The sequence below is a fragment of the Schistocerca piceifrons genome, chromosome X, assembly GCF_021461385.2.
Source record: "Schistocerca piceifrons isolate TAMUIC-IGC-003096 chromosome X, iqSchPice1.1, whole genome shotgun sequence".
NCBI lineage: Eukaryota > Metazoa > Arthropoda > Insecta > Orthoptera > Acrididae > Schistocerca > Schistocerca piceifrons.
The window spans coordinates 903,233,599-903,477,412 of record NC_060149.1 but is presented as its reverse complement, the minus strand read 5'-3'; the positions used below and the strand labels follow the sequence as shown (position 1 = coordinate 903,477,412).

Below are 243,814 nucleotides of genomic sequence, written 5' to 3'. Positions count from 1 at the left end.
ATCCTTCAGAATTTTGTTTTTCGAGTGTAGCCTCTTGAATTTCTTTTATGAGAATAGGTAATTATCTTCATATAGAAAGTGCTTTGTTATTATTGAAATTTCAGCATAATTATTTGTTTTCTGCAAAAAATATTCACAACCTTGTATTTTAAACACGTATTTTGTACTACTTGTTTTTTTAGCCTTTCCTACTTTTGAGCTGAATATTTTCATATAATATATTATGTTGTTGATTCTGCTACATATAGCTGTTGAAAAATTATAAAAAAAAACCATACCACCATATGTATTATAGGACAATTATAATAGGAAAGTTCTCTCTCTTTTGTATGTAGCTGTTGATGACTCAATGTTTTTGCTATTCGGTGATAGGACAGCTAGCTTCATATAATAATTCACACAGAAATTTTGCTGTCTCTGCAAGGACAAAAAGATGAAGCAACATGAAAAATTGTATATATGTACACAGGTGTCAAATGATAGCAATCAGTGTAAATTATATTGAATAATTTTAATAATACTGCTATAATGGATTTTGGTATACTCTTTTGACCTTCATTTCACCTGCTTCCTCAGCTCCCCACATAAAGCAAAAAATTGTGCTTTTGTATGCATACAGTTTCAGAAATTATTGTGCAGAAAATTTCCCCCCTTCAGTTATTATGAAATCATCAATGCCACTATCAGTCTACAACAGATTTCTTTTGAAAATAAAACGTTCTGAATTCCTCATTTTCTCTACATACTTCATTGAATTCTTGTGCAGAATTTGGGTGTTACTGCTCCTGACAAGTGGTTTACTTGTATTTTTAGTTTGAATCACTATCCTGAGAATAAAGCTATTTTAGCTTGTATAAATTTTGGTTGTGTCTTCAGTGACATCTGATGTGATGCGTACATAATATGAATATTCATCAGTATTATTGAAATATATACCAGACTTATGGGCTGGGGCTCTTGTGGTAGCTAGAAGTAGCTATACGGATGGGAGTAAATCATATATCAAACACTGGAGGTTCTTACATTTGCTGTACAAATTAAATATTATTTAGTTTCTCAGAAATGAAGGTGTCAAACTACTCTAGATTTTGACCAGACTCTATGAATGGTTTGGGATGCTAATTGATCAAAAACATCAAGTTTTGGATTGAATTAAAACGTTTGCTTTGCTTATTGTACTCAGTAAACAGTCCATCTGTTAACACGTTCATTGCTGTATGAGCTTGTGCATATCTTATTGTCACATATTTGGGCCCCAAACGGGATTATCAAGACAGGGACAATTCAACAACAATGTAACAGGTGAGTAGTACATGTGTAATTATCTGCTGGAGTGCTTGATACATATCTCTACTAAAGAAAAGCACAAAGCAAATTAAGAAACTGCTTTTTATCACTCATCAGCATATGTGAAAGTAGTCTTGGTTTATATCTGAATGGCTCTCAGACATAATATATAAACTACATTAAATCAAACTACAAATTTTAGCATCTTATCTTACAAGTTCCTTTTACATGATGTTGTAGGATAGTAATGTAATACAGAAAATTACGTGTAATCTTGGATAATGAGAGCTACAGAAGTGTCTAGATGAAACAGAATGCAAGCAGTGGAAAGTGTGTATCTGATAAAAATTTCTGAGTATTGGATACAGGACTAGTCAAGAGATGATTGTTCATTACTCATTTAATAAGAAGTGATGTGCCAAGATCAGCTAATCTTGTGAACAACAACTCCTTATTCAGTCCCAGATCTTCATGTTATATCAAGCCTTTGCCCCCCCCCCCCACCCCCTCAATATTCAATTAGTTTACATTATACTTTTCTTTTTGTTTACCCATGAAGTTTTACTTCCCTTCTCAGACAGCCATTGGCAATAAGCCAACTATTAATCATCTCCAATTTTAACAGTACTTTGACATCTAATCAGTACTCTGCACCTCTTGTGCTGATGTTCCACTGATGGCACTATACATCCTGTACCATGTAGAGTGTGTGTCTGTTGGACATAAAGTTATGAGTGACTTTTTCTTCTCATTTCCATGCCCCTATACTCTTCAATATTATTTTTGTGTAATTTTAAAGTGCTGTACCATCTTTTTCATGATTATAGTATGGATAAAAAAATTTCTGTGTTTTATTGAAGCTTTCTCCTAATTTGACTGCAAGAGAGATTAAACTGAATGGAATGCACTGATATACTGGAATGAAATCTGTATTGTTCACCCTCACTGTGAAGCCAAATTTCAAAGAAATTGAATATAATATAGGTGCACATACATTAGATAAGAAACCATTTCATTCACCATAGCTGACCTAACCCTATTAGACATTAAATAGCTCATTCTCTGTCTGCTGTTTATTTGTACAATATGTACATGTTATTTTCTCAGGTTAATTATCATTATTCTCTCCAGAATGATATGACTATCTATCTTACAAGATGCAGGTGACAGCCACATTTTGCAGCATGTTGTAGTGGTATAATACTTAACATGGAAACATGTTATCAGCTAGTAATATGAAACTGATTCTCTTTTAAATCAGCATCTTTTCTCAAATTTCATTATTCATGAGTAACCTTTCGCCAAGATCCACTAGTACAAGTTCCTGGACCTCGCCACCACTCATTTATATCACGATATGCTTTGGCTGGGAAATCATCATGAAGGAGTGCACAAAGACGACAGAAGAAGTATGTGTTAATGAACTCTCCAGTGCCCTTCCAACGAAAATAAGAATTATACAGCTCATCATCTGTGTCAAGTTGATGTAAGTATGCTGCCAGTTCTTTAGCGGAGGCAAATTCATCAACATGGATGTAGGAACGCTCTGGAGCATTTCGTGCGTAGTCTTCAGGTCTTGCTCCCATAACTACAGGCAGAACATTCCTCCTGCAAAATAAAAGTAGAGAATTATGAATCTTTATCATGTCAACCATCCAGCACCTCACTCAAGCAGTTATATGCATCAAATACAATGGCAGAGAGTCTTACAATAAAATCAATTTGACAACTAGTTTCTTTACTTCACAGTGACATATTTGTGAACTGTAGTGTAAATGTTATTCTGAATTAATTACACATGATAATCAACAGGAGGAGTCAAAAGTGTTGATGTAGTTCGTTAAAATAACTTGCATAACCATAACTACATCTGTACTGTAACCTGCTCTTTTTTTGTTGTATGTAGAAATTTTATATTGCAGACAAAATTCGAAATGCTACACATACCTACTATTGTATGGCAGCAAAACCTGGTACATATTGAAATGTGTTACTGTGGAACTGATTTATGCTGGAAAAAATTAGTTCCAATTTTGGCCACCAGGTGCAAATCTGGCGCCTACAGCATCTTGTCAATGTCTCTGGTGCTCATATTGAAAACACTGTGTAATAATAAAATCAACATTTGCCTTTCTCACTTCCTTGACCTTTTCCACCCATGTCCCATTCCTAACCCATTACATATGGAAACATTTCTATATGTCTTCCTTGTGTTCACAGCACCAGATTTGCACCTAGTAGCCAAAACTGGAACTGTTTTTATTTCAGCATAAAAGGGTTCCACATTAACACATCAGAGTATCTACTAATTATCATACGATAGTTACAGCCCATACTCAACCTCTGTGAGTAGCTGCACTTTAATTATAACCACCCAGTATATATTAACAAAGGTTTTCAGTGTGACTTTAAAACGATGTATTAAACTTCAGTACTGCTGGAAAGATATACAGGATATAAAATAACTATGTATACAAATGTTTAGTGTTACTGGAGAACATAAAAAGAAACACTTTTGTTATGTGGTGCAAATAGCACAGGTGGACTGTTTCTTCGTTAGGGGCCCTTTAAGGGCTTCATGCTGCTCTTCCCTTAGGCTAATATTCAATGTTGTTTTGATCATTTTGTGTGTAACATGTTGACACACGAATCTGATATGCAACACAATTACGAATCTGATATGCAACACAATTACATCTTATTGCTGGAAAGGGTAAGTTGTCATTACTGGTAGCAATGTCCACGTCCCTGGATAAACAACTACATTATTAACGTTTATGTTGTGTTGTGTTTACATAAAAGTTTATACCAGGCATGATGAGCCTTTGCTGACCTGTGAGTCTGATTCACAGTTACTTAAATTCATGGGCCACCTTGTCATGTGATGTGGCAGCAGTGCTGCTATCGTATAAAGTCAAAGCTATAGCATCTGTGACGTTAATCTTTATGGAGTAACACATCAATATCAATGGCACCTCTTTCCTGACACGCCAAGCCAACAAATTATGTCTCGAAACACACATTTTTGAGATTATATCCATTCTTTTCATCCCATCATCAGATGTATACAGTTATTTATGCATCATGAACATTATATCTTTAGTTACAATGTTTTGCAGAAGTTGTCTTAAAAGCTTCCACTGAAAAATTATGCAACACTGTTAGTAAAGAAACAATGTTCACAACATGTAAATAACTGTAACCATCTGAAGATGGGTTGCCAGGCATCTTGAAATGTCATTATGGGAAAACACTGCTTATATACGTTTCTGGTTGCAGTTAATTAATTGAAAATCACATTCAGTTTCAACAGTTGCAATGTTCTAATACATTCTACAATGGACAAGAATTATTTACTAATGCTAATATGAGAAAGACTGGGAAAAAATACGTCAGTGGTGATAGGCAGTTCCAGTCGACAAGTAATTAAGGAACTTTGTGTATTTCTTCTGCAGGCCAGATTGAAACTATTGCAGGCCATTGCTTGCCCACATGTTGTTTGTACTGATGTGTACAGGTTCTTTATGGCTGATTACACTCAGACCACGTAAGCTGACATACCGGATGATCAAAAAGTCAGTATAAATTTGAAAACTGAATAAATCACGGAATAATGTAGACAGAGAGGTACAAATCGACACACATGCTTGGAATGACATGGGGTTTTATTAGAACGAAAAGAATACAAACGTTCATTCACGTGTCTAGCAGTATAGGGTGGAGCGCCATCCTGCCTAAACATCGTACGTTACAGCAGGTGTTTATCAGCCAGGCTAGGGATGATGGGATTCTGTAACATATTGGCGTACCTCTCACCCGTCACGGTAGCAGTTACAAAACCAGAATCACGCATTTCCTCGAAGAAAAACAGCCCGATAACGGTAGATGTGGTAAATCCAACCCATACTGTGAGTTTCTCATCATGCAATGGAGTTTCCACGACAGTTCTAGGATTTTCGGTAGCCCAAATTCTACAGTTGTGGGCGTTTACGGACCCTCGGAGCATAAAATGAGCTACGTCGGTTCACAACACGTTACTCAACCAATTGTCATCTTCCGCCATCTTTTGAAACGCCCACACCGCAAATGCTCTCTGCTTCACTAAATTGCCAGGTAACAGTTCATGATGCCGGTGGATTTTGTACGGATAGCATCAGAGGGTACGCCTAAGTGCCAACCAAACAGTAGTGTATGGAATGCCGGCGTGATGTGCGACTGCACGAGTGCCTGCTGCCTGCTGCTCCTTTGATGACTTCCTCACTGTGAGGAGGTTCGGTTGGAAGTTTGTGGCCTGTTGGCCTTTACTCCCCTGGGAATCTTGACGAATCTTCTTTCTGTACTGGTAGGTTTTTCTGGACTGGCAAGGAGTGCCGATGACCTATTTCCTGTACTTGTCGGTGTGACGATTTTTCTTCTTCTTCTTGGCTGTTGCTGAGGGCTCTCCCTCGGTTGGGATACTGGGAATAGTGTATCCTGCTTTTTCGTATTCTCCGTTGACCAGAGCGAAGATGATGTAGCGCATTTGCCACTCGGTAAAGATAGGGTAGGAATTAATCAGAACGTAATCCTCCCTAGAAAGACCTACAAGGCCTTCTGGGTACTCAATTGGTTGATGTGGGGGTTGAGGTTTGGTACGGTTAGGTGGAACGAAAGGATAAGGGTTGTCGTGGTGGGGGTACGTTCCATCGCGAAGCGCTGCAGCGATCTTCTACGTTACAGCGCTTGCGCTGCGACTGCACGAGTGCTGACTTCCCCGTACATAGATGAACCTGCTACAGTCTCCATTTCTTTCTGAACTGTCTCAGTAGCGTTACGCCTTGTGCTCGGTCGGCCACTACGGGATCTATCGTCTTAACAACCTGTGGCTTCGAACTTTGAAATCATTCTTGCCACAGCTGCATTTGTCAGCAGACCTTTACCCAATGTTAAAAAATATATCGGCTCAACCACTTGTTTATAGAAAACACTAAGACTGACGTGTTTCGGAAGTCAAGCTTCCATCATTAGAATAATAAAAAGTAAAAGAACCTGTTAAAACTCGCTACAATGGAACATGCACCAGGCACAATACGTGGTTGAGCCGATATATTTTTTAACATTGACATTCACAACCACGACCTCTCATCCAGTATGGATAAAATCAAAGGATTTTTACCCATTCGAAGCCCCTATAGCGATAGGATCGTAAAGCTGAATTAGCACATTTCCCATTCTGATAATACAGCTTCACCAAAAGCACCTTTTCAGGTAATGCCAACATGCTGCAACTGCTGGCACATCTGATTCTCTCACTCATTACAGCTCCTTTTATACATGATTGTCATGCGCAGTCACTGACGTTTTGCTGTCCAGCGCCATCTGTCGGGCATTTTGTGAACTCTTTTTTTTTTTTTTTTCTCTCTCTCATAAAACCCCATGTCATTCCAAGCATGTGTGTCAATTATCACCTCTCTATCTGCATTATTCCGTGGTTCATTAAGTTTTCAAATTAATACTGACTTTTTGATCACCCGGTACATCTCATTTATGGGGAGAAATGATAGAACAGTCAAACAGCAAGGCACCTGCATGCAGAAAAATTTCCAGGGAGGAGGTTACCAAATCATATCACATTTCAAGGAATTAATGGCATTGTTCATTGACATGGATCCCTTTGGCTAGACTAATGGGAAACTGGTAGATCTTGAAGTGTGCGAACTGTTCAGTTTGAGGAAGATGTGTTACAACTAACTGAGGACAACCTCAGCACCAGTACACAATCCATTACCAAGGTGGTAATACCTCCAACACCAGTATGTGGACTGCCTTGTGTAAAACGGACATGCATCCATTCAGGTGTGAGGAGATACAAAACCTACCAGCTGATTACTTTCCCCAGCACATGAAGTTTTGCCAATGGCACCCATACCAACCAGTAAACATCACTGACTTCCTAATGTTCATTTTGTTTTCTACAAAGGCTGCTTCCACAAATGAAGGAATATTTAACAGCCACAATAGCCATGCCTTCAACAGATATTTTCCATAAATGTGTGGGGCGGTATTGTTCATGAACATCCAATTGGGGGTGAATCTTCTCCCCAACATGCTTACTGGAGAAAATTACCATGTCTTTCTGCATTAAGTATTACCAGAATGTTGGAGAATTTCCCACTATTGGTCAGCCAGTGATTATGATTCTAGAATAACAGGGCTGTACGACACAATGCACTTGATGTTAGAGGACATTTAGACAATGTTTTCCACAACTTTTGGACCCTGATCTGACTCCTATGGATTTCTTTTTCTTTTTTTGGGGGGGGGGGGGGAGGGGGTGGAGCTTGTGGTGGCTGAGACACCAACAGACACTCAAAAAGAGCTGTTTGTCCATGTGGCTGAAGCTGCACCCAAGATTCATGAAACATCTCTTTGTTTTGAGTGTGCTAGACAATCATTAGCACAAAGATACCAGTTGTGTGTTATTGTAAATGGACAACATTTTCAGCAATGTCTCTAAAAGAATATTGTTCACATGGCAGTTTGAATACTTTCTCTGGACTTCACTATTGTCTAAATTTTCATGTACCCCTAGCAGAGAATGATTCCAGTTGTAGCTGCCAGAGATGGTGGTCATGTGTGCATGAGATGTGTTTGCTTTCATGAATGGATGTTTGTATGTTTCCTTTTCTGAAGGAGGCTTTGACTGAAAGCTAATGTGATTGTGTCTTTTTCATTGTGCATGTCTGCAACTCTACATGTCATCCTAATGGTGAGTAGCAATCTATCTTTTCCCTGTAACAGTGATATTCCAACATGGAATTTCCATTGTTTGTTTTTACAATGGTCTCTTGTTTTGCTTGAGATAATGTTCTCATTGTTATATTTTGCAATAAAAGCACTCTTACAGGCTGCAGAGTGGCCTCATAGCAGCAGCCCATAGCTGATGTGCCTGCAGAACATTGCATACAATGCTATCAGTAGGTACTGTTCTGATATTATACTTTATAGTTTTACTCAAGAGGTAGAGGATCCATGGAAGTTTGGAACATGTTTAGTATGCTGTTGCCAGGTTAACTTGGTATCAATTAAAAAGCGTCATCAACTTCTGCACGTTTTTTGAATAATTTTCATCCTGTTAACAATGAACCAGGCCTTGGCCTCATTGAGTAGGACTTTTGCTTGTTGAACAGCCTGATTTTATTTTATTTATTTTCGAGTTTCATGGGTCCTTGACGCGAATGTATCGCTATGATGTAGAATGTGTCAGGTTATTACAGTAATAGCCACATGTAGATGATCATGAGGCAACCAATTTAACATATATAAACAGATACATGAAAAAGGACATCCACATGTCAAATAATTCCACACCAAAATTCAGATAACAACACAGATAATAGTACAGTAATGACATAGATGGTTGCATAAATAATAGTGCAGTAATGACATAGATGATTACATAAACAAATTTAAAGTAGGCCTAATTCATCTAAAAAATATTCTGCCAACAAGTGATATGCTAATCTCCATAATCAGTTCTATTAGAAATGCATGAAATTAAACACAAATTCAAGAAGTATTACACATTATCAAAGAATTCCTGTAAAGAATAGAAAGAATTATCCAAAAGATAAAGTTTTAGGCCAGTTTTGAATTTAGTAAGATCCCCTATGACTGAATAATGAACTCATTTCTGTACCATGCTGAGATTTTTTAAATCATTGTGAAAATCATGTTTTATTCTTGTATTGTGATTGTGTTTACGCACTATTCATTTTGTGAATTGCATAATTTTTGTTCACGAAGCACATTAGTGACAAGATGCATTGACAAGGCATGGTGAGGATCCCCAGCTGTTTGTATAAATTTTTGCAAGAAGATCTAGGATGCACTCTACTCATAATCATAATTACTCTCTTCTGTGCAACAAAGACTTTATTTGCTTGTGGTTGATTTTCCCAGAATATGATGTCATACGTCATAAGTGAATGGAAATAACTAACATAACGTAGTTTTGATTGTTTCCATGTCACAAACAGATGCAACTGAGTGAATGGCAAATGCTGCTGAATTCAGTCTTTTACATATGTCAGTGATGTGGACAGACCAGTTTAGTTTGTTATCAATATATAAACCCAGTACTTTGGAAGATACAACTTTCACTATTTCTTTGTCTCCACATTTTATTTCAACATTTTCCAATTTTTTGTTTACTGTTTGAAACTGAATGAAATGTGTCTTACTAACTTTGAGGGACAGACCATTTGCAGTGAACCAATCTAGAACTTCTTGGATTATAGTGATTGCAATGTTCTCTAGACTGCAGTTGGGTACCATGTCAATCATAATGGTTGTATCATCTGCAAATAGGGTGAAGTGTGCTTCTTAGGTCACACACCATGAGAGGTCGTTTACAAAGATTCAGAAAAGTAAGGGTCCAGGCACCGAGCCCTGCGGCACTCCACATTTTAATGTCCCCAGTCAGAGCTGGCAGGTGCCTTTGCACAACTGTTGAATACTACTTTCTGATTTCTGTCATCTAGATATGGCTCAAACCACTTCCCTACTTTATCTTTCAAACCATAATGCTCAGCCTGTCTTAGTAGAACCCTTTGATCTACACAGTCGAATACAATTGACAGATCACAAAAGATTCTAACTGGTGACATTTTCTTGTTTATTGATTCAAGGAGTTGGTTGACAAATGAGAAAATGGCTTGTTCAGTTGAGAACCTAGGAGAGTATATTTATTACCCATTTAGTGTTTCTCTTTTACATGATGTTTATAAGCACTAAATGTTTGTATATCATATAATTTACATATAAATGTATGTATGAAATGTGGTCCACACTTTTAAAGTATCAAAACCAGTTTAATTTTATGACTTGAGTACTATATGACACAAAATCAGAAACAAATGAAATACTGCTTCTATTTAAATCACTGTTTCATATTGTAGCTCTGTGAAACTATTTTACTTCGTACCATCCTCCATGACAGAAAGCTAAGAGGGGACTTAAAAAAGCGAGTTTCACATTATTATTGCAGGCCAGATAACTTTTATTGCATGCTGCACCACTCTTCAAAGTGACACGGTTACATTACACTGTTGTTCTACATAGACACAAAGACTCTGTAAGCAACAGTTAGAATGTTCTACCAATTGTTCAGTTGCTCAATGATGGAAATTTGCTCGTTGGCCACAGAGCCATCGGGAAACCAGTGTGTGAAAATTTTCTTCCTAGAAAAATCTCTTTCCCGTCAGATGTTTATTCATCTTGCCAAAAAGGTGCAAATCTCAAGGTGCAAGATCTTCCTCTCTTTCCAGTCAGCATCACCCATGTCGTGGTCAAATTGTTGGCACCACTTCACAATGGCTAGACACAATATTGCATTTGGTCTATATATTGCCAGATTTTCATGATAAATCTGTGTCAAATATATGTCTTTTGCTCACAAGAATCATATTATCCTTCATACTAAAACTTTGGAGTACATTTGCAGCTGCTGTACCATTTCACTCCCACACTGTGATGCACGTGTTATCCATACCGTAGCAGAATTGTGTCTGCACAAAGTGCAGAACATGTATTACTGTCGGGCAATGTGCCACTCTTGTTGCCCAGTGGTGTTCATGTGGGATGACTTGTAACTTACTTCCTGAACTCCCTATATACTATTGTAGCAAGAGCGGCAGATATGAGTAAAGCAAAAGTGCAGAACAGTGATCAGTTACTGTAAGTGCTTACAGGAACAAACTGCCAGAAGGGATATGTAGTACTTGAGTGAGTACATATTATTTACTATAGGCTCATTAATCTCTGGCCTGAAAGAAATCATCATCGAAAGATGCCATGAACACTGAAACCAAAACAAGATGGCAAATTGGGATTTTTTCTGTTCCTTTGTTACCAACACCCCAGCCAGATTGGATAGAGTGATGTCAGTTAATGAATTGGTACTGACATTTATGTCTTAAATGGTGCCTAAAAGTCACGTATTTTCAACACATTCATCAAGTTCTTAGAGTACAAGAGGTAATACAGTAATTTCCTGAACTCAAAGTATGGGATGAGTATTTCATATGCTGTCAAAGGTAAATTCCTTCTCCTAATGAGAACCTTAATGCTGAAAGAGCTAAAGATTAGTCTGATGCTTTTCAGTCAGAATAAAGTGTTTACTTGTGATATGTGCCTCCTTCAAGTTTCCTTAAGTTTGGTCTGTCCCCACATTAAAACAAAAACAATATTTGTCATAGTCTTTAGACCATTATGACCATTTCTAATCACAGGTTCATCAACCACAAGATTTAGTCAGGGAAAGTGAGGACAACGACAAATACTTTTGATAATTCCTGCTATCCGTTAGGAGATACAGGATTGTGACCCCGTCCCAACTCTGGTCTGTCATTTCTGCAAAATGAAGAAGGATGATACCATCACATAATAACGACAGATTTCATAATTGTGGAGCCAGATAACCAGGCACATGTGTACCACTCTTTGCTCTAAACAGGAAGTGGATGAACGTGTAACCGAGCTAGGTAGTACAGTGATTAAGACACTGAACTTGCATTCAGGAGGAGGGGTAAAACCTGACGTACAGATTTAGGTTTCCGTTACACATCAGAAACGGAGCGAGTAGGAGTTTAATGTTGTGAGTTGCATACTCCACGAATCAAGGCGCCGCTGTTCCTCCAGTGCTAACGGGCTTCCTTCGTTCCCACTTTAAATTTCGCGAGTATGACTGTGGCTCCGCGGTCGCTACATACTCGTCGACTCGTTCTCTCTTGCGGTAGCGTGCTGGAGTGTAAGGCTAGTCGTGACTGTCTTATTGTTAGTAAGAAAGAAGAGTACGCGATCTAGGCGAAATGACCTGTTGTCGGGATCAGATGGCCTCTAATGAAGCTGTGTTCTGTGAGACTGTGGGGGTATAAGGAGCAGTCCAATTGCTGCAAAGTACACTACTGCAAATCTGTTCCGTTAGAGGAGGAGCAATGTCTGCTATACGTTTCATGCAATAGTTCACGCTTTATAAGCAAAACATAAAAAAATTCGTCCAGTGCAAAAAAAGGTTGTATTCTACCTCCACCACTAGAAAACATACGTGCTACTTGAAACGAAAACTGGGTAAAGAGCATCACATTATATCCCTGAGACAAGAAGCGAGCTATTTCTGTATTCATTTGGTCATGGCAACTTGCGCTTTTGGGCTAACGGCGAGTTGTGTAGTTTGTCATTCATTTCTGCAATTTATTATAGTAATTAATCACCATTTAGAGACTGCACTTCATTCTCATGTCATGTTTTCTGGCACCATCTTTATAGATTCGGTGACGCCTCGAAAGTGTGTATATGTGAACGTAACTGTTAGACATTCTCTGAATAGATGTTAAATATTAAAATAAATTTACAGCAATCTTCGACAAAGTTTTACCTATATAAATATATGTGTAAACAGAAAAAATGTCACTGCTAACCATCAGATATTATATTGGTATACAATAAATGTCTGTCTTTTAGGCTGGTCGGAAACTTTGTGACATTTCATCTTTCACTTTAGAATGACTATGAAACCGAAATCATGAATGTGTGAAATAAATGAATAATAATTTACATGTTTATGGCGGAAATTGTGTATGTAACGGGAACGCTGCGATTCCGTGGTTATACTTGTGAAATCGTGTGCTCGCTCTCCTTTCCGTGTGCGAGTTGAGTCCACTTGTGTACCCGACAACAGACTCGAGCCCGTTTTACACAAGCGACTCTCTGGTCAAAATCGACTACTCAGAGTTCGTGCACTTTTTATGTCTACTTGTAAATCAGCAACCAACCACGACGTGAGTGTGTCTGTGACGTCAGTGATCCATAGACCGTGCCGAGTGAGAAGTTACAAATTTCCGAGTATGCTGCTCATTGCGCATGCGCTAAACGAGGAACTTTTAGGTGCGTGTGCTTCAGGTAACGAGTGGACTGCGGCGGAAACTCATGAGTCGAGTCTGCGGACACACACAGATGGCGAGTTTGGAGATGAAGTCACAGGACTCGCTGGTGAGTTTGACGCGAGTATACGGACCTCATTTCTGATCTCTAGCTTTTGCTAGTTTCACAGTATCAATGAAGGCAAATGCCAGGATAGTTTCATTGAAAAGGACAGGGACAATTTCCTTCCCCGCCCTTCGCCAATCCAAGCTTGCATTCTGTCATAATGACCTCATCATCAGTGAGACATCAAACCCAAATATTCATTTTTCTTGATTATGAAAGGTACTCTGATCCACAGGTCTAACGAGCGAAACTCTCCGGGCGAGCGGTTCTAGGCGCTTCAGTCCGGAACCACGCTGCTGCTACAGTTCGAATTCTGCCTCGGGCATTGATGTGTAGTTCTACGTCTAGGGGACTGATGACCTCAGATGTTAAGTCCCATAGTGCTTGGAGCCATTTGAACCATTTTTGGGGAACTCTCTCTATTCATGAATATGCCCCAAATTGGCTTACAAAGTGGCATTTGATTTGTTGAAAAGCCATTGTTATCCGTTAAACATACCTGAAAGAGATACATTCGGATGAGGTAGTGTCTGTAATGAGGCTGGATGCTATATTTTTATGTGGATTCGCATACCAGTACACGCGGAACTTTAAGTGCGGAGGTCTTTTTATATCTCACCTCACTCGTGATGCTACATATGTCATATGAAGCTGACTTATCGTTTTGTACATTTCAGACAAGTTGTAAATAAATTATTTGTACAGTCGTCCCATGTATTCACACTTCCCCCTTCCTTGTCTTGCTCGAACTTGTGTTCTAATGACTTCATCTTCAGTTAGATGTAAATCCTCATCTTCCATCCTTTCTTCTTTTCATCACACGTGCCACCTTTTTTGTTGCCTTTATTATTTGGTTTTACGTTTATTTGTGGAAACCATGTGCAGAACTATTCAGACAGAATGGAGCCCTAGTTCGTCGTTTCAGTATGTGATATGAATTTTCATCATATCGTCACTCTGTTAGTATTCATTTCCAGTAATTGCTGCGAATGTTTGTATAAGCCATGTGTTCATGGTCCCGACTAGTCTGGAATGTGATTTAATCACGGTAATTTGTACTAGTAGACTTTCTAGAACGGGTTAAGTAAGGGAATATCTATCAGTAGAGCTTTTCAGGATTCAGAGTTACGTGTGGACATCCCACGGGAAGTGTTTCTGATCAGTCTTCGTGTCGACACGAGCACATTCCCAAACTCACGACAGTACAGTACAGTACATGCCAGAGGGTATTTCACACCAACAGTCCAGCGATTTTCTGTCCTATTCCATTCGTGTATCGAGCGAGAGGAAAACTACTGTATAAAGGGCGAACACGAGCGAAATTCAGAGATTTTCAGGAATGTTTTCTGAGTATTTTGGTATGACGAATCGGTGCACTGCGTTGGATCGTTCCAAAGTAATTGCAATTAAATTGTTCCCCCCCCCCCCCCCATTTATCTTCGCATACGTATTGCACTGAAAATAAGTGCACTACAGATGTCTAGTACTCAGCCACGAAGTTAGGCACTTTTGCCGTTATTTGATACACGCAGTGACGTTACAGTAAAAAAGTACAACGGTGCCTAAGGAAAACACATCGCACTACCAAGGCTTTCATGTCAATTGTGCATATAGTATCAAGCCCGATTACCCGCAGACTCACGATGAGCCGACAGAAGTGCCCTTACTCCCACGTGCAATAATATTGTGGTCAACTAATACGATATGCGCTGCGTGTCTCGTTTGGATAATAGTCTTGTTCCGTTCACTCACGGTACCTGCTGTTAGCAACTGTAACCACTTTATGTGATTATGGAAGTAAGGTTCTGCCTTGCGCAGACACAAATTTGTGTTTGCTCAGGACAAAACCCATATTTGCATAATTATGTATTAGTAAGCAAACGTGGACAAGAAGGGAGTTTCAACCACACGATGAATAAGCTACAACTTTACTCTCCGTCCTGAAGCTTGCACTAAGTATGGCTCGGTTGTGTCTAACGTTCTTTTTTTAGTTTTACCGGTACGCTAAAGTGAACCACTGCAGTATGCATAAGCTTCTCACGAAGAGTTGGCCGATATGAATCCCGTCTATGGTTTCACTGAACGCTATAGAAGGGGGCACAGTGACACTACAATGAGGTGACGGAAGTCATGGGATACCTCCTAATATCGTGTCGGGCTTCCTTTCGGAGTGCAGCAACTCGACGTGGCATGAACTCAATATGCCGTTGGAAGTTCCATGCAAAAATATTGAGTCATGTTGCCTCTACAGCCGTCCAGAATTGCGAAAGTGTTGTCGGTGCAGCATTTTGTGCACGAACTGACCACTCGATTATGTCCTATAAATGTTGGATCGGACTCATGTTGGGCGGTCTGAGTGGCCAAATCATTCGCTTGAGTTGTCCAGAATGTTCTTCAAACCAGTCGCGAACGACTGTAGGCTGGTGACATAGCGCATTGTCATCCAAAAAAATTTCCATCGTTGAGTGGCTATAAATCGTCTCCAAGCAGCCGAACATAACAATTTTCAGTAAGTGATCGGTTCAGTTGGACCAGAGGACCCAGTCCATTCCATGCAAACACAACCCACACCATTATGGAGCCACCACCAGCTTGCACAGTGTGTGGTTGACAATTCGGGTCCATGGCTTCGTGGGGTCTGCACCACACTCGAATCCTATAGTCAACTGTAATCAATTGAAATCGGGACTCATCTGACGAGCCCACTGTTTTCCAGTCGTCTAGGATCCAACCGAGATTGTGACGACCTCTGGAGAGGCGCTGCAAGCGATGTTGTGGTCGTAGCAAAGGGATTCGCGTCGGTCGTTTGCTGCCATAGTCCATTAATGCCAAATTTTTTCGCACTACCCTAACGGATACGTCCGTCGTATGTTGCACATTGATTTCTGAGGTTATTTCACGCAGTGTTGCTTGTCTGTTAGCAGTGAAAACTCTGCGCAAACGCCGCTGTCTCGGTAGTTAAGTGAAGGCCGTCGACCACTGCGTTGTCCGTGGTGAGAGATATTGCCTGAAATTTGGTATTCTCGGTACACTTTTGACACTGTGGACCTCAGAATTTATTGAATTTCCTAACGATTTCCGGAACTGACTGTCATATTCGTCTAGCTAAGACGCTTTCGCGTTGAAATTCTGTTAATTGCCGTCGAACGGCCATAATCACGTCGGAAACCTTTTCACATGAATCAAGTCAGTACAATAACTACTCCACCTATGCACTCTTCTTTCATACATTTTGTACGTCATGCTACGGCAATCTCTATACGTGCGTATCGCTATCCCATGACTTCTGTCATCTCAGTATATACCAAAATACTTAGAAAATATCCCTGAAGAACCTCTGAAGTGTTGTCAATGGAGATTATGTTCACCCCGCATGTGCCTCTGTATACGCCCTGATCTCGCTTACCTTATTCTCATGATATCTACGCGAGATTTATGATGGCGGCAGCAGAACAGTCGCACAGCATTAATTTACCCAACAGGATTTTACGAGACACCGTCACTTTCTTGCTAAGGGTACTATTTAAGATCCCTGAGAAACTCTGTTACTTTATGATATGGCCTATACCGACTTGCTACAGAGCTAACAGAGAATTTTTTAATTCGGTCCTTGTCTGTTGCCATGCTTACTTCACAAAATTTCAATACGGTGGAGAAGTAGTTGAGAACTGATCACACTAGCGTCTTATGTGAGGTTTCTGTACACATTCACTGCAGCTCCCCAGGACCCTTCCAATCAACCAAAGTCTTCATTTCGCCTTTCTTACTACCTGCAGACATTTAAGATGTTCGCCTCTAATCTTATAATCAGATACTATCGCATTATTTCCCTTTGTTGTAAGCACTGTCGTGTACTTATCCACTGGTGGATGATGATGATGATGATGATGATAGGCACTTAACATCGTGGTCATCAGCGCCCGTACACGTTCCTAATATTTCGATTTCCAGTCTCGGCACTGCTCGAATGATGATGAGGACAACACAAACACCCAGTCCCCGAGCGGAGAAAATCCCCGACCTGACCGGGAATCGACCCTGTGATCCAGAGGCAGCAACTCTAGCCACTAGGCCACGAGCTGCGGACCCCAGTGGTGGAGAGAGCTATCATACAACAAGTGGAAATTCTGTCCAAATCTTTCTGCTTTCCTTGACAGTCGTCCAACGACGTTCGTGTAGACAACAGCAATCTGATAGTGCTGCTGACATTACTTGGCTGTTTGATAAATCGTTTATGTATATTGAGAGCATTAACGCTTGTCTCGGAACACACTCGATGTTATTTTCGTTTCTGTTGAATGTGTGCCATCCAGCAGGCTTATAACGTACTGCTTTTTATTAGTCGAGTCATCCGCATATGCACAAAGATACTCAGTTTCATATTTTTAGTATTAATCAAGAATATGGTACTGACGAATGCTTTTTGAAAATGGAGGAAGACGGACTCTACCTATTCACTTACATCTGCTATTTGCAAGATATTTTGTGTGAATAAAGCAAACTTTTTCCTGACGAGTGGTTCTTTCCCTCCGAGTAGCTTCTTGTACTTCATCAATGTGAAAATGTTGGAGCTTAAAATATGTTCTAGAACCTTACAACCGTTAGCGATATAGGCCTGCAATTTTGCGCATCTTTCGTTTTGTCCGTTTACAAAACGGAAGTGACCTGCGTTATTTTCCAGTCATGTGGAACTATTCGTTGCGCTTGAGATTCTCGATAAACACGAACTAGGAAAGAATTTAATTCCGCAGCGTATTATATACAAAATCTTATAGGAATTATGTTCGGGCCTGGTGCTTTGTTCACTTTGAATAGTCCGAAGGAGGAAGAGGAGGAGATTAGTGTTTAACGTCCCGTCGACATCGAGATCATTAGGGACGGAGCACAAACTCGGATTAGGGAAGGATGGTGGAGGAAAGCGGCCGTGTCCTTTCGAAGGAACCATCCCGGCATTTGCCTTAAGCGATTTAGGGAAAGCACGGAAAATCTAAATCTAGATGGCTGGACGCGCGTCTGAATCGTGGTCCTCAAGAATGAGAGTCCAGTGTGCTAACCATTGCGCGACCTCGCTCAGTGAGTAGTCTGAACTGTTTGCAATGGCAGGGCTACCTGTTTCGATATGCAGTGTATGTAGTCAGACATTGGTAATGGCAGTACCCTCATGCATGAGTATAGACTGCGCAAAAGACTTATCACTTTTTGTAACCCTGTAATCGTCTCCCACGTTTGCAATTTGGCTCAAAGATGCCTACACCCTTCCTCTGTAATGGTGCAAAAGCGTGGCGCCCTGAGACGTTACTCTCGGGCTCCGCAACGCTTCAAGCAGCAATGTGTCGACACATGCGAAGAAAGGCCACAGCTCAGAAGTTCACGTGTGCGTTTATGGTGTCACATTGGCACCAAATTTAACCACAATTCTGCTAACGCCATCGTGGATGTGTCACACGATAGGAAGGTCGTCACAGCCCCTCTTATCCACATTTCACCCGTTATTTTGACGTCTCTGCGATGGAGGTCGAATCGCGACACCCAGCGTTGAAATCACGCCGTTTTCTTATGGGTGGCCAAGGAAAACATTTCAGACAAAGATACACTACCGCTCAGAAACGAAAAGAAAAACCGTCAGGAGATGGCACAAAGGGCGTCAGTGAAAGCACCGTTTCTCTCAGGGCGTTGATTCCCGTATCCTAAACTAAGGACATCGTGATGCTGCAACACCGCTGAACGCGATCTAACCCCTTTCGAGGGTAGTGCGACCGCAATGCTTGTTTTGGTATACAATGTGGAATCACTAGGAACCATTCAAAATCAATCGATGAAATTTGAACCTGATATGAAGCGGCAAAGGGTGTTTAAAAGCTTTGATTTACACATGAATAAAATGGCAAAGGGTCCGTCTAAGACCCCCAGTTTGCCAACACCCTCAGTGCCACCCAAACACGTTTGTGTAGCATGTAAGAAATGTACCTGTCAAGTACTCCGACACCCATTCAGCTGAGTGGTGCTCCCACAGCTGAGGGCAGGAAACCCCACCTAAGGTGTGTCAGAGGGGCTGCGTGCCCTCAGGTGGTAGAACAGCTCTGACCCACCACTCAGCTCAATCCATGTCTTAAGTCTCTCGAGGTACATTTTTAATGTTCTCAAAAACATGGGTGGCGCCGACCGTGTTGCCGAATTGGAGCCTTTGAGGACCCTTCGCAATTGTATTCATGTACGTTTCAATGTTGCACCCGTCCATGATCATGCTACAGCTTGATCATACCGCAGGAGGACGCGAAACAAGGGGGCTGAAAAAGTATAAACACCCTTTGCTACTATGGATCACGTTCAAATTTCGTCCGTCGAATGATTTTGAACGGCCCCTAGTGGTTCCACCCTGTGTACAAGAGCAAAAATAGTGGTCGCATTACCTTCCAAAGGGGTCAGATCACGTTCAGTGTGGTTGCAGCCCCACGATGTCCTTAGCATACAATTGAATCGTCCGGGGGTGTCAGCAGTGTCGAACGTTTCCAAGAACATCGTCTTGTTGCTCATTGCACTGCGAGCTGTCGTTATCGACCGCGGAATGCGTGGAAATGAACGCCGCAAGGGAAAGGATGGTTTCACTGACCCCTTTGTGCCACCTGCTGAGGGTTTTCCACGTGTATTCTGAGGTGCTGTGTGTCTGAAATGTTTTCCTCGGCCAGATATAAGAAAACACCGTGATTTCAACACTGGACGTCGCGGTGCTGACCTCCACTGCAGAGGTGTCAAGAGAAGCTATGAGATGTGGGGATGGGGGATAGGGGAGTGACGACCTTCCCATCGTCTGATACGTCCACACTGGTGTTGGACAAAATTTTGGTGAAATTTGGTGCCACTGCGGCATCATAAGCACACCCTTCACCTCACCTGAGCCCGCCCCCCGTAGCTGAGCGGTCAGCGCGCCGGACTATCAATCCAAAGGGCCCGGGTTCGATTACCGGCTGGGTCGGAGATTTTCTCCGCTCAGGGACTGGGTGTTGTGTTGTCCTAATCATAATCATTTCATCCCCATCGACGCGCAAGTCGCCGAAGTGGTGTCAAATCGAAAGACTTGCACCAGGCGAACGGTCTACCCGACGGGAGGCCCTAGTCACACGACATTTCATTTTTTACCTGAACTTTCAGCTGTGGCCTTTTTTTCACATGTCGCTGTTGCTGTTGGAAGTGTCGCCAAGCCCAGGGATGACATCGCAGGGAGCCACGCTTTTGCACCGTTGCAGAGAAAGGCAGTAGGCACCTTTGAGGAAAATTTCAGACTTATGCGTCACAATGGGAGACAATTACGGGGTTAATGTGAGTGTATGCTTTCCCGGCGTATACAGCTGGCGAAGAGTTCTCGGGCTTCCAGCAGGGTGGCGGTGTCTTCAAACAGCGACGTTTCGACGAGTGACATACTCATCATCTTCTGGCGAAGTGCCGAGACTTTGCGGATGCCGGTCCCTTTATACCTGCGGTGTGCCCCCCACCACCTGGCCGCGGGAGGCTGGGTCCAGAGGAGCCGGCGGGCGAGGTGGAGGGGGAAGCGGGTGCGCCGTTCGTGTCTCCGTCAGAGCATTCTGATTGCGTCTCGTGAGCTGGACGGTTCTTGTTGCGTTCCTGGCGTATTGCGGCTAATGCTGGATTCCAGGCCGCGCTCAGTTGATAGCCTTCGTCCCTGTTCACAAGGTTCTCGTGGACCCGTATTTCTATTGATTCTTTAATGACGCTATCCCAATAGCTCCCGGCTCGGCATAGCACCCTGGTGTTTTCGAAGTCAAAGGTGTGGTTTTCTTTGATGCTATGTTCAGCTATAGCAGATTTCTCTATCTGTCCAAGTCGAACATGCCTGATGTGTTCCTCGCACCTTTTTGAGATGCAGCGCTGCGTTTGACCAATGTACTGCACACCACATTCGCAGGCAATGTTGTATATACCAGGTGTGTTTAGTTTGAGTGGGTCTTTAGCTGAGCCTAGCAGCTCTTTCGTCTTCGGCGGTGGTCGGAAGACGGTATTTATGTTAGATTTTCTCAATAGCCTCCCGATTTTGGCTGATGTGGGCCCCAAATATGGAAGAAAGGCGAGTCTCTTGTTAACTTCTTCTTCCTCTTCCTGAACTTTGTCAGCCTGTCTCCTCTTGAAGGCCCTGCCAATCTGTGTTTCACTGTACCCGTTTTTCCGAAATACCTCTCTTAGGTGGTGTAATTCGTTTGAGAGGCTTTCTTTGTCACAAATGCGTCATTAAAGAATCAATAGAAATACGGGTCCACGAGAACCTTGTGAACAGGGACGAAGGCTATCAACTGAGCGCGGCCTGGAATCCAGCATTAGCCGCAATACGCCAGGAACGCAACAAGAACCGTCCAGCTCACGAGACGCAATCAGAATGCTCTGACGGAGACACGAACGGCGCACCCGCTTCCCCCTCCACCTCGCCCGCCGGCTCCTCTGGACCCAGCCTCCCGCGGCCAGGTGGTGGGGGGCACACCGCAGGTATAAAGGGACCGGCATCCGCAAAGTCTCGGCACTTCGCCAGAAGATGATGAGTATGTCACTCGTCGAAACGTCGCTGTTTGAAGACACCGCCACCCGGCTGGAAGCCCGAGAACTCTTCGCCAATTACGGGGTTTCTAAAAGTCATAAGTTCTTTTGCGCAGTGTATTTTTTTAAATGTAATAATAATGTTTGAGAGCTAATTGTTCAAGTGGCGCGTTTCCCACACGTTTAACAGATATATTTAACATTTTTTTACCTTTTACATAAATACTGCGCGTTTAAAGCTGTTCTCTTCAGCTTGATAATGTTAGACTGTTTGCTGGACTGGGACTCAAATACAGATATCTGTATTTAGTGAGTAGTGCGCTTATTAATCGCGTCACTGACATGGTTTGACGAAGGTTTAGCTTGCCATAGCCTTCTCCTAATTTTTCTGAAATTCACAGAATCTCTCCTATCCTGCTGTGGCATCTGCGCGGATTGGGGAGAACGGGAATTGGAGGTGGGAGAAAGATAGATACCGCCTATAGGAAAATTAAAAAGTCCTTTGGAGAAAAGAGAAGCAGCTGTACGAATATCAAGAGCTCAGATGGAAAACAAGTCCTAAGCAAAGAAGGGAAAGGTAAAAGGTGGAAGCAGTATATAGGGTCTTCAAAATAAGTGTCGAATACTTTGAGAGGTGGTAGTACTCATCGAAACAAGAAAAATGAGTACAATGTACTTTCTGAGATAAACACATGTTTATAGGAAGGGTTGCGGACATCAGCACAGTCGTTACATTACAATGTGTCGGCAGGATATCATGGTGTCTTACTCACAGTACCCTACCAACCATCAGGCGGTCTGCAGTCAGTTGTGTGGTTAGAGTTGTGTTGTAGGCAACGTTAGTTTTCGTCGTGCTTGTGTGTTATTGTACAGCACTGTCTACCCTGAGTGCTTATAATTGTGTTTTACCCCATTCCAAACGCGGATTCACTTATGTGGTTACTGTTATTGTGCTGTTTGTACGTACAAATGGCGTAGTACATTTACGTCTTCTTTCTTTCATCACTTGTTAGCAGCAGAAGCCTTCTACTCGACAAGTGAAATGGCGGATACGATATTCTGCTGTGGTTTAAGAAATGGCCGTAGCTTGCGAACTTGTGCCCTCTGGGCTAGAAAATATCTGCAGCGCAGACTGCCCTCTGACAACCTGTTCGGCAGACTTCTCCAGCGTCTTTGGGACACACATGCCCTTGCGCCTCGTAAGACTGACTGTGGAAGGCCCCGCACAGTCCTCACGTCTGACATCGAGGAGCGTGTGCTACGTTCTGTGAAAGAAACCCCTGGGACCAGTGTGCGACAATTAGCAGCAGCAGAAGGCGTATTCTCTCTCTCTTATCTGGGGGTACCTCATGAGCAATTGCTGTATCCATATCATCTGCAGCGCGTTCAGGCCATAAGGCTACAGGATCATCATGGCAGGCGACGGTTCTGTCAATGGCTGTTGCAGAGGTGTGCCGCAGATCCACTGTTCACATCCAATATTCTATTTACCGACGAGGCAGGGTTCACAAGAGGTGGTGTTGTGAATTTCCATAACCAGAATGTACGGGCAGATGTAAATCCCCAAGCAATTCAGGAAAGAGGGAATCGACACCGATTGTCAATCAACGTATGGGCAGGCGTACTTGGCGATAGGTTAATTGGGCCATACGTGCTACCACAGAGGTTAACTGGGAGGGCGGGGGAATGGGTACTATCTGGACTTTCTCATTAGCTTGTTGCCTACCTTGCTGAAGGCTGTGCCACTGGAGCAACGAATACAAGTATGGGTCATGTATGATGGCAATTCAGCACTCTTTCGTCACAATGTGCGCGAACAATTGGTGAAGACATTCCAGGATTACTGCGTTGGTCGGGAGGGGGGGGGGGGGGGAAGGGCAAACTTGGCCTGCTCTTTCCCCATACCTCAATCCCCTAGGCTTTCGGTTATGGAGCCACTTGAAGGAATTGGTCTACGCCACGCCAACCAACGCTGTGCGGGCACTGCAGGGTCGGGTCTTCAATGCGTGTCAGCAGGGACAACAACAATCGGGCATACTTCACACGATGCTTCATTCCTTACGCCGGAGGGGAGAGGGGTGCATTGTCATGAATTGACGCCACGTTGAACACCTCCGGTAAACATGTGTTCACCACAGAAAGTATGCATTTCCAGACCCATGTTTACTGGACTTATCTCAGAGAGTATGCATTTTCGGACCCATGTTTACTGGACTTATTTTACTTGTTTCGATGAGTACTACTACCTCTCAAAGTATTCGACCCTTTTTTAAACACCCTGTATAGAAGGAGTATAAAAAGAAATTAAAGTAAGCCGGTATTATAGAAAGGGAATAGAGATTAGATGAAGATGAGATGGGAGATATGATACTGCGAGAAGCATTTGACAGATCACTGGAAGACCTAAGTCGAAACAACGCCCCCGAAGCAGACGACATTCCGTCAGAAGTACTGATATCCTTGGGAGAGCCAACCATAACATAACTGTCCTTGCTGGTGTGCAAGCCAGACGATAGTTATGGGTCGAAGGGCATGAAAGATAACCAGTGTTTGAGAAGAGAATGAGACAGGATTGTAACCTGTCCCCGATGTTATTCAATCGGTACCTTGAGCAAGCACTGAAGGAAACCAAAGAAAAATGTGGAGAAGGAATTAAAGTTCAGAAATAAGAAATAAAAACTTTGAGGTTTACCGATGACATTGTAATTCTGTCGGAGATAGCAAAGCACCTGAAAGAGCATTTGAGTAGAATGGACAGTGTCTTGAAAGGAGGATCTAAGATGAACAACAACAAAAGCAAAAGAAGGGTAATGAAATGTAGTCGAATTAAAACATTCCATGGTGAGGGAATTAGATTAGGAAACGACACACTAAAAGTAGCAGATGATTTCTGCTTTTTGGGCAGTAAAATAACGGATGATGGCTGAAGTAGGGAGGATACCAGATGTACATTAGCAGTGGGAAGAAAAGCATGTCTGAAGAAGAGAGATTTGTTAACATCGCAAATGGATTCAAATGTTAGGAATTTTTTTCTGAAGGTAGCATAGCATTTGGAGCGTAGCCTTGTATGGAAATGAAACTTGGGCCATAAACAGTTCAGGAAAGATGAGAACAGAAGCTTCTGAAATGTGGTGCTACAGAAGAATGCTGAAGATTATATGCGAAGGTACTGTATAGCACTGGGGAGAAAAGAAGAAATTTTTGGCACATCTGCACTAAAAGAAGGTATCGGTTGACAGGACACGTTCTGAGATATCAAAGGCCGGCCGAAGTGGCCGTGCGGTTAAAGGCGCTGCAGTCTGGAACCGCAAGACCGCTACGGTCGCAGGTTCGAATCCTGCCTCGGGCATGGATGTTTGTGATGTCCTTAGGTTAGTTAGGTTTAACTAGTTCTAAGTTCTAGGGGACTAATGACCTCAGCAGTTGAGTCCCATAGTGCTCAGAGCCATTTTTTTTTTTTTTTGAGATATCAAGGGACAACCAATTTAGTAATGGAGGGAAGTGCGAGTGTGTGATTGGGGGGGGGGCGAGGGGGAGGGGAGGGGGAGTAAATACTGCAGGGGGAGGCCAATACACACACAGTAAGCAGGTTCAAAAGGATGTAGATCGAGTAGTTGTCCGGAGATGAGGAGGCTTGCCCAGGATAGAGTAGCTTGGAGAGCTGCCTCAAACTAGCCTTCGTATTGAAGACGACAATAACAACAACAACAACAACAACAACAAAAACTCGTAAGAAAACTCATACGAAGTAGGTGTTGGTACGAAAGCCCTCACATCGTCCTTAGTCAAACATGAATCAAGGAACACTTGATAAAGTAGGAGGGTGGTTTTGTTGTTGGACTGAGCGGTGGAGTGAGCAGAAGAGGACACGGTACTGAAAAGGAGGTCACAGGCGGCGCTTGTATTTGCAGAGCAGTTTTTGGGCGGGCTGCAATATTGCGCTGCTGGGTCATCGACTGGCAGGCACGGGACGCGATCGTTACGAGCCAAAAGAAGAGCTAACTCGCTCGCTGCTGTGTAGTTGCATCCACTGTGCGGCTCCGCTTTTCAGGGGACCACATCTCCTCTGATGGCCTGAATGCAATTCGTAGCTACACAATACAGAACGCTCACGTAGAGCAGTTCCCCTCTCCTTTCGTTTCTTTCTTCTTCGTTGTGAGCGTTTCATAAACTTCAAGTCAAAGGTAACAAGAGCAGTGTACATGTTGGTAATGCACGTAAACTGTGCGATGCGGGACACGGTAGGAGGTGATCCAGTTTCCCACGTATTTTCTTTCAGTACACTTATTTTACTAATCTTTGGTGCAGAAAAATGCACAATGGTAAACAGCGAGAATGTTACGCGATGATGAATGCACTAATACAGCTGATGTATCTTGAGCAAGATGACTCCCTTCAGACAAAAAGAAATTCCTAAGGACATCTGCGACCATATTGGCTCTAAAAGGTAATACGCTTGTCCTGATTGCTACACTGAGTTTACTTATCACGTAATGACGCGTTTCGGGAGAACCCCATCATCAGATCAGTGGCATGAAACATAGGATATATACTGAGGTGACAAAAGTCACGGGATAGCGATATGCATGTATACAGCTGGCGGTAGTATCGCGTACACAAGGTCTAATAGGACAGTACAATGTCGGAGCTGTTATTTGAACTCAGGTGATTTATGTGAAAAGGTTTCCTACGAGGTTATGGCCGCAAGACGGGAATCAACAAACTCAGCGCGGAATGGTAGTTGGAGCTGGAAGCATAGGACATTCAATTTCGGGAATCGTTGGGGAATTCAATTTCCGCGATCCACAGTATCAAAAATGTGTCGAGAATATCAAATTTCAGGGATTACTTCTCACCACGGATAACGCAGTGGCCGACGGGCTTCACTTAACGACCGAGACCAGCGGCGTTTGCGTAGAGTTGTTAGCGCTAATAGACAAGCAACACTGCGTGAGATACTTGCAGAAACAAATGTGGGACGTACGACGAACGTATCCGTTAGGATAGTGTGACGAACTTTGGCATTGTACTGTATTGTATTGGATGTTAACCGGGGACCTAGGAACGACGCAGCCGCAGTGGTTCACAACCCCACGACCACTACCGCAGTCCACTTCAACCCTCCGACGCCCCACACCGAACCCAGGGTTATTGTGCGGTTCGGCCCCCGATGGACTCCCCAGGGAACGTCTCACACCAGAAGAGTGTAACCCCTATGTTTGCGTGGTAGAGTAATGGTGGTGTACGCGTACGTGAAGAACTTGTTTGCGCAGCAATCGCCAACGTAGTGTAACTGAGGCGGAATAAGGGGAACCAGCCCGCATTCGCCGAGGCAGATGGAAAACCGCCTAAAAACCATCCACAGACTGGCCGGTTCACCGGGCCTCTGCACAAATCCGCCAGGCGCATTCGTGCCGGGGACCAGGCGCTCCTTCCCGCCTGGAAAGCCGTGCATTAGACCGCACGGCCAACCGGGCGTGCTAAATTTGGCATTAATGGGCTATGGCAGCGGGCGACCGACACAAGTGCTTTCGCTAACAGCATGACATCGCCTTTACCATCACCTCTGGGCACGTGACCATATCGGTTGGGCCATAGACGACTGGAAAACCGTGGCTAGTCAGATGAGTCCAGATTTCAGTTGGTAAGAGCTGATGGTAGGGTTCGAATGTGGCGCCGACCCCACGAAGCCATGGAACCAAGTTGTCAACAAGGCAATGTGCAAGCTAGTGTTGGCTCCATAATGGTGTGGGCTGTGTTTGCATGGAATGGACAGGGTCCTCTGGTCCAACTCGACCCATTATTGCCTGACAATGATTATGTTGGGCTACTTGGTGAAATTTTCAGCCATTCATGTATTTTACATTTCCAATAAGCGATGCAATTTTTATGGATGACAATGCGCCATGTCACTGGGCCACAGTTGTTCGTGACTGGTTTGAAGAACATTCTGGACAATTCGAGAAAATGACTTGACCACACAGATCGCCCGACATGAATCCTACAGAACATTTATGGGACATAATCGGGAGGTTAGTACGTGCACAAAATCCTGCACCGGCAACACTTTCGCACTTGTGGACGGCTATCGAAGCAGCGTGGTTCAATATTTCTGCAGAGGACTTCTGACGACTTGGAAAGTTAACACCACGTCGAGTTGCTTCACTATGCCCAGAAAAAAGATGTCCGACACGATATTAGGAGGTATTCCTTGACTTTTGTCACCTCAGTGTAAGTCAGTGTATTAAAAGGTGTACATGTCATATCACGATGTTCGGCGATGTGCGCTGTGAGCTGCAGTTGCTGTTGTGTCACGGCTGTGGGTCTGCTTTGTTTCGTTTGTGATGAAGTGCGGCGTAACATTGAAATGGCAGTGAATAATGATTTCAAAGTTTTGTAGTACAATTGCCATGACTGATGACGTAGATGTTATAAGTGTAACTTGCCACTAGGCCCAAATTTTAGTGGTTCGTCTTAATAGAATAAATATCCTTGTTCCTTTTCTTCCATAGTTTTAAAGTTTTAAATTTTGATTTTCTTTGTATGACTGCTTTGTACTATTGTTTTTAAATAACTTGGTTGACGTTTGCGTGTTGAGTGTATCCGTATGCGCTGTATTACTATGTTCGACATCCAGTAAGTCGGGGCGCAGAAGCTATGGCCTTGTTGGTACTAGTTTCTAAATGGAATGACATTATCTCGATCTATTAATATTACCTGCAACTAAATCATGAATATCAGTGGTTCCTCGCAATCCCAATAAATATTACTGCTCCTTTCCATCTACATCTTTAATGGTTTATATTTATTGATCTGTTTACGATTCTGATTTTGCCATGTACTGTTGCCTTTAAAATTTTTATTTGAATTTATGTAGTGAGCTGTTTCAGTTTGTGTTAGTTTCCTATGTTCAAATTCCAGAAGCTTTGGAGAGCATCAACTGCGGCCTTGTTAGTACATATTTGATTCCTTTGTTAATAATTTTTTTATGCATTCACTATCCAGTCACATTAATGTGACCACCTGTCGAAAGCTTGAATAATCCCCTTTTGCAGCGTTCGTGCAGGAAGAGAGTCAATGAGCTTCTAGAAGTTGCCGACAGGGATGTGGAGCCATGTAGGTTTCTCAGTTGAGGATTCATGGCGCGGACAGTCTGATCGAGGAGGTCTCACAGATTCACGATTTGGTTTAAATCCGGGGAGTCTGTTGGCCAGGAGAATACGCTAAACTCATCCTGGTGCTCTTTGGACGGCGCACGTTCACTGCGAGCTGTGTGATATGTTTTGTCCTGTAGGCAGATGCCATCATGCTGAAGAAAAACAAACTGTGAGTAGGGGTGAACATGGTCCCCAAGGATAGATGAATTCTTGTGTTGATCCACTGCGCCTTCCAGAATGACGACATCACCACGGGAAATGCACGAAAACATTCCCTAGACCATAACGCTCCCTCCCTCGTCCAGTACTTCTCCGACGATTGTTGCAGGGTTTGCTTTCAGACGTTTCATGCCTTAAACGACAACGGCCATCTGTCCGATAAAGCACAAAACGCGATTCATCTGAAAAGGTCATCTATCGCCACTGAGTTGCGGTACTGGCGTACAAATTCCAGCCTTCGTCGCCGATGAACGGCAGTCGGCATGGGTGCACGAACCAGACGTCTGCTGCGGAAGCCCATATGCAGCAACGTTCGCTGAACAGTCATTGGGGAGACACCCTTCGATCATCTGGGCAGCTGCACGTCTATACGATCGTACGCATGTCCGCAGTCATTCACTCCTCTCCTCTAGGGTCTGTGGTACACGACAGTTTCCTCGACGCCGGTTTTCGATAGCGCCATTTTGTCACGCATGGTATACTTTAGCCATGGCGGTATGCGAACAATTTACAAACTTAGACGTTTCTGAAATCTTTCAACCCATGGTCCGAAAGCCAATGCTCATGCCCATTTGGATGTCAGGTAAATCGCTCCGTTTCCGCAATACGACAACGACTGCATTGTTTTCCGCGTCTCCCCGACACGGTTTGTATACCCTTCTCCCACTGCTAGTGCTACCTCCTGCCGTGTGTGAATGGGTTATTGCATGTTGATGTTGAACAGAGGCGGTGGTTACATTAATGTGACTGGACCGTGCAGAATCTCAATAATACATTATATTTCTTAATAAACATTCGTCATATGACAATTATGCCTTATCTCATAGACATTATTTTCACTAACGCCATCTACTGGTGAAATTGTTTTCCTTATACAATACCGAACTGCCTATGTTAGATGGGTATGGATGATGTTACGGGACCGGCCGAAGTGGCCGAGCGGTTCTAGGAGCTGCAGTCTGGAACCGCGCGACCGCTACGGTCGCAGGTTCGAATCCTGCCTCGGGCATGGATGTGTGTGATGTCCTTAAGTTAGGTAGGTTTAAGTAGTTCTAAGTTCTAGGGGACTGATGACCTCCGCAGTTAAGTCCCATAGTGCTCAGAGTCATTTTTTTGATGTTACGGAATTGTAAGTGAGATGTGATTGTTCATTGATTTTAACACGTTGCAATGTACTACCTTTAATATCCCACCTTATATCTTACGTTTCATGCACAGATCTGATGATGGGGTTCTCCCGAAACGCGTTATGAGATGATTAACAAAGTTCTTTCATTTGGATTAACCTCCTCCATGTCAACCAGCATGGTTTCTGAAAACATCGTTCATGCGAAGCCAAATCTTGGTTTACTCGCAGGACATCCTGAAAGCCATGGATCGCACCACAACCTTTATTAACAAAAAGTACGAACATTTGGGGTATCAACAACGACAGGATTTCTTGGTAAGGAGGTCTCAGCGTGTTATCTTGGGTGGAGAGTCACTGACAGAAGTATAAGTAACTTCAGTTATATTATTGGAAAGTGCTTTGGAGCGCTTGCTGTTAATGCTGTACATTAATAGCTGCTTCATACTTTTCGCAGATGGTGTGGTTATCGATAATGAAGTAACGTCTAAGTCCAGTTACTTCTTAATAAGACTCTGAAATAGTACAAAGATTGCCAACTTGCTTTAAACGTACAGAAATGAACACTGAGGTGAGAAAAGTCATGCGATACCTCGTAATATCGTGTCGGAACTCCTTTTGCCCGGCGTAGTGCGGCATCTCGACTTGACACGGGCTCAACAAGTCGTTGGAAGACCCGTGCACAAATATTAAGAGATACTGATTCTATAGCCGTCCATAATTGCGAAAGTATTGCTGCTGCAGTATTTTGTGCACGAACTGACCTCTAAATTATGTTCCGTAAATGTTCGAGGGATTAATGTCGAGCGCTCTGGCCAGCCAAATCATTCACTCGGATTGTCCAGAATGTTCTTCGAACCAAGCACGAGCAACTGTGTTCCGGAGATATGGTGCATTGTCATCCTTACAAATTCCATCGTCGAATGGTCGGCAAGTAACCGAATATAACCGTTTCCTGTCAATGATTGGTTGAGTTCCACCAGGGTCGCAGTCCATTCCACGTAAACACAGCACGCACCATTATGGAGCCAACACCAGCTCGCACAGTGTCTCGTTCACAACTTGGGTCAATGGCTTCGTGGAGTCGGTGCCATCAGCTCTTACCAACTGAAATCGGGGCTCATTTGACACGGTTTTCCAGTCGTCTAGGGTCCAACCGATACGGTCACGAGCCCAGCGGAGGCGCCGGAAGCAATGTCGTGCTTTTAGGCAAGGCGTTAGCATCGGTCGCCTTCTGCAATAGGCCATTAACGCCAAATTTCGCCACACTTTCCAAACTGATACGTTCGTCGTACGTCCCATATTGATTTCTGCGGTTATTTCACCCAGTGTTGCTTGTCTGTTACCATTGACAACTCTACGCAAACGCTGCTGCTCTCGGTCGTTAAGTGAAGGCTGTCGGCCACTGCGTTGTTCGTGGTGAGAGGTAATTCCTGACATTTAGTATTCTCAGCACACTTTTGACACTGTGGATCTCGGAATATTGAAATCCCTAACGATTTTCGAAATGGAATGTCCCATTCACCTAGCTCCAACTACCATTCCGCGTTCAGAGTTTGTTGATTCCGTCGTACGGACATAATCTCGTCGGAAACCTTTTCACATGAATCACTTGAGTACAAACGACAGCTCCGCCAATGTATAGGTCTCTTATATCTTGTGTACGCTATTACACCGCCATCTGTATATGTGAATATCGCTATCCCATTACTTTCGTCGACTCAGTGTAAAACTGTGCCCTTTAAGGGACGTAGAAAAGTAGTAGCCTACGACTACAACATCAGTGATTCACCATTGGACTCTAGCAACTCATGGATGTAAAAATTTGTGGGGGTATGAACTGAAATGGTCACATAGGCTCAGTCGTTGGTAAGGCTGGTTCATTCGCCGGATAGTGGGAAGCTGCAGTCATTCTGTAAAGGAGACTGCTTACAAATCTCTTGGACGTCTCATCTTGTAGTATTGATAAAATGCGTGGGATCCATACCATATAGGACTAACAGGGGATACTGAACATACACAAAGAAAGAGTGACACAAATGGTGACAGGTTTGTGTGACTCACTGGAAAGCATCACGGAAATGCTGAAAAACCTGGATTGGTAGCCGCTCGAAGATAGGCAACAATTATTCCGAGAAAACCTATTTACAAAAGTTGCAAGACTCATTAGGGATGAAGTGAAGAATCTATAGATATTCTTTAGGCCTGTAGCTTCAGTCGATCGACTTATTCGGAAGATGACAGAGAAGTAAAGGCCTACTGTATGAGTTTCAGCGGAAGAATGGGAGTTTCTGGAGATACATGCCCGAAACGTAATGGAATATGGAATAAGGTACGAAGTCCTCATGGTCACAAGGTGCATTTCGACTTTCATCAATGCTTCAGCAGATTCAAAAGGAGCCAGTAGCTTTAGAAATGTTGCAAATGGGTTGTTGCTTGAATGCGAATATAGATATTTTGTTTGTATCCTCCAGTCAACTTTATTTTACACTAAAGCGCTTAAGAAACTGGTAAAGGCATGCATATTCAAATACAGAGAGATGTAAACAGACAGAATACGGCGCTGCGGTCGGCAGTTCTTAGTTCGGTTACTGCTGCTACAACAGCAGGTCATCAAGATTTTAATGAGTTTGAACGTGGTGTTATAGGCGGCGCACTATCGATGGGACACAGCATCTCCGAGGCAGCGATGAAGTGTGGATTTTCCCATACGATCATTTCAAGAGTGTACCGTGGATATCGGGAATCCAGTAAAACATCAAATCTCCGACATCGCTGCGGCCAGAAAAAGATCCTGCAAGAATGGGACCAACGACAGCCGAAGAGAATAGTTCAACGTGACAGAAGTGCAACTGTTCCGCCAATTGCTGCAGATTTCAATGCTGGACCATCAACAAGCGTCAGCATGCGAACCATTCAACTAAACATCATCGATATGGGCTTTCGGAGCCGAAGGCCCTCTCGTGTACCCTTGATAAGTGCACGACACAAAACTTTACGCATTCTCAACACCGACATTTTTGAGATTCGCGATTCTCACGCAATTTGTCTGCTACTGATGTGCGGATTAGCCGCGACAGCAGCTAAAACACCTACTTGGGCATCATCATTTGTTGCAGGTCGTGGTTGATGTTTCACATGTGGCTGAACACTTACTGTTTCCTTAAATAACGTAACTATCCGGCGAACGGTCCGGACACTTGGATGATGTGGTCCAGGATACCGAGCAGCATACATAGCACATACCTGTTGGGCATTTTGATCTCAAAAGCCATACATCAACACAATATCGACCGTTTCCGCAACTTTTGAGTGTCCAAGAGTGCGGATAATTGCATCCACTGCTGATTGACAGATGCAGCAGCAACCGGCGAGTCGTAATGCGTCTGTCCTCGCGAATGACAACATCAGCTCGCTGCAACGGCAGGTGTGACAGCCGTGGATGGTCTCCCCGAACGCCGCAAATCGTGGAGCTCCGCCGAACCGCCTTCTGAAGACATCACCCCCCGTGTCCAGCGACTAACTGTACTTCTGTCGACAGCAGATGCTCCATACACTCTTCACAAGCGTTTATGAATAATCCCCACAGTATCTTTCTCTGCAGTGAGAAATTCAATGACGGCACGTTGCTTGTAACGTACATCACCTACAGATGTCATTTTGAAACAGTACTGCAGCTACGCTATCTGTCACTCAGGAGACTTCAAATAATACATACGTAACGTTTCGCATTCGCAGCATTGTTTTCGGCCCAGAAAAAAATGCAGTGCATTACTTTCTGGGCAACCCACGTAATTCCCATCTTGCCCCGCGGCCAGCCATGCAGTTTGAACGTTCTAACGCAAACCGTTCAGAAGTCATGACTCGTTTGTTTCATATAATTCGATAATTGTCACCCTGTAAGTGCCCAGAAAAATCTTTATATCAAAGATAGAACGAATACCTAATCTCTGAATTCTTAGTCCATCACGCATCCACTAAGTTGTCCACTGGAATGCTCCATTGACACTAAACCTAACTATAACTACCTACTCAACAACAGCCTCCAACCAGGAGTCTCAAAAAATAGTACAGAAACAATTTCGTTCGTATAAAACTCAGAGATACTTGCATTGTGTCTATAGTTCAGAACTGCGATTCAATCGTGAAGCCATTTTGAGAAGTACAAGAGAAAGGGTTTCACATGATGTAATTTAGGAAAGTCATCCCTCCTCTCAGTATTTTTGTTAAAATTGTATCATCAGTCATTTAGTGTTAAATGTGATGATGATAAAACATTTTTATGTTATGAATATTACATAGAAGGGATAGTAATTAGGCAGCCATAAAAAACAGAAGAGAACGAGTATTAAAAACTTTGTCACTTCAAAACAATGCACTGGATAGATGGAAAACAGAGTAAAGGTCGTCAGACTGAACAAAGGTTATTAAAATAAACCAATACACAACGACATGGGAAAATCATGATCCATGTTTAAACTGAGTTGTCTCAATGATACAACCATCATTAAAATTACAGTGAATGAGGTCATACACTGAAGAGCCAAAGAAGCTGCTTCACCTGCCTAATATCGTGTACGGCTCCCACAGAAGTGCCGCAACACGACGTGGCATGGACTCGACTAATGTTTGAAATAGTGCAGGAGAGAACTGACACCATAAATCCTAGACGGCTGTCCATAAATCCGTAACACTACGAGGAGTTGGAGATTTCTTCTGAGTAGCACGTTGCAAGGCATCCCAGATATGGTCAATAATGTTCACGTCTGAAGAGTTTGGTGGCCAGCGGAAGAGTTTAAACTCAGAAGAGTGTTCCTGGGGCCACTCTGTTGCAATTCTGGACGTCTAGGGTGTCGCATTGCTCTACTGGAATTACCCAAGTCCGTCGGAATGCACAATGGGCATGAATGGATGCAGGTGATCAGACAAGATGCTTACTTACGTCCCACCTGTCAGAGTCGTATATACAGGGTGGTCCATTGATAGTGACCGGGACAAATATCTCACGAAATAAGCAACAAACGAAAAAACTACAAAGACGAAACTCGTCTAGCTGAGAGGGGCAAACCAGATGGCGCTATGGTTGGCCCGCTAGATGACGCTGCCATAGGTCAAACGGATATCAACTGTGTGCAAGATGGGTCCCACGGTATCTAACGGTGGACCAAAAATCGCACAGAAAAAACATTTGTCTTGATTTGTTGCAACGTTTTGAGGCTGAGGGGGAGGCCTTCTTGTCCCGGATTGTGACAGGTGATGAAACTTGAGTTCACCGTTTTGAGCCCCAAACAAAACAACAGTCAATGGAATGACCCAATTACCACTCCCCAAAGAAGAAAATATTCAAAGCAACTGCTTCCGCCGGTTAGGTCATGATCACCGTGTTCTGGGACTGTGATATTCTCACTGATGTGATGCCAAGAGGCGGTACCATTAATTCAGAAGCATATGTCAACACTTTAACAAAACTCAAGACGCGCTTCTGGCGACTTCGGCGCCACGGCAACCGAGGAAATGTGTTGCTGCAACACGATAACGCTCGGCCTGTCACACGTCTGAGGGCAGCTGAACACATCGCAAAAAAGGGTTGGACAGTGTTACCCCATCCACCCTACAGCCCCGACCTAGCCCCCACAGACTTCCACTTGTTTGGGCCATTAGAGGATGTCATTCGTGGAAGACATTTTGAGGATGATGAGGAGGTGATTCACACACTGAAGCACTGGCTCCGCCGCATAAACGCCCTTGTTTCGCGCTGGAGGAAGAACACAGAACGGGATGGAGATTACGTGGAAAAGTGGGATATGTTGATAAAACATCATTCCTTTGTGTGTGTAATTCTCATTATGTTCAATAAAGCATTGTTGAAAAGGAAAAACGCCGTGCATTTCTTTCTGGGCAACTCTCGTATATGGTTTGATTTAGCGACGAAGCCCATTTTCATTTGGATGGGTTCGTCAATAAGCAAAATTGGCGCATTTGGGGGACTGAGAATCCGCATTTCGCCGATCCAGAAGTCTCTTCACCCTCAACAGGTGACTCTGTGGTGTGCAATGTCCAGTCACAGAATAAGCGGTGCGATTTTGGAAGATGATTTCAGCCCCATTATCCTAAGTGAGCCTGATTTTGACAAGATGTGGTTCATGCAAGACGGAGCTTGACCCCATCGAAGCAGGAGAGTGTTTGATGTTCTTGAGGAGATCGTATTCTGGCTCTGCGGTTCCCAGAGGCCACTAGTATGGGCCTCGATTAGCGGCCATATTCTCCGGATCTCATCACACGAGACTCCTTTTCGTGGGGCTGTATTACGGACAAGGTGTACAGCAGTAACCCCAAAACCATAACTGAACTGAAAACAGCCATTCAGGAGGCCATCGAAAGCATCGATGCTCCGACACTTCAGCGGGTCATGCAGAACTTCACTATTCATCTGTGCCTCATCATCGCCAATGATGGCAGGCATATCAAATATATCATAACCTAAATCCCAAAATCTGTAGTGACGTTTACATGTTGAATAAAGTGTGTGCACGCCGTAGTTTGTAACTAATTTACATTTCTTTTTCATGTAGTTCAAAAATTGTCACCCTGTAAGGTGATTCTCATCTCCGACAATGTATTGTGTAATGTAAAATATACACATAAATGTTCGAAACTCACTTAAAAGTGTAGAATGTTGCTGTTGTGTACATGGCTCTAGACCTGCCGGCCTCCAGAGAGAGTGGACTACTGTGCTTCCGCCAACGGGCACTAAAGATGATGTGCTGCAGACACACTCTCAGTTCCTGCAGTCCGCCTGCTGCCTGCGCTGCCAGCAGTTTCTGCAATTACGCTATGGAGCACAGTTCCACGAATTCCGTTCAGGAGACCACAGTTCCGACTTAGCAGTCGCTATTTACAGAGGAACAGAAACAGGAAATACGAGATTCTCCATAATTACTTTCAGCCATAGTGACAATATCATAGGTTGCCGAGAGGCAGCAAATTTATTCAGATTTCATTGTGTTAGGGGTAGGACTTCAAGTTCTATGCATCAAATTGTTACCAAACTTAAGTGTAATTTTGTATCGTAACTATGAATATATGTTATTGATAATTTCTGACTGGGTTGTCTCATTTCTGTAATAGTACCACCATGTCAAGTAGGTGTTAAGCAGGTTTTAACTAGCGTGTGTACTGCCACCTGTTTAGTGAACTCTAGTAGAAATACGTTTCCTACCACTGTGGATGTTTGGGCTGAACTGATAGCAACATGCAGCTACAACATCTCACAGCTGCAACGTTGGAATCCTGGGCGTAGAGTTTTCTAAGGTTTAGTAGGAACTCTTCACTATGGAGTAAGTGATGATATAAATATACAGTGGCTTAAATATCAGACCGAATCCATCACCAATAAGAACTCACAAATTTCCAAAACTGTGTAAGGTATGTCACCCAGTTACAGAGTGTTGCGTGGTTGATGAATCCCGATACCTTCTTCATCATGCCGATGGGAGGCCGCGAATCCGTCGTCTTTCAGGGGAACAGCTCCTTGACACCTGTACTGCAGGACGGAGACATCTATATAAATGGAGCCAGGGACAAATGCACGCCTGAAAAGAGGCAAGGAAGGAGTACGATGTCACACTAACGTTGATCGGTGAGTGTACAGTCTTAGACATAAAAACTGACCGCCGGCCGGTCGCCACAGAGACTAAGTCCAAGGCGTTCACTTAAGGTGGCCAATAAAACCGACCGCCTCTGCCAACGCTAAGTCCGCCAATCTGCACAATCTGGCAACATTCTAAGATGTGGAAGTGTCAGGAGGAAGTATTACTTACTTACGAGAGTATGTCGTGGTGTGGGAGCCTGTGGTCTAGTGGTAATCGTAGTGCATTCAGAAATTATAGTCGCGTGTTCGCGTCTAATCGTACCTTTTCTTTCACATTCTACCCACCAGTAGTAACACATACTTTCAGAAACTATTCTGCAGGACAGCTCGTGACTGCGTCGCTATCACAACAGCTGACGCTCGAGCGTTTCCTCGCGCTGCAGCGGCTACCGGCCACCGGCCAGACGCTAACCGCAGCCTGAAATCGGGCGCCGCCCAGGTGAACGGGGCGCGACGCTGTCAGTGTATGTATCAACTGTCATTTTCGAATTTGAAGTTCTAGTTATCACCTTGCAGTTAACCGTTGGATTTCTTGAAAACCATGAACTACGATTAAGTGCTGTAAAATTGGGTCGCAAGTGGAAAAAGATGTAACATCTGCAACACAGTATTTACTTTTGGTATAACAGCGGGCTGAATGCAGAGGAGCCAGCTCGAAAGACTTGAACAGTGTGTAGAGCGAGTGCTTTTGGGAAAAATACGTCAGAAAAAGATATTCTTGTTTCAACAAAGATCATTCTGGCGTGAATGATTCTCCACATTAAGGAAGTCTCGACTACTAATATGAGTGATGGATTACCATTCAACCATCATGCAACATTTGCATTCAATAGGCAAGGTTCAGAAGTCTGGTGGAGGAGTACTGCATGCTCTAATTCAAAACAACAAAAATCAACAGAGTGATTATTGTTGAACTTTTACTTCAACATCATCAGGTCGCTCATTGAGCAGTCCTATGCAATACTGTTACTGGTGAAGAGTTATGATGCCTTTATCGTTAACTTCCTAAGATGAAATGAAAGGCTGAGCCACACCGAAAGATGTAAACTCGAGCAAAGAGTAGTGTGAGCATAATGTTTTCCATCTGATAGCTCCAAATGTGTGTTTTGCACTACGAATTCTTCCCCAATGGTGTGTCCATGACTGGAATTTGTCGATCAGCTGGAATTTGTTGCCAACAACTGAGACACCTTTCGGTCGCAGTGTAAGAAAATCGACCGGCCAAACTACATCACGTGTGCTACTGCATGATAACGCACTCTGTTGAGGAACAAAACTATCCAGGAGATGATAGGGAAGTCATCTCTCAGGCCCTTCTCCCTTCGATCGTACACTCGTAAAATTTTCCCTTTCCCGCTCTTGATCTATCAATCGTCAAGGCAATTCATTTCTAGACGAAAATGGACTACACTGGTTTAATGACATCGTTAGAACCAGTAGGTTTCTACAGGAGTAGAATTTGTAAACTACTTTATCATTGTCAGATTGTTTGCGATATTGTGAAAGAATATACTGTTGCTGTTTAATTTCTCTTTGATGATTACTGTTATGTTCAATAAACTAATGGAAAACGTAATTAAAATAGTCATTGTACTAATAAACATTAAATTCAACTTACTATAGAAACATCACGACGGCAGTCTATCTTAATAAAGCATTAAGTGTCTGTTAGACGATTGTGCCTTTTTTTTTTACACGAATTAATGGGATATTACCGACTTTTGACTTCGAAAAGGTCTGTATTTACTTCATGTGCTGTATCATACTCAAGGCTGTCACAGGGCGTTAAAATACAGCTATAGCTGCAGATGTCCAAGGAATAGAAAAGCAACTGGAATCACTCAATAGAGGAAAGTCCACTGGACCTGACGGGATACCAATTCGATTCTACACAGAGTACGCGAAAGAACTTGCCCCCCTTCTAACAGCCGTGTACCGCAAGTCTCTAGAGGAACGGAGGGTTCCAAATGATTGGAAAAGAGCACAGATAGTCCCAGTCTTCAAGAAGGGTCGTCGAGCAGATGCGCAAAACTATAGACCTATATCTCTTACGTCGATCTCTTGTAGAATTTTAGAACATGTTTTTTGCTCGCGTATCATGTCATTTCTCGAAACCCAGAATCTACTATGTAGGAATCAACATGGATTCCGGAAACAGCGATCGTGTGAGACCCAACTCGCCTTATTTGTTCATGAGACCCAGAAAATATTAGATACAGGCTCCCAGGTAGATGCTATTTTTCTTGACTTCCGGAAGGCGTTCGATACAGTTCCGCACTGTCGCCTGATAAGCAAAGTAAGAGCCTACGGAATATCAGACCAGCTGTGTGGCTGGATTGAGGAGTTTTTGGCAAACAGAACACAGCATGTTGTTATCAATGGAGAGACGTCTACAGACGTTAAAGTAACCTCTGGCGTGCCACAGGGGAGTGTTATGGGACCATTGCTTTTCACAATATATATAAATGACTTAGTAGATAGTGTCGGAAGTTCCATGCGGCTTTTCGCGGATGATGCTGTAGTATACAGAGAAGTTGCTGCATTAGAAAATTGTAGCGAAATACAGGAAGATCTGCAGCGGATAGGCACTTGGTGCAGGGAGTGGCAACTGACCCTTAACATAGACAAATGTAATGTATTGCGAATACATAGAAAGAAGGATCCTTTATTGTATGATTATATGATAGCGGAACAAACACTGGTAGCAGTTACTTCTGTAAAATATCTGGGAGTATGCGTACGGAACGATTTGAAGTGGAATGATCATATAAAACTAATTGTTGGTAAGGCGGGTACCAGGTTGAGATTCATTGGGAGAGTGCTTAGAAAATGTAGTCCATCAACAAAGGAGGTGGCTTACAAAACACTCGTTCGACCTATACTTGAGTATTGCTCATCAGTGTGGGATCCGTACCAGGTCGGGTTGACGGAGGAGATAGAGAAGATCCAAAGAAGAGCGGCGCGTTTCGTCACTGGGTTATTTGGTAACCGTGATAGCGTTACGGAGATGTTTAATAAACTCAAGTGGCAGACTCTGCAAGAGAGGCGCTCTGCATCGCGGTGTAGCTTGCTCGCCAGGTTTCGAGAGGATGCGTTTCTGGATGAGGTATCGAATATATTGCTTCCCCCTACTTATACTTCCCGAGGAGATCACGAATGTAAAATTAGAGAGATTAGAGCGCGCACGGAGGCTTTCAGACAGTCGTTCTTCCCGCGAACCATACGCGACTGGAACAGGAAAGGGAGGTAATGACAGTGGCACGTAAGGTGCCCTCCGCCACACACCGTTGGGTGGCTTGCGGAGTATCAATGTAGATGTAGATGTAGATGAAAATTTGTGCCTGACCAGGTTCGAAGCCGGATTCGTGGTGTCTTTTCTTTCGGACATGTCCGACAGAACAAACACCACACATATATGCATATACATGGTCTTTCAGGAGGAATAGTAGATATTTTAGCAGGTGGTAGTATAGACGAATTGCATAAAAAATTCCATATACGTATGTCCACTTTTTATTGAGTACAGAGATACAGCTGTTAGTATCTGACCCTAACAAACTCAAAGCAAAGGCAAGTGAGGACGTTGAAAGTTGATTTTCAAAAATTCCCTCACCAACTTCAGTGAATTTTTGACATCTCTTGATAACACCACGTGTAGCTCTTCTGAGGTCGTCTTTGCGTTCTTTTATGAGGGTTTCACTATTCATAATCCGAACGATGAAATCGGCTCTTGGCTTTACTTTTTCTTTGTACATTTCGCCTTTAAACCATCCCCACAGCTGGCCGGTGTGGCCGTGCGGTTCTAGCCGCTTCAGTTTGGAACCGCGTGACCGCTATGGTTGCAGGTTCGAATCCTGCCTCAGGCATGGATGTGTGTGATGTCCTTAGATTAGTTAGGTTTAAGTAGTTCTAAGTTCTAGGGGACTGATGACCTCAGATGTTAAGTTCCATAGTGCTCAGAGCCATTTGAACCATCCCCACAGGCAAAAATTCAAAGAGATAAGGCCTGGGGACCTTGGTGGCCACGAAAAGTGCCCATATGTACTGATACATCTTCCGGGAAATGTTAGGCTTGGATGATGTGTCACATGACGACTAGAAAAGTGCAAGGGCCCCGTCATGCTGGAGGAACATATCCATTCTTGTAGCCAAAGGAACCTCTTCCAATGATGCTGGAAGCTCATTTTCAAGGAAGTGTAGACGATGGGGTCCTGTAAGGCCCAACAAACGAAACGAAAATGCGTTGAACCCTGCTGTATGCAATCAATAAAAATTGGACACATGTTGTATAGAATTTTTCCTGCAATTGTCTATACTACCATCTCCTACAACATTTCCTCCTGAAACATCCTGTATTATTATTCAGACGCACGTCATTGTGCGAACCTTCGCGGGAATACAGTGTGACTGCGAGTGGAATAATGGACGGGGGGTTACCGCATATGTGGTATGTGGCAACGATGGGAATTTGTGTCTGACGAGGAGCATGTATAGATATGTCCTGCAGGGAGGTCGGTTGCTGTGTCCGGATAGTGCAATGGTCAACGCGTTTGCCTAGTAAGCGGCAGGTCCATGTTCGCACCCTGGTTGGTCACAAATTTTCATCTACCGTCGTTGGTGTATTTCAACGCCCTGTGACAGTCTGGACGTCTGTCCTTCGATATTTCAGATGCAATTGATTTTTGAGGCAATACAGTTGATTTGTGAACATTTGTCTTGCTATTAATGTAACGGTACTTCGGCGGCAACCATTCCTTAGACATTAATTTGTGATGGCGCTAATCCATGTCATATATATGCGAATCAGATTGTAGCGCATATTTAGTCGAATAACGAATGGTCAGTATAAAAGTATTTATGAACAGTAGATGCAGGATTGCAGCGAGGTGATCACTTAACCAAGTGCAACATAGAGTACCTGTGTAGTGAGTCATCTCAGCTGCATAGCTGACGCTAATATTTTTCAAGCAATTCACTGCAGAATTAATGTAATACCCGCACAATGATCTCTGTAGTCATACTGTATCAGTAACAGCTCGTGAATGGAGTACTACGTTCGTTAAATCAGATTACTCAAGGTGATGGAAATGAGCGTTTGGCGTCATTGGCCGGGAGGCCCCTCGCGGGGCAGGTCCGGCCGCCATATCGCAGGTCTTATTACATTCGGCGCCACATTGGGCGACCTGCACGCCGGATGGGGATGAAATGATGATGAACACAACACAACACCCAGTCCCTGAGCGGAGAAAATCTCCGACCCAGCCGGGAATCGAACCCGGGCCCAGAGGACGGCAATCCGTCACGCTGACCACTCAGCTACTGGGGCGGACACTCAAGGTGATGCCAAATAAAGAGAAACGACGACGCCACCACACTATCCTTACTTAGGTAGTCAGCGCTAGATTATGTGCACCACCATTAACGTTACTGTAAGCAGTTTGACAGCATAATAGCACCACATCCACTGACAACCTGTACCATTATCATCACACAGTTGTTACTCGTACTGATTACAAGTTGCTGATGTTTGTCAAGAATGTGAAGTTCCATTTGCATTACGCCTAGGACAGACAGAATCCCAAATAACAGTAATAGGTTACCCAGCGAAGGGAAGAGTCTACGTATTGTCTCGAGTTTTTATAGTTTGATATTAACGTAGTTCCCGATGGTTTCACACTAACAGGTCTTTTGGCTATCAGAATACTCATATGGGAATTATCAAAGTGTAATTGCTAGAACGCTCAACTACTTTCATAACACCTCATTTTGGATTGAATATGACTCAGAAAGCGCCGTTAATTTGACGTTTCCTTCCGTCTCCTGACGTTTTATTAGATGAAGTCCGAAGTGCACTCACAGTTGTGTTGCATGTCGCATGAATTCTATAAAGTGTTGTGACAGCTGGCAGTAATTGCTTAATGTGCAAATATCTCCACTGCTCTAGGGGAATTCGTCTTTGTTGCATTTTTTCCATGCCGTTATTAGCTCAATATCATAAGGCTCATTGTGCTGAAGAACTTGATGCCCGCAAGTCCTTGAATTAGAATCTGCGAGCGGTAGTATTGCATGAAAAGAAACGGACTGTTGGACAAAAGAATGGAGAGCTCCCTGCTTTTTGCGTTGCCGATAAGGCCTACCGTAAGAATCTGGTGTCATATTAAGCTTCAGAACCCTAAACTATTTATTTTTTCATTTCATACTAAAGCAAAAGCTATGATATGAGAAGAGGAAATGATATATGCTTCTCAGAAACTTTAGTTTTTGTGTTTATTTTCTCATTTCATACTAAAACAAGGGCGTTGATATGTGAGGAGGAAATGAAATACACGCTTCCAAGCCATAATTTTTCGTTGTGTATTACTACTGCGTGCATGAAAGCTCTGCAGTTAGTTTCTGTGTTGGATAAGCTTTGATATCACCTCACATTATTTTGAGAGAAGGTCTATATTTTTTTGGGATTGAAATAGTGTGGACTTTCACCAATGGTTAATATTTTGATGACTAATGGCATGATACCCATTCCAATAGCTCCATGGCACCTGTGAGTAGTGTCTCACGTCGGTTACTATAAGAACATGCTGGCAGTGATGTCCGCTCACTGCAGTGAGAGTCAAGGTGATTTCTTTCTGTTTATGGCATAGCGTCTTCTGGATTGTCCACGCTCAGCCAACAGAAACAAATCGCGGCGGCATTGGGCACTGCTAATAGCTGCATTTATTGCGAGCCACGACAAGAGCTGCTAAAGATATTATGGAGTTAATACATCTTACTTACTTAACGTAATATGCAGGACATGGGTTGGGTAAAAATTCACTTTGTAACTTTCCATCGCATTAAAATACTTTACAGTTATATTTGATGCAATATTTATCCATAATCGTTGGTTCCAGTCAGAGTGACGACTGCTGTCTGTTGGACAACACATGCGCCAATCAATTACTGAGTTGGCGTCGAGTGGGTGAGATTTTTCAGTTACCTTGCATTGCAAGATTTGTGAAGAGGAGACTGAAAGTAAATGGCCTTGTATGATAAAGAGCCGCAACAAAGCAAAGCTTGGCCGATTATCAGATAATTGTCCACATGGGTTTTGTAGACGAGCATACTTTTAGTAACCTACCCACCCACCATCATTACGTAAGATTTCTCGAAGGCGGCGGAGCATTGATTCCACTAAGGTCCTCGATAGTGTAGCGTAATTGTTTACTTCCCACCATACGTTTTCTATATTCGTCTAAAGGCCACTTGCATTTGTAGGTCCACATGGCAACGACCTCGTTACCTCTGCCCGCATATTCTCTATCGGGTTGAGGTCCGGTGATCGTGGAACAAACGGCAACAGCTTGGTCCTGAAACCAACCTAGCATTGCTCTGTTCTGATGGATGGGGCTGTGCTCCTGTTATAAATTGTTATCTCGTTACTTCATATATTTATATTTAAATAACATTTTGTAATAAGCACACAGAATTAATATTTTCCGTAGTGTTTAAGAATTCAGGCCCTGTCATAGATAAGTGATCTAGATTCAACAGTCCGATTAGGAATGTGGTTTAGCGAGTCTATCAAATGATGAGAGTCGTAATCGGAAATACACATTAAGACTGACTGGCTGAATCAGATTAGAACGATCTGATATCGAACGGAAATTACAGAAATAGGATAATCTGTACGTCTGTATTGCAACAATGCCGCGCACGTAAATTCCTTTGATGGAGTAACAGGGAGCAACTGTCTAAGAAAAAGTGAGCAATGTAACGTAATTATAACCTATATTTTTGTTTTGCAAATATTGACTCGAACAAAACAACCGTATTTCAGTGGTGGGAAGATAACACCATATCGGATATGCTGTCGACATAATAATAATAATAATAATAATAACAATAATAATAATCCCGTATGAGGTTGTTAGATCCTCCATCGGGAGCCTTCCCAGGTGGCAGACAGGGGAAAGCCTCCCAGATATGGGTGGTAACAAGGAAATTAAATACTTGGGGTGGACCAAATACTAACACAATCCTCAACGGCTATTCAACCCATTGAATCCAAAATCCAGACACGTCTAAGTGAAAATCCCCGGTACTCCTGTCACCGCCTGTTAGCACAGTGAGCTCGGCTGAAAATATTTGGTTCCAAAGGCTTCAACAAGTAAATTCAACTTTATCCCAGGTTGTACACAACCCGCCCGTCGACAGACGGCATCTGGACTTTCGGATTCTGGGGAGTCCAGGCTAGCACAGCAGAGAATATCAGAGATCTCTGGTAAACTACCCCACAAGCAGAAGATATTCATTGGAACTCTAAATGTCAATACATTGATCCAAAAAGGAAAATTAAATAATCTCACATAAGAAATCGACTGACAAATAATTCTCATCCTTGCTCTTCAAGAAACATGATTAACTGACAATTAAACCTTTCATTATGGAACCTATCGCCTCTTCAAGAGCAAAACAGAACAAAAGGTAGCCAATGGCGCACCAATCTTCGGCATGGCATTTCTCGTACACAGATCCATCATCAACTCCGTCAAAGAGTTCACACCCATCAACAATCGACTGATGACTATGCGCATTCAGAGCCCCAATAAAAAATATACCATCATCAATTCACATATCCCAACAACATCGAAAATAAGAAAAACCCCAAAAACGTCGAAAAATTCTGGAACACACTCGAGAAAACCATGAGCAAAATTCACCAAGGTGATGCGAAAATCATAATGAGAGATTTCAATGCTCAATTTGGGATTAAAAAAAAACCTATAGAAAAATCACCGGTAAAAATTCAGCACACCGAAAAACTAACACCAACGACACACGTCTGATTGACATTTGCTAACAATTCAACTTCGAAACGAAAAAAGAAAAACAGTCCCGAGGTAACATGCTTGTCTGCCAGATGCAAGCTGCTTTCGTTCGTCTTTCTAGACTCGCTGAAAGTCAGAACGATGTCCACCCCTTTAGAAAAAAACCAGTCCCGAGGTAACATGCTTGCCTACCAGGAGGTTCGAATGGCTCTGACCACTATGGGACTTAACTTCTGAGGTCATCAGCCCCTAGAACTTAGAACTACTTAAACCTAACTAACCTAAGGACATCACACACATCCATGCCCGAGGCAGGATTCGAACCTGCGGCCGTAGCGGTCGCGCGGTTCCAGACTGTAGAGCCTAGAACCGCTCGGCCACTCCGGCCGGCGCTGAAAGTCAGAACGATGTCAAAAGTCGGTAATACCCTATTAATTCGTGTTAAAATAGGCACAATCGTCTTAGAGACACTTAATGTTTTATTAAGATAGACTGCCGTCGTGATGTTTCTATAGTAAGTTGAATTTAATGTGTATTAGTACAGTGAATATTTTAATTACGTTTTCCATTAGTTTATTGAGCATAACAGTAATCATCAAAGGGAAATTAATCAGCAACAGCATATTCTTTCACAATATCTCAAACAATCTGACAATGATAAAGTAGTTTACAAATTCTACTCCTGTAGAAACCTACTGGTTCTAACGATGTCATTAAACCAGTGTAGTCCATTTTCGTCTAGAAATGAATTGCCTTGACGATTGATAGATCAAGAGTGGGAAAGGGAAAATTTTACGAGTGTACGATCGAAGGGAGAAGGGCCTGAGAGATGACTTCTCTATCACCTCCTGAATAGTTTTGTTCCTCAAATCAACAGAGTGCGTTATCATGCAGTGGCACACGTCATGTAGTTTTGCCGGTCGATTTTCTTACGCTGCGACTGACAAGTGTCTCAATTGTTGGCAACAAATTCCAGCTGATGGACAAATTCCAGTCATGGACACACCACTGGGGAAGAATTTGTAGTGCAAAACATACATTTGGAGCTATCAGATGGAAAACATTGTCTTCACACTACTCTTTGCTCGAGTTTGCATCTTTTGTTGGAGCTCAGCCCTTCATTTCATCTTAGGAAGTTAACGATAAAGGCATCATAACTCTTTACCAGTAACAGTATTGCTTAGGAATGCTCAATGAGCGACCTGATGACTTTGAAGCAAAAGTTCAATAATAGTCACTGTGTTGATTTTTGTTGTTTCGAGTTAGAGCATGCAGTACTCCTCCACCAGACTTCTGAACCTTGCCTATTGAATACAAATGTTGCATTGTGGTTAAATGGTAATCCATCACTTATATCAGCAGTCTAGACATCCTTAATGTGGAGAATCAATCATGCGAGAACGATCTTTGTTGAAACAAGAATATCTTTTTCTGGCGTTTTCTTCCCAAAAGCATTCGCTCCACACACTTTTCAAGTCTTTCGAGCTGGCTCCTCTGCATTCAGGCCGCTGTTATACCAAAAGTAAATACTGTGTTGCAGATGTTACATCTTTTTCCACTTGCGACCCAATTTTACAGCGCTTAATCGTAGTTCATGATTTTCGAGAAGTCCAACGGTTAACTGCAAAATGATAACTAAGAATACAGATTCGAAAATGACAGTTGATGCATACACTGACAGATTCGCGCCCTGTTCACCTGGGGGGCGCCCGATTCAGGCTGCGGTTAGCGTCTGACCGGTGGCCGGTAGCCGCTGCAGCGCGAGGAAACGCTTGAGCGTAAGCGAACACGCGACTATAATTTCCGAATGCACTACGATTAGCACTAAACCACGGGATCGCACAACAGGACACACTCTCGGACGTTGATAATACTTTTCCTGACATTTCCGCATCTTACATTGTTGCCAGATTGTGCAGATGGCCGGACTTAGCGTTGTCAGGGGCGGTCGGTTTTATTGGCAACCTTAAGTGAACGACTCGGACTTTGTCTCTGTGGCGACCGGCCGGCGGTCAATTTTTATGTCTGGGACTGTACCTGCTCGAAGATTTGGTTGTCAGTACGCTTATGCAACGTTATGCTCTGGGGAACATTCACGTGGACATCTATGGGCCCACTGGAGCTCGTGCAAGGTATCATGACGGCCAAGGAGTATCGTATACTGGTCGCAGACCACGTATACCCTTTCATGACGATTACGTTTTCCGATGACAGTGGCATTTATCAAAAAGATAATACGCCATGTCAAAAGGCCAGGAGTGTGACGTAGTGGTTCGAGGAACACAATGGCGAGTTCCCAGCTCGCCAGATCAGAACCCGATCGAACACATCTAAGATTTAATCGAACGTGGCGTTAGAGCTAATCGCCCCCTCTCCGAAATTTGCGGGAATTAGGTGGCTTGTGTGTGCAGATGTGGAGCCAACTCCCTCCAACGACGTACCAAGGCGTCGCCGCCGCTGTTATCCGTGCCGAGGATGGACGTACCGGCTATTAGGTAGGTGGTCATAATGTTCTGGCTGATCAGTGTAAAGCACAGAATGCAACTGAAAGAAATACGCAATGAGCGGAACAGAAATGACACTCTTATTCAAAGGTAATAATTATACAGAAGTCAACGCAATTCAGGATGGCCCTCTGGACATTACAAACGATGGGACTTAGTTCTTAATGGGGATGTGTGATCAGCACGGGCGACAAGGCATGCTCTGCAACGTGCCCTCATGGGGCGACAATGTCGGTAAGGAGCTCTAACGTGGGAAAACGTCATCGCTAAGTCACAACGCGAACGGAAGTACGTGTTGAGTGATAGTGGTGGACGGTCACTGAAGTGGATTGTGTCGAAAAATAGGTCACTGCTGAACTAAATGCCGCACTCACGAACCCTGTCAGCACCGAAAACAACACGAAAGGAGCTCCATAGGCAGGAAATTGTAGGGAATTCCAAAATCTCTCATCAGTGGTGCAAATGCGCATAACAAGAAAACGTGGCGCCGATGCCATAAAACCTGGACTCTGGAGCGATGTAAAAATGTCATTTGGTCCAATGTGTCGTGTTCCGCACTGTTTCGAACTTTTGGCCGAGTTTACGTCCAAAGAGTGAAATATAGCGGGAGTTGGTTGATCATTTGCCAGCCATATCGCGGTATTCCATGGGTCCCACGGTTACTCTGCAAGGTCGCATTGCTACCGAGGATTATGTGGCCATTCTGGCTGATCACGTTCATCCCGTGGTATAGTGTTTGTTCACCAATGGTGATGGTGTGTTCCAAGGCGACAGGACCATTGTTCTCACAGCTCGCTTCGCCCAAGACTGCTTTTATGAGCATGAAGATAGATTGTCGAATCTCCCTGGCCACCACAACCACCAGATCTCAATTTTATTGAGCCACTTTTGACACAAGGATTCGTGATCACTATCCACCTCCATCACCACAGCAGAGGGACAAGGGCGGCATCACCACAGTAGTTAATGCAGGTTGCCTACATCAGGTGCAAGTATGTGCTCAGGGGTAAACCTGTTATTCTCTTTTGATTGACAGGGGTTTAACCTACTGTTCTGCTAAGAGGATTAAGATCCCCTGTGGATAATCTGTCCTGGGAAACCTCCCCCCACCCCTCCTCCTCCCCCTCCTCCTCCTCCTCCTCCTCCTAACCCCTCAGGAAACCTCCAACCCTCCCCCCTCTTGCTGTTACAGATGCACTTTCAGGCCTGAGTTATTCGAATAGCCCCCTGCCACTCTATCAATTTGACTGATTACTTAATTAAATTGATCAATTAATTAACCCTCCCCCACTGGTAAACCCACAACCCTCGCTCCCCTTCTTCCCCTCACCTACCTGGAAACTGGTGGCTCTGTACTGGAGAGGAAGGATCTCAAGACAGGAAGTTCAATTATGTAGCAGAAGGTATTTTGCTTATTTACAAAAAATTCAGTCTGCACGTGTTGGATCTCTCTTGCTCATCATTCCCTGCTGTTTGGGAAGATGCAGGTCTTGTAAAATACATCGAAAGTAATCGATTTTTTTAATCCCGGTCATGCGAGAAATACTGTTATGAAACAGTCAACACACGCAACTACACTGTTAAAATTGTAATTACACGTGCGAAGCATGCACCGTCCACCATCCCGCATCCAGTGCTGGCTCGCGCCACACACGCAAGCTGCCCAGATTCGGGGTGCACTGGGGGCCGCGCGAAGCGATGTGTCTATCAGCAGCCGCTGTGTCACGCTAATCCCTGAAAGAAAGCACCCGAGAAATTCCTGCCGAAACATGTACTCTCTCTCTCTCTTGCTCCTCCCGTAACGTGCCACTGCTGGGCCTGCACGCGTCGTCGGTCGCGGTCGGACCAAATAGCAAACAAAGCAGCATTTACGCGAGAACTCACTCCAAGGTGAATGACTGACTGAGAATGGATTCCGCCATGGGCCCTAAGCTGCCGTCTGTGCTGAAGAGGAAGGATCTCACGACAGGAAGTTGAATTACTTAGCATAGGATATACCGTTTATTTATAAAATTCAATTCGCAGGGGCTGGATTTCATTTTTATTTGGTGGAAAAAGTACGCATCCAGCAACTGCATGTGCTAATTATATAATTCCACTGCTGCGGATTGGAGGTTTCGTCTTACTGGAAAATTTTCATGTGTGGGCTCACCTTGACATGCAGGGATCGATTGAGCTAGTGCACAGTGCACCATCAGAGGACGTCCCATTCCCGTACTCCTCGGCCCCTTCCTCCCCAACCATCCCAGAAAAAAATGGTAGGAAAAAGACTCACTCTGTGCTGGAGAGCAAGGATCTCATGACATGAAATTCAAATCAAAGTCAATAATATATTCATACGTATTCTTTATTGAATCAGTTTGTGGGAGACAGGGTTCCCACACCTGGTTAGACATCATGATTGCACCCCCGCACCCTTGCTCCCCATGACATAATAACTGTAATCACAGGGGAATGGAATGAAGTTCAGTACACCAGCCACCGTTCCGGGTCTCCCGCGTGTGTGTCTATCGTCAGGGCGCCGCCACGAAGGTCAAAACGGCCCAATCTCCCAATTACAAATGGGTCTGAGCACTATGGGACTTAACAACTGAGGTCATCAGTCCCCTAGAACTTAGAACTACTTAAACCTGACTAACCTAAGGACATTACACACATCCATGCCCGAGGCAGGATTCGAACTTGCGACCGTAGCGGTCGCGCGGTTCCAGACTGCAGGGCCTAGAACCGCTCGGCCACCCCGGCCGGGAATAGGTTTTCCCCTGAATGTATACTTGACTATGATGTAGGCAACCCCCACTATCAAATTGTGCTGATGCCACCCTTGTTCTCCTACGCACCACCTTGACTTGCAACTATTTCGCATGTAGGATGGTATAGGACTCTTGAAAACCATATAGATCCTATACTGAGGCGACTAGAAGCTGTTTTGAATGCCAACGATTTTCCTATACCCTATTAGGAATGGTAGTGTGTTGCGTTTCCATAGTTTTGTCCACAACCTGTATGTTTAAAACTCTTTGTTTTACAAGCACCCGCTAATAATTTTTTATCATTCAAGCACTAGAGACTTGTGTAACTGATAGAATCATTGATTCTTCTATTCTGCCTTCATTGCTTCGGTGATTAAAACACTTTCAACTAGGTTCACATAAAGAGATAGTAAATTCTAATCTGACTCCTCCGGTTTTTCGTTGCAAATTTTGTCTCTCTTAAATGATGGGTAAAAGCAGCCAACCGTTTGTACAAATTTTATTGCACTGACCTGGTTTAGAAACCAATTAAGGGTATCTTCATCAGAATAATTTACAGTTATTTATAATTTTCAATCAGCATAGGAGAATAACAGCCATATCCAAAACCTTAAGTAGCACTAGAAGTATTAGAAACAGGAAAAGTGTTACGTACATAGATTGACATTGCATGGAGAGACAATGAAAACATATGAGCTAAAGTGCTCAAGTCAAATAAGTAAAAGCTATCTTGTAAAACAAACATTAAATCCACAAGTGTAGCAAACCACTAGAACTGACATCACACGAAAAGGTTAGCAAGCCTAAGTGGCTTCCTATGCTCGTAGATTTAACATTGGTTTTACAATAACTTTTACTGATTTGACTTGAGCCCTTTAGCTCATATGTTCTTATTATTTCTCTATGCAATCTGAATATATATAAATAATACTTTTTCTGCTTTTTAATACTTCTAATGATACTTGAGGTTTTTGATGTGGTTGTTCTTCTCCTATGTTGATTAAAAAGTTTTTATAGGTTACTGTAACTTATTCTGATGAAGGTAGTTGGTATTGTCATCAGATCAATGCAGTAAAATTTGTGCAGCCAGATGGCTGTGTTTATCCATGGTTAAAACTTAAATACGGCTGCTGAATGCCAGCTATGTTCAAAATCGTTGAGACAAAATTTTTTAAAGAAATTTCCGCCATATGAATGTAAATTTTTATTTATTTTACGCAATCATTTTGCCTTTATAGTCATTCTAAACTGCATCTTGAACTGAAAAATAATAAACCGTAAGTATCATACAGAGCTGGGCATAGGAACAAGAAGTCATTACGTATTTCAAAACATTTTTACATGTTTTATTAAAAATACACCTCACCTATCTGTTACATGTCATAGTCGAAAAAACATATTTCTGAACTGAAGTTGTCGTATTACTAGATATGAGTACAGATCTAAGATACATAATATGGCTGACAATGTGCACAGTGAATAACCATTAACACACAGTATGCCGTATTTAACAACCAATATATTCCTGTGCCCTGTATTTGTCATTTCCGTGCGTCAACAGACGTTAACGTGTGTTAAAACAGTGGCAGAGATCGTAGCAAAGCTGCACCACTGCGACGGCTACATGATCTTTGGATTAGCAGAGTTATTACAAGAAAAGTGAAGGTGGAACTTGATGTGTCTAAATGCCTGTATTACACATTCATAACACCGTCTTACGATCTCTGCGCCTGTTTTGACGTACATTAACGTCAGTTGATACACACAAGTGACGAATGCAGGTCACAGAAATATATTGGTTATATTGGCTATTAAATACGCTATACTGTGTGCTAATGATTATTCACTGTGCATGATTTCAGCCATATTATATATCTTCGATATGTACTCATGTCCTGTAATACGACAACTGGTCTACAAGACCAGGAATATGTTCTTCTTGACGACGAGATCTCACACAGGACAAATATATCTGGAAATGTAAATAATGTTTTCAGATAAGTAATGATGTCTTGTTTCTATGCCCTGCACTGCATGACATACACTTGAAAAGGGCTATAAAGTTGCAATCATGGTTGTGTAAAATAAATAAACAATTTACAGTCAAATGGCGGAAATTTCTTTAAAAAAACTTACGGGACTGTGGTCTCCCTCGAAGTAAAAATCATTAAGGCAAATTGTTCGCTCTTTCAAGTCGATTTCTTGTTGTGAAATAACAGGACATGCAATTTTAGTTTCAAAAATTGTGAGAAATATATCCTTAAGCCCCTATTATGAGTGCTAAATTTTCGTAAAGTCGACTAGCGTTTACATAATACATGGCTACGCCAGTGCCAGGCGGAAAGATAATGGAGAATTCAGAATCACAACTCTATGGAGCAATTTTCGAAGTCTTTTGAACTGTCATTCACTAAACAACAGTCATCCAAAAATCAGTTCAATTCATCTGCAGACTCTGACTGAAACTGGTTGGTAGTTAATGCATGAAATATACATTATTACCTTTCCGGTTTGATATGAAGAGGGTCTTATCACAGAGCTACTTTGCTTCACAAAACACCCAATTTTCGAAAGTAACGCTCTTGTTTTAAGAATGAGATTTTCAGTCTGCAGCGGAGTGTGCTCTGATATGAAACTTCCTGGCAGATTAAAACTGTGTGCCGGACCGAGACTCGAACTCGGGACCTTTTGGTAGAGCACTTTCCCGCGTAAGGCAAAGGTCCAGAGTTCGAGTCTCGGTCCGGCACACAGTTTTAATCTGCCAGGAAGTTTCATATCAGCTCTTGTTTTAGTTGACTGTCTACCAGATTCATGAAATAATAAAAAAATAAGATCTATCTTAAAATGTTACTTCTTAGTGTCAACAGTCTACAGCTATGCTCATTATTTTTCGACCATTTCTGTTTGTTACGCTGACCGCTAACAGTCGCTATGTTTTGATCCTTAGCTAAAATTTATATTTTTTCGGCATAGTTTAAGGTACATTTCTGTGTTAGTTGACTGTCTATTAGAACCATGAAATAATAAAATAAGATCTATATTATAATGTTACTTCTTAGGCTCAACGTCTACAGCCATGCTCATTGTTTTTCGACCGTGTTTGTTTGTTACGTTTACCCCTATCAGTCACGATTTGTAAGGTACAGATTATAACATCAGGCAATAACACCAATACCATAAAGCGTAATTACTAATTCTTAGCATTGCAGAGAAAAAGAGAGTGAGTGACGCCTCCATCACATATACACTCCTGGAAATTGAAATAAGAAAACCGTGAATTCATTGTCCCAGGAAGGGGAAACTTTAATGACACACTCCTGGGGTCAGATACATCACATGATCACACTGACAGAACCACAGGCACATAGACACAGGCAACAGAGCATGCACAATGTCGGCACTAATACAGTGTATATCCACCTTTCGCAGCAATGCAGGCTGCTATTCTCCCATGGAGACGATCGTAGAGATGCTGGATGTAGTCCTGTGGAACGGCTTGCCATGCCATTTCCACCTGGCGCCTCAGTTGGACCAGCGTTCGTGCTGGACGTGCAGACCGCGTGAGACGACGCTTCATCCAGTCCCAAACATACTCAATGGGGGACAGATCCGGAGATCTTGCTGGCCAGGGTAGTTGACTTACGCCTTCTAGAGCACGTTGGGTGGCACGGGATACATGCGGACGTGCATTGTCCTGTTGGAACAGCAAGTTCCCTTGCCGGTCTAGGAATGGTAGAACGATGGGTTCGATGACGGTTTGGATGTACTGTGCACTATTCAGTGTCCCCTCGACGATCACCAGTGGTGTACGGCCAGTGTAGGAGATCGCTCCCCACACCATGATGCCGGGTGTTGGCCCTGTGTGCCTCGGTCGTATGCAGTCCTGATTGTGGCGCTCACCTGCACGGCGCCAAACACGCATACGACCATCATTGGCACCAAGGCAGAAGCGACTCTCATCGCTGAAGACGACACGTCTCCATTCGTCCCTCCATTCACGCCTGTCGCGACACCACTGGAGGCGGGCTGCACGATGTTGGGGCGTGAGCGGAAGACGGCCTAACGGTGTGCGGGACCGTAGCCCAGCTTCATGGAGACGGTTGCGAATGGTCCTCGCCGATACCCCAGGAGCAACAGTGTCCCTAATTTGCTGGGAAGTGGCGGTGCGGTCCCCTACGGCACTGCGTAGGATCCTACGGTCTTGGCGTGCATCCGTGCGTTGCTGCGGTCCGGTCCGAGGTCGACGGGCACGTGCACCTTCCGCCGACTACTGGCGACAACATCGATGTACTGTGGAGACCTCACGCCCCACGTGTTGAGCAATTCGGCGGTACGTCCACCCGGCCTCCCGCATGCCCACTATACGCCCTCGCTCAAAGTCCGTCAACTACACATACGGTTCACGTCCACGCTGTCGCGGCATGCTACCAGTGTTAAAGACTGCGATGGAGCTCTGTATGCCACGGCAAACTGGCTGACACTGACGGCGGCGGTGCACAAATGCTGCGTAGCTAGCGCCATTCGACGGCCAACACCGCGGTTCCTGGTGTGTCCGCTGTGCCGTGCGTGTGATCATTGCTTGTACAGCCCTCTCGCAGTGTCCGGAGCAAGTATGGTGGGTCTGACACACCGGTATCAATGTGTTCTTTTTTCCATTTCCAGGAGTGTAGATCATTAGATATGAGTCAAAACGTGATCTGTTCATGGACTGATGAAACAAACAGCCGTATTGCCGCTGATGGAAGATCTCAGCATTCACATACAGTGAGTAATGAATATGTAGTATTGCGTCTATCGGAACTTGCAATCATCTCATATCGAATACGGATGCAGTCTGCCTGTTACTCTCGTTGTGCTGCAGTGTTACAACGTTATCGATCTTCGCAGGCACTGATGATATAATAATGAGGCGCCTAATGATATAGCCGGAATTTACACGGCGAAGTTATTCAAGCTCTGTTAATCTTTCGCCCCCCCCCCCTTCCCCGTCTCCTCCCCTCCCTCTGTCTTTCACAGTTCCTATTCTGAAAGTGACGTCGAGAAAATTGGCTCAGTCATGAAAGAGGAACACCGACGTCAGCCACATGAGGGTACTGAAATAATTTAGTAGCGACAAGTGAAAATTTATGCCACACTGGAACGCGAACCATGATTTCCCGCTTTACTCGAACGGTCGTCTTAAACGCTTTATTTGTTTATTTTATTTATTGAAGAGGAATTGACCAACGGGAACTCGGGGGGGGGGGAGGGGGGAGGGGAAGTGGGCAGGGGTCGAATTCCGAGGCCTGGCCACAGTATCCCCCTCACTGCCACCCAGTCAGTGTAGCATAGGACAGTGGGAGAGCTGGGAAACAACTGAAGTGTAAGTCTTTTTTATTACTGTTATTATGAAATTTTGGTGAGAATACGTCACCTACGAAGAAAACAGAAGCGTTTGTGAACATAAACGACAAAGAACCGAAAAGGACTGGGGTCACCGTATCCGAGGTGGGCAGGGAAACCACAGAGACGGGCTTGCGTGTGCCAATGGGTGGATCAGGAAACAAGGAGAAAAGATGAAAGATGGCACCACGTTACCCTGTGGCAAGCGTACGTCTTTCGCGCATAAGAGCCGGAAGTGGGTTAGTGCCGGACGATAGAAGAGGGGTGAAGCAAAACGAAAAATAAAAAACACGTATTTACGGCACGCTTTCCCATCCGCAGCAGTCGGGTGTAGAATCGACCATAGGCGGCTAAGACACAGCCGGAGGGGGCAGGAACCTGGTACTACTTTGCTAAGTAGGGGTGTAACAAAGACCCCTCCACGACAACTGGAAAATATAGGTCAGTAACGTGGGGTATTTTCGAACGCTGCGAGAGCTGCTTGTAAATAGTTTCAGATGTCGAGGCAGGATTTTGATCCCTCACGGAAAAAAATAACTGACTGCCGACTGGTTTACCCACCTAAGGACATGATATTTGGCGGCGGGAAAATGTGTCCTCTGGATATAAAAACATTCGCTGTTCCGTCACGTCTGGTGGACGCGGATGTAGCAGGCAGTTATTTGTGCACTAATCGCCAGACGTAGTGCGAAGAGGTGAAGGTCAGACGGTGGTCGTCAGTGTCGAGTTACTGGCAAAGGAGACAAAGAAGGAACTTCGAAAAAAATCAAATGGTTCAAATGGCTCTAAGAACTATGGGACTTAACATCTGAGGTCATCAGTCCCCTAGAACTTAGAACTGCTTAAACATAACTAACCTAAGGACAGCACACACATCCATGCCCGAGGCAGGATTCGAACCTGTGACCGTCGCGGTCGCGCGGTTCCAGACTGAAGCGCCTAGAACCGCTTGGCCTCACCGGCCGGCAGAGGGAACTCCGACAAACCGATGTTGTGCAGTCATTGTTTTGTGGCCAATTTCCTGTTGACTACGCGGTACCATGCCCCCCGGACGTCGGTAGGGAGGAAGGGTTGGTGGATGATACACCATACTATAGGCCACCATATGGAGAGATTTTTGGTCTGCAGTACGTTATGGAGAATGCTGTGCAGTCGTAGGGAGTAAAAATCCTTATTACTGGGCAGATACGTGGCTGGGAGACAGGTAGTGCATAGCTGTAGTCGACAAAGAAGGCTTGTATGTGAGACAGGTGTGGCGTAATGTGACTGACAGACACCAGTGGAGAGGTAGACCAGGCAGGAGGACATCAAGCAAGGTGCGTGTTAGGGACGTGCCCCGTCTAGTCCATTGTTTTCTCATAGTTATTTGTCCAACAGGTAGCGCTTTCTTGAGGATAATGCATTCTAAACGATTCCATTGATTCCACTCAAGAGGCTGCATTTTATACGTGGAATGGGATGGCTCGTATTAGGACGTTGGTGAGTCCGAGGCAACCATCCGGTTGCTAAGTGTCTCATAACGGACTTAAAAACATGGAACTAACTTAAGGTAATAGCCAATGGCCACCTAAAGGTTGCAACCAGTTGTCGTCGGCGAGGGAGCACTTGTGCAACGTGGACCAATTTAGACACCACATAGCGATTAAGGAACTCTATGTATCAAAGAGGGTCCTGGTGGCGGCGATGGTACTGGCAGACGTCGTTGCGGAAATACATCACGACTGTGCTTGTGATAGTGGGGGTAAAGAAAACGCCCTGGTACCAGAAAGTCTGTACTTGCAGCAGGGATGTCACCTCATTTTCCTGGAGGCCTCATCTGATGTACATCACAGATTTGACCTGCAGCAGCCCCATAGCATGTACTCAATTCCAGGACTAATCGAATCTCAGAGCCGGAGTTAATGAGGAGTAGGAGGTCGTCGACGTTCACCTGGCAACAAAAGGTGTGTTGGCGAAGGGCGAGTCCAGAGAGCTTGATCGACAGACCCCCCATTGAGAGGCTCTAGGGCAATAGCATATAGGAGGGTTGAGAGGGCCCATCCTTGCCAAATTGAGCGGCAGGTGAGTGCCTGTCCTGCCAGTCGTCCATTGACTTGTACTTGGGAACAGGCACCACTATAAAGGCGCTGGAGGATGTCGATGAAGGGAGGTGGGATGCCCATGCAGGCCACCACCGAAAAGAGGAAACGGCGCGGCACTTTGTCGCAGGCTCCATCGAAATCTATAGCGACGACTGCCGCACGGATTTTGCAGGTCGCCACCATCGCAATTAAATCATGGGATTCACCTGTGTTAACCTGCCCAAAGGTGCAGTTTACTCCAGGGAAAGGACATAAAGGCCTTTGGAGATGCATTGCCAGTAACTGGGGAAAGATCTTGTAATCTGTGTTGAGGAGGGTGAGCAGTCAGTGTGTGATGGTCAAACCACAAGATGGTTTGTGGATTGGAACAATGATGCCCTCAAAGAATGCGAGCAGGACTGCTTCCTCAGATGTCATCAGTTCCTGGAACACAGTCATCCACTGTGGTGCCATGAACCCCCAGAAGGCACAGTAAGCCGGCCGGTGTGGCCGAGCGGTTCTAGGAGCTTCAGTCTGGAACCGCGTGACCGCTACGGTCGCAGGTTCGAATCCTGCCTCGGGCATGGATGTGAGTGATGTCCTTCGGTTAGTTAGGTTTAAGTAGTTCTAGGTTCTATGTTCTAGGTTCTAGGGGACTGATGACCACAGATGTTAAGTCCCATAGTGCTCAGAGCCATTTGAACCATTTTTGAAGGCGCAGTAAATCTTATTCAGTAAACTGTCTACGCCAGACAATCTGTTGATTACATCTTTATCGATTGCATCATCGACTTTGTCCCATGTGAGCACCACTGTTTAAGTATCTGCCTCCATGTGGGCGAGGGGGCATGTGCCATACTGCAAGATGGCGTCGTCATAATGGCGTTGGCATCCTCTTCTCTGTAGGTATGTCGGTAGTGTTTGATGAAAACATTAACAATATCATTCTGATTCGTGACTGGTGAATCATATGGAATGACCAGAGTGTCGATGAGCTGTGGATGATGCTGTCGATCGTCGGACACTGTGTGATGCATGGATGTAATGTAATTTCCAATCCTGCCTGGGCATGACATCATTTCTGTATTACCACCTCCTGCAATTTAAGGCATGCCAGGACAGCTATCCTCATCTTAGTTCTGTGCCATTCCATCTGGGTGTCTAGGGATGGTGGCTGGACGATCTGATCTCAGAGGATCGCACAGTAGAAGTTGATGATGTTGCCATGTCATTCGGCCAGGTCCTTTCCATATTGCATCAGTGCCCTCCAGATCGCTTGTTTGGCGCAGTGCATCCACCATATCAGCGCCAAGTGGTAGCTGGGAAGGCATTGCTCACAGGCCGCCCACATCACAGCAATGTGGTGACGACAGTCTGGGTCAAGCAGATGAGAATACTGAGTTTCCAAGGCGCTTGGAGGCGTCATACAGATTGGGGTGGAAAGAGGACCGTGCAGATGTAAGCACAATGGTCGGAAAAGACCAGCAGCAATCGTTTGGTGTCGCTTATTGCAGATGTAAGATCCTGTGACGCATATATCCTGCTAAGGCGACTTGCCAAATGGTTTGCAAGAATTCTGTACATGGCTGCACGTTCAGAGACCGTAAATAGTTACAACTGAATGAAAACAGCCTTCGGTCACTATTTTTAACGAATTAACCGGGTTTCAACACTGCTAGGAGTGTCTTCCTCAGAATTTAAATCAAAGAATGGTGTTTTGCAAGATATGTACAGCAGGACGGTCGCCATTTTAGACTTCCCAGGTATTGTGAAGCAGAATGTCCCCCATCATTAAACGTAGTTCCTGGCATCAATCAGTGGGGATTCCGATTTTCTGGGTGCAGAACACAGTTAAAATCACCTCCTAGCAGGCAGTGCTCATATCACACTAAAACTGGGGACAGTGTCTTCGGAAAAAAACTGGGCCCTTTTACATTGTTGGGGGGAGTCTGACAGGACATAGATATTAATGAAGCATGCCCATATGTCAGGGAGCGCCACAGCCCTAGCTGATGGCAGGAAAGTGACACTGGAGACAGGAATACCTTTGTAGCTATACATGGCCCATGGAATCACCTTCAGAGGCGTAAGCAGCATAGCTGTTTATATTGGGAAGACTAGCCATATGTACTTCCTGCAGGAGGGTGAAATCAGTATCAGAAGCCCAGAACATCTCCCACATATGGTGGGGTTTTACCCATGAACTGATGTTGCTAGTGTTGATCGTCGCTATCCGACAGACCTGGTGGTGGACTGCTGGAGGAAGATCTGCTGTGGCATCAACAGAACAGAAGTCGTGGGAGTCGTGATGGAATATCGTTCCACTCGCCCATAGGTGTTTATGGGGAGAGAACGATTAGCAGAAAGTGCCAGTGTCCCAGGACCCCTTAGTGGGTCCTGGTCCTCGACCTACTCTACACCCTGTGCCATAGAGGCGGGCACCAGAATATGGTCCATTTCGTCCTCCAAAGAGGGCGTACTGGTTTGTGACATGGTATCACCAGAGCTAAGTCTACTGGTAGTTTGGTGTCCTCACGGTGCTGTGGGGGTCGGGCACAGGAACACTGGTAGATGTAGCCACACTCACATCGTCCCCTTCAGCGATGGGGATTTCGTGGGCGTCGTTCGGATCGATGGTGGCCTTGTATTTGGCCTGTAATGTCCCCTCTTGGCTGGAGAAAGTTCAGCGCCTTCTCTTGCAACTTTTCTGAGAACGTCGTTTCCTCACGTGACTTCCCGTGTCCGACGACGGCAGGGATTCGCTTCACTGTGTCAAGAAGGCCGCGTTAGGGGTGATGAACGACTCGTGCTCCACCTTGATGTTGAGGAGTGGGTCGGCGTTCGACAGCGTCGTCTCCGTCGGAGCTGGGTCGACGGCCGACCTAGGTGCCAGGCCGTCCGAGGCGCCCTCGATAAGAGGATGATCCATCTCAATGGTGGCGTCCGGGCGTCGTCGCGAGGCGGCAGGAGAAGAGAGAGCAGCGGCGTAGGTCAGCAGCAGTTCTGTTGTTTGCGACGAGGGTGGCCCGTCGGCAACTGGAAGTTGCATAATGCGCCGTTGTAGGTGTTCAGATCTAAGGTGGCCTTCTTGGCCACAACGAGAATAGGGCCTTGGCTGGCTGTTTTACATAATTATTGCACGGCATCCTCTGATCTGTACGTAGAATCGCAGATCAATAGTGCCGCCATTTAGGACAGGAGATATCCGAAACTGAGTCTGTTTCACCGCCGTATGGCCATGAACTGTGCCGTACGGTCAGAGTGCCATGACAACTCCCTCCGCCGGAAGTTTGAATGGCAATTTGAAAACGCGTATCATACGCATGCCTAAGATGCGTGGCCTACAGCCACCGCCCCGACAGTGCCGTTGGCATGACAGAAGTGGAACCCCTATTTGGTTTGGCATAGTATGCGTTCACATGCCGCTTCATTGATGGCTTTAACGTAGGCCTTGCTTTTCAGATCAACACACAGAACAAAGTGAACACATTTCACAGCCACAGCCCCATAAGTTGATGATGGCAGCGACATTAAGGCTAGCCGGCCGCAGTGGTAAATAAAAATAAATTTTGCCAAATCTTGAGTACAACGAACTCGGCGCTAGATGAGATTAACGTAAAAGAAGAAGAAAGGGGAGACGTTATCTCAAGCAAAACTCAGGTTCTGTGTTCAAGGAAGTGTTCTAGGAGCAGTACTGTTTACTAAAAGAGACGTATTTAGCACTTGAGGCTGATTGCAGATCACATTATGGTATACAGGGACGTCACGTCGTCAGAAAGGTGCTACAGAATGCAGGAAGACTTGAAGATGACCAGCCTTGACGCAAAGAACATGTTATCGACACTGAGTCACTGGAATCAGTCACAGCCGTCAAGTATATGGGAGTATGTGGCCAGAGATATCTAATATTTAATGGCTATAGTAACCTAGCCCTGTAGATGACTGATGCGGGACTGAAATTTATTGCAACAATCCTAGGGAAGTGTTGTTCACTCATGAGTTATGGCGCTTAAAAATCCTACGTCAATCAATTCTGCTACTGTTTTTTTGTGTGGGACTCACATCGTCTATGATTAAAAGAACTGCTCGCTTTGGGACATGTTTTATGTAGCTAACGCGAATCGTCTGATAGTCGAACAGGAAGATTGGGAAATGATTCTGACATCACATAGCCTCTGGTTTTCAGAGTACAGACAGAGCTGCAATAAATGTTTTGGAGCCTTAATTTCACCAATAATAACAGGAAGGTTGCAAAATGATATGGCGCATCATGTAGCCTAAAGTTAGCTGAGTACAGATATAGCTGCAATGAAGGTGACGCGATTTAGAACGTTAAATCAGTAACCTCATTTCCTAAGGGGGATCATCTACATTGTGAAATCTGCTCATGGAAGATCTTCCTTACATTTTTGACTTGTGACTCATTATGAATTTCCCGAAAGGTTCGTAAACTTCCCAGCGAAGTTTTGTGTTACTTCCTGTCGTGTAACATGTCAGGAAAAAATGTGTGTGAATTCTTAAGGGATAAAACTGCTGAGGTCATCGGTCCCCAGACTTACACACTACTTAAATTAACTTATGCTAAGAACAACACACACATTCATGCCCGACGGAGGACTTGAACCTCCGGCGGGAGGGGCCCCGCATTCCATGGCATGGCGCCTCAAACCACCCACCCACTCCGCGCGGCAGAAAACTTTTGATTCGATCTATTATAGTCTGGAAAAGGCTCTCTATGCAGCGACCATATCTAATGCCAAAGAACTGAATAGGTCACTCTGTATGTATGCAGATGTAACGTTTAGCACTTTATTCTGAGCAGCAACTCATCCCTCTTTTCACTGTGATTCAGATGCGTTGACACCGATGTGGGAGTGATGCTGGATGTTCATAATTTTGGTCAGTCACTCGCAACTTAATGAACAAAGAAATCTTATGCCTGGAAAGCATTTATCATTCTACCTGAACCTTGACAGTTGTGCAGCAGCATGCCATTCAGAGCAGAAAGCAATAAATTATGTCTTTACTTGTTCACTGTATTCTCTAATTACGTACAGCGTCTGTCCAAAAAGTTCCGTGACTGATTTTATTCCTGACGTATAAGAGACAGCGCAGTAGCTACGGTGGCAACTCGAACTAACGACTATAACAACTGTTGTGCATTCGACCGATCAGTTGTGAGAAGGCAGTGTTCAGTAGTGGACGTGTTACCGTAGTGTGTCAACGTTGTTGTCTCACAAATCGCAATGGAGCAACATCTCTAAATCAAATGTTCAAGGAGACTTAGTATTATCAATACGAACCTACCACATAACGACAGAGTGCAGAAATTCACGACACGTTGGCGACATAGCTGATGTTGAAGCCAGCGTGACGCACGAGTTGAACAACATCCCAAAAAGTACTTTTCTGAAAGCTTCACACGCTTTTACGAATATTCGTGCGTTTTAATCAAGATTATGTAGAGCACATGAAGCATTAAAACCACCGTCTTATCTATTCTCTATCTTTTTATTAATCCAAACTCGAAACTTCGAAAGTTTTGTGACTTCCAGATGGGAGGGTAAAACGAACCCAGAATTTGGGCGACGATGAAAATTTTGGTTAGCATTTTGATCTCAGACGAGAATTTTAGCTGTTTCTGAGAAAAATTTAAACATAAATTCTTTTGAAAACTACAGACATACCTCCAGAGAATTTTTGAGTGTTAAAATACGACTATACCTTTTGCAACACAGACACGTCTTGTTTTGGGTTTATTATAGGCACAGTATATGATAAGGCACTTTTAGGATCCTCTGCACCGGGGCGACATAAGTCATGGGATAGCGATATGCACATATACAGATGGCGGTAGTAGAGCATACACAAGGCATAAATGGACAGTGCTGGAGCTGTATTCAGGTGATTCATGTGGAAAGGTTTCAGACGCGATTATGGCCGCACGACGGAAATTAACAGACTCGGAAAAGGGGATGGTAGTTGGAGACAGACACATGGGACATTCCATTCAGGAAATCGTTAGGGAATTCAATATTCTGAGATCCCCATTGTCAAGAGTGTGCTGAGAATACCTAATTTGAGGCATTACCTCTCACCACGCACAAAGCAGTGGCCGACGGTCTTCACTTAACGACCGAGAGCAGCGGCGTTTGCTTAGAGTTGTCAGTGCTAACAGACAAGCAACACTACGTGAAATAATCGCAGTAATCAATGTGGGACCTACAACGAACGTACCCGTTAGGACAGTGATGCGAAATCTGGCGTTAATGGGCTATGGCAGCAGAAGACCGACGCGAGTGCCTTTGCCTACAGCACGACGTCGCCTGCAGCGTCTCTCCTGGCCTCATAACCATATCTCTTGGACCCTACGCGACTGGAAAACGGTGTCCTGGTCAGATAAGTCCAGATTTCAGTCGGTAAGAGCTGCTGGTAGGGTTCGAGTATGGCGCAGACCCCACGAAGCCATGGAACCAAGTTGTCAACAAGGCAGTGTGCAAGCTGGTGGTGGTTCCATAATGGAATGAGTTGTGTTTACATGGAATGGACTGGGTCCTCTATATGTTCGGCATTCGTTGTCATTTATGATGTTCCCAAACAACGATGGAATTTTTAAGGATGACACTGCGCTATGTTACTGAGCCACAATTGTTCACGATTTGTTTGAAGAACATTCAGGTTAATTTGACCGAATGATCTAGCCACCCGTCCAATATTTATGGGACCTTATCGAGAAGTCAGTTCGTGCACAAAAGCCTCCCCTGGTGCACTTTCGCTGTTATGGTCGATCACAGAGGCAGCAAGACTCAGTATTTCCGCAGGGGACTTCCAACGACTTGTTGAGTCCACGCCACGTACAGTTGCTGCACTACGCTGGGCAAAAGGATGTCCGAACGGTATTTGGAGGTATCCGGCGACTTTTGACTCCTCAGTATATGTGGCTGTTGCCAAGACGCATTTTTAATGAACCTCTTTGCTAAATATCACGTAAATGCTTTGCCTTTAGCAAAGAAATTAACAGCCACCCATTAAGGCTGTTAGGTTTTTAATGGGAACTCCCTCAACACGTTTCAATCAATACATGTTCCTCAGAATCGCAGGACTGCTTTCATATGGTTCAAATTTTTGAATTTGGCTCATGTGTATTTCCTGGGTCAGAACTAAAGGGAAAAACAGCAATGATAAGTTTTTTCATTGTATTTTAAAATTATGGCCCATTTATTTGTGTTAGGCTTAGTCGTAGCGCAACAGATGAGTCTGACTGAAAGATCGCCAATCCGAGCGGCAACAAAGATATCCAGTTCTAAAATATCATTTAAGACACCATATACAAAAAATAAACGTAAAATTTGATGATTAGATGCCCTTGAGATATTGAACTACAGTCAAATCCCAACAATCATTACAAGTAGAAGTTACGTCGCACACCAGATCCCGGTTCCCGATGCCTGCTACGGGAAATACACTTTCAATTAAGCAATATAGTAAGTTTCACCGATCGACACATTTCAGTCTCTGGGCATCATCTCCGCAATTTCCCTTTTCAGTTCACATAACGGAGTACAACTTTAACTCTACAGAGAAAGGATACAGCAAAGAAAAAATGGAAGTCAAGGCTCATTTTTTCTAACAAATTTCACACTTTGTTCTTAGTCGGCCATTCACTTCTTTCGTCATTAATACGTTTCACTTGCAGAGTTTGGTAGCGGAACTGTTACTTACAGTAACGGGGTAACTTCGTCGGAGGTCCAGGGCGGGGAACTAAATAAGGCCCACGGTCTGCTTAGAAACTGATGCATTTGTAGTGTAGATTTCTCAGAAAATAAATAATATAGGTGTAAGACCTGACAAAAAATTCAGATATTTATAACGTGTGTACTCGATGTTCTAGCAATTGTAATATACGTACATAAAGATATATGTGAGATACCTGGAATGCAACTCAGCGTTTAGCACATCAAGCATCAGACAGAGTGCGAAGAAATAACAAAGAACAGAATAAGAAAATTACCTTTTATTTTATATGTCTATAAACAAAGCTTGTACAGTTATAATATCAGTTAGTTTCGTAATGTTAGTACGAGATGGTAGATATTATTGATCTTGCTATGGCACATGTTTTCGTGTCCCTATTTCACTGAAATTCTCAATAACGTCGTTGAAACCTATTTGATTTGAAACTTTTCTCTCGGTTTATACAACTGACAGTTTGGCTAGTCTTTCTTGACTCATCGCAGGGTGAAGATAATTTTTTATTACTTCCAGTTTAGAAAAATTTCTCTCTCATGACGCGACCGATACACAAAAGGTCAAGAAGTATTGATTACAAGGGATGTAGAGATTTTTACTCGATACTCTAATGAATCTTCGGATGGAAGTAGGCTAAATATTTTTTTAATGAATTTGTTATAAAAATGAAAATTTATTGTTTTATATAAAAACAAGTCAATGCTTAACGTTGTTACCAAAAATTGCTAGAATTTCTTGACCGATTTGCTTTCAGTTTTTATACGATACTCCAATAACCTTTATGACAGACATAGGCTACAAATTTTTAATATATATGACATATACAGGGTGTTTCAAAAATGACCGGTATATTTGAAACGGCAATAAAAACTAAACGAGCAGCGATAGAAATACACCGTTTGTTGCAATATGCTTGGGACAACAGTACATTTTCAGGCGGACAAACTTTCGAAATTACAGTAGTTACAATTTTCAACAACAGATGGCGCTGCAAGTGATGTGAAAGATATAGAAGACAACGCAGTCTGTGGGTGCGCCATTCTGTACGTCGTCTTTCTGCTGTAAGCGTGTGCTGTTCACAACATGCAAGTGTGCTGTGGACAACATGGTTTATTCCTTAGAACAGAGGGTTTTTCTGGTGTTGGAATTCCACCGCCTAGAACACAGTGTTGTTGCAACAAGACGACGTTTTCAACGGAGGTTTAATGTAACCAAAGGACCGAAAAGCGATACAATAAAGGATCTGTTTGAAAAATTTCAACGGACTGGGAACGTGACGGATGAACGTGCTGGAAAGGTAGGGCGACCGCGTACGGCAACCACAGAGGGCAACGCGCAGCTAGTGCAGCAGGTGATCCAACAGTGGCCTCGGGTTTCCGTTCACCGTGTTGCAGCTGCGGTCCAAATGACGCCAACGTCCACGTATCGTCTCATGCGCCGGAGTTTACACCTCTATCCATACAAAATTCAAACGTGGCAACCCCTCAGCGCCGCTACCATTGCTGCACGAGAGACATTCGCTAACGATATAGTGCACAGGATTGATGACGGCGATATGCTTGTGGGCAGCATTTGGTTTACTGACGAAGCTTATTTTTACCTGGACAGCTTCGTCAATAAACAAAACTGGCGCATATGGGGAACCGAAAAGCCCCATGTTGCAGTCCCATCGTCCCTGCATCCTCAAAAAGTACTGGTCTGGGCCGCCATTTCTTCCAAAGGAATCATTGGCTCATTTTTCAGATCCGAAACGATTACTGCATCACGCTATCTGGACATTCTTCGTGAATTTGTGGCGGTACAAACTGTCTTAGACGACACTGCGAACATCTCGTGGTTTATGCAAGATGGTGCCCGGCCACATCGCACGGCCGACGTCTTTAATTTCCTGAATGAATATTTCGATGATCATGTGATTGCTTTGGGCTATCCGAAACATACAGGAGGCGGCGTGGATTGGCCTCCCTATTCGCCAGACATGAACCCCTGTGACTTCTTTCTGTGGGGACACTTGAAAGACCAGGTGTACCGCCAGAATCCAGAAACAATTGAACAGCTGAAGCAGTACATCTCATCTGCATGTGAAGCCATTCTGGCAGACACGTTGTCAAAGGTTTCGGGTAATTTCATTCAGAGACTACGCCATATTATTGCTACGCATGGTGGATATGTGAAAATTATCGTACTATAGAGTTTCCCAGACCGCAGCGCCATCTGTTGTTGACAATTGTAACTACTGTAATTTCGAAAGTTTGTCTGCCTGAAAATGTACTGTTGTCCCAAGCATATTGCAACAAACGGTGTATTTCTATCGCTGCTCGTTTAGTTTTTATTACCGTTTCAAATATACCGGTCATTTTTGAAACACCCTGTAAGTATATATAACAGAGGACCGTTTTTAGCACAGTCTTGTTGACCGATTTGATCCAGTTTTTACACAATGTTGTAATAAACATTAGACACATGTAGACTATATATTGTAATATATGTGATCCATAAATATATCTGTACATACTATATAAAGGGACACGTTGTTAGCAAATGTCTCGCAAATATGTTGTTCGATTTATTTCAAACTATACTGTGGCAAACATTCGGACGGACGCAGGCTGAGAACACATTGTTAGCAAAAATCTCGAGAAGTTCTTGACCGATTTACTTTCAGTTTCTACACGATAATTTAATATACATTTGCACGGGCATTTGTCATATATTTTTCAATATATATGAAGAAGAGAAATTTGTTAACATCGAGTATAGATTTAAGTGGGAGGAAGTCTTTTCTGAAAGTATTTGTATGGAGTGTAGCCATGTATGGAAGTGAAACAAGGACGATAAATGCTTTAGACAAGAAGAGAATAGAAGCTTTCGAAATATGGTGCTACAGAAGAATGCTGAGGAGTAGATGGGTGGATCACGTAACTAATGAGGAGTTACTGAACAGAATAGGAGAGAAGAGGTATTTGTGTAACAACTTGACTAGAAGAAGGGATCGGTTGTTAGGACAGGTTCCGAGGCATCAAGGGATCACCGATTTAGTATTGGAGGGCAGCGTGGAGGGTAAAAATCGTAGAGGGAGACCAAGAGATGAATACAATAAGCAGATTCAGAAGAATGTAGGTTGCAGTAGTTACTTGGTGATGAAAGAAGCTTGCACAGGATGGAGTAGCATGGAGAGCTGCGTCAAACCAATCTTTGGACTGAAGACCACAAAAAGGGAAATGTTGTTAGCAAATATCTCGAAAAGTTATTTCAAATTTTTACACGATACTTCAATAAACATTCAGACGGACTTAGGCCCTCTGCTTTTTTAAACAACACTTCACAAATTTTCTGTTAAAACCAACTGTGAGTAAAATAAATACCGTGCTATGCGACGCAGTGAAAATGTGCGGTTTCGTTTTGTTTCTTGCTTTTTAACTACGACAGACCGCAAGACATAATGATTCTCCCGTATATATTCCTTCTCCTTATATATAATTTTAAACAAAAATTGTATACACAAATAATGATGCTTTGTTTTCTTCCTCACAGTCGGCTTGAATAGAAAACAAGGATGTTATATTTATGGCTGTGGGCTTAAGATTAGAATACTACTACGAAATCTGAATCGCTTAAAACTTCTTGAACCTATCCGTTTGCAGATTATTACTATGCAAAATGAAGTGTCTGAAGATCCTCTAGGATCCAGTACCTGGAGAGGTCTCTCATACCCCATATACCTGTGGTCCCAACCAATTTATACATTTATTTTAAGCGACTTTAGTTCCCAGTCAAGGTTTCGTTGGCTATAACAATAAGAAAGGCTCAAGGTCAGAGAGAGGGCGAAAGAGGGAATGGACAGGGAGGGGGATGGGAGGAGACCAGGGTAAATGGATGTAGAGAGGGGAAAGAGGAGATGGATAGGGAAAGGAGGGAGGAGCAGGTGCAGATAGATAGGGGGAGGAGAGAAAATGGACAGACATTGGGGGAGGAGGTGAAGGACAGAGGAAGGGTGGAGGAGGAGAAGGATATAGACAGGAGGAGGAGAAAATGGAGAGAGAGTAAGTGGGGGTGAAGGACAGAGGAAGTGGAGGAGGAGGAGGAGATAAACAAAGAATCCATAATCAAGTGTCATGAGCTAGTTTATCCAGTACAGTTTTAAATACCCTCCTTTTTCATAGTCAGTCAATGTTTAATGTTCATATCATTGCATTTTTCAATACCAAAAGCAACAGCATTGTCTATAATTGTAGTTCGTTACATCATTAAAAACTCATTCAGCATTTTTAATTTGGCGAATCCTTTACTCAACTTCATTTCTGGAGACTGTAGATATTGTTGGACTAAATTTAGTTCTTCTAGTGGTTTGTGCCAAAATTTGATGTGGGTCATAAAGGTGAAATCACATGTAGCTGCAGATGTAGTATCAAGGTTTGCCTTCGATGTAGTTTGCATATCTTCCAAAGTACTAACAATAGTTTCCACATATTCTTTTATGACTTTAAGTCAACTGTAATAAGCACTCCAACGAGTGTGAGACAACCGTTTCAAACTCTTTCCTGTTTTTTCTACAAGTAATTCCCATCTGTAACTCAATTCCAATACTGGTGAAACTAGAAGGAACATATGAGAATGAATGAACGACACAAAGATTTAAGGAATGATTAATTCGGGGACTGAGCACAGCTTTAGGACTGAATTCTCGAAGTTTTCGTTCTACTACTCCACGTACACCTGACAGTGACGCAACAGTGTCACAACCTTGAGCCTTGAGTCGTGCACCAGTGGCGGATCTAGGTGGGAGAGGGTGGGAGTACGGGTGGGAGGGGTGGTGAGAGGGGGAGGTGGGATGGCAGAAGGAGCACGTGCTCTGGGCGGCAGAATTTAGGAGGCGGAAAATTTTGGGCGAAATTTTATTTTTAGGTTAAGTATAAAATATTTGTTTCCGATAAATTTTAATAAAAGTAACTGTCATAGAACTATATGTATGTTAAACAAGTGCAATCAAAAAGTGATAACATTCAATAAAACTGGAGTACCTCCAAGCTGACATGGAAATTGTCTCAGACACTATGCCTGCGCAACCTGACCCCCTCCCATCACATGACAATCCATTGTTTGCTGTCTGCTAATCCTGTTTCATTGATCTCTATGTTTTGTTAATTTTTGTGTGTTTAAATTTATGTAATAACTTTTACAATACTGTATGGTCGAAGAAGAAATAGTGGAGCGATGTATAGAAAAATATCGGGAGTAAAGAGGAAGAAAGTAAGTGAGGTGTTATCCCAAACACGAAAACAGGATTCGTATTTCAAAAAGCCTACTGCATGTAATGAAAACAAAATATCAGGTAGGATTGTATAATATAAATACGTGACGGGTACCGTGAAACTGTAATGATATATTCGCGTTTTATGTGCTTTTAAAATCATACGGCATTAATATTTGTTTTTGTTGTGATTTTATCGTTGAGTATTACTTTGTTTTTAACGAGTTCGAAATGGACCCTTTGCGCAAGAAAGAGAAAGATAAAGTGTAAACAAAACGTCAGACCGCATGTGAATTCGTTTTATTTCTATTTTTGGATGTTGAAGTACCTTCAAATCGGGAGTCTTCATTATGTTTGCGTATGTGAAAGATTTGAACAATGCGAAGTATCACACAGTTTATGTTTTAAGATATAGGCCTGCACACATAAACGTATCTACTCATATCTAAATATAGAGCATATAAGAATGGAACTGAATGCTGAATGTTATAAAAACGATGTACAGATATGAAATAGAAGATGAAATAGAGCATAAATATGAATAGAGACTCACGGTTGAAAGTTATGTATCTAAGCCTGAAGAAAAGAGCAGTAGATTTTTGTTGCATTATCTCATGCGATTGTACAGATTTTCATTACCGATTGGTTTGTATATGTAAATTACGGATAGTTTTCTTTTTGTACCTGTTTTATGTGACATTTTTAGCACTGATTAACCGCTTACCGGTAATATAGTATTATCACAACAGAAAATGTAAACAACTTACTCCAGGACTCTATACCTCACAAATTTAGTATGGATTTTGTATTTTTATGTTTCAGGAGAAACTGAAGTTAACCACCAAGATGACACGAGTAAGAAGGAAATAGACGATGGAGTGAAATATGAAACATAAATTCCGGGATCGTGAGTTGGTCTTCATCAAAAGGCCGAACCTGTGAGTCTGAATTTGATTTTAACGATCCTGTTACATGGCCGAAGAAATTTTCTGACATTGAGAGATGTTATGTTATAAATATGAGAGCAGGAAACGAACGTGATGCTGAAATCAGTAAAAGCTATAGAGATGGCTGCAATTTAAATAAAGATTGGTTTTGAAAGAAGTTAGTAATTGGTCAGTAGTTAAAAATTTTATGGCTAGGCTATGATGAGAGCAAAGATGTTTTATCTTGTACACTCTGCAGATTATTTTATTACTTAGGTTCAGATGCTGAGTCAAAATCATTCTTAGCTAAAGACGAAGGGCCCTCAAAATTCATCAAACTCTAGAGTCTTCTCTTGGATGTTGGGGCTTTGATTCGAAGGTACAAGACCAGATAAAAAGAGATAAACCTCATTGGAGAACTGTGTGGCACTGTATTATTGATGCTGTTCTTTTTCTAGCAAAGCAAGGGACTCTCTTTAGAGCAACAAACGGAGCTGGAGATTTGGGTGATCCAGAGAGTGGCAAATTTGGAAACACCATTGATCTCATATCATTCTATGGTGATGCCATACATTAGCATATTGAGCGCCACATGAAAAGACAAATTAGACATCTTTCCGAAAATTTACAATATGAGTTCCTTGACTTCATTGCCAACAAAATAAGAAAAGATATAATTAAAGATATTTTAGATGCAACGTACTTTTCATTTATGTTTTCGAATGCACCCCAAATATCAGCTATAATGAACAGATGAGTTAAGTAAGTCACTATGTAAAGTTAAGTTACTGAGGGGTTGTTGAGAGTTTTGTTGACTTTTTTATAGTTAGAGATAAAACAGGAGAAGTTCTTTGAAGTTCTTTGTCAGAAGATAGTGCAAAAAAAAAAAAAAGAACACGATGAGTTGAACATGAAATACTGCAGAGTCAATGGAGCAAACATCGGTGGAAAGTACAAAGTGTTCCAGTCAAGAATGCCTGAGGAGAGTCCATGTGTTGCTAATTCTATGAATCTAGCAGGATCATATACAGCGAACACATCTGCCGTAGCTCAAATGTTTTTTGAAACTATCCATCGTTTTTATCTATTCTTTGTGGCTTGAACTTCAAAATGGGAAATCTTACAAAAACATGCACTCATAATATCAACATCCGAGAGAACGAGTAGGTAGTCTACGAAAGTAGAGGGATCGAGCTGTTTACAAGCATTTTGAAAAGGTCGCAAAGGCTCTGGAAGAAGTTAAAATTCATAACTTGTCAACTCCACAAACAAAAACTGCGGCAAAATCTATTTTAAATGAATACAAGAAAACTCAAAGTCATTGGTTTAATTCGTTGTGATATGCAATATTTGAGAAGATGGGACCTGGATAAACCGAAAGAACCAGAGGTTGTAAAGAGCTTCAGGGAGAGCATTAGGGAACGATTGACAAGAATGGGGGAAAGAAATACAGTAGAAGAAGAATGGGTAGCTTTGAGAGATGAAATAGTGAAGGTAGCAGAGGATCAAGTAGGAAAATAGACGAGGGCTTGTAGAAATCCTTGGGTAACAGAAGAGATATTGAATTTAATTGATGAAAGGAGAAAATATAAAAATGCAGTAAATGGAGCAGGCAAAAAGGAACACAAACGTCTAAAAAATGAGATCGACAGCAAGTGTAAAATGGCTAAGCAGGGATGGCCAGAGGACAAATGTAAGGATTTAGAAGCGCATATCACTAGGGGTAAGATAGATACTGCCTACACAAAATTAAAGAGACCTTTGGAGAAAAGAGAACCACTTGCATGAATATCAAGAGCTCAGATGGAAACCCAGTTTTAAGCAAAGAAGGGAAAGTAGATAGGTGGAAGGAGTATATAGAGGGTCTATACAAGGACGATGTCCTAGAGGACAATATTACAGAAATGGAAGAGAATGTAGATGAAGATGAAAGAGGAGATATGATACTGCGTGAAGAGTTTGACAGAGCACTGAAAGACCTAAGTCGAAACAAGGCCCCGGGAGTAGACAACATTCCATTAGAACTACTGACAGTCTTGGGAGAGCCAGGCCTAACAAAACTCTACCATCTAGTGAGCAAGATGTATGAGACAGGCGAAATACCCTCAGACTTAGAGAAGAATATAATAATTCCAATCCCAAAGAAAGCAGGTGTTGACAGATGTGAAAATTACCGAACTGTCAGTTTAATAAGCCACGGCTCCAAAATACTAACACGAATTCTTCACAGACGAATGGAAACACTGGTAGAAACCGACCTCGGGGAAGATCAGTTTGGATTCCGTAGAAATGTTGGAACACGTGAGGCAATACTGACCCTACGACTTATCTTAGAAAATAGATTAAGGAAAGGCAAACCTACGTTTCTAGTATCTGTAGACTTAGAGAAAGCTTTTGACAATGTTGACTGAAATACTCTCTTTCAAATTCTAATGGTGGCAGGGGTCAAATACAAGGAGAGAAGGGATATTTACAATTCGTACAGAAACCAGATGGCAGTTATAAGAGTCGAGGGGCATGAAAGGGAAGCAGCGGTTGGGGAAAGGAGTGAGACAGGATTGTAGCCTATCCCAGATGTTATTCAATCTGTATACTGAGCAAGCAGTGAAGGAAACAAAAGAAAAATTTGGAGTAGGAAGTAAAATCCATGGAGAAGAAATAAAAACTTTGAGGTTCGCCGATGACATTGTAATTCTGTCAGAGAGAGCAAAGGACCTGGAAGAGCAGCTGAACGGAATGGACAGTGTCTTGAAAGGAGGATGTAAGATGAACACCAACAAAAGCAAAACGAGGATAATGGAATATAGCCGAATTAAATCGGGTGATGCTGCGGGAAATAGATTAGGAAATGAGAGGCTTAAAATAGTAAAGGATTTTGCTAATTGGGGAGCAAAGTAACTGATGATGGTCGAAGTAGAGAGGATATAAAATGTAGACCGTCAATGGCAAGGAAAGCGTTTCTGAAGAAGAGAAATTAGTTAAAATCGAGTATAGATTTAAGTGTCAGGAAGTCATTTCTGAAAGTATTTGTATGGAGTGTAGCCATGTATGGAAGTGAAACGTGGACGATAAATAGTTTAGACAAGAAGAGAACAGAAGCTTTCGAAATGTGGTGCTACAGAAGAATGCTGAAGATTAGATGGGTTGATGACATAACTAATGAGGAGGTATTGAATAGAATTGGAGAGAAGAGAAAATTGTGGCACAACTTGATTAGGAGAAGCGATCGGCTGGTAAGGCATATTCTGAGGCATCAAGGGATCACCAATTTAGTATTGGAGGGTAGCGTGGAGGGTAAAAATTGTAGAGGGAGACCAAGAGATGAATACACTAAACAGATTCAGAAGGATGTAGGTTGCAGTAGGTACTGGGAAATGAAGAACCTTGTACAGGATAGAGTAGCATGGAGAGCTGCATCAAACCAGTCTCTGGACTGAAGACCACAACAACAACAATGCAATACTAACAAAAAATATCACGTCAGTCAGTTTCTGCAAAGATAAGATCTTACGACTCATAAAAGTGCTCGAAATGTCGAAGGCTTTTTGAGCTTTCATAAAGGTTTTAGCGACTCTTGCACCCACGGAGCAATTTCTGAGACCAAATAATTAGTAGAAGAGAATGAGATATTAACGGAATTCTCAGAAAAAAGGATCAGAGGAAAGAAAAAATGACCATCCAGCTTTATGAGGATGAAGTATCCGAACATTCATAGGAAAATTTCTTCAAGATGTCCCTATTAGAAATAACTGCCCGAGTTATAATGGAGCTGAGTACCAGGTTTAAGGCACTGTAGAAAGTTGGTGCAAAGTTTAGTTTTTTATGTGGTGTCGAAATTCAAGAAATGGAAGTGGAGGACTTAAAGGCCATAGCAGCTGAACTGGGAGGTATCTATGTAGAACATGTTAACAATGAAGAATTTGTTTTTGAAACTGAAAGTTCCAAACACCATCCGCTGGAAACAGAAAGAGGCTTGCGAGGTGCCACATGTTTAATTTATGAAAATAAATTGGTAGAGAGGTACCCCAACCTTACTACAGCCTTCAAATTATCCCTTGTCGTGTCACTTTCTGTTTCATCTGGAAGAGAGAGTTTCAGCAATCTGAAATGAATTAAAAGTTATTTGATGAGCACAGTTGCTCAGCAAAGGTTAACAATTCTGAATATAATCTCAGTAGAGCAAAAACGAGCCGATTCCATAAACTGACATGATAAACATTTTTGCTGAAAAAAAAGGCGGAAAGTGAAACTTTAAATTTATTATTTCTACAATGAATCATCATGTTTTATTTTTTGTATTTTTAAAATTGTTTTTTGTTTGTTTTGACATTGACTTAATTTAGTCAATACAGTAAGTTAATGTTATGAAATGGTGATATTTATTTCGAAATATATTACGTAAATTACTGGTATAAAACTGTTGATCTTTGTAGGGGCAAATTTAAGCTTACCCCCTTGGTAAAAGTCCTAGTTCCGGCCCTGCCTTGCGCAACGCAATATCGAGCCCCTCTTTTTCCCATCTGCTGTTGAAAATCTTTTGCCATACATTCCGTAGTCTTTTCCGACATAAAAAATGTAAGAAGGATTCTACAACTTCCTCAGTGTTGTGTTCTATATGGGCGTATCTAATTATATGACTCATTCAGTCAGTTCTGATTTCATAAAGAGTGCTGTCAAAAATTATTCCGTGGTATTTACCCTTTTTTATATCTGCAGTCAATTTTTCCTTAACTTCTTCACCCAAAAGAAAAAGAAATTATTTTGTATCTCTTTTGAAAAATCAAAACCTACTCTAGTTGATCCGCCAGCGGACTCTTCAAGTTTTAAGCAATGCTGTTTCAATACTGGAGCATATTTCGTCAGCAACTGCATCAATTGTTTTGTTTCCCGATGGAATGTGTTCACGATGACTACGCAAAGCAAGATTTTGCTGGGCTACAAATAGTGTAATATCTAGAAGGCTATGTGAAATGTGTCTCTATTTCTTGGTCTCGTAATTAACCATCTTCTGACTATCTTTGACAATGGATTTATGAAGCTTCAACCTCATAGAGAGTTTTGAATTTTTCTAAATTTGATAGATGTTGACATGATAATTCAAGCTTTAATGTCTTTGAACATAATTTCTTCCACTGACAGAAGTCAGAAATAAATTTATTTTTATTGGTATCGCCCTCAGAGGCAAATAATCGGCAGCGAAATCAGTACATTTCTTTGTTGATGGTCAGTGTAGCAACGATTTCCTTAAAAATTTAGTCTCGTTCAAATGTGAGTAAAACCACGACAAAATTAAACAACGATGTGTTTCTTTAGTGTGTTCATCTGGTCTTCTATAGATTCAAAAGATCCTTCCTTGGTCTGATATCCTCCACTATCTTTTTCAGTAGTCACAATTCTGAAATACAGGTATTGTAGTTTCAGTGGATGAAGAGGAGTCTAAATTAAATCCATCAGAAATATGTTCATTCTCAGTAATTTTCTCTTCATTACTATCTTTATCATATTTTTTCAGTCTCATGTCGAAGTCTTAATTAAAATCACGTACAGTAGGCCTTCCACCTCTGTTTTTAGTCTCAATAGCAGTAATTATCAGTACACTAGAGGCACATTAAACAGTTTGATTAATCTTTCCTTCGTCATCATTATTTTCTCCACGCGAGGAAAGGTATTTGGATAAAGATCTAGCGAGTGATTATCTTCTCTATTCCTTCCTTTTCTCAGCTCTCTTTTGTGAGAGCGAGATGGATGAATTCTTTTCACTAAAAAAAGTTTTACGACTTTATTTCGGTGACAGATCATAGCCTACATGCCAATTAAAAGTAATTTTGTCTCTCCATGTAGCCTGTAGGCTTTTAGTAATGAGAATATAATAGCATCGTGATCGTAAATGTACATATGGTCATTATCAAGTGAATGGTGTGTGTAGTGTTCATATTGTGACTCACTTCAACGCCAATTTGTTCAGTATATAAAAAGTTTATTTTTATTTTGCTATTCTTTAAACCAGTATGTGCTTGTTGGACATCATGATTGTAGAATTTATAACACATTTCAGTATTAAAACAAAGTGTTATTAACTTTAAAACTTTCTAAAGAAAGAATCTAATGTTTACAAAGAAATAAACACTGTCCAGTCACATTAACGTGACCACCTGTTGAAAGCCTGAATAACAACTTTTTGCAGCCCGGATACCTGCGAGACGTGCAGGAAGAGAGTGAATGAGGTTCTGGAAGGTACCGGCAGGGATGTGGAGCCAGGCAAACTCCACTGCCGTAGCTAGCTGCGTTAGGTCTCTCGGTTGAGAATCCACTGCGCGAACAGCCCGATCGAGATGGTCCCACAGATTATCGATTGGGTTTTAATCCGGGGAGTTTGGTGACCAGGGGAGTACGGTAAACTCAACCTGGTGCTTTTCGAACCAAGCACGTGCACTGCGAGATGTGTGATACGTTGCATTGTCCTGCTGGTAGTTACAAGCGTGCCGAAGAAAAACAAACTGCATGTAGGGGTGGCATGGTCCCCAAGGATAGATGGATACTTGTGTTGACCCATTGTACCTTCCAGAATGACGAGATTAGCCAGGAATTGTCACAAAAACATTCCCCATACTGTAACGCTCTCTCCTCCATCCTGTACCCTTCCTACGATTTGTGTTTGCTTTCAGACGTTTCTCGCCACTGGAGCATAAACGTGATTCATCTGAAACCAACTGTTGCCATTCAGTGGACGTCCAGCTGCGGTGTTTACGTGCGAATTCCAGCCTTTGTCGATGATGAACTGCTGTCAGAATGGGTGCATGAACCAGGCGCCTGCTACGGAGGCCCATACGCAACAATGTTCGCTGAATGGTCGTTAAGCAGACACTGTTGGTATCCCATTGGTTCGTCTGGCCAGTCAGTTACACGTTTGTTCGCCCGTACACGTCGCTGCAGCCCTCGTTCACCCCTGACATCTATTGCCCGTGGTGCACCACAGTTATCACGACGCTGGTTTTGGATAGCGCCATTTTGCCATGCGTACACCTTAACGACGGCGGCACACGAACAATGCACACACTTAGCCGTTTCGGAAATGCTCCCATCCTTGGATGTCAGATAAACCACTCCGTTTCCACATTACGACTGTCGGTGAGTGGTTATTTCACACTGATGTCGAAGGTAGGCGGTAGTCATAGTAATGTGACTGGGCCGTGTAGAAAATTGTGTGTCCACGCATTTCTGGTCCTGATATTATGTTCTTGAAAATGTCGAGATAATAATAACCTAATTAGAAATATAGGTACTTACTTTTTGGGCTCTTCTTAGATACACGGTGATACAATCAGTGTTTTAAACTCACTGAGTATGCCAAAATAAATATCAAAGAAAAATTATTCTACATTAATTACGTAGTAATTTTAATTGAGCTTTAAGAAGAATGAAATGAAGTGAAATTAACCCGAAACTCACGGTATTCTAGGGCGCACGTGCGAGTGGACTGTTTGGGTTTCTCCATTTTGAAGGTTTTCCCCAGTTTGAAAACTGAAATGGAAGTCGAAGGGAATTCTGCAGTGACGACTATATTCATTTGTTCTCCTAACGGGTTCCGCGTTATAACGTATTTTTAAGACAATAAGTTTCAAACTGATTGCTCTCATTGCTAGTCTTCAATAGGTATTTTTTTCCTTTTTCGAAAGAACTCATCACATGATTTCTCTGTTGGTCGGATCTATTATTTTAGTTTTACGCTGAAGCCGCCATAGAGCGAGTGGAGTGCATCGTTTTAAGGCAATGACTCACTTTTTCGAAAAGCCGTAACTGTCTAGAATTATGACAATGAAATGTGAAATTTGGCTCAAAGGTACCTGAAACCTTCCTCTATGATGGTGCAAAGCATGGCGCCCTGTGACTTCAACCGACAAGGTGTAGACAAATGGAAAATAAAGGTCACTGCTCAGAAGTGTATGTGAGGTGGAAGGCGCGTTAAAGATGTCACATTGGCAGGAAATTTCCACAATTCTGCCCAACCCCACCGTGGACATGTCACACGATTGGAATATCGTCACACACCTCTTTTACCCACACGTCACCTCTTCTGTTGTCACCTTTGCGATGGAGGTCAGAACCGCGAAGCCCAGCATTGAAATCTTGCGGTTTCTTATGAGAGGCCGAGGAAAACATTTCAGAGGCAGCACCGCTCAGAACTGACCGAAAAGGTTTTAGGGGGTGGCAAAAAGGGCGCCAATAAAACCACCCTTCACTCGGGGTGATGATCCGCTCACAGTCGTCGCAGTCAGTTCGAAAGCAACAGAGTGACGTTCTTGACTACCTTGACATTGCTGACACCCTGCTCCCCCCCCCCCCCCCCCCTCCCCCAGACGATTCAGCTCTAAGCTAAGAACATCTTGGGCCAGCAATCCCACTGAACGTGACTTCACATTTTTGGAGTGCAATGTGACCGCAGTTTTTGCTCTGGTGTACAGGGTGGAACAACTAGAGACGGTTCAAAACCACTGGACGAAATAAGAAAGTGATCCAAGGGAGCAACGGACGCGCACGAATAAAATGGCAAAGAGTCCCTATAAGACAACTCACCCTCCGCCCCCCCCCCTCCCCCTCGATTGGGAAAACACCGTCAGTGCCACTTGCTCACATTCGTTGATCACTTTAAAAATGTACCTGTACAGAGACAATCTGCGAATGATTCCTAGACGCTTGACACCCCTCTCATGCCAAATGCTCGCTACCAGGGGCTACAGCAGCAGCGCAGCTTACCTGCAGGTGCCTAAGAGTCCATCAAGAGTTGTCTCTGAACAGGTACATTTATAATATGCTCAACAAAAGAGCGCTGGTGACACTGAGGGTGTTGCTGAACTGGGTGGTCTTGGAGGGACCCTTTGCTGTTTTAATCTCGCATGTGTCAATGTCGCCCCCCCCCCCCCCCCCCAAACCACCGCCACCATGATAATCCAAATCACCTTTTTTGCTCCTTATCCTCTCTCATGGAGCGTTTCGTGCAGAGTGTCCTGTTTAGCAAAAACATCCGTTATATCGTGTCGTAGAATATTACACAGCTCTTACTTTAAGCAAAAAATGCGTCTCTCATGTTTTATGTTCATATATCATTAACTTCCACAATGTAAAAGCGAACAAACAAATTTAAATAACGAGATGGAGAAATTCTGAAAGTGCTGGTAAATAAATCAACTGTACTATTTTTTGATTAGAAACTACTGGGAATTGCTTTTGAATGACTGTATTTTCACGTGCCTGTTTGTACCTCTTGTAGACTACCCCATTAATAACCAAATGGAGGAAGAACATTCCTCTCGTGTTTCGTCAGGGGATTAGTAATGTCTGGCATCATCTTTGATTTGACCAACAGAAGTGCTTTGTTTAAATGATGTCGTTTCCTGCTTTTGGTTATAACTGTTTTTATTGTGCTGTTGCAGCTTTGGCTTCTGTGCCATTATCAAACATAATACTCAATGTCTTTTATGGCATATAAACAGTCTTGAAGCAACAACGTTCTTTTAACGCTGTGTACGTCTTGACGGTAACAGGGTCAGTGGCTGTTATCAATTACATGAGTAACATAATACATTAATCTGTGTTATACTACGACTGCAGTTCTAAGATGTGTTGTTACTGCAATTCGTGCACAATTAATTAAGTGTATCACTTTTGAATGTTTATTCTGTAGTATACGAATTGTCTCAAATTTTATGGCCCTGGAAATGTAATTTATACTTTTTACTTGCACAGCGGTTTTATTTTTGTATGGTCTAATCTGACTGCAAAATGAAATTTTAGTGATAGAGTCGATGATATGCACTATCTATTCTTGGGCACTGAATCCACTAGTCCTTATGTTAAACTGTGTCTTGACCTGTCTTCTGGTCTTGAAATGGTGGTTTTCTGAGCATAGCATTTATTTGCCTTGTTTTACCTCCATCACGACAACGAACCCTGGTTGACTGCGTCACTTCTTTCAAGGTGATGCTTCCGTAAATTTTCGTTGCAGTAATTTTTGTGGGAAGATGTTTAAAAAAAAGGAAGAAAGAATCTATAATAAATCGTTTTTCAGTTGTAAATTATAATTTCTCGTTTTGTTTCTCAGCTCCAACTATAAACATACAAAACAAGTGTCGACTGGACATACTCGAACAATCATGTTATACACTTCGTCGATCACTGAAACAGCTTCTGTACTTGTTTCATTATTTTACTCGTAATACTTGCATCTTTCGTGGACTCTCGACCCTCTATCCCAAATGTTAATTTTATCAATTCTTCGCGAGCACTCCCATGACATCCACACTACCTACGTTCTACGCTCTGAGCACGTGAACACTACAGAGCAACAAAACATAGGCCTTTCACGTGACTGTCAGACGAGGGCAATACGTTTCTGAGCAATTCCTTTTCTTAACGGTACTTTTATTGTCAAACAGTTACATCAAAGGGGCACGGAATTCAGGGGCAAGTTACATATTCAACTACATATAAAGAATTTTGATCGTCTGTGCGTTACTAAAAAAGTGAGATGACATTGGACGTGTCTAGGATACGGTCACCTTACATTGTTATTTACACGAGTTCGACGTGCATGTAAATAACACAAATTTACGTATCATGTTACTTATGTCATTGAAAACAGCCATTGATTCTATTACCATGAAGTAGGTCACAGCCCTACAAGAACATTGTTATTTTTAACCCATGACTGTGCCATTATTTGTCTAGCATATGTCAATTCCAACTGAACTGGAACTAACATTCAAGAATTACGTGATTTTGCAAAATAAATAGAATTAAAGAACTAAATCTAGAAATTAATATCTAAATTTTCAGTCTATTTAGGGTTTCTCTGTCACTCCCAAGAAACCTTCTAGATTTCCGGATTAAGCTCGTCTACTACAGTTTGTTACAATGTGTCTGATTGTCTGATGTTCATTACCACAGAGGCCTTTCGCCATCGGTGGAGGCTTTCTGCACAAATGCTATGGCGTATACGAGACCTGTTAATTGTTTTCGAAGCACGCCGCGGTAATTCCATGCCGGCTGGTCTTGCGCGAAGTATTGTGAGGGCCCGATATTCCTCATGGGCGATATTATTCACTGTTTCCGAGCACTTTCTGCTCAAGATGAAATCCACTGCTTGCATTGATTCCGCCAGTATGATAGGTTATCATAATTTTAATTAATTTTTAATACTCCTTGAAAGGTGAATTCTAACTTCGAAGATATAGCGGCGCAGTGTTCCATAGGGGTGGTAATCAGTGAACAAGAGTAGACCTAATGCAATCTGTTATTGTCCACATTGCTGCATTTAGCTAAACATCGATATTTCTCACATGTGAACTATACTAAGGTGACAAAAGTGATGGAGTGCCTCCTCGACCTCCTGCTGGCCAGCGTAGCGCACCAGCCTCCACGTGGCGAGGACTCAACAAGTCCTCTGCAGAAATGTTGCCTCTGTAGCCGTCCATTATAGCGGAAGTGTTGCTGGTGCAGGATTTTGTGCACGAACTGACATCTCGATTATGTTCGAATAAATGTTCGATCGGATTCATATCAGACAATTTGGGTGGCCAGACCATTCGCTCGAATATGCAAGAGTGTTCTTCAAACCAATCGCAAACAATTGTGGCCTGATGACACAGCGTATTGTCATCCTTAAAAATTCTATTGTTCTTGTGAACATTAAGTCCATGAACGGCTGCAAATGGCGAACATCCAGAGGACCCAGTCCATTCCACGTAAACACAACCCCACTGTGAAGCCACCGCCAGTTTGAACAGTGCTATGTTGACAACGTGGGTCCATGACTTCGTGGGGTCTGCACCACACTCGAACCCTACCAGCAGCTCTTACAGACAGAAATCTAGACTCATCTGACCAAGCTACGATTTTCCACTTGCCTAGACTATAGGCAATACGGTGACGAACCCAGGACTGCAGGCGATGTCTTGCTGTTAGCAAAGGCACTCACGTCAGTGGTCTGCTGCCATAGCCAATTAACGTCAAATTTCGCGACGCTGTCCTAACGGATGCGATCGTCGTACGTTACACATTGATTTCAGCGGTTATTTCACGCAATGTTGCTTGTCTGTTAGCACTGACAACTCTACACGAACGCCGCTGCTACCGGTCGTTAAGTGAAGGCCATCGTCCACTGCTTTGTACGTGGTGAGAGGTAATGCCTGAAGTATGCCATTAGGTGGCGTCAATGCGTGACAATGCCACATAAGCCGAAATTGCAATAGCACAATCAGAACAGTTAGAGGCAAAAGAGGGAAATGACATAATTTAAAGAGTCTATAGAGGCTGGGGACCCGTTTTCCGATACATTAGTAGCCAGTACTCTAATGAGTACTTTGGCATGTCAGTTTCTTGTGTATATAATCTGCCCCAATACCCATATTAAGTTAAACTTTCATGTCTCTGTCACTAGACAGGGCTTTAACTTCATAAAGGCAGAGAAATAAAAAATAATTGAATGTTTCTAACAGTAACTTACATAAGTCCATTGACGTAGAACTTTTCCGTAATGTAGTCTTTACAGTTCGAGTTCTCGAATGCCAAGTAGAATTTGTAGTCCCTGTCGAGCATTTCGAGACATTTGTTGGCATTGGAGCGCGGGCACTTCTTGGTCCCGCACGCGCCGTAGATGTCGACCTGGATGTGCTTCTGCAGCTCGTGCGCGTACTGCAGCCTCTTGTTGCGAGCCCCACAGTTGGAGACGAACCAAGCGACCTTCTTGGTCTTGTTGGCGGCGTAGTTGAAGTCGGCCTGCGGTTTCTGGCGCACGCGGTCGTCGTAGTAGGCCCAGCGCTCGTACGGCGCCACGATGTCGCTGTCGCGCCGGTACGTCGCCGTCCAGTTGAACACGTCGTTGTGCTTCACGTGCTGCGTGTGGTACGGGCACTCCAAGAAGTACAGGATCCACACCTGCAAGCCAGCCACATAACACAGTTCATCGCTGTACATTAAAAAAAGTTACATACGCGCACTTATGGAATTTCCCTATGCTTTCACATTTTTTTAAAAAAATTTTTGATACATCAAATGCTAGCTCCAGTCCTTCATAACACCTATATTTACTTCCTTTAACGCCGCGTTGTACGGATTTTTAAACCTTTTTTTACCAATGACTACTTTGGGCAGCAATCTTTGATAGATCGGCTTCCTAGCATGCCAGTGGTTCCAGAACGGAACCGTGACATTTATTTGCAACTGTTGGGCATTAGTGGTCACCTCCAGAACTCGGTGTGCAATAGGACACATATCCTGTCTTTAATGGCTTAGAAATAAAAGCTGTAGCTTAGGTTTCTTATGGGCTCCACTGCTATAAAGATAGTTATGTGAATACGTGGTGTCTGTCCTTTGGGACATGTCCGAAAAAATAGCCACCACGCGAAATCTCCAGCTGTGATACATATCACGTAAATTGGAGCTGGAGTGGGGAGAAAGGAAAGGAAATTAACTAATGATAGCAGCTGGATCGGGACTTTATGCAGAATCAACGTTGACTAGTGAAAATGTGTGCCGGACATGGACTCGAACTCGGGATCTCCTGTTTACTAGGCGGTAGCGTTAACCACTGCACCACCTGGACACAGCGTTAACTGCAAATGCGCGGACTATCTTGACCGCTCCCTTGCTGTTTCAGATACCCAACTAACACCACCTATCCACAGCCCCCGTCTATATCCTCTAGGCTCGCTAATTTTAGATTCCCACTGGAGGTCGAACGTAGATGTGCATCCACGCTGAAGGGTGTGGTTAATTGCCCATCCAGGCGAATCAGTTATATGATCGCGTGAATACACACTGAAGAGCCAAAGAAACTGTTACACCTGCCTAATATTGTATAGGGCTCCCGAGAGCGTCCATAAATTCGTAAGAGTACTGGGGTGGAGGTCTCTTCTGAACAGCACGTTGCAAGGCATCCCATAGATGCTGAATAAAGTTTATGGCCGGGGGATCTGGTAACCAGCGAAGTGTTTAAATTCAGAAAAGTGTTCCTGAAGCCACTCTGTAGCAATTCTGGACGTGTGAGGTGACGTAATGTCCCTCTGGAATTCCAGAAGTCCGTCGGAATGCACAATGGACATGAATGGATACAGGTGATCAGACAGGATGCTTACGTACGCGCAACCGTCAGAGTCGTATCTAGACGTACCAGGGGTCCCATATCAATCCAGCTGCACACGCCCCACACAATTACAGAGACTCCACCAGCTTGAACAGTCCCCTGCTGACATGCAGGTTCCATGGATTCACCTCGGAGATGCTGTGTCCCATCGACTATAACACCACGTTCGGACACACTTAAATCTTGATAAGCTGCTACTGTAGCAGCAGTAACCGATCTAACAACTGCACCAGACACTTGTTGTCTTATGTAGGTGTTGCCGACCACAGCGCCGTATACTGCCTGTTTACATATCTCTGCATTTGAATGAGCATGCCTATACCAGTTTCTTTTGCGCTTCCAAAAGGACAGACACAACGTGTTCATAAAACTGATTCGCCTCAATGGGCAATGAATCCACAACCTTTAGCGCAGATACACATTTACGTTAGACCTCCAACGGGAATCTAAAATTAGCGAACATGCAGGACATGGACGGAGGCTACGCATAGGTGGTGCGAGATGGGAATGTGAGTCGCCTGGGGAACGTGCCGTAGTCCGCGCTGTGTACGGGTGGCGCGGTCGTTAACGCAATTGCCTCGTAAGCAGGAGATCCCGGGTTCGAGTTCAAGTCTGCTAGACATTTTCGCTCGTCGCCGCTGATTACGCAAAAAGTCCCAATGAAGCTGATATCATTAGTTCTTTCCCTTTCCTTTCTCTCCCCTCCACCTTCGATTTACATAAACAAGACTATCATTTGTGTTTCAGACTGTAGCCACTGTCTAGAAACGGTGGAATCATCTCTTCCTCTCAGAATTAGATTTGTGGAATCTGCATGCTGCTCACTTGATCAGTGACATGCCCTCTCAGCTACTGGATTACCGTGTGTTGAGAAGTCAGTAAACACCGACAGTGATAATCAAACAGATGTGATGGCACCATGTAATGTGGCATGTCGTAAATGTGGCTATTGTCAGTGTTGACATAATCTCTGAGAAATTAGTGCAGAAGACAGAATGGCTTTGAAGGAGTTTAGAGTTTCTGTCATTGTAGGCCATTAGAGCCGTACATGTTTTTGGCAACAACAGGAGCAAATGAGCTTTAGGCATTATCTCCTATAGAGCATGCGTTACAGAAACTAAACTGATAAATGACATGAAACAGTAATACGCCTGCAAAGGGAACATTTGGAAATTAACCATTCTGTAGCACAACGAGACACGCCCATCGTACCAAGTGGATCTACGAAACATGTGATGCTGGACTCCTCAGGTGTCATACTGAGAAATGAAACTTCCTGGCAAATTAAAACTGTGTGCCGGACCGAGACTCGAACTCGGGACCTTTGCCTTTCGCGGGCAAGTGCTTTTCGCAGGAGAGCTTCTGTAAAGTTTGGAAGGTAGGAGACGAGGTACTGGCAGAAGTACAGCTGTGAGGAGGGAGCGTGAGTAGTGGTTGGGTAGCTCAGTTGGTAGAGCACTTGCCTACGAAAGGCAAAGGTCCCGAGTTCGAGTCTCGGTCCGGCACACAGTTTTAATCTGCCAGGAAGTTTCATATCAGCGCACATTCCGCTGCAGAGTGAAAATCTCATTCTGGAATACTGAGAACTGTTTTGCAGACTGCAGCAAGAAGTGAACAACTCGTGCTTTACCAGCAGTTTCGCTGAAACAACATACAACAAAAGTGCTATAACACACACACTTTTCTTAAAGTATCTGTGCTGGTGCTAATTTAACATTCACTTGATATGACCTTTGTTAAGAAAAAATAATTTTTATAAAGATTTTATTTCTGGTAAACAAAGGGTTAAAATAAATTGTATTATACGCTTATTAAACGCTGTTAATCCAAACTAGAAGAAAGGATGAATCAGCCTATTTCCAGAAACAAGTAACTTTCGGGGCATGAGATATTTTACTTATGCTGAAAATATTCAGAACTCTGAGGTCTAAGCTGCCTTGCTGTCCAAGTTCATCACTCATTATGAGAACTGAGGTCTACTTAGTATGCAAACAGAAATATTCATTTTTTTACCCAAACATCTTTCAGCAAAATTCTGTCATCATTTGAGAGTATTTTATTCAAGTCTGTAAAATGTAAACACATTTTAAATAATAACTGTTGAAAAATGAATTGCAGGACTAAATAAATTTTAAGTCTATTGCGACAACTACCTTATTATTGCCAATGTTAATCTCTGTAGGACATATTTTCCATTATTATTAGTAGTAGTATGTGGGGTTTGTGTCCGCAGCTCGTGGTCGTGCAGTAGCATTCTCGCTTCCGACGCCGGGGTTCCCAGGTTCAATTCCCGGCGGGGTCAGGGATTTTCTCTGCCTCGTGATGACTGGGTGTTGTGTGATGTCCTTAGGTTAGTTAGGTTTAAGTAGTTCTAAGTTCTAGGGGACTGATGACCATAGATGTTAAGTCCCATAGTGCTCAGAGCCATTTGAACCATTTTTTTGTGGGGTTTGTAGCACAATTTTGATATCAAATTGATATGCAAATTAGTTAAATTGATGAGTTAATCGTTCCCACCCCAACCCACTCCCGTCTACCCTCGCCCTGACCACGCCCACCCCCGCCCCCAGATGACATCATGTGTTTTTCTAAGCTGCACGTGTGCACCAGCCTCCTCATCCCCCTCCCCCCTCCCCCACACCTACCATATTGGCGGGAATCAGGACTGTGCTGGATAGGATGGACGTATACTTTTATTTAGACAAATTGAGGCAGTGCCTCCATCCGGTGTGTTCACCATGGGGTCCAGAGTCCCACTGACCTAGTATACAGCACTGCCACCAGAGGACGCCATTGTCCCACCCGTGACATAATCCAAGATGGCGGTCTTGAGGGGAAAAGTGGCGGGAAAAGGACTCAGTCTGTTCTGGGCTGCTGGAGAGAGGAAGGAGTATTCTTTATTTATTTTTGGAACAGTTTGTTTAGGGACATATTTCACGTAGTTTATTTATTATGTTGGTACAAAACACTCGCCCTGATGTGCTTGGGGTCATAATACACAGTTTACAGACCTGGAAACTACTCGTAAATCACCGAAATAATGCAGTACAATTATGTACAGACACAAAGACAACTTGTAAAATACCGAAATAACGCACTGCACAGCCTACAGACGTTCAAAAAATAACGCAGTACACTGATGTGCAGACACGTTCACTATGCATAAAATTATCCATATAATGCATGTATAACGCTCTCCAAACAGGCTCACAATGCTTAAACAGCCAAAATAATGCAGTGCAGAAACACTCATATAGGTGCGAAAAGGGGGTCGCTACACTTTCAACTACCTAGTTTCAAATACTTCTCAAGGTCATCCAACCACACACTTCCACACCTAAGATAAATGCACATAAATCGTTGTATATAGGAAGTGTCTTAGGGTTTTGGCTAGGTTAGCAGATAAGACAGTTATATAATCTCATACAAAATAATGATTAACTTTTGCATATACATTTACACACAGAAAACAACTCTTTCTTTATTTTTGTTAGGTGTAGTTTTAATAATGCCCAATTTAATTTTTAACTTATAACTTAAATCCACATCTAAATAATCTATTTCTTTCTTCAACCAGTAATTTGACAAATACAGAGAAGGTACATTCTCAAATTCTAATACATATATAATTTTCTTCCTGTAAAATACTTGTTTTATGGTTTTAACTATTAGCTCAGTTCCTTCCTGCAGCTCTTCCAGGCGAGAGCATTCAGGGATTTTAGTTTTTCCTCGCATCTCCTCAATGACGACACTGTTAAAGCATTCCACGTCTTCCTGTGTGTATGTTGACAATTCTTCTGCTCTACATTCTTGTGGGGTTCCTGTATAGAACTTAAAATTTACAACTTTTGCAAACGAGTGTCCATTAAATGTAGTTATTCCATTAGTTTTAATCTGAGGAAATGGCAGTTCTGTTGCTAGGTGGACAACATCCAGCTCGCCACACTTACATAGAATATAACCATCCTTTCTAAGCCGATCCAAATGGGAACAAAGCTTAATAAACACATTTTCCATGTATCCCTTAATAAAGTAAATGTTCTCGATTCCACTGATTTCTGTCAGTACTCCAACACGTGACCAATTTCCATTGCTGTTTACTGCAAATGCCAATATTTTGTATTCCCCCTTCATAGATAGATTTTTCCATACACTGTCTTTGAAGCCGTATGTAAACCTCGCCTGCACATCCGCAATAACCTCTTCCTTTTCCATTTGCAGCTTATATTCTTCCTTTATGGCAATTGTTTTCTCTGTATACTCTAGTTTTCTTTCCTTCAGTTTGATGTCTTTCATTTCCAGTTCCTTTTTCGTGCACATAACACATTAACTGTACTTAAAGATGTAATTTATTCAATGGGAAATGGTTGAAGTCTGTGTGATACATTTACTCTGTTTCTTAGGAGTTGTGGAATGACGTTGTTTGTGTCAACCAATCCCAATTCTGCAATTTTTATATCGGCCGGTATTGTGGAGAACAGTGTTCTAGACTGAGAAAAATAAGTTTCTCCTGCTTTAACATAACTCTTTTGTATAATACTTATATTGTCTTAATTGGAGTCATAGTTAAAAATGTCCACATAGTTTATAGTTAGATAATTAAAACTGTATGCAGACAGAACATAGCTGATAAACTTTTCTCTGTCTGGAGTATCTGGAAGACTTACTTGTACACCTGTAAATTTTTGGGTATTCTTATTACCCCAGTACAAAAACTGTAGAACATTATTAAACACAACAGTTATTCCGTATGTTATCTGTGAATTGCCGCCACATGGAAGAAAGTGAGACAGAGTGAAGTGGAGCACAACGTAAATACTGTTTATTGATGTCTAATAAAAGTAAACAAATACTCGTGCACAGGCTCGAACACATGATCCATTCTGTAGTTGGATATTGTAGCCTCCAGCCTGGTAATGCCATGCTGCTTAACCAAGGAAGACCTACAATTTTCTCATAGTCGCATGCCTGGGCACCTTATAAAGTCTATAACGTGGTTACCAATACCTTTATTGTGCACTGCATTATTTTGGCTGTTTAAGCATTTTGAACGTGTTTGGCCAGCGTTACACATGCATTATATTGATAATTTTGTGTGTAGTGAACGTTTCTGCACGTTAGTGTACTGCATTGTTTTGTGAATATGTCTGTAGGCTGTGCAATGCGTTATTTCAGTAATTTACGAGTTGTTTTCGTGTGTGTACATCAGTGTACTGCATTATTTCGGTGATATATGAGTAATTTCCAGGCCTGTAAGCTCTATATTGTGACCCCAAGAACATCAGGGCGAGTGTTTTATATCAATGTAATAAATAAACAACGTGAAATACGGCCCTAAATAAACTGTTCCAAAAGTAAATAAAGGACACTCCTTCCTCTCTCCAGCAGCCCAGAACAAAAAAACGGCTCTGAGCACTATGCAACTTAACTTCTGAGGTCATCAGTCGCCTAGAACTTAGAACTAATTAAACCTAACTAATCTAAGGACATCACACACATCCATGCCAGAGGCAGGATTCGAACCTGTGATTGTAGCGGTCAGTCGGTTCCAGACTGTAGCGCCTAGATCCGCACGGCCACTCCGGCTGGCAGCCCAGAACAGACTGAGTACTTTTCCCACCATTTTTCCCCTCCAGAGCGCCATATTGTATTATATCATGTGAGGGCCGACAGTGCCCTCTGGTGGCAGTGCTGTATACTAGGTCAGTTGGACTCCAGACCCCATGGTGAACACATTGGATGGAGGCACTGCATCAAATTCTTTAAATAAAGACTGTTTAAATAAAGATATATGTCCATCCTCTTCAGCACAGTCCCGGGACAACGAAATTCCCGCCAAAATTCGAACTTCCCGCCAAAATTCGAAATTCCCACCAATAGGGTAGGTTGGGGGGAGCGATGATGGTGAGGGAGGGGGGGTATGAAGAGGCTGAGGCACATGTGCAGCTGAGAAAAACACGTGACGTCATCTGGGGGCGGGGTTGGGCGCGGTCAGGGGCGGCGGTGTGCAGGGGTGTGTGTGTGTGATTAATTGATCAATTTAATTAATTTGCATATCAATTTGATAGATTGCGCTACAAACCCCACTATACTACTACTATTATTTACCTTGCCATCTGCAACGAAATGTGGTTAGTGAATTAAAAAATAATTTCACTTATAAACGTAATTTTGCTGCGGAAAATATTTCGCGACTACTTGTTGCGATTACTTACAACTTCAGAACCAAATGATGACGATTATTGCTCGCCCCTATTGATTATATTTGGCTGTGTACACATTCTATTTTCTGTGGTGAAGTTAAAATTGTTTCCTGCATCATCCAATCTGTAAGGTTGGTACTAAGCGCTAAATATACACAATTTAATTAGGCATAAGGTGGATGCCACACATACTGGAGTAATAAATTACCACGATAACAACGCATAGGCAGTTGCGTATTCCTGAACGATCGTTGAACCAAGACATCAGGTTCAATGAAGTATGAACGGTGGGTAACGTATTCGTACAGTAGTACACTTTGCCGTACACGTTATCAGGCGCTGTCTAACTACAGTTTTTGCGCGAATAATTATCCTTGCGGAAATACAGTAGACTGGTTATGTACGACAGGGTTCTATCCAGTTTTCTGCGCCTCGTACAACGTTAGCCAAGCTAAACATTTAATGAGCGATGTATTGGTGAGAATGTCCTGTAGCATGATCTCCACTTTTACCTGACTTTAAACCTTTGAAATTTTGGCTATGGCGACGTTTAAAATCGTTGGTACAGGCCAAATCCATAGACAACGTCTACACGTTGTCGAGTGTGTGTCCCACACATCTCAGCAAATCTGAAGGCAGCCAGGTGTGTTAACATAATTTTGTGATTATTTGAGGAAGAGTGTTGAAAGATACGAGTACGTAAAAAGTGATGGCAACCATATGAACATCTTCTACAGTGCCATCAGACAGATGGCTCATATTTCAACAAGTTTCGTTTCCGCACATATGCTTATAGGACTTATTTCCTAGTTTTGCCCAGTTCCATCTCCCTATAAGAATAAGGTCACTTTTTAAACAAAACATCCTGTGTCCAGGTCAGAACCTTGAACTATAGAATGCATGAAAAATTCTTCTGACATAAAAAATACCCTCGCGAGACGAACTACTGCCGTTACCGTATGAAGAATTTTATATTTAATGTGAAGTTCCGCTTTCTGGCCTAGACGAGCAAACGGAACAGACCGACCGCCGTTTCATCCTCTGCCAATGGTGTCATCAGGATGCGGTTATATTTAATAGAGTTCCTGAATCTACTCTAGCCGACCATATTCACTGTTGCCTAAAACAAAATGTATTCTTCCCCACTATCCTTCAGTTTCATTTGCTGAACTTTGTCCGTCCTCTGTGTCTGACTAGTAGGAACCTTACTAATTAACCATCGTTCTTACGTCACTGTTAACAGTTCCAGTTCCATCGCAAGGCTTGGCCCCATTTCCACTCCATATTTATTTACACTGTTGATTTTCCAAAATTAGTACCTGCAGTCCACTGAATCATTTATGCTAATGCCATGGTATTAACAAATTTATACCTTTTCTATTTCTGTAGTAAAAACATCCAAAAATTTCTGCCACCTGTCGTAAGTTAGATTCGTAGAAATCCATTTTCCGTTCTCCTACCCTTGCTTTCCGGCGCTCCTCTCTGCGCTTCTACATGTTTCATGTCCTTCTACAACAAAATTTTAACCACCTCTTTCCCACAGATCACAATATATATATGAAAAAACTCCTCCCGAACAGGCCATGAAGGCCCAACGGTACTGACTGGCCGCCGTGTCATCCTCAGCTCATAGGCGTCACTGGATGCGGATATGGAGGGGCATGTGGCCAGCACACCGCTCTCCCAGCCGTATGTCAGTTTCCGAGACCGGAGCCGCTAATTCTCAATCGAGTAGCTCCTCAGTTTGCCTCACAAGGGCTGAGTGCACCCCGCTTGCCAACAGAGCGCTTGGCAGACCTGATCCAAGTGCTAGCCCAGCCCGACAGCGCTTAACTTCGGTGATCTGAACCATATATATGAAGGCATCTACTTTTTTTGTCAAATTTACTGGTCCCCTCCCCACTTTGCTCACTTCAAGAGTCCCCTCCTATAATTTGCGTTCGCAGAATCTCACCGCTCATGTCAATACTATCATCATGGCTCTGCGTTCCGTTTCTTCATCCGAGTGTTTCCTCTTTCACACGCGTACCATATGTTGCAGTTTACTAAGCCCTACACAGTCGTGTGTAATGACTGTTAAATTTACTAAGACGGCATAACAACGAACTGAACTTGCATGCATAATACGTGACAGGCACCACGCACAAAAGGAAGATTGAACCCGCGCGATTTTAACTTACTTTGTGCACGAAAAACCAAGCGGCTCCTGATAGTGAACGGAATGTAAAAAAAAAAAAAAGGATAAAAAAGTCATACACAAGAAATTATTCTGCAGATGGAGTAGAAACTTGATGTAGAAAATTGCTCAAAATGTAATTATCATGAGTATAAGCAAATTTAGTTAGTATGAAAGCCATCTCTCTGCCGGCAGATCAATTTCCCCTACCCTCGTGGCTCTGTCATAATGATGTGCTTGCTAACTTTCTGCTGCTGAGAGCCCTGGTCTGTGGGGAAAACATTGCGCACAACGGATCATCTGGAGAGGCTGTGACACGAATATTCATAGCTGCAACCATGAGAAGCAAGTTGTACTCAGCTTTTATTGGTCTAATGTACCTGCCGCAGTGAACATCATCTAACGGACGTCTGTGTTGCTACCGCGAAGACACGAAACAGATGGCAACGTCATCAATGTTCTTAATTGTCAAATTTCTCTGTTGGCTGCTCTCGCAACATTTAGCTGAGTAGTTGGTAGATGAGTAGATCTAACTGGTTCAAGAACAAAAACTGCTCCGAGAGTAAAATTTTCACCCTGTAGTAGAGTGTAGCCTTTAATAAAACTACAGGCTGACAATTACTGAACTATATGAAATAAAATCACCATTCCCTTTGAATGGTTTGTGTTAGGACGTTCAAACTGCACGACTGGCAGCGGGGCATCATGGGAGTTAGTATCCGCATTGTTGTTTGGTTTAGTGACGAAGCCTACTTTCATTTGGATGGGTTCGTCAATAAGCAAATATGGTGCATTTGGGAGACTGTGAAACCGCATTTCGCTGTCGATAAGTTTCTTCACCTTCAACGAGTGACTGTGTGGTGTGCAGTGTCCAGTCACGGAATAATCGGTCCTATATTCCTTGATGGCACGATGACTACCGAACGGTACGTGAAGGTTTTGGAAGGTGATTTCATCCCCATTATTCAAAGTGACCCTGACTGCGACAAGGTGTAGTTCGTGCAAGACGGAGCTCAACCCCATCGTAGCAGGAGAGTGTTTGATGTCCTGGAGGAGCACGTTGGGGACCGCTTTCTGACTCTGGGGTACCTAGCGGCTACTGGCATGGGCCTCGATTGGCCGCCGTAGTCTCCAGATCTGAACACATGCGACTCCTTTTTGTGGGAGTATATTAAAGACAAGGTGTAAAGCAATAACCCCAAAACCATTGCTGAGCTGAAAAACGCCGTTCAGGAGGTCATCGACAGCATCGATGTTCCGACACTTCGACGGGTCATGCAGAATTTAGCTATTCGTCTGTGCCACATCATCGCCAATGATGGCGGGCATATCGAACATGTCATAACCTAAATCCGAATATCTGTAATGACGTTTACATGTTGAATAAAGTGTGCGCATGCTGCAGTTTGTCACTAATTTGCTGTTCTTTTCATATAGTTCAATAATTGTCACCCTGTAATTGAGAGTCTAAGGCCAGGTATAGGAGAGCATCAGTGGAATTTGTTGCGTAGGAAGGAATTATTGGCAGACGGTAGCTTTGATTCTAATTGTGACACGTGTCTGGCTGGTTGAGTCTGTATTGTTGAGGTAGGGGAGACTGACCTGTGTGGAGTTATGAAACACAACTGCATTAAAAAGAATCGAAGATTAGGGTTAAATATCATAACGACTGTGAGCTAGGATTGGTGACGGGAGGGTGAGAACTGACGCACAAAATCGATCCCTCTAAGACGCGTACCCCCCCCCCCCCCCCCCGCCCCCACAGTCTGGCAACGCTCTTGATGCCACTCGCGAGTCTTTACTGGGCACTTTAAAATTTTCTGTACAGAGACTGCCATTCACTGATGCCTAGGCGCCAGTGTGACACACAACCATTTCGACACATCTCAGCTATGTGGCGCCACGTCGCTGAAGATGCTACTGATGCATGCAAAATCTAAGAGGTGTCGAATGGATGTCTGTACGCCAGTACCTAGGAATCAGTGAACGTCTGTTTCCGTACAGGGACACTTCTAAAGTATCCAACAAAGGAGCGCGGATGACACCGAGTTTGTTACCGAACTGGGGGTCTCAGAGGGATTCTTTGTAATTTTGTTCACAGTTGTGTCAATGTCGAATCCCCCATAATCACGTCATAAGAGGGCGCGAAAGAGGAGGGCTGAGAAAGCATAAGCACCCTTTGCTACTTCTGATCGCGTTCAAATTTCATCAAAGGGTTTTGAACCCTAGTGAATCCACCCTGTACGCAAGAAAAAAAATTATGGTCACGTTATACTCCAAATGGATGCGATCACGTTCAATGGTGTTTCAGTCCCACAACGTCCTTAGAAAAGGATTGAATCGTTCGGGAGTGTCAGCAGTGTCAAAGACTGTGAAGAATCTAGTCTTGTTACTCATCGCACAGCGAACTGTCGTTTTCGCCGGCGAATTGTGTGGGAATCAACGCCCAGGGGAAGGAGTAGGAAGGGAATGGAGCGGGCGCTACAACTCCACGAACGCTAACTTCTGAGTTAGCGTTCGTGAGCCGTAGGACTGCTCGTTCACCGCCACCGCCTACCATCATGGCATGAGGTCTAAAGATGGTCTAAAATAAACCGAAACTGGTAACCTAAAAAAAAGTTTCTTGCGGTTGTGACTGTTAATGTTCATTTCAAAGTTTTTAAAAAACGGCTGTTCTCCAAGAGAAATATCCTCAAAAATTACTGAAACTTCACATTACTCACCAGCTTGTGCCACGTGAGGCAGACATTCGAGTAGACGTGGCACTTGCGTTTCTTGCAAGGACTGAGGTTGACGACATGTGACCTTAGAACATTTTGAGGAGCGATGAAGCACACTTTACGCTCACTGGGCGCAGAACACTCACAGTCGTCGCATTTGGGGATCCTCAGCGCCGACGAACGTTCCTGAAGTGTGGCTTCATTACACAGTTTGTAAATGGCTAATTTTTCTCCGAGAGACTTGGACCTCGAGGACCAAGGACATGCAACGTGAACGGCACACACATTACCATAATCTGATTCGTCAACATGTGATCCCTTCTCTACAGGTAAGAGGTGCTTTGGACTGAAATGTTTGATGTAGCTCCATTGCTTGTGAGGTCAGTCGGTTACTCTGTAACACATTTGGGGAAAACCGAATAGCTGGCAGATCGTTCTAAAATTCGTAGCCACCAACCTTGTGATTTATGGATAAGGGATTCGCTGAAGGATACGGTTTATCAACGGGACACTAACACACGTCAGAGGTTGAAAATGAGCATAGCGAGGGAGGTAGCCAGCATCCCACCTGAGATGTTCCGGGGTAGCAGGAGAGCAATCTGTAGTGCGGTTCCAGGCTGTCGTGGATACAGAAGGTCGTCAGACTGAGTAACGTTTGTAACGTGGAACGTGAACGTGGTACACAATTAACAAATGTTACACTATCAATTGGAAATTAAAATGTGTTTCTTTTAGACGTTTATTCGATATTTCTCTTCCGCACGTCCTTACAAATGTTTCCACGAAGTTTCATTGTCCCACTATCACTCGTTTCCCATTGGTGCCCACTCAAGTAGCGGAAGCTTAATTATAACCGCCCTGTATATTGCTACCGGACAAGTGGAAACAACTGCATTCGCAGCACCATTGACAATCTTGTGAAAGCGTCTCGTTTCTTGGAGAAGTGTTAAAGTGCTTTTGTTCGTAACACTCGGCAGAGAGATGGAGACGGGGAGCTAATAAAAAACTTTGGAATTTTAGGTCAAGAGGGCCTTGGTTGGACAATTGTTCTAAAGTTCTTAAAGAAGTCATATCTCTGAGCACATCTTTAGAGCTATGGGTTCGGCTCCATTGCGAGCACCACACGTTTGTTTCTATTCGCGCTACTAATCTATTCCTAATTCTTAATTATCTGTCCATGTTATTTCTCTGACAAACAAAGCTTTCACTGTATTTACTAATACGTTTACTCCTAATTCCAGTAGTTCAGCGGACATGTTAGGGAGCTTATCATGGACTCTTTTTGTCCATATGCTGACATTTTGCTTGTGGTAGTCTACTAGAAAGCTTAAGTATTTTTGCGTTTGAAAAGCGTTCTTTTCTTTGTATACAATTTGGTGTCTGGCGAACACTTACGACACTGCCTTCATAAAACTGTTTTATTAAGACGCCTAGCATTCGCTTTTCACTCAGGTTTCTCGAGGCCATAAAATGAGTAGTGGATCACGTTAATAACATCATCTCTGTCAGCAGTTCATCAGTGACAATTAATACTGAAATTAGTAAATGATTAATAAAGCGTCAAGAATGTTCCTGTCAATTCGCCGCATCTCTCTCGAGTAGGTGTTACACACGATGCAGTTAAAACTGATATACGCCATTCGTACACAATATTCTATATACTCTTGTAGCCACTCATGAATCATATTCTCTGGCGTTAGGAGAGGTATGTATCTCCTCATCAGGTTCAAAATGGCTCTGAGCACTATGGGACTTAACAGCTATGGTCATCAGTCCCCTAGAACTTAGAACTACTTAAACCTAACTAACCTAAGGACAACACACAACACCCAGTCATCACGAGGCAGAGAAAATCCCTGACCCCGCCGGGAATCGAACCTGGGACCCCGTGCTTGGGAAGCGAGAACACTACCGCGAGACCTCTTCATTAGGAGTCACAACAACAACGGCAACAACAACAACAACAGTTTTATCAAGAAATTAATAAATAACGGCACATCGACATATTATTATTTTGTAAGACTTTGTTGAAAATACTTTGTTACATGAGATAATCGCTGTTAAAAAGAGAAAACAGGTTACTGAGTGTTAGCTATCTGTTATAGACTGCCATGAGCGTCGGAGCTTTAGATGACAGCTACTGCTCCATGTCGGATACGTGTTTAAAGGACTTAGTAATTGTCCCTGCTGTCACCTCTTGTATGTGAAAATTAATTAACGCAACAGTTCCTCTCTGTAGGACAAACCTGTCACAAGCCTCGGTAGCTTTGTAAATCTCGACGTGGAACACGTTATGCAAGACCATAGAACTTACGCAATAGCATGTACGAGCTGCAATATTGTTTAGTCTCCTTTGTTGGGGTGGATACACAGACACAGTAACTCTGTCACTGAAGTAATTTTCATCCACACGAACGACAGCACAGGCGAAAAGGTTCATTTAAAACCATGTCGAACCTCATAGTCAGGCATTAGTAAAATGTAAAATGTTGCAGCAAAATGATGTAACTATGTGTAATTTATTTACTGAGATAGGGAAAGGGGGCACTGAATTTTGATTGGTATCAAATGCTCAGGAGATCATTAGAGGTTTCGGTAACTGAATTCGTTTGATATTACACAGTAAGCGTACGGACTGCGTGGTGCAGAATAACTAAACTGCTATTTCATCTGCGTCGATACTCCTAATAAGTTTCCCTCACGTAATTGTTTCACAGCTTTGTTCCTCACAAGGTAAGAGAGGAAGAAGATAAGCTCATAGGGTTCCGTGGACACTGGTGTTATTAAAATCGAGGTACTAGCGAAGACGGATCTAAATGAAGGAATTAATTGACTGCGCCCATGGTTAAAGAACCATTCCTGCATTTGTCTAAAGTATTTCAGAAAAATTACGGAAGTTCTAAAGTAAGACAGCTAGACAGTGATTTGAAACATATTCGTTCCTAATACAGTGCAGTGTTTCAATGACTGCGTCATCCAGAGCACTCTATATGCAGGATTAACTTAATATGTACCTTCTCTACCTTACAGCATCATTGACGTACAGCGTTTGAGAATTACTCAGCTGGGTATTGGACTAGGGATATTATTTTGCAGTGCTTACGGCCACATTTGGCTAATGAGAAGACACTCAGTGAATTCGTTGGAGATTTGAGCACCATTTTGCGCGACGACAGTTGTTAAAAAAAACTCATAACGTTTCCTTTTTTGTGTTGACGCCTCCTGTCAAAACTGTTAATGGGAAACTGTATGTCCATCAAGATACACCTAAAATATGCTACAAAAAATTCTTTCTTTGTACTTTTTACTGCTTATTAATACAGTGTTGTATATACTTAATTTTTTAACTTCTATTAATTCAGAATTATTATACTGGTTTTGGAGTATTTATGATTCATTATGGAAATATTTTGCTACGTAATTGTAACTGTTCATTCTGGCGCTAAGAGTCGTACCGTCGAACACCCCACATTGAAAAAGAATCTGTGTTATAAATATCCATATTACTGTGTCGAGTCGTATTATCATTACCACCCGGTGATGGCAGCACAGACCATAATTGCACTGTCTGACAAAAAAAGTGAAGCAGACGGAGGAAGGAACGAAATGGAACTTCACTGGTTGAGAGGGAATGTGATCTTATTTCAGTGATTACGGAACCGAGGCAGATTTACAAAGCACTAGGAAATACGTAGGTTGGAACTTAAATAATGGCAACACTGCTGTGGAGACACTATGCAACGGAATCTACTATTGTCGCTGATAGCACCCGTTGTTGACATACCTACCTTACCTCCGAGCAAATGTACTCGCCCGTCCCACGTCACCGGCGTGCGCACAGTCGAGGGAAAAACAGTCACTTGTGAGCAAGCGGTCTAACGTAACGGTGTCACTATGTTTTCGAAACAGGAACAACGGAGTTGGATCAAGATTGAATGTGCCAGAGGTCGTACAACACGACAGGGTCATCGAGGTCTTCAAGAGGCGTGAGCGGAATCGCCATTGCCGCACAGAACAGTGTTACGTTGGGTAAAAGCCTGCAACGAAGGTCGGCAAAACTGTGGCAGACATGCATCGGACAGATTGTCCTAGCGCCTCTGAAGAAGAAATGCATGCTGTTGCCGCGTTAGCGGACCGTGATCGACGCCATACGATTCGTGAGCTCGCCCACGAAACCGGACTAGCACATACCACTGTGCTTCGCGTCCTGAAGGAACGCCTGGGCATGCGAAAAACTGCACCACGATGGGTTTCGCATACATTGACGGAAATGCAGAAATGGATGCGTTACGGCGCTGCTCAGACGCAGTTGGAGCGCTACGAACGCGAAGGAGAGGCTTTCTTACGCCGTATCGCAACACTGGATGAGACATGGGCCACATCGTACGAGCCAAAACTGGAACGCCAATCCAACGAATGGTGTCATTATGGGTCGCCGCGAACGTCGAAAGTGCGTCAGAGCCCCAGTATGGTGAAAGTTATGGTGATTCTCGTGTGCAACTGTGATGGTGTTATCCTAACACATTACGTTCCTCCACGGCAGACTGTCAATGCACGGTATTACTGATAGTTTTTGGATCATCACCTGCGACCAGCTTTGCGAAAGAAGCGGCGACACTTTCTGAGCAACCACCCATCATTTTGCACGACAGTGGGCGGGCGCATATAGCGCAAGTTGTGGCTGCTCTGTTCGGTCGATGGGACTGGGAAGTACTGTACCATCTACCATATTCCCCAGACTTAAGTCTTGTGACTTTGATTTGATTCCGAAGATGAAGGAACCACTTCGTGACATTCGCTTCAGAATTGTTCCAGAGATTCGACAGGCAGTAGACCGCTTCATTCGCACCATCAACAGAACAGGCTCTGCTAACGGTATACTTCGCCTTCCACATCGCTGGCAATGGGTTGTACACAACACTGGTGACTACTTTGAAGAACAGTAACAGGTGCAAACATGTAACTCTTTTGTATCGGTTGCGAATAAATAGTTGCCACTATTTAAGTTCCAACCCTCGTTAAAGACCACTTACCTCTATGACGCTCCACGCCCTCTGTCTTGGATGCATGCTCTGATTCGATTGGGAAAGGTGTCATAAATCCATTGTACTCTCTCTTGAGCCAAGCTGGACCACAATTTTTTTAACTTGTCCTCGATATCCAGAACACTGGCACTGGGACGCGGCTTACGTCCGAGTTGGTCCAGCACATGTTCTGTTCAGGACGGATTTGGAGGTCTTGCTGGCCTCGGGATTACCTCATCACGCAGAGAGTTCACAGAGACACGTGCCGTGCTTGGCCGATTGGTATCCTGTTGAAAAATGGCACCGTGATAATGTCGAATGAGAGGTGACGCAGGAGGGCGTAGGCTGTCCGTAACTACCGTTGAACCGTCAGAGTTCACTCAATCACCACGAATCGTAACGTGAAGTCATACGTGATGGATCCCGACACCATGAAGTCAAAAGTAACATCCCGTGCCTCACCAAAACACTGGAAGGACGGGACGTCTTCCTAGATCGCCGTCATATTCAGCGTCGATGGTCATCTGGGGTGAGGCAGAACTGTGATTCATCGCCGAACATCATGCGACAACATTCATCAGCAGTCCATGCTTCCCGGTAATGGCACCAATGTGTATAGTGATAGCGGGAGAATGTGCATGTCACTGTAATTCCCTAGTTCGGATGCTCCCAGTAACCGACCAGTGATGGGGAACGACACAGAATGTTGCAGAAGGTCCATTACTAGTTCTCAGACGGGTGGTGCAGATGTGAATCCACCCTCGTGATGGTCCTAAGTGGTCGAGCGCAAACTTGATAATGAGTATGCCTGCCCTCACGTTTTCATGCAATCGACATTGGGCGACTGTCACATCTGAATGCCTCGCAAATCTGGATATTGCGCGATTCGACCAGCCGGTCAAATGGAGACCCACAATGAGGCCTCTTTCACACATTCTTTGTAAAGGTCCGTCTTGATCACACAAATTTTACTATCTACCATTACCGGTTTCGGCTACTGACGTCTTCAGATCTATTACAAAGAAAAAAAACGATGGTGTAACCAACTAAGTTCAGTTAGCTGAAGCAAACTCTATAACAGACGTGGTGATACATAAGAAATATAAAAAAAAATATTTGTATGATTAACAGCCATTCATTTCTGCCATACATATTCTGATGTAGGTATCAACGTTAAAATCTATGATGTAGGTACATAATAAGTGCTGTTCATGGCCTGCATGTGCCTGGTATTTATACAAATAGCTGAAGTCAGCTAAGAGAAATATAGCTAGGGTACATGAGTAACCAGTATTGTAAATTTAGTAGTTAGAATGCGGTATGTGTAGCCATTACTTGAAATTGCTTCGCATGGCTAAATGATCGTCTGACAATAAAACATGAACTGACATACAATGTGTGTAATTAGATCCACACTTAAAATCCATATATAAGGTGTAAAGAGTAATAATGAGAAGTATGGATCTAATTCCATGTATTGTATGGGTACGAATACTGAATTCTAAGTATTTAAATTTACTATACCGATTACTTATGTACCCTGGCTATAGTATCCTCTATTAGCCTCAGTTACTTGTATAAATACCACACACATACAGACCATCAAGAGCACTTACCACATACCTACATGTATAAATTTTGACGTTTGTACCTACATCAGAATATTTTATGGTCTGTATGGCTGGTATGCATGGTTGTTAATCATTTAAATATTTGTTATTTTTCTTATGTATCATCAGGCCTGTTATAGATTTTGCTTCGGGTAACTGAACTTAGTTGTTTACACCACCGTTTTATTTATTTTCAACAGATTTGAAGACGGCAACCGGTAATAACGGATTGTAAAATTTGTGTTGTCAAGACGTACCTTTACAAATAAACCCACCCCTCAGAATTCTAAGCCTTGTCATATGCATGATTTGACAACACAGGATGCAGACACTGTAAGATGTAGACATTGTCTTTCACTTGAGTTGTTAAAGTGTTGTACCACTCGTGGTCTAGTGGTAAATGTCATGCAATGTAGCTACAATGTGATCGCAGACTCATTTCCAGACTTTATGTCTTCAGTTGATACTCTTTCACACTGTCAGTTCCTGATAACGTACACGGCACTCCGTGTCCTTGGCACAGATCACTCAACCCATGTACACGCCCCTTGTATATACTGCCAGGGCTGACAAGAACAGTAAATACGAGGAACACTAACGCAATCTGGTCGACATTCTACCTGTCACAGAGAAATGCATTTGCGTTCCCGCCGATGTTGTGTACGTCTACGAAGTTACGTTGCGATTCGATCATGTTTTTGCTTCGTTTTCTTTTTCAGTCAGGCCGTGTATGTAGACGTTTTGAGAGCGACTCACCCCAAATGCTGAAGAGTGTGAGCTGACGAGTAAGGGGGGGGGGGGGCGGGGGGAGGGATGGACGAAGGGAATAGTAGCTCATTTTCTTCCAGAATTTTCCATAGCTGCTGTTTGCGGTTCGGCGGTGTCTTGATCGACCGCCCTCGGCGCGTCGCGCTCCGCTGTCTCCGCTGAAGCAACATTTTCAAGCGACCGCCGCGAGCCGCTGTTAACCGGCATCCGCCGTGAGTCAACTGTTGCAAACCGCGAAAATATGAAACAGTCGTAGCGGTTGAATTATCCTACGTGAGCACTAGAGATCTGAAAAATGGGCATTTTGCTCGTTCATACTCGCTCGAGCATAATGTGCTAGACTATCAGTGTGCCGGCCGGAGTGGCCGTGCGGTTCTAGGAGCTACAGTCTGGAACCGAGCGACCGCTACGGTCGCAGGTTCGAATCCTGCCTCGGGCATGGATGTGTGTGATGTCCTTAGGTTAGTTAGGTTTAATTAGTTGAAGTTCTAGGCGACTGATGACCTCAGAAGTTAAGTCGCATAGAGCTCAGAGCCGTTTTGAGACTATCAGTGCACGCAGCGATCAGACTGTGGTCGAGGGAGGCAACTTGTGGAGGGCAGAAGTCGCCCCATACGGCGCGCGCGTCTCTATGTGTCATATGTTAAATGTATTCCCAATTGAGAATATTAACAATCATCAACTGTAGAATGGAATACCGACAATGAAAATGTATGCCGCACCAGGACTCGAACCCGGATTTCCCGCTTATAGCGAGCGGTCGCCTCACAAATTCACTATCCGCGCACCCCTCACGGCCAGACCCAAACTTCCATATGTCGTCAACCATGCGTCTGCAACCTGTACTCGTACATCCATTATGCACACTACTGGCCATTAAAATTGCTACACCAAGAAGAAATGCAGAGGATAAACGGGTATTCATTCCCCTAGAACTGACATGTGATTACATTTTCACGCAAATTTGGATGCACAGATCGTGAGAAATCAGTACCCACAACAACCAGCTCTGGCCGTAATAACGGCCTTGATACGCCTGGGTAGTGAGTCAAACAGAGCTTGGATGGCGTGTACAGGTACAGCTGCCCATGCAGCTTTAACACGATACCACAGTTCATCAAGAGTAGTGACTGGCGTATTGTGACTAGCCAGTTGCTCGGCCACCATTGACCAGACTTTTTCAATTGGTGAGAGATCTGGAGAATGTGCTGCCCAGGGCAGCAGACGAACATTTTCTGTATCCAGAAAGGAACCGTACAGGACCTGCAACATGCGATCGTGCATTATCATGCCGAAATGTAGGGTTTCGCAGGGATCGAATGAAGGGTAGAGCCACGGGTCGTAACACATCTGAAATGTAACGTCCACTGTTCAAAGTGCCGTCAATGCGAACAAGAGGTGACCGACACGTGTAACCAATGGCGCCCCATACCGTCACGCCGGGTGATACGCCAGTATGGCGATGACGAATACACGCTTCCAATGTGTGTTCACCGCAATGTCGCCAAACACGGATGCGACCATCATGATGCTGTAAACAGAACCTGAATTCATCGGAAAAATGACGTTTTGCCATTCGTGCACCCAGGTTCGTCGTTGAGTACACCATCGTAGGCACTTCTGTCTGTGATGCAGCGTCAAGGGTAACCACAGCCATGGTCTCCGAGTTGATAGTCCATGCTGCTGCAAATGTCGTCGAACTTTTTTTGCAAATGGTTGTTGTCTTGCAAACGTCCCCATCTGTTGACTCATGGATCGAGACGTGGCTGCATGATTCGTTACAGCCATGCGGATAAGATGCCTGTCATCTCGACTGCTGGTGATACGAGGCCATTGGGATCCAGCACGGGGTTCCATATTACCCTCCTGAACCCACCAATTCCATATTCTGCTAACAGTCATTGGATCTCGACCAACGCGAGCAGCAGTGTCGCGATACGATAAACCGCAATCGCGATAGGCTACAATCCGACCTTTATCAAAGTCGGAAACGTGATGGTACGCATTTCTCCTCCTTACACGAGGCATCACAACAACGTTTCCCCAGGCAACGCCGGTCAACTGCTGTTTGCGTATGAGAAATCGGTTGGAAACCTTCCTCATGTCAGCACGTTGTAGGTGTCGCCACCGGCGCCAACCCTGTGTGAATCCTCTGAAAACCTAATCATTAGCATACCACAGCATCTTCTTCCTGTCGGTTAAATTTCGCGTCTGTAGCACGTCATCTTCGTGGTGTAGCAATTTTAATTGTCACCTGCACAGGTGAGACTTTTACACGGAAGTCGCTCGTCCGGTGTCGGCGGGTAAATACCGTATTGCAGTGTCTGTATTATTTTGAATTAAGATGCAAAGACCTGCAAAGCATGTCTAAAGAAACTTTGCTTCGTAATTCAGAATAACACAGACACTGCAACATCGTATGGCTCTATATATCTGCAGGCTGGTGTTGCTTCTGACGTACTCCCACCAGATGATGGAACTGTACCCACATCAGTTTAGTTATGCAGTAGACGTATATTCCTGCAATGCATCGCCTAACTGCGACAACGTCAAGATTCACAGGAGAAAATATACTGAAACGCTAAAGAAACGACTGATGACCTCAGCAGTTAAGTCCCATAGTGCTCAGAGCCATTTTGAGCTAAAGAAACTGGTATGGGCATGTGTATTCAAATACAGAAATACATATGTAAACAGGTAGAATATGGCGCTGCGATCGGCAACGCCTATATAAGACAACAAGTGTCTGGCGGAGTTGTTAGGTCGGTTACTGCTAGTACAATGGCAGGTTATCAACATTTAGAGTTTGAACGTGGTGTAGTCGGCACACGAGCGATAGGACACACCATCTCCGAGGTAGCGATGAGGTGGGGATTTGCCCGCATGACCATTTCACGAGTGTTCCGTGAATACCAGGAATCTGGTAAAACATCAAATCTCCGACATCGTTGCGGCCGGAGAAATGTCCTAAAAGAACGGGACCAACGACGACCGAAGGGAATCGTTTAACGTGACAGAAGTGCAACCCTTCAACAGATTTCTTGCAGATTTAAATGCTGGGCCATCAGTAAGTGTCAACGTCCGAACGATTTAACGAAACATCATCGATATGGGTTTCTACAGCCGAAGGCCCACTCGTGTACCCTTGATGACTGCACGACACGAAGCCTTGCGCCTCGCCTGGGCCCGTCAGCAACGACATTGGACTGTTGATGACCGGAAAAATGTTGCGTGATTTGACGAGTCTCGTTTCAGATTGTATCGAGCAGATAGACGTGCATGGGTATGGAGACAGCCTCATGAATCCATGGAACCTGCTTGTCAGCAGAGGACTGTTTAAGCTGGTGGAGGCTCTGTAATAGGTTTATGGACAGCCCTGCAGGACTCACGCTGTCAATTCCCTCCAGCACTACTTCATATTACTCGAGTGCATGCCACGTCGTGTTGCGACACTTCTGCGTGTTCGTGGGGGCCCTAAACGATATTAGGCAGCTGTACCTGTTTCTTTGGTTTTTAGCGTAGTTTGCTTTAAACAATTACAAAAATTTGGAAACAATTTAAAGTTTCACTGCAAAACTAAATAACTAACAACTTTTGTAAAACTGGCCAGTCGCAGAATGAAAAAGCGCATGGCTGTTTTCTATAACATCATCTGCTCTACTGATTCAAAATTACATACTGTACTTACGGGACATCTACCAACTAAGAAATTATAAATCTAACAGGAAAAAATTGTCTATTAATTATTATCTGTTAGCGTTGTAATTACAATGAGTTGTCCGTATACCATCTACTTGCTTCGGGTCAAGTATGCCTTGTCTGTCCGACATAAGGTTCCCCGCCGACTGAAATATATTTCGCTAGACACATCTGAGGCTGCAACACAACATTATTCTCACTAAATTAAACAGCTTGGGAAACAGACTACTATGATATTTCAAGCTGTGATGTGGATGGTCGTCATCACCACTACTCATTCGGGTTGAATACAAATCGTCCTCATCAGTAGATAAAGTATGACGTGGTCCACAGTGTAGTAACTCCAGACACAGTCACAAAATTTATTTAGGCTGATGAATTCGGCTGACATCCTCCCTGCGGTGCTGAATAAATATTTACAGATATCACAAAAACAGAATAAGTTATTACTGTCACGTTATAATTTTTTTCTAGCTTACCTGAAGCTGATATTCCATGAGAAATCTGACGCGCAGTATTTAAACGTCTCGTCTATGTCAGAAATGGACATCACTTTTAGTAACCTGATGGGCGGTTGTAGAGATGTCACTATTTTCTACAACGTCCGGATTTAGACTTTCTCGTCTATGAGACGCAGACAGCACACTTTCAACGCTCGTCGTTTCTACAGTTTATAGACGACATTATGACAGAATGAGATTTTCACTCTGCAGCGGAGTGTGCGCTGATATTATGACAGTTCTAATGAACAGTGACACTGAAACTGACGTTTCGCAATAATTTAAGCGTGCCACTGTACCTTCTTTTCAGTTTACGTAGCCATAAAAAAAACTGAATTGTAGGATACTACTAGCCTTCTAGCAATTTTGTTGCACCTTTGGTTGGTTGGTTGATTTGGGAGAGGGGACCAGACAGCGAGATCATCGGTCCCATCGGATTAGGGAAGGAAGTAAGCCGTGCTCTTTCAAAGGAACCATCCAGGCATTTGCCTGAAGCGATTTAGGGAAGTTACGGGTTTGAACCGCCGTCCTCCCGAACGCGAGTCCAGTGTGCTAACTACTGCGACACCTCTCTCGATTTGCATTTTTGAAAGTCCATAATAATTTCACGAGTTCTTTAGCACTGTTGTTATCATTATCAGAATGTTTATCAGAGACGCACTTCCCCACAAGCATCTCCACGACTTTATCGTACAGTCTAACTGCAGACGGTAGCATTGTAGAGAAGCTGTTCCACCTAATATCCGTTTCTTGTTTCAGGCTTGCATGTATCGAATTCACGTCACCAACGTATCCTTATCAATCAGTAATGAAAACCTCTCCCAAACATTGATACGACCAACATCTTTCGTATTCAGAATGCTTCCTTTTGAGTGAATTTCGCTTTCACACCCTCCTTCGTCTCAGGTCAACGCCACCTAAATGTCTTTTAGGTGGCGTTGCTCAGGCTAACGCGCCGTGATTCTGCAGCAGGCGACTGGGCTCTGATCGGGTAACGAGAATAGACGGCCGGGCCATTCGAGCGTCAGATGATCGAACGAGTGTGAAGGAAGTCGAGCGTGGTTGTTCCCGGCTGTATTGACATCTGTCGGAGTTCCACGGAACTACATGCACCGGGTGATTGGAGCGAGCGTAAACGTCACATGCAGGTCTCCCGTGAGCGCACAGGCGGGACATCGAGCGACGCGCGATTCGTCGAAGGGAACACGATCAGTCGGTTTAATATTTTCGCGTGAAGTGGAGGCGGTTTGCGGTTTAACTTACGATGTCTGAAATTTCGATCAGTGCCATGCAAGAACGCTATAAAAATTATATTAACTATTTAATACTGTACGGTTCAAAGGAGGAAGTTGCCAATATAATTGGTACCACAAATGAACAGATACAACACATTTATTAACCAACGTATTTTGAATTCTTTGTATAGGATTTTGTTCAAAAGACAGTGTAATATTTTCCCTCGTTTGTCCGTTTGCCCGTGATGAACATTACAAAAATGGTTCAAATGGCTCTGAGCACTATGGGACTCAACTGCTGAGGTCATTAGTCCCCTAGAACTTAGAACTAGTTAAACCTAACTAACCTAAGGACATCACAAACATCCATGCCCGAGGCAGGATTCGAACCTGCGACCGTAGCGGTCTTGCGGTTCCAGACTGCAGCGCCTTTAACCGCACGGCCACTTCGGCCGGCTTGAACATTACATCTGTTTTGAAAATTGTCTTTAGCTATTTTTGGTATTTTTCAGTACACATTGTGGAAAAATGCAACCTCAGTCTCGTTTATTGATTCAAGATCACGAACGATGATTTTATAGCTTTCACAGTATATGCTGAATTTTCTGCATTGGCTTTGATAGGTTTAAACCAAATTCTAAATTTATATGTTATAGAACCAAAAGAACGTTCTGCCACAATTTTTGCCTATGATGACCGATAATCATCTGTATCTTTATTGTCTTCGGTGTAGTCTGTGGTTTCTGGAAAAGGCCTCATTAAATATTCGTTTCTAGTAAATGCTGCATCTCCTAGGAGAAATATGGACACTTGGTAGGGGATCGTGGCAGATATTCTTATTTAGGTATTTTTAGTCTTCCCATTTCTTTTACGTGTCGCAAGGGAAAGTAACATAAAACACCTGCGTCATTCTCTTTGCCATAGAGGCCTATATTCGACACAACAAACCAAATATAAGCATCAGTGACAGTTAATAATCCAATCGAAAACAAGGATGCGTAGCAATGATACATGCAACCAGATTTACAGGGTATTGTAATGCGAATGTGTTTCCCGTCAATACTTCCATGACAGTTCGGAAAGTGTCATATGTCCCAAAAATATTGTACTAACTTTTAAAATTCATCTTTTGTCGTCTCGAGCATGTGCTTTGTTAACAATGTTGTCTATCTAGTTCTACAAACTTCTACAACAATTGTGGAAACAGCCGTTTTTGAAATTCTGAAAGAAAAGGCGAGTTGGCTGAACTGTATTAGTTGGATTGAATTGCAGAACAGGTTTTATAGTGGCGAAGATATAATCAAATGTTCTAGGTAATATTCGAGCATACTCCTTGAACAGCAAAAGGTTGACGTTTCAATTCTTCGTAAAAATTGTGAGATTCTCCATGTGTAGGCCTTTATAATACATATTACTAACTCCTTCGTCGCAGACAGTGTTTCTTCATTATTTGATACTGAAGATACGAGTTTTCCGTTAAAACTGTCTTTCGTCTGTCCATAATGAATGTACTGTGCTGAATGGGCGTGCGTGCTGGCGGCGGAATAACGTGTCAGCTTTAACCAGCTTTCAACAACAGATTGTGAACTGCAGGGAACTTACCCGTGGTGCGCTCAGGCAGCGCGCTCAAATAAAATACTTCAGCTTCTGTTTTCTCCATACTGTAGTGAGACATGGCTTTCATTTCAACTTTAAAAACAATTTCGATACGATAGCTACATTTGGTAAGCAGGAATGCAACAGCTAAAATGAACCAAACGTAAAGTAGCCAGTGACGACATTTTTCGCCATAAAGCCTTTAAATTTTATGGAAAGGTTACTTTGGAAGTAACTATTACAATAATTATGACGAATATCGAAAAAATAGAAATTTCATAATCGAGCTGTTATGTGAAACTATAAGATATGAAGACCTGCGTCAGAATCAAATGAGAAGCATTTTATAGCGAAGAAAACGCACAAATCCGAAAGTCGTGGTTTGTTATATTTTAAAATGAAAAGGCGAATATCTAGAGAAAAACTAACTGTAAGAGTTGATGTAGGCTTTTTTCATTAGCATATAGTACTTTTTACAGCATGAAAATGGGAAAAGTATTTTTTCTGAAGTATTATTAGCCGCCGCGCGGCTGGGCTGCGCACGCAGGACAGGGTAACTGCATTGCACCACTTCGCTTTAGGTCTCTCGCGTGTTCACGCGGTCGCTTTCGCATCGGACTCCTCACATACTACGTAGTGCTAGAGAGGGAGAGGACGCCGAATTCATATCACCTCACTGTCTGCAATAATTGTGATTGGTCCACCTGTCTTTTTAACCCGTAGCACTCAGAACTCCGCTTCAGATTATCTCAGATTATCTTCAGATTATCATCAGACTACTCTCCGATCACACCGAGCGTTCGGAAGACAGTGTAGTCAGAATTTCACGAAATTAGTACAACAGTAGTGCTACTATGATTGCTAATGAGTATTCACAACCAGTACTAATGGAACAGAGAGAGAGAGAGAGAGAGAGACTGCATAGGGAATACAAGATACAATGTTATGCGTGTTTTTTTTCCCTCAAATATATTGTAAAGAAATGCATCGTTTCAATCATTCATTTGATGCATTCTAGAGTTTTTATCTACCTCGTTGCACCGACGAACACAACAGACATTTCTAGCGTCGAATTTGTGATTTGTGACGACTTGGATGCACGGAAGAAGTTTCGACATCTCTACGCACTGAACTAGTTAGTATTTTCTTCCAGTTTCGGCGGAATAAACTGCAGGTCTTCTGTTCTAGAAACAGGCAGGAACGTAATGTGTATATGGTTCAAATGGCTCTGAGCACTATGGGACTTAACTTATGAGGTCATCAGTCCTCTAGAACTTAGAACTACTTAAACCTAACTAACCTAAGGACATCACACACATCCATGACCGAGGCAGGATTCGAACTTGCGACCGTAGCGGTCGCGCGGTTCCAGGCTGTAGCGCCTAGAACCGCTCAGCCACCTAGGCCGGCGTAAAGTGTATAGTTTTCTTCACTTCTGCCTTATTATTATTATTATAGTGTTCCTGAATTTGTTATCCCTATTTTTGAAGTGTTTTAAATTTTGTATGAAATGGTAACCTCTGGAGACAACACACACTGTACTTATTACTCACATCAAAAAAAGTTTTGCATCACCCCGGTTTCCACAACTTCTGAAGATAGACGTTGACTGTGGATATTGTATCACAGACACAGTCCCTTTGACTGGTCAGAGATGTCACTAAACCCGCCCAAAGTTGTTAACAATCATACTTCAGCATCGTCTATTAGACGGAGAGGGTCCGACAGCCGATCAGCTCCAGGCATTTCACCAGGAAGGAGTTACAAGGCTCGTGTTGTCTGTAGTTCAACCATGCCTAGACGGTCAATACCGCGGTTCGATAGCGTCCGCATTGTTACTTTGTGCCAGGAAGGACTCTCAACAAGGAAAGTGTCCAGGCGTCTAGGAGTGAAACAAAGCAATGTTGTTCGGACATGGAGGAGATACAGCGAGACAAGAACTGTCGATGACATGCCTCGCTCAGCCCGCCGAAGGGCTACTGCTGCAGTGGATGACCGCTACCTACGGATTATGACTCGGAGGAACCCTGACAGCAACGCCACCATGTTGAATAATGCCTTTCCTGCAGCCATAGGACGTCATGTCACGACTCAAACTGTGCGCAATAGTCTGCATGATGCGCAACTTCACTCCCGACGTCCATGGCGAAGTCCATCTTAGCAACCACGACACCACGCAGCGCGGTACAAATGGCTCTGAGCACTATGGGACAACATCTGAGGTCATCACTCTCCTAGAACTTAGAACCACTTAAACGTAACTAACCTAAGGACATCACACACATCGATGCCCGAGACAGGATTCGAACCTGCGACCGTAGCAGTCGCGCGGTTCCAGACTGTAGCGCCTAGAACCGCTCGGCCACTCCGGTCGGCAGCGCGGTAAAGATGGTCCCAACAACATGCCGAACGGACCGCTCAGGATTGGCATCACGTTCTCTTGACCGATGAGTGTCGCATATGCCTTCAACCAGAAAATCGTCGGAGACGTGTTTGGAGGCAACTCGGTCAGGCTGAACGCCTTCGACACACTGTCTAGCGAGTGCAGTACGGTGGAGGTTCCCTGCTGTTTTGGGGTGACATTATGTGGGGACGACGTACGCCACTGGTGGTCATGGAACTCGTCGTAACGACTGTACGATACGTGAATGTCATCCTCCGACCAATAGTGCAACCATATCGGTAGTATATTGGCGAGGCATTCGTCTTCATGGACGACAATTCGCGCCCCCATCGTGCACATCTTGTGAATGACTTCCTATAGGATAACGACATCGCTCGACTAGAGTGGCCAGCATGTTCTCCAGACATCAGCCCTACCGAACATGCCTGGGATAGATTGAAAAGGGCTGTTTATGGACGACGTGACCCACCAGCCACGCTGAGGGATCTACATCGAATCGCCGTTGACGAGTGGGACAATCTGGACCAAAATTGCCTTGATTAACTTGTGGATAGTATGCCACGACGAATACAGGCATGCATCAATGCAAGAGGACATGCTACTGGATATTAGATGTGCCGTGTGTAGAGCTATCTGAACCACCACCTATGAAGGTCTCGCTGTATGGTGGTACAACATGCAATACGCAGTTTTTCATGAGCAATAAAAAGGACGGAAATGATGATTATGTTGATCTCTATTCCAATTTTCTGTACAGGTTCCGGAACTCTCGGAACCGAGGTGATGCAAAACTTTTTTTGATGTGTGTATGTTTCCAAACCAACAAATTCAATCTTTGCTAAGCAGCGTAAGTACACTGGTTGAGGCTCAGCAATCAAAAACCACTGAAGCACAGAGTTCCAGTGGCCAGGTTACGCCTCAACCCTTCCACTGTTTTGATGACAAATAAGAGGAATGGACAGAGTATCGAATACCGCTCCAGCACCACTTCGTAGCTACAAAATCACGGCCTACTCACGACGTTATTTCTTTTTTTCATGGGTAGGAGTGTCAGTTTTCAATAAACTGTTCGCTCAGTAGAGCCCGGAACTCACCGTAAGAGGAAGTGATTCGGAAGCTCAACGGATTTTTTGAAGCGTAGATTCATATACCAGCAGCTCCTTTCAAATTCTCTCGCACGCGTCATCAAAGTAATCAGTTTTATAACGGACGGATCGCTGAACTCAAGGGCATGAATCGCAATCTCAAATTGAACTGCACTCGTTGAGCTCCTTTTCAAGGAGAAATGCTTCGCGAGACCATAGTTCAGAACGTTAAAGAAAAGAGGAGACGCGACAATATTCCAAAGCATTGGAAACCTTGTCTCAATGAAGTACTTAAAGTAAATGAAGCTCAGGAAGTACAAGACTTTGCGTTAATTTACCTTAATGTGGCCCCCCGTAGCTCATGTTGACGACAGTCGAAAACCACAGTGTATGCTGGGCATGAGGTACCCCGCCACTTGGACCACTTACAGTGTAAATACACGCGCTCCCAAGTCTTGAGTCAAGTGTTAGTCACGCATGATCGCAAACACTGTTTCTTCCGCCAAGCGGAATGCTGATACTGTCACAATTCTTAACACACACCAAGTGTGCCTGCAAAAGAAATGCATAGCACACTGTTTCACTTCAGCCTAGTTTTGTGCAAATGCTTTCACATTCTGTATCTTTATCCGCTACTCGTGGCAATACTCACAGAAACCGTAGACGCAAGCACCCTAACCGCTAATCAACGGGCACAGTACATAACTTGCCTAACTCAAATCTGCTGTCCTTACACGGACAAACTGCAAAAGGCTCTGTCTCTCGCAAAGAAGGTAAAATCAGTCTTCCGAAAGTTAGAATTGACAGCTGTCTTCCGAGAACAAACCACAGACTATTCATACGGTTACAGATTAGCAAGCAATCTGAACTATTTCAGTTAAATACTGGTGCTTCATCCACATTAGTTAATCAGACTACATACGAACAATATGGATATCATTAGCTCTAAAAATCACTCCATCGCCTCACAGACTACAACGGCGGAAGTATTTCTGTTCTTGGGACGTGAACTTTGCAGACAAAGTATCGAAAAATGACTGAAGCAGTGTCATTCGCAGCAGTTGAACCACCCTCGTGTCCCAATATTTTTGGCATGGGTTTATTTCATTTGTCTGGATTAGATATTCAGGAGAATGTGCATGCTTTTGATACGCAAGTTTCCCATGGCGGCGTTCATCTACTGTGTGGAAAATATGGACGTTTGTTCGCTGGCACGTTTGCACATGCAAAAAATTTTCCAACACACATTACGCTGAAAGCTAGGGTTCTACCGCGCGCGTTCTGTACCTCCCTCCATTCGCAATCAACCTGCTATTGAACTCACAGATTACGGCAAATTGGAGTCTTGAAATTTATTTCTGATAGTCAGTGGGCATCTTCTCTGCTTATCATAATAAAAGTGAACAGAAAAAATCAGACTTTGTGCCGACTTTAAAGCAACAGTTAATGCTCAAACGGTTATTGATTCTTTCCAGTTCCACGTATTGAGGAGGTTACGAATAATCTAGCACCAGGACGATTTTTGTTCTAAAACTGATTTCGCCATTGATTACCTTCAACATTCCCTATACGAAAAATGTTATGGTGGTCAATACACTCGTCGGATTGTATCAATACCAGCGCCTTCCCTTCGGAAGTGCGTGTGGTCCCACGTTATTTTAACGCTTTCTCGAACAAGTCACGCCGATATTTCCGTCATGTCACATTATTTGGATGACGTCATTGTGTCAAACCAACACAGGGATAGCATCTTCAAAATCTGAAATATCTTTTCAAGTTTTAACCGGTGCAGGGCTGAAGCGTAATTTACAGCAGCGTTCATTTTTCAATACTAAAGTTGAGTATTTTGGACATATCATCGACACCCACGGCGCACGTTCATCTAACAAGCATTTAGAGACTATCCAGAGATGACCTCCACAAAATGTAGTAGAATTTCATGCAGTTCTGGGCAAACTGACCTACTATATCAAATTTAACTCGAACGAAGCATAAATTGCTGCTCGTTTGCATCTGCTCCGCCGTAAAAATGTTGCTTTCCAATTGGCTGGAGAATGACAACATCCATGTTGAAAGTCGAAAAATGCGTTGCTTAATCTCCAATGCCTTATTCATGTCGATTCGCAAAACCGAGAAATGCTTGAGCTTGATGCGTCATCGCATGGTGTATGGGCAGTTTTATCTCACAAGGTTACGTTGAACAAGGCCCAAGTCAACTACAATCAGCTGGAAAAGGAAACCTTAGCCATCATCTAATGTGTCACGAAATTTCGTGAATATCTGCATGGTAGAAAATTTTTCTCGTGACGGAACTTACGCCGTTGACCGCCCTTTTCTATCCGACGAAAGATGTGCCTGATTGTACAGCACAGAAGTTGCAATGTTGGTCGCTACCTGTTTCAAATTGCCAATACGAAATTCTCTGTCACCCTACAGCGCAAAATGAAAATACAGACACTCTGTCTCGATTACCTGAAGCATCTAGAATTGGATGCATCAGAAGCTTCTTATCTTCGAACTAATCAATCTGATTCGCAAGCACTGCAAACTTTTTCCCATTGATTGTCGGCGGATCGCAGCAAAGTTACTGAATAGAGTCAATCACTACGATTGCTCGAGTATTACATTTTGATCGGTTGGCCTAGTAATCTGAAATCAGTGATCAGATGCAGTGGTACGGATGAGCTATGCGCAACACAACAGCCTTTCTCTTCAGAATGGGATAATTTTATCGCATACTCTTAACGAACAAACGCCAGTCTTGACCACAGCAACGTGTTTATAGGTTATTATGAAAAAGGACATTGCAGAAGCGCTAGAACTAAGAAGCTAGCGTGCCAGCATTGTACATAGCTCGGTCTTGACAAGCAGAAAGAAAAGGTAACTGCCCACTCTCATGCATGCGCGGATAACCATGCAGTGGCCTCGACCTTACGGTCCTTGTCAATGCATCCACATCGATTATGCTGGTCATTTCTGGAACAAACGGTGGCTGATTATAGTCAATGTGCGCAGTAGATATCCATCTGTCATTCCAATGAATTCGACAACTAGCGGTAGCACTATAAAAGCACTGACTTCTGTCTGCTGTTAAGAAGGCTTGCCACAAATTATCGTTTCGGACAGTGGTCCACAGTACCCTTCGATGGAATTTCAACAATTTTGCTAACAATATGGGTTTCACCATATCCGAATGGCACCGTTTTCTCCTCAATCTAACTATGAAGTCAAACACTTTGTTCGCACATTCAGGGCTCAGATGTCTAAACTTCGTGCTGCGCACTCGAGGGAAAGTGGCTTCTTGTTGTTTCTCAGTATCTGTCGTACTCTGCCTTTTCACGACGCTCAGCCGGCGGAATTATTATATGGTCGTCGTCACCACATTCTGCTGCATCTACGAGGGTCGTTCGATAAGTAATGCCCCACATTTTTTAAAAAAAGCCGTTAATATATATGGACAAACGTCCTTGTTGTTGCTTCACATTTGATGTTTGTTCTGTGCGCCGGCGAAGTTTCGAACCGATCTAGCAGATGAAAGAGCCGTAGTACATCATCAAAATGACGTCTGCGTACGACTCACGTTACAAGCAGCGTGCTGTTATTGAATTATTGTGTGCAGAAAAGGAAACCGTGGTGAACATCCATAAACGTTTGTGTGCAGTGTATGGAGATGCTGCAGTTGATAGGAGTACAGTTGGGCGACGGGTAAAGAAAGTTACAGCCTCAGGATATGCAGAAAAAGAGCTCCATGATAAGCCACTTTCGGGACGTCCTGTCCCAGCCACTACTCCAGACACGCTGAATCGTGCGGGTGCCATTATTCGTACCGACCGGCGCATCACAACTCGACAGTTGGCTCTACAGTTGTCGGTCAGCATTGGAAGTGCGTCTGCAATGATCGAGACTCTCGGATATTCAAAGAGGTGCTCACGATGGGTTCCACGAATGCTCACAGCGAACCACAAGATTCAAAGAAAGGCCATTTCATCTGAATTGTTGGAGCGTTTTGAGACCGACGGAGAGGCCTTTCTGTCACGGATTGTTACGCGGGACGAAAGCTGGGTGCATTACTCCGGAAACAAAAAGGCAGTCCACGGAGTGGCATCATCCTCATTCACCACTAAAGAAGAAATTCAAGACAACCTGCTCTGCCGGAAATAGTCGTGATGACTGACTTCTGTATTGTGGCGTCATTCTCACGGATGTGATGCCAAGAGGGTCGATCATCAATTCAAAGGCATACGTGAAGACTCTGAATAAACCAAGAACCGTTTCCGACGTGTTCTATCGGACAAGAATCCAGCAGAAATCTTGTTCCAACACGATCATGCACGCCCACACACAAGTCTGACAACCCGGGGACACATCGCCAAATTGGATTGAACATCATTGCCTCATACACTCCACAGTCCAGACCTGGTAGCCTCGATCTTCCATCTCTTTGGGCCGCTTAAAGATTCTTTACGTGGAACACACTTTGAAGATGACCAGAGTGTCAGTCATGCAGTGAAAACATGGTTACGTCTACAGGACAAGAGCTTTTCCCAGCAGGGGATACATGCTCTTCCACAACGTTGGCGTACGACCATAGAACGTGATGGAGACTACGTAGAAAAGTAGGATTTGGACGAGACATGTTGATGTATGTTGTCACCAAATTCTGACTCTTAACAAAAAATATGTTCTGAGAAAAAACATGTGGGGCATTACTTATTTAACGACCCTCGTATTTCATTCTCGACAGCCTGCTTCAGACGCCAACTTCGCAAAGAATTTCTATAGGGAGAACAAATTTTTCTACCCCTGCTTTTAACAAGTCTCACAACTGTGAATCCGGCATCTTGACTCAGACGACTGTCCGAACTCATTACACTGTTTGCGGAAAAACAGGCACCCACCGACGGCACCAAAATCAACTACGTTTTCGTGAGTATTGTGATCCTGCCGTAGATGTTCGTGTTTTAGAAACGCTGTCTGCATCTCCGACTGCTGCAGCGAACAGCCCTTACAGGGGCCTGACGAACTCACGGCTCGACCCGGTGAAGGAGATCGACCATTGCCCACCTACGCAGCCGCTGTCGCCTCCACAGCTGTTGCTGCTACCGCAGCATCTGTCACTATTCACAGCGACGTCAGTTCACGGACATCGGCCCTGCGACAGCCGTACAGCCCTCGGCTTCTACAGCATCACTAACGTTGCACCCACCTGTGCCGTGGGATGGACGTCCTACCTCCCGTTTTTTGCAGATGTTCCTGTGGTTCGCAAGACGAATATCGCGACGCAGGTTGATTAAAGACATCTGCCATCTCGCCACAGCCGACTCCATCTCCACGAGTAGAGCAGCACCACGGCACAACCTCCCCCGCATCGTCGATCGCACGCACAATATGAGACTAAGGTGTTCACTTGTTTTGGGGGGGGGGGGGGAGGAGGGGGTTATGCGGCATCGGCGGCGCCTTCGTCGACCGCACTCAGCGCGTCGCACTGCGCACTCATCTCCGCAGAAGAAACATTAAAATCGGCCGCCACGAGCCTCTGCAATAGAGGGTTCACAAGACGCCACCAGGTGGCGCTATAAACGCCACCAGAGGACGCCGAATTTTCGTCACCTCCCCGCCTGCAATTCTGATTGGGCCTCGCTTCCTCTTAAATTGCCGCACTCAAAGCTCCGCCGAGCGCCGCTCAGCGCGATGCCGCAACTTGCAAACTGCGGTGCGCCCGCGGCTGACGCAGGCGTCTCAGACTTGCCGTGCGGTGGGGCGCGCCGCCCAGTTTATGACCAGCGTGGCCGTGGAAGACAGACGTCTGACGGCGACGGCTCAGGCTGCGGACACGGCAGCTTCTGGTACGACGAAAACGGAAAACACTGGGGGGCCTGGCACACGCCCGCGGCCGGCAAGCCCGGGACCTCCTAGAGCGAGGTCCGGGCAACATACCGCGGGTGGGACTATCACTTTTCAACCTTACACCCCAGCCAACGTCAGCATTTACCCTCTGCCAGCCACTGACGATCTGTAAATCAGCGAAGAAGATCGCAAGAGGGATGAACGAGAAGCGAAGGACCTTGCCTTGCCACACCTCTCTCTCTCTCTCTCACACACACACACACACACACACAGCCCCACCTCACGTTATCTCAGATTGTCATCATACTACTGTCCAATCACACTGAGAGCACGGACAACAGTGCAGTGAGAACTTATAACACCTCGGTTCAGTTTACAGTGATAAAAGCTATAGAAAGAATAATTTAAAATTAAGAATAGAATTTTTAGAGGGGAAAATAGTGTAGAATCAGAGTTCGGTAATTGCAGATCAAAATTGTAGTATATCAGCAAGTAGTTTACGTCTAAGTACAGCAAAGCCACGGAAGCTCCGTCATGGAGAAGGCAGTGACGTTAAACTCTTGTGATGAAAAACCTATGAAAAGGCCTGATCGTCATTATTGCCACCTTTTCTCCTTGATTATTTCGTTAAAGGGCGGGGAACGCGTGTCAGTCAGTGATAAAATAATTAAATTGGACTTTATCGTGTAAAGATTCACGATAAACTGTTAGAATATTACGGAGATTAAAAGTGATGTAGTGTACGATCTCTGACTGTTGGTAGCAACGGAATATTAAGGGGATTTTAGGACTTTAGTGCTAGATTGGAACTTTACGGACATATAGACGCAGAAACTCAATATCTGCTGATACGAGTGAACTCAGAGGTACCGGTATTCAGATATTAACGTGTGGACTTTTGAAAGTGTCGTGTGCCGTTTGTTGGGAATCTGGACGTAGAGCGCGTGCATATCGGCATTTGCGGACTATTTAGATTCCTCCAGGCTAGGAACCTTTTAAATAGACCATCATCCATCACCATCTTAATCCTTGAATATAGAGTGAAAGTGAAATTCAAGAGTGCTGTACTTATTTCATTTACCTAGTACTAATCAGTGAAGGTTTTACGGAAGCAAAGCTATTCAGCAGTAAGTCAGCACCATCTAGCGGAAAGCGTAGGCATTAACTAACACGCTAACTGAAGTGAACGTTTCGTGTTTTACGGACTGCTTAATATGAACTTTTGTGACTCTTTGACGTCCCCACTCCCTTCGAATGGTGGCGCAGGCTATCTTAATCATAAAAGGGGAGAGTTTTAGCCGGGCAAATTACTAAATAAAAGCGATATTTACAAGAATCGCAGAAATAGCAAAACACAAGGCCCGCACCTCATCGGAGAGTCGTCGCTGTCACGTCCGGAAGTAAAGCCGGAAAACCTACCGACGATACGTATCTACGAGCAGACGTCGACTTGGAGTACCTAAAAAGGAAACCACAAGAGAGTTGGGGATGCTTCAAATTTCTTTATGAATGTAGTACAAGTGGAACTGAGAGAGAGAGACTGCAGAAAGACTACAGGATACAAAATTGTGTATGGTTTATCTTGTATATATTGTAAAGAAATAAATTTGTTTTAATCATTCTATAGTATTTGATGTGTTATAGAGTGTTCATCCACATCGTTGCACAGACGGACACAACACGGTCGATACTGATAACGGACGTCAGTGGCACGTGGGGCTCTGCAAGTCAGATATTGTGATAAGTCGTTTCCTTAACCTGTGATAGTCGTGAGCAAAATACGAGCAGAAAATCTGTCATTGTCCTTGTATACATATTATATACATATTTCGGCAGTGCACATGAAGTGACACGTGTAACTAGCTACACATTGTTGGTATAACAGATAGGACGTAATCATAACAATGCAATTCTATAGTGTATGGTAATAACGTGAAACTCCTGAAGCGTATACTGGTTCAAACCTAAATCTGTTCGTCTTAACATTACATCTGCACTTTTATGTGTCGTGAAGCCATAGTACAACTGTATCACGATATCAGTACCGAGAATACGACGCTCCTGTATCCAAATGAGTGATTTATTTAACTTGAAAACACAACATATTTTCGGAAACGTGGTCCCATTATCTGTTTCTATAAAACAAACAAGGAACACGCGAATCATTACTCCACATTATTATACATAATAACATACATGTAATGGAACTCTGTCTATATTGTCCATGCAGTATAACGTACCTTAAAAGTTTTCTACCATTACAAACAGTCAAAATCAAGCAGAAAAATTTCTTGTCAAACATATAAGATTCTGCATTATACATATCGTGATACAACGTTCCAAATTACCGATGGCGCTAACACACTCACAGATCTCTATTTATCAACGGATGTCCACTGCCAATCACCTACGAAATAATGTAATATGTTGTTGGGTATACATCATTGACACTAACGATACAGCTATCGATTAAAACACAGTTGACCGTAAGTATGTCACGTCGTAGCAAAAATTAAAGACAATCGTACACCTATGTTACCATGTTCGCATCTATTGAGATTTGACAGAAAATAACATCGACTGATACACTATCTGATTAAAAAGTATCTAGGCACCTATTACTGGTAATTAATGCGCGGTGTGTCCACCTTTCGGCTTGATGACGTCTGGAACTCTACTGGGGACACTTTCAATGAGGTGTCCGAATGTCTATGGACGAATGGCATTCTTCCTCAATAGTCGAAACCAGAGAAAAAATGGTTCAAATGGCTCTGAGCACTATAGGAATTAACTTCTGAGGTCATCAGTCCCCTATAATTTAGAACTACTTAAACCCAACTAACCCAAGGACGTCACACACATCCATGCCCGAGGCAGGAATCGATCCTGCTACCGTAGCGGTCTCGCGGTTCCATACTGTAGCGCCTAGAACCGCTCGGCCACTCCGGCGAAAAGTATATCGCTTACTGCATTTTTGATGTTCATGCAGTATACTTGCCGCGTCAGGTATGACGTTTCAGTTATTACTTCTTTACCACTGACAAAAATTTGACATACGACGATCGTAAGGATAGAGCTTGAGCCAAAGGCTGAACAGTCTCGAGCGCTATCACCTACGCTACGAGAACAGTCGATACTAATTCTATCTTGCGGGCTGTTTGAATTTGCGCGCAATGGTCTGATTGGCTAACTTCAATGCTAATTAACTCGGAAACGGCACAACGTATCGAATTCTTTTCTTAACGTTTATTTCTCAACACAACCTACTCTGCAACACTCTTATAAGTCTCCAGGCTGTTTCTGACCGCCCTGTCATCAGGCACGTGGACCAGTTTCTTTGGCTCTTCAGTGTATAAGCATCGACGAGGAGGTAAGGGATTAGTGTGGCATTCGTGTCTTTCTGACGTGCGAGCTTTAAATGCGGAAATGTGATCTATAAAAACTAAAACTTAACTCCTACCGAAAAGGCCATGAAGGCCCAACGGTACCAAATGGCCGCCGTGTCATCCTCAGCCCATAGGCGTCACTGGATGCGGATATGGAGGGGCATGTGGTCAGCTCACCGCTTTCCAGCGCTCTGCAAGCACACCGAGGCCGGAGTTGGCTAAAAATGGTTCAAATGGCTCTGAGCACTATGCAACTTAACTTCTGAGGTCATCAGTCGCCTAGAACTTAGAACTAATTAAACCTAACTAACCTAAGGACACCAAACACATCCATGCCCGAGACAGGATTCGAACCTGCGACCGTAACGGTCACGCGGTTCCAGACTGAAGCGCCTTTAACCGCACGGCCACACCGGCCGGCGGCCGGAGTCACTACTTCTCTATCAAGTAGCTCCTCAGTTTGCCTCACAAGGGCTGAGTGCACCCCGCTTGCCAGCACCTGTAGGCAGACCGGATGGTCACCCATTAAAGTGCTAGCCCAGCCCGACAGCGCTTAAGTTCGGTGATGTGACGGGAATCTGTATTACCACTGCGGCACGGCCGTTGGCGGCAATGGGAACTATGGCGACGTTATTACCAAATGCGCCCGAACAGGGCCAACGTGCTATTCTTTTCTCGGCTGCCGATGAACATCGGTAGACATCCATCCATCCATCCATCGGAGGATGAAGAACGTGTATGGGAGAGAGTTTCTGTCGAAAACCGCTATTGTGGATTGGTGCACCAATGGGTGTTGCAGTTTCATGATAACGCACGCAGAAGCTACGCCATCTCAAGTGGGAGTCACTCGTACATCCGCCCTACAGTCCACGGGCCGACGATTCCTGTCTGTCGGCCGGAGTGTCCGAGCGGTTCTAGGCACTTCAGTCTGGAACCGAGCGACCGCTACGATCGCAGGTTCGAATCCTACCTCAGGCATGGATAAGTGTGATGTCCTTAGGTTAGTTAGGTTTAAGTAATTCTAAGTCTAGGGGACTGATGACCTCCGATGTTAAGTCCCATAGTGCTCAGAGCCATTTGAACCATTTAATTCCTGTCTGAACAGGATATGCAGTAGGCAGTCACGGGCTTCTTCACGCAGCAAGACACGACACTTTACCAAACGGGTATCTTCAACCTGGTGGGTCGGTGGGATGATTGCCTCGATGCTCACGGCGATTTTGCCTGATTGACAAACCGGTTCTGGACACTGCGGCCTTCGAACAGGAACTTTTTGATCGTCCCCTTATACTAAATAGAGTACGTTGCTTTTCACAAGATCAGCGCTAAAGTAGGCTCAGAAATGATACTGAATACTTTAGCTGACGCGTTCATCTCTCAAGGTGCAGAATATTTCTGTTTCCTCTTAGTTTGACGGGCATCGAACTTTTTCTTCAAAATTCAGTGTATTTAACCTGTCCATGATTCTTCTTACGATTGCTGCTCATTGCTAAGGTACTTTGTTACCGACGATAAACCATTTTCTGTGTTCAAATGGTTCAAATGGCTCTGAGCACTATGGGACTTGACTTCTGAGGTCATCAGTCCCCTAGAACTTAGAACTACTTAAACCTAATTAACTTAAGGACATCACACACATCCATGCCCGAGGCAGGTTTCGAACCTGCGACCGTAGCGGTCGCGCGGTTCCAGACTGTAGCGCCTAGAACCGCTCGGCCACCCTGGCCGGCTTTTCTGTGTTATACAGAGTCATGTCATATTGGGGAATAACCTCATATAAGCTAGCAAGGTTATTCAACAAAAACGAAAATAAAATTACGTTCTGGACGGTTAAGATTAGCACAGGTGAAAATTGGATGCGAAAAGTGTATGAAACAAAACCTCAGGGTTGTGAAATGAATTACGTGGAATAGACAGGAAGAAATTTTATCGTTACAATCTTTGAACCTTATTTTAAAGGTTCAAAGAATATAATGATAATTACAGTGGTGATCAGCGGTAGCAAGGCTCCTGAAGAATGAGTAGCAGTCGTTAGGAACCACCACGGACAGTTCGAATATATCGCATTTGGAACAGAAAAGTTCGTTGCTATCAGACCGGAAGGAAATAGAAATATGCTGCGCTTTCAGAGATGAACGAATGGACGCGTTCAACGAAAATACGTAAGTGTCTAATGGGCATTTCTGGGCTTACTGTAGCGATGTTCTTGTGAAAAGCAACCACCAACGTAATCTTCTTAGTAATAATTTAGTTTTAATGTAAGCAGTTAATAATCTATATTGTAAGTGATGGAACATTTTGGAATGGGGATCAAGTTTCAGTCATTAGGATTCGATTGGTTACCAGTGTTTACACATGTGGGTTGATATATCAGTGAATATTATATTCTGTCAACTCTTAATATAGGTAAATATGATAATATAGGCGTAAGAGTATTTTTAGGTTTTGCTATGAAATGACGTACAGACGTTCGACTGTATTTCTATCGACAGATATATCGTTGGTGAAAATAAAATGTACGTAACAGCAAGTTACAATCTTCGCTAGGTGACTGGTAGTTGACTCTCGGTAACAAACAGTGCTCTATGTGAATGTTAAGCGCCATCGGTAATTACGAACGTTATAACACGATGTGTAGAACGCAGAGTCTCACATAACTGACAATGAATTTTTGGCGCTTGATTTTAAGTTTTGAGTGCGCTTAATGGCATAACACTTTAAAGGTACTTAACACTAAATGGACAATAGAGTCAGATTTCCATGACATGTATGTTATAAACAATGTCCAGTCATATTAATGTCACCACCTGTCAAAAGCCTGAATAACCAAACTTTGCAGCGCGGTCCGCTGCGAGACGTGCACTGAGAAAGTAAGTGAGGTTCTTGACGTTACCGGCAGTTATATGGAACCATGCCGACTCCAGTGCGCTAGGTTTCTCGGTTTAGGATCTGTGGCGCAAACAGCCCGATGGAGGTGGTCCCATATACTCTCGATTTGGTTTAAATCCAGTGAGTTTGGTGGCCAGGCGATTAAGGTAAACGCATCCCGGTGATCTCTGCACCAAGGACGTATACAACGAGCTGTGTGATACTTTGCATTATTCTGCTGGTATATGCCATCGTGCCGACGAAAAACAAACCGCAAGTAGGGTTGGATACGGTCCCCAAGGATAGACACTTACTTGTGTTGATCCATTGAGCCTTCCAGAAAGACTAGACCTCCAAGGGAATGCCACGAAAACATTCCCCAGACCATAACGCTCTCTCCTCCAACCTGGGCCCTTCCGACAATTGTTACAGGGTCCTACACGCCAAATGCCATCTGTGCGATGGAACACAAAACTATATTAACCTGAAAAGACCACCAGTCGTTAGTGGACGTCTAGTTGCGATACTGACGCGCAAATTCCAGCTTTTGTCGCCGATGAGCAGCAGTCAGAATTGGTGCATGAACCAGCCGTCTACTGCGGAGGTCCATACGCAGCAACGTTCGGTGAACGGTCGTTGATGAGACGCAGTTGCTAGCCCCTCGGTTCATCGAGACGATCAGTTACTTAACTGTTGCACGTCTATTCGCCAGTGTGCATCTCTGCAGCCGTCGTTCAACCCCGTCATCTATGACCATTGCTACACCACAGTTGCCAGTTTACAAACTTAGTCCTTTCGGAAATGCTTCCGCCCTTGGCCCGAAGCCAATGATCATGCCCGTTTGGACTTCATAGAAATCGCTCCGCTTCCGCATTACGACACGATTGCACTATTTCTCCGCTTTTTTTTTCTTTTTGGCGTATTGTGTCCAAAGAGTGATCGCCTTTGGCGATTTTTTCTTCTGGGGTGGCAACTTGTGAGAAATGGTTTCACTTTATCGTGTATTCGCTTGCAAGGGGACTTGGGCTCTCTGTGGGTCTTTGAGTCCTTTGAGGGTGTTGAGGTGTTGGTTAGGTAGTCGTGCGAGTGATTGACAGTAACTACTTACATGTTAAACAACGAATAACTGAAGATTGCATTATCTTTGGTGGTCCTGTGGGGGCGCAATAATGGCTCGAGGCACCTTGTATTTGTGCCAATGTCGTGATAGGGCCTGGCCTACATTCGCAAGTTGTCGGGCATTTCCCCGATACTCGTCTAATTTGTGAAAAAGAGAAGTAACCTGGCCTTTTTGGCCTTTTATCTTCTCAGCGATGTATTTTTCTCATGTCAGCTCGTGTATTTCTCTCGTCCTGGCCCATCGTGGGGCGCCTAGACTCCACTTCGGAAACCTGTTTTGTAGTGGTTGCAAACTGCGTATATTAGCGTCACATGTTGTTCCCCAAGACGTCGAGCCGCACAGCAGGGAAGGTTGTACCGTTGTTCTATAAAGTTTTAATTTCGTTGATGGGTTTAGATTCTTGCTCGTGAAAAACAGCGCAAGTCCCCGGATCATCTACATAGTATTCAGTTCTCTATCTTGTATGCGTGGGCTAAAAGTCATCCCTTTATCCAGTATCAATCTTAGGTATTTCGTCGTAGTCCAGGATATTGGCTGTGCGTTGATGGCAGGTCGCGTCCTCAGTTCCGGCTGTTTCTTCGTAAACAGTATTGCTGCCGTTTTCGTAGGGTTTAGGGTGATTTTACTGCTCTTTGCCCATTGTTCGGTAACGACAAGTTGTCGCTGCATCCTGTTGACAGGTAGTTCGATGTTCCTTCCAGAGTTTAGGAAAGCCGTGTCATCGGCGTACAGACTGGCAGTGACGTGCTGAATGGTGGGAATGTCGTTAATATACAAATTAAACAGGCATGGCGATATCACCGCTCCCTGTGGGATGCCAGGTGAGACAATTTCCAGTGATGATTTCTTCCCATCTGTTTGTACAGACAGACGCCTATCCTGCAGAAAGCTATCAATCAGCTTGATGTAGCTGTCGGGGAGACGGGTTTGATCGACTAATTTGACTATAAGCTTGTCATGCCACACCCGATCATATGCCTTTCCGATATCTAGGAAAACTCCAACTATGAAGGTCCGTCTATTCAGGTTCAGTTGTACGGACTCTGTGATCCGAAGCAGCTGAAGCTCCGCCGATAACCGTAGCTGGAAGCCAAACTGCTCGTGGCGGATGATGTTATTTTTTTCCAGATAGTCTCTTAGACCCTGTAGCAGCATCCGTTCCATTATTCTGCCGAGTGTGGGCAACAGACTAGCTGTCTGACAACGTTGGATTTTTCCCTCTTTTGGGAATAGGAATCGTCTTCACCGTCTTCCAGTCTGCAGGGAAGTAGCCGATGAGTAAGCAGCTGTTGTTAATTCGAGTTAAGAGAACGGTGGCGTTTCCCGGAAGATGCTTAAGATCGGCATTGGTCACAGAGTCCTTGCCAGGCGCCGAGTTGTTCGTTTTCCTGATGAGTCTTATAACTTCAGCGGGAGTGCTAAGAATAGGCCTCTGTTGTATGGTGAGTTGGCCGAAGTCGCCGATTCGCTGTCGGATACGGTCCTCTTCCCTTGCGTCCTCTGCATCCTGTAGGGGCCTAGCTGTTATGTGGTGTTCATATACGTCGACATACAATTCAGCTTTGCCAAGAGAGTCGTATAAGAGGCCATCGGGGCCTCGTATTGCTCTCGTTGGTGGTCTCGGTTGGCGTAGTGCTCTGACAAGTTTCCACTCTTCCCTAGTCTGGAGAAACATTTCGTCCATCTTTGTTTCCCAGAGGTCTTGCCGCCATTCTTCAGCTCGGCCGCGTAGCTACCGAGAGAAACGATGCATCAGCCGTCTATCTTCTGGATCTCTGTGTCGTTGCCATCGGTTTCTGTGACTATTCCGGCGATGCTTGATGTCGGTGAGATGAGGAGGGAATGTTTCAAATTGATGCTCATGACGAAAGATATCAGTCGCTGCACGTCTTGTTGCCCGTTGGATTTTAGCAGTCAAAGTTGCCACAGCGATGTTAATTTCCTGATGATGTCGTATGGTGTTTTTGACGAACACTGCAGTTCCGCCAGGTCGTTGCCCAACCTGGTCCGTCCTATAACCGTACATGTTGCGTAATCTGAAACTAGCCATGTCTGTCAGGTGCGTTTCCGATATCACAACTATGTCCAACCTGTGCCGACTCGGTTTAAGGCGCTGCAGTCATGGACTGTGCGGCTGATCCCGGCGGAGGTTCGAGTCCTCCCTCGGGCATGGGTGTGTGTGTTTAGGTTAAGTAGTGTGTAACTGATGACCTTAGCAGTTAAGTCCCATAAGATTTCACACAAATTTGAACATTTTTTTTCTGTGCCGACTAACAAATTCGTTTAGTTCAGTTTGTTTACGTCTTGCTTCATTGGCATTCCAAATGCAGAGTCGGAGGTGTCTTGTTCTGCGGGCGTTATCTATTCCTTAAGGAGCGGTAAACGCCGTGATTGTTCCCTCCAAGAGCGTGAGGATTGCTGTCAGTTTCTGTTGAAGTTGTACAAGTAGGGCTGCGATGTCTGATATGACTGGTGTCGAGGTGCCTAGGGTGGCTGTAGTGGAAGCAGATGTTGCAGGTTAGTCTCACCTAGGCGACAGTGTGTCTGCATAGGATCGTTAAATCCGTCGTCTTGGAGTCTTCCGTAGTGGTAGCTGATATTTGGGCCTGTCCGAATGGGTGTTGTTCTGGTGCCTCACAGTCCATCTTGCTGCCGGCCGCGGTGGTCTCGCGGTTCTAGGCGCGCAGTCCGGAACCGTGCGACTGCTACGGTCGCAGGTTCGAATCCTGCCTCGGGCATGGATGTGTGTGATGTCCTAAGGTTAGTTAGGTTTAAGTAGTTCTAAGTTCTAGGGGACTGATGACCACAGCAGTTGAGTCCCATAGTGCTCAGAGCCATTTAGTCCATCTTGCTGGTCGTCGCTGGCGTTGTCGATTGTTGAACGATCTTCACCGTCGGTTTCTTGTCCTGCTGTTGCGGCTGGGCTTTATATTTCCGGAGGAGTGCCAGATATTTTTCGCAACCGCACCACGAGGCGCAGTGGTCTTTGTCACAGTTAGCACATTTTGCATTAGAGGTGCAGGGCAGGCTGCAGTCTTTGGTTCGATTGTCCTCAGCGCACTTCACGCAGCAATAATTTGCCGTATGCTCGAAGCACCGATAATCTTCAATGCACATCCTCGTGTAGAGAAGGTACCGGATGTCGTAGATTTTATGGTTGCCTTTTGCCTTAGGAAGGCTGACGCAGTACGTGGGCAGCCTAACTAATTCACCACTGACTTGATGTCCCTTTCTCCTTTTATTTTGATATACCCTGGCACGGGGGAATCCTTTTTCTTTTAATGCCTCCTGGAGTTGATATTCTGTGACCTGTGCGGACAAGCATTTGATCACCGCCTTAAGTTCATTTTCTTCCAGAGGTTGATGTGTGAAGTGCGGCAAGTCGTAGATCTCACAAAATTTCAGAGCCTTACTTTAATACTCAAAGGACTCGAAATGGTACTTCCTTCTGGAAGATGGCCTTCAGGGTTCCAGAGAGTTGTTGTTGTAGCGCATTACTCAGTTCCACATACTAGCCAGTATAATGAATCGTCACTGGTGGAAAAAGTTTTTGTTTTGCTGTGGCAGATGCAGCAGCGGCTTGTTGTTCCGACGTTCCTAGTTCGAGGTTTCGTGTCTGCGTGGAGTCGTCATAGTTCTCATCTCTAGGGGTAATAGGTGTGCACCTATTGGTAATCTCAATCGTCTCAGCTCGTCGTTTCTGAAGCTTAGCGTCTTCTGTCGAGTTTCTCCGAGAGTACCGTCTGTGTCGCACTACGACGAAATCGTCCGTTTCTCCAAAGCTATTGTCTCTTTCCAGTGGTTCTTGGCTCATCAATTCTATGTTCTCGCCGAATTCCAGCGGTGTTGTCCCGTCATGTTCCACATAAGGTCCGTCGTGAAGGACGCAACCGCGCGGAGGGTACGAGTTTTCCTCGTCCGTGAAGGTTTCAATTTCGCGCGGCGAGCGGCGTCTCGTTCTCTCGTCGCCGCGGCTCCAGGCGGTTGCACAGCTCCACCCGAGTGAAACATCCATAGCCTGTGTCGGCTCCCTCCGGTGTTCATCCGCCGGTGCCGAGGTAGTCGTAAGTGGAGTAGCCGATGGGGCCTACGGCGAGGCAGACCCCACGTTTTATTTATTTATTTATTTATTGTTCCTTGCGATCAATTAAGGAGAAGTCTCCATGGTCATGGAACGAGTCAATACATGAAATTATAACACGATATTAGAAACAGATAAAAAAAATATAAAAAAACATATTCAGGTGACAAGTCGTAAGTTTAAATGAAGAAAATCAACAATGTAGCACTGGAATTTGCTTAACTTTTTAGCTCTTCCAGAAGCTCCTCGACTGAATAGAAGGAGTGAGCCATGAGGAAACTCTTCAGTTTAGACTTAAAAGAGTTTGGGGTACTGCTAAGATTTTTGAGTTCTTGTGGTAGCTTATTGAAAATGGATGCAGCAGAATACTGCACTCCTTTCTGCACAAGAGTCAAGGAAGTGCATTCTACATGCAGATTTGATTTCTGCTAACTCTTGGAAATAGGCTAATATTGCTAACAACAAACGACATTAAAGAAAATATATACTGTGAGGTCAATGTCAGAATTCTCAGATTTTTGAATAGGGGTCGACAAGAGGTTCTCGAACTTACACCACATATAGCTCGAACAGCCCGTTTTTGAGCCAAAAATACCCTTTTTGAATCAGAAGAATTACCCCAAAAAATAATACCATACGACATAAGCGTATGAAAATATGCGAAGTAGACTACTTTTCGTGTTGAAGTGTCACTTATTTCAGATACTGTTCTAATGGTAAATAAAGCAGCATTTAGCTTCTGAACAAGATCCTGGACATGGGCTTTCCACAACAGCTTACTATCTATCTGAACGCCTAGGAACTTGAACTGTTCCGTCTCGCTTATAATATGCCTATTCTGTCTGATCAAAATATCGGTTCTTGTTGAATTGTGAGTTAGAAACTGTAAAAACTGAGTCTTACTGTGATTTAGCATCAAATTATTTTCCACAAGCCACGAACTTATTTCATGAACTACATTATTTGTTACTGTTTCAATATTACACACAAGATCCTTCACTATCAAGCTGGTGTCATCAGCAAATAGAAATATTTTTGAATCACCTGTAATACTAGAAGGCATATCATTTATATAAATAAGAAACAGCAGTGGCCCCAGCACCGACCCTTGGGGAACGCCCCACTTAACAGTGCCCCATTGGGACTGAACATCACTACCACTCTCAATATTGCTGAGAATTACCCTCTGCTTTCTGTTCTTAAAGTAAGAGGCGAACCAACTGTAAGCTACTCCCCTTACTCCATAATGGTCCAACTTCTGCAGTAATATTTTGTGGTCAACACAGTCAAAAGCCTTCGTTAAATCAAAGAAAACACCTAGCGTTCGCAACCTTTTATTTAATCCGTCCAAACCCTCACAGAGAAAAGAGAATATAGCATTTTCAGTTGTTAAACCATTTCTAAAACCAAACTGAACATTTGACAGCAAATTATGTGAATTTAAATGGTCCAGTAACCTTGTATATACGACCTTCTCGATAACTTTAGCAAACACCGATGGCATAGAAATAGGTCTAAAATTGTCAACATTATCAATGTCTCCCTTTTTATAAAGTGGCTTCACTACCGAGTACTTTAATCGGTCAGGAAACCGACCACTCCTAAAGGAAAAGTTACAGATATGGCTGAGAACTGGGCTAACATACATAGAACAATACTTCAGTATTCTGCTAGATACCCCGTCATATCCATGAGAGTTCTTGGTCTTTAGTGATTTAATTATTAACTCGATCTCCCTCTTGTCAGTATCATGGAGGAGCATTTCAGGTAACAGTCTCGGAACACTTTTTTCTAAGAGCGCTATATGATTCCCTGTTGGGACTAGTTTTCTATTTAGTTCACCTGCTATATTCAGAAAGTGATTATTAAATACTGTACATATATGCGACTTATCAGTAACACGGACATTCCCACTACGCGCTGATTCTATATCCTCGACCTGTCTCTGCAGACCAGCAACTTCCTTTACGACTGACCATATGGTTTTAATTTTATCCTGAGACTTACCTATTCTATCTGCATACCACATACTTTTTGCCTTCCTAATAACATTTTTAAGCACCTTACAATACTGTTTGTAATGGGCTGCTGCATTTAGATTTTGACTGTTTCTAACGTTCTGATATAATTGCCACTTTGTTCTACAAGATATTCTTATCCCTCTAGTCAGCCACCCAGGCTGCCTGTTGGTGCTAGTACCCTGTTTTAAACGTTCTAACGGAAAGCAACTTTCAAAGAGCATGAAAAAGTCTTGAGAAAAGCATTATATTTATCGTCTACTGTATCAGCGCTATAAACATCTTGCCACTCTTGTTCCTTTATAAGGTTTACAAAGGTCTCTACAGCAACTGGATCAGCTTTCCTGAACAGCTGATGACTATATTTAACACGTGTTGCAGCACAAAAATCTTTTAAAGTTAAAATTTGTGCTTCATGATCTGAAAGGCCATTCAGCTTTTAGCTAACAGAATGCCCTTCTAGTAATGAGGAATGAACAAAAATGTTTTCTATGGTTGTTCTACTGTTCCCTTACATTCTCGTTGGAAAGAATACGGTTTGCATAAGATTATATGAATTAAAGAGGTCTACCAGCATAATCTTCCTTGCACCATCACTTATACAATTAATATTGAAGTCACTACATATAACTAACTTTTTGTATTTCCTATAAAGTGAACCAAGAACCTCCTCTAGCTTTCGCAAAAATGTTGTGAAATCAGACTCTGGGGATCTATAAATAACAACAGTTAGAAGTTTAGCTCCGTTAAATTTAACCACACCTGCACAACATTCAAACACCTTTTCAGTGCAGTACTTAATTAATTACATTAATGTTCTGGAACGTGTATATGTAATAAAGTGGAGTATTTATCTGTGTTTTCCTTCTTTTATACGACTTGATAGTGGGATCGTATCTTTCCGAAACATGTTATGTTTTAAACTAACCAGATCACTCATCTGGACAACTGGTGCGTCATTATGTTCATACTGATATTCATATTTTAACCAAACTGTGAATGCGCTTATATTCTAAACTGATCTGTAAATTTTACGTGTAAACTTTGCTAAGAAAATCATTTTAATGGTAAAATTGTGTATTGTTTATAGCAAATTAACTTACAAGCTTTCGTTGTCAGTATGGCAAGGCGGGCTGAGTGGACGACGATGCCACATCATGCCCACAACCAGCGCTAGCTGTTTTTTGTTATTGCTGCATGATTAGATTGTGAACCGAAGTCTTTCGTGAAATGTAAAACATCGTCTCCACTTGGAACTTGTTTGAAAATGTAGAAAAATACAAAAAAAAAAAAATGGCTCTGAGCACAATGGGACTTAACATCTAAGGTCATCAGTCCCCTAGAACTTAGAACTACTTAAACCTAACTAACCTAAGGACATCACACACATCCATGCCCGAGGCAGGATTCGAACCTGCGACTGTAGCAGTCGCACGGTTCCGGACTGAAGAGCCTAGAACCGCTCGGCCACCGCGGCCGGCTAGAAAAATACAGTGTAGGAGGGACGGTAAACGCAACAAGGGCCCAAGGAAGTAATGAAAGCCCACAGACATGCTCCTGGAGGCGATAACGAAGCAGACAGCTGACGAAAGGAGGCGCGTGTTGTAAGATAATTCTGTTTAACTCGCCGTTCTTTTCATGAATCCGAGAAAGATGGTGACCAGTCGATGTATTGCAAATCGATTGCTTCAGATGAAAACTGCTTTGTTAGTCGTAACCTTATGTTTTACAAGTTAATTTTGATATAACATAACAGACACTTTCGGCCACTACATAAAATTGCTGGAAATTATCTGTGCCTTTCCCTGTCTCTCTAACTTTACCAGCTTTCTTCGTGTCGTTAAAGTATTCGAATATAGTTTTTCTTTTACATATGATCCCCAGTCTTACTAACTTGTATCTGAAGTCGGAACAACATGTTATTAGTAGGGGCATAATAGGTTTTTTTGGAGATAGCTTCCATCAGTCCTGCACAGGCTAATGTGAGAATACTGCTTATCTTCATTTTGACACTATTTCAGAAAAGCATTTTGATTCAATTGATGTATTTCTATCGAAGCAAGAGGTCAAAATACGAGGGACGATCAAAAGGTTTCCGTTTGAGGGCGTTGCTGCAGCGTATATACATCGTAACGCGACTCCGATGTGGGTATATAAGCACCGACATGTAGGCAAGGTATTACTGTGGAATTCGTTCCGAGGTGCATCCAGTAAATGTGGAAACGTGAACTATGGCGACGTTATTCCAAATTCGTCCAAACAGGACCAACGTGCTGTTATTTTTGTTTTAGCTGCCGAAGGACAAACATCGGTAGACACCCATCGCAAAATTAAGAATGTGTGTGGAGCAGCATGTCTGTCGAAAGCCACCGTTGTGGAATGGTGCAACAAGTTCCGTGTTGGGCGCTGCTGCTTCATGATAACGCACGCCCCCATATTTCCCCATGGGATTATCAGGTCTTGAGTCCCATAAAACAGGTTTTGAAGGATCTAAACAGGAAGTTACTGACTTCTTCATACAACAGGACACCATGTTTTACCAAACGGATATCTTCAACCCTATGCGTCGATGGGAGGATTACCTCACCGCCCACGGTGATTTCAACTGGCTACGGTGATTTTAATTGATTAGCAAAACGATACTGGACTGTACGGCGTTCAAACGGAATGTTTTTGATCGCCTTAGACCTCGATTTTGATATATGGGTTTAATTAAAGTACAATAGTTTAATGTCTATTATTTAATTAAAACATCCATAAAGGTGCAGAGATAACTTTTATAATACTTTATGTAGCCCAAATCCAATTTCAGTTTCGTAATACTCTGATCAGAACGAATCGTTTAATATACAGTGTGTTTCAAAGTCTTGGCGTCGAAATGACAGCGGGAATCCCTCACAAACTACCCGTTCTGAGCGCATGTAAACAGTGTTTATAATAGATCGACTGAATCGAGGGAAAGGTGGAGGAAGGGCAAAAAACATATACAAAAACCTAAAAGACTATAAATATCTCAAAAACCTGTGTTATTGTGATATATACAGAGTGTTTGAAAATCTTTGCATTATTGATAGGCCATGTCAGGAGAACAACTTTTGTTAGACACAAATTCACTTTCTGGCGACGTTAGGCTTCTTCCTGAAATTCGATGGCCCTGGGACGACGAGATTTCACCGCATTATCCGAATCTATTAACCACGTGTGCTTCATCTTCATACTACCTACCTCAGTAAATTGCTAGAGTAATTTTCAACAAGAAAACCTTAAGAATGAGAGTCTCTAGGCGGAGAAGGATATTTTAAAAGCTCGGCCTATCCCCGTTTCACGCCGAGCAGCAGACTCGACCATAAGCAAGATACGCTGCATACGAACATCGTAGAGTGCGTACGCCCTACCGCCATTTAGGGGCATAATCAATCACAAAAGACGCCCATCGTCGCCGGGAAGCGTCAGCGAACATTTTCCACATCTACATCATGGATACTCTGAAAATCACGTTTAAGTGATTGCCAGAGGGTTCATCGAAACACTTTCACAATAATTCTGTATTATTCCAATCTCGAACAGCGCGCAGAAAAAACGAGCACCTATATCGTTCCGCTCGAGCTCTGATTTCCCTTATTTTATTATGACGATAGTTTCTTCCTATGTAGGTCGGGGTCAACAAAATATTTTCGCAGTCGGAGGAGAAAGTTGGTGATTAATATTTCATGAGAAGATTCCGCCACAACGAAAAACGTCTTTGTTTTAATGGTGTCCACTCCAAATCCTGTGTCATTTCCGTGACACTCTCTCCCCTATTTTGCAATAATACAAAACGTGCTGCCCTTCTTTGACCTTTCGCGATGAACTCCGTCAATCCAATCTGGTAAGGATTCCACACCGCGCAGCAGTACTCCAAAAGAGGACGGACAAGCGTAGTGTAGGCAGTCTCTTTAGTGGAGTTGTTACATTTTCTAAATGTCAAATCAAATGGCTCTAAGCACTAAGGGACTTAACATCTGAGGTCATCAGTCCCCTAGACTTAGAACTACTTAAACCTACCTAACCTAAGGACATCACACACACATTCATGCCCGAGGCAGGATTCGAACCTGCGACCGTATTAGCAGCGCAGTTCCAGACTGAAGCGCCTAGAACCGCTCGGCCACAAAGACCGGTTTCTAAATGTCCTGCCAATAAAACGCAGTCTTTGGTTTGTCTTCCCCACGTGATTTTCTGTATGTTCTTTCCAATTTAAGTTGTTCTTAATTGTAATTCCTAGGTATTTAGCTGAATTTACGGCCTTTTAGCACTCATGTGGATGACTTCGCACTTTTCATTATTTGGGCTCAGTTTTCGCACCATAGAGATATCTTCTCTAAATCATTTGCAATTTATTTTGATCTTCTGATGATTTTACTAGACGATAAACGACAGCATCATCTGCAAAATACCTAAGAAGGCTGCTCAGATTGTCTCTTAAATCGTTTATATATATAAGGAGCAGCAAAGGGCCTATAACGCTACCTTTGGGAACGCCGTAACTACTTTTCTTTTACTCGATGATGCCGCGCGGGATTAGCAGAGCGGTCTTGGGTGCTGCAGTCATGGACTGTGCGGCTGGTCCCGGCGGAGGTTCGAGTTCTCCCTCGGGCATAGATTGGATTGGATTGTTTGGGGGAGGAGAGCAGACAGCGAGGTCATCGTTCTCATCGGATTAGGGAGGGACGGGGAAGGAAGTCGGCCGTGCCCCTTCAAAGGTACCATCCCGACATTTGCCTGGAGCGGTTTAGGGAAATCACGGAAAACCTAAATCAGGATGGCCGGTCCCTCGGGCATGGGTGTGTGTGTTTGTCCTTAGGATAATTTAGGTTAAGTAGTGTGTAAGCTTAGGGACTTTGACTTTCCGTCAATTACTGTGACCTCTCTGACAGGGAATCACGAATCCAGTCACATAACCGAAGCGATATTCCATTAGCACGCTATTTCACTACGAGCCACTTGTGGAACAGCGTCAAAAGCCTTCTGGAAATCTAGAAATACAGAATCAAGCACTCAACATTTCGTATGTCTCTAACAAAAGTTGTTTGGTCCCCATCACGAAACCTACCATCACTAGACGTTCATGCAAAGAGTTTGAAACACTGTGTGTATATCACGATAGCAATGCTTCTTAATTTGAGATGTTTTTTAGTCCTTCCTCCGCCCTTCAACTCGGTTCAACCGATCGATTTCAAGGAGCAATCAAATGAAAACGAGAGAGATGGAAAATAGTAAGTAAACGGTTTATTATTTCAAAACTAATAGAAGCAACTGTAAATTCCAGAATGAAGTTTTCACTCTGTAGCGGAGTGTGCGCTGATACGAAACTTCCTGGGAGACTGAAACACAGTTTTACTCTGCCAGGAATTTTCAACTGTTAATGCGTTTGTCCCACTGTGAGACAAGACGGTCAATGCCTTCAAGAAAAAATGTTTGCAACTGCCTTCGGAATCATGATTGTACCGACACGTACACATATTCGTCCGAAGAAAATCGACGGCCACCAGTGTCTTTCTTCAGGGCTCCAAAAATCTGGAAATCGCATGGGGAGCGATCGGAACCGTGTGAAGGATATATAAGGGCTTAGCTACGAAACTTCTGCATCGTAGTCGAAACAACCTTGGCAGCATGTAGGCGGGCATTATCCTGCAAGAGAATGATGCTGTGATTCAATATTCCTAGGCGTTTGGATTTGATGGCGCGCTTCAATTTTAGCGAAGTGCCAACCTACAGCTGTGAGTTAATTGTGGCGCCGTTTTCCAGATAGTCAATGACAGCGGGTCCTTTTAGTCAAAGACAGAGGTCATGATGACTTTCCAGGAGCTGTTGTGCCTGTTTCGGCTACGTTGCAGAAGTTTCGCTGGGAAGCGCTTATACACCCTCCATAGATTCTCGATCTCTCCCCATACGATTTCCATGTTTTTGAAGCTATGAAGCAAGACATTCGTAGCCGACGATTTGCTTCGGACTAAGAGGTGCACGCCTGGGTACAATCATGATTCCGCAGGCAACCGCAAACGTTTTTCCGTGGAGGCATTGACCGTCCTGACTCACAGTGGGATAAATATATTCACAGTCATGGCGATTACTTTTGAAATAATGAACAGTGTGCTTACTTTTCCCATATGTCTCATTTTCATTTGACTTCCCCTTACATAAACATTATTTGCATGCGGTTAGAAAAAGCAGTATTTGATGGACTCCCACTATCATTTGGACGCACTGAATTATCTGCGAATTAGCCATCAAAATAACTTAAATTTAGATTATGCTCAATTTGATTGATATGACACGTTATAATTCGGACGTAAAACTTGTCTGACTTCATGGGAATGACGTCAGCAGGTACTATATTAAAACAGCAGCTTAATGTGAATGGGCGCACTTGGGCACTTGAGGTGCCAGTGTCCAAACGTATCGGCGGGTGTAGCTAGCAGATGCTTTGACAGCAAAAGATGTGCCCGTTTTCACTATGGGCCTGTGTTGCTTTTGCCTAGGTTGTAGGTGGCAACACTGAGGCTGCGAGATATTTCAGTGCATCGTACCATGTTTGTGTTTTGGTACTGTATAATGATGAAGACACAATACTAATTATTTACAGAATTAAAAAACACCTCAATCAACATGCGAAGCCGTGTACTTGCAACATTGGACAGCAAACGACCGCAAGGGAAGTACACGAACGGGAGTTGTGGATTTTGGCATCTATGTTATTAGTGGGAGCCCGAATTAATGCCATTTAAATTAAACGGCAACTGCCGAATATATTGCCTTCGGTGGCGAAAGATCTGGGTTTTATTCGCGATTCCTCCACGGGTTTTTGTGGGGCATGGAGATCTGGAACGGACCTAATCCGTGAGTGCTGCTTACGTTTAACATAAACAGTAGGTATATCTCACTGTGGCACGTCACCCCACGCCTTCCATCCTCAGATGATGCGAGAAAAGAACAGTTAGAACCTGCCACACTTTCTGCGTCCGTACTAAGGGGTGAGAAACTGCTTTTCCGCTCGTATCCCTTAACGTTAATGATTTCCGTAGTAACTTGACAGTCTAGTGGCTAAATCAAAGAGCCTTAAAATGTGTGTTTAGTGGGAAAATTCCGTCTAAAGCCAACATTTTTTACATTTTTCCTGATGGAAATTTCATCTCAGTCTGTGTGACAACAACGAATAACACACTCTTTAAAGACACGATGACATGACGACGATTTTCAGTGTCTTTTGTCAGCCCACATCTCACTGTGATGGTTTCTTTAGGCAGAGGTAGACAAACTGGCGTGAGTAGTGCATCGGGATAGAGTGGGATCCTGCCCCGGAGGGCGCACGCCACGCATATTATGGGCAGAACCGAGATTTGCCTCAGGACGGCAATAGGCCGGGCGGGACCATGCGGAGAGAAGTATGCACTGCGCTCTTGCGTAGACGCGGACCTCGCCAAGCGCTTCGTGCTGTGCGGACCTTGCTGTCCAACGTCAACGTTGAGCGTGCCGAGTTCAAGGTCCTGCTGAACTTTTAGCAACGATGCGACTTGTTCATATGTTACGTGGACCTCAATGTGGTATACGCGATCGCAACCCGTTCCAGCGGCAGTACCTCGCTCGTAAATCACACTGTTTACGAAGTAGACGGGCATAAAATTCCTATTTCAGCTCCATTAAAACGCACTTTCAAAAAATGACTCTGAGCACTATGGGCTCAACATCTGACGTCATCAGTCCCCTAGACTTAGAACTACTTAAACCGAACTAACCTAAGTACATCACACACATCCATGCCCGAGGCAGGATTCGAACCTGCGACCGTAGCAGCAGCGCGGTTCCGGACTGAAGCGCCTAGAACCACTCGGCCACCACGGCCGGCAAAACGCACTTTCCTCCCTTGTCCATATGCTAGTCAGGTTGTTTTTTTTCTTTTTTTTTCTAGTACATTTTGAGATCCGTGACAATACTACAAGGCATAAAGGGAACTATCATGTACAGTCAATAAGGACATCGGCTGAAAAACGTTCATTACAAATAGTGCGATACAACTTTCAATAGTTCTCCTCATACGATAAGAATTATTTCATCATTCTCACTTTTTAGTAAAGCCCTAAGGTCATTCTTACTTGATCACTGGTCCTACTCAGTAGCAGAATCTCTACAACATGAAAATTACAAAACTTATGAAGGGCAAACATCTTGAGTCCCTTAGATTAAGCATATCGAACAAACTCACTCTTCAAAAAGAGCGCACTTATATTTACATAACATTGAATATTATAGTATATACGTACATTAAACTAATAAGGAAGTATTAGAGCCTATTAAAAACGCGAAGGATAGAAAAAAATATTTAAAAGAAGTTCGACGCGAGCTACTAATACATCATTACATTCATCAAGAGCCCGCCACGTTATTGGCTTCAAAATGGTTCAAATGGCTCTGAGCACTATGGGACTTAACAGCTATGGTCATCAGTCCCCTAGTTCTTAGAACTACTTAAACCTAACTAACCTAAGGACATCACACAACACCCAGTCATCACGAGGCAGAGAAAATCCCTGACCCCTCCGGGAATCGAACCGCCACGTTATTCATTGTGCTAAAGTAACTGTGTGCGGTAACCTTATCTAGCGTGTTATTATACAGTATTTTAAAAGCTTTAATCGTTGCTATTTTACTAATTCAAATTTAATTATAGTAACAAACTATACCAAAAACAATGTATTTTAATAGATCCTCAATATGTCATTGCCTTCAAATGCCATATCTCATATTTGGCAAGTTACGATAATCCTTTTACCACGAATATGACGTTCCTTGTCATTTTATTACAACGAATCATACAATTAACTGCGTGTTTTCGAGAGCTCTTCAGTTTGCTGGTGTTCAGTAACTGCGTGCTTCAACTGAAAGCCAATATGGCACCTCACTTCTCTGCACCTTAGGGCGATGGCGTGCATGTGACGTAGTTGGCGTTCTGCTATCTCATTGGTCAACGTTATGTTATGCCAACGTTATGTTATGAATATCTGACATCTTAGAGATTGCTCTGCACTTTCGGAAAGACTCCCCAACGTGCTATTCCACGCTATGACTTCTGAAACTCAGCACGCTCAACGCTCAACGTTCGGATGCACGGTCCGTGCGACGACGGCTTTAGGCTGCATTCATAGTGGCACCGACAACGGTCGTCAGAGGTCGCCCGATATTACAGGCCGACAGCTTGGTAACAGTATGTTCGATGTCCGTCTGTGTTTGGAGGGTCAAGGAAGTTAGGTTAGGTCAGGTTAGAATCTATTCTATGTATGAATTATGTTACATTTTACCCTCCTAACGTAGGATGGATACCATGACGCCTCTGTGCTTTGAGACGAGTGCTGCATTGCGGGTTTTGCTCTTAATAAGACGTCAAACGCATGTGAATCAGCTATATGTGTATCGAAAATAACTTGACGAGTACTGTACATTTTGTCCTCGGTTATCAAAACAACCAGACAAGTTTCATGAATACATGAGATGACGGGAAAACGTTCTGTTACACACTTAAGATGATTCTTAGTGACAATGAAAAGCAAGATTACAAACACACGGTTTTTCTGTATTTGTTTGAAGTTGCGCAGCCATACGTCAGTTAACCATTAATGACTGTCATTTGGCAAACATGTGGAAGATTTAAGCATGAAGCTGAGAACAAGATACTCTCAACACCAAAAGCACTGAAAAATAGAAACACATACACCACGTTTGCAAATCACTTCAAATAACAGAATCACCACCCTACCGGTACAAAAATGCCAGTAAGCAGTAATGATAATTTGTAAACAGCTAATGCCAAATTACCACAACCCAAACAATCCACTACAGTAACTTAAACAATACGATACGCCATCCTTCTCATCTGGCCGGCCACGGTGGCCGAGCGGTTCTAGTCGCTACAGTCTGGAACCGCGCGACCGCTACGGTCGCAGGTTCGAATCCTGCCTCGGGCATGGATGTTTGTGCTGTCCTTAGGTTAGTTAGGTTTAAGTAGTTCTAAGTTCTAGGGTACTGATGACCTCAGCAGTTAAGTCCCATAGTGCTCAGAGCCATTTGAATCATTTGAACCTTCTCATCTGAACAAATTATTGTTTGAGGTAATAATTTAAGCCCAAAAAGCCAATAAACTTGCAGTTTTAGTACATAGATTTCGAACTTTATCCCGATTACGATATTTTTCATCCTCAGGATACCTCAGAGTCACTCTTTCTTGGACTCAGATCACCAGTTTTCCACAGTCCGTATGTCGCGTGTGAGAACGTCGGTCGATATGACAGAAGGAAACAAAAAGGTCTAAATTTCAACGATTGTGGAAGGGACCTCCAGGCGTACGTGCCTCCTATTTGTTCTAGGCGAGTATCACATTTTATTACTTTTGCTTCCAGTTTTGTAAGTTTTGTGTCTTGAATTCATTTGTTGAAACATAGATCACCCCCGTTTGTTTGTTTTCTGTGAGAGCTCTATGCAGCATCTCACCTGCTCTCACATTTTATCACATTTACTTGCGACGGTAATATATTCTTACCACGTGACTCATATTCTATATGGACTCATATTCGGGAGGACGACGGTTCAAACCCGCGTCCGGCTATTCTGCTTCAGGTTTTGCGTGATTCCCGTAAATCGCTTCTGGCAAATGCCGGGATGGTTCCTTTGAAAGGGCACGGGTGATTTCCTTCCCCATCCTTTCCTAATCCGAGCTTGTGCTCCGTCTCTGTTGACCTCACTGTCGACGCTACGTTAAACACTAATCTCCTCTCCTGCCTCCTCATATTCTATAGCCAAAGTATAGCATGACAATTGCCAGTACTACAGAAGAAGGACAGACACGTCAATAACCTGATGGAAAGTGCATAATTTTGTGAAAAAAAATGTATTGAACACGGATCTCCTGCTTTGCAGTCCAACATTGTGACCACACTACCACGACGCCATAGCTGTTCAGTTTTGCTCACATGCTGAGCTTGCACCGTTCACTAATTCTGTTTTGCTTCTTTTTTCGCTGTTCAGTAGACCTTCTTCCTCATTTCATGCTTGATCTGTGCTCAGTTTTTGACGAGCTATCCACTGGACCACGTAACTATTAAATCTGAGGGGGTTGCGATGAGGAGTTTCACTTGTGAACAATTCCCTTGACTATCTCTAAGTGGGCTCCGAATGTCTGCTTGCCGAAGATACACACGCACGGCGAGTTCGTTTCCCTCTCACGAGTTTCTGTTACTCGGCAAGTATTGAGCCACCGTCGTACAGTGAAGTAACCGCGCCGACCGTTTAGTGTAGTGACGTTGCCACGCCTGTGCAGATAATAATGTAAGTCCGTCTTAGGAAAGATACATTTAATCTCGCCAAACGAAATGAGGGTTACGTAGAACACACACTTCTACGCCATCCCTCGTCTTTGTACCATCTCCTAGGTCTATATTTAAGTACCATGATCTCCTAGCGGAGTCTCGCAAATCAAGAAAAGTAAACTGACAGCTACATCGGCACACAAATAAGGTAATATTGCATCTCTTACAGGTTTTCTGTGACACAGCATCAGTCTTAAGGGTATTTAAGTCTTACCAGAAATCGAGAAGCCGACGAGTACTTCACAGTACGTAAGCTGTGCTATAATGCTCGGCAACAGCCATTGTACACTGAGGCGACAAAAGTCATGGGACAGCAATGTGCAGATAGCGGTAGTATTGCGTACACAACGTACACTGAAGCGCCAAAGGAACTGGTATAGGCATGCATATTTAAATACAGAGATACGTAAACGGGCAGATTACGGCACTGCGGTCGGCAACGCCTATATAAGACGAGTGTCTGGCGCAGTTGTTAGGTCAGTTACTGCTGCCACAGTGGCAGGTTATCAAGACTTAAGTGAGTTTGAACGTGGCGCTATAGTCGGCGCACAAGCGGTGGGACACAGCATCTCCGAGGCAGCAATGACTTGGGAATTTTCCCGTACCACCATTTCACGAGTGTACCGTGAATATCAGGAATCCGTTAAAACATCAAATCTCAGACATCGCTGCAACCGGGAAAAGATACTGCAAGAACGGGACCAACGACGACTGAATCGTTCAGCGTGACAGAAGTGCAACCCTTCCGCAAATTGCTGCAGATTTCAATGCTGGGCCATCAACAAGTGTCATCGTGCGAATCATTCAATGAAGTATCTTCGATATGGGCTTTCGGAGCCGAAGGTCCACACGTGTACCCTTGATGATTGCACGACACAAAGCTTTAAGTCTCTCCTGGACCCGTTAACACCGACATTGGCCTGTTGACGACTGGAAATATGTTGCCTGGTTGGACGAGTCTCGTTTCAGATTGTATCGAGCACATAAACGTGCATGGGTATGGAGACAACCTCATGAATCCATGGACCCTACATGTCAGCAGGGGACTGTTTAAGCTGGTGGAGGCTCTGTAATGGTGTGAGGTGTGTGGAGTTGGAGTGACATGAGACCCCTGATACATCTAGATACGACTCTGACAGTTGACACGTACGTAAGCGTCTTGTCTGATCGCCTGCGTCCATTCATGTCCACTGTGCATTCCGACAGACTTTGGCAATCACCGGCCAGGGTGGCCGAGCGGTTCTAGGCGCTACAGTCTGGAACCGCGCGACCGCTACGGTCGCAGGTTCGAATCCTGCCTAGGGCATGGGTGTGTGTGTTGTCCTTAGGTTAGTTAGGTTTAAGTAGTTCTAAGTTCTAGGGGACTGATGACCTCAGAAGTTAAGTCCCATAGTGCTCAGAGCCATTTGAACCAATTTTGAACTTCGGCAATTACAACAGGACAATGCGACATTCCACAAGTCGACTATTGCCACAGAATGGTTCCAGGAACACTTCTGAATTTAAACCCTCCCGCTGGCCGCCAAACTCCCCCCAGACACGAACATTATTGGGCGTATCTGTGATGCCTTGCAACGTGCTGTTCAGAAGAGATCTCCACCCGCTCGTACTCTTACGAATTTATGGACAGCCCTGCAAGACTCATGATGTCAATTCCCTCCAGCACTACTTCAGACATTAGTCGAGTCCATGCCACGAGATGTAGCGTCACTTCTGCGTGTTGGCGATGGCCCTTCACGATTTTAGGTAGGTGTACCAGTTCCTTTGCCTCTCCAGTATATAAAATGGCAGGGCATTGGCGGAGCTGTCATTTGTACTCTGGTGATTCACGTGAAAAGGTTACCGGCGTGTTTATGGCCGCAAGATGTGATTTAACAGACTTTGAACACGGAACAGTAGTTGCAGCTAGATGCTTGAGACATTCCATTCTGGAATAGTTAGGAAATTCAGCGTCCCGAGATCCACAGTGTCAGGGATGTACCGAGAATACCACATTTGAGGCATTATCTCTCACCACGGACAACGCAGTGGCCGACGGCCTTAACTTAAAAAAATGGTTCAAGTGGCTCTGAGCACTATGGGACTTAACATCTATGGTCATCAGTCCCCTAGAACTTAGAAGTACTTAAACCTAACTAACCTAAGGACATCACACAACACCCAGCCATCACGAGGCAGAGAAAATCCCTGACCCCGCCGGTAATCGAACCCGGGAAGGCCTTAACTTAACGACCGACAGCAGCAGCGTTTGCGTAGAGTTGTCAGTACTAACAGAGAAGCAACACCACTTGATATAACTGCAGAAATCAATGTGAAACGTACGACGAACGTATCCTTTAGGACAGTGCTGCGAAATTAGGCTTTAAGGACTTATGGCAGCAGACGAGCGACGCGAGTGGCTTTGGTAACAGCATGACATCGCCCGCAGCGTCTCTCCTGGGCTCACGACCACATCGGTTGGACCCTAGACGACTGGAAAACCGTGGCCTGGTCAGATGAGTCCCGATTTCAGTTGGTAAGAGCTGATGGTACGGTTAGTGAAATGTGCGGATTCCACTAAGCCATGTATCCGGGCTGTCAACAAGGCACTGTGCAAGCTGGTGGTGGCTTCATAATGGTGGCGCTGTGTTTACCTGGAATGGACTGGGTCCTCTGGTCCAAATGAACCAATCGTTGACTGGAAATCGTTATGTTAGTTTACTTGGAGCCATTCACGTTTCCAAACAACGATAGCATTTTTATGGGTGTCAATGCGCCATTTCACTGGACCACTAATGTTCACGACTGGTTTAAACAGAACCCTGGAAAATACGAGCGAAATGATTTGGCCACCCAGATCGCCCGACATGAATCCCATCGAACATTTATGGGAAATAATAGAGACGTCATTTCGTGCACAAAATCCTAACCCGGGAACACTTTCGCAGTTATGGACGACTATAGAGGCAGCATGGCTCATTTTTTCTGCAGAGGACTTCCAAAGACTTGTTGAGTGAATGCCACGCCGAGCTGCTGCACTATGCCTGGAAAAAGGAGGTCCGCCACGATATTAGGAGATAATGTGTGTTACATATGAAATTAACTTTCCAGATGGATGATTTGAAAAATAAATGCCTTGTGGTGTTACAAAGTCTGTTGAGATCTGAAGTGTGTTCAAAAAAGAAAAGAAACAGGAGGTATGAGACGAACCTGCCTGGCGGGGCGATGGACGCCTGGGTTGACGAAGTGGTCTTTGAAGAGGATGGCGTCTGCGTCCGAGGCTTCAGCTTTGTTGGTGGTGATGGTGCAGCTGCTGACAGGGCAGTGTTGGAACGCGTCGCGACCAGCGCGCAGCGGTGACCACGACCCCAGTCCATTGTACACCAGCACCTGCGACACGTAACAGTTGCAGCTCACAGACAACGTCTAGTAGTTACATTAGCACGCGCGTGACAATGTGCGCTACCGAAAATCTTCTAAAAAGCCACGCATAAAAGCAGGTTAGTTCTTTTACATTAAATATCGTGTATAATGGGCCTTAAGGAGCTTATGGAAGCACCATTTTGATCATGGATGGTTCATGAGAAACCCCAAAACCTTGGTTTTCGATACCAAAACTGAGCCACGAACTGAAGACGGCTATGCACATAAAATAGTTGAAATTTTTCCAATATATTCCCAAGATCCGGATCTCGAACAACCTTGACAATTTTCTTGATATCTTTATCCTTTTCCGAGATACACAGGTCCAAAGTTACCCTACTTGCAAATAACCTCGGCAAATGCCTCAAATTTTAAAAGTATATTCTGTAGGCATTCATCTATAAGTGCCATCTTCCCGTTTTGAAAAATGCAGTGATAAGCCAAAACATTATCACCACGTATCTAATAGCTGGTATGTCCGACTATGGCACGGAAAACAGCGGTGACGCGTCGTGACATGGAAGCAATGAGGCCTTGGTAGGTCGCTGGAGGGAATTGGCACTACATCTGCACACACAAGTCACCTAATTCCCATAAATTCTGGGGAGAGTGGCGATGAGCTCTGACGTTACGTTCAATCACATTCCAGACATGTTCCATCGGATTCAGATCTGGCGAGTTGGGAGGCCAGCACATCGATTGAAACTCGCCACTGTGCTCTTCGAACCACTACGTCACTCTCCTGGCCTTGTGACATGGCGCACTATGTTATTGAAAAACGCCACTGCCGTCGGAAAACACGATCGTCATGATGGGGTGTACGTGATTTGCAATCAGTGCACGATACTCCTTGGGCATTATGGTGCCTTGCACGATCTCCACTGGACCCGTGGATGCCTAAGTGAATGTTCCCCAGAGCATAGCGGAGCCGCTGCCAGCTCGTCTCCGTCCCGCAGTACAGGTGTCAAGGAGTTGTTTCTCTGGAAGACGACGGATTCGCGTCCTCCCATCGGTATGATGAAGAAGACATAGGGATTCATCAGACCATGATACGCTCTGCCAGTGCACCAACGTCCAGTGCCAATGGCCAAGTGCTCATTTCAGTCGTAGTTGCCGATATCGTGATGTTAACATTGGCACATACATGGGTCGTCGGCAGCGGAATCCCATCGTTCGGAGTGTCTGGCGCCCTGTGTATTCAGACTCACTTGTACTCTGCCCAGCATTAACGTCTGATGTTAGTTCCGCCACAGTTCGTCACCTGTCCTGTTTTACCAATCTATCCAGCCTACGACGTCCGACATCTATAATGAGAGGTGGCCGCCCAAACTCACGACGTCTGGACGTGGTTTCACCTTGGTTTCGCAACGTGTTGGAGACGCTCATCACGGCACTCCTCGAACACCCGACCAGTCGTACAGTTTCCGAAATGTTCGTGCCGAGCCTCCGGGCCATCACAATTTGCCCTTGGTGAAACACAGAGAGATCGCGGGCCTTGTCCATTCTACACACGGACAGCTGGCTCACTGATACTACAAACGCCGTGCGTGTGTCTGACTAGCAGTCATCACTTGACAGGTGACGCTGATATCGCCTGGACGGTTATCTATCGATAGTTTGTCGGTGATCATAATGTTCTGGCAGATCAGTGTACTTATCCATTGTCGAGAAACTCCAAAAACGTCGTTTTTGGGTGTCAGAACCGAGCCATGTGTTCTAAAATGGTTACGCACAGCAAATGCCTGTAATGTTTACTATGTGTTCCTAAGATTCCAATCTCGAACAGCCTTGAAAATTTTCAAGACACTTTTACCCGTTCCCGAAATACAGAGGTTCAAAGTTTCCCTACTTGATCACGTAAAATACGCACATCATATTCAGTGTGATGCGAAAACGAAGTCTATAAAGTGACGTAGCACTGACAAATATGCTGTAAAGTGTCTTCGTTATCATCAGAAGGTTTCTAGAAACACCAAGTTGTAGTACTGAAGCATATGCAAAATGTTTGTGCATGTAAAATACAATATAAGGCTTAAAATTAGTTTTGCATTATTTCAGTTTCACAGAAGTACTCTGTGAAAAGTTTACTGACCAATAAATTTCTTTTCATCTAAGTGACATGCCCTGTTGTAGCAGGGAAAAGAAGGGAACCATCGGCAAAATACTCCTGTTGGAGCACAAAGAAGGCTAATATGCTCCTTTTTCAAAAGTTCCTGACTCAAAATTGGGGTTCCAGCTGCCTCATTCTACTTTCCTTAGCACCTTTAAAAATATTTGCAAAAATTTTGGCACGTGAACATCTTCGCCCTTCTTTGTGCTGAGGAATAAGGAGATAGTAGCAGTGAGAAAGAGACAGAAAAGTAATAAATACTGGAAGATGGTAGGCAGTGGTTGGGTATAGAAAGAGCGAAGGAGACAATGGCAATGTGTGTGTGAGAGAGAGGACCATAGTGACATTGGAACATAGTTGACAGTGACAGGACAGTGCTAGGAAAAGGGTGAAGAAGACAGTGCCAGTGGGAGAGGAATGAAGAGAAGAACAAAGTGGAAGTGAGTGAGAGCCAGTGATAATGAGAGACAGAGTCTGTGACAATGACAATGTGGAAGAGAGAGACAGTGACAGTGAGAATAGACAGCAGCAGTGGGGAGGAATGAAACAGACAGTAGAGAGTGGCAGTAAGACAGACCAAAAGACAGACTGTGACAGTGAGAGAAGACAGTAGGTGTAGGACAGAACGAAGGAGACAGTGGTTGTGAAACAGGAGACACTAACAGAGAGACACAAAGAGACAATGACAAGAGTAGGGCTTAATGGGTAAGTGAGAAGGGCCATGTGGGGTAGGGTGGGTATGAACGACTTGCAGCTATGATCTAGTGGGTATGAGCGAGTTACAGTTAGGGGAGCTTCTGGGTGTGAGAGGTGAATTGCATGTTTCAAAAAAGCGCAAATACCGGGTGACCAAAAGTCAGTATACATTTGAAAACTTAATAAACCACGGAATAATGTAGATAGAGAGGTAAAAATTGACACACATACTTGGAATGACATGGGGTTTTATTAGAACCACCCCATATTGCTAGACGCGTGAAAGATATCTTGCGCGAGTCGTTTGGTGATGATCGTGTGCTCAGCCGCCACTTTCGTCATGCTTGGCCTCCCAGGTCCCCATCCCTCAGTCCGTGGGATTATTGGCTTTGGGGTTACCTGAAGTCGCAAGTGTATCGTGATCGACCGACATCTCTAGGGATGCTGAAAGACAACATCCGACGCCAGTGCCTCACCATAACTCCTGACATGCTTTACAGTGCTGTTCACAACATTATTCCTCGACTACAGCTATTGTTGAGGAATGATGGTGGACATATTGAGCATTTCCTGTAAAGAACATCATCTTTGATTTGTCTTACTTTGTTATGCTAATTATTGCTATTCTGATCAGATGAAGCGTCATCTGTTTGACATTTTTTGAACTTTTGTATTTTTTCGGTTCTTTAATAGACAATGACAGTTAACATGTACCTTATATATTGTTCAAAAGAATTAAGGAACATGTCTATCATGCATGTGTGTCAATTTGTACCTCTCTATCTACATTATTCCGTGATTTATACAGTTTTCAAATTTATACTAACTTTTTGATCACCCGGTATGTTCGCATGCCAAAATTTTTAATGGTGCCGAGGAAGGTAGAAAGAGGCAGCTTGTTCCCCATATTTCAGTGAGAGTCTTTTGAAACCGGAGCATGTGCTCCGAAAGAAGCACTTTTCTGCTAGTATAATAATACTCCAGAAAGCCGTAGGACAAATAAGTTCGGTCACACTGAAACGTTCCTTTCGTCCGTCGTCTGAAATTTTGTGACATCGCGCAAAATCCACAGGTGGTTGCGGGCAGAATCCATGCACTTTCGTTCTACGGCGCGCCAGACGAATTACACAATACTCTGCAGATTTAATCCGCAGTGTTTTCTGCCGGACCCGGATTAATTCCCTGCACTGCTATACACATGCAATCACTTTAAGTAAAGGTCACTGGCCCAACTTTCACCGGGAAGGCAGGTATAAACCTGTCACCAATCTTAGCTCATCAGTTAAAGCACTGTGACTGTCTACGTTCCGAAAGATAAAAGATCCCGCCCACTACACTGGGTATGCACATCGCTAATAGTTCATATGCTGCCTCCAACGGGCTCCTAGCACCTTGTCCTCGTATTCTACGGAACAAAAAACAGGAACGCATTTTAATGGCAATACCGAAAAAGTCATTCAATAAAACCACACTCAGATTTTCAGTGGATCAAGACGTGAATAGTGTCAGTTGTAATTTACAGGTCTTCCACGTCATGTAATTAATGAGGCTTGGTGCTCAATTTAAAATAATGTCATCAATTGCTGACTCGTTGGGTTTGATACATCCATGTACTAGACTATGGTTGTACTTATTATAAAAAAAGTCAGTAACATGTTATCAATGGGAATTAAGATGGACCCTATATATTGTTCAAAAGAATTAAGGAACATGTATATCAACGTCCCGTACGTTAAATCTATTTTGATACAGGTGGTACGTGTGGTCTTATTGCATGGTTTGGGATCTTTCCTTTCAGCGTAAGGAACAACTAAAATCATTCGCCATCTATTGGCTGTGCTAGTGTCAGGCGACCCCTCAGAAGGAAATGAGCTTCGGTGTCCCAGTGTTTGCTAGTGAGGTACACATAAGGCAGTTGTCATCTGTGGATGTTGGGAGTGCGACATCTAGTGTAGTGCAAGTTGCAAGGATGGCCTGTCTGATCCAAAAGGATGGACTTTCGGTCGTGTTGCTGCAGATGCCAATGCATCTCCATGTGTGATCCATAGATTGTGGACATGCTATAGGCAGACAGGCGTGTTGGACAAGGTCGCTGACGTAGTACAACTCCACGTGAATACTGATATCTGGCCATATCTGCGTTGAGGCGTCGTACAGATACCGCAGGAGCACTGCAAGACGATCTCAGAATGGCATCTGGAACCGCTGTGACCGATCAAGTTGCAAGAAACAGGTTACGAAAAAGGACCTTACGACCCAGACGCCCTGCTTGAGTACTCCGCTTGACAAGACAATATCCTGCAGCTCGCCTTCATTTCTGTCGTTCCCATGTCAACTGGCAACTTCGTCATTGGCAAAACGTGTTATTCGTAGACGAGTCCAGATATCCTCTGACGCAAGCTGACGGCCGTGTTCGTGTGCGGAGACTCGTGGTGAGCGGTACGTGCCAAATGTTGTTCAGAAAATCGGACAGACTTCCACGCTTCTGTGATGTTATGAGGAGGCTTCAGTGCTGACAGCCATGCGGATCTTGTCGATGTCCACGGTCGCCTTACCGCCAGGCATTACCTCGAACAGATCCTGTTGGACCATGTGGTGGCTGCTGCGTAAGGTGGTGGCCCTGAATTCCTTCAGGACCTGTGGTGGGCGTCAGCAGAGATATCTCGCGAAGGCTGGGCACTGAAGTAATAGAATGGCTGGCGGTGAGTCCCGACGAAAACTCCATTTTGCGTATGTGGTACATGCTTGACAGATGTGTTTGTGGTCGCCCTGTTCCACCACATACTCTCCAAGAATTCTCGTGTGCTCTCATTGAAAAATGGTAACGGATACCACAGGATGAACTCTGTGGACATACGGAGAATGCCACGTAGGTGTCAGGCAGTGATAAACGCTCACAGAGGGTATAAACGTTATTGAGGCTGTCAAAGTCCAATGAAAAGCACGCAGGACGACGGGATGGTTGATTGTTTCCACTTTATTTTCGACACCTGTCGGACATTTCAGTTCTTTTTATGTAAACGATCGAGGATGTAATGATGTTCTGTTTTGTACTTAATTAGTGAAAGACAATGTCGGATGTTGGTAATTGGGATGACATGTCTGTTGTAACTGCGACCGGGACGTTCGCAGGGTAGCAATGACGGAAAGCGCGGCGGGACCCGTGGAGAGGCCTGCGAACAACACAACGGAAGAGGACGGACACGACCAACGAAGGACAGAACGAATACAACAAGATCGAACAACAGAGTCACAAGGTAACAAACACGTCCACTCATACACAGAACAAGGAAGTACTGTCTAACGGGAGTCGAGCTGTCAACCGACGTACGCGTGATTAGACTGGCTGGTTGGCCTTTTTTCTTTCCTTATTGTTATTTCACATCTTACATAAGGTGGGCTGGCAGTGGCACAGTTGGTTCAAATGGTTCAAATGGCTCTGAGCACTATGGGACTTAACATCTGTGGTCATCAGTCCCCTATAACTTAGAACTACTTAAACCTAACTAACCTAAGGACATCACACACATCCATGCCCGAGGCAGGATTCGAACCTGCGACCGTAGCGGTCACACGGTTCCAGACTGAAGCGCCTAGAACCGCACGGCCAGCGGCACACTATGCCGCTCTTCAGCCACACGTATTACAAGAGAAAAACAATGGAGACACAGAATGAACATAACATAATGGGGGACAAAAAACAGTAGTCACAGTAACGAAAAAACATGAAGCCGTTCACACGCGAAGAAAACCAAAGGAATTGTTAGCACTGGACACGGACACTGATGATGGGGATAACACATGAACGATGGAGTGTGGGTGGTGAAAACACTAAAGCACAAACATGACGGCACACACACAAAACTGATGGCAATGATCTCTGGCGCACGAATGCCCACTTAATGTGTGTGAGTCCGGGGACCCGCCAAGAGGGGAAAAAGGTGGGGGGGGGGGAGAAGGAGAGGGGAGGGCGGAGATGCCAATGGCAGAGGAGATGGGGGGAGGAATGAAGGGATGGGGGGTAGGAGAAGCCTGGGAGGGAGGAGGGCTGAGGAAAGGAGGAGGGAGAGAAGGGAGGGGGAAGGGAGAGAGGGTGCCCTAAGGAAGAAACACAGGAAGTGGGAGGGGAGGAGCAAATTTGATAGGAGGGGTAGATGCAGTGGAGGAGGGCATCACCAGGGAGGCGGAGCTGGCGGAAGCCACCTTGTGAGAGGGTAAAGAGAGTGGAGAGATGGAGAGTAGGTGGGACGTGGAAATACAGGTGTGGCAGCGGATGGGGGTGCGAGAGGATGGGAGAAACAAGCGGGTGAGGGGGATCTAGTTTACAGGAAGTGTAGAGGATCTGGTTGGGCTTTTTTTCTTTATTGTCATTTTGCACCTCATACAAGGTGGGCAGGCAGTGGTTAATTTTACTCCGCTCTTCAGCTACAAGCAGTACAATAAGTGAAAAAACCAATGAAGACATAAAAGTAACATAATGGTAGGTAAAAAACAGTAGATACAGTAATTAAAAAACATGAAGCCATTCACACTCTACGCAAAAACAAGAAAACTGTCGCCACTGTGCACAAACACTGATGATGTAGACGACACACATGAATGAAGGAGCGTGGGCGACGAAAAACACTGAATCACAAACACAACGGCACACACACAAAAAACTGATTGCGATGATCTCCGGCATGCGAATGTCCACTGAATGTGTGCGAGTCCGGAGACCGGCCAAGAGGGGAAGAAGGGGTGGGGGAGTGAGAGGGGAGAGCAGAGATGCCAATGGCAGAGGAGATGGGGGGAAGAATGAAGGTGTGGGGGGTAGGGGAAGCCCAGGGCAGGAGGGGGGAGGTAGGGAGGTGGGAGGGAAGGGAGAGAGAAGGGAGAGATGGTGCCCTAAGGAAGAAACACAGGAAGTGGGAGGGGAGGAGCAAATTTGTTAGGAGGGGTAGATGGAGGGGAGGAGGGCATCATCAGTAAGGGGGAGCTCGCGGATGCCACCTTGGGAGAGGGTAAGAGGGTGGAGAGGTGGAGAGGTGGAGAGCAGGTGGGACGTGGAAATACAGGCGCGGCAGCAGATGGGGGTGGGAGAGGATGGGAGAGAAAAGCGGGTGAGGGGGATCTAGTTTACGGGAGGTGTAGAGGATCTGGTTGGGCGAGAGGCAGGCGCTTAAGTACGCTATTGGGGGCGCCGCTATTGGTCGCTGGAACCACGTATTCCGCTGTGGTGCCCTCACAGTAAAAGCGGGCCAGGAGGCGCGCAACGCCACAGCTTACGGCGCGATGCTGCACAGACCTTTATGGGTCTTCGACGTCCATGACGTCTGGCGTGGATTCAAATTCCGCGGCGCGCGGTACCAGAATGTCACTTAATAGCAGGCAGACTGAAGTTTCCAACTCGTTTAGTAAATTGCCGAATCAGATACTGCCGATTCTACAGGGGACTGGTCAGTCCAGCATTAAAACAGGGGACAGTATTGTAAAAAATCTATGGTTATTTCCTAGGTTAAATGATTCATTCTGAGGTTTTTCAAATTTCTCGTGTTAAAATTTTACAAATGGTTTATCGATTGGCCTAGGGGCGGCTAGCCAGAATGATTTATAACGTTATTCAGGAAGATCAGTCGTTGCAGCTTTTGCGGGATGAAATTATTGAAGAAATACTTTCTGAGAGAGTGAGAAATGAGCTTACTAACAAATTTTATTTTCGTGTTCAATCGTCCAGTGAGACCTTTGCTAACTATGTTGAAAGTATTAGGATGGTTAAAGTTGGCTAAATGGCTCTGAGCACTATGGGACTCAACTGCTTAGGTCATTAGTCCCCTAGAACTTAGAACTAGTTAAACCTAACTAACCTAAGGACATCACAAACATCCACGCCCGAGGCAGGATTCGAACCTGCGACCGTAGCGGTCTTGCGGTTCCAGACCGCAGCGCCTTTAACCGCACGGCCACTTCGGCCGGCGGTTAAAGTTGCTTTAGGCCTTAATTTCACTGAAGAACAAACTGTTGCTAGTATTTTCGATGAAATGCGACAGGAAGACCGCTCGAGAGTTGCATTCTGTGCGAAACCTGTAAGCTTTCGTGATCTCAATCGCATTGCTAACACTATTGAAGGGATCCGTTTTAATGACGAGGAAAGAGATAGTTCAAAAGGTGTTGCTAAAACAAGTGCTGCGACTTTTCACAGGTTTATTGAGAAATGAATTCCTGTCAGGCAAACAATTGTTTTCGCTGTGCGCAGCAAGGCCATTTTGCCAGAAACTGCTCCGCACGTAAAGAGAGTAATATAAGCTGACGCAAGGAGAGACCTGCTCGCCGTCGTGGTGCGCACCGGCGCCGCCGGTGTGTAATAACCTCAGTACTATGGGCCCTGGTTCGTTGTCGCGTGTGTGCGTCTTAATTAATCAAGCGCCTGTGTGTGCACTTTGCGACCCCGGCAGCAGTTTGACTTTAATAAGCTTACCAAGTTTTTTTAAGGTACAGAAACGTTTGTAAATTTCCTGAACTAATTCCAGTGAAGAAAAAGTGTCTTTCCGTTAATAGCGAGTCTGTTCCTACTGTGCGTCGAGTGAGGGCTCGCATTAAGATTTATGATTTTTCTTGGACCATTATATTTGGCTTTGTGATAGGTCTGTCTGTTGATCTCATTTTGGGTTGTGATTTTCTCGATAAGGTAAATTGCGTGTTGGGATTTGCAGATAGAACGTTTTGGTTAAAGTTTAGGTCAGATCGGAGGTATCAGTTTGACAATCATTCTAAGGCTGGGCTTAATTATGTACCAACAAGTGAAATGTAGTTTGATGTTGCTCATTTGAAGACGGAGGAGGCTGAACGCTTGGTGAGGGTTTTGGAGGCATTGCCCAATCTTCTCACCGAGCGTTCGGGGGTTATTAATCGTATTAAACATCGAATCCAGTTGACGGTTAATATGCCAGTGCGCCACCAATCTTTGAGATTGTCCCAACCCAAGAAGGAGGAAATCAGAAAAATTATAAATAAACTTTTGCAAGAAGGGGTTATCAAGCCATCAACATCTCCATACGCATCAACCATGTTTCTGGTGTCCAACCCTAGGAGCGTACGATAGATGTCGGTTGTTGATTATAGGGCACTAAATCGTAAGGTAATTCTGGACTCAGTGCCCCTACCAGATTTGCGCAATTGTTTCAAGTGTTTCGCGGGGGCCCGTCTCTTTAGTGTGTTATATCTCAACGAGACCTACCATCAGATACCACTTACTAAAGACTCTAAGCCATTAACAGTCTTCAGCACCGATTACGATTTGTTTGAATTTAGCCATGTCCCATTTGGCTTATCTACTGATGCAGCCGTTTTGTCTAGACTCTTATATTCTATCATGGGTGTGCTGAAATTTCGTATCGTCTACAACTATTTGGATGACGTGGTTGTGTATAGCTACACATTTTAAGAACATATTGACCATATACGTCAGGCCTTGGAGAGATTTAGGAAAACTGATATTGCTATTAAGCCTAGTAAGGTGAATTTGGCATGTTCAGAAATATCGTTCTTGGGACATGTGTCAGCAAGCGGAGCGAAGGTAGACACAGAACGTGCCAAGGCCGTCAGGGATTTTCCTCAGCCTAAGAATGAGAAATATATCGCTCGATTTATTGGAGTGATCAACTTTTTCTGTAAGTTCATTTCAGGATTTGCTCAGCTAGTAGTTTCGCTTAACATGTTGCGTCGTAAGGGCGTGCCGTTTCAATGGACTGACAATCATCAAGCTGGTTTCAATGCCCTGAAGTACACTCTTAGTACAGCACCCGTGTTAGTCATTCCTGATTTTAAGAAAGACTTTATACTTCAAACGGACACATCCAGCTATGAACTGGGGGACTATCTTGTTGCAGAAGTACAATGGCTAGTGACGTCCCGTCGCATATGCGTCCAGGGCATTATGTAGTGTGGGGGTCAATTATGCACTCTACGTCTTAGAAGCTCTCGCATTACTGTATGCCTTAGAGAAGTTTACATTTTTTTTAGAACATCAAATCAGGCTCGAGCCTGACAATCAAGCCCTTAGTTGGATGTTGGCTGCACCACGTAAGACTAAAGGCATAGCGCGATGGGCCGCCCACATTTCCGCATTCTGATTCACTGTTAGACATATTCGGGATACGGAGAATCAGCTGGTTATGTTCTTAGTAGAATGATTATTGACAGTGAGCAGGTTACGTAATATATGCAGTGGCCAGCAGAGTGTAACTTGGGTGTACTCAGTGAAATGCCTGAGCTATTCCTGGATTTTGCCGATCAACAGGCAAAGTATCCCAAGCTTAGTAGTATTTTCCAACTGCTTACCCCGGGGGTCGAGTTACCAGGCTATAGCTTTATTAAAGAGTTGCTTTCCTACCGCGCCAGCCCGGATGATAAATGGCTCTGAGCACTATGGGACTTAACATCTATGGTCATCAGTCCCCTAGAACTTAGAACTACTTAAACCGAACTAACCTAAGGACATCACACACATCCATGCCCGAGGTAGGATTCGAACCTGCGACCGTAGCGGTCACGCGGTTCCAGACTGAAGTGCCTAGAACCGCACGGCCACACCGGCCGGCAGCAGGGATGATAAATCGAAAATACGTCTACAAGATAATTTAGTGCCTGTCGTTTTCCGCTATTTCCATCTGGCCATTTACGCCTCTGTAAGACTATAGCTAAGGTTCAGGAGCATTTAACTTGGCCCACTCTCTGTGCTAACATCCGCAAGTTAGTACTGAAGTGTTAAGAATGTCGGTGTGCGAAGCCCAGTCCGAATACCAGGCGAGGGTTGTTGCAGTCTTATCAAGAGGACAAGCCTATGCAGGCCGGAGTGGCCGAGCGGTTCTAGGCGCTACAGTCTGGAACCGCCCAACCGCTACGGTCGCAGGTTCGAATCCTGCCCCGGGCATGGATGTGTGTGATGTCCTTAGGTTAGTTAGGTTTAAGTAGTTCTACGTTCTAGGGGACTGATGACCATAGATGTTAAGTCCCATAGTGCTCAGAGCCATTTGAACCATTTGAACCCTCAACAACATTAAATTGGCTCACCGCCGATAAGCAGAACGGTACAACCGTGGGAGGCGCTCTATCTCTTTTAAAATTGGCGAGTTGGTCCTCGTTAAAAAACTTTAAAAAGTGTAGTAGGGTGGCTGCAGACGAGATTACGGGTAAGATGTTCCTGAGACTTGTTGGGGCATTCCGAATTGCTGAGATGCCTATCTAGTCTCGTTTGTCGTTGAGAACGTGGCTACAGCGCAGCAAGGTCAGGTTCATGTATGCCAGATCAAGGCTGCGGGGCCCCAGGATGAGGCTTCGAGATCCCCGCCCCCTCTTCTCCATGGCCTTGTTTAAGCGTGGAGGAAGTGCCAGTTTTGTGGAGGTTCGATCTCGATTTGATTTTACGTGTGCTGTCATTCGCCTAAAATGGCAGCGGCCGCTGTGACGGCGCCACCGTGGGTTTTGGCGAGGCTTCTTCAAGCGGTGAGCTTAGGCGCTCGCGTAGAGTGTGCCCGCGAAGCGAAACAGTGTAGTTCTGCCCCATGTCTGTGACTTCTTGTCGGCAGCAGTCAATGTTTATCTGTAGAGTTGCGCGCAGAGTGCGTAAGGAGTGAAGGCGCAGCCGTGATGACGCTGACGTCTGAGGCTGCTAGTTGCAGGGGGGCAAACCTCGTTCTGACTCAGCTAAGAGCAGCCTATGGATATTCGTGCCCGGCATCACTTGTCAATTACGGGACGCGCGGTGCCTCAGTAGAGCTGAGTCATTGTTGGACGTCGAACATACTTGATTATTTTGGACGAAATATGACCTGGTACACTCTGCAGTATGGTGGCCGCAGATGAGGGGGTCGTTTGCGGAAACTGCTGACCCAAACCGCTGGATGTATAGTTTTGCAGGCCGCTATTTGGAAACGGAGAGCATCGCTTGTGTTCAGTGCATGAACCGTTTCTTTAAAAACGACCTCTCTGCCTGGGTCACTTTCTCCGCTGGTTACTGCCCTAAAGATTCACCTAAACAAGATGTTTATTTTAATTATCACTTTATGATGGTCATTTGCTCTCTGCTTAACGTGTAAGTTGAAATTTGATCTTACCACGAACTGTAAGTTGCGGAACTCAAATTTCTTGTTTACCTCATTGTGAACTGTTGTGCGCTGTCACAAGTACGTAAGCTGTTTGCTATAAATCATTTGTCTGTTGTGGTGCAGCAACAGATTTATTAAGTTTACTGTAAAGTTTACCTTAGTTAAATTCGTGAAGTTGAAATTTCCCAGCAGGTCAGCGCTGTTTGAATGTTTTTAAAGAATTCATTACCTAAAATGAAGATCACAGGTTTTAAATTTTACTTGCTATTTAGTCTTTTAAGGTTCCTTGTCTTAAAGATTTTTTATTATCTACAGCTAAACTTAAAGGTTTCATTGTTTAATGTCTTGTTGTTCATTTGTTAACTGGAGTCCTTTGAATTTCTCTATCTAAGTTATTTGTGGCCGATTCTGGTTGGCCTCAAGGTTTTCTGTTGAGCATCTGTTACAATGCACCTTCTCTCCGTTTTAGTTGTGACTTAAATGTCCAAGGGACCAGTCAGAGAATCTGTTCCCTGAGTGTCGGAACTGCGGTCATTGTAAGATTAGGTTTGAAGTGGTCTTCCTGATACGAAATGCTGAATTTGGTAATTAGATGTTGCCTTCTTGTTCATTGATTCAATAAAGAGACTGTTCAGTTTTGTTACAAATTTTCGTGGTCTAGACGCTTACTGCTCAAAGTAAATTCTCACTCCATACCACTTTTATGAAGCACTATGTAAGTTAATGTATGCACTTTACGTGTTGCTGTTCTCCTTTGCTACAGATGGCTCGAAGATGATCTGAATTCTACCGAAATCGATACTGAAAAAAATAATACATAAATAAATATTGTACTGTTGTCTATTAAATGGTGCAATTCCTAACAAATGCAATTTATTTGTTTTAGTTAAACTTTGCCACCACCTCCAGCTACGAACTGGATCAGCGATCTGACGTAAGGCTACTGTCTACCGAAGCCGAGCACGCCCACAAAACCGCAACAGAGGCCAAAATGACCGGAAACGACTCAGTCACAGTTCTGTGCCCATGCACGGGAACGTACACACAAACTGTTTCAGGGCTTTCAGTATTGGTAACCCACTTCGTTGATCACTCACTCCTGATTCCACATAAGCAGCAACTAAAACACCACCTTCAGTCTACAGGTCTCATGTACCGCGTTCTCTACTCTCCGCGAAGACTGTTGATCGACTCCCCGACTTTTCTCGACTTAGAAAGTTTCAAATTATTCCACGAATTTATTTAACATTGAAACCTTTTAGCCAGGCTGCCTCAGTAACAGAATTAAGACATTACTACTGGCAGCTTCGTGCTCGTGCATTTTCTGTAAGGTGCTGCTTCCTGCCAAGACTCTCAGAAGTTTTTTTCCAGTGGGTGTTCACCGGACAACGTGTGAAATCCCAAGCCCTTAATCCAGCCTACTTGACTTCGACCCAGGCCATTTAGAAGGTTTATGGAAAGATTGGCCCATCATCTCCAGGCTGAACAAAACTCCCCGTCCCCCAGATAACGGTTTAGTGCCCACAACAGCGAACAGGACGAGTACACAGATGTGCCCAGGAAATGATATATTACGTCACGACTAAATACAGTCATATTATTGTTGAGAACATTAATACTAAGCAAAGGATCCGACTACTCCCAAGGGACTTCCAGATGAAGCTGGAGGAAAGGACTGGTGGTGCGCTCTAGTAGATACAGCGGTGGTGTTGAAATAATAATCTAATCATAGCAGCACCAAAAACTATCTACATGCTACCCAGAGGCCCCAGAGGCGTACTGTGTCAGGCTAGAAACTCCACGATTGAAGTTAATAACGCCTCCATATCACGCAGCGATATCTGTAGGTATATGAGAGTCCAGTTGGATCAAAGAAGGGATTTTATGACACGCACTAAGCTATCCGCAGGAAAAGCAGTGAAAATTATGCTCAAGTTTGTAAGAGCCGGGCCAGTCGCGTTGGTCTCACGGTTCTCGGCGCTCAGTCCGGAACCGCGCGACTGCTACGGTCGTAGGTTCGAATCCTGCCTCGGGCATGGATGTGTGTGATGTCCTTAGGTTAGTTAGGTTTAAGTAGTTCTAAGTTCTAGGGGACTGATGACCACAGATGTTAAGTCCCATAGTGCTCAGAGCCATTTGAACCATTTGTAAGTGCCGGTACCATGAATTTCAAGCATGGCGTTTGGGCGTACGACACCGCTATCTTCACTGACATAGTTGGCTTCGCAGCCAGTTACGGGCTCATTGGCTGCTATTCAGAAATGCAGAACCATCCTTAGACGAGGGCAGAGGAGCGAACTCCTCAGGCTTACTGGGGCCTTCGGTACACGCCTGTCGAGAATGTACTGGTAATACTGGTGATCTGCCCCATCGACATTCAAGTACGATAGAGAGCAGCATGCTACTGCTTCAGTAAGGGGTGACTCGACAGAGGGCATGTTATTACATGCGTGAATATCAATAACAAAATCGCCGGCTCTTGACAACACACCGAGCGAGGTGGCGCAGTGGCTAGCACACTGGACTCGCATTCGGTAGGATGACGGTTCAATCCCGCTTCCGGTCATCCTGATTTAGGTTTTCCGTGATTTCCCTAAATCTCTCCAGGTAAATGCCGGGATGGTTCCTTTGAAAGGGCACGGCCGACTTTCTTCCCCGTCCTTCCCTAATCAGGTGAGACCGATAACATCGCTGTTTGTTCTCCTCCCCCAAAAAATCCAACCCCAACCCATACATGTTCCGTGGAACCGAATCCTGCACCGGATCTTGACAACAGATGAATGGCAGTGTGACTGGAACGATATGACTACCGATAGGTGTGTGCATAGCTTTTCCACCAAGTGTCAAAGACAGACTACGATCGCGCCTGATGTACAAACTAAGGGAATAGTGCACTTCATTACTGGACGTGGTCCGCCAGCACAGAATAGGAGGATGAGGAACAGCGCTCTGCGATTGTGGAGAAACAGGTACATCTGAACTTGTGGTGCTTCACTGTAATTGAACCAAATAGAAAGGGGGGACGGAACGCGTAACAGGATACCGAAGGATGGACGTTACTAAGTCTCTATATAAAGTGGGCCAAGATCAGAGATGGTTGGTGCGTATTTTTACAAGAAAAACAGGAGGAGAAGAACCACGTCAAGAAGGGAGTACTGAGGAGGAAATCTCAGCGGGCATTCTAAGTCCGGATTGAGATGATGACGAGTGGGAGTGGGATGTTGATGGTTCAAATGGCTCTGAGCACTATGCAACTTAACTTCTGAGCTCATCAGTCGCCTAGAACTTAGAACTAATTAAACCTAACTAACCTAAGGACAACACACACATCCATGCCCGAGGCAGGATTCGAACCTGCGAACGTAGCGGTCACGCGGTTCCAGACTGAAGCGCCTTTAACCGCACGGCCACACCGGCCGGCTGGGATGTTGAGTATCCCACAAGAATTTAACCTTTTCAGCCAATCGGCCTCAGCAGAAGAATGCATGATGGCTGCAAAGGTCGTCAAGTAGCCAAACATAAACATTTCTAGTCAATGATCGATTCAGTTGGACCAGAGGATCTAGTCCACTCCATGTAAACACGATCCACACCATTACGGAGACACCAACAGCTAGTGGCAAGGTTATGAAACATAGTGTCGAAAGAAAAATTTGAAATCGTTCACTGCGGGGTACGTAACTATTGTCTGCATTCGATGTGTACAGAGTACAAGACGTGATTTCATTCGTGACCACGAATTTTGGGAAGTCAGTCTGAAGCGAGTTCCTCAGCGTCAGAGATGATTTCAGGCAGGGTATACTTTAACCTCCTGCCGACAACGGAATTGTTATAAACGTATCACCCCTCGGAATGAACAAGGAAACGGCCACAACCTTTTCAAATAAACTATCACGCCATTTGCCTTAAGCAATTTCGGGAACCACGGCAAACCTAAATCTGTATGTCACATACAAGCCTAAAGGGTATTATACAATATTTTTAAAATGTTATCCATTTTTCTTTCATATTTTCGTCCTTAGAGCTCAGTATTTGATGTAGATTGCTCAGATAATCGTAAGTTTCCTTCCTGACACTCTTGATAACCGAAAACGTTCCCCTAACTTTCTTAACATTGCTTATAACATCTGAAGCCACTGATACTGCAAAAGCCTAGTGATCACTGATTCTCTCCATTACGTTAACTGATTTGAACAAATCGTCTCCTTTAGGTACTAGGAGGTCTAAGACGTCTCCTTCACGAGTCGGTTGTCTAACTACGCGAATTATTTGTCAAGAAAAACGTTCGGATTAATTTCGTACGAACCCCTGTCTCTGGCACAAGTTTTAATTTGTTTGGTCTACAGATTGTGTTAGTATAGATTCAATAGTATGAAATCATGAAATTCAGAAATTGGAGTTATTCATAGCTAGTGGCGAGGTTATATGACATGGTGTCGAAGGAAAAATTTGAGGTCATTCGCTGCAGGATACGTAACTATTGTCTGCATTCGATGTGTACAGAGTGCACGATATAATTTCATTCGTATCCATAAATTTTGGGAAGTCAGTCTCAAGTGAATTCCTCAACGTCAGAGATGATGTCAGCCAGCGTTTCACTTTCATCAGACGCTGCGTTTGCAAGGCTCCAAAGTAGCTTCTCATTTGCTATTAAAAAGAGTGCGTAGATGGACAAGCAGATGGTCAGACAGATAAACAGAGCAAGTTCTCTCATATTCATTTACTGCGTGCAGTAGGATCACACTACTCACTCGAGGAGGTCCTAGTGAGGCTTTTTTCCTCTACTTGCAACCAAACATAATACTTCGCGTCTGAAATCAAATGACTGTGAGGAACACATGTTATACAATGAGGTGTAAAAGTCTTGAGATGCCTCCTTATATCGTGTCGGACCACCTTTTGCCCAGGTTAGTGCAGCAACTCGACATGGCATGGACTCAGTTAGTCGTTGTACGTCCCCCGCAGAAAAAATTAGCCATGCTGCCTCTACAGCCGTCCATAATTGCAAAAGTGCAGCCAGTGCAGAATTTTGTGCACAACTGTCTCGGTTATGTCCCATCAATGTTCTATGAGATTCATGTCAGACGATCTGATTGGTCAAATCATTCGCTCGAACTGTCCAGAATGTTCTTCAAACCAATTGCGGACAACTGTGGTCCGGTGACATGCTGCATTGTCATCCACAAAAATCCCATAGTTATTTGGGAACATGAAGTCCATGAATGGCTGAATATGGTCTCCATGTAGCCAAACATAACCATTTCCAGTCAACGATCGATTAGTTGGATCGGAGGATCCAGTCCATTCCATGTAAAGAAAGCCCACGCCATTACGGAGCCACCACCGGCTTGCACAATGTTTTGTTGACAACCTGGGTATATGGCTTCGTGGGGTCTGCGCCACACTCGAACACTACCATCAGCTCTTACCAACTGAAATCAGGACTCATCTGATCAGGCCACGGTTTTCCAGTCGTCTAGAATCTACCCGATATGGTCACGAGCACAGGAAAGGCGCTGCAGCCGATGTGGTGCTGTTAGAAAAGGTTCAAATGGTTCAAATGGCTCTGAGCACTATGGGATTTAACATCTGAGGTCAGCAGTCCCCTAGAACTTAGAACTACTTAAAGCTAACTAACCTAAGGACATCACACACATCCATGCCCGAGGCAGGATTCGAACCTGCGACAGTAGCGGTCGCGCGGTTCCAGACTGAAGCGCCTAGAACCGCTCGGCCACCAAAGGCCGACTGTTAGGAAAGGCACTCGTGTCGGTTGTCTGCTGCCATAGCCCGTTAACGCCAAATTTCGCAACACTGTCCTAACGGATACGGTAGTCGTACGCCCAGACCGATTTCTGCTGGTATTTCACGCAGTGTTGCTCGTCTGTTAGCACTGCCAACTCCACGCAAACGCCGCTGCTCGTTAAGTGAAGGCCGTCGGCCACTGTGTTGTACGGGGTGACAGATTAAGCCTGAAATGTGGTCTTCTTGGCACTCTCTTGACACTGCACATCTCAGAATACTGAATTGTCTAAGATTTCCGAAATAGAATGTCCCATACTCATAGCTCCCAGTTACCGTTCCGCGTTCAGAGTCTGTTGATTTCCGTCGTGCGGCCATAATCACGTCGGGCACCTTTTCACATGAATCACCAGAGTACAAATGACAGCTCCGTCAATGGTTCAAAATGGTTCAAATGGCTCTGAGCACTATGGGACTCAACAACTGAGGTCATCAGTCCCCTAGAACGTAGATCTACTTAAACCTAACCAACCTAAGGACATCACACACATCCATGCCCGAGGCAGGATTCGAACCTGCGACCGTAGCGGTCGCGCGGTTCCAGACTGAAGCGCCTAGAACCGCTAGGCCACACCGGCCGGCCCTCCGTCAATGCACTGCCCTTTTATACCTTGTATACGCGATACCACCTCCACCTGTGTATATGCATATCGCTGTCCCACGATCTCTGTCACGTCAGTATACGTACACAAAAAAGTTTTAATACGACACGAATTCTTTTATTTAGGTAATTTTCTGTAGACTTTTTTCCTTACTTAAATTACAATTGATTGTGGAGCGTAAAAATAAACTTTAACCAATCCAAAAATCTTCTCATTAACCGTGACGTATTTTGGAACTTGTGGACTGACTTTCTAATGATATTTAATGCTATGTTGCCATGTACGAAAATTGAAACCAAAACAACATTGACACGTATCAGTGAACCAATCGGGTAAGAAAACTTTATTCGAGCTGGTAGTTTACAATATGAATGGGCGTACATGAAGAATAATATAAAGATAGTGATACTTAAACAAACTGAAATAAAAATTTCACTGTTGATTTCTAATGTAACATTATTATGAGCAATTTTCACACAAAGCTACTAATGATATACTTTTACTTATCGTTCCATAATTAGTTAGAAGCCAGAGTAGTTCATCTTTACAGTGATATGGTTGACACATAATTACAGCTCGCTTTTCTACACATCGTTACGCCACAGCTAATTTTCTTGGCACGGCTGGGTAAAATTGAGACACCGCCCACAGCTGATGCAAGAGGCCGTGGAAGCAAGTCAGTTTAGGCTAGCAAGGCGAAGTTACAACAGACTCTACCTGCTGATATGGTAAGCATTGTCTCAGAGGCGTTGAGGTGGTTACAACATGCTACGGACAAGCAGAGGGACCAGAGGCGTTATAGCATTGGTGGAGTAGAAAGACAGCTGCAGCGTGGGTGACTTCACGCCCGCGCCGTTGTTCTCTTGTTCTTACATGACGGAAACCGATCCTTTAGCAAAACAGACACGGGCCAAGCCTGTATAAGTATTACCCATTTCTAGACAGGGGGATTGCAGTCTGCCGGCCAGCAGCTCCGAGGGGGGACCTACGACGGTCTACAGGTCTACGAGAGTACATGCTTCAACAAGTGTACTCTGCCGCTGATAGCTGAAGCTCTACCGTTCGCGCTGAGTCCGATGCTACTGACTTAGCGTCCTCCAACTGGTGGGCTACCTGCAGGCCTATCTCAGCTGCCGACGACCTCCTACCCTGGAGGTCTGCAGTTGGAGCCCTGTGCCTTGCAGTCGCCCCTGCAGACAAACTCATTGGTGGACCCCTCTGCTCGCGTGGCCAGAGACTCCTGCTGCGGGCGTCTCATCCACCTGGCCCACAGCTCGATTCTGCGCCTCGTCCTGAGCAACCAGGATGCCTCGAGCCTACACTGTTGGCTGACGCCTGCTGCTGCAGTCAGTAACCCTGCCGACTCGGTGCCATCCTCATCCCACCGGCCGTCCGACGCTTCACGTTGCCTGGCCAGCTGCTGAAGGCGGCACTCTTCCTGACCCTAAACAGCTTACGTCCAGAGGGCACTGACTACTCTGGCCATCGTCACGATTGTTTTGCTTTGTTGAGCAATAAATGAATGTTTGAACAATGATGTTTCCATGACGATACGTCGAACGGCTACCAGGCACCCAATCGTCACTCTTGCTGCTACTCTGTCTAGGACTGTGAACTACTGGCCTCCTGACTTCTGTCAATCCAGTTCCACCACCCACCATAGAGGACTGTCACCTCGGACTCTACGATATCTTTTAATATATGCCCTTTCCTATTATGCCAACGGTCTTGCCGTTGTGGCAACACCGGTTCTCGTCGGATCACTGAAGTTAGGCACTGTCGGGCTCGGATGGTTCAATGTCCGGGTCTGGCGAGCACTGTTGGCAAGCAGGCTACACTCCACTCGTGTGAGGCCAGTTGAGGAGCTACTGGACTGAGAAGTAGCCTCTTCGGTCACGGGAGAACAGTGTGGTGACCACATGCCCCTCTGTACCCACAACCAGTGGTGCCTACAGGCTGAAGATGACAAGCCGGACGGTTCAGTACCGTTGGGCCTATTATGAAAACGATAAATAAAAATATGCTTGTACTTTACAGGGGTGTTGTGGAAAGTAGAATCATTAAATAAGATAATAATTAAAATTAAATGTTGTGAATAACCACACACTGGCACCACTTCAGCTTCACTTTGAGAGAAGTTGTCACAGGATCTTGTTGTGACACCAAGAACCCTGTGGGAATACGATTGTTTTTGGGAAGGGTCTTCCTTTAGCAAAACACAGTTTTGTTTTTTAACCCAAACATGTTTCACTACAGTTGCAGCTTCTTCAGTGGGCTTTTATTTATCATCTGTTAAAGATAAAGAACGTTCTTTACTGTTTGTATACGTGCAACTATTAGTTCTTAAATCGTAATTACAGATATTTGAAAAAAACACATAAGTTATGAATTCATGCCTTTTTACCACATGGTGTGGTTTACCTGATGAGTTGTGTTTCTACAGTGACTGTTTTGTTCCACAGTTTGTTATCTACAACCGCTTACACCTTAAAGTAGATAAACTGTTTAAGCCAAAATTACGATTTGAAAATTGTTAGCCGGCCGCGGTGGCCGAGCAGTTCTAGGCGCTTCAGCTGCGGTCGCAGGTACGAATCCTGCCTCGGGCATGGATGTGTGTCATGTCCTTAGGTTAGTTAGGTTTAAGTAGTTCTAAGTTCTACGTGACTGATGACCTCAGATGTTAAGTCCCATAGTGCTCGGAGCCATTTGAAAATTGTTATTTCTATCCCTAAAATTAATTAATTATATATATATATATATATATATATATATATATATATATATGTGTGTGTGTGTGTGTGTGTGTGTGTGTGTTTCTACTTTCATAATGTTTCATTTCCTTTTTTTTTTGAAATATTATGTAAATAGACACACACACACATAGAATTAATTAATTTCAGGCATAGAAATAGCACCGACAATGTATAAATAGCTCAGACAACAAATGTGTCGGTACCACACACGATTTAGTCACTCTGCCTGCAGCTGTCGTTGGCCATGCGACTTCTCAAACTCGATGCACAGTTTGCAGGAGGCATACCGAAACGTGCAGCATATCGAAGCTGCCTATGCCCACACGACATTGACGCCGGCTCTCTCCCGCCTCGCCATCATCGTGAGAACACGTTCTTCATTCTCGGCCGCTTCAGCAGCCAATTGACTCGGAAGTCAATACTTCGCCGCCTCCTTCTTCTTTCCAAACGTCTGCGCGTTCAGCCCTCTTGCTTCTTGCAACAAACGACTTGATAATCCGAATCTATGGATGTCATACCTGCACGCTGGACCTTGGTTTTGATCACATTTTCGCCTGGGCATTCATAGCTGGTTATGTTAGTGAGCCAGTACTCAGTGCAGTCTTCCTTCGAAACTTCCGTTTGGTACCTGATCGGTACGTGGTGTTTTGACTCGTGCCGCTAGCGGCCGCACTGTCTCCGGTGACTTGGGCCACGCCCCCTCGACTTTACGCAACAGCTTCCGCCGCTCACCAGAATGCCCACCGGCTAGCGGTACCTTCAGGACTGCCTTCACAACACTGATCACATTCAGAAACTACAACAGCTTTGTTTCGACTCGCATGCAACGAACATCCTTCTGCAACACGAAAAATATGCCATTCAGCTCAAAATTCGCGAAGCTGAGGAGGAACACCAAGTGGCACCGTCTTGACCAGCTTCGCAGACTGCCTCCACCCGATCCTGACGTACCTTCCGTCTCTTTGCACGACCGGACTCTGAAGCTCTTTAGCCATCTGTGGATCACTTACAACAACGTCACCATCTGCGGATACTAAGGCCAGTATCATGGTTTTTGCTCGTGCTCCCTCTGACGTGTCTTCACGCTATTCTCAAAGACTGATTTGTGTAGTGCCTTGTTAAAAACAGAATGGTTCATAAGATCACACTACGCCCGGCCCCCCAGTGCGTCACAGACCGTGCAGACTACCACCGGATCTACCCACGGTCGCTAAGATAGCGGTAGATGAACGCCTACAGGCTGACATCACACGACAGTTCGTGGGCTTCGCCTGTCAAATTAGTTCCCAAAACACGGATGTGTCCTATTGTGTGATGCTCGTACTATACTGAACAGCTACCCAGTCCCGAAAATTCAGAATTTCATTCATCATCTGGTGAATGCATCTGTATTTTGCGCCACTGAGTGCAAGAAAGCATACCTGTAAATCCCTATGTTCCCTGACGATATCCACAAAATGATTATTATCACGTGTTTGGGATTCCCATTACACGCGTCTCATACAAGTTTTCGATGCGCTCTGACAACGGACTTCTGGGCAACGAGAATTGATACTGCCGGAGCCGGCACCTCGAAGATTCATGCGGGCGCCGGGAGCGCTGTTTTGAACATGCCACCAATGAAAGGGAAGCAGCGGTTGAGAAGGGAGTGAGACAGGGTTGTAGCCTGTCCACGATGTTATTCAATCTGTATATTGAGCAAGCAGTAAAGGAAACAAAAGAAAAATTCGGAGTAGGTATTAAAGTCCATGGAGAAGAAATAAAAACTTTGGTTCGCCGATGAGATTGTAATTCTGTTGGAGACAGCAAAGGACTTGGAAGAGCTGTTGACCGGGATGGGCAGTGTCTTGAAAGGAGGATATAAGATGAACATCAACAAAAGCAAAACGAGGATAATGGAATGTAGTCGAATTAAGTCGGGTGATGCTGAGGGAATTAGATTAGGAAATGAGACACTTAAGGTAGTAAAGGAGTTTTGCTATTTGGGGAGCAAAATAACTGATGATGGTCGAAGTAGAGAGGATATAAAATGTAGACTGTCAATGGCAAGGAAAGCGTTTCTGAAGAAGAGAAATCTGGTAACATCGGGTATAGATTAAGTGTGAGGAAGTCGTTCCTGAAAGTATTTGTATGGAGAGTAGCCATGTATGGAAGTGAAACATGGACGATAAATAGTTTAGACAAGAAGAGAAAAGAAGCTTTCGAAATGTGGTGCTACAGAAGAATGCTGAAAATTAGATGGGTTGATGACATAACTAATGATGAGGTATTGAATAGAATTGGGGAGAAGAGGAGTTGTGCCACCAACTTGACAAGAAGAAGGGACCGTTTGGTAGGACATGTTCTGAGGCATCAAGGGATCACAAATTTAGCATTGGAGGGCAGCGTGGAGGGTAAAAATCGTAGAGGGAGACCAAGAGATGAATACACTAAGCAGATTCAGAAGGATGTAGGTTGCAGTAAGTACTGGAAGATGAATAAGCTTGCACAGGATAGAGTAGCATGGAGAGCTGTATCAAACCAGTCTCAGGACTGAAGACAACAACAACAACAACAAGGAGGACGTAAAATTAGTCTCCCTAGAACATAACAGCTGCTGACTCGCATCATAACAATTGTCTTTGGTCACGCAGTAAACGCCTCTGGCGTTCACCCTACGCCACAGAGCACTGAAATCATTCAGCAACTGCCGTCACTGCAGGATTACCAGAAAGTATGCTGGTCTTTAGCCGTGGTAAATTTTTATCCAAGGCACCGTCAACAGGCAGCTTCTCTTCAGGTGCCACCCACTCAAGTCCTCATCGGCAAGCCCACTACCGGCAGACGTAAACTCACATGGACGTCAGGGATGCAATCGACTTTAGACAAGTCTGGCACTTATCATAAGTTGCACAGGTCACCGCCGACGTCTGTCATACGAAAGGCGTGTAAAACGTAGTGGAAGATAACCTCTCATGCATCAACACCGTGTCATCCCACTTCGACTATTAAAGTTCGCGGAAGCACAACACCAAGGCCAGCAGTTACAGGCTTTTCTTCGTGACACCTCCACAAATCTATGGATTGCACTTTGGTCTATTGTTAGCGTGACCAGCCCGATCATCTGTGACGTCTCGCCGAAACGGTCGCGCCCTCTTATTCCTCAGTCATTTTTGCAATTTCATCTTCGAACCAGTTACATAATTTGGCAAACCCCGACATATGTCGCCCCCGTTGGCGGACCATTTCATATGGCCTAAGGTGAAGAGGGATTGCAAGCTTTGACCCTGTGCGTGCATTCTGTGCCAAAGGAACAAGTCTCGCGTCACACTGAATCGCCCCTGGGCGCTTTGAAGTCCCAAAAGGACGTTTCCAGTATGTGCACGTTGATCTTGTGGGACCACTACCCATCTCCGATGGCTGTCTGTACAGCCTTTCCGTAATCGACAGCGTCACTTGATGGGTAGAAGCTGTACTGCTTGAAGATATTACGGCCGAATGCACCGCCAAAGCATTTTTCCGCACCAAGGTTTTGTACTTCGGTTTCCCCACGTCAATAATGACTGACGAAGGTTAGCAGTGTGAATTGGCTCTCTTCCTTGACTTGTGTGACATGTTCAGCACCCGTAGATTTACAGTGACAGAGTATCATCCACAGAGCAATGCGCTCATCGAGTGGTGACACTGCACCTTAAAGACATCTCTCATGTACCACGGTGGACTCTGAACAGAGGCGCTGCTGTGGGTACTCCTGGGAGTGTGTATGACCCACAAAACGCGACCCCAAAGCTTCGCATGCTGAAATTTTGTACGGCAAAGTGCTCTTCTTGCCTGCTGACTGTGTTACAACAACCTTCGACTACACCACCTGACCTACACGATCTGGTTTCGTGAGTAAAGCGCCCCATCGCCCTCTTCTGTGAATGTCCCCCTCTTACTCACACTGCGCTAAAAGTATTCCTCCGCAAGGGCCTAAAACATTGTCAATTTGTCATGTTACACGACGACACAATCCGACCAGCCTTGCAACCCCTATATTTGGGTCCCTGCAAGGTACTTTGACGGGATGACCATATCTTTGACGTACTGTTACGAGGGAAAACTATGACAGTGTCTGTGAGTCACCTTAAGCTGGCATGGACTCTGCAAGAAGCTTTATCAGGCGATGATCCCCGAAAATGGTCGGATCACTTGTCACTTCAAGAGATCTGTTAAAGATACTCACAATATTGCCATTCTCACCTCCTGTTCCTATGATAGCAGTCTCACCGTTACAGCTTCCCGCCTGCCCTCTACGGATCACGAACCCTCTGGCACCATTCATCCCCGCTGACCTCTCTACCACCGCTTCGACCCCCGACACGACCACGGAGCTGTGCTTCAGCCGCCCACACCATATGCCGGTGTTTCTTTACGACTATCACCTGCATGACATGCAGAGTACACCAAGCGCCCCCCCCCCCCCCAAGCCGACTTTGCCCGAGATGTTAACACGCCTATATCGCTCCCATATGGCGTCCAGGCATCCTCTATAGCTTCACGTCGCCTCATTGCCTTTCGCACACTACGCATGTTCCCTCACAAAAAAAATGGCTCTGAGCACTATGGGACTCAACTGCTGTGGTCATAAGTCCCCTAGAACTTAGAACTACTTAAACCTAACTAACCTAAGGACATCACACACATCCATGCCCGAGGCAGGATTCGAACCTGCGACCGTAGCGGTCGTGCGGTTCCAGACTGTAGCGCCTTTAACCCCTCGGCCACTCCGGCCGGCTGTTCCCTCACATGGCTCAGCACTACCGGAGGGGGATTTAGATGGAAACTCCGCGACAATAAACAAAATCTCTGTGTCGGAATAAACTGACCGCTTATCCGGATACGGGTCGTATTATTGTACTAGGGATGTTTGGAGAAGTAAGGTCCGATCGGGTGCGAACTGGAAACCACAATGAAAATCCGATGAAGCTTTGCGCAGATGTATTGGGCAGTGTTTCTAGTACGACCGTCGATCGCCTCACGTCGCTCTTTTCGGTTCTGAGCGCACAGTGAGCACGTAAAGATACCTGGATGAATAATGTATCCCGCCAAGTACGACGGACTGGTGAGAGATTTCGCCTGATGTCATCCCAACTCACGTAACATAACTGTCATGTGTTTTCTTCTTCATGGAAATTCTCGGCCGCACTCTGCAGGACAATGAAGATGCTCCTGCAGCATTTTCGTTGGGAAGTGTTTGCTAAATCACCAAACAGCCCGGACTTGGCACCCCCTGATTTCATCGCTGGCCATATGAACTGCTGGCTGCGAAGACAACATTTTGGCACAGACAACAAGCCGAAGATCAGCGTAGGGAACTGGCAGAAAGCACAGACGACTGCATTATATGATAAGGGTATTAGAGGGTTGATACAATGCTAGGACAAATGTCTAAGTCGGAGCGCCTATGTAGAGAAGTAGATGGGAGGTGCAGATAACTGTTGCAAATAAAACATTTTTGATTTTCACAATGGTTTCCATTTTGTGAGCTATCGGATCTTACTTTCCGAATAGCCCTCGGACATCCTACATCCCCTCTGTAACAGAACACTACAAAAGAAGTGCCTGGTATCTGTAAATAGATGACATACTTCTCCCGACATTTTATGTACTTAAGAAGTAGCAATAAAATGGGAATCAATTAACAGCCTTCAAAATCTCCCCAATTTGCACTGGACTTAAAAAACGGGATATCTGACACAATTAGCGAACATTTCCTGGCGGAAGGGTTTACTGAGCTGAGGATGAACACAATAAAACAGTTGCTAAACACTAAAAATTATATTTGTTATTGCTAGTTACAGTCTTCAAAATTTTTTGTTACCTTTAATTTTTTGCTAAAAGTCGTTGCATGTTGCAAACTTCAAATTACAATGAAAACGTAATTGTGCTTTTATCATATCGACACACCTAATTTCTAGCGTCAGGCAATGAATGACTAATGTGACGGAAGACTTTATCCAAATAGGGATTGTTGCATGGAACTGCCATTCCGCTTTTGATAATATTTTATGTTCGGCGCTCCACCTCCGTTTAAAAACGTTTTCCACGAAAACGGGTTTGTTGCTGTAGAAGGTTGTCTTTTTAATTCTTCCAGAGTTTTTTTTAGTATACGGTTTTCCTCATATAAACTATCTTTATCAATGTCTGCACCACCCAGCACCTTTGGTGCTTGTACACGTATTTAGGTAAGATACGCATACGAAACAATGCACAAAATAAAGTCGAAATGCATCTGCGTTCAACACTGAGCTTCAACTGATTAACTGGTGCGCGGCGTAGGCTTGGGGGCGCGGTCGGCGGCGGTCGAATGCAGAGAAGAAGACCGACAACGATCAGTCGATGTCACGCATGCGGCACGTGCCGGCTGGCAACAGCGCATCAAATGTTTACTGACTTGATTTTGCAAATAAATAAATAAATTAATAATATAAAAGGAATTCTAAAAACACCAGACCATTCATAGTTTGGTACTGAATACCGAACACGGTGCTGAAATACCGAACAGTCTGGTAAGAAACCGAACGTCTGGCAACCCAGCTTGGACCAGGGTTGTCTGCTGAATGTTACGTGGCGCATGGACTGCGCCGCATTGAGTTCACTTCAGTTCTTAATTTTGTTACTTTTGCACGGCCAGCTAGTCACCACCCGGTTGCGATTGAGTTTGATGCTTTTGCCGTGGTGTCCTTTTTGTGTGAGCAACCTTGTTGGGTTGTATGCAGTCTGTTAGTCGATCGGTTGCCTGTAGCGTATCATTTGACCTGCACTTAGCTTTTCAGCATGCTCAGAGTAGTCATTTATCTATAAATTCGTGAAACGTTTGAGTCATGCAATAAGTCTCTTGTATTTCGAGATCTGTGACCTACACGTTAATGTTAACTGAAGCAGAGCAAGGACAGTAAAGCTTCTCTGTGTAGTAATTATAGAGTCTCTGAATTATAATCCTATTAGCAAGATTAGTGTATGTGTGGATGATTTGAATAATATGGAATTAATTTCATTGCCACTTTTTTGCTGTGAAATTAGAGGTATTGTTTTCTCCTTTTCTCATATCAATGAATATCGGTAAACTGGATGTATGAGGGGCAGTCAAATGAAAACCGAACAGCCGCCCCAGTGGGACCGTGTTGTGTGGTTCCATTCAATAGTAATCAACACACGCTTTAAGACATATAAATATGCGACATGATCAATTCTTGTTTCGTAGAAAGCGGCCGACCGCTGACGGATACACTACCGCACCCACTCTCGCATTTCCTCGTCCTACTGGAACCGACGTCCATGTCTTTATTCAGGTCGCTGAAGGTGTTGAAAATCACACGGTGAAAGATCCGGATTGTACGGAGGATATTGCAATGTTTCCCAACCATATCGCTAAAGCGTAGCCTTTGTCCGATTGGCACTGTAGGGGCGGCCGTTATCGTGTTACAGGATGATTCCGTATGATAACGTTCTCAGGGATTTTGACTTTATGGTACGTCGCAGCTCTGCAAAGTGTCTTCATAGCGCTGCACACTAATCGTCATTCCACACTCGTGGAATCGACGAGCAGGGGAATCATCTTGTTGCACGATAACGCCTGGTCCCAAACTGACAATCGGACGAAGGCTTAGCTTCAGCGATTTGTGTTGGGAGAAGCTGCCCGGATGTTTCACCGTGTGATTTTCACATCTTTGGCGACCTGTAGAAACACACGGCTGGACGTCGGTTTCAGTTGGTCGAAGAAGTGCAAGAGAGAATGCGGTTGTGGATTCCTCAGCTGCTGATCTCGTTCCACGAAACACGAACTGACCGTCTCGTCTCCCAGTGGAATAAATGTCTTCATGCGTGTACTGATTACTGTTGAATGGAATCATTCCATTGTCCCGTTTTGGCGTGTGTTCGGTTTTCATTTGACTGCCCCTTATACACAGATGCCGTCCCGATATCTCTGAAGCTACACAGTCCAAATTTCAAAAAGGTAAAAACATTCCACGTGTCGGCATTATGTAACAGCTGATATCCAAATTACCACTTACGCGAAGCAGAGGCAATCGTGTTGCGTACCCAATAACACCCCGTATCATCAACCCAGCTGAGCCCATATGACGCTATGACGACAACGTATGCAGTTTTGCAGTGTTCAGTCTCCTCTGAGCCATCACTCACGGATACGTCCATCGTGATGCTGTACACAGATCGGAAATCGTCTGAAAAGACGTCGAGTCACTCCTGTGTAAAGGACTGGCACGTCAACGGAAGCCATAACTGGTCGCCGGTGGTGCTCAAGACCGTCGACGTGGATATTTGTCATGTTACAAGCAAGCCCAGTTCTTGACCAATGGATCCTACACGGCCGGGCGAATAGTATGTCTGTCCTCTTGGGCTCTAGTCATGTGCTGACACTGAGTTCTTGCACGACGTTGAGTACTGTACTCTCGAATATATAGATTCCATATTCGCATGACAGTCGCGGGATCCATACGAACACGATCAGCAATATCGCAGGAACAAAGTGCAGTATCGAGAGGTCACGATACTCCCCCTTTGAGCCGTGTATCGACTCGTGCTACACCTTGTGTTTAGATTGCATAGGTTTTCCTTTTCTTCCCCTGACATGTTTGTTTGATATGTTGTCTGTCATTAAGTGGCTGCTTGGTTGTCTTTTTCCCTCTGCTATCGATATCTGCGTTTTTGTTTCCGGGAAACTGCTATGGAGGAAGTGAGATCTTTGACCGGTTGTAACCTTGTGTGGTGGCGCGGAAGTAGGAGTGTTGCGCGCGGAGAATGTGGCGGACACGGGAGAACAGTGTGGCTTTCCAGCGCGAAGCAGGCGTGGTCGGTTGTACCAGGCGCCACGTGATGTATGTCGGTTGTGTGTAACGAGCGGGTCGAGTTGACGGAAGAGCTCCCCGCGTGTTGGGTGTATACAGAATCGCCCCACGAGTAGGTGCTGTTCATTTCGTCTTGGTGGGACGTTAACAAGCTTCTTTAAATCCTCCCTTTCAACACTGGAGTTTAAAAGGAGACACCTAACATGAAGGAGCGGTCACTACCCGTCAACGTTGCAGAGAAGACGTGCACTCCGGTGACAGAGCGTGTTGTCGCGTGACCGTGGCGTGTTGGGTACGCTGGCGACGCGTGCGCGGTCGGATGTGTGGATCCTTGCCATCGGAGGTCGTGTACTGCCTGTTCGAGCATGATTGCAAGTTAAGTTCGTGGAAGGTTTAATCATTAAGTAATAATTTTGAGTAACCAGCGTCTCTTCTGCCTTGTGGCCTCCGGCGACCGGGTTTCCTGTCCGTGGCACCGGTGTAATTGAAGACAGTGATCTTTCCTCCTCCTCTCGTTACTGTCCGATGGGAGGTATAGTTTTGGCAGTTTAATTGTTTCGCCATTCTGTCGTGGGTGATGAGTAAAGTCATGCTTCTTGTTGGTTGATCATGTGGTCGCTCATTCAGGACTGTGTGGTGTAATGTTTCCTTGCACGAGGTTAGCTCTAATTCTGTCAGCAAGTTAAGCCATCTTATAACAAGTTTTCGCTGGCTAAAAGTCGGTGCAGTGACCAGCCTGAGAGTGGCAATTGTGTTTACAGGCGTATTTAAATTGGTCAGTATTCTGTCTTGCCTGAGCATCCTTGAGTGGGTGATTTGTGACCGCCTTACACGGGTCCGTCATATCTGTTATGTTCTCATGATATTCCAGGACACTTTTGTTTAAAAATTTATTTTGATTCCTCCAAGATTGTAAATTCCTTTTATTGCCATTAATCGTGTGTTTGCTGAGACCTGTTTAATTTTTTTAATGGCGGTGTTGGTAGCCTCACTACCTCACCGTAATTTATTAACAAAGTTCTGTATTTACCCTAGTAGCCTGTTTACTAATGTTCTTTAATTTTTTTAAAACTGTTGTATTGCTATAAATTACTTGATTGCCGTTAGCGGCGTATTTTAAAAGATTGTTTATTGCCGTACTGCTAGCTTCTGTGTTTCATAAAAAAAATTTTAAATTGTTGTATTGCTATAAATTACTTGATTGCCGTTGGCGGAGTGTTTAAAAGGCCGTTTATTGCCGTACTGCTAGTTACTGTAAGATACGAATAAAACATTTGCGAAAATCTCAACTCGACAGTAAACTACTAGAAATTTGGCCCCGTTTCCCAACTTGTGGTGTGGCTTGTAGTAACCGTAACCACTGTGTGTGTCACGCTGCTGAGTTCCCACACTTCCTAGTAGATATTTTTCCTTCTTACAAGAGGCATAACACGATCTTCTCACAAACAAATCGTCGCAGAAGGTAGGAAATAACACGGGCTAAAACTGCGTTGTCTAAGTCTGAAAGAGTGTAGTACTGAAGGAATTAATTTTTTCTGATACATTCAAAAGCACTTGCCTCGATTTTAAAAGACTGGTAGAAAAAATAACAGTTCAGTGGAATTATGGAAATAAATAATCAGACATACAAATAAATATACTTTCCGACAGTAATTTCAAATATATGCAGAGTGAATTTATGGAAAACTGACTGAGAATTGAGAACAGTATTATGTACATCATTTTTGAGGTATCATCTTACTCATATGAGGAATTCATTTGCCCTCTGTAATATGATATGTCATTTTTTCGTGTTTTCAGATAGACAAACCGCTCTTCGTAGTTCACATAATATCTAAGCTTTGTAAATGCTTTACCATTTCTACAAACTTGTTGAATCCGCTTCTGTTCCAGTAATCTCCAAGAAATTAATAGCATTTCTGAAGCTGTAGCTGATTTTAGCGATAGCTTAAGTTGTGGTTATGTCATTCTTTATGAGAAGAGTTTGGTCAACAGGGAGTTTCAGCATTAACTGAAAGACGCTGTTCAAATGTGAGCTGACATTAAGGGTTACATTTTCTGTGGAATGGATCACAATACTGTTGTTAATACAAACGAAGAAGCTAATTTTAAATTTGTTTGTGCAATTAGTTGTAAAATATATACTGTTTCCTTGACAACAGTGTGTGTATTTGTGCACTCCTAATTAGCCTCAGGTGTTCCATACCGCAGCAGTCAGTTTTTGATGGACTGATGAATAAACTGGTCCGTATTTGCTGAATTTTCAAGTTCAGAACTTTAATGTTTTAGATACTGAACTGCAGCAGGAAAGTTTTATTTATTAATCCTTCCAAATAAAATTGTTAAGAATTTGGGCAGGTGGCACGAATGGCCATAGAAAAAGCAACTAATCTTTTGACCCTGTAGTGCATTGTGTTGTTCAGAAAGGTTAGAGGGCACGCTCAAAAGTAATGCCTCAGAATTTTTTATGTGAAAACTCTCGGAGCTTCTTAAATAAAACAAACCTTACATCTTTATTCTTCATCTTTATTTTTCAACAGTTACCCGGACGAGTAACACATTTCTCCCAACGAGAGACCAGTTTGTTGATTCTGTCACTATAGAATATTTGACGTTGTTCACGCAGCCACCACTTCACCTTCGCTTGGACGGCTTCATCACTATCAAAATGAAGTCCTCGAAGGTGTTCTTTAAGTTTAGCAAACAAATGAAAATCGGCTGGGGGCAAGTTGTGAATGTATGGAGGATGATCGGTGACAGTGAACGCAGGGCGCCGGGTAGTTGGAGCTGACGAAGCGTTCGTGTGTGTTCTGGCATCTTCAGGCTGAAGGAGATGGTGCTCCATGTGTGGACGAACTCTTCGAATTCAAAACTCTGCTGGATTACGGTGTTTCCCACACACCATCATAGTTACACTACACACCGTCATCTTACGAGCTACAATGCAGAGTCCTCTAGCGGCAAAGGACTGCAACTCACGTCAGCGAAACGGGAAAGTTGACCGAGCAATATGCACGATATGTAATACCTAAACGGATACTGATAACAGAATAAAAAAACGGAGGCGTTACTCTTCAGAACCTGCTCGTAATAATCTGCTACAGGTGGCTATGCTCAAAAGAAATGGATATGGCTCATTAAGTAAATCACTTGTGCACTGCTTTTTGCTGGTGCAAATTTTGGAGCTATTGACAAATCAATTTTTGTCTCTCTGTTTTTTGGACATAGAGATCACAAAGTGTCTGGTGCAATTTTATTCCACTTTTTAACATTATTCGTTTTTGTACCTGTATTTTCAACTACACTACTGGCCATTAAAATTGCTATACCACGAATACGACGTGCTACAGACGCGAAATTTAACCGACAGGTAGAAGATGCTGTGATATGCAAATGATTAGCTTTTCAGAGCATTCACACAAGGTTGGCGCCGGTGGCGACACCTACAATGTGCCGACATGAGGAAAGTTTCCAACCGATTTCTCATACACAAACAGCATTTGAGCGACGTTGCCTGGTGAAACGTTGTTGTGATGCTTCGTGTAAGGAGGAGAAATGCGTACCATCACGTTTCCGACTTTGATAAAGGTCGGATTGTAGCCTATCGCGATTGCGGTTTATCGTATCGCGACATTGCTGCTCGCTTTGGTCGAGATACGATGACTGTTAGCAGAATATGGAATCGGTGGGTTCAGGAGGGTAATACGGAACGCCGTGCTGGATCCCAACGGCCTCGTATCACTAGCAGTCGAGATGACAGGCATCTTATCCGCATGGCTGTAATGGATCGTGCCGCCACGTCTCGATCCGTGAGTCAACAGATGGGGACGTTTGAAAGACAACAACCATCTGCACGAACAGTTCGACGACGTTTGCAGCAGCTTGGACTATCAGCTCAGAGACCATGGCTGCGGTTACCCTTGAGGCTGCATCACAAACAGGAGCGCCCGCGATGGTGTACTCAAGGACGAACCTGGGTGCACGAATGGCAAAACGTCATTTTTTCGGATGAATCCAGGTTCTGTTTACAGCATCATGATGGCCGCATCCGTGTTTGGCGACATCGCGGTGAACACACATTGGAAGCGTGTATTCGCCATCGCCATACTGGCGTATCACACGGCGTGATGGTATGGGGTGCCATTGGTTACACGTCTCGGTCACCTCTTGTTCGCATTGACGGCACTTTGAACAGTGGACGTTATATTTCAGATGTGTTATGACCCGTAGCTCTACCCTTCATTCGATCCCTGCGAAACCCTACATTTCAGCACGATAATGCACGACCGCATGTTGCAGCTCCTGTACGGGCCTTTCTGGATACAGAAAATGTTCGACTGCTGCCCTGGCGGGCACATTCTCCAGATCTCTCAGCAATTGAAAACGTCTGGTCAATGGTGGCCGAGCAACCGACTCGTCACAATACGCCAGTCACTACTCTTGATGCACTGTGGTATCGTGTTGAAGCTGCATGGGCAGCTGTACCTGTGCACGCCATCCAGGCTCTGTTTGACTCAATGCCCAGGCGTATCAAGACCGTTATTACGGCCAGAGGTGGTTCTTCCGGGTACTGATTTCTCAGGATCTATACACCCAAACTGCGTGAAAATGTAATCACATGTCAGTTCTAATATAATATATTTGTTCAATGAATACCCGTTTATCATCTGCATTTCTTCTTCGTGTAGCAGTTTCAATGGCCAGTACTGTAGTAACTTTAGAAACGAGGCATATTTTGCAGGCATACGGTAAGGTTGTGTGTTTGAATCTCACATAATATTACAACTATCGTACGCCTCTCCTTCGTGTACAATGAGCGTTGTTGTTAGTAACAGTCGCTGCTTGTGTCATACGAGTGAACATTGTATTTGAATGCTGAAAAACTGTAGGAACGATTTATTTGTCGTCGTTAGTTGTGTGCCGCACCTTGCGTATCCGGGGCGGCTCGTCGGAGGGCGGTGGGACAAACATGAGCTGCTCGGTGATGCGGTCCGAGTCGGGCGCCTGGTGCGGCCAGAGGCGCGCGGAGCTGGCCGGGTCGTACTGTGGCCAGCGCGAGCCGCCCGCCATGAACCACGGCCGCGCCCACGGCTGCTCGGCCAGCGCCGCCGCCGCAGCCGCCGCCGCCGACTCCTCCGACCACGGGGTACCCGCCCCCGCGGTCACGTCACCCACCACCTGAAACACCACACCGAGCTTCTAACTCGTCTCAATATTACTACTACCAAAAATACACTCTAAGGCTAAGCGCAAATTGAGACGAGTACAGCACGTGTGAAGTTACGGAAGTGCGTGCTGCATTGCGCCCCGCCACACGCGCTATGAGAGTCTCAATTTACGCCTAGCGTTTGTTTCCTTTTTTTTTTTTTTAAGCACGATGGAATTATAGGAACGGGACGGAAATCGGTAGATGTGATGTGCATGAACAGACAAACAAATGATTACAACTTCAGATAAATTGGATGATTTATTCAAGAGAAAGACGTCTACAAACTCAGCCAGTCCATACGCGCTGGTTCATCTCTGGCCCATAAGCAAACAGTTACTCGGGTTCACAGTAATTGACAGAGTTGTTGGACGTGCTCCTGAGGGTACCGTGCCAAATTCTGCCCAAGTGTACCGTTAGACTATCAAAATCCCGAGATGGTTGAACGGTTGGATGCTCCAAATGTTCTCAATTGGGAATAGATCCGGCGACTTTGCTGGCCAAGATAGGTTTTCGCAAGCAGTACAAACTTTCGCTTTGCGCGGAAGGGCATAATTTAGCTGAAATGTAGGCCTAGGATTGTTTGCGATGAAAGTCGACAAAACGGGGCGTCCTGGGTGTCCAAGGCGTCCCAGACACACCTACGCTAGTTATCAGGGCTCGTTTCGATACGGGACACTGAAGACAATTCTACTCAAGTTCAAAATTGTTCAAATGGCTCTGGGCACAATGGGACTCATCATCTGAGGTCATCAGTCTCCTAGAACTACTTAAACCTAACTAACCTAAGGACACCACACACATCCATGCCCGAAGCAGGATTCGAACCTGCGACCGTAGCAGTCACGCGGTTCCGGACTGAAGCGCCTAGAACCGCACGGCCACCGCGGCCGGCTCAAGTCAATGAGACTCTAAGTTGAAGACGTCTCTGGGGACGCCCCAGACAGCAGTGGGATGCCGGTCTGACTGCCGCCCGGCATACGGTGCGGAAATCGGGAGTGACGGTCTGGGGTGCCATTTCTTTTCGAGCAGAACCTCTTCGGTCGTCATCTGCGGCACCCTTACAGCATAGCGGTACGTCGACGATATGTTACGCCCGTTTTCTTACCCTTTATGGCAAGCTACACTATGTGATAAAAAGTATCCGGATACCCATCTGAAAATGACTTACAAGTTCGTGGCAACCTCCATCGGTAATGCTGGCATGCAGTATGGTGTTGGCCCACCCTTAGCCTTGATGACAACTTACACTCTCGCAGGCATACGTTCAATCAGGTGCTGGAAGGTTTCTTGGTGAATGGCAGCCCATCCTTCACGGAGTGCTGCACTGAGTAGAGGTATCGATGTCGGTCGGTGAGGCCTGGCACGAAGTAGGCGTTCCAGAATATCCCAACGGTGTTCCACAGGATTCAGGTCAGGCCAGTCCATTACAGGGATGTTATTGTCGCGTAACCACAACGCCACAGGCGTTCGACCGTGTTGAAAGATGCCATCGCCATCCCCGAATTGCTCTTCACTAGGGGGAAGCAAGAAGATGCATATAACATCAATGTGGGCCTGTGCTGTGATAGTGCCACGCAAAACAACAAGGGGTGACAGCTCCCTCCATGAAAAACACGACCACACCATAACGCCACCGCCTCCAAATTTCACTGTTGACACTACACACGCTGGCAGATGACGTTCACTGGGCATTTGCCAAACCCACACATCGCGCCGCCACATTGTGTACCGTGATTTGCTACTCCACACAACGTTTTTCACTGTTCAATCATCCAATGTTTACGCTCCTTACACCAAGCGAGGCGTCGTTTGGTATTTAACGGCGTGATGAGTGGCTTATGAGCAGCCGCTCGACCATGAAAGCCAAGTTTTCTCACCTACCGCCTAAATGTCATAGTACTTTCAGTGGATCCTGATGCAGTCTGGGATTCATGTGTGATGGCCTGGATAGATGTCTACCTATTACACATTACGACGCTCTTCAACTGTCGGCGGCCTCTGTCAGTCAATAGACGAGGTCGGCCTGTACGATTTTGTGCTGTACGTGTCCCTTCACTTTTCCACTTTACTATCACATCGGAAACAGTGGACCTAGGGATGTTCTCGCGTACAAACGTATGACACACGTGACACCCAATCACCTGACCACGTTCGGAGTTCGTGAGTTCCGCGTAACTCCCCATTCTGGTCTCTCACGATGTCTAATGACTATTGAGGTCGCTGATATACAGTACCTGGTAGTAGGGGACAGCACAATACACCTAATATGAAAAACGTATGTTTTTTGAGGTGTCCGGATACTTTTGATCACATAGTGTATCCTGGGTTTACATTTCGTCATATTCGGATAATCCCTTTGTGGTGTGTCGTTTTCTTCTTTTTTTCTTAGAGTGTAGTTTTCAATACCGTGTTTCGGCAGAACGCCGACACCTTCAGGTCCAGTACATTATGTATACATTATTTTTTTGTGGTGAATCCTTGTTTGGATGTTGACTTCTGTTGGAGACCTAGTACACATCGCATTCCCGCGCCGTAGTACCTCAGCACGCCACTAGTGTGTAAAGGAATGGCTCAGCTCACTCATGAAGTTCTACCATACTGTGACAATGTGATGTATGTCAAAGGGTACCATGTCTGCAGGCATGCACCTACAAACACACAATAAAATAATTACATAAATTTATATTTTGAGGTGCTACTTGAAAATTTATGATTACCCTCGTAATTCGGGCAACCTCTGGATCGTATATAGGCTTCCGTAGCGTCCGGCGTAGTTTCACTCGCGGCACATTTAGCGCCGTGTCGTGTGCCAGACAAGTCACGCTACGTATAGCTCCGTAGACTACCTTCAGAACGTGTGTTGGTGGACCCGGATTATTTCTATCCACTACTACGCATACGTTTACTAAATGAAAGTTACCAACCTGGCACTGAACCGTCAGACGGTGTTACAATAATCGCTTCTTCTATGCCACTAATCAATGTTCCGTATCCATCGAACTACGAGGGCGTTCAATAAATAATGCAACCCTTTTTTTCTCAAAGGAGGTTGGTTTTATCCAAACTCCAATACACCATAATTATTCATCATTCTTTTGGTTACAAAACCCTATTTTTCAACATAATCTCCGTTACGCCACCTTACCGAGAGAGCTTGTATGCCCGCATCATACCACTCCACTAGTCGATTTCGGAGCCAACGTCTTGCTGCATCACTAACCTCAGAATCATCCACGTACTGCTCTCGAAGGAGTGCATCCTTCTCTGGCCCAAACAGATGGAAGTCGCAAAGTGCGAGATCAGGGCTGTAGGATGGATTAGGAAGAGCAGTCCCTTGAAGTTTTTGTGAGCTCCTTTCGGGTGCGCACACTTGTCAGGCCTCGCGTTGTCATGGAGAAGGAAAAGTTCGTTTGCATTTTTTTAGCGAAGAAAACGCTGAAGCCAGCCGCGGTGGCCGAGCGGTTCTAGGCGCTTCAGTCCGTTACCGCGCGACTGCTACGGTTGCAGGTTCGAATCCTGCCTCGGGCATGGATGTGAGTGATGTCCTTAGGTTATTTAGGTTTAATTAGTTCTAAGTTCTAGGGGACTGTTATTTAGGTTTAATTAGTTCTAAGTTCTAGGGGACTGATGACCTCAGATGGTGAGTCCCATAGCGCTCAGAGCCATTTGAACCAAAACGCTGAAGTCGTTTCTTCAGTTTCCTGAGGGTAGCACAATACATTTCCAAGTCGATCGTTGCACCACGAGGAAGGGTATAAAACAGAGGAACACTTTCAGAAGACCGCGCCATGACTTTACTGGCTAAGGGTATGGCTTTAAACTTTTTCTTCGGAGGAGAGTTGGCGTGGCGCCACTCCATGGATTGCCATTTTGTTTCCGATTCGGAGTGATGATCCCCATGTTTCTCGCCCGTGACGATGTTCGACAAAAAATGGTCACGATCAACTTTGTAACGTTCAAGTATTTCCGCACAGATGGTTCTTCGTTGAATTGAGCAAGAGGTGTTTGATTATGAACCGTCGATCACCTCGAATGAGAGTGTCAGCACGCCACAACATTGTTGGAGTCACAGCTGTGTGCAGCTGGCTGGCTGGTCCGCGGGAGATTGGATAGGATTGCGCGACCTTGTTGCGATGATGACAGGCGACTCGCTCAACGACTCACCGCGCTTTTGTTCACTACCAATCATCGTAGATATTCTGCAAGCGCCTATGAATATCTGCGATGCTCTGATTGTCCTAAAAAAAATAAAAAAAACCTCAATGACAGCACTCTGGCTGGCTCTGAGCACTATGGGAGTCAACTGCTGAGGTCATTAGTCCCCTAGAACTTAGAACTAGTTAAACCTAACTAACCTAAGGACATCACACACATCCATGCCCGAGGCAGGATTCGAACCTGCGACCGTAGCGGTCTCGCGGTTCCAGACTACAGCGCCAGAACCGCGCGGCCACTTCGGCCGGGACAGCGCTCTGCTTGGGACGCACGTGCGTTACAGACGCCATTTTGAAGGCTATGGACTTCATGAAGCTACAGGAGCTGAAGCGGAAATATTCATCGATGTACCATAAGAAATTACGTATTTTTAGAACAGAAATTGGCCAAACAAAAGTGTATGATTACTAACTGAACGTCCCTCGTACTTTTAAAAGACTCTCAGCTCCAACAACTGGGTGGGATAAGGAGCACCGCAACCGTCACTATACAGTCTCCAATTGGTTTATACTACCTCCTCCATAAACAAAATTTGATAACAATCTAAAGTTAAAAGGCAGAAAGACACACACTAAAGCACCACAATTTTCCACCGGAACAACTGGAATTTATTGCCTTCTATAAGATCTCACTAAGTCCATCTCATTATTATCGATCACTACCTCCAGCTAGCTCACCACAATATGAAACCTCCGTCCACGTACCGCCGGCCGAAGTGGCCGAGCGGTTCTAGGCGCTACAGTCCGGAAACGCGCGACCGCTACGGTCGCAGGTCGAATCCTGCCTCGAGCATGGATGTGTGTGATGTCCTTAGGTTAGTTCGGTTTAAGAAGTTCTAAGTTCTAGGGGAAGTTAAGTCCCATAGTGCTCAGAGCAGTTCCACATACCAAATTCTCGGTCATTAGCTCATCTCCTTTCTCAAAAAGTCCCGAAAACAGTCATGTTGATCCCTCAGATTCGTCAATTCCTAACTTCATACATACTACACTTTTAACATCTCAGCTCCACTCTACAGAGCCCTACGACTCACGTCCGACCCTCAAGAGGACAGCCGGCTGGCTTCCGATTTCGTGAGCTACCAAACTGCCCCAAGAAATAATCAGCCTCCACGACGGTATGAAGGCACTTAAATTGGTCGTTTCCTACTAACATTGATAGTACTTGCCGTACGGGGCTGCATACTGACAACCTTCTCAGTAGTCTCTATTCCAAAAGGTGTAAGCAGATACCGTCTATCCTATGAAAATTACTCGTCTTTGAAAGCAGGATGGTCGGTAGAGACCAGTAGCCATTTATCAGGGACCATTACCTGCAGCCTGCAGAACAGCCTCCGTCCTTGGAAACTGCAAAACCAACGCTGGCGTTTACAATAGTGACCAGCACTAGTCGACGGTCGCGACCAGGATATAATACCAGTATTTTATGGGGAATGGATGTTGTATGCCACCATGCAACCCTCGCAATACCAGAGGGTAGGGGGGAGGAGGGAACTTTGTGCCCACTGTTTAAAAATTTATGTAATCTAGTCATTGAAAAAAGTTCTTATTTTTGATGTGTTCTTATGCCAGATTCCGTAAATGTTTTAAATTTCCTGTAACTTTTAACCTAAAAATTCAAGTCTTGGTAGTGAATGTGACTTTTCACAACAAATGTCATATTCATAATTTCGGGTTCAGGACGCCTCTTACACAGCTATGTATCTTTAAAAAGAGTTTCAACGACAGTTAACGAAATTTGTATTTTTAAAATTTTTTGTGGTGTTTATGTCGTATCCTTCCTCTTGGCGTACATTACGGGAAACGCGTCGGTATTGCCAAGATATTCTCAGGTACTGGACACTACTTACATCCACATCTACATACATACTCCGCAAGCCACCGTACGATGCGTGGCAGAGGATACCTTGTTCCACAACTAGTCATTTCCATTCCTGTTGACTCGCAGATGGAGCGAGGGAAAAAAATTTGGAAATTTGTGGTAAGTCTCTACGAGACCAAACTGCTGAGGTCATCGGTCCCTAGGCTTACATACTACTTAACCTAACTTAAACTAACTTACGCTAAGGACAACACAGACACCTCTGCCTGAGGGAGGACTCGAACCTCCGACGGGGCGGGGGGAGCCGCGCGAACAGTGACAAAATGCCTCAAACCGAGCGGCTACGCCGCGTGGCGCGAGGGATAACGAATGTCCATATGCCTCCGTATGAGCCGTAATTTTTCGTATCTTAGCTTCATGGTACCTGTGCAAAATGTACGTTGGCGGTAATAGGATGGTTCTGCAGCCAGCTTCAAATGTCGATTGGTTAAACTTTCTAGGTAGCGTTCTTCGAATTGAATGTCTTCTTCCCTCCAGGGATCCTTCCACTTCAGGTCCCGAAGCATAGCCGAAACACTTTCGTGCTTATCGAACCTACTGGTAACAAATCTAGCAGCTTGCATCTGGCTTGGTTCGATGTCTTCTTTCAATCCGACCCGATAAGGATCTCAAACCACTCCAGCAGTACTCAAGAATAGGTCGCAGTAGCGTCCTATATGCGGTACCCTTTACTGGTCAACTACAATTACCTAAAATTCCCCCAATAAGCCGAAGTCGACCATTCGCCTTCCCTACAACAATCCTCACATGCTCGTTCATATCGCTTCGCAACGTTGTCAGACAGGACACTAGTAGTAATGCTGTATCCGAACTCTACGGGTTTGTTTTTCCTACTTATCCGCATTAACTTAGATTTTTCTACATTAAGAGCCGCATGCTATTGCCGCGCGGTCTGAGGCGCCTTGCTACGGTTCGCACGGCTCCTCTCCCCCCCCCCCCCCCCCCCCCTCCGTCGGAGGTTCTTGTCCTCCCTCGGGCATGTGTGTGTGTATGATGAAGTAGTGTGTTAGCCTAGGGGCCAATGACCTCAGCAGTTTGGTCCCATGGGAACTTACCACAAATTTCCAATATTTTCCACATGCCATTCATCACACCAACCACAAATTTTGTCTACGTCATTCGTGTCGACACCTTCTTGTGCACCACAGAATCATCAGCGAACAGCCGCAGATTTCCACCCACCCTGTCCGCCAAATCATTTATGTATACAGAAATGGGTAACAGTCCTAACACACTACCCTGGGTCAGTCCTGATGTTACCCCCGTCTCCGATGAAAACTCGCCGTCGAGGACAACGTACTGGGTTCTATTGATTAAGAAGTCATCCAGCCAGTAACATATCTGAGAGCCTATTCAGTACGCATGTACCTTCATTAACAGACTGCTGTGGGGTACCGTGTCGAATGGTTTTCGGAAATCTAGAAATATGGAATGTGCCTGTTGCCCTTCATCCATAGTTCGCAGTATATCATGTGAGAAAAGAGCAACTTGGGTTTTCGCACGAGCGATGCTTTCTAAAGCTGTGCTGATTCGTAGACATGATCTTTTCGGCCTCTAGGCAATTTATTATCTTCGAACTCAGAATATGCTCTAGAATTTTGCAACTTATACATCAGTTCCTATTTAAAAATTATGTTGTTAATAACTGTTAACAACCATTAACGAAATCTTTTAGTCGTGGGCATTAAGTCACCCTCCCACCCCCGCCCCCTTTCGTAGTCCGCGTTACGGAAAATGTGTTGATATTGCTAGGGTTAAGCCGATTCTTTTCAGCGACAAGGTACAACCAGCCTTTCCGAAGGGCGCTACGTGTAGATATGTCATGAAATACGCTCGTCTTGGAAGAGACAGGTTTGTGGCTCACGTACCATAACGAAATTAGAAAATGGTTTGTTGCTCTGCACAGAATATTCTCTACTAGAAATAAATTGTACCTTCGAGGTACCTGTATTCATGTTGGTACAGAGACGTGTTTTGAAGCAGAGATTAACAGTTTCCATTGAACATTTGACAATAACGATACTGCAAATTATACGAATAAGTAAAGATTATTTTGCTTCTGTAGTTGCTTTCCTAAGCTTTTAGTATCAAATTTCTCAACTATCCGTTACGACACCTCGTTTTTTCTAAATGTATTAGAAACAGGAGGGCACGACCGCTTGGAAGTTGCAGTGCGACTCTACATCATTTAGTGGCTAGTTGCGACTGCTTTATCATATTTTGGTCGAATGTAATTGAGTCATAATGGCTAACTATGAATAGATATTCTCATCATGAGCCATTAATTATTCTACATTATAAGTATTAGTATGTGTACCCGTATGATATCAAATTCTCGTAAATTCATGAACTTGACGATAAAGAAGTACATATTTAAAAGAAAATACATTTGTACGCTACTGTCATACGCGTCCATAAGGGGACTTGCTTCGCCCTTGCAATCTGGAGTACCTGTAGAGTTTTTACTATGAAATTCTCATACACTTCTAGAAGTGAATGGCTAACCATCACCTACAAAATTTCGCTCTTTTGGCATGACATGTCTCGAAACTGAGGTACTCATTTACATCATAAATGGCAATTTGGCCCTCCTGAATAAATTTCTGCCAACGCTCATGGATGTTAAGATGTTAAGTCCCATAGTGCTCAGAGCCATTTGAACCATTTTTTTTGTTGGAAGGAAGGAAGGTTAAAGTTTAACTGCCCGTCGACATCGTGGTCCTTAGAGACGGAATACGAGCTCGGAATGTTCATGGATGGGGAAGGAAATCGACGTGTCAAAGGAACCATTCCGGTTCAAATGGCTCTGAGCGCTATGGGACTTAACTTCTAAGGTCTCAGTCCACTAGAACTTAGAACTACTTAAACCTACCTAACCTAAGGACATCACACACATCCATGCCCGAGGCAGGATTCGAACCTGCGACCGTAGTGGTCGCGCGTTTCCAGACTCTAGCTCCTAGAACCGCTCGGTCACCCAGGCCGGCTGAACCATTCCAGCATTTGCATTTTACAGAAATAACAGAAAATCTAAATCTGAATGGCCGGACGTGGATATGAACCGTCATCCTTTCAAATGCGAGTCCTTTGTGCAAACCACTACGCCACCTAGTTCGGTTATGCCGTTAGATGCAATACAATAATGAGTCGCCATAGGTAGCCAGAATGACTCAATTACGCTCGACCAGATGATGACAATGCTACGGAAACTAAACGCTGAACAAAGTAAAGTCACACTGCGTCTTCCTGTTAGTAATGTTTTCCTTTTTAAAATACTCAGAAGCCCTGGAACACGACCTACGCAAAATACGTCTAGATATCGTTGTTTACGAATAAGGAACTTCGTTTATTTGTTATCTACGTGCACTAATGGTGATCATTATTTCCTTGGTATTTTCAGTTATCTTACATTGCATATATATCTACGCTGCTTAAAAGAATACTGTGAATGAGGAATGCAGTCTAAAATTTTCCTATTAAACTGTTTTTGCAGTAGTGACATGCTCGGTTTGTTCATATACGGTAGTTATACGCCATTTAACATAAGTGTTATTTAATTGCACATTACTTGGTGCAAGCATTAAGGACTAATTAGTGTGCCGCGCGTGATTAGCCGAGCGGTCTCAGGCGCTGCAGTCATGGAATGTGCGGCTGGTCCCAGTGGAGGTTCGAGTCCTCCCTCGGGCATGGGTGTGTGTGTTTATCCTTAGGATAATTTAGGTTAAGTAGTGTGTAAGCTTAGGGACTGATGACCTTGGCAGTTAAGTCCCATAAGATTTCACACACATTTGAACATTTTGACTAATTAGTGCTTGTGTTCGATAATTGATTGCTGTTTGCAAATATCTTGCAGTCATGCAATGCATTGGAAAATTCAGAAAGTATGTGCAAATGGATATCGCAGAGTATTAGTGAGTGCCAACAGTCGAAATGTCAGCCAGGTGACATTTGACCTATGAGTTGCAATGGCGTTCATTTAGAAGGCTAATGGCGACGAATATGGGCTGCTAAAAGTCAGCTTGCAAAGTGCGGCGTATAGTACTTTTTATTGTTCCGCGTATTTGCATTTCTCCCCGTTCCTAGCACGGAAGAAGTATGGAAAGAATTACTGCTTATACGTCTTTTTCCTGAAAATTTTATTCTAATTTTATCTTCTGCGGCACGATGTGGGCGGCACTTAGGTGGCTCATGAAAGTTTGTGAACACCTCACTGAAAACTGACTGCTGAAATTTTCAACGTAGATTTTGTCAGTTAGGTAAATTTTTTCAAATGTTTGAAACAAGTGTGTGACTGTCTGTGATATATTTGCTTGCATACACTGTTATTCCAAGCAGATAAAGATGCAACATATTTAAACTGTGTTCTAACATAGGCGGCAAAGTGTTTTGTAAGAAATTTCCGTTGTAGATAAATTGTAGTGCCCTATTATCTGTCCCTTTTTTCAAAAGCTGGTTTTTGTTTACCTGTAAATGATTTTGTATTAGTTCCATTTCGTAACTCCACCTACTGTTACACGTATTTGTATAACAAACCTGTCTATAGCTGTAACTCAGTAATTTTGCAATCAAAGGCTATTACATTTTTACCTTGCGTAAAATACGCAAACTACATTAATCTGTACTAAAAACTTGTTGCCCGTCTTTGTATCTTGCTGGTATTTATTCAATATCTGACTGCATGTTGTTACATTTTTTTATTGAGTAGCACTTCTTCATAGATAACCGCGTCTGTGTGGTGTCTGAATTCGTATGTTCCTCTAAATCATTAAAACGTAGCATGCTCAGTAATTTCCAAATCACGCTTCCCAGCGGCACACGCGGAATTACTTCTGGATGAGTGTAGAAAACTCCGTTCAGGATAATGTGTGTCTTTCTACCTGTCAAGAAGTTTTCAGTGCAGTCCAAAGACTGACATCAAACCCCGTTCAGGATAATGTGTGTCTTTCTACCTGTCAAGAAGTTTTCAGTGTAGGCCAAAGACTGACATCAAACCCTGTTAGACCGTTTTTGTTTAGCTCGGATCGGCACGAATTTGAATTAAGAGAGTTTAGACTGTCATGACTAGAGACTGGATTATATGCATCATAAAAACCTTAAAATATGCATGAAAACTACTTAAAAATGCATGAAAAGTGTCGAAAAAATGCAAGATCAAATAATAACAAAACATGGTAGTTACTGTGTATAGTGCATCTCAAAGTCTAACCTGTGCATATCACTTACGAGGTAGAGCGCCGGCCGGCCGGAGTGGCGAGCGGTTCTAGGCACTACAGTCTGGAACCGCGCGACCGCTGCGGTCGCAGGTTCGAATCCTGCCTCGGGCATGGATGTGTGTGATGTCCTTAGGTTAGGTAGGTTTAAGTAGTTCTATGTTCTAGGGGACTGATGACCTCAGAAGTTAAGTCCCATAGTGCTTAGAGCCATTTGAATTTTTTTTTTTTTTTTTTGAAGAGCGCCGGCCACATGAGAAATTGGAACATTTAGAACGCTGATATCATTTTCTGGTAGAGGTTGGGAACTGAGTCTTTCTGGGATTGTTTTGTAAAAAGTTGCAAAATGGGGACGCATACCTTGTTTTAAGAATTGTTCCTTCTGGGAGCGAGTCGCAGCGAAACAATCGATATGTACAGGACCAACTGCGAGGTATATCGCACGCAGAGGCCCTGTTCCAAATGTTCAGTAGTAAGCTTGTGTCTTCGATCGCTCAAAACATTTTTTTAAGCAGAAATGGACCGTTCTACATCAACTGAGGTAACTGGGCAATATTTGAATTTGGGTGCTATGCTGGCACTTATTGTTTTGGTAAAAGTTCCCATTAATAAAACTATCAATTTACACAAGGGTTCAAAGCCTAGTTTATTGTTTAAAATGTTTTGAAACTTTGCTTTAAGTTTTCTTGGGAATGCCTCCGGCAATGAGGAGTTTACTAAAATAACTTTATGCAACAACTAAATAGATGTATTCAACGCAAACCTTGAGTTTCAAGCTTTTAATACTTGCAGGTATATGGGGAAAATGAGTACTAGTCACAGCAGTGTCTTTTTTAATACCGCAGTCATTAAAAGCTTCCTTGCACTGACAAACTGCCAGTCTCTGCTCTATCGAAGTCGTTTACTACCCCTCTCGAAATGTTCATTGTAAAACAACACAGCATCGACCCAGGTACCACAACGAGCTACCACTGGTTCAGGAGGTAAAGGTACATTTGGTAGTTTTTCTTTGTAGGTCTTGATGCGACCAGGAGCCTTCAGAAACACTTTCTTCGTGGATGAAATCAGTTGATTTACATTCACACATGTGGAACGTACTTCTTCAGCAAGGCGATGTTCAAATGGTTCAAATGGCTCTGAGCACTATGGGACTCAACTGCTGTGGTCATAAGTCCCCTAGAACTTAGAACTACTTAAACCTAACTAACCTAAGGACATCACACACATCCATGCCCGAGGCAGGATTCGAACCTGCGGCCGTAGCGGTCGTGCGGTTCCAGACTGTAGCGCCTTTAACCGCTCGGCCACTCCGGCCGGCCAAGGCGATGTACTCCATGAGCAAAGCACGTCACATGAATCGAACTGGGATAAAATACTCGGAGGGCTTCTCCTGCTTTGATCATATAGGGAGCAGCATCTGAAATAAACACGAACTCCTTTTCATCTATAGAAGATTCTGGAAATATTTTTCTAATACCCTCACTCACAAGTCTGGCGATCGTAGAATGATTTACTTTTTCAAGTTCCTTGCAGGCCGCTACATAGGAAGAAGAAGGCTCTTTTTTTAAAAGCACCAGCAATTAAATTTGCGATATAACGGCCACAAGTGTCTGCAGTTTCGTCAACTGAAATCCAGATAATGCTGTCCTAGCGAATTTCTTCCAGAACGTTTATGTAAATTGTCGATATATAGTTTTTACGCAATGTTGATTCATCTGGTATATTTTGATTTAGGCAATATTTGCGTAGGAAGCCTTTGTGGATAGGGTTTGTTAATTTGCGAAGAGGAATATTGCTTGCAATGAATGCTTCACATAGATCCATGTTAAACCGACATTTTTGGTTACCTTTGGACAAATCCCAAATAGAACTTGCTGCTGTCAGAAGTTGTTGTCGTGGTCATTTCTTCTGCATTCTTGCGATATGAAGAGTTGTCTTGACATTGTAGTCTATTTGAAACTTTTTTTGCACGAGAAGTTTTTCTCTAAAACCCGACAATATAAAACAATTCCGTCATATGTAAATTTTCCAGGATGGTCAGCAATCCACGAAACGACGTTTCTTTTTTCGGGCGGCATGGTGCAAAACACGTTACACACTACACGCCGTAAACACGTTCAATTGTGTACAAGTAAATAGAAAGCTAAACTGAAACAATGACTGTGCGACTACAGGCTTGCGTAGCTTAATTGTTGCCGACGCGTACAGCGGAGGGGATGAACCGGGGCTGCGGGCTCAGGAGCATTGACTCGGTCTGCCTGTTCCCGTTCCTCTTCCGTAATGATTTCGCTGGGCAGTGGCAACTCCACACAGTTCTAGGTCGCGGTCAATCTGTGAGACATCAAAACTAGATCGAGCTAGAGACCGCCTGACAAAATTTTTAAAATATTGTAAACATAGAGCGCAAATGTGTATCGTCACTAGTTTTTAGTTAAGATCTGCAATAACCAGTGAAAAGGAGCCAAATCTGCAAATGCAACATTCAAATACATATAATCCGGTTTCTAATCACGACATACCGACTCCGTCGATTTACCTCCTACAGTTGCTCTTCTGATATCATGTGTGAAACACACGAGTAGCATTTCGTACGATTCGTGGTTTCGGTTGTCACGCAGATGTCCACAGAGAAATTGTTTCTCGTACATCTTACGAATTCAGAATACGTTGATACCTTTCATAGAGGAAGAAGTGAGTGATATATGGGCCACAACCCTACTGCCTGATAAAAAGAATGAAGTGCCCACAAGGGGAGAAGGAACCAAAATGAAACTTAACGGGTTGAGAGGGACGTGATGTTATTCCACTGATTACGACAGTGGGTTACGTTTACATAGAACTTGGCAGTATGAACGCACTTATCACCAAGACTTTGCTCATCCACTGGCCTCGATGGATGCGCTGGGATGGGTGTCATAAAGCCGTTGTATCCTCTCTTGAGGCAAGCTGGCTCCCAATCCGTAATAACAGTTCCTCGATTCCATGCTAGCCGCACACATGTTCTATCACGAACAGATTTGGGGATCTTGCTGGCCATCAGAGTACCTCAGCATCACGCAGACTGTTCACAGAAACACGTGCCACTTGTAGACGACCATTGTCCTATTGAAGAATGCTGCCACGATACTGTCGCATGAGGGTTAACGCACGAGGACGCATGATGTTCGTGACGTTCCGTTGTGTCGTCACGGAAAACTGAATCAACATTATCCGTGACCTGAAATCATACTGCACGGCTCCCCAAACAACAATGCCAGGAGTAACACTTCTCCAAAACATTGGAAGAATGGGACTTCTTCCCAGTTTGCCGCCTTACTCGCTGCCGGTGGTAATCTGGGCTAGTGCAGAACCGCGATTCATCACTGAACACGATGTCAGTCCATGCATCTCGATCAAGGCACCACTCCAAACACAGCAATTTGTAACAGAACAGGCATTGCCCCAAGGGGGAGCGACTGCTGAAACTAAATTTTTGGTAACAGCCACAAGTCGCACTTAGTATTTTTTATTTACCGGTTTCGCTCTTCAGATCAACAACATGATCATCATAATATACACTCGAATGAAACAACAAGTTTACTTTTACCCGTCACTCTTTATTTATCTCCATGATACGTTTCGAAGGTTTAAACTTCCACCATCAGGTGGAAGTACATTTGTTAGTATGACATATGTGTGTCATTATTTTAAACATAGCTGCGTAACAGCGACGGTTCCACGTAATTAGATTAAAAACAGCCGACCCGTTGCAAAGGATAAAGTAATCTTTACCTAGGTTTCGATAAGTATAAACCTATCTTCTTCAGAAGTAAGCCTGAGGAAAATGAACATCGTGATTTATATGAAAGGTATACACATAAGTCAAGTTTTTTTTTTTTTTTCATTTATTGAATTTCAATTCCCCCCGAAGGGGGCGGGCTGGCAGCAGCCTAGTACGCCGCTCTTCAGCCGACAGATTTTGTGACAAAGAGCAAGAGAACAAATAAGAAAAACAACAGGCGATAAAATTGGAGACTTAGAGAGTAACAAGGCGAAAAGAAATCGTGGAACTTAAAACAACAACACAGGGATGATGACGCTAATAAAAATACATACGAAGGAGACAGGGAAAACAATAGACAATTAAAAAACACGGCGACAGTCTGGATTCTGTTCGCAAAGGAAATAAAATTCACACCGAGCGACAGCATGGTTTCTGTCCGCAACACGAGAAAGACAAACAACACTGAATAGTCACTGGAACACTGCACTAAAAGGTTGGCAAATGTGACACCACAGTCGAGAGCAGGTGGGGGGAAACTGGACAGAAGATGGGAAAACGAAAAAGGGGGGGAAAGGAGAGTAAAAGCGAAGGGGGGGGGGAGCCGGGAAAGGAGCTGAAGGAGAATGAGGACCCATAAGAGGGGGGGGGGGGCAGACGCGACAGGGAGTGAGGATAAGTCAAGATTAGAGTTTAACATATATTAAGAGAATCTTGTGTTACAAAATATGAGAAAGATTTCTTGTACTTACAGTATTACATTAACATGGAGTGATACGTCGCTGCCACTTTTACAAAGATCTCCATAGCTCCATTAGTCAAAATCAAATATAGCCCTAAGAGTAGGGTTTGTCAGATAAATAAAATTAAGTACATGGAAGTTGGAGAGCGCATAAGCAACTGAGTAAAATCGGCCTGCGTGGTAGCACTGCGGCCAGGGCAGGTGGCGCTCAGGTCACGTACTATGTGCCGATTGGGGTACTGAAGCAACATGTAAAATATAAATATTAATTGCGTCCTTAGATAGAGTGACAGTAAATAAAAGGAAAGCATTTAACATTCCCATTATGACAATGTAGGAGCCTTAGAAACAATAACATAGAAACGTATTTCAAAAAGGTAGGTGGCGCATACGCCATGAGTTACATGCAGTGGCATATACAGCCAAAATAAAATTATATTACCATATTAGTGAAGCACATAGAACGTATATAAGTCAAAACCTTAAGAATAAACAGTAATGGCATCCTAAGACATAAATCATGAAAGCTGCTCCACAATCCAGCTAATACACATTCACTGGGATCCGAGGCTTTAGGATAAGCGAGAATTACATGAGGGCCAGTGTAGTGGCAGCCATACATCATGAGTAAATCACATTGCATAAAAGGTAGTGAGCTTAGAGATATAAAAATGCATTATAGCTTCCTGAGGAAACAGACAACTGAGGTTATCAACATTAATGTTATGAATTAAATAGTACGGGTTTAAAGCCTTCAAAAAATTGTCTACAGGCAAGGTTCAACCGATCGTTGAGTATATTACCGTCTTTGAGCTCTAGATGTTTAAAAATAAATAACTCTTCCCACAGATCTAGTCTCCGTCCTTTAACTTGTCTGTGTAGGATAACCGTGTCTTCTAGCTGTTTAGGCGTATGGCCGGCTATCAAGAGGTGTTCAGCAAAGCTAGAGTTGTGAACATTAGCTCCTTTTTTACCTAATAGATGTTCTTTATATCGTGTTTTAACAGCTCTGCCTGTTTGACCAATATAATATGTAATGATATGCAATAATGTGTAATAACTGCCCCTCGTATTATATTGGTCAAACAGGCAGAGCTGTTAAAACACGATATAAAGAACATCTATTAGGTAAAAAAGGAGCTAATGTTCACAACTCTACCTTTGCTGAACACCTCTTGATAGCCGGCCATACGCCTAAACAGCTAGAAGACACGGTTATCCTACACAGACAAGTTAAAGGACGGAGACTAGATCTGTGGGAAGAGTTATTTATTTTTAAACATCTAGAGCTCAAAGACGGTAATATACTCAACGATCGGTTGAACCTTGCCTGTAGACAATTTTTTGAAGGCTTTAAACCCGTACTGTTTAATTCATAACATTAATGTTGATAACCTCAGTTGTCTATTTCCTCAGGAAGCTATAATGCATTATTATATCTCTAAGCTCACTACCTTTTATGCAATGTGATTTACTCATGATGTATGGCTGCCACTACACTGGCTCTCATGTAATTCTCGCTTATCCTAAAGCCTCGGATCCCAGTGAATGTGTATTAGCTGGATTGTGGAGCAGCTTTCATGATTTATGTCTTAGGATGCCATTACTGTTTATTCTTAAGGTTTTGACTTATATACGTTCTATGTGCTTCACTAATATGGTAATATAATTTTATTTTGGCTGTATATGCCACTGCATGTAACTCATGGCGTATGCGCCACCTACCTTTTTGAAATACGTTTCTATGTTATTGTTTCTAAGGCTCCTACATTGTCATAATGGGAATGTTAAATGCTTTCCTTTTATTTACTGTCACTCTATCTAAGGACGCAATTAATATTTATATTTTACATGTTGCTTCAGTACCCCAATCGGCACATAGTACGTGACCTGAGCGCCACCTGCCCTGGCCGCAGTGCTACCACGCAGGCCGATTTTACTCAGTTGCTTATGCGCTCTCCAACTTCCATGTACTTAATTTTATTTATCTGACAAACCCTACTCTTAGGGCTATATTTGATTTTGACTAATGGAGCTATGGAGATCTTTGTAAAAGTGGCAGCGACGTATCACTCCATGTTAATGTAATACTGTAAGTACAAGAAATCTTTCTCATATTTTGTAACACAAGATTCTCTTAATATATGTTAAACTCTAATCTTGACTTACGTGTATACCTTTCATATAAATCACGATGTTCATTTTCCTCAGGCTTACTTCTGAAGAAGATAGGTTTATACTTATCGAAACCTAGGTAAAGATTACTTTATCCTTTGCAACGGGTCGGCTGTTTTTAATCTAATTACATATGTGTGTGTTTTACGATTTTGGGGGAACTTGTGGTACTGTCTAGTGGAGAAACGAAACACTATTTCAGAACATGGTTTTGATTTTTTTTTACAAAAAAACTGAATGTATCTAACAGTGAAAATAAAACAAGTAACCCGGCCAGAGTGGCCGAGCGGTTGTAGGCTCTACAGTCTGGAACCGCGCGACAGCTACGGTCGCAGGTTCGAATCCTGCCTCGGGCATGGATGTGTGTGATGTCCTTAGGTTAGTTAGGTTTAAGTAGTTCTAAGTTCTAGGGGACTGATGACCTCAGCAGTTAAGTCCCACAGTGCTCAGAGCCATTTGAACCATTTAAAACAAGTAAAACAGAATACCTCTAATGATCACAGGTTCCTTTCACTGTCGTAACACATCACATGCAAACTATCATATTTTGTAAACAAAGATGTCATCTAAAAAGTATTAGATGCAAAGAACGACGTGCACTGAAAGAGAACCATTATCATGACTAAGTACATAGAATATATATCATAACAGTGTCTGGTAACAGTAAACTTGTTGTTTCATTAGATATACAAAACAGTTACGGTAAAGCGTAAACTAAAATGTTGTAAATGTGGTAAAATATACCAACTAACGTAACGTCGATGTAAGTTTTCCCTATTATTTCAATTTAGACCTTTTGCAGCGTGTATTCTTATGTTGCTCTCCTTCATGTGAAGAGCGAGAGCGGTAAATAAAAAATACTAAGTGCAACTTGTGGCAGTTTTCAAAAACTTAGCAGCCATTAGTGTTGTGGTGGTACTGGCTGCCTCAGCATGGGACAGTATTCCCTGGTCTGGCTGCTGTTAGTCTCCAAGCAATGGTGCTGGATGTCTCAGAATATTGCAGGGAGTCCATTACGTTGATGACGAGTATGCCTGCCTTCACGTAATCATGCATTCCAACATCGGGACACTGCCACATCCGAATGTCCTGCACATTTTATATTCAACTAGACAGCCAAATGGAGGCCTGACAGGCTCGGTAACAACCACTAAACTAATCTACTCTGGTGGCCATTCTGCACGTAACAGAAAATTTCAACTCTAATCATTCAAACACCAGCCAATGGTGTGTATGTGTATGAGGTTACACCCACACCCGATCGTGTCTTCTCGGTGCTTCACTTTTTACTTTGTAAAGCAGTGTGTACACAGATCAGCCAAAACATTATCACCACCGCCCACCTCGAGGTTGTATGCTGTCTGGTGGCGCTGAGGGCACGTGATGCGGTAAGAAAAGTATATGAGTGTAGCAGAGACGAATGGGGAATCATCCTAGCGACGGTAAGTGGGGCAAATGCGGAAATCGTCCGACTTAAGTGACTTTGACAAAAGCCGTATTGTTTTGGCCCAGTGCCTGGGAGCGAGTATCTCGGAAACGGCGAAGCTGGTCGGCTGTTCGCGTGATATTGTCATGAGCTTCTATGGAAAGTGGCTGAAGAATGCTGAAAGCACGAGTAGGCGACAAGGAGTTGGACATCCATACTTCGTCACAGAACATAGGGGTCGGAGGCTTGCCTGCAGGACAGGGGGCGATCTGTGGCAGATCTGATGGCAGAGTACAGTGCTGGCTCTGACACACGTGCTTTGCAGCACACCGTGCTGAACATGCTGTTCCGCTGCAGATGACCCCTACATGTTGCTATATTGCCCCAACAACATCGTCAATTACGGTTACAGTGGGCACAGGATCATCGAAGTTGGACCGCAGATCAGTGGAGTTGTGTCGTCTGGTCGTATTAATCCCGTTTATTATTAAACCAGATACGCCGTCGTTAAGGAGAACGACTGCCCGAAATACAGTATGCAGCGCGCCACGGACGCAGACCGGTGGGAGAAGTGTTATGTTATGGGGAACATTCGCCTGGGCTTCAATGGGACTTGCAGCAGTAATCGAAGGCACCAAGACAGGGTCGTCGAGAAGATGGGCAAAACTATAGACCTATATCTCTGACATCGATCTGTTGTAGAATTTTAGAACATGTTTTTTGCTCGCGTATCATGTCATTTCTGGAAACCCAGAATCTACTCTGTAGGAATCAACATGGATTCCGGAAACAGCGATCGTGTGAGACCCAACTCGCTTTATTTGTTCATGAGACCCAGAAAATATTAGATACAGGCTCCCAGGTACATGCCATTTTCCTTGACTTCCGGAAGGCGTTCGATACAGTTCCGCACTGTCGCCTGATAAAGAAAGTAAGAGCCTACGGAATATCAGACCAGCTGTGTGGCTGGATTGAAGAGTTTTTAGCAAACAGAACACAGCATGTTGTTCTCACTGGAGAGACGTCTACAGACCTTAAAGTAACCTCTGGCGTGGCACAGGGGAGTGTTATGGGACCATTGCTTTTCACAAAATATATAAATGACCTAGTAGATAGTGTCGGAAGTTCCATGCGGCTTTTCGCGGATGATGCTGTAGTATACAGAGAAGTTACAGCATTAGAAAATTGCAGCGAAACGCAGGAAGATCTGCAGCGGAAAGGCACTTGGTGTAGGGAATGGCAACTGACCCTTAACATAGACAAACGTAATGTATTGCGAATACATAGAACGAAGGATCCTTTATTGTATGATTATATGATAGCGGAACAAACACAGGTAGCAATTACTTCTGTAAAATATCTGAGAGTATGCGTGCGGAACGATTTGAAGTGGAATGATCATATAAAATTAATTGTTTGTAAAGCGGGTGCCAGATTGAGATTCATTGGGAGAGTCCTTAGAAAATGTAGTCCATCAACAAAGGAGGTGGATTACAAAACACTCATTCGACCTATACTTGGTATTGCTCATCAGTGTGGGATCCGTAACAGGTCGGGTTGACAGAGGAGATAGAGAAGATCCAAAGAAGAGCGGCGTGTTTCGTCACAGGGTTATTTGGTAAGCGTGATAGCGTTACAGAGATGTTTAGCAAACTCAAGTGGAAGACTCTGCAAGAGAGGCGCTCTGCATCGCGGTGTAGCTTGCTGTCCAGGTTTCGAGAGGGTGCGTTTCTGGATGAGGTATCGAATATATTGCTTCCCCCTACTTGTACCTCCCGAGGAGATCACGAACGTAAAATTAGAGAGATTCGAGCGCGCACGGAGGCTTTCTGGCGGTCTTACTTCCCGCGAACCATACGCGACTGGAACAGGAAAGGGAGGTAATGACAGTGGCACATTAAGTGCCCTCCGCCATATACCGTTGGGTGGCTTGCGGAGTATAAATGTAGATGTAGATGTAGAAGACAACTGTGGACTACGTGAACATTATCAGGGAACCCCTTGTGCTTTATGTCTTATTCATCAGCAATGGAATCTTTCAGCAGGATAACTGTCCGCTTCACAAGACCAGAAACCTGCTGAAAAGGTTCGAGGAGGACGATAATAAACTCTCGTTGATGTCATGGGCATCAAATTCCGCTTGTTTGAATCCGATGAATCCCAACCGGACACTACTGGGCGGCATCTCCGCGTCCACAAATCAACTGCCCGTAAATTACGTGAAGTGTGTGAATTGTGCGTAGGGATCTGGTACCACAAACCTCTGGAAACCTATCAAGTACTTGTCAAATCCATGACACACAGAATCGCTGCTGAATTACGTTTCAGAAGTGGGCCAACACGCTTTTAAGTGGATGGTCATAATGTTTGGGCTCATCAGTGTATATGCCCGACTCCATAGCTGAGTGGTCAGCGTAGATGGCTGCCATGCGAAGGGTCTGGGTTCGATCCCTGGTACTACCAAGAAGTGTTCCTTGGTGGGAGGACTGGTACAAGGTGCACTCAACGTCATGATGTCAACTGAGGAGCTACTTGAACTAGTAGTAGCTGCTCCACGGTCTGGAAAGTCTGCAAAGGTGCCGGGGGAGCGGTGTGCTGAACACCTGCCCCTCCATACCGCACCCACATGAAGCCACAAGGCGTCATGTGGATGGCCAGTAGACATCCCTTGGGCCTTAATGGATGGTTAGTACCTCCAAGGACATGTGGCAAGAGGAAACCGTCAATGCTAATTTTCCCCTGGGCAGCAGGTCAGCAGGTCAGGTGCTGAAGTGTGGATGCATGGACCCAAAACGGTTGGTTTATACTGACGTGCGCAGTCCACTTAGTGGTGCAGTACTACCGTGCAGAAGACATCGTGTACTAAACTTTGTGTGAAAGCTGTTAGACGCCGAGAAAAACTAACCAACACACTGACGTGTGTACGTATTAAGGTTCAAATGGTTCAAATGGCTCTGAGCAATATGGGACTTAACTACTGAGGTCATCAGTCCCCTAGGACTTAGAACTACTTAAACCTAACTAACCTAAGGACATCACACACATCCATGCCCGAGGCAGGATTCGAACCTGCGACCGTAGCTGTCGCGCGGTTCCAGACTGTAGCGCCTAGAACCGCTCGGACACCGTATTAAGGTATCACATGTAAGTGTATCACAGTTAATAGCGATTCTTGTATGTAGGTTTTGCCTTTTATCCAAAACATTGTTTTTTCTTGTTACTCAAACATGTTTCGGCATCTCTGCGCTATCATCTGTGGATTTTGTTTATTGAAAAACTGCAAAAATGATCATATTTTGGGTTGTAACTGATCTAACAAAATGAGGCCTAAAGACAGTCCCATTTTGTTAGATCAGTTAAAACCTAAGATATGTTCACTTTTTACAGTTTTTGAATAAACAAAACCCACTGATGATGGTACATAGGTGCCGTAACATGTTTGGGTAACAAGATAAAACAATGTTTTGTATAAAAGGCCGAACCTATATCTAATAATTTTAACTGTAAACACCGAAAATATACAAGAGCTGCAAATCCAAAAGATGAATATTAATAGCAATTATTGACACAGGTGAAAATGTACGACTATAGGAACAGAAACATTCTAGGAAATATACGTCCATATACGACCTGCTTACGACGTTTTTGGGAATGTGTGGTTACGTGACGCCACCGACTTTAGAAAGAAATACAGACCTAGTCAGTACAAATGTACTTGAAATGTAAACTTGTTGGTTAAATCCCCATCTGACTGGGCTCAAATTTCGTTCAGAACCTAACTTTAAACAGGAAAGCGATCACTACTTCAGCACAGTACACATTAAAATTTGTTGGAGATCCGTACATGTTCAAGATGGTGTTCCACGTGTTGTCCTCGCATGTTAATGCGACACTACACTCGAATCTGCAGTAAGTTTCGAATTCATTCAGATATCTCACGATCATCTAGTAATAGTAAACCTAGCCAACACTGTACAACTCGTTGTTCCCGTTCTTCAACCATAACGATGGGGATGTACACTTCACTTTTGATGTAAACTCAAATAGAAAAATCAAGATGATTGTGGTCTGGTGATTTTGGAGGCCAAGGTAAAACATTGCTCAACCAATCCATCTTGGACCATTTTCGTACGTTAGATGCCGTCTCAGGTGAGAAAAGAATGTGCCACAGCCCAATCATGCAAGGGGCTTACTCGTAAAATTTACGTTGCAGATACATGTGTAATAACGAGGGCAGTATTTCATAATAAAGTCAGTGGCGATACGTAACCACACTTTTGCGATTATCTCTCAAACTGGTCGTAAACGGACCCGTGTTTAGTGGAACGTTTTTACTTCAGTTTTCGTATAATTTTACTGTGCCAGTTTTTTGTGTTAATTATGATATACCTTCTACACTGAAGCGCCAAAGAAACTGGTATAGGTATACGTGTTCAAACACAGAGATATGAAAACAGGCAGAATACGGCGCTGCGGTCGGCAGCCCCTATTTAAGAAAAGGGTTCAAAAATGGTTCAAATGGTTCTGAGCACTATGGGACTTAACATCTGAGGTCATCAGTCCCCTAGAACTTAGAACTGCTTAAACCTAATTAACCTAAGGACATCACACACATCCATGCCCGAGGCAGGATTCGAACCTGCTACCGTAGCAGTCGCGCGGTTCCGGACTGCGCGCCTAGAACCGCGAGACCACCGCGGCCGGCTAAGACAAGGGTCTTGGCGCAGTTATTAAATCGGTTACTGCCGGCCGATGTGGCCGTGCGGTTCTGGGCGCTACAGTCTGGAACCGCGCGACCGCTACGGTCGCCGGTTCGAATCCTGTCTCGGGTATGAATGTGCGTGATGTCTTTAGGTTAGTTAGGTTTAAGTAGTTCTAAGTTCTAGGGGACTGATGACCTCAGAAGTTAAGTCCAATAGTGCTCCTAGCCATTTGAACCAGATCGGTTACTGCTGCTACAATGGGAAAATTATCAAGATTTAAGTGAGTTTGAACGTGGTGTTATAGTCGGCACACGAGCGATGGGACACAGCATCTTAGAGGCAGCGATGAAGTGGGGATTTTCCCGTACGACCATTTCACTAGCGTGCCGTGAATATTAGGAAACCGGTAAAACATCAAATCTCCGACATCGCTGCGACCGGAAAAAGATCCTGCAAGAATGGGACCAACGATGACTGAAGAGAATCGTTCAACGTGGCAGAAGTGCAACCCTTGCTGCAGATTTCAATGCTTGGCCATCGACAAGTGTCACCGTGCGAACCATTCAACGAAACATAATCGATATGGGCTTTCGGAGTCGAACGCCCACTCGTGTACCCTTGATGACTACACGACACAAATCTTTACGCCTCGCCTAGGCCCGTCAACACTGACACTGGACTGTTGATGACTGGAAACATGTTACCTGGTCGAACGAGTCTCGTTTCAAATTGTATCGAGTGGATGGACGTGTACGGGTATGTAGACAACCTCATGAATCCATGGAACTTGCATGTCGACAGGGGACTGTTCAAGCTGGTGGAGGCTCTGTAATACTGTTAGGCGTGTGTAGTTGGAGTGATATGGGACCCCAGATTCGTCTAGATATAGTTCTGACAGGTGACACGTTCGTATGCATCCTGTCTGATCACCTGTATCCATTCATGCTCATAATGTATTCCGACGGTCTTGGGCAATTCCAGCAGGACGATGCGACACCCCACGCGTTCAGAACTGCTAGAGAGTGGCTGCAGGAACACTCTTCTGAGTTTAAACACTTCCGCTGGCCTCCAGATTCCCCAGACATGAACATTATTGAGCATATCTGTGATGCCTCGCAACGTCCAGTTCTGAAGAGATCTCCATCCCCCCAATACTCTTACGTATTTATGGGCAGCCCTGCAGGATTCATTGTGTCAGTTCCCTCCAGTATTACTTCAGACATTAGTCGAGTCCATGCTACGTCGTGTTGCGGCACTTCTGCGTGTTCGCGGGCTCTACTTGATATTAGGCAGGTGTACCAGTTACCTTGACTCTTCAGTGTGTATACACTGATGAGCCAAAACATTATGACGACTTGCATAATAGCATGTTGGTCCACCCTCGGAAATAAGCAGCTGTTCTGCATGGCATAAATTCGACAATTCCTTGGTAGGTTATCGGAGGTATGTAGTACTAAACGTCATATCATGCAGTTCCCGTAAATAATTCTCCGGTGGTTTGTGGGCATAGTGCTGGCGTCCAATAGCGTCCCATATGTCTACCATTAGGTTCAGATCAGGCAAAGTGGTTCAAATGGCTCTGAGCAATATGGGACTTAACATCTATGGTCATTAGTCCCCTAGAACTTAGAACTACTTAAACCTAACTAACCTAAGGACAGCACACAACATCCATTCATCACGAGGCAGAGAAAATCCCTGACCCCGCCGGGAATCGAACCCGGGAACCCTGGCGCGGAAAGCGAGAACTCTACCGCACGACCACGAGCTGCGGACTCAGGCAAATCTGGTTGCCAAGGCATCAACGTGAGTTCCCTATCATGTTCCTCAAATTAATGTAGCGCCATTCTGGCCTTCTGACACGCACAGATATCGTGCTGGACGATGCCATTCGTCGGGGAAGACATCCATAGATTATCACAACAGCAGTACGAGAACAGCCAACCATCTTTGCCCTTAACGAGATGCTCGTTGCCAGACACCGGGCCGTAACTGTGGTGTCATCGTAAGAAACCACTCGTAAGCTGGCCGTCAAAAGCTGACCAGCACGAACGTCAGTATCTGGTGACCCCGAGAGGTGGCGCCAGCGTGGCAGTACCCGCAAATCAGGCGCCGCATCTCCCCTTTCCGGTAAGACTACACGACACCAGCACCCTCTCCGTTGCTGGAATAAATGGCGCTCGCCAGTTCGTCAGCGCAGATTGTCTCCTCAGTTCGACAGCTCAGCTCCACGCAACAGCGGCTGCCGACGTCATAGTAGTTGGGTCTGCGAGACCGAGTTAGGTGATGCAGTGGTAGCACACTGGACTCGCATTCGGGAGGACGACGGTTCAATCCCGCGTCCGGCCATCCTGATTTAGGTTTTCCGTGATTTCCCTAAATCGCTCCAGGCAAATGCTGGGATGGTTCCTTTGAAAGGCCACGGCCGACTTCCTTCCCTTATCGGATGAGACCGATGACCTCGCTGTGTGGTCTCTTCCCCCAAACAACCCAACCCCAAGATCTGCCAGAACCAGCGCAGCTATAAAGATAATTTACTACTGACAAAAACTTTATTTAGAGACTGTACATACTTGCTATGTGCTATATGACTGCTTCTTAAAAGATAGGTAAATGTATTTGATTATCCAATTACAATACTGTCTATTGATATTCTGTAGTGTGCCCAGCTACCCTGCTCTGTCTCGTGCTTCCTAGTGTATGAATTACTGTTGTGACTACCCGACATACAAAAATAACAAACTGCGCATGGTCAAAGTTACTATGCTAGTGGATTTATCTATTTTCGGCTGGTGTCTTTGCTAGAATTATTCTCGATTCGTCTATGCTGCGCTTCCTTACCGCTTCACGTGCCCGCAGCGCCACCAGGCGGCATTCAGTCCCGCGGTAGGCAATATTTCACCTCATCAGTGAGTCTCAGGGTGATTCATCGAGCTGTTCACCTCAGGCATTTCCTGAACTGTTTAACAGATAGTAATTGTTTTTTCGCTGAAATGAGTTGTGAAAAAGTTGTCACAAAATGACGTACAGCATCTTTCCATAACTACGAAGTGGGTCACCTAAAATTTGCACCTCAAATATTGTGGAAATGGAAAGTGTTGTAGATGTGCGGTTTTCACAAAATGGATTGGGTCAGATACTCGTACGTGGCAACAGCCTTGCCGCAGTGGATACACCGGGTCCCGTGAGATCATTGAAGTTAAGAGCTGTTGAGCGTGGCCGGCGCTTGGATGGGTGACCATCCAGTCGCCATGCGCTGTTGCCATTTTTCGGGGTGCACTCAGCCTCGTGGTGCCAATTGAGGAGCTACTCGACCGAATAGTAGCGGCTTCGGTCAAGAATACCATTATAACGACCGGGATAGCGATGTGCTGACCCCACGCCCCTCCTAACCGCATCCTCCCCTGAGGATGATACGGCGGTCGGATGGTCCCGGTAGGCCACTCGTAGCCTGAAGACGGAGTGCTGAACAGATACTCGTATTGTTAGCCAATCAACAGATTATAATAATATTTAGAAAGTGTATTTCCTGTGAAATGTGCACTTCTTTTTAAATGGAACAATGAATACTGACATTAAAAAACTAAAAGTACGGTAAATTAGAATGTCAGTGATGTTTGTTGCAGGATTCTAGTGCGAGTCGTTTACGAGATATCGTATTTTGAAAAGTTCCCACACCAACACTAGTACAATTCCTGTGGTAGCACACACTAAAAAATAGCGCAACTGCGTACACTAGCTATGTGGATTCGCACGATTAACGAGACAACCGAGCATCGCAGGTAGCGTTCAAAATGACCACCAACAACGACAATACACGCTTTCAATCTAGAAAGAACGATTGCTGCACACAGGTTAGCATTTCAGTGCAGGCTGCAGTAAAACGTCGTTGCATATCATTGTGTGTAGTTATATGTCGTTGTAGACAGAGTCTTTCAGCCTTCCCACTGAAAAAATTCTACACGCGTTAAATCCGGGGAACGGTCTGGCCAATGTATAGGTCCTGTGCGCCTAATCCAACGAACTGAAAATAATTCGTGAACGCATGTTGGTGCACTATGGACTGGACAGCCATCATGTTGGTACCGCAGATTCCTCCTAGTCTGCAGAGGTACGTCTTCTACAATCCGTGGAACATGGCGTGTTAGGAGGCTGAGATTCTTGTGCGCGTTCAGTATTCCATCCATGAAAAAGAGGCCTATGAGCTGTTGGTTCCCTACCCCAAAAAAATGGTTCAAATGGCTCTGAGCACTATGGGACTTAACATCTGAGGTCATCAGCCCCCTAGAACTTAGAACTACTTAAACCTAACTAACCTAAGGACATCGCACACGTCCATGCCCGAGGCAGGATTCGAACCTGTGATCTTAGCGGTCGCGCGGTTCCAGACTTCACTACCCCACACCACGTGTGTACACTCCATGGACTCTGACGTTCCACCCGATAAAGCCAACGGGGATTTTCAACACGCCGATAGTGCATGTTTCGGTTGTTTACCTGGCCATGATTGGTAAATGAGGCTTCATCACTAAACAAGATATACGATACACCTGGAGCATCCTGTCTTAATGCCCATATATAGAAGTTAACACAATTCTCATTATCATTTACATGCAGCTCTTGATGGAGAGAGATGTGATAGGAACGGAACCTATGTTGCTGGAAAATGCGTAGGACATTTTCCTGACTCATGCCAATCCTCGAGAGATTGCACGGGAGCTAACGCGCGGATCAACTTTAACAGCAGCAAGAACATTGATGTACCCCTCTTCTGTCGTTACTTATTGCCTACTGTTACACTACCACATTCATGTAACTGGTTGAAGAGGTTGGTATAATTGCCGAGATGGTTGACGTCTATTGGGATATGTTGCCGCATTCACCGCACAAGGAGGAACTGCATTCTTCCTGCACTCTCCACACACCATGAGTATGTTTCTGCACTGGTAAATCGTCCACTCACGAACTACTGCTTGGACTGTCGGAAACTAACTGGACCGAGCGAGGTGGAGCAGTGGTTAGAACACTGGACTCGCATTCGGGGAGGACGACGGTTCAATTCCGCGTCTGGCCATCTTGATTTAGGTTTTCCGTGATTTCCCTGAATCGCTCGAGGCAAATGCCGGGATGGTTCCTTTGAAAGGACACGGCCGACTTCCTTCCCCATCCTTCCCTAATCCGATGAGACCGATGACCTCGCTGTTTGGTCTCTTCCCCCAAAACAACCCAACCAAACTAACTGACTAACAAGTCGGAGTGCACTCGAGGAACACACAAGCACAGTGTAAGCAAACACAACAATATCGTACCTAGAAACTACCATTGTTGAATGGTACAAGCAAGTGTCTGTGTGGAAACATTTCAAAATACGATATCTCGTAAACGACTCGCATTAGAATCCTGCAACAAACGCCATAGACATTCTAATTTATCCTACTTTTAGTTTGTTAATGTCAATGGGCATTGGCGAATTAAAAATAGTGAATGTTTACAAAAAAATACTCTTTCCAAGCACATTCATTCTGTTTGTTTTCTAACAATACGAGCTCCTGACTACCAATCCATTCTGTGAAAACCGCACGTCAATAGCGCTTTCTATTTCCGCAACATATGCGGCGCAAGTTTTAGGTGATTCACCCTGTATATTAATTATAGAGAAATGAGGATCAACTTTACTTTTTCAAAGTACTGTAATTTTTGCTACAACTATCGTAGTTCTACGAACAACGAATTCGCCAGCGTTTCGTTCTTCGAAATCCGATTGGCAACACTGGATAAATTACATTATTTAGGACTTAGTATTTATCTGTTTTGAAAATGAAAACGATTGCTGTCTTACGCGGACGTTGGTTTTGTTATGTGGAGCTGTAGAGTCTGGCTGATAGGGTGCTCCAGCTTGATGCAGCTAAGAGAGTCTGTTTACAACAGCGGAACAGTACAGAAATGTTTTAGCTTATGTCGTTCATGTTGGACAGTGACGAGTATGTGGCCATCATTTTTATTTTTTTTCAGGACGCGTTTCGAGTCCTTACACCCTCATCTTCAGGTGGCTCATTGGATTATATTACAATTTCATTCGCTGGATGTAGTCAGTTGTCTGTTTTGATCTTCATTTCGCTGAAAATAATGTATAATTTGCCACTTGTTTTTGTAATATAATACGAAATGAAATAGCTTTTTAAAAATAATGAAGTTACTTAGAAGATGTTTGAGTAAAAAGAACTCTGAGGGTCGTTATATACGTTTTAATCATCAAGCGGCGCGCAGACACGAAACATCAACACATACTGTCCGGAGACAGTACAGATGTAGAATCTCTTGTCTGTTTGGGTATTTGCTGGACGCCTGATACGGTACCATATATGGCTTTATGCTTAGCTGCGTTTATGCTTTGTGCACGATGTGACTGCGACCCCTTTTGGTGCGCATTTGCTTTGGCTATGGACCAAAGGTGTGTGGAGGAAGAATGGGCAACGGTGTTTCATTTATTTACTGCTACGAATTCATCTGCTCCTCTGTCCCTTCCTTTAACATCCTTTATGAATGCCTTTATGAATACTTGTGTGTGACTCGCGTGTCTGAATGTTTGCGGCTGTAGCCACAGGTGTATGTCCAGGTTCGATTCATTGCCGGTCTGACTTCTTGTGCAGGTTCAACAGAGGTTGGTTGATTCAGGGAAGGAGGCCAAACAGAGGGGTCATCGGTCCCGTCGGAAGAATGGGAAGGAAGTCGGCCGTGCCCTTTCACAGTTTACCTGAAGTGATTTAGCAAAATCACGGAAACCTAAATGAGGATGGCCGGACGCGGTTTTGAACCGTCGTCCTCCCGAATGAGAGTCCAGTGTAAAACCACTGCGCTATGTCGCTCGGTGTTTTAGCAGAAAACAAGGACTAGAAATAGAGGCAAAGATAAACGCTGAGATCGATTTTTGGCATGTGATCGTTGGTCACCAGGTGCAGATCAACGGTTTCTTGTGGCTGCGCCAGGGCGATGGTGGCCGCTCTGCCGTAGTAAGTGGCAGTCCCTCTGTTATAGCATTTTGCTGATTTCGGAATCAGCCATCGGAATGTGAAACTTAGTGGCACAACCCATTAAGCCCTTTTCTTCTAGGCTAGTATATGCTCGGGAAGAGTTGCAAGATACGACAATTTTGATTATTTTCCCGTAATTTACTTGGGAAAAGTGACCTTAGGTGATCGCCCTTTGTGCTAGTCCCGATGCCAGTCGCAGGTGCCTTAGTATTATGGACCTTCAGTCTCTGGTGTGGACATTTAGGTTGTATGTTAATCGTAACCAACGTGAACGTGTGTTTTTTTAATCAGTTTCATTAAAATGAGTGATGATTTATTTGTTGGAACTCAGAATAACTTTGTCTGGTAGCACCGCGTGGTCCCAAGTCCACCATTAGCAAGCGTTATTGCTTAAGTTCCATTTCATTAACAAATTCCGCGTGTATTTCTGAGTCGATTATAGCCGATTTCTGTCAGATTTCATTAAAATCAGTGATTATTTCTTTGTCAGCACTCACCGTAATTTAGTCTCCCGACGCCCTCAGCGTGTCCCCAGTTAACCATTTATGGGTGTTACTGAGAAAGATTAAGTTCAGTATTAAATTTAACGAGTAATTTGAAACGAAATTCTCAGCCCGATACCACTGTCATGTAGCTGATTTCGGTATTAATTTCGTCGTGGATCATGCCTGACTCGTTGTTTAGTCGAAGCAAAATGTTAAAATTCTTAGAACGTTTGGCCTCTGCTTCATCCGGCCTGGACGTTTAGAGGCCGCTGCAGCCCACCTGTAACTCAGTAGTTTCAAGCGTGTGAGTTTGTTGTGCGTACACAGCTTTGCTCTTTCCCGACTGAAGAGTCCTTGTTCGAATTGTATCTCACGTACCGAATGAAATCTCTAACGAGATCGATTATGCCAGTGAGGCCATTTGATGCGTGGATTACATAACTATTACATTCTGTATCCCTTGTATACTTATTTTCAGTGTTTGAGTATAAACCAATAAACGAAATATGTGTTCAAAAGAGTAACACAGTTGTATGGCCAAGTCATTGCAAATACCCCAGAAACCAACGTTAGCTCTCACCAAATCATTCCTCCATCGAATAACTGATATTTTTCCTTATTAACCCCTTGACGATCAATCCCATAGAAAGGTACGGTATGTCTGAGATGTGCTTGCACTACGTAATTTCCTCTTGAAGCTCGCATGTCGTTGTGTTATACGTTGCGTTAATAATTCATTAAGTTGCCAGGTCAGCTTCAGCTTTGGGCTCTGTTTGATTTAAATCGAGCGCTGAGTTAGACAGAAAGTTCTATGCGCAAGCACGCTTCTGTTGAAGTGTAGATATGAAAGGAGAGTGAGTCGTCAGAGACATTAATAATTATAGATCGTACTGTTGGACCTCCATATCAGGCACTTTACTAGGAAGGTTTCAGTCATCGCTTTGACCTTATATCACACGCCAGAATTAATTAGATAATTACAACTAATTTAACCCTCCCTCCCTTGCGGTACCTACTATTATATTCTGTAAATCACTAGGATCATTTTTAATGGAAAAAGATTTAATAGCCTACAATAAGTAATAATTTAATTACCTTCCAGCTTAGCACAATTCCGTATGCGTACACTAGTGGCGTTGAACAGCAGCGTTGCAAACGTTTATTTCATATTATATTGTATGCTCAGTTTTGGGAGAAATTTACTAGCATAACTATCTGTGTGACTTGTTTGTGGGTTTTGCTATACGCTACTGTGTGCCATGAGGTCAGGTGATCGAAGCAGCAATTAGCATACCGGGTGTTGAGTGTGATCACTTGGTTCTGTGCAAGACGTTATCTCGTGATGGATAGTACGGAAGATAGCGCCTTGGCGGAGGCAGAAACGCTGAGTGGGCCCGTGAGGGCAGATGGTGGTGGCCTGAAGTCGGGTGTAGCAGAAAGCTTGGAGCTCTGCACAAGTTGAGGACAATGCGTTGGGGGTGAATGCAAGCCGGCTGAAGCTGTAACAGTACTATTAGGTGCCTTCCCTTGTGTGGACACACGATTGGAATTCGACAAAGCCGCGTGCCCATCTTTCGCCAATACAGAGGAAGTACTGGTCACACGAAACTAAGTCGGTCGTGGTGTTTCCGCGAAGTCTAGACAAGAAACTAGATGAGCAAAATGTGAAACTAGATCGGCACAAAGCAAGTACTCATGAGTGGTTTGATAAGCAAGATAAGAAATTAGACAAGAGAATAAAAGAACGAATAGAGATTATTAACAAATGGTTTGATGAGCAAGAGAGGAGGTTTGGAAGGAAGGATAGGAGTTCTGATGGGTCCATAATTGCCAAGAATCAAGTGAATAACGAGTCAATTCAAAAGGAAGTGGGGGATGTTCGTAAGGAAGTTGTCGATGCAGCTGAACAGATTGAAAATCGAAAAGCGATTACTGAGTGTGACTTGAGCAGATGCACCGGAGTGGCGCCATGTAGCGGACACATTAAGGAGATAGTGGCGGATATGTGTGGAGAACAGCACTAAGTAATTGAACAGATGTGTCAGCAAATGACACAACAGGAAGTCATGCTGCACACAAAAATGGTTGGGGTCAGCAAGGTCAGACAAAAGAATGATGCGCTTGTGCCTCACTGCAGGGCAGGTTGATTCTGATAGAATACAACCTGAACCAGTAGGCGAGGTTGAATAAGTGCATTCACTATAGCAATTTAAGCAAACAGCCGCGCGGGATTAGCCTAGCGGTCTAAGGCGCTGCAGTCATGGACTGTGCGGCTGGTCTCGGCGGAGGTTCGAGTCCTCCCTCGGCCATGGATGTGTGTGTTTATTCTTAGGATAATTTAGGTAAAATAGTGTGTAAGCTTAGGGAAAATGGCTCTGAGCACTATGGGACTTAACATCTATGGTCATCAGTCCCCTAGAACTTAGAACTACTTAAACCTAACTAACCTAAGGACATCACACAACACCCAGCCATCACGAGGCAGAGAAAATCCCTGACCCCGTCGGGAATCGAACCCGGGAACCCGGGCGGGGGAAGCGAGAACGCTACCACACGACCACGAGCTGCGGGCAAGCTTAAGGACTGATGACCTTAGCAGTTAAGTCCCATAAGTTTTAACACACATTTTTTTAAGCAAATACAACACGCAGTTAGCAGAAGGAATTGGGAGCATTAATTGCGTTGCAGCAGGGAGATTGTGGACGAGGCACTGTTTGTGTTGACGAGATTAATGTAGGTGAAGGTAAGGAAGATAAGAGCAGGTGGATAAATAGAGTCGGAGGCGCTACGAGTGTTAGAAGTGTACTGGTGTAAGCTGTCGCCAGCACACCGATGGGCAAAGATGTAGCAAGAAGATCGATAGTAGGAGCTGGATCAAGCACGTCTATCTGGAGAGAGGCCAAAGACACGCTCGCAAGCAAAATGCCGCCAACGCCCTCTCAACCGCAAGTACTCAGATCGCCGCCACTGACCAGAGGGATCAGTCTCAGTTTCAGTCACTCGTTAACTGGCTCTGTTTCAGTCACTAGTGCAGTCGCTCAGACACTTGCTCAGTCACTGACACACCAACTCGCACTCCAGTTTAGTGTCTGTCAATCAACACATAGCGGGATTTGTACTTCACCAGCAGTGAGGCTAACGTGGGCTATTATTGAAGAGCTTGTACCACGACACATGGACTCTTGACTCTTTAAAGTTAACTAGTAGCTGTCTGTTCAAATAAATGTTGAACCCTGTTAATACATGTGTGAAGTTGTGTTGTAGAAAGAGGATAGTAGCCACCAAACAACATCCTGTCCCTTGATTCCTATGGTACGAGACTCAACAGTGGCGACGAGGACACTACAGTGGCGACGAGAACACAACAAGAAGAATGACTTCGCGATATTCTGAAAGAACCAAATGGTGCATGTCCAGCTAGCAGCGGAAATTACACGGATGTCAATGAGGAGGATGTAGATAGCATTATGTGATGGTATAGAATTACTCTCTGTTCCGAGATTCTACGAACGAACAGCATCTCAAGAGGTGGCAGCGTCAGTTCGACGATGCACTGCCTGCTGCTTGGGGCCTCTTGTATGTGGCCACTTGTGCGATGAAGCAGCTGCAAAAATGAAACTCCTAATATGTGAGTATAAGACGTATGGTGAATTCAGAACGACATTTCTCAATGAATTTTGATCTAAAAGTGCGAAGAAGAGAACGAAATTAGGAATACTCACGAAAGACGATTACAATGATAATGCATACCATGATCCTGCCACGTATTCTCAGAAGATGGTGATAAGCAAGCAGCATCTGTATACACTTTAGAATCCAGCAGAACTGATGTGAATCTGCTTGATGAAATTGCCACGTAGATATCGTAGGGATATAATTATTGCAGGAAGTACTGCAGGAAGGGAACTACATGACACAAGCTCCTTTAAGAATCTACTGCAGGAACCCACTTACGTTTGGGTATCAATTGGATCAACAGGGTTGATGTGTTTAATGAATGACTATAATGACTAAACGGAGAGGCATGAGATCCATGTGTCTGTGAAGGCGTGATGCAGTAGTAAATATGTTGTATATACAGGGTGTTACAAAAAGGTGCGGCCAAACTTTCAGGAAACATTCCTCACACACAAAGAAAGAAAATATGTTATGTGGACATGTGTCCGGAAACGCTTACTTTCCATGTCAGAGCTCATTTTATTACTTCTCTTCAAATCACATTAATCATGGAATGGAAACACGCAGCAACAGAACGTACCAGCGTGACTTCAAACACTTTGTTACAGGAAATGTTCAAAATGTCCTCCGTTAGCGAGGATACATGCATCCACTCTCCGTCGCATGGAATCCCTGATGCGCTGATGCAGCCCTGGAGAATGGCGTACTGTATCACAGCCGTCCACAATACGAGCACGAAGAGTCTCTACATTTGGTACTGGGGTTGCGTAGACAAGAGCTTTCAAATGCCCCATAAATGAAAGTCAATAGGGTTGAGGTCAGGAGAGCGTGGAGGCCATGGAATTGGTCCGCCTTTACTAATCCATCGGTCACCGAATGTATTGTTGAGAAGCGTACGAACACTTCGACTGAAATGTGCAGGAGCTCCATCGTTCATGAACCACATGTTGCGTCGTACTTGTATGAAATCATGATAACGTGCTCCATTGAGCGTAGGTGGAAGAACGAAACTAAAATGAGCTCTAACATGGAAACTAAGCGTTTGCGGACACATGTTCACATAACATGTTTTCTTTATTTGTGTGTGAGGAATGTTTCCTGAAAGTTTGGGCGTACCTTTTTGTAACACCCTGTATATTTTGGAGAAATTAAGGAATGGAATTCGCCATACCCACACCCTGCCATCGGATCGTCACATTGTGTACCGTGATTCGTCACTCCGCACAACGTTTTTCCACTGTTCAATCGTCCAATGTTTACGCTCCTTACACCAAGCAAGGTATCGTTTGGCATTTGCCGGCGTGATGTGTGGCTTATGAGCAGCTGCTCGACCATGAAATTCAAGTTTTCTCACCTCCCGCCTAACTGTCATAGTACTTGCAGTGGATCCTGATGCAGTTTGGAATTCCTGTGTGATGGTCTGGATAGATGTCTCCCTATTACACATTACGACCCTCTTCAACTGTTGGTGGTCTCTGTCAGTCAACAGACGTGGTAGGCCCGTACGCTTTTGTGCTGTACGTGTCCCTTCATGTTTCCACTCCAGTATCACATCGGAAACAGTGGACCTAGGGATGTTTAGAAGTGTGGAAATCTTGCGTACGGACGTATGACACAAGTGACACCCCAATCACCTGACCACGTTCGAAGTCCGTGAGTTCCGCGGAGCGTCCCATTCTGCTCTCTCACGATGTCTAATGACTACTGTGGTCGCTGATACGGAGTATCTGGCAGGAGGTGGCAGCACAGTGCACCTAATACGAAAAAACCTATGTTTTTGCGTGTGTCCGGATACTTTTGATCACGTGGTGTATTTTACAGGGCAGACAAGTCTCCGAAACCCACGTTGTGTGAGGAGTTGTGGACGTCCAACTATTTAGAGCCTAGTGGTAGTTTCACTGTCCTTTTACCTCTTTCCGTAAATGCTCAAGACAGCAGTACATGAACATTCGATCAGCTTTGCCGTTTTCGAGACACTCGTTCACAGGCTATGTGTAATAATAATAATAATAATAATAATAATAATAATAATCTGCGCTTTGTCAAAATCGCTTATCTCAATGTATTTCGCCATTTGCTACACGTGTCCGCAATGCCGCCAGGCGGCAGCCGGCGTCGCGGTGGGCAGTGGTCACAATGTTTTGGCTCATCAGTGTAGATTTAAAAACCAAACACCGTAATGCAGTTTTACTATATTTCTGCTAAATAAGCACCTTACCATTAATAATCCAAGGCACTACAAGAACTAACATGATTATCGACGAGGTTTTCATAGATGTGATATACAATGTGGTACTATTCATTCTTTTTCCAGTCATCATTTACAGATTTGTTCCAAATTTAATTCATACGTACATTTATATTAATTTTTGATTTTAATTCGAAACGAGTGCCAAACCTGTGTTTGACTGCAGTCTCACTTGATTATGAGTGAAGATATTGCCAAAGGCGCTCTGGTTGTAAATACGACTTTCATACTAGGGACGGTATAGCCACCATTGTTGTGCCCCTCTCATCTTTTTCTTTCTCCTCTCCATCATAGCTTCGAATTTTACCATTCTATTTCTCTTCCTCTAACCTATCTACCTCTTCTATATCTCTTTCACCCCATTCCGTCGTCTTATGTCTCTGCTTGATGAGAATAACTCACAAGCTGCAAGAATATAACGAGAAAATTCCCAACTAGCAATAGGACTGACATTCATAAAAGAAAAATATGTTTACTTTCATATACAGAGTCATTATTATTATTATTATTATTATTATTCTTGATTGTTACAATTATTTTTTGATTGTTGTAATTATCATTGTACTACTTTTATAATCTCCATTTTTTTCTTTAACATTAATACTGTATAACATGTTATATGTCCTTAATGTTCTGTAGAAACTGAAATTTGTTGAATCTGAGTATGCCTGGTTAGGTGTAAGAGAGGGCCTGAAGGCCCTAATCTTGCCAGGTAAAATAAATGCATAAATAAATAAATAAATAATAAATCTCATCTTAAAGATATTAATGTTGTAATTATATGTTTTGGGGACTGTTTTTTTATCTCTGGACTAACTTTCGAAATTCTCTGGTGTTTGAAGTGAAGTATTAGACTTCAGTATCTATTAGTCATTTCTATCACAATTGTATTTATTATTATTATAGTTTAAAACGTAACTTTTCTGAACACATAAGATTGCAAAAAATTGTACTCACTGAACTATAAACTAACTCAAATATTACTCAGTAACGAATTTTGAAAATTTTAAATAATCGGTGTTTCTAATTAGCATAACATGTTAATATAACCTCAGAAATGATCAAGTAAATGAAAAATAACAACAGCACATGCTAAATTACACAAAAATTAAAAAGTTTTAGGAAGTATTGGCGTTCCCAGGACCAATATATTGCCGGTATCTATCTCGATAACAGGCAAAAATGTTGACATTCTCAATTCCTGCGATGGATGAACTATCTACATACATAACTAAGTTTTTATGGAACCCTTACAGTGTGCGTCTTACTCACACTTGGCCAGTTTTTTGTGTTTTTGTGTCTGCAATTCTATTAGTGACAACTTTGTTATAGTTGGGTATTCGATCGTGAGCAAACTACTATCTTGTTTATTTTATATGAAAGTAGGACTTGGAGCTTATGGTCTTTTCCATGTCTCTACTCCAAAACTAAATAAATAAATGTTCAGGCCATTTTTTCCATTGGAAGAAAGATCCTGGACCATTTTTTCTCCACAGGCAGTGTGTGATGGAATGATACTATATGAGTCACTCTGTGGTTGATCGCGTTTTTTGATGCTTTGATGCTGACTGCCACCCCTTTTGCTGTGCATTTTGTTGGTCTGAGGACCAGTGGCATGTGGAGGAAGAATGGGCAATGATGCTTCATTTATTTACTGGTAAACTTTTCATCCGCTGCTCCATTTATCCCCTTAACGTACTTTGTGTTTGTGAGTGAGTACTGCTTGGGGTCGAGCTTTGGCATGTGGTAGTTGGTCACTGGAGGTACGTCAAGTCCTCCCCACCAGTTTTTTGAACAGCAAATGGTTTCCAGTCGATGCTCCACAGCACTCGTTGCTATTCTGCCGTGATAAATGGCAGCAGCTCTGTTAGAGCATTTTGCTGGTTTTGGAATCATATATCAGAACGAGTAATTTCGCAATTATCTATTAATCCATTTTCTTTCGGTCTTTTTTTATGCTGGATAAGAGTTGGAAGGCCTGGTAATTTTGATTATTTTGTTATAATTTACTTGGGGAAGTGACGTTAGGTGGTGGTCCTCTGTACTAGCCTGGAAGCGGGTAGGTGCCCAAGTGTTATAGACCTTCTGTGTCTATGATGGATGCCCAGGTTGTGTGTTAATCGTAACTAGTGTGAATGTAATTTTTTTGTCACTTTCATTAAATTATCTGATGATTTATTTGTTGAAACTCACAGTACTTTTATTTCCCGACAGCCCCCACACGTTCTTAGTTAACCACTGACAGGTGTTACTGCTCAAAATTCAGTTGAGCACTAAATGCCATGAGCTATCATAAACGACTTTCTAAAATTGTTGTTACACAGTGTGGAGGAAAACAGAAAATCAAACTTATTCACTCAATACCACTCCCAGTCCCAAACCTACAACCGAGAGATGGTGAAAGGTGACATTCCCGGAATTGAAACATAAGTAAAACGACCGAAGAGCTAAAGGAAAGCCACAAGGAAACATGACTTGCTGACCACTTATAAAAAGAGCGTGTGTGAGCCAGTCACCTAGTTAACACATTAAGAACATCCCCTTAAAATCTTAGGAAACACCGAGTGAGGTGGCGCAGTGGTTAGACCCTGGACTCGCATTCGGGAGGACGACGGTTCAATCCCGCGTCCGGCCATCCTGGTTTGGGTTTTCCGTGATTTCCCTAAATCGCTCCAGGCAAATGCCGGGGTGGTTCCTTTTAAAGGGCACGGCCGACTTCCTTCCCCATCCTTCCCTAATCCGATGAGATCGGTCTCTTTCCCCAACAACCCAACCCCAATCTTAGGAAACACGTTGGACAAATCACAAAACTTTAAAACTAACCACATTCGTTTGAAAGTCAGTTAAAATAGAGAACACATATGTTGGCAAATCTGCCGCTGCTCTCTGGTCTGAAAATAAAACACAGCCAGATGCAACGTGGCGCACAGTGATCAGTGCACCACACGTTGTAGAATCCTTTGACCAGAGCAACAACCCACGCGTCATAGGGCAGTCGTCTATGCGAAGACGAGAAAAAAGGCCCTTGTACCGTGTGTATGGCTGGAAGGTGGTATGTCACAGATGGATTGTGCCCTTTACTTGACGGAACTTACTGTCTGTTACTTCGGCCACTCTTGATTCCATCGACACACGAGTCTGTGCCTCAACAGCGAGGTGATAGTATGCAGAAGGATGGCACACTGAACTAACAGAGGATCGCGACATGCCCCTTGGCTGCTACATCCACCTTTTCGTTCCTGGCAATACCCATTTGCCTTGAAAACCAGCAGAAGGACACTTCCTTCCCTAGACTTTGTAGCTGTTCTGGGTGTTCTGGATATTCTCGACTGCTTTATCTGCTGGGTACAAGCGGTGTAGAGAGCGAAGGTCACTCAGGGAAAGAGAATAGACAAGGAATTTACAACTCGGAACATATCTCATCTGCTCCAGTACACGCAAGATGGCGTATTACTCCACGACGGACAGAGTAAACGCATAGGCAGTCGAATCTTGAGGGAGCGATCAGGGAAAATATCTGAACAACACTAATGTAGTCCCAGTGTTAAGAATCATCCATAAATACAGTTACAGAGTTGTGATGCTCAGTTAAAATGTCGTAAAATAATACGATGAAAACATACGCAGGAGTGCAAACTGTCCTGTACTGTACTAAATCTAAAACTCTGGACCTCTACAGTAACAAGGGTGGCAGGCAGTTAAAGCCCTGCCTTTAGGTCTAAACTAGAACCAAACAAAGTGACTCCATTTCACACTTCACGTGGATCCCAAGCAACCTCATTGCCTGTGGGTGGTTGGCAAAGAGGCGTCTCATAACAGAATGAATAATGGTATGGTATGCTGGTAAACTGGGAGCTGTGAGGAACTTACAAACCTGACACGCTATTAGGTGTTGACACCAGATTATGAGTTGTGGTTCACCAACCTCAGCACAGAGATTAGGTATGGGGCTGATCCTGCACGTTCCTGCGGTCAGCCAGATCCCATCATGGTGTACAGTGTCAATGATCTTCAGATAAGCAGGCTTTTCTTACCTTTACACTGTGCACCCACAGTCCAGTCGCAATCAGGTAATGCCTCCATAAATCTGGAGCAGATGTACCATGTCCGGTCCTCAGGATCTGTGTCTAAGACATTTCGGGATATTCAGTGCCTTTTGGGCCTTTGACTTTAGGCCCTTTAGGTTTAACCACGACAGTTTTGAGTCAAAAGTGAAGCCCAGAAACCTAACAGAATCTTTAAAAGGAAGAACGACGTCCCACATACGCAATTCGGGTAAATTAAAAATACCACAAGAACGATTAAAATGAACACACACACACACACACACACACACACACACACACACACACACCTCTGTAGAAAACCGAAACCCCGTCTTTGCAGCCAATTCTTGTAGCCTTTGTACTGTAAGCAGCAACTAAGGAGCTGTTGGTGCAACACTGGATGACGAACACAAAATTGCAAAATCGTCCACAAATAAGAAGCACTGTACAGGACTTATTACTGTAGATGTGATACCGTCTATGGCTATGGAAAAGAGGATAACACTTAAAACACTACCCTGATTGACACCATTCTCCTGGTCAAAGTTATCCGACAGAACATCACCAACTGTGGACCTAAAAGGTTCCTACGAGAGGAAGGACTGTATGAGGATGGGTAGGTGGCCATGGAAGCCCCATTAGTGGAGCTGCCCTAGAATATTGTGTATCCAAACAGTGTCGTATATCTTACTGACGTAAAAGAACACACCAATTCAGTGATGGTTACAGAGGGTAGCTTGCTCAATAGTCGCCTCTGGCAGGGTCAGGTTGTCGACAGTGGTTCGAAATCCCCTGAATGCACACAGAGTGGCTAAAGAGTTGCCTGGTCTCTAACATCCGGACTAGATGACGGTTAACCATTCGTTCCGGCGTCATTCCTACATAGCTCGTCAATTTGATGCTCCTGTAACTACTGGGCCATGTTAACTCCTTTTCTGGTTTGTGGGGAGGTATCAAAATGGCCTCTCTCCATGAATTGGGAAAGTGACCTGTCTGCCATATCAAGTTAAGACATTAGAGCACAATTTCCTTTGACCCTGCTGATAATTGTCGAAGCATATTCACTAGATTTTCTTGTGGCAAGGTCCAGTACCATGAGCCTCAGGCAGTGCCGAATCAGGCTCCTAAATTGTGAATGGACAGTTTTAAGGCTCAGAATTGTTGGATCTGAAGTCCAGCTTGCCCCTCTACGCTGGATCCTGGATGACATTGGCAGCAAAATGCTCTGCCAACATCGGAATGACGTCATGAGGCGTTGTTTGGAGACACCCCTGTTTCAGCACTGCTACTATTGGTAATCCACTGCATTTACTGGAAGTCCACCTCATAGTTTTCCATAATGTAATAGAACAAGTGGAATGGTTGATGGAATAGGAAAGTTTGCCATGACCTTTTCTAGCTCTCCTTCATTACGCGTCGAGCCCTGTCTCTCGCGACTCGAAAGGCTCTGAGGCTTTCCGCCATTGCGCCACACTTACACCACCACAGATCTGCACATCTGTGCCAGATTAACGAACGGCACTAATCAATCCACCAAGGGACAAGCTGCCTCCGAGGGTGGCCTGAGGACTTAGGGATGGAGAAGTCAGCGGCATATTGAATCTCTTGTGTGATGTGGACCACCCACTCCTGGACACTGTAGCAGTATTCAAACACAGCCAGCTGACTGAACAGCGTCCAGTTGGCTCTGTTGTTCATCCATCATGACTGCATCCTTTCAGGCAGAGCTCCATCCAGGACGAGAATTTGGAGTGGGAAGTGTTCACTGGAAAGAAGGTCATCATTGACTTCCCAGTAGCAACACAGGAATGAGTGGGAGTGCTTGTGTTGAGGATGCACAGCTCGTGAGACGTCATGAAGCTCTCCAGACCCGGCCCCCAGGGCAAGTAGAGGTCGTGCCCCACAGAACATGATGGGCATTAAAATTTGCCAGTGGGAGAAATAGTCGGGGAGATGTTGTAGAAGATCAGCGAGACCCTCGGGGTCTATTGTATCTTGTGGAGATAAATACAGGGAACAAACACTGATCCTGTTCTGACTATAGGCTCTCCCAGCATAATAACTGATAATATTCTTCTTGGGTCTGCAGTCAGATAATAAAGTCATCACAATGGCTTCATGATCGTGGAGCAGACCTGAGAAAACTATTATCAAACAGTGATCCTGTGACACACATGCATTTCAGCTGCAACTGCTTCTAGTCAGTAGCCACGAGGAGAGCAGAAGAGTGACGTGCATTACTGACAAACACAGCGATCCCTCATGTTGCCCTTTTCCCAGTCTGGTCATCCTTGCGATGGAGGGTATAGCCCCATAGTAGAGGGGCATAAGATGCTTTAAAATGAGTTTCCTGCAAACGCAAATACAGGGGCCGATTCTGCGCTAGGATTTTCAGTTCCTCCACACGTGTCCTGAACCCATTAACGTTACACTATAGAATGAGAACCATCCATTTATCACGATGGTAGCACTTTCATTCTGTCTTTCTGCCAAGAAGGAGAGCCTGCTGTGGGTGGAGGCTCAGTCTTGGGGCGAGATGAGTGCCACAGGCCAAAATCAAGGTCTATGAGCTCTGAAGACGAATGATGAGAGACGTCAGAGAGAGAGAGAGCGACGTCGACATCGTCAGACTGCTTACTTCCTTTCTCCATCAGCGGTTAACGCTTTGCCTTTGATTTTTTGGCACGGGGGACTTCAAAGTCACTACCGTGGCAATGGTAGTGATGGCACTGGACGGTGGACCAGACTGAACCTATGGAGGCGGAGGAAGCTCCTCAATGATTTTCTGGAACGAGGCATGGGTTTCAAAATCACTGCGGCAGCACAAGTGCATTTACAAATGCAGGTACTAATGTTGACACTAGCAACCCCTGTTTGTTTAGCAGCACTGGTTTTCTGAACTGGCTGTTTAAGAACTGAAGCAAATGAGGTAGCGAACGTGTGGCCCTATAGATCTTTTTGGCCTCACCATATGGGATGTCCTTTCTTGTTTTAATCTCCTGTCTCTTCATTTCTTCAAGGAAGACACTGCAGTCCATATTCCAGACAGGGTGATCCCCAGAGCAATTTACACACTTTGGTTGATATGAGTATTTAACTCCTTTGTGTGCTGCTTTATCACGTTTGCCACAAGTGGCTTCTCCCTTATGTGCTAGAGTGGTGTGCACAAAGTGCTGGCATTTAAAGCAGGACACTGGGTCAGTATCATAGGGCCTCACGTTCAAGCAAAGAAAATCTGCCTTGACATGGTCTGGGAGTTTTGTACTATTAAAAGTGAGTATGAACGAGTCGAATTTGACCAGATTACCTTCCATCCCTTTCATGATATTATTCACATCAACAGTGCCTTGTTGAGCCCACTCAACATTCATTTCTTCTTTGGGAACGTCCATCAGATCCCTGATCGTCAAAACACCTTTTCTGTAGTTGAACGTGGTATGGAGCTCAGTTTCAGTGGCATATTCTCCAATCCTTTTCGCTTTCTTAAATTTTGTTGCTTGTTGGAAACGAGAGGATTCGATTAACATTGTGCCATTGTTCAACAGCTTGACAGATTTAAAAGTACATGGAATTCCCTATAAATCCTTTGAATGTAGAAAGAGGAAACTTTCTCAGAGCTTCCCTCTCTTCTTTTAACTATCAAAAACACTTTCCCATATGCAGTATACATTCTGTTTTTAAATACTGAACTACTCTCAACATGCTCAGAATACTGATGGCTCGTCGCACTGGGGCTCTTGAGCGACTGGTTGTTGGTACCTATCAGCGGCTCACCCATTTCACTGGGAGGAGGATGAGAAAATTTAGTTGGGTCCATCTTGGTGCCATGAACAGCTAGGGAAATAATGGTACACCCAGGCAGAGTCTTGCGTGCCTAGGTAAGCCTTATACAACTGAGGTGCAGCAGTTTCAGTCCCCGGCTCAGAAACCACACGGTCGGCAAGCCCGCACCCCGCAAACGAATGCTGAGCCCATGAGGGCATCTCAGCTCGATCCCAGTGTCACATAGTCGATTTCAGTATTAATTTCGTCGTCGATTATGTCTGACCAGTTGTTTAGTCACACCCTCCACGTGTTCTCTCCGTGACCGACTCATGATGGAGGAAGAACTCACTTAGTATGAAGCAAACTATTAAAATTTTTACAGCGTTTGGCCTCTGTTTGCTCTGTTCTGGAGGGATAGTGGCCGTTGTAGCCAACCTGTAAGTCAGTAGTTTCAAGTATGTGGATTTGTTTTGTGTACACAGCTTTGCTCTTTGCCCAGCTGTGGTGACCACTTGATGCATGAATTGCGTGACTACAGGGTGGTTATAATTAAACATTCCCTATTTAACACGTTATAATAAGGAAATTAATTACCATTCGAGTGCTAAACTTAGTAGCATTAATGTCCAGAGTACGGGGTGCATGATTTCCATGCGTCACAGCGCCAGCCTCCAGTTCCAACTATGGCCACCAGGTGCCGTGATCAGTCATCGTGATTCATAGTCTCACACACCTGACCAGTCGCAGTGCTCTTGTTGACATGTCAATATGAGCTTGGACAAAAGGAGCAAGGCATTATTGATGAAGCTCTGCTATCAAAACAACAGTAATGCTGTAGCTGTACTTCGACAATATCGCCGGCTGAAAGAATTACGGAGGGCTCTTCTTTCTCCATCTGCTGTGTGGAGCGTCATGAAGTTCGAATCAATTGGAGAACGGGCGTCACTCCGGGAAGAGGCCGACCACCGGTTGCACCATATGTGGTTGATGAAATGCTATGGCAGACAACGTTGCGTGCCATTCCCCCGATCGTCAGACAGTGCGCGTGCTGCGTCACGACAGTTGAACATCTCATGTCCACTGTACGGAAGGTGCTTCGAACTATTCTCAAATGGTATCCGTACAAGATCCATATTTTACAGCAGCTTGCACCACAGGACACACAACGACGTGTTGACTTCACTCTCCACTTTCTCGCAAGGACTGAAGTTGACGAGGGCTGGCTCTGGACCATGCTAAGGACAGGTGAAGCTCATTTTTCTCTGATGCGTGAGGTGAACACACAGAATTTCCTAGTGTGGGGATCTCCACCTCTAGTCACTGTACATGACGTTTCTCTGTACGACGAACTTGTCACCGTATCGTGTGGTTTCAAGGCTACGCACATCATTGTCCCATTATTGTCTTTGAACAGGTTGGCGCTCAAGGACCAAACACTTGCAGTGAGACTGGCCAGCGTTACTGCTACATGCTTCGCCAGCATGTCATACCCGCCCTACAGGAGAGAGACGCATTGAACTCAACAGTTGTCATGGTAGATGAGACCCCACTGCACATCGCTCGTGAAGTTCATCTGCTTCTCCGAAACACATTTGGAAACAATCGAATTATCAGCCGATCGTTTCCAAATGCTTGGCCGGTACGATTACTTGATCTCACTCCCAGTGATTTCTGCTCGTGTGGCTACCTGAAGGACAGGGTTTACCAGGGAAATACTGACACATGTGCTGATGTGCTACCATATCAAGAGAGGTAGCCAGCATACCTACGCACATGCTACGTTCTGCTGTGCAGAATGCAATTTTGTGCTTTCAGACTCTTCTGGACACTGATGGGCATCACATTAAGCTCCTTTTGCAGCAGTAATGGTGCCGGAATATAATGGTATGATGTACCGTAGCAGCACCTTAAAAGTGTTTCAGTTGAACTGATTCTGTATTATTTCTCTTCCTCAAGTCCTTGACATCAATACTACCAAATTTGGTCCTCGCACGGTAATTGGCTTCCGTGTTATAACGTGTTAAATAGGGAAAGTTCAATTATAACCACCCGGTATTACGTTCTGTATACTCTGATTACTGTCAATGTTTGAGGATAAACCAATAAATGAGATATGTGTTCAAAAGAGTAACTCAGTTGTATGGCCAATAATTGCTAATATTCAGAAACCAACGTTACCTCTCTGCAAGTCATTCCTCCACCGAAAAATCGATATTGTTCCTTTTTAGCTTATTGGTGATCAGTCCCATTGAAACGTATCGTATGCCTGAGAGGTGCTTACACTATGTACGTTCCTCTGGAAGCTCGCATGTCCTAGATTTATGCGTTGCCTTAATGGTTTATTTTGTTACCAAATCAGAAAAACATACGTTTCTGCACACTTCAATGACCCGTCAGGGACATTAATAATTACAGACGATACTGATGGACTTCCATATCAGGTACCATACTAGGAAGGTTTTAATCATCGCTTTGACCTGGCGCCACCCGCTAGATTTAATTAGATAAGTACAACTAACTTAAACGCTCCCTTATCACACCAGGATATGTTTTTACGTATAGCTGTAAAGAAGTAGAATATCTAGTTTCTCTTTGTGAAAGACACTTATTTTTTCAGGTTAATCAGCACTCGAGACATGTAAACGACTCGACCAAAACTAAAGCTATATTTCCTTTGTGTCCTATTTATACTAGTATTGCTACGATGCGATAACCTTGACCGAGGGAGGTGGCGCAGTGGTTAGCACACTGGACTCACATTCGGGAGGACGACTGTTCAGTCCCGCGTCCAGCCAACCTGATTTAGGTTTTTCGTGATTTCCCTAAATCACTTCAGGCAAATGCCGGGATAGTTCCTTCAAAAGGGTACGGCCGACGTCCTTCCCATCCTTCCCTAATCCGATGAGACTGATGACCTAGCATTTTGGTCTCCTTCCCCAAATCAACCCCGATACCCTTGTGTCTTCATCCTACGTGATGTATTTCATTATCCACAAAAAGTAACAGTATACGAGGGGGAAAACATTGTTAGTAAAACTCTCGAGAATTTCTTGACCAATTTCCTTCAAACATTTACAAGACACTCTAATAAACATTCGGGCAGATATAGGCTATATATTTTTTTAAACAATAATATACAGTTTTTCAGCTAAAACAAACAAGGGGGAAGAAAGTGTTGTGCTGTGAAAAAGTGTGTTTTTTTTCGTTTCTCGCAGTCGGTTTTAAATACGACAGCAGAGCATTTAAACCATTAGACAAATTGTTTTTCCCATATACACTCCTGGAAACGGAAAAAAGAACACATTGACACCGATGTGTCAGACCCACCATACTTGCTCCGGACACTGCGAGAGGGCTGTACAAGCAATGATCACACGCACGGCACAGCGGACACACCAGGAACCGCGGTGTTGGCCGTCGAATGGCGCTAGCTGCGCAGCATTTGTGCACCGCCGCTGTCAGTGTCAGCCAGTTTGCCGTGGCATACGGAGCTCCATCGCAGTCTTTAACACTGGTAGCATGTCGCGACAGCGTGGACGTGAACCGTATGTGCAGTTGACGGACTTTGAGCGAGGGCGTATAGTGGGCAAGCGGGAGGCCGGGTGGACGTACCGCCGAATTGCTCAACACGTGGGGCGTGAGGTCTCCACAGTACATCGATGTTGTCGCCAGTGGTCGGCGGAAGGTGCACGTGCCCGTCGACCTGGGACCGGACCGCAGCGACGCACGGATGCACGCCAAGACCGTAGGATCCTACGCAGTGCCGTAGGGGACCGCACCGCCACTTCCCAGCAAATTAGGGACACTGTTGCTCCTGGGGTATCGGCGAGGACCATTCGCAACCGTCTCCATGAAGCTGGGCTACGGTCCCGCACACCGTTAGGCCGTCTTCCGCTCACGCCCCAACATCGTGCAGCCCGCCTCCAGTGGTGTCGCGACAGGCGTGAATGGAGGGACGAATGGAGACGTGTCGTCTTCAGCGATGAGAGTCGCTTCTGCCTTGGTGCCAATGATGGTCGTATGCGTGTTTGGCGCCGTGCAGGTGAGCGCCACAATCAGGACTGCATACGACCGAGGCACACAGGGCCAACACCCGGCATCATGGTGTGGGGAGCGATCTCCTACACTGGCCGTACACCACTGGTGATCGTCGAGGGGACACTGAATAGTGCACGGTACATCCAAACCGTCATCGAACCCATCGTTCTACCATTCCTAGACCGGCAAGGGAACTTGCTGTTCCAACAGGACAATGCACGTCCGCATGTATCCCGTGCCACCCAACGTGCTCTAGAAGGTGTAAGTCAACTACCCAGGCCAGCAAGATCTCCGGATCTGTCCCCCATTGAGCATGTTTGGGACTGGATGAAGCGTCGTCTCACGCTGTCCGCACGTCCAGCACGAACTCTGGTCCAACTGAGGCGCCAGGTGGAAATGGCATGGCAAGCCGTTCCACAGGACTACATCCAGCATCTCTACGATCGTCTCCATGGGAGAATAGCAGCCTGCATTGCTGCGAAAGGTGGATATACACTGTACTAGTGCCGACATTGTGCATGCTCTGTTGCCTGTGTCTATGTGCCTGTGGTTCTGTCAGTGTGATCATGTGATGTATCTGACCCCAGGAATGTGTCAATAAAGTTTCCCCTTCCTGGGACAATGAATTCACGGTGTTCTTATTTCAATTTCCAGGAGTGTATATTGTTTCCCTGTATATATAATTTTGAGCAGGTACTGTACACACAACTATGTGCTGTTTTGTTTTCTTCCTCGCATTCAGTGTAACAGAAAAGATATTAGGAAAGCTGTATTTATGGCTTACCAGCTTATGATTATGTAAGTACGCTGTGTAGGTTTTTATGTTGGTAACGCCACGTAGTAGTCTGTATGAAAATCACTGACTGTGCTGTGTGCAGTCTGTGGCTGACTGGCATTGTTGAAATATTCGCTGTTGTAGTGTTGGGCAGTTGAATGTGAACAGCGCGTAGCGTTGCGCAGTTGGTGAGCCGCCTGCAGTGGTGGATGTGGAGAGAGAGAGATGCCAGAGTGTTGAGAACGGACGATCTGGACGTATGTCCGCCAGAAAAAAGAAATTTGTAAAGATGGATGTCATGAATTGATAGATATATGTATGATGACTTTTGAACACTATTAAGGTAAATACATTGGTTGTTCTCTATCAAAATCTTTCATTTGCTAACTATGCCTATCAGTAGTTAGTGCCTTCAGTAGTTAGAATCTTTTATTTAGCTGGAATTATTGGCGCTCACTGTATTGCAGTAGTTCGAGTAACGAAGATTTTTGTAAGTGATTCATGAAAGGTATAGGTTATTGTTAGTCAGGGCCATTCTTTAGTAGGGATCATTGAAAGTCAGAGTGCGTTGCGCTAAAAATTCTGTGTGTCAGTTTGAAGATGATCAGAATAAGTAAAGAGAGAAATGTCTGAGAACGTTCAGTTTTGATCAGCTGTTTGAAAAACAAATAACGTAAGAGGTTTACCAGCACAGCAATATATAATTTTCCAAAGGGGACGTTTCATATGTCGAGCCTTAGCTGAGGATACCTCACTGGAATCTTCTGATTTTTTTCTTGTAGTTTGTGTAAATAGTGTAGTTACTGTTTATTGCTAGCGCGTAATTGTAGAGACACTCTTCTTTGTGGTTGTAGTTTTTCTTTGTTATACTGTAAAACAGTTGTGGCACGCATGTAAATCTGCACCAGATATTTCGCAGCAATTAATTAGATATTATTTTCAGTGCTATGTTAATGTGTTTTCTTACTTTACACTTCAAATTGTGCTTTTCCGTGTCATCGTGTGAAATATTGTGACAATTATGGCGTGTGAAAAACGTAATACTAGGCTCCAAAGTAAACTGAGAAATCACAGTGAAGACGGGAGTAGTGTGTTAGCTCCACCGTGTAAGGAATTAACGAATGGTCAATATAGTAATTTGGTAATTGTGGATATGGAAATGGGCCAGGCAATAAATAATGGTGTAAACAGTGAAACAGCTAGTGAACAGGGTAGTGTTGTCAATCGGTCGGTCGGCATTAGCTCGCCCCAGGAATCCAAAATGACAGGACACAATCCTGCAAATACTGTAGATTCAGGTTTTGATTCATTACCCGTTTCTCAATCAAGTCAATACACATTTTCTGTTTTTAAAAATGCGAATGTTGCCGGTGCAAATGCACTGCCGAAAAGTACAGAGGAACATGTTTCAGACACCAGTGCATTGTTATTACAATTAATGCAACAAATGGGGCAACAGCTTCAAAAGTTAGACACAATGGAACAAAATCAGAGACAAACGCAGCAACAGCTTTAAAAGTTATACTCAATGGAACAAACGCTTGAACAAACGCGTGATTATTTAACTGCAGAGTTACTTAAAATTGAATCTAAATGTCAAAAAGTCTGTAATGACGTAAAAACATAATTTGAGAGCATTTTCAACCTATTTTTTCGAGGCATGAAAATGCATTACAGAATGACGAAGCAGCAATAAAAGAACTGCAAACTGTTGTTCATGAAAATCACGACACCTTGCAAGCTTAAATTGACTCAGTTGCATCTACCGATTCGGTTACCCAACTTGCAAAATCTCAGGAAAACTTAAAGGACACAGTAGATACGCTTTCAACACCAATGGACACTCTGAAACGTGGTTCAGAAAAACACACTGAGGAAATCAGTTCATTATCAGAGAAAGTATTCGTACTTTCGGATCAGCTAAATAATTTATCTGCGGAGGTAGATGATAATCTGAATGACATAAGACCGGTAGTCTGCAATGACACAGAAGAGTACGAAGAAATTAGGAAAGTCAAACAAAATCAGAATCAAATTAATACGAAACTCAAAAGAGAAATCCGGAAAGTACAAGATCAGTTGGCACAAGTAATACAAGGATTACGTATTTCAGAGGACACTCGCGCTCCAATATGGGAAGAGGGACATAGAAATACGGAAAAGCCACAAAATAATAATACAGAGAATTTCGGAAATTATGAAAGAAATTGGCAAGGTGCACCGAATTTTGAGATGGAACCGTCGACACGACGTAACAGTGACCGATATGCGACTCGCCGTCATGATGACTTTGACTATAAGCTGTTTATTACTACACGCAGATTCAAAACATTTAAGAATTCCGGCAACGACATTCATCCACAAATATGGCTTCATCAATTCTCTCAGTGTTTTCCTCCCAACTGGTCATTAGAGCACAGATTAGAATTTATGTGTGGCTACTTAGAGAATGAACCAGCTGTAAGAATGCGATCGGCCATTCACGACTGTCACAGTGAAGGAGAATTTTATCACGCCTTCCTCTCAGCATATTGGTCTCAAGGTACACAAGACCGAGTAAAACATAGCATCATAATGATGAAACATTTCGAACAATCTGAATTTACAAAAGAATCAATATCTGTCAAACCCATACAGCCCCTCAGAACGTATTCGCATTTGCTTAATCAAATTGCCTGAACATTTGAGACATATTATTTTGGCAGGACGTTGCAAAGACGAAATCGAAGGTTTTCTGGGGCTTTTACAAGAATTAGAAATTGACACAGACAGTCGTGGGATGCGAAAACAGGAAAACAATCATTACAGGTCACATCCGTCACAATTCCGCGATGACAGAAATAATAACTGGACACGACAAGGCTATTCTTACAACGCAAATCGTGACCAAAACAGACACCACCCGTATGACAACCGTTGGCAGAGTAATGATAATTACAGGGAAATATCACCTCTCCGCGATATTGACTATAACAGAGACAATAAGAGAAACAGACAATATGGGAACCAAAATAATTGTTATCATGGGAGACAGAATAACTTAAGACGCAACGGTCCACCGCGCAGTTACGACTCAGGGAGAAATTCTCCACCACGTGACCGACAAGAAAGAAATTACAGAAACTACCGACATGACGACAGACGATATAATCGGCAAGGTGAATGTGTAGAAGTTAGATCTCCTAATCCCAATAACGACGCGCGCCAGCAAAGAGACAGTAGACCATGATCCACACCGCTGGCAGCCACAAAACGTACTTATGAAGCTGACGACGTAGCTGCCGTGGCTACTAATTACGTAAAAACGGAAGACATTAGGGACATTTTACTCCAGGAACACGACGTAGAACAGAACAACATTGCATATCCTGTAATTCACATTACAGTAAATGACGTAAAATTTACGGCAGTACTTAACTCTGGCAGTCCCATTTCAGTAATTAATGAAACAGCTTTTAGCAAATGCAACAAATCGACCGATCGACCCACACTGCCTTTACGTAAGATTAAATTACAAGGTACAATTTTTGGAAAAAGTGTAGATGTACGCCAACAAACTAATTTAGAATTCTTTTGTCAAAGCCACAGATGCACTATGAACTTTCTTATCGTTCCATTATTGTCGACAGAAATTATATTGGGAGTAGACTTTCCGAATGAATACAAAGCAATCTTAAACTTTCACGATGCTGAAATTAGTTTAGAGAAAGAAGGTAAGTCAATAGCTTTGAAATTTGAAGATTGGCTCTTGAACCATGACGAGGAAATTAATCGGCTTTACCTCTTATTAGACAACAGTTCGGAACTTTAGACGGAACTTGACACTAACAATCACTCTGCAAGTATAGACAGGGATGATATCGACGGCGTATTTGATACTAATGAGTTAATTCAGAATAAAATTCAAACAATTGAGAACTGTAATGACAATGATAGGCAGGACCTTTTTGAGATTTTACGAGTACATTCCACAGTTTTTAGTCACAAAACAGGGACAATCAAGGGATATCAATACCAATTTCGTGTTCGTGAGCATACTAAATTTTGTGTTAGACCATACGTAATTCCGGCACATTATAGGAACCGTGTTAGAATAGAAATAAAATCTATGCGTCACGAGGGCATTATTGAGCCTGCAGTAAGCTCATACAACAATCCATTACACGTTGTTGAGGAGAAAAACGGATCGATCAGGCTTGTCTTAGATTCGAGACAAATCAGTACTATCATCATTCCTGAATCCAACAGGCCGCAAATGTTTGAAGAAATTCTTCAAAATTTTAATGGTGTAAAAGTGTTGTCTTCCATTGAACTCAGATCCAACTTTTATCAGATCGAACTTCATCCAGAATGTAGAAAATACACAGCTTTTCGTTGTTTCGGCGTTTGTTATCAAATTCGGAAACTTCCTTTTGGTTTGAACATTTCTTCGGCAGCATTCATTCGCGGGTTAAATTCCATATTACCTGAGTTCTTAAATCGTCACGTCACCTTATATGTGGACGATACTCTAATAGCAGAAGCTTCATGGGAACAACATAACCGCATTCTCAAAAGTGTGTTACGTAGTTTTGAAAAATCTGGAATTACAGTTAACTTGGAAAAGTCTAAATTCGGTAGGACAAATGTGAAGTTTTTGGGACACATTATTTCTTCTGAAGGCATTCAGCCGGATCCTGAAAAGTTAGAAGCAATCAGAGCCATTCCAGTTCCATCCACAAAGAAACAAGTCCGCATTTTTCTAGGTCTCGTAAATTTTTACCGTTGTTTTCTGAATATGCAAACTCTAGTTACACCAAAACTTTGTTCTCTCACTGGAAAAAATACTGTTTGGAACTGGGACGAACAGGCACAGTAGGAATTTAATTCTTTGAGAGAAGCGCTACTTAACGCGCCAATACTAGCTCTTCCAGATCTATCACAAGATTCCTGCCTTAGCACGGATTCTTCTAAAGTCGGTGTTGGTGCCCATTTATTTCAAGAAGCCATATAAAATGACACTAACGTTCAGAAAACCATTGCTTTTGCTAGCCGCGTGCTAACAAAATCTGAAAAGAATTATTCCGTCACTGAATTAGAAGCTTTAGCTATCGTTTGGGCATTCGACAAATTCCGTTTCTTTCTTTCTGGTAAACAGGTAAAAGTATACAGTGCTCATCGTGCATTACAATTTCGTATGTCTTCAAAATTAAATCATGACAGGTTAAAACGTTGGGCATAGATTCTGCAAGAATTCCACTTCACAGTAGTCTACATTCCCGGCAAGGAGAACATTGTTGCGGACGCACTGTCACGCGCACTGGCTGGGCTTGAGAAAAGTAACACAGAAAGCAACCTCGAGAAAAAGTTCATTATTCTTTACATTCAGAAAGTCGCCTTTGAAAACTTCATCACCATATCGTTAAAGGACATTGCTCATGAACAAGATAAAGGTCCGATTTGGAAAGACATCAAAAGTAAATGGCATGAAAAGACACACACACACAGATTCGGCATTATTATCTGGTTAGAAACAACATACTCTTCAAACGCTACACTGTTGATGACCAGCTATGGATACTTTGCAATCCTGACGATTTTGTTAATAAGCTCATCTGGTACATTCATTTTAGGTACGCACATTTTGGTCCAAGAAAATGTTATCATATTCTTCAGACGACTTGTTATTTTAACAATATAGAAAAGAGAATTCGAAGAGTCTTGTCTATTTATAAACTTTGTCAAAAGGCTAAACCATCTACTATCGCACATCGTGCTCCGTTGTTTCCTATCTTCCTTCTAAATTAAAAGAATTTGCTGCTGTTGATCTCTTGGGACCTCTATTGAACTTACTTCAAAATTTGTTTCTTTCACTCCGTTACGTAAAACCACTGGACGGTCTGTATCCAACGCCTTTGTTAAAAATTTCTTACGTGAAGTCGGCCACGTTGCTTAAGTCATTTCAGACAGCGGACGACAATTCAGATCTGCCGTTTGGTCACGCATGCTTCGAAATCATTAAACCAAACCTGTTTTTATTTCACTGTACTCACCATATTGCAACCCGTCTGAACGGATTATGAAAGAAATCAATAAGCTTTGCAGATTTTATTGTTATAGAAAACATCAGTATTGGGACAGATATTTACACTTATTTCAAAACGTGCTCAATGAAATGCCTCATGACTCACCTATTCTTGTACAGAAGAATGAAGAGCCACCAAACAGAATCGGAGAGCTTGTACCTTTTACGAATACACGTAAACTTCGACGCAAAGACATACTTGATTTGCTTTTAAAAATATAAATTCTTCTGCATACAAAAGGAGAAAACTACACGGTAAAGCAAATACAATGAAATTATTTATTGCTCAGAAAGTTCTCATTAAAGCTCATTCATTGTCACATAAGAAGAAACACTTGAGTCACAAATTCTTTCTGATTTACAATGGACCTTACAGAATCCGACGTATACCACATGATAATTGCGTTGAAGTCGAAACTCTGCGTACTAGGAAGAGTAAAGGTTTACACCACATTTCACATGTAAATCCGTTTATTGAGAGATAATCTGCTTTATAACTTAGTCTTTGCCATAAAATTTTTCACTTCACGCTACTAGTACGCTTTGTCACACTTAGAAATCGTTATCCTGCAACAATGTTTGAAGTTAACAATCCAGTCAAGAACCTAGAGAACTTATTTAGACAGTAATTACGAATGCATTGTTATAGTGAACAGACGACACAGTGTTACTGTGTGTACATTCTTGCTTGTTCGTTGCACGATTACGTAACGACTATAAGGCTTACGTATTGGAAGTTATACTACTCATGAGATTTTAATGCAATATT

General features: G+C 44.0%; 1 protein-coding gene across 1 annotated transcript; it reads right to left on the bottom strand.

The window, feature by feature from the left end:
* Positions 1-1,853: 1,853 nt before the first annotated feature.
* Positions 1,854-186,667, bottom strand: LOC124722765 (glycoprotein 3-alpha-L-fucosyltransferase A). The gene is made up of 4 exons (XM_047247902.1): positions 186,524-186,667; positions 150,506-150,685; positions 85,943-86,373; positions 1,854-2,895 (listed from the first exon to the last, which is right to left on the bottom strand). Exons 1-4 carry the CDS (start codon positions 186,665-186,667, stop codon positions 2,568-2,570), a joined length of 1,083 nt encoding a protein of 360 aa, XP_047103858.1. The 3' UTR covers positions 1,854-2,567.
* Positions 186,668-243,814: the final 57,147 nt, after the last annotated feature.

Coding starts and splice junctions, on each gene's coding strand:
- LOC124722765 (XM_047247902.1), bottom strand. CDS start 186,667: ATGGCGGGCGGCTCGCGCTGGCCACAGTACGACCCGGCCAGCTCCGCG. Junction 86,374..150,505: donor TCCATCGCCCCGCCAGGCAG/GTTCGTCTCATA, acceptor GCTGGCTTGCAG/GTGTGGATCCTGTACTTCTT. Junction 2,896..85,942: donor TTCTACGTCAATGGACTTAT/GTAAGTTACTGT, acceptor TTTATTTTGCAG/GAGGAATGTTCTGCCTGTAG.